Source organism: Pseudophryne corroboree, chromosome 6, assembly GCF_028390025.1.
Source record: "Pseudophryne corroboree isolate aPseCor3 chromosome 6, aPseCor3.hap2, whole genome shotgun sequence".
Taxonomy (NCBI): Eukaryota; Metazoa; Chordata; class Amphibia; order Anura; family Myobatrachidae; genus Pseudophryne; species Pseudophryne corroboree.
Window position 1 is genome coordinate 77,191,679 of NC_086449.1, and position 288,358 is coordinate 77,480,036.

The 288,358-nt window shown below is 48.1% G+C and overlaps 1 protein-coding gene across 1 annotated transcript; it reads left to right on the forward strand.

The window, feature by feature from the left end:
* Window positions 1-6,621: 6,621 nt before the first annotated feature.
* Window positions 6,622-178,291, forward strand: LOC134936242 (TLC domain-containing protein 4-A-like). The gene is given in 8 exon segments (XM_063931239.1): window positions 6,622-6,736; window positions 17,679-18,328; window positions 34,233-34,322; window positions 70,159-70,217; window positions 147,883-147,977; window positions 175,396-175,469; window positions 177,436-177,708; window positions 177,710-178,291. Coding segments are annotated over 7 exon segments (846 nt in total). The 5' UTR covers window positions 6,622-6,736; window positions 17,679-18,173; the 3' UTR covers window positions 177,810-178,291.
* Window positions 178,292-288,358: the final 110,067 nt, after the last annotated feature.

Sequence of the window (288,358 nt, forward strand, 5' to 3'; positions counted from 1 at the left end):
TGGGGTGTGGAGGGGAAAGGGGAGCACAGTGTGGGATCTGGAGTGGAAAGGTAGCGTAGTGTGTGTTGTGGAGGAGAAAGGGGAGCACAGTGTGGGATGTGGAGGGGAAAGGGGAGCACAGTGTGTGGTGTGGAGGAGAAAGGGGAGCACAGTGTGTTATGTGGATGAGGAAGGGGAGCACAGTGTGTGGTGTGGAGGGGAAAGGGGAGCACAGTGTGGGTTGTGGAGTGGAAAGGGGAGCACAGTGTGGGATCTGGAGTGGAAAGGGGAGCACAGTGTGTGGCGTGGAGGAGAAAAGGGAGCACAGTGTGGGATGTGGAGGGGAAAGGGGAGCGTAATGTGTGTTGTGGAAGAGAAAGGGAAGCACAGTGTGTGATGTGGAGGGGAAAGGGGAGCACAGTGTGTGGTGTGGAGGAGAAAGGGGAGCACAGTGTGTGGTGTGGAGGGGAAAGGGGAGCACAGTGTGGGATGTGGAGGGGAAAGGGGAGCGTAGTGTGTGGTGTGGAGGGGAAAAGGGAGCACAGTGTGGGATGTGGAGGGGAAAGGGGAGCACAGTGTGTGGTGAGGAGGGGAAAGGGGAGCATAGTGTGTGTTGTGGAGGAGAAAGGGAAGCACAGTGTGTTATGTGGATGGGGAAGGGGAGCACAGTGTGTGGTGTGGAGGGGAAAGGGGAGCACAGTGTGGGATGTGGAGTGGAAAGGGGAGCACAGTGTGTGGGGTGGAGGAGAAAGGGGAGCACAGTGTGTGGTGTGGAGGGGAAATGGGAGCACAGTGTGTGGTGTGGAGGAGAAAGGGAGCACAGTGTGGGGTGTGGAGTGGAAAGGGGAGCACAGTGTGTGGTGTGGAGGAGAAAGAGGAGCACAGTGTGGGATGTGGAGGGGAAAGGGGAGCACAGTGTGTGGTGTGGAGGAGAAAGGGGAGCACAGTGTGTGGTGTGGAGGAGAAAGGGGAGCACAGTGTGGGATGTGGATGGGGAAAGGGAGCACAGTGTGTGGTGTGGAGGGGAAAGGGGAGCACAGTGTGGGATGTGGATTGGAAAGGGGAGCACAGTCTATGATGTGGAGGGGAAAAGTGAGCACAGTGTGGGATGTGGAGTGGAAAGGGGAGCACAGTGTGTGGTGTGGAGGGGAAAGGAGAGCACAGTGTGGAATGTGGAGGGGAAAGGGGAGCACAGTGTGTGGTGTGGAGGAGAAAGGGGAGCACAGTGTGGGATGTGGATGGGGAAGGGAAGCACAGTGTGTGGTGTGGAGGGGAAAGGGGAGCACAGTGTGTGGTGTGGAGGGGAAAGGGTAGCACAGTGAGGGATGTGGAGAGGAAAGGGGAGCACAGTGTGTGGTGTGGAGGGGAAAGGGGAGCACAGTGTGGGATGTGGAGGGGAAAGGGGAGCACAGTGAGGGATGTGGAGGGGAAAGGGGAGCGTAGTGTGTGTTGTGGAGGAGAAAGGGAAGCAAAGTGTGGGATATGGAGGGGAAAGTGGAGCACAGTGTGTAGTGTGGAGGAGAAAGGGGGGCACAGTGTGTTATGTGGATGGGGAAGGGGAGCACAGTGTGTGCTGTGGAGGTGAAAGGGGAGTACAGTGTGGGTTGTGGAGTGGAAAGGGGAGCACAGTGTGGGATGTGGAGTGGAAAGGGGAGCACAGTGTGTGGTGTGGAGGAGAAAGGGGAGCACAGTGTATGGTGTGGAGGGGAAATGGGAGGACAGTGTGGGATGTGGAGGGGAAAGGGGAGCACAGTGTGTGGTGTGGAGGAGAAAGGGGAGCACAGTGTGTGGTGTGGAGGAGAAAGGGGAGCACAGTGTGGGATGTGGATGGGGAAGGGGAGCACAGTGTGGGGTGTGGAGGGGAAATGGGAGCACAGTGTGGGATGTGGAGTGGAAAGGGGAGCACAGTCTAGGATGTGGAGGGGAAAAGGGAGCACAGTGTGGGATGTGGAGTGGAAAGGGGAGCACAGTATGGGATGTGGATGGGGAAGGGAAGCACAGTGTGGGGTGTGGAGGGGAAAGGGGAGCACAGTGTGGTGTGTGGATGGGAAAGGAGAGCACAGTGTGGAATGTGGAGGAGAAAGGGGAGCACAGTGTGGGATGTGGATGGGGAAGGGAAGCACAGTGTGTGGTGTGGAGGGGAAAGGGGAGCACAGTGTGTGGTGTGGAGGGGAAAGGGGAGCACAGTGTGTGGTGTGGAGGGGAAAGGGGAGCACAGTGTGTGGTGTGGAGGGGAAAGGGGAGCACAGTATGGGATATGGATGGGGAAGGGAAGCACAGTGTGGGGTGTGGAGGGGAAAGGGGAGCATAGTGTGGTGTGTGGATGGGAAAGGGGAGCACAGTGTGGGATGTGGATGGAAGGGGAGCACAGTGTGTGGTGTGGAGGAGAAGGGGAGCACAGTGTGTGGTGTGGAGGGGAAAGGGGAGCACAGTGTGTGGTGTGGTGTGGAGGGGAAAGGGGAGCACAGTGTGGGGTGTGGAGGGGAAAGCGGAGCACAGTGTGGGATGTGAAGTGGAAAGGGGAGCACAGTGTGTGGTGTGGAGGGGAAAGGGGAGCACTGTGTGGGATGTGGATGGGGAAGGCGAGCACAGTGTGTGGTGTGGAGGGGAAAGGGTAGCACAGTGTGTTGTGTGGAGGGGAAAGGGAAGCACAGTGTGTGGTGTGGAGGGGAAAGGGGAGCACAGTGTGTGGTGTGGAGGAGAAAGGAGAGCACAGTGTGTGGTGTGGAGGGGAAAGGGGAGCACTGTGTGGGATGTGGATGGGGAAGGGGAGCACAGTGTGTGGTGTGGAGGGGAAAGGGGAACACAGTGTGTGGTGTGGAGGGGAAAGGGGAGCACAGTGTGGGATGTGGAGGGTGAAGGGAAGCACAGTGTGGGGTGTGGAGGGGAAAGGGGAGCACAGTGTGGGATGTGTATGGTGAAAGGGAGCACATTGTGTGGAGTGGAGGGAAAAGGGGAGCACAGTGTGTGGTGTGGAGGGGAAAGGGGAGCACAGTGTGGGATGTGGAGGGGGAAGGGAAGCACAGTGTGGGGTGTGGAGGGGAAAGGGGAGCACAGTGTGGGATGTGGATGGTGAAAGGGAGCACAGTGTGTGGAGTGGAGGGGAAAGGGGAGCACCAGAGCTGTAACTAGACTTTTTGGTGCCCTGTGCCAGAAAGAGACCATCTATTTCACCTCTGGGAGCCAATCAAAATGTGTTCTCTTTACAATTAGGCTGCAGTGCGATCGCATTTTACCCTTCGCACTTGTGCAATGCATTCCCAGCGAATGCGCAGTCTGACGATAATCGCTCACTGCGTGCAAACTCACATTTGAAAATGGTAGTGAATCAGGCCCTTAATCCACCCCTGGAATGAGGAGTGCAATCTCGGATCTCATTCATTTTAGATAAGCCTCAAAGAACTTTAATAAAGTGCACAGAACTATGTGATATACAGTGTATAATATATACGGTCAAGTCATATTATTATAACCACCAGCTAATAGCCAGAGTATCCACCGTGTGCAGCACGGACAGCGGCTGAACTGACGTTTTAGACACATGTTTGATAAGCTCCCAGGTTCCTTTTGATGGTGATCTGCTCCTCTGTAGCGTGTCAGTCGGCTCCCATGCACCTGACGTTCACCTTTCACATCAATGGCACGTGGTGCTCCACAGTTTCCACATTGGTTATTCAAATTGTGCCATTTGTCCAGTCACGATACACCTTCACCACAGCAGCACGCGGACAGTTCACAACCTGCGCTGTGTCAGAAACACCGCCACCCTTGGCCCAAAAGCCGATAATCATCTATTTTTTGCAACTCAGATAAATCGCCCCATTTACCCATGACAGCAACGAGTGATATGTGTGCAGACGGCCTATCGCGCACCTTATATACCCACCAAGCCAGCGCATGACACGTGACGTACTTCATGGGCTACTGCCGTAGTCAAATGTAGGGGGCGGTCATAATTATGTGGCTCGACTGTGTTCAGTATATATATAAATAACGATTTTTATTTATTTATTTTTTAATTAGTGGAACTGAAAGTCCAGTCTGGCTACCAAATGAATGATACCAGTTAGAATTTTACATTATTAAACAAAAAAAATAGTTTACATTTGCCACTTTCTGTTCTGCAATTCTCTATAAAAGCGTTTCTTCCCTAAAAAGCGTATTAATAGTTCAGATGAGGTTACAATGTCTACTGTATCTGCAAAGTCCTAAGTTCAGATCAATACTATCATGTCACAATGCTATGGGACAAGCCACATTATTTATTAAACAGCACAGCTGATAAATTATTGAACCTTGATAAAAGTTGACATTTATACAGGTGATTAGGGTGACAACCACTCTCTTTTACACATTGGGGCTGTTAATGACAAACTGCAGGTCCGGCCAATGGGGTCAGGACCTGGTTAATTCAGAGCCTGCCACACTCCCTACAAATCAGTGATGTATTCCATGGAGAGAAATCATTACTACTGAGACATTGGCATAAAATACCTAAGTATAAGGAAACCCGAGGTCAAGTCCATGATGAAGGGGGACTGCAGGGCTGCCAAGACAAATCCTGGGCCCTGGTACAACAAATTTATTCCGCCGCCCCCCCCCCCCTCCCTGGAGGGGGTGTGACCACATCATGTGGGAGGGGGGGGCATGGCCACACCTCTTTGGGGGCATGTCTAGCACAGAAGAAGCACCTCCCAGCCAGGGCAGTAGAGAACCTGTCTGGGCCCCTCTCTCTTGGCACCACTGGGGGAATGGGGTGGGGGTAACAGCATTGTAGGTCCTGGGTAAAGCAATGCACCGGGGCCAATACAAACCAGTTCACAGGACCAAATTAAAAAAGTCATTACATGACCTTCCTGCAGTCCTGGCCCGCCTCTCCAAATGCTTCCATACAGTGTGATTGAATGGCTGTCAGCACTCTGATTGGTGGATAGCTCCAGCCATCCACCAGTCAGCATGCTCACAGCCATTCCCTGTCTGGCTGCAGTCTGGGAGGCAGGAAGAGATGCAGCCATGTGACCACCACCTGCCCTTGCTCGAAGGCTCCTAGAATTGTGGGGCCCTGGGCAGCAGCACAGTGTACCTATACCGTAAGATAGCCCTGAAGGGGGTGGGAGATACCCCTGACCCTCACAGGAGGCCTGTTCAGTACAGAAAGAAAAAGATAGAAACTAATAAGAATAAAATCAAGCATAAAATAGTTACCTTATATACTTAAGCTTACTTGCAACTTAATTGGCATAATTGTCTGTGATTGTTGCTAGTGCTATTGAGTGTGTGTGTGTGTGTGTGTGTGTGTGTGTGTGTGTGTGTGTGTGTGTGTGTGTGCGTGTGTGTTTTGTTGTTGTCCCCTGTATCTTCATTGTGCCCATTATTTTGAAATAAATGACAAATACCCCTTCCAGACAGCACAAATAACCCGGTATCAACCCAGTATATTTGCTGGGTCAACACGGGTCGCGGTGCAGTGTGAAAGGGTCACTCCCGAATTCACGGGTCAGGTACAGTGTGAACGGGTTACCCGGGTCGATGCAACCCGGTACCCGTTCACAGCATAGGGAGAGGTGACGCGGAGATGTTTTCATCTTCCAGCACTGCCTCCGTACCTGCCTCGGTTGCTGCCGTGGTCCCCGCCCCCGATGGCATCCCAACCCGGCATATCGACGGGTCGAGAAGCCAGTTCTCAGGGTCCAATGCCGGGTCGCACTCGGGAAGGACCCGTTTCTAATTCCCGGGTGCGACCCGGCATTTGCGATCTGAAATCGGTATGAGGCACCCATATGACCAAACGTTTTTTCAAGTCCTAAATCTGCCATATAATTAATTTTAGGTGATCACTGATGCCCCACCACACGTGGCACAGTACCACGAATGATGCCGCCATCACTAGGAAGCGCGCAGGATGTGGACGGAGATCTATTTTCGGGACATGGGGAACTCCCCAACTTTCAAGAGTCTCCCAGGTGTTTGTGGAAAGCATGACTCTATCGTGCACGCATTCCGCAGCGTTCTGCAAGGACTATTCCAATCACTGGGGGGAATACAGTTAGTACCGCGGGGCTGTAGCTCCCACATTCAGTGCCGGGCGCGGTGCATAACTCCGGCCACTCAGCCCGGGAGATACATCCCCGCAATGCTAACTGAATTCCCTCCACTCTCTGTAATGAGCTCATGGAGCTTACTATCTATGGGGCAGATGTATTAACCTGGAGAAGGCATAAGGAAGTGATAAACCAGTAATAATTGCAAGGTGATAAACACACCAACCAATCAGCTTCAATATGTAAATTAACAGTTAGGAGTTGATTGGCTGGTGCATTTATCACCTTGCACATATCGCTGGTTTATCACTTCCTTATGCCTTCTCCAGGTTAATACATCTGCCCCATTATTCCCTACCACATGAGCACACATACTGTACAAAGAGAGCAATGAAGAAAAGTCTCCTCCTGGAGAGAGACACAGTAAGGGTAGTGAAGGGGTTAATTTATCATACAGCTTTTGAAAGATAATGAGAAGACCTGGGAACGCCCAGTGTGGGCGGGGCCTCGTCATTGGGCGTGGTTTGGTGAATGAAGTAGATAGAGTGTGGAGATACGGGCGTGGCCCGGCCCGGGGGAGGGGCGTGGCTTGTCAGAGATGTTGACGTGTTTGCTGCTGCTGCTGCAGCCGGGGTGCTGTGTTCTGGGACGAAGCAGCAGCAGTTACAGGAGGGCATGGGTCACTGTCCAGCTCTGGAGTCACAGTTCTGCCTAGGGTAAGATCACTGTCCTCCTACCCTCACTTCTGCGTCTGATTGAAACACTTCCAAAACTTCCTATTACCAGCTGAGTGCTCCTGGTTAGGTGGCAGCTTGTGTTCCCCATGCCCAGTGCTTGTGCATGCATGCCAGGGCTCTCCAGCTGTGATGGGACTACAAGTCTCAGCACTTCCTGCAAGTCTCTGGCGGACAATTGTAACTCCCCAGCTGCTATAGAACTACATGATGTTGTGGTACTACAAGTCTCAGGGCATCCTGCAAGTCTGGTGCAGAGACTTCTAGTTCCCCAGCTGTTGTGGAACTACAAGTCTCAGCAACTCTTTTAAGTCCCCTGTGACTTCTAGTTCCCCAGCTGTTGTGGAACTACAAGTCTCATCACCTCCTGCAAGTCTCTGGCAGACACTTCTAGTTCTCTGGCTGCTATGGAATTACAAGTCTCAGCAGCTCCTGGAAGTCTCTGGCGGTGACTTCTAATTACACAGCTGTTGTGGAACTACAAGTCTCAGCAGCTCCTGCAAGTCTCTGGCAGTGATTTCTAATTGCACAGCTGTTTGTGTGTGTGTGTGTAATCACAGACCACTATAGTAATATTATTCTCTATGGCCCTCATTCCGAGTTGTTCGCTCGGTATTTTTCATCGCATCGCAGTGAGAATTCTCTTAGTGCGCATGCGTAATGTTCGCACTGCGCATGCGTCAAGTAACTTTACTAAGAAGAAAGTAATTTTACTCACGGCTTTTTCGTCGCTCCGGAGAACGCATTGTGATTGACAGGAAATGGGTGTTACTGGGCGGATGTACGGCGTTTTAGGGGCGTGTGGCAGGAAACGCTACCGTTTCCGGAAAAAACGCAGGCGTGTCTGGAGAAACGGTGGGAGTGCTTGGGCGAACGCTGGGTGTGTTTATGACGTCAGCCGGGACCGAAAAGCACTGAATTGATCGCACAGGCAGAGTAAGTCTGGAGTTACTCAGAAACTGCTAACTCGGTTTTGATCGCAATATTGCGAATACATCGGTCGCACATTTAAGATGTTTAGATTCACTCCCAGTAGGCGGCGGCTTAGCGTGTGTAACTCTGCTATAATCGCCTTGCGAGCGAACAACTCGGAATGAGGGCCCATAATCTTATCTGTACGCAGAATGTGCATAGGCAATAGTGCTGATAGCATACAAAGTCAGTATACATATTGATACTTGAGGTGTATGTGTATATTATAGTTATGAATAGTGTAGGTCACAACTGTTCGCAACCTGCTGACATTATCACTGAGTGATACAATTATAGTAAATAGTGTATGGGATCTGCTGTGCATTTACTATTGGGCCCGACACACTGGGCGATAATACTGAAAGATATGAACGATCTAGTTCATTAATGAACGAGATACCGTTCATATCTTTCAGTGTGGAGGCACCAGCGATGAACGATGCGCGGCCCTGCGCTCATTCATCGCTGGTGCCCCGTCGCTTGTGCATGCAGGTCAAGATGGATGAGATCGTCCATATTTGCCTGCACTGCTATGGAGCCGGGTGACGGGGGAGTGAAGAAACTTCACTCCCCCCGTCACTGCCCCCCCGCCGCCGCTCGGCCGTATCCGCCGTCGGGCAGCTCGGTGGCGGATCGCAAAGTGTGTAGGGCCCATATGTGTTTGCTGTATAGCATATCACTATAATCATCAATAGTACAGTACTGATTTCCTGGCCTGCAGAGCTGACAATCTAGTTTTTGGTGTCTGTTACACAGGGGTACTATACAAATACAACAAAACAAACGGAACTTGTCTATGGACTCTGGGATTAAAACATTAATTAAGGAAAAAGGTTTTGTTTTTTTATCCATTAATGTAACTGCACTTAATTGCCGACCAATCACCTTGTAAGGTACCTGCCTGCTAATTGGTCTGTGTAATGCCCCTGTAAACGCATACCGCTTTCACATCTCCGATGCCGGATCCCACCTGGGGATTGGAAACAGGTCCTTTCCGACTGGGATCGGCATTGGAGGCTGCTTGCTGGCTTCCCGAGCCGGGTCGGTTGCCATAGCGGCGGGGGATGGGGTGGAGTCAGTTCTGGGAGATGAGCTCATCTCCGCTCCGCCTCTCCCTATGCTGTGAATGGGTACCAGGTCGCATCGACCCGGCAACCCATTCACACTGCACCTGCCCCGGTATTCAACTCGGGAATAACCCTTCTTATTACCCGGGTTGAATTACCGGGTTAGGCGACACGGGAATTCGGACATGGCCCTTTCACATCGCACACCTACCCGTGTCGACCCGCAATATGCCGGCTCGATACCGGGTTATTTGTGCGATGTGAAAGGGGTGTGAGGACTATGGGCCTAAAAGCAGAATCTGCAGTCCTTACCATCGTATGCTGGGGGCCGCCCATCGCAGGGCAAGGTCGCCCAGCATGCTACCTGCCGCCCACCCACTGCGATCACACTGTTATTGCGATCATGCCGCAATTACAGCGTGATCGCAGAAACTGTGGCTGCCTCCTGGCGGCGCAGTTGGCTGCGACGGCAGGAGTCCCGCGGCTATTTCTTTATCAGATCGGCTGCTTGTGATGCCCTGAAAACGCCGTCACGCCCCCGGTTTCCCGACGTTGTCCCGAAAATGCTCGGTCGCCGTTTCCGGCTGGCGAATGCCTCTGCCTATCAATCAGGCAGAGGTGTTCGCAGTTAATGCGATCCAATTGCATTAACTGCTCGCGCAGGACAGGACCTGCGTGTGCGCAGAGCACACCTTTCTCAAAAATTACGGAGGCATCGCGTTTGCGATGCAATTTGAATTAGGCCCTATGCCTGCAGGTTTGCGACCACCCCTGACAACGCGGCTGAGGGAAACATAATGTCACGTCATAGTCCCGCCCACTTCCTCATCACAACCTCACACTTTTGTGTTTTTCACAAACTAGAAGGTGCAACATACATCCCATTATAAGTATAGGGACATTGGTGAGTTTCCGTCACGTCTAAATAGCCAAATTCTCACACAAGGGCCCTCATTCCGAGTCGTTCGCTCGGTAATTTTCATCGCATCGCAGTGAAATTCCGCTTAGTACGCATGCGCAATATTCGCACTGCGACTGCGCCAAGTAATTTAACAATGAAGATAGTATTTTTACTCACGGCTTTTTCTTCGCTCCGGCGATCGTAGTGTGATTGACAGGAAATGGGTGTTACTGGGCGGAAACACGGCGTTTTATGGGCGTGTGGATAAAGACGCTACCGTTTCCGGAAAAAACGCAGGAGTGGCCGGAGAAACGGGGGAGTGTCTGAGCGAACGCTGGGTGTGTTTGTGACGTCAAACCAGGAACGACAAGCACTGAACTGATCGCAGATGCCGAGTAAGTCTGAAGCTACTCTGAAACTGCTAAGTAGTTTGTAATCGCAATATTGCGAATACATCGGTCGCAATTTTAAGAAGCTAAGATTCACTCCCAGTAGGCGGCGGCTTAGCGTGTGTAACTCTGCTAAAATCGCCTTGCGAGCGATCAACTCGGAATGAGGGCCAATGGACGGGATGTACTAAAGCCTAAAATGCGATTAAAAACCCTGAAAATCTAGATTTTAGGGGTTTTATAACATTTTCCATATGTACCAAGTTCCAGAATGCGATACATCCCAGAGATTGGACCCAGTAGGTAACGCAATCTTATGGTGGCGTTACCCAATGGAGTCCTGTGGCCTCCATCACAATTATTTACGCCAGTATGTACCCGATAAGTTGCAAGGTGTATCGAATTGAGGATGCGATGCTTAGTACATCCCACCCAAGATCTAATAATTCCAGTCTAAGGGGACCATTTATCAAGCCTTGGAGAGTGATAAATAGCACGGTGATAAAGTACCAGCTAATCCGCTACTAACTTCCATGTTACAGACTGTGGGGTTTATTCATGAAGCAGTGAAAAGTGTGGAGAAGTGAGCCAGTGGAGAAGTTGACCATGGCAACCAATCCGCATTGAAGGAAGATTTGTAATTTGCATACTAATACACCACTAGTAATGTCTGGCGCTGATCACTAAATACACAAATGTATATATAACTGTGGATAGGTGCATATATCTAGATACACACCCACCTCACATATATACACACCATTAATATAAAATAAGATAAATGTTTAAAAAAAACACCAATATAATCAACAAAGCAGCGAAGAATAATTGGCTTGTGGATATAGCCAACACAATCCCACCTGGTTTAAACCAGATGTAAGCTAACAAAAATTCTATATCACTCCTCGCGCTAATAGATTAATTAGAGGCAACAGGGCATGAATAACCTCAATCCGTTTATTCTTTTATGATATTATTTAATATCCATGAAATCAATCATAAAAAATACAAAAAAGACATCACACAAATTAACTTGATTAATATGCGCATATATAAAACCCCACTATAAAACCTAATATATCATAATATTAATAATAAGCATAAGAGGTGGATCATATAATTATATTGCTGTACTTGACCACAGTGGATTAATCCGATGTTTGTACAATTGATATTGTCCTTAATTTAATGGATTTCTAAATAGGACAGTCCCGTTAGATGTATTTGATAACACTTGAACTATATAACTTGTAGTATACTATAGATGCAGTATATTACCAGTCGCTGATATTGTCCGTATGCTTGCAAAGAGCAAGATTCTTTGTTTCGGGGAGATGTCTTAGATCCTGGAGGATGGAACAACCATGCTGAGCTCGGTGCACTGCACGCACCTGTTGTATCTTGCAGCTCCCGTTCACTGACCACTGCTCGTGGCGTCCTCCGTCTCCCGCTATCTTAGCTCCAATAGGCAGTGCCCACACCTTGCAGGCTATGGGGAAGAGACCGTCCGGCCACCGGAGCTCAGCGCACCGCCGGCATCTGTCAGCTGATTGCGCTCCCGTCCTCAAGCCGCCGCATATAGCGTCCTCCTTTCTCCCGACTCTCAGCCTTAGAGCAACAACTACACATCAACAGGAACCATCAGATAGTATCAACTGGGTCACAATTCGGGCACTTTCTCCGACGCGTTTCGCTTCTAATTGAAGCTTCCTCATAGAGGTCTCTATGAGGAAGCTTCAATTAGAAGCGAAACGCGTTATCGAAAGTGCCCGAATTGTGACCCAGTTGATACTATCTGATGGTTCCTGTTGATGTGTAGTTGTTGCTCTAAGGCTGAGAGTCGGGAGAAAGGAGGACGCTATATGCGGCGGCTTGAGGACGGGAGCGCAATCAGCTGACAGATGCCGGCGGTGCGCTGAGCTCCGGTGGCCGGACGGTCTCTTCCCCATAGCCTGCAAGGTGTGGGCACTGCCTATTGGAGCTAAGATAGCGGGAGACGGAGGACGCCACGAGTAGTGGTCAGTGAACGGGAGCTGCAAGATACAACAGGTGCGTGCAGTGCACCGAGCTCAGCATGGTTGTTCCATCCTCCAGGATCTAAGACATCTCCCCGAAACAAAGAATCTTGCTCTTTGCAAGCATACGGACAATATCAGCGACTGGTAATATACTGCATCTATAGTATACTACAAGTTATATAGTTCAAGTGTTATCAAATACATCTAACGGGACTGTCCTATTTAGAAATCCATTAAATTAAGGACAATATCAATTGTACAAACATCGGATTAATCCACTGTGGTCAAGTACAGCAATATAATTATATGATCCACCTCTTATGCTTATTATTAATATTATGATATATTAGGTTTTATAGTGGGGTTTTATATATGCGCATATTAATTAAGTTAATTTGTGTGATGTCTTTTTTGTATTTTTTATGATTGATTTCATGGATATTAAATAATATCATAAAAGAATAAACGGATTGAGGTTATTCATGCCCTGTTGCCTCTAATTAATCTATTAGCGCGAGGAGTGATATAGAATTTTAATTTGCATACTATACAATTGTACGACGTTACTGATTGGTTGCCATGGGCAACTTCTCCACAGGCTCACTTCTCCACTTTTTTCACTGCTTCATGAATAGACCCCTGTGTTTGAAAAAATGACAGTTAGGGGCTGATTGGTTGATACTTTATCACCGTGCTATTTATCACTCTCCAAGGCTTGATAAATCTGGGCATGAATGTCTTATGGTTAGCAGGCAAACCTCCTCAGTTACCCCAGTATACTATGTGTTCCTGACTCCTCAAAACGTTACGCACAAGTTACACTATAACTCAAAGTCACACTAAAATCACAATCACGCGCCATGTGATGAGAAGTATTACAAATTATTCATTAGTTCCTTTCATTAAAATTCACTGTAAACTTTAAAAGAAGCTGGGTTATTGTAATAAGATGTTACAAGGGTAATAAGACACTCAGGAGCTGGGTTATTGTAATAAGATGTTACAAGGGTAATAAGACACTCAGGAGCTGGGTTACTGTAATAAGATGTTACAAGGGTAATAAGACACTCAGGAGCTGGGTTACTGTAAACAGATGTTACAGGGGGTAATAAGACACTCAGGAGCTGGGTTACTGTAATAAGATGTCACAGGGGTAATAAGACACTCAGGAGCTGGGTTACTGTAATAAGATGTTACAGGGGTAATAAGACACTCAGGAGTTGGGTTACTGTAATAAGACGTTACAGGGGTAATAAGACACTCAGGTGCTGGGGTACTGTAATAAGATGTTGCAGGGGTAATAAGACACTCAGGATATGGGTTACTGTAATATGATGTTACAAGAGTAATAAGACACTCAGGAGCTGGGATACTGTAATAAGATGTTACAGGAGTAATAAGACACTCAGGAGCTGGGTTACTGTAATAAGATGTTACAAGAGTAATAAGACACTCAGGAGCTGGGATACTGTAATAAGATGTTACAGGGGTAATAAGACACTCAGGATATGGGTTACTGTAATATGATGTTACAGGGGTAATAAGACACTCAGTGGCTGGGTTGCTGTAATAAGATGTTACAGGGGTAATAAGACACTTAGGGTCTGGGTTACTGTAATAAGATGTTACAGGGGTAATAAGACACTCAGGAGCTGGGTTACTGTAATAAGATGTTACATGGGTATTAAGACACTCAGGAGCTAGGTTACTGTAATAAGATGTTACAGGGGTAATAAGACACTCAGGAGCTGTGTTACTGTAATAAGATGTTACAGGGGTTATAAGTCATTCAGGAGCTGGGTTACTGTAATAAGATGTTACAGGGGTAATAAGACACTCAGGAGTTGGGTTACTGTAATAAGACGTTACAGGGGTAATAAGACACTCAGGTGCTGGGGTACTGTAATAAGATGTTGCAGGGGTAATAAGACACTCAGGATATGGGTTACTGTAATATGATGTTACAAGAGTAATAAGACACTCAGGAGCTGGGATACTGTAATAAGATGTTACAGGAGTAATAAGACACTCAGGAGCTGGGTTACTGTAATAAGATGTTACAAGAGTAATAAGACACTCAGGAGCTGGGATACTGTAATAAGATGTTACAGGGGTAATAAGACACTCAGGATATGGGTTACTGTAATATGATGTTACAGGGGTAATAAGACACTCAGTGGCTGGGTTGCTGTAATAAGATGTTACAGGGGTAATAAGACACTTAGGGTCTGGGTTACTGTAATAAGATGTTACAGGGGTAATAAGACACTCAGGAGCTGGGTTACTGTAATAAGATGTTACATGGGTATTAAGACACTCAGGAGCTAGGTTACTGTAATAAGATGTTACAGGGGTAATAAGACACTCAGGAGCTGTGTTACTGTAATAAGATGTTACAGGGGTTATAAGTCATTCAGGAGCTGGGTTACTGTAATAAGATGTTACAGGGGTAATTAGACACTCAGGAGCTGGGTTACTGTAATAAGATGTTACAGGGGTAATAAGACACTCAGGAGCTGGGTTACTGTAATAAGATGTTACAGGGGTAATAAGACACTCAGGAGCTGGGTTACTGTAATAAGCTGTTACAGGGGTTATAAGTCATTCAGGAGCTGGGTTACTGTAATAAGATGTTACAGGGGTAATTAGACACTCAGGAGCTGGGTTACTGTAATAAGATGTTACAGGGGTAATAAGACACTCAGGAGCTGGGTTACTGTAATAAGATGTTACAGGGGTAATAAGACACTCAGGAGCTGGGTTACTGTAATAAGATGTTACATGGGTAATAAGACACTCAGGAGCTGGGTTACTGTAATAAGATGTTACAGGGGTAATAAGACACTCAGGAGCTGGGTTACTGTAATTAGATGTTACAGGGGTAATAAGACACTCAGGAGCTGGGTTACTGTAATATGATGTTACAGGGGTAATAAGACACTCAGGAGCTAGGTTACTGTAATAAGATGTTACAGGGGTTATAAATTATTCAGGAGCTGGGTTACTGTATTGTGATGTTACAAGGGTAATAAGACACTCAGGAGCTGGGTTACTGTAATAAGATGTTACAGGGGAAATAAGACACTCAGGAGCTGGGTTACTGTAATAAGATGTTCAGGGGTAATAGACACTCATGAGCTGGGTTACTGTAGTAATTTAGTATGTATTCCGTTACAGGGGTAATAAGAGTCTGTGTCTGAGTGCTGCTGTCATTCTATGTGTATTTAGTGTGTACATACTATTAGTATGAGGCGGATCATATCTCAGTGTGATCTCAGCAGCAGGACACGTGTGCATGTGTATCAGGAAAGACTACTTGAGCTGAGCACGCCCAGCAGGGACTGGACAGATCTGATCGTACAGGGTTACCAGGGCTCAGCACGGCAGCATTTGTAGGACTAGGAAGATGCCTGGAACAAAAGAAGACATTGAAAGATAGTTCCACGGAATGGCTGATATATCCTTGGGACAGTCTTATAGCAGTTGTGGTGGGAACTCGGCAAAACAATGGAAGACTATAATGGACTGGCATATGCATATGGTTACTAGAAACTATTAGGAAAACAAAACAACATCCCATACATCTTCTTTGTATATATTTCACAGTGCAGCAGCACGTGGCGTTGGCTAGAGGACCATGGGGGTCATTCCGAGTTGTTCGCTCGCTAGCAGTTTTTAGCAGCCGTGCAAACACTATGCCGCCGCCCACTGGGGAGTGTATTTTAGCTTAGCAGAAGCAGGGCCGAAACTAGGCATTTTGTCACCCGGGGCGAGACAGTAATATCCCCCCGCCAAAAAAAAAAAAAAAAAACACCACACGTTATGCCACAGTAGTACCCCTTATACACAGTGCGCCACAGTAGTACCCCTATTTAATTATCCCCATCCATGATAAGCCAGTGACTATTAACATGCATTATTAGTGCCTCAGGCTCAGTGTAACTTTTTTTTTAAACGTTACTGAACTAAGATAAAATGTTTTACTCAAGCAATAAAGTACACTGTTTAAAAGCAAAAAGGAGTAATTTAGTAGAGTGCGCAGTAGTATTGTGAAGGTACCTTCATGACACTTGCCAGCAAACACAATAGCAAGCGGTGACCCTTTGAGGTATGACCCCCTTGTTGAGCTCAATCAAGTGATGCCTGTGTCTGTAACGATACAGTATATTTAGGCTGGAAAACGGCTACTGAGGCAAAACTAAAATGTATTATTTATTCTCCCCATATCTGCATATGAAATTCTAAAAGAACTAAGAAAATAAACATGTGACAGATGAACACAGTTTAGGGACCTGACTGCCACCACACAGGAAGCAGTATGCATATGCATACATGTATGTTGCAGTAATGACAGACTGCCAGCTGCTGTCACTGTGCATACACTACTACCCGTACCTGCTACCTGTTGCACCCACCAATCACTCTGAACCCTCACCTCTTCTGCCTCTATCTCCTTGTAGTCGGTCTCCATTCATGGTCAGCACTGGAGGCACCTCTATCAGGAGAAGAGTCCGACATGCATGCTTTCTCTAAGGGACTGAGGACCTTAGTCAGAAACCGAGGAGTCAGCATGCTGCTGCAGTGGCAGATCCTGAAACTGGAGAGACAGAGAGGTCTCTGGGGGCCATCGTACACTTGGGCTTCACGGGCGCCTCCGGCACTGCTGTTTCCAGGTCATCTCTAGTGGGCCACCCACTCTTGGACGGATATGTGGGCAGGACTGGGGGCGGGGGAGGTGGATGGAGAGCTGTGGCTGGCGCTGCACTGGGAACCCCTGATGTGACCATACAGGTAACATCGGAGGCTGCAGCAGCGGCCGGAAGCGAGCAGCAGTGAAGGGGGCGTGGTCAGCGCAGGACATCACCATATAGCAGCAGCAACACAGTCCTCACAAGGCTTAAGCTACGCAAACCAACAAGCGGCCTCTGCTGCAGCGGCGGTGGAATTTAGGAGGGATTAATTTGACTGTCTCGGCGCCCTCTCCAGTCTCGCGCCCGGGTCACGTGCCCCCCTAGCCCCCCCCCCTAGTTTTGGCCCTGGCAGAAGTGCGAATGCCTGTGCAGCCGAGCTCTGCAAAAACAGTTTGTGCAGTTTCATAATAGCTCAGAACCTACTCAGCGCTTGCGATCACTTCAGCCTATTCATGTCCGGATTTGACGCCATACTCCCGCCCAGCCACGCCTGCGTTTTTTCAGACACGCCTGCGTTTTGCCAAACACTCCCTGAAAACGTTCAGTTGACACCCAGAAACGCCCCCTTCCTGTCAATCTTCTTGCGGCTGCCAGTGCGAATGAAAGGTTTGCTAGAACCTGTGCACAACCACAACGGCCTTTGTACCCGTACGTCGCGCGTGCGCATTGCAGTGCATGCGCAGAAATGCCGATTTTTAGCCTCATCGCTGCGCTGCGAAAATCCGTAGAGAGCGATCAACTCGGAATGACCCCCCATGTTTAGTTATTCAATGTCCTCAAATTTGATTGCAATCTCTTCTGCCTATACTAGAATGTTACCACAACGGTTTTATATACCGCAACATTGCTGCTATTAATTGTTATTATCTGTTACGTTCTATTATAGATTTTCACCCCTGTACTGCCTTGGATACAGCAAGTGTCAGCCAATGTATAAATACTAATCTTCCTAACTCCTGGAGACCTGCAGAGTATCACTCCCCCAGCAATCACAAGACCGCCGAGATTTATATGATTTTCTCCCAGCAAGCGCCAGCGGTCTGCAGAGCATCACTGCCTCCGTATTGACTAGCCCAGGATTGGAGAGCGACATCGACCATATTTACAGCAACTGCCTGAAAGTCTGCAGAGTATTCCTTTTCCACAATCCACGAACACAATAATAGGGAGGATCGCTCAGTAACCTGCAGAGCATCACTGTCCCAGCACTGGCAATCATAACATTGCAGAGACTTTTCTGCTCACATGCCAGTAACGGCCGGAGACTTGCAGAGCATCTCTCCTCTGGCATAAACTAGCACGAGATTGCAGGGATTCGTCTGCGTTACTTAGGTACATAAGAAGCTGACCCCTCCGTCCTGTTCTGGAGCCTGGATTAAACATGGTGGACAGCGTAACGCTCAGCTACTGTGTGGTTGGCTGTAGTTTTATTTTTTTCCAATTTCTTTTCTCTGTCATCAGTCCTAGAGTCTCACCAAAGCTTTCCGACACCTACACCCACCTCAGCTATGCAAAGCAGTGTGATTGGGACTCCAGGTAACCATTCTGCGGAGTGCACAGTGTCAGTAGTGTCATGTGGCGTCATTGCAAGGGTTTTCTCCCGTCACGTGATCCTAGCTTACTGGCTGATATATATCCTCCTGCAAATTTGATCAAATAGAATATATTTTGATGCTTCTGTGATTTTCATCCATGTCATTATAGCAGCAGTCACTATTTTGTTGTATTATCATACAACACAGTTCTGCTGCGTATTATTCATTGGACACACTTTTATTAAGAGTGCAGCTTATAGAAACCCTAACTCCCCCACAGCCTAAACCTAACCCTCACCGGTGGGGCCTAAACTTAACCCTCCCTTTTCCGCAGCCTAAATACCGGCGTCGCCATTCCAAATGATGTCAGAGTTCCAGCGCCGGAATCCTGACACACAGCCAGAATGCCAACGCCGGAACTCCGACATCATTTGGAATGCGGACGCTGGAATCCCGACTGCCAACATTCCCAACGTCAGTATATTTAGGCGGAGGGGGGTGGAGGGGGGTGTATGGGTTTAGTTTAGGCACAGCAATCTCGAGCGCTGGCATTCCGACCGCCGGCATCCTGACTGCATCCCTAGTAAACATATTCCAAATTGTGGTTCCTTCGTTTTATTATCACTGAAACATCTTTGTACAATAACCTAGCTCCTGAGTGTCTTATTACCCCAGTAACATCTTTTCTGCAGCGGGGTACACTGGGATTCCACAGGGAATACATCAGGGTGTAGAGTTGGATCTTGATCCGAGACACCAACAGGCTAAAGCTTTGACTGTTCCCAGGATGCATTGCACCGCCTCCTCTATAACCCCGCCTCCGGACACTGGAGCTCAGTTTGTAAGTTGGTGCCTGCAGTGCAGGTCACTAACAGGTGGGGCTGCGCTAGGCAGCCCTGAAAAGAGCTTTTAAGAAGACTTCAAGGGCCGCAGTACTGTGTATGTCATTCTGACATTCTGTGCTGCGGCTCCATCACCTCCCTAGTAGCGCTGCATACTCCGCGGCCGGGTTCCCGGGTACTTGCAGCGGAGGCGCACCGGTCTTCAGGCACACCACCGCTGACGCTCTCCTGGATCGCGAGGCCGCACTTCAGGGAGGAGGTAAGAGGGTCCCCCAGGTGGGACCCGCCAGTAAATTGCGGTCCGGTCGCAGTCCCAGGAGACGGACCGCGCCGCTGGCGTGGACACTGTACTGCACAGGGACCCCACTATATCCACCAATGCAGGGAGCACAGGTTGGATTTACTAAAATCCGTTTTACATAGTCTCCACAGTACCCGGTGGTGAGGACCAGCATAGGGGATAAGGCGCTGACCTGTAGCCCCTCCCCCAGCTCCGGGCGCCATCTACTGCTGGTGTTCCCGCCCTAGAGCTGCATTTCTCTCTCCCTCACTACCTGACAGAGATTTTGGCGCCATCTTTTCCAAAGTAGCTGGGCTGATCTCTGGGACTGCAGGGCTCTGTCTCCTCTGCAAAGCCTCCTGTCTCATCAGCGCTGTGCATTTACAGGCACTTAAGTATTCTACATGTCATTTTAGACAGTGTTAGTTAAGAACAAGTGTACTGATACCTGAATATTTAGTACAAGTATTCTGTGATATACATCAAGTATCTACTGTGCATTGTTATATCTATCTATCTATATATATATATATATATATATATATATATATGTAATTTTACTAGACCAGTGCAGTTTTATAGTTTATCTGAAATAACTTCTGCATTGTACCTGTGACTGGGTGTGCCTGTAGCTGCTGTGTGGATTTCCTTCCCATGTATCACACTTATTGCTATCACTATATTCTGTACCCTGGGAGGCTAGGTGCGTTGGGGCCTTATATATATATATATATATATATATATATATATAGTGCTCCACAGTATTTGCTGCTTAGTGTGTTTTATTTACTGTGTATTTCAGTCACCTCATACCGCTTTAATTCTCTGTTTGTGTCCTGTATTTATTGTCACATTAATTTAGGAGGTTATTTGCAGGTATTGTATTTGTCTGGCTATATTGTACTGTTACGCTCTACGGCTACATTCACTATAATGTCTGCCACACAGGGCGGGAAATCCGCGGGCGCTTCTACATCGTGCAGTGCTTGCAGCAAGGATTTACCTGAGGGGGTAGTTTTAACTGATGGTTCAGGTACTGGGTGTCATACATCTCCCAGTCAGCCCGCAGCTCCTGTGGTCAATCAAGAACCACCTTGGGCAACGTTTTCAAGTATGCTGAATACGCTTGTGACACGTCTTACGCCTTCCGTGCCATTGCAGCCTCATATATTCCCTGTAGTTAATCCGCCATGGGCGGACACTCTGTCTACCCATATACAAGAATTAAATCAATCCTTGGTTAGACAAAAGTCTACCCCACGCCCCTCTGGGGTCAAGGGCTCATCTAAGCGGGCCGTTTCCTCCTCACAATCCACTAATATTTCAGATGTTTCTTCTGATGAGGATGGGGAATATACTGATCCGTCAGACACTGATACAGTCACTTCTGACGAGGAATCTACAACCCAGTTTGATGTTCCTGACCTAGTGGAGGCTATTAAGATGAATCTACAAATTGATGATGAGGTAGATCCCACTACTACGTCCTTGAAACCTGATAAATTCAAACGTCAGAAGGTTACTAAAGTAGTTTTATCACATTCTGACCACTTAATTGACATTTGTCAGGAATTCTGGTCTTTCTCCGGGAAAGAAATTCTCCCTGTCTAAAAAGATGCTAGCTCATTACCCTGCGAGTTGAGTACCAAGTGGGAAACCCCACCGCCGGTGGACTCTCATTTCGCCCGTCTTGTGGTGTCATCTACTCTGCCTGTCACCACCGTCACCTCCCTGAAAGAACCGACGGATAAGTGTGTGGAGGGATGCCTGAAATCTATTTACTCACTCACCGGTGCTGTACATAGACCCACTATGGCGACCTCCTGGGCTGCAAAAGGAATTGAAGCATGGGTTCAGGCATTGGAGGTTGAACTGCCTCTGGATATTTCTGACACCGCCAGACAATATCGGTCTCATATTACCAGAGCCTCCCACTATATTCAGGAGGCGGCCTTTGAGGCAGGTGTAATGGCGGCCAAGGCGTCTACTACGTCTATTCTGGCTCGCCAAATTCTGTGGTTAAGGTCCTGGAAAGTGGACATAGACTCCAATAAGACGTTGAAGGTGCTCCCTTTTAAGGGAGACATCTTACTTGGAGAAGATCTTAATAAGATTGTGACTGACTTGGCGTCTGCTAAGACTGCTTTCCTCCCAAGTACTAATCCTTCTGCTCTGAAGGCAAAGAGTACTACTTTTCGTTCCTTTCGAACTCCAGGAAAAACAAAGGGTCAGGCGTACCCGAGACAGGCTCGTGCTTCCAAAACCTCTAAGCCCAAACAAAACAGTCTTGGGCCGCCCGTCAGCCTGCTTCCAAACAAGATAAGCCGACTGTATGACGGGGCGGGCCTACCTCTGGGGGATCCTAGGATGGAAGGCCGACTTCTGCAGTTCGCGGTCTGGTTAAAGACCACTTCAGACGCCTGGGTGTGGGAAGTCGTCTCTCACGGGTGCGCAGTTTCTTTCAAGAGACGCCCCCCTTGCCAGTTCTGCACGATGGTTATTCCTTCGGATCCGTTGAAAGCGCATGCTCTACACCTAGTTGTGCAATCCCTCCTGGACACAGAAGGGGTAGTGCCGGTACCTCTGTCCCAGAGAGGCAGGGGATACTATTCGACCCTGTTTCTAGTACCGAAACCAAATAGGTCGTTCTGGCCTATACTCAACCTCAACCTGAACAAATTTGTGAGAGTGGCCAAATTCCGTATGGAAACTCTGCGCTCTATTGTACTGGCCATGGAACCCGAAGACTACATGGTATCCCTGGACATACAGGATGCTTACCTGCATATTCCTATTGCCATGTCGCATCAGCAGTATCTGCGGTTTGCTATTGGCAACCTACATGATCAATTCTAGGCCCTGCCATTTGGATTGACCACAGCTCCTCGGATCTTCACCAAGGTCATGGCCGTGATGACGGCTCATCTCCGTCGTCAGGGAATCAAGATCCTGCCATATCTGGACATCTTGCTGATCCCGGCGAACGCCCAAGATGTTCTCCTCCGTTATCTGGAACTGACGGTCCAATTCCTACAAGCCCACGGGTGGCTCATCAACTGGAACAAGTCCTCCCTGGTCCCTGTTCGGAGCATGGTGCACCTGGGGGGCGCTGCTGGACACTCAGTCAAAGACTGTTCTTGTCTTCGGAGAAAATCCTGAAGCTTCAGGACAGGATCAGATACTTCCTCTCTTGCCCAAGAGTGTCTATACACTCGGCGATGCAAGTACTAGGCCTCATGGTGTCGGCTTTCGACATGGCGGAGTACGCTCAATTTCATTCCCGCCCTCTGCAGAGGTTAATCCTTTACAAGTGGGACGGCCTAACTCATCGGATCAGGTCTCAAATGATCTCCTTGACTCCGGAGGTTCGTCTGTCACTGAGCTGGTGGCTACAGGACCAACAGTTGAGCAGTGCTATAGCAACACTCTCTCCAGAGTGGGTGGACCAAGGAGGATTCTCTCCTCCCGATAAACATTCTAGAGTTGCGGGCAGTGTTCAACGCTTTGACTCTTGCCCTGCCTCTGATACAGAACAGGCCTGTTCAAGTACAATCAGACAAAGCAACCACGGTGGCTTACATAAATCATCAGGGCGGCACTCAAAGCCGCATGGCAAAGGTGGAAGTGTCAAAAATCCTTTGTTGGGCAGAACGCCATCTGCCAGCAATATCGGCAGTGTTCATTCCTGGAGTCCTCAACTGGGAAGCGGATTTCCTCAGTCGTCAGGACGTGCACGCTGTAGAGTGGAGTCTTCATCAGGAAGTCTTTCAACTCCTAGTGGACAAGTGGGGCCTACCAGATGTAGACCTGATGGTGTCTCAACACAATCACAAGGTTCCAGTCTTCGGATCAAGGATAAGGGATCCTAAAGCAGCATTTGTGGATGTACTGGCAATTCCATGGAACTTTCGGCTGCCCTACGTGTTCCCTCCAGTGTCACTCCTGTCCAGGGTTCTGCGGAAGTTCAAGCAAGAAGGAGGAATACTACTTCTAGTCACTCCAGCGTGGCCCAGACGGCATTAGTTCTCAGACCTGCAGGGTCTGTCGATAGAGCGTCCTCTTCTACTTCCTCAACGCCCAGACCTCGTCGTTCAGGGCCCTTGTGTCTACCCGGACCTGGTCAGACTGGCTTTGGCGGCGTGGCTCTTGAAGCTTCATTCCTGAGATCCAAAGGATTTTCCAAGGCGGTTATCCAAACTATATGCTAAAGACCCGCAAACCGGCTTCTGCAAGGATTTATTATAGGGTCTGGAATTCTTACTTCACCTGGTATGCTGCTAAGAATTACGATGCTTCCAAGTTTAGTCTTTCCAGGCTTCTGGCTATTTTGCTACAGGACCTGGATTTAGGACTTTGTCTGGGCTCCATCAAGGTTCATATATCTGCCTTGTCGGTGTGGTTTCAGCGGAAAATTGCATCTATTCCTGACGTTCATACATTCACTCAGGGCGTATTGCGAATTCATCCTCGCTATGTCCCTCCTATGGCTCTATGGGATTTGCCTGTTGTCCTGCATGCCCTGCAAGAGTCTCCATTTGAAACTCTTGAGACGGTGGACCTTAAATGGCTCACTGCCAAGGTCCTCTTTTTGCTAGCAATTGCCTCTGCTAGAAGGGTTTCGGACTTAGGCCGTCCTGCCGTCCACCCTTTCTGATTTTTCACCGTGACCGGGCGGTTCTTAGAACTCGCCCAGGTTATTTGCCTAAGGTGGTGTCCTCTTTTCACCATAACCAAAAGATTGTGGTTTCGGCCTTTATCTCTTCTGACTTGTCCTTTAAAGAGCGGACTTTGGATATTGGGGGTAATTCTGAGTTGATCGCAGCAGCAAGTTTGTTAGCAATTGGGCAAAACCATGGGGGTAATTCCATGTTGATCGCAGCAGGAAATTTTTTAGTAGTTGGGCAAAACCATATGCACTGCAGGGGAGGCAGATTTAACATGTGCAGAGAGAGTTAAATTTGGGTGTGGTGTGTTCAATCTGCAATCTAATTTGCAGTGTGAAAATAAAGCAGCCAGTATTTACCCTGCACAGAAACAAAATAACCCACCCAAATCTAACTCTTTCTGCACATGTTAAATCTGCCTCCCCTGCAGTGCACATGGTTTTGCCCAACTGCTAAAAAATTTCCTGCTGCGATCAACTTGGAATTACCCCCTATGTGCACTGCAGAGGGGGGCAGATTGCAGAGAGAGTTAGATGTGGGTTGGTTATTTTGTTTCTGTGCAGGGTAAATACTGGCTGCTTTATTTTTACACTGCAATTTAGATTTCAGTTTGAACACACCCCACCCAAATCTAACTCTCTCTGCAAATGTTATATCTGCCCCCCCTGCAGTGCAAATGGTTTTGCCCAACTGCTAAAAAATTTGCTGCTGCGATCAACTCTGAATTACCCCCATGGTACGGACTCTCCGTATGTACGTGGAAAGGACTTCCTCTATCAGGAGGTCTGATTCCCTTTTTGTACTTTTTGGTTTTCACAAACGTTGCTGGCCTGCGAACAAGCAAACCTTGGCCAGATGGATTAGAATGGTGATTGCGCAAGGTTATGCGAGGCCGGGCTCCCGGCTACTGCTGCTATTAAGCCCATTCTACTCAGGCTGTTGGACCTTCTTGGGCGGCCCGCGTGGCACGTCCGAAGAACAATTGTGCAAGGCGGCTACGTGGTCATCAGTGAACACGTTTATTAGGTTCTATGCCTTTGATACTTCCGCCTCCCAGGATGCTTCCTTTGGACGCCGGGTTCTCATACCCACTAAGGTGCGTCCCCTCCCTTGAGGAACTGCTTTATGACATCCCCGATGTATTCCCTGTGGAATCCCAGTGTACCCCGCTGCAGAAAAGGAGATTTATTGTAGACTTACCATAGTTAAATCTCTTTTTGCGAGGTACACTGGGTTCCACAGGGCGCCCACCCTGACGCACTTAGCTTCTTTGGGTTTGTATTGCATTAGCCGCTGGTCCCTTCTCCTGACGTCAGAATGTGGTTCTATGTGACTAACATCTTCCATATCTTTTACCTGCTACTGCATTGGACTGGTTAACGAAACTGGGCTCCAGTGTCCGGAGGCAGGGTTATAGAGGAGGCGGTGCAATGCATACTGGGAACAGTTAAAGCTTTAGCCTGTTGGTGCCTCGGATCAAGATCCAACTGTACACCCGATGTATTCCCTGTGGAACCCAGTGTATCTCGCAGAAAGAGATTTAATCATGGTAAGTCTACCATAAATCCCCTTATTACAGTAACCCAGCTCCTGAGTGTCTTATTACCCCTGTAACATCTTATTATAGTAACCCAGCTCCTGAGTGTCTTATTACCCCTGTAACATCTTATTACAGTAACCCAGCTCCTGAGTGTCTTATTACCCCTGTAACATCTTATTACAGTAACCCAGCTCCTGAGTGTCTTATTACCCCTGTAACATCTTATTACAGTACCCCAGTTCCTGAGTGTCTTATTACCCCTGTAACACCTTATTACAGTAACCCAGCTCCTGAGTGTCTTATTACCCCTGTAACATCTTATTACAGTAACCCAGCTCCTGAGTGTCTTATTACCCCTGTAACATCTTATTACAGTACCCCAGTTCCTGAGTGTCTTATTACCCCTGTAACACCTTATTACAGTACCCCAGTTCCTGAGTGTCTTATTACCCCTGTAACATCTTATTACAGTAACCCAGCTCCTGAGTGTCTAATTACCCCTGTAACATCTTATTACAGTAACCCAGCTCCTGAATGTCTTATTACCCCTGTAACATCTTATTACAGTAACCCAACTCCTGAGTGTCTTATTACCCTGTAACGTCTTATTACAGTAACCCAGCTCCTGAGTGTCTTATTCCCCCTGTAACATCTTATTACAGTACCCCAGCTCCTGTGTGTTTTATTATCCCTGTAACATCTTATTACAGTAACCCAGCTCCTGAGTGTCTTATTACCCCTGTAACATCTTATTACAGTAACCCAGCTCCTGAGTGTCTCATTACCCCGGTAACACCTTATTACAGTAACTCAGCTCCTGAGTGTCTTATTACTCCTGTAACATCTTATTACAGTAACCCAGCTCCTGAGTGTCTTATTACCCCTGTAACATCTTATTACAGTAACCCAGCTCCTGAGTGTCTTATTCCCCCTGTAACATCTTATTACAGTAACCCAGCTCCTGAGTGTCTTATTCCCCCTGTAACATCTTATTACAGTAACCCAGCTCCTGAGTGTCTTATTCCCCCTGTAACATCTTATTACAGTAACCCAGCTCCTGAGTGTCTTATTCCCCCTGTAACATCTTATTACAGTAACCCAGCTCCTGAGTGTCTAATTACCCCTGTAACATCTTATTACAGTAACCCAGCTCCTGAATGTCTTATTACCCCTGTAACATCTTATTACAGTAACCCAACTCCTGAGTGTCTTATTACCCTGTAACGTCTTATTACAGTAACCCAGCTCCTGAGTGTCTTATTCCCCCTGTAACATCTTATTACAGTAACCCAGCTCCTGAGTGTCTTATTCCCCCTGTAACATCTTATTACAGTAACCCAGCTCCTGTGTGTTTTATTATCCCTGTAACATCTTATTACAGTAACCCAGCTCCTGAGTGTCTTATTACCCTGTAACATCTTATTACAGTAACCCAGCTCCTGAGTGTCTTATTACCCCTGTAACATCTTATTACAGTAACCCAGCTCCTGAGTGTCTTATTCCCCCTGTAACATCTTATTACAGTAACCCAGCTCCTGAGTGTCTTATTCCCCCTGTAACATCTTATTACAGTAACCCAGCTCCTGAGTGTCTTATTCCCCCTGTAACATCTTATTACAGTAACCCAGCTCCTGTGTGTCTTATTATCCCTGTAACATCTTATTACAGTAACCCAGCTCCTGAGTGTCTTATTACCCCTGTAACATCTTATTACAGTAACCCAGCTCCTGAGTGTCTTATTACCCCTGTAACACCTTATTACAGTAACTCAGCTCCTGAGTGTCTTATTACTCCTGTAACATCTTATTACAGTAACCCAGCTCCTGTGTGTCTTATTACCCCTGTAACATCTTATTACAGTACCCCAGTTCCTGAGTGTCTTATTACCCTGTAACATCTTATTACAGTAACCCAGCTCATGAGTGTCTTATTACCCCTGTAACATCTTATTACAGTAACCCAGCTCCTGAGTGTCTTATTCCCCCTGTAACATCTTTTCTCTAACGTCCTAAGTGGATGCTGGGACTCCGTAAGGACCATGGGGAATAGCGGCTCCGCAGGAGACAGGGCACAAAATAAAAGCTTGAGATATCAGGTGGTGTGCACTGGCTCCTCCCCCTATGACCCTCCTCCAAGCCAGTTAGATTTTTGTGCCCGGCCGAGAAGGGTGCAAACTAGGTAGCTCTCCAGAGCTGCTTAGAATAAAAGTTTAGTTAGGTTTTTTTTATTTTCCGTGAGTCCTGCTGGCAACAGGCTCACTGCATCGTGGGACTAAGGGGAGAAGAAGCGAACTCACCTGAGTGCAGAGTGGATTGGGCTTCTTAGGCTACTGGACGTTAGCTCCAGAGGGACGATCACAGGTTCAGCCTGGATGGGTCACCGGAGCCGCGCCGCCGTCCCCCTTACAGAGCCAGAAGAGACGAAGGTCCGGTGAAAGCGGCGGCAGAAGACATCCTGTCTTCAAGACTAAGGTAGCGCACAGCACCGCAGCTGTGCGCCATTGCTCTCAGCACACTTCACACTCCGGTCACTGAGGGTGCAGGGCGCTGGGGGGGAGCGCCCTGAGACGCAATATAACACACATATACCTTAGCTGGCAAAAGGAATACATCACATATAGCTCCAGGGCTATATGGATGTATTTTTTCCCCTGCCATTTTACACAAAAAAGCGGGAGTTAAGGACGTCGTGAAGGGGCGGGGCCTATCTCCTCAGCACACTGGCGCCATTATTCCCTCACAGCTCCGCTGGAAGGACGGCTCCCTGATTCTCCCCTGCAGTACTGCATCTGATTCAGGGTAAAAAAGAGAAGGGGGGGCATTTTGGCAGCAAATAACTAGATTAACAGCAGCTATAAGGGATTAACACTTATATAAGGTTATCCCTGTATATATATAGCGCTGGGTGTGTGCTGGCAGACTCTCCCTCTGTCTCTCCAAAGGGCTAAGTAGGGTCCTGTCCTCTATCAGAGCATTCCCGGTGTGTGTGCTGTGTGTCGGTACGCGTGTGTCGACATGTATGAGGATGAAAATGAGGTGGAGGCGGAGCAGTTGCCTGTGTTAGTGATGTCACCCCCTAGGGAGTCGACACCTGACTGGATGATTGTGTTTAAGCAATTAAGTGATAATGTCAGCAATTTACAAAAAACTGTTGACGACATGAGAAAGCCGGCAAATCAATTAGTGCCTGTTCAGGCGTCTCAGACACCCTCAGGGGCCCTAAAACGGCCGCTACCTCAGTGGGTCGACACGGATCCAGATACAGATACTGAATCTAGTGTCGACGGTGACGAGACAAACGTAATGTCCAGTAGGGCCACACGTTACATGATCACGGCAATGAAAGAGGCATTGAACCTTTCTGACACTACAAATACCTCAAAGGCGGGTATTATGTGGGGTGTGAAAAAACTGCCAATAGTTTTTCCTGAGTCTGAGGAAATAAATGAGGTGTGTGATAAAGCGTGGGTTTCCCCCGATAAAAAACAGCTAATTTCTAATAAGTTATTAGCACTATACCCTTTCCCGCCAGAGGTTAGGGCACGGTGGGAAACACCCCCTAGGGTAGATAAGGCGCTCACATGTTTATCTAAACAAGTAGCGTTACCGTCCCCTGATACGGCCACCCTCAAAGAACCAGCTGATAGGAGGCTGGAAAATATCCTGAAAAGTATATACACACATACTGGTGTTATACTGCGACCAGCAATCGCATCAGCCTGGATGTGCAGTGCTGGAGTCGCATGGGCGGATTCCCTGACTGAGAATATTGATACCCTGGATAGGGACAATATTCTGTTAACTATAGAACATTTAAAGGATGCATTGCTATATATGCGTGATGCGCAGAGGGATATTTGTACCCTGGCATCAAGAGTAAGCGCAATGTCCATCTCTGCCAGAAGAGCATTATGGACCAGACAGTGGTCAGGGGACGCAGATTCCAAACGGCACATGGAAATATTGCCGTATAAGGGGGAGGAGTTATTTGGGGCTGGTCTAACAGACCTGGTGGCCACGGCAACGGCTGGAAAATCCACCTTTTTACCCCAGGTTACTTCACATCAACAGAAAAAGACACGGTCTTTTCAAACTCAGTCCTTTCGTTCCCATAAGTACAAGCGAGCAAAAGGTCACTCTTTTCTGCCCAAGGGCAGAGGAAGAGGAAAAAGGCAGCACCATGCAGCCGCTTCCCAGGAGCAGAAGCCCTCCCCTGCTTCTGCCAAGTCTTCAGCATGACGCTGGGGCTTTACAAGCAGACTCAGACACGGTGGGGGCCCGTCTCAAGAATTTCAACGCGCAGTGGGCTCACTCGCAAGTGGATCCCTGGATTCTACAGGTAGTATCACAGGGGTACAAACTGGAATTCGAGGCGTTTCCTCCTCATCGGTTCCTGAAGTCTGCTTTACCAAAGTCTCCCTCCGACAGGGAGGCAGTTCTGGAAGCCATTCACAAGCTGTACTCCCAGCAGGTGATAATCAAGGTACCCCTCTTACAACAGGGGAAGGGGTATTATTCCACACTATTTGTGGTACCGAAGCCGGACGGCTCGGTGAGACCAATATTAAATCTAAAATCTTTGAACACTTACATAAAAAGGTTCAAATTCAAGATGGAGTCACTCAGAGCGGTGATAGCGAACCTGGAAGAGGGGGACTATATGGTGTCGCTGGACATCAAGGATGCTTATCTCCACGTCCCAATATATCCTTCTCACCAAGGGTACCTCAGGTTTGTAGTACAAAACTGTCATTATCAGTTTCAGACGCTGCCGTTTGGATTGTCCACGGCGCCTCGGGTCTTTACCAAGGTAATGGCCGAAATGATGATTCTTCTACGAAGAAAAGGCATCTTAATTATCCCTTACTTGGACGATCTCCTGATAAGGGCAAGAACCAAGGAACAGTTAGAAGTCGGAGTGGCACTATCTCAGGTAGTGCTAAGTCAGCACGGATGGATTCTAAATATTCCAAAATCGCAGCTGATTCCAACGACACGTCTACTGTTCTTAGGAATGATTCTGGACACAGTCCAGAAGAAGGTGTTTCTCCCGGAGGAGAAGGCCAGGGAGTTATCCGAGCTAGTCAGGAACCTCCTAAAACCAGGACAGGTCTCAGTGCATCAGTGCACAAGGGTCCTGGGAAAAATGGTGGCTTCTTACGAAGCGATTCCATTCGGAAGATTCCATGCAAGAACTTTTCAGTGGGATCTACTGGGAAAATGGTCCGGATCGCATCTTCAGATGCATCAACGGATAACCCTGTCGCCAAGGACAAGGGTGTCTCTCCTGTGGTGGCTTCAGAGGGCTCATCTACTAGAGGGCCGCAGATTTGGCATTCAGGATTGGATCCTGGTAACCACGGATGCCAGCCTGAGAGGCTGGGGAGCAGTCACACAGGGAAGGAATTTCCAGGGCTTGTGGTCAAGCATGGAAACATCTCTTCATATAAACATTCTAGAACTAAGGGCCATTTACAATGCCTTAATTCAAGCAAAACCTCTGCTTCAGGCTCAGGCGGTGTTGATCCAGTCGGACAACATCACGTCAGTCGCCCACATAAACAGACAGGGCGGCACGAGAAGCAGGAGGGCAATGGCAGAAACTGCAAGGATTCTTCGCTGGGCGGAAAATCATGTGATAGCACTGTCAGCAGTGTTCATTCCGGGAGTGGACAACTGGGAAGCAGACTTCCTCAGCAGACACGACCTTCACCCGGGAGAGTGGGGACTTCACCCAGAAGTCTTCCACCAAATTGTACACCGTTGGGAAAGACCAAAGGTGGACATGATGGCGTCACGTCTAAACAAAAAACTGGACAGATATTGCGCCAGGTCAAGGGACCCTCAGGCAATAGCAGTGGACGCTCTGGTAACGCCGTGGGTGTACCAGTCAGTGTATGTATTCCCTCCTCTGCCCCTCATACCGAAAGTATTGAGAATCATAAGAAGGAGAGGAGTAAGAACTATACTCGTGGTTCCGGATTGGCCAAGAAGGTCTTGGTACCCGGAACTTCAAGAGATGCTCACGGACGAACCGTGGCCTCTACCTCTAAGACAGGACCTGCTACTGCAGGGGCCTTGTCTGTTCCAAGACTTACCGCGGCTGCGTTTGACGGCATGGCGGTTGAACGCCGGATCCTGAAGGACAAGGGCATTCCAGAAGAAGTCATCCCTACTCTGGTAAAAGCCAGAAAGGAAGTAACCGCAAAACATTATCACCGCATTTGGCGTAAATATGTTGCGTGGTGTGAGGCCAAGAAGGCCCCTACACAGGAATTTCAACTGGGTCGTTTCTTGCATTTCCTGCAAACAGGACTGTCTATGGGCCTAAAATTAGGGTCCATTAAGGTTCAAATTTCGGCCCTGTCGATATTCTTCCAGAAAGAACTGGCTTCAGTACCTGAAGTTCAGACATTTGTGAAAGGGGTGCTGCACATACAGCCTCCTTTTGTGCCTCCAGTGGCACCTTGGGATCTCAATGTTGTGTTGAGATTTCTAAAATCACACTGGTTTGAACCATTGTCTACGGTAGATTTAAAATATCTCACGTGGAAGGTGTCGATGCTGTTGGCCTTGGCTTCAGCTAGGCGTGTGTCAGAATTGGCGGCTTTATCATGTAAAAGCCCTTACCTAAATTTTCATTCTGACAGGGCGGAATTGAGGACTCGTCCTCAATTTCTACCTAAGGTGGTTTCTGCATTTCACATGAACCAACCTATTGTGGTACCTGCGGCTACTAGGGACTTAGAGGACTCTAAGTTGCTGGACGTTGTCAGGGCCTTGAAAATATATGTTTCCAGGACGGCTGGAGTCAGGAAAACTGACTCGCTGTTTATCCTGTATGCACCCAACAAGCTGGGTGCTCCTGCTTCAAAGCAGACGATTGCTCGTTGGATTTGTAGTACAATTCAGCTTGCACATTCCGTGGCAGGATTGCCACAGCCAAAATCAGTAAAAGCCCATTCCACAAGGAAAGTGGGCTCATCTTGGGCGGCTGCCCGAGGGGTCTCGGCTTTACAACTTTGCCGAGCAGCTACTTGGTCAGGGGCAAACACGTTTGCTAAATTCTACAAATTTGATACCCTGGCTGAGGAGGACCTGGAGTTCTCTCATTCGGTGCTGCAGAGTCATCCGCACTCTCCCGCCCGTTTGGGAGCTTTGGTATAATCCCCATGGTCCTTACGGAGTCCCAGCATCCACTTAGGACGTTAGAGAAAATAAGATTTTACTTACCGATAAATCTATTTCTCGTAGTCCGTAGTGGATGCTGGGCGCCCATCCCTAGTGCGGATTGTCTGCAATACTTGTATATAGTTATTGTTACAAAAAATTCGGGTTATTATTGTTGAGCCATCTTTTCAGAGGCTCCTTTAAATTTATCATACTGTTAACTGGGTTCAGATCACGGGTTGTACGGTGTGATTGGTGTGGCTGGTATGAGTCTTACCCGGGATTCAATTATCCTTCCTTATTATGTACGCTCGTCCGGGCACAGTATCCTAACTGGCTTGGAGGAGGGTCATAGGGGGAGGAGCCAGTGCACACCACCTGATATCTCAAGCTTTTATTTTGTGCCCTGTCTCCTGCGGAGCCGCTATTCCCCATGGTCCTTACGGAGTCCCAGCATCCACTACGGACTACGAGAAATAGATTTATCGGTAAGTAAAATCTTATTATTACAGTAACCCAGCTCCTGAGTGTCTTATTACCCCTGTAACATCTTATTACAGTAACCCAGCTCCCGGGTGTCTTATTACCCCTGTAACATCTTATCACAGTAACCCAGCTCCTGAGTGTCTTATTACCCCTGTAACATCTTATTACAGTAACCCAGCTCCTGAGTGCCTTATTACCCCTGTAACATCTGATTGCAGTAACCCAGCTCCTCAGTGTCTTATTACCCCTGTAACACCTTATTACAGTAACCCAGCTCCTGAGTGTCTTATTACCCCTGTAACATCTTATTACAGTAACCCAGCTCCTGAGTGCCTTATTACCCATGTAACCTCTTATTATAGTAACCCAGCTCCTGAGTGTCTTATTACCCCTGTAACATCTTATTACAGTAACCCAGCTCCTGAGTGCCTTATTACCCATGTAACCTCTTATTATAGTAACCCAGCTCCTGAGTGTCTTATTACCCCTGTAACACCTTATTACAGTAACCCAGCTCCTGAGTGTCTTATTACCCCTGTAATATCTCATTACAGTACCCCAGCTCCTGAGTGTCTTATTACCCCTGTAACATATTATTACAGTAACCCAGCTCCTGAGTGTCTTATTACCCCTGTAACATCTGAATGCAGTAAATAAGCTCCTGAGTGTATTATAACCCCTGTAACCTCTTATTATAGTAACCCAGCTCCTGAGCGTCTTATTACCCAAGTAACATTTTATTACAGTAACCCAGCTCCTGAGTGTCTTATTAACCCTGTAACATCGTATTACAGTAACCCAGCTCCTGTGCATCTTATTACCCCAATAACATCTTAGACCAGTAACCCAGCTCCTGAGTGTTATTACATTGTCTCGTTTTTTATTAACCAGTAATAATAAGGTAACATGTCTTATTTCTTACAGGTTTGTCTCTACGATCCATGCATTGGTCGTAGGGTCTTTCTGTCTCTACATTTTGGCATTTGATGATGCGGTATACAATGATCCCATATGGTGAATATCAGATTTATTTCAATATTATCAATAATAACTCTTCTTTACTATTTTAGTCTTAGACTGCACAATTCAAGCTGCATTTCCTATCAATAACACGCTCCTCTCTTTACTGCCTCTTTTCTGTCTTTATATGTACGTACATTTTAATATTTTAATATTTAGAGCACCATTCGGTAAAAGAAACACAGTAATAGTCAGGTCTGGTGAATAGCTGTATTTGCAAATAACAGGCAGAAAAAAGCACATGTTCATTCTGCATACTATTAAGAAGATTCTTGGGATTACTGTACAAACAAAAGGAGTAGGTACAGTAATACATTAGTATAAACAGGTAGCAAGTAAAACCACTGTTTGCCATTAACAATCTTATATATACTGTGTGTGTGTATATATATATATATATATATATATATATATTTATATATATTTATTTATCTTATCTATTGGTGGTTGCAGTTCACACAGATTCATCTTTTTAAACTGCGTTAGATCCTAAATGCTAAATGCTGTATCACTGCTCTAGTATCCCCGTACCCGCATAAAGTTATATCACTGCTCTAGTACCCCGCTACTCCTGTACCCACACACCGCTATATCACTGCTCTAACATCCCGCTACTCCTGTACCAGCACACAGCTATATCATTGCTCTAACATCCCGCTACTCCTGTACCCACACACAGCTATATCATTGCTCTAACATCCCGCTACTCCTGTACCCACACACGGCTATATCACTGCTCTAGTATCCCGCTACTCCTGTACCCACACACAGCTATATCACTGCTCTAGTATCCCGCTACTCCTGTACCACACACATCTATATCACTGCTCTAGTATCCCGCTACTCCTGTACCACAGACATCTATATCACTGCTCTAGTATCCCGCTACTCCTGTACCACACACATCTATATCACTGCTCTAGTATCCCGCTACTCCTGTACCACACACAGCTATATCACTGCTCTAGTATCCCGCTACTCCTGTACCCACACACGGCTATATCACTGCTCTAGTATCCCGCTACTCCTGTACCCACATACAGCTATATCACTGCTCTAGTATCCCGCTACTCCTGTACCACACACAGCTATATCACTGCTCTAGTATCCCGCTACTCCTGTACCCACACACAGCTATATCACTGCTCTAGTATCCTGCTACTCCTGTACCCACATACAGCTATATCACTGCTCTAGTACCCCGCTACTCCTGTACCCACACACAGTTATATCATTGCTCTAACATCCCGCTACTCCTGTACCCACACACGGCTATATCACTGCTCTAGTATCCCGCTACTCCTGTACCCACACACAGCTATATCACTGCTCTAGTATCCCGCTACTCCTGTACCCACATACAGCTATATCACTGCTCTAGTACCCCGCTACTCCTGTACCCACACACAGTTATATCATTGCTCTAACATCCCGCTACTCCTGTACCCACACACGGCTATATCACTGCTCTAGTATCCCGCTACTCCTGTACCCACACACAGCTATATCACTGGTCTAGTACCCCGCTACTCCTGTACCCACATACAGCTATATCACTGCTCTAGTATCCCGCTACTCCTGTACCCACACACAGCTATATCACTGCTCTAGTACCCCGCTACTCCTGTACCCACACACAGCTATATCACTGCTCTAGTATCCCGCTACTCCTGTACCCACACACAGCTATATCACTACTCTAGTACCCCGCTACTCCTGTACCCACACACAGCTATATCACTGCTCTAGTACCCCGCTACTCCTGTACCCACACACAGCTATATCACTGCTCTAGTATCCTGCTACTCCTGTACCCACACACAGCTATAGCACTACTCTAGTACCCCGCTACTCCTGTACCACACACAGCTATATCACGGCTCTAGTATCCCGCTACTCCTGTACCACACACAGCTATATCACTGATCTAGTACCCCACTACTCCTGTACCCACACACAGCTATATCACTGCTCTAGTATCCCGCTACTCCTGTACCCACAAACAGCTATATCACTGATCTAGTACCCCACTACTCCTGTACCCACACACAGCTATATCACTGCTCTAGTATCCTGCTACTCCTGTACCCACACACAGCTATATCACTGCTCTAGTATCCCGCTACTCCTGTACCACACACAGCTATATCACTGATCTAGTACCCCGCTACTCCTGTACCCACACACAGCTATATCACTGCTCTAGTACCCCGCTACTCCTGTACCACACACAGCTATATCACTGCTCTAGTATCCCGCTACTCCTGTACCCACATACAGCTATATCACTGCTCTAGTATCCCGCTACTCCTGTACCACACACAGCTATTTCACTGATCTAGTACCCCGCTACTCCTGTACCCACACACAGCTATATCACTGCTCTAGTATCCCGCTACTCCTGTACCCACATACAGCTATATCACTGCTCTAGTACCCCGCTACTCCTGTACCCACACACAGCTATATCACTGCTCTAGTACCTCGCTACTCCTGTGCCCACACACAGCTATATCACTGCTCTAGTATCCCGCTACTCCTGTACCACACACAGCTATATCACTGATCTAGTACCCCGCTACTCCTGTACCACACACAGCTATATCACTGCTCTAGTATACCGCTACTCCTGTACCCACACACAGCTATATCACTGCTCTAGTATCCCGCTACTCCTGTATCCACACACAGCTATATCACTGCTCTAGTATCCCGCTACTCCTGTACCCACACACAGCTATATCACTGCTCTAGTATCCCGCTACTCCGGTACCACACACATCTATATCACTGCTCTAGTATCCCGCTACTCCTGTACCACACACATCTATATCACTGCTCTAGTATCCCGCTACTCCTGTACCACACACAGCTATATCACTGCTCTAGTATCCCGCTACCCCTGTACCCACACACAGCTATATCACTGCTCTAGTACCCCGCTACTCCTGTACCCACATACAGCTATATCACTGCTCTAGTATCCCGCTACTCCTGTACCACACACAGCTATATCACTGCTCTAGTACCCCGCTACTTCTGTACCACACACAGCTATATCACTGCTCTAGTACCCCGCTACTCCTGTACCCACACACAGCTATATCACTGCTCTAGTATCCCGCTACTCCTGTACCCACACACAGCTATATCACTACTCTAGTACCCCGCTACTCCTGTACCCACACACAGCTATATCACTGCTCTAGTATCCCGCTACTCCTGTACCCACAAACAGCTATATCACTGATCTAGTACCCCACTACTCCTGTACCCACACACCGCTATATCACTGCTCTAGTATCCTGCTACTCCTGTACCCACACACAACTATATCACTGCTCTAGTATCCCGCTACTCCTGTACCACACACAGCTATATCACTGCTCTAGTATCCCGCTACTCCTGTACCCACACACAGCTATATCACTGCTCTAGTATCCCGCTACTCCTGCACCCACACACAGCTATATAACTGCTCTAGTATCCCGCTACTCCTGTACCACACACAGCTATATCACTGCTCTAGTACCCCGCTACTTCTGTACCACACACAGCTATATCACTGCTCTAGTACCCCGCTACTCCTGTACCCACACACAGCTATATCACTGCTCTAGTATCCTGCTACTCCTGTACCCACACACAGCTATATCACTACTCTAGTACCCCGCTACTCCTGTACCCACACACAGCTATATCACTGCTCTAGTACCCCGCTACTCCTGTACCCACACACAGCTATATCACTGCTCTAGTATCCTGCTACTCCTGTACCCACACACAGCTATATCACTACTCTAGTACCCCGCTACTCCTGTACCCACGCACAGCTATATCACTGCTCTACTATCCCGCTACTCCTGTACCCACAAACAGCTATATCACTGATCTAGTACCCCACTACTCCTGTACCCACACACCGCTATATCACTGCTCTAGTATCCCGCTACTCCTGTACCCACACACAGCTATATCACTGCTCTAGTATCCCGCTACTCCTGCACCCACACACAGCTATATCACTGCTCTAGTACACCGCTACTCCTGTACCCACATACAGCTATATCACTGCTCTAGTACCCCGCTACCCTTGTACCCACACACAGCTATATCACTGCTCTAGTATCCCGCTACTCCTGTACCACACACAGCTATATCACTGCTCTAGTACCCCGCTACTTCTGTACCACACACAGCTATATCACTGCTCTAGTACCCCGTTACTCCTGTACCCACACAAAGCTATATCACTGCTCTAGTATCCCGCTACTCCTGTACCACACACATCTATATCACTGCTCTAGTACCCCGCTACTCCTGTACCCACACACAGCTATATCACTGCTCTAGTATCCTGCTACTCCTGTACCCACACACAGCTATATCACTGCTCTAGTATCCTGCTACTCCTGTACCCACATACAGCTATATCACTGGTCTTGTACCCCGCTACTCCTGTACCCACACACAGCTATATCACTGCTCTAGTACCCCGCTACTCCTGTACCACACACAGCTATATCACTGCTCTAGTATCCCGCTACTCCTGTACCCACATACAGCTATATCACTGCTCTAGTATCCCGCTACTCCTGTACCACACACAGCTATATCACTGATCTAGTACACCGCTACTCCTGTACCCACACACAGCTATATCACTGCTCTAGTATCCCGCTACTCCTGTACCCACATACAGCTATATCACTGCTCTAGTACCCCGCTACTCCTGTACCCACACACAGCTATATCACTGCTCTAGTACCTCGCTACTCCTGTGCCCACACACAGCTATATCACTGCTCTAGTATCCCGCTACTCCTGTACCACACACAGCTATATCACTGATCTAGTACCCCGCTACTCCTGTACCACACACAGCTATATCACTGCTCTAGTATACCGCTACTCCTGTACCCACACACAGCTATATCACTGCTCTAGTATCCCGCTACTCCTGTATCCACACACAGCTATATCACTGCTCTAGTATCCCGCTACTCCTGTACCCACACACAGCTATATCACTGCTCTAGTATCCCGCTACTCCGGTACCACACACATCTATATCACTGCTCTAGTATCCCGCTACTCCTGTACCACACACATCTATATCACTGCTCTAGTATCCCGCTACTCCTGTACCACACACAGCTATATCACTGCTCTAGTATCCCGCTACCCCTGTACCCACACACAGCTATATCACTGCTCTAGTACCCCGCTACTCCTGTACCCACATACAGCTATATCACTGCTCTAGTATCCCGCTACTCCTGTACCACACACAGCTATATCACTGCTCTAGTACCCCGCTACTTCTGTACCACACACAGCTATATCACTGCTCTAGTACCCCGCTACTCCTGTACCCACACACAGCTATATCACTGCTCTAGTATCCTGCTACTCCTGTACCCACACACAGCTATATCACTACTCTAGTACCCCGCTACTCCTGTACCCACACACAGCTATATCACTGCTCTAGTATCCCGCTACTCCTGTACCCACAAACAGCTATATCACTGATCTAGTACCCCACTACTCCTGTACCCACACACCGCTATATCACTGCTCTAGTATCCTGCTACTCCTGTACCCACACACAACTATATCACTGCTCTAGTATCCCGCTACTCCTGTACCCACAAACAGCTATATCACTGATCTAGTACCCCACTACTCCTGTACCCACACACCGCTATATCACTGCTCTAGTATCCTGCTACTCCTGTACCCACACACAACTATATCACTGCTCTAGTATCCCGCTACTCCTGTACCACACACAGCTATATCACTGCTCTAGTATCCCGCTACTCCTGTACCCACACACAGCTATATCACTGCTCTAGTATCCCGCTACTCCTGCACCCACACACAGCTATATCACTGCTCTAGTACACCGCTACTCCTGTACCCACATACAGCTATATCACTGCTCTAGTACCCCGCTACCCTTGTACCCACACACAGCTATATCACTGCTCTAGTATCCTGCTACTCCTGTACCACACACAGCTATATCACTGCTCTATTACCCCGCTACTTCTGTACCACACACAGCTATATCACTGCTCTAGTACCCCGTTACTCCTGTACCCACACAAAGCTATATCACTGCTCTAGTATCCCGCTACTCCTGTACCACACACATCTATATCACTGCTCTAGTACCCCGCTACTCCTGTACCCACACACAGCTATATCACTGCTCTAGTATCCTGCTACTCCTGTACCCACACACAGCTATATCACTGCTCTAGTATCCTGCTACTCCTGTACCCACATACAGCTATATCACTGGTCTAGTACCCCGCTACTCCTGTACCCACACACAGCTATATCACTGCTCTAGTATCCCGCTACTCCTGTACCCACACATGGCTATATCACTGCTCTAGTATCCCGTTACTCCTGTACCCACATATAGCTATATCACTGCTCTAGTATCCCCACTACTCCTGTACCACACACAGCTATATCACGGCTCTAGTATCCCGTTACTCCTGTACCCACATATAGCTATATCACTGCTCTAGTATCCCCACTACTCCTGTACCACACACATCTATATCACTGCTCTAGTATCCTGCTACTCCTGTACCACACACATCTATATCACTGCTCTAGTATCCCGCTACTCCTGTACCCACACACAGCTATATCACTGCTCTAGTATCCCGCTACTCCTGTACCCACACACAGCTATATCACTGCTCTAGTATCCTGCTACTCCTGTACCCACACACAGCTATATCACTGCTCTAGTATCCTGCTACTCCTGTACCCACATACAGCTATATCACTGGTCTAGTACCCCGCTACTCCTGTACCCACACACAGCTATATCACTGCTCTAGTATCCCGCTACTCCTGTACCACACACATCTATATCACTGCTCTAGTATCCCGCTACTCCTGTACCCACACACAGCTATATCACTGCTCTAGTACCCCGCTACTCCTGTACCCACACACAGCTATATCACTGCTCTAGTATCCTGCTACTCCTGTACCCACATACAGCTATATCACTGGTCTAGTACCCCGCTACTCCTGTACCCACACACAGCTATATCACTGCTCTAGTACCCCGATACTCCTGTACCACACACAGCTATATCACTGCTCTAGTATCCCGCTACTCCTGTACCACACACATCTATATCACTGCTCTAGTATCCCGCTACTCCTGTACCACACACAGCTATATCACTGCTCTAGTATCCTGCTACTCCTGTACCCACACACAGCTATATCACTGCTCTAGTACCCCGCTACTCCTGTACCCACACACAGCTATATCACTGCTCTAGTATCCCGCTACTCCTGTACCCACACATGGCTATATCACTGCTCTAGTATCCCGTTACTCCTGTACCCACATATAGCTATATCACTGCTCTAGTATCCCCACTACTCCTGTACCAGACACAGCTATATCACGGCTCTAGTATCCCGCTACTCCTGTACCACACACATCTATATCACTGCTCTAGTATCCTGCTACTCCTGTACCCACATACAGCTATATCACTGGTCTAGTACCCCGCTACTCCTGTACCCACACACAGCTATATCACTGCTCTAGTATCCCGCTACTCCTGTACCCACACACGGCTATATCACTGCTCTAGTACCCCGCTACTTCTGTACCACACACAGCTATATCACTGCTCTAGTATCCCGTTACTCCTGTACCCACATACAGCTATATCACTGCTCTAGTATCCGCACTACTCCTGTACCACACACAGCTATATCACGGCTCTAGTATCCCGCTACTCCTGTACCACACACATCTATATCACTGCTCTAGTATCCCGCTACTCCTGTACCCACACACAGCTATATCACTGCTCTAGTATCCCGCTACTCCTGTACCCACACACAGCTATATCACTGCTCTAGTATCCTGCTACTCCTGTACCCACACACAGCTATATCACTGCTCTAGTATCCTGCTACTCCTGTACCCACATACAGCTATATCACTGGTCTAGTACCCCGCTACTCCTGTACCCACACACAGCTATATCACTGCTCTAGTATCCCGCTACTCTTGTACCACACACATCTATATCACTGCTCTAGTATCCCGCTACTCCTGTACCCACACACAGCTATATCACTGCTCTAGTACCCCGCTACTCCTGTACCCACACACAGCTATATCACTGCTCTAGTATCCTGCTACTCCTGTACCCACATAAAGCTATATCACTGGTCTGGTACCCCGCTACTCCTGTACCCACACACAGCTATATCACTGCTCTAGTACCCCGATACTCCTGTACCACACACAGCTATATCACTGCTCTAGTATCCCGCTACTCCTGTACCACACACATCTATATCACTGCTCTAGTATCCCGCTACTCCTGTACCACACACAGCTATATCACTGCTCTAGTATCCCGCTACTCCTGTACCACACACAGCTATATCACTGCTCTAGTATCCTGCTACTCCTGTACCCACACACAGCTATATCACTGCTCTAGTACCCCGCTACTCCTGTACCCACATACAACTATATCACTGCTCTAGTATCCCGCTACTCCTGTACCCACACACAGCTATATCACTGCTCTAGTACCCCGCTACTCCTGTACCCACACACAGCTATATCACTGCTCTAGTATCCTGCTACTCCTGTACCCACATACAGCTATATCACTGGTCTAGTACCCCGCTACTCCTGTACCCACACACAGCTATATCACTGCTCTAGTACCCCGCTACTCCTGTACCACACACAGCTATATCACTGCTCTTGTACCCCACTACTCCTGTACCACACACAGCTATATCACGGCTCTAGTATCCCGCTACTCCTGTACCACACACAGCTATATCACTACTCTAGTACCCCGCTACTCCTATACCCACACACAGCTATATCACTGCTCTAGTACCCCGCTACTCCTGTACCCACATACAACTATATCACTGCTCTAGTAACCCGCTACTCCTGTACCCACACACAGCTATATCACTGCTCTAGTACCCCGCTACTCCTGTACTCACATACAACTATATCACTGCTCTAGTACCCCGCTACTCCTGTACCACACACATCTATATCACTGCTCTAGTATCCCGCTACTCCTGTACCACACACAGCTATATCACTGCTCTAGTATCCTGCTACTCCTGTACCACACACAGCTATATCACTGCTCTAGTATCCCACTACTCCTGTACCACACACAGCTATATCACTGCTCTAGTATCCTGCTACTCCTGTACACACACACAGCTATATCACTGCTCTAGTATCCCGCTACTCCTGTACCACACACAGCTATATCACTGCTCTAGTACCCCGCTACTTCTGTACCACACACAGCTATATCACTGCTCTAGTACCCCGCTACTCCTGTACCACACACAGCTATATCACTGCTCTTGTACCCCACTACTCCTGTACCACACACAGCTATATCACGGCTCTAGTATCCCGCTACTCCTGTACCACACACAGCTATATCACTACTCTAGTACCCCGCTACTCCTATACCCACACACAGCTATATCACTGCTCTAGTACCCCGCTACTCCTGTACCCACATACAACTATATCACTGCTCTAGTAACCCGCTACTCCTGTACCCACACACAGCTATATCACTGCTCTAGTACCCCGCTACTCCTGTACTCACATACAACTATATCACTGCTCTAGTATCCCGCTACTCCTGTACCCACACACAGCTATATCACTGCTCTAGTACCCCGCTACTCCTGTACCCACACACAGCTATATCACTGCTCTAGTATCCTGCTACTCCTATACCCACACACAGCTATATCACTGCTCTAGTATCCCGCTACTCCTGTACCACACACAGCTATATCACTGCTCTAGTATCCTGCTACTCCTGTACCCACACACAGCTATTTCACTGCTCTAGTATCCCGCTACTCCTGTACCACACACAGCTATATCACTGCTCTAGTATCCCGCTACTCCTGTACCACATACAACTATATCACTGCTCTAGTACCCCGCTACTCCTGTACTCACATACAACTATATCACTGCTCTAGTACCCCGCTACTCCTGTACTCACATACAACTATATCACTGCTCTAGTACCCCGCTACTCCTGTACCACACACATCTATATCACTGCTCTAGTATCCCGCTACTCCTGTACCACACACAGCTATATCACTGCTCTAGTATCCTGCTACTCCTGTACCCACATACAGCTATATCACTGCTCTAGTACCCCGCTACTCCTGTACCACACACATCTATATCACTGCTCTAGTATCCCGCTACTCCTGTACCACACACAGCTATATCACTGCTCTAGTATCCTGCTACTCCTGTACCCACACACATCTATATCACTGCTCTAGTATCCTGCTACTCCTGTACCACACACATCTATATCACTGCTCCAGTATCCCGCTACTCCTGTACTACACACAGCTATATCACTGCTCTAGTACCCCGCTACTCCTGTACCACACACAGCTATATCACTGCTCTAGTATCCCGCTACTCCTGTACCACACACAGCTATATCACTGCTCTAGTATCCCGCTACTCCTGTACCACATACAACTATATCACTGCTCTAGTACCCCGTTACTCCTGTACTCACATACAACTATATCACTGCTCTAGTACCCCGTTACTCCTGTACCCAGATACAACTATATCACTGCTCTAGTACCCCGCTACTCCTGTACCACACACATCTATATCACTGCTCTAGTATCCTGCTACTCCTGTACCACACACATCTATATCACTGCTCCAGTATCCCGCTACTCCTGTACTACACACATCTATATCACTGCTCTAGTACCCCGCTACTCCTGTACCACACACAGCTATATCACTGCTCTAGTATCCCGCTACTCCTGTACCACATACAACTATATCACTGCTCTAGTACCCCGTTACTCCTGTACTCACATACAACTATATCACTGCTCTAGTACCCCGTTACTCCTGTACCCAGATACAACTTTCTTCTGCATCATCTTTCTTGTCCCTATACTATTACCAGCTCTGCCTCTGCACTCCAATCCTCTCCACTGCTAACCTCACACACAGTTCCCTATCTGATCCCACACAGCCACTCTCTTATGTTGGATATAATAAAAGCCTTTGTTATTGCATGTGGGTAAATCTGGCCCCTCCTTCTCTATTCTCGGCTTTTGAGTGCTGCCACTTAACCCATTGTCTGCCACATTGCAATAAAGGGCAGAAGGCTGGCAGCTGAACCAGTTGGTTAGCTTGTCGGTGTACATGTTATGGGCTCATACCTGGCTACTGTGTTGAGTAAAACCATCTTGAAGCCTGGAGTCTCACACTCCTTGGCAGCTGCACAGTCTACCCTTGATACATGGCCCTGTATGTGGTCAGTGACCCAGAATGCACATGTTGCATGGATGATCTGCTCAGCATGTCAGGGCCGTAGGCAGTAACAGCGCAATCTTTACAGTGATGGACAGTGTCTGCCCAGCAATGTGCTCTACACCTGACCCAAGGCATGCACACCTGGTCAGCCAATACCTTTCATATAGTCTGTATAAGTACGGTTGCAGAAAAGTGGGTGACACCCTCAGCTATGGGAGTTAATATTTATCCCATTATCTCCGCATATGTGCCTGGAAGCAAGACAGATTGTGAAGGCTGGACCGATGACTACAAGCAGCCATAACGGGGTTAATTTTCCCACGGCACTGGCCTCTGCATCGTTCACAAGTCATCCGACTGTGTGGCCACAGCGGACAGTGATTCTGTGATAATACCCTCCCACCATAGTCTCCCACTAAATAAGTATACAGTATAGGAGCCCATTTATCAAGCCCTGGAGAGTGATAACTAGCACAGTGATAAAGTGCCAGCCAATCAGCTCCTAATTGTCATGTTACAGTCTGTGTTTAGAAAATGACAGTTGAGAGCTGATTGGTTGGTACTTTATCACCGTGCTATTTATCACACAGAAAGGTTTGCACGCTCCTGCGGGGTCGGTATCGCAAGGAACGATAGACTGTGCAGGCAAGTCAATCTTGACGATGTAGTGTACTCAGGGCCGGTTCTTGCCTTTTGGTGCCCCGGGTGGGAAATAGGGGCGTGGCTTCATACAGGGGGCGTGATCAGTTACAGTAGAGTAGCGCCGCTGAAAAAAAATAAAAATGAATACTTACTATCCCCGCTCCCGACCTCCGCCGGCGCCGCTACTCTCCTCGGATCTGGCATAGACAGACACTAGAGGTCAATTATGACCCCTAGCGTCTGTCAGTCCCACAATGCTGTGCGGTGCACGATGACGTCATCGCGCACCGCACAGCAAAGGTCCTCTCCACGAAGGGAAACTAGACGCGTAGCGTCTAGTTCCCTTCACAGCGGGGAACCAGCGGGGGACACAGAGGGCAGTGGGGGGCATAGCAGTAGCGGATCTTGCCCTCCGGAAGGCGGCGCCCCGGGCAAAAGTCCTGCTTGCCCGTGGCAAGATCGGCTACTGTGTAGTACAAAGGGGTGTAGTATTATTTATTTATTAACAGTTTCTTATATAGCGAAGCAAATTCCGTTGCGCTTTACAATTGGAAATAATGGTATAACAAAACTGGGCAGTAACAAATAGTCATAGAGGTAGGAAGGCCCTGATCGCAAGCTTACAATCTATAGGGAAATAGTCATGGATACACAAGGATAGGTGCTATCTATTGCATAGTTGTCCACCAGATTGCAAAGGTTCTTGGTGGGCTGTATGATATGGTCACACAGCAATGATGAACCGGGGTCAAGAGGAAGGGAAAGTGAAGAAGGAGAAGACATGTGAGGATATGTGTGGACTGTGCAGAGTGGGTGCAATTGGATAGGAAGGTTTATGAAAGTTATGTGAGTGGTTCTGGAATTTGATAGGCTTGTCTGAAGAGATGAGTTTTCAGGGAACACTTGAAGGTTTGGAGACTAGCGGAGAGTCTAATTGTGCATGGTAGGGCATTCCACAGAGTGGGTGCAGCCCAATGAAAGTCCTGCAATCGTGAGTGGGAGCGAGTAATGAGTGTGGATGAGAGACGCAGATCTTGTGAAGAGCGAAGAGGTTGGGTTGGGAGATATTTTGAGATGAGCAAAGTGATGTACTTTGGTGTAGTTTGGTTAATGGCCTTGTGTGTAAGTAAAAGTATTTTATATTGAATACGGTAGAATACAGGTAACCAATGGAGGGACTGACAGAGTGGATCTGCAGACGATGACTGTCTAGCGAGGAAGATAAGCCTCGCAGCTGCATTCAAAATGGATTGTAGTGGTGAGAGTCTCGTTTTGGGAAGACCAGTTAGGAGACTATTGCAATAATCAATGCGAGAGATGATGAGAGCATGGATTAGAGTTTTAGCAGTGTCTTGTGTAAGATACGGTCATATTCTGGATATGTTTTTTAGATGCATGTAACATGATTTTGAGACCGATTGAATGTGGGGAACAAAGGACAGATCGGCGTCAAGGATGACACCTAGGCAGCGAGCTTGTGGGGTAGGGTAGATTGTCGAGTTTTCAACAGTGATAGAGATATAAGGTTGGTACCTACTCTTGGCCGGTGGAAATATAATTAACTCTGTTTTTGAAATATTAAGTTTGAGGTGGCGAGATGTCATCCATGATGAAATGGCAGAAAGGCATTCAGTGACACGGCCCAGTACAGATAGGGACAAATCAGGGCAGAATAGGTAGATTTGAGTATCATCTGCGTACAGATGATACTGAAATCCGAAAGAGCTGATTAGTTTACCAAGAGATGTGGTATAGATAGAGAAAAGCAGAGGACCTAAGACTGTGCCCTGCTGTACTCCAACTGAGAGAGGTAGCGAAGAGGAGGTGGAATCAGAGAAGCAGACACTGAAGGAGCGAATAGATAGGATAGGAACTAAGAAAGGGCTGTGTCTTGAAGACCTAGGGATTGTAGTGTCTGTATGAGAAGAGAGTGGTCCACAGTGTCAAAGGCAGCAGATAGATCTAGAAGAAGTAGTGAGTAATGGCCTTTAGACTTCGTAATGACCAAATCATTTAACACTTTAGTCAGTGCTGTCTCTGTGGAGTGTTGGGAACAGAAGCCTGACTGAAGTGGGTCCAATAAATTGTGCGAGTTAAGAAAGTGTGTGAGTCGAGTGTAGGCATGTATGTTAGGTAGATTAGACTTAGGTCGACAGTGTCTAGGTCAACCACTATTGGTCGACAGGGATTCTAGGTCAACAGGGTCTCTAGGTCGACATGGTCTAGGTCGACAGGTCAAAAGGTCAACATGAGGGTTTTTTGGTGTTTTCGTCGTACAGTGACCGGGAACCCCAATTAGTGCACCGTGTTTGCTCGCCATGCTTCGGGCAAGGTGCCTCACTCCGCTACCGCTGCGCTCGGCACAGGTTACCGTTCCCAATTGTAGTACACGTGGATCGTAATTCTGCTACCGCTGCGCTCGGCACAGGTTACCGTTCCCAATTGTACACGTGGATCGTAATTCTGCTACCGCTGCGCTCGGCACAGGTTACCGTTCCCAGTTGTAGTCCACGTGGATCGTAAAGTATGAAAAAGTTAAAAAAATGAAGATTTAAAAAAAAATAAAAAATCATGTCGACCTAGAAACCATGTTTCTAGTTTCTGTCGACCTACTTACTGTCGACCTAAAGACCGGATCCCGTACAGAGTATATTCAAAATTGGCACTTAGTCAAAATCGTACATAGACAAAATTGAAAGTACAGGTAGTCAAAATCTGTGCTATCTGGGCTCTGGGGGAGTTCAGAGGAAATCGCATAGCCAAAATCTCACCGTGTGTATGCACCTTTAGAATAGGGCGGAGAGACATAGGGCCAAATGTAATAGAGTGAGAGTTTCAAAAAGTGAGAGATTTGATAAGGTTTTATTTAAAGTGGCAATTATTTACACAGCAAGATCAACCTGGTTTTGCAGTGTAAATGATTGCCACTTTAAAAAAACTGAAAAACCTTACCAAATCTCTCACTTTCTGAAACTCTTACTCTATTACATTTGGCCCATAAATTCTGCACATGCACTGTATGCAGAAAATCACCCTATGCATCTCTGCGGTGTGATAGGTCTGACTCACAATCAGCCCCATAGAGTGAACGTTTATGCTGGCTGTATATAGGGATAAAGGGGGAGGAGCTTGTGCACCATAATCATTATAAAGGAGAGGAGCTTGAGGTACTTGTCATATATAGAATCAGAGGCGTAACTAGGGTTTTCGGAGCCTAGGGCAAGATGAAGAGTGGCACCCCCCCCCCCCCCCCCTGAAAAAAACCCTCACAAAATCAATTAAGTGTGCGAGCCGGGGGGGAAATGGGCATGGTCACAGGCCGGAAGGGGCGTGGTCGTATACCAGAAGGGGCATGGCCACTGAAAATGGGGAGTGCCAACATGACTATCACCTACCCCCTGTGTCGTCTCTCAGCACACTATCACCTACCCCCTGTGTCGTCTCTCAGCACACTATCACCTACCCCCTGTGTCGTCTCTCAGCACACTATCACCTACCCCCTGTGTCGTCTCTCAGCACACTATCACCTACCCCCTGTGTCGTCTCTCAGCACACTATCACCTACCCCCTGTGTCGTCTCTCAGCACACTATCACCCACCCCGTGTCGTCTCTCAGCACACTATCACCTACCCCCTGTGTCGTCTCTCAGCACACTATCACCTACCCCGTGTCGTCTCTCAGCACACTATCACCTACCCCCTGTGTCGTCTCTCAGCACACTATCACCTACCCCCTGTGTCGTCTCTCAGCACACTATCACCTACCCCCTGTGTCGTCTCTCAGCACACTATCACCTACCCCCTGTGTCGTCTCTCAGCACACTATCACCTACCCCCTGTGTCGTCTCTCAGCACACTATCACCTACCCCCTGTGTCGTCTCTCAGCACACTATCACCTACCCCCTGTGTCGTCTCTCAGCACACTATCACCTACCCCCTGTGTCGTCTCTCAGCACACTATCACCTACCCCCTGTGTCGTCTCTCAGCACACTATCACCTACCCCCTGTGTCGTCTCTCAGCACACTATCACCTACCCCCTGTGTCGTCTCTCAGCACACTATCACCCACCCCGTGTCGTCTCTCAGCACACTATCACCTACCCCCTGTGTCGTCTCTCAGCACACTATCACCTACCCCGTGTCGTCTCTCAGCACACTATCACCTACCCCCTGTGTCGTCTCTCAGCACACTATCACCTACCCCCTGTGTCGTCTCTCAGCACACTATCACCTACCCCCTGTGTCGTCTCTCAGCACACTATCACCTACCCCGTGTCGTCTCTCAGCACACTATCACCTACCCCCTGTGTCGTCTCTCAGCACACTATCACCTACCCCCTGTGTCGTCTCTCAGCACACTATCACCTACCCCCTGTGTCGTCTCTCAGCACACTATCACCTACCCCCTGTGTCGTCTCTCAGCACACTATCACCTACCCCCTGTGTCGTCTCTCGGCACACTATCACCTACCCCGTGTCGTCTCTCAGCACACTATCACCTACCCCCTGTGTCGTCTCTCAGCACACTATCACCTACCCCCTGTGTCGTCTCTCAGCACACTATCACCTACCCCTTGTCGTCTCTCAGCACACTATCACCTACCCCCTGTGTCGTCTCTCAGCACACTATCACCTACCCCCTGTGTTGTCTCTCAGCACACTATCACCTACCCCCTGTGTCGTCTCTCAGCACACTATCACCTACCCCCTGTCGTCTCTCAGCACACTATCACCTACCCCGTGTCGTCTCTCAGCACACTATCACCTACCCCCTGTGTCGTCTCTCAGCACACTATCACCTCCCCCCTGTGTCGTCTCTCAGCACACTATCACCTACCCCGTGTCGTCTCTCAGCACACTATCACCTACCCCCTGTGTCGTCTCTCAGCACACTATCACCTACCCCCTGTGTCGTCTCTCAGCACACTATCACCTACCCCCTGTGTCGTCTCTCAGCACACTATCACCTACCCCGTGTCGTCTCTCAGCACACTATCACCTACCCCCTGTGTCGTCTCTCAGCACACTATCACCTCCCCCCTGTGTCGTCTCTCAGCACACTATCACCTACCCCCTGTGTCGTCTCTCAGCACACTATCACCTACCCCCTGTGTCGTCTCTCAGCACACTATCACCTACCCCCTGTGTCGTCTCTCAGCACACTATCACCTACCCCCTGTGTCGTCTCTCAGCACACTATCACCTACCCCGTGTCGTCTCTCAGCACACTATCACCTACCCCCTGTGTCGTCTCTCAGCACACTATCACCTACCCCCTGTGTCGTCTCTCAGCACACTATCACCTACCCCTTGTCGTCTCTCAGCACACTATCACCTACCCCCTGTGTCGTCTCTCAGCACACTATCACCTACCCCCTGTGTTGTCTCTCAGCACACTATCACCTACCCCCTGTGTCGTCTCTCAGCACACTATCACCTACCCCCTGTCGTCTCTCAGCACACTATCACCTACCCCGTGTCGTCTCTCAGCACACTATCACCTACCCCCTGTGTCGTCTCTCAGCACACTATCACCTCCCCCCTGTGTCGTCTCTCAGCACACTATCACCTACCCCGTGTCGTCTCTCAGCACACTATCACCTACCCCCTGTGTCGTCTCTCAGCACACTATCACCTACCCCCTGTGTCGTCTCTCAGCACACTATCACCTACCCCCTGTGTCGTCTCTCAGCACACTATCACCTACCCCGTGTCGTCTCTCAGCACACTATCACCTACCCCCTGTGTCGTCTCTCAGCACACTATCACCTCCCCCCTGTGTCGTCTCTCAGCACACTATCACCTACCCCCTGTGTCGTCTCTCAGCACACTATCACCTCCCCCCTGTGTCGTCTCTCAGCACACTATCACCTCCCCCCTGTGTCGTCTCTCAGCACACTATCACCTCCCCCCTGTGTCGTCTCTCAGCACACTATCACCTACCCCGTGTCGTCTCTCAGCACACTATCACCTACCCCCTGTGTCGTCTCTCAGCACACTATCACCTACCCCCCCTCCTTTCCTGCAGATAAGTGACCTAGCTGTGTATCTATGAGAATAGAGCCCACAGACATGCAATATTGTGTCTGCCTGCATGATAAATGTCATTCCTTAATGGTTATTCTATAGAAAGATAAGTCTCCATCAGGGCAAGGTCATTACTGAGAGCGCTGGCAGCTGGATGAGCCCACACGTTGGTACACACACACTAGAGTGCCAGCAGCAGCATGGGGTACTCGCATGAAGACATGGTATATGAAGGTTCAGCCCCGGGGTCTCTCCAGCACGTTGTACAGATAGTTCTGGAGCTGCCGGTATCTCTTGTGCGATGTGGAGCTCCGCGGTGGCCCCAGGAGTGGGGTGCCCAGCAATCCCAGGCGCATGGGGCTGCAGCCCTCCGTCTGCACCGCTGCGAGGGTCAGAACTCCATGCCGCTCTCCTGGCCAGATATCGGGGCCAGGGAAGGCACCTGGTCATTGTCCTCCTGGGGCTGCGCTCCCCCTGCCATCACTCCCTGTGGGGATGCAAGACTGGAGGCTTCAGCTCATCTCCAGGGTACGGGCTGCAGTGATCTGTGCCCCTGCAGGCGGCAGCCAGGTGTGTGCGGAGAGGAGCGGCGCTACGCTGCCGGGCAGCGGGGAATGTTAGACAAGGAGAGAGCGGGGAGGCCGGGGGTGCAGCGGCCACAGGCTCCCGCCTCACTCGCTGCCAGGAAAGTTTCTCTAACGTCCTAGTGGATGCTGGGAACTCCGTAAGGACCATGGGGAATAGCGGGCTCCGAAGGAGGCTGGGCACTCTAGAAAGATCTTAGACTACCTGGTGTGCACTGGCTCCTCCCACTATGACCCTCCTCCAAGCCTCAGTTAGATTTCGTGCCCGGCCGAGGTTGGATGCACACTAGGGGCTCTCCTGAGCTCTTAGAAAGTTATAGTCTTAGAATTTGTTCTTTTCAGTGAGACCTGCTGGCAACAGGCTCACTGCAGCGAGGGACTAAGGGGAGAAGAAGCGAACTCGCCTGCTTGCAGCCGGATTGGGCTTCTTAGGCTACTGGACACCATTAGCTCCAGAGGGATCGACCGCAGGCCCAGCCTTGATGTTCGGTCCCGGAGCCGCGCCGCCGTCCCCCTTACAGAGCCAGAAGCAAGAAGATGGTCCGGAAAATCGGCGGCATGAAGACTCAGTCTTCACCAAGGTAGCGCACAGCACTGCAGCTGTGCGCCATTGCTCCTCTCACACACTTCATACTCCGGTCACTGAGGGTGCAGGGCGCTGGGGGGGGGGCGCCCTGAGGCAGCAATAAAAACACCTTGGCTGGCAAAAATATTTCAATATATAGCCCCAGGGGCTATATATGAGGTAAATACCCCTGCCAGAAGTCCATAAAAAACGGGAGAATAGGCCGCGAAAAAGGGGCGGAGCCTATCTCCTCAGCACACTGGCGCCATTTTCCCTCACAGCTCCGTTGGAGGGAAGCTCCCTGGCTCTCCCCTGCAGTCTACAAGGGTTAAAAAAAGAGAGAGGGGGCACTAAATTTAGGCGCAGTATACATTATATATATATAGATATAAAGCTATAGGGGACATAACTCAGTTAGTCCCTGCAGTATATAGCGCTCTGGTGTGTGCTGGCATACTCTCACTCTGTCCCCCCAAAGGGCTTTTGTGGGTCCTGTCCTCGTTTAGAGCATTCCCTGTGTGTCGGCGGTGTGTCGGTACGGCTGTGTCGACATGTTGAATGAGGAGGCTTATATGGTGACGGAACAGAGGCCGATATATGTGATGTCGCCCCCTGTGGGGCCGACACCAGAGTGGATAGAGAGGTAAAAGGTATTAACCGACAGTGTCAACTCCTTACATAAAAGGGTGGATGACGTAACAGCTGTGGGACAGCCGGCTTCGCAGCCCGCGCCTGCCCAGGCGTCTCAAAGGCCATCAGGGGCTCAAAAACGCCCGCTCTCTCAGATGGCAGACACAGATGTCGACACGGAGTCTGACTCCAGTGTCGACAAGGTGGAGACATATACACAATCCAATCCGGGACTTGATCCCGGCAATAAAAAATGTGTTATACATTTCTGACTTTAACCTCTATAAATGGGTTTTAGGTTTGGGGAGAAAAAACAGGCAGTGTTTTGTTCCCCCATCAGATGAATAAATGAAGTGTGTGAAAAGCGTGGGTTCCCCCGTTAAGAAACTGGTAATTTATAAAAAAGTTACTGATGGCGTACCCTTTCCCGCCAGGAGGATAAGTTACGCTGGGAGATATCCCCTAGGGTGGATAAGGCGCTCACACGTTTGTCAAAAAAGGTGGCACTGCCGTCTTAGGATACGGCCACTTTAATAGGTACCTGTTGATAAAAAACAGGAGGCTATCCTGAAGTCTGTATTTACACACTCAGGTACTAGACTGAGACCTGCAGATAGTGCTGCTGCAGCGTGGTTGGTGACCCTGTCAAACAGGGATAATAGTTGGCAAACATAAAAACATATTAAAGACGTTGTCTTATATATGGAGGATGCACAGAGGGATATTTTGCCGGCTGGCATCCAAAATAAATGTAATGTCCATTCTGTCAGGAGGGTATTAGAGACCTGTCACTGGACAGGTGATGCTGACTTAAAAAGCGCATAGAGAGCCTTATAAGGGTGAGGAATTATTTGGGGATGGTCTCTGGGACCTCGTATCCACAGCAACTGCTGGGAAGAAATAATTTTACCTCAGGTTTCCTCACAGAAAAAGGTACAGTCCTTTCGGCTTCAGAAAAGCAAACGGGTCAAATGGCGCTTCCTTTCTGTACAGAGACAAGGGTAGAGGGAAAAAGCTGCACCAGTCAGCCTGTTCCCAGAATCAAGATTCTTCCCCCGCCTCCTGTGAGTACACACCATGACGCGGGTGCTCCACAGGTGTAGCCAGGTACGGTGGGGGGCCGCCTTAAAAATTTCAGCAATTAGTGGGCTCGCTCACAGGTGGATCCCTGTTTCTTCCAAGTAGTATTTCAGGGGTACAAGCTGGAATTAGAGATGTCTCCCCCCAGCCGTTTCCTAAAATATGCCTTGCTGACAACTCCCTCAGGCAGGGAGGCTGTGCTAGAGGCAATTAATAAGCAGTATTCCCAGCAGGTAATACTCAAGGTGCCCCTACTTCAACAAGGACGGGGTTACTATTCCACTCGGGTTGGGGTACCGAAACCGCATGGTTCGGTGTGACCCATTTTATATTTAAAATCCTTGAACATAAAAAAATTCAAGTTCAAGATGGAATCGCTCAGGGCGGTTATTGCAAGCCTGGACGAGGGGGATTACATGGTATCCCGGGACATCAAGGATGCTTGCCTGCATGTCCCCATTTACCATCCTCGCCAGGAGTACCTCAGATTTGTGGTACAGGATTACCATTACCAAGTCCAGACACTGCCGTTTGGACTGTACATGGCACCGAGGGCGTTCTATCAAGGTAATGGCCGAAATGATGATACTCCTTCAAAAAAAGGGAGTTGTAATTATCCCGTACTTGGACAATCTCGTTATAAGGGCGAGGTCCAAGGAGCAGTTGGTAGTCGGGGTAGCACTATTTTGGAAAGTGCTACAACAGCATAGGTGGATTCTAAACAGTCCAAAGTCACAGCTGGTTCCTATGACACGTCTACTGTTCCTGGGGATGGTTCTGGACATAAACCAGAAATAGTGTTTCTCCCGGAGGAGAAAGCCAAGGAGTTGTCATCTCTAGTCAGAGACCTCCTGAAACCAAAATAGGTAGCGGTGCATCATTGCACGCGAGTCCTGGGAAAAATGGTAGCTTCTTACGAAGCAATCCCATTAGGCAGGTTCCATACAAGAACTTTTCAGAGGGACCTGTTGGACAAGTGGTCCGGATCGCATCTTCCGATGCATAGGCTGATAACCCTGTCTCCAAGGACCAGGGTATCTCTACTGTGGTGGCTGCAGAGTGCCCATCTTCAAGAGGGCCGCAGGTTCGGCATACAGGACTAGGTCCTAGTGACCATGGATTCCAGCCTTTGAGGCTGGGGGGCAGTCACATAGGGAAGAAACTTCCAGGGACTTTGGTCAAGTCAGTTTATTTCCCTACACATAAATATTCTGGATCTGAGGGCCATTTACAATGCCCTGAGGCCAGCAAGGCCTCTGCTTCAAAACCAGCCGGTACTGATCCAATCAGACAACATCACGGCAGTCGCCCATGTAAACAACAGGGCGGCACAAAAAGCAGGATGGCGATGGCAGAAGCCACAAGGATTCTCCGATAGGCGGAAAATCATGTGTTAGCACTGTCAGCAGTGTTCATTCCCGGAGTGGACAACTGGGAAGCAGATCTTCTCAACAGACACGACCTCCACCCGGGAGAATGGGGACTTCCTCCAGAAGTCTTCCAATAGGATTGTACACCATTGGGAAAGGCCACAGGTGGACATGATGGCGTCCCGCCTTAACAAAAAGCTATAAAAGATATTGCTCCAGGTCAAGGGACCCTCAGGCGATAGCTATGGACGCTCTGGTAACACCGTGGGTGTACCAGTCGGTTTAGGTGTTCTCCCCTCTGCCTCTCATACCAAAGGTACTGAGAATAATAAGAAGGCGAGGAGTAAGAACGATACTCGTGGATGGCCAAGAAGAGCTTGGTACCCAGAACTTCAAGAATTTATATCAGAGGACCCATGGCCTCTGCCACTCAGTCAGGACCTGCGGCAGCAGGGGCCCTGTCTGTTCCAAGACTTACCGCGGCTGCGTTTGACGGCATGGCGGTTGAACGCCGGATCCTGAAGGAAAAGGGCATTCCGGAGGAAGTAATTCCTACGCTTACTAAAGCCAGGAAAGAGGTTACAGCAACTCATTATCACCGCATATGGCGAAAATATGTTGCATGGTGTGAGGCCGAAAGGGCCCCAACAGAGGAATTTCAACTAGGTCGATTTCTGCATTTCCTGCAAGCAGGAGTGACTATGGGCCTTAAAATTGGGTTCCATTAAGGTACAGATCTCGGCTCTGTCGATTTTCTTTCAGAAAAAGAACTAGCTTCAGTACCTGAAGTTCAGACATTTATAAAAGGAGTGCTGCATAGTCAGCCCCCGTTTGTGCCTCCTGTGGCACCTTGGGATCTCAACGTGGTGTTGAGTTTTTCTTAAAATCACATTGGTTTGAACCACTAAAAACCGTGGATCTGAAATATCTCACATGAAAGGTGGTTATGTTATTGGCCTTGGCTTCTGCCAGGCGAGTATCAGAATTGGCGGCTTTGTCTTGTAAAAGCCCTTATTTGATTTTCCATATGGATAGGGCAGAATTGAGGACTCGTCCCCAGTTTCTCCCTAAGGTGGTGTCAGCGTTTCACCTGAACCAGCCTATTGTGGTGCCTGCGGCTACTAAGGATTTGGAGGACTCCAAGTTGCTAGACGTTGTCAGGGCCCTGAAAATATATGTTTCCAGGACGGCTGGAGTCAGAAAATCTGACTCGCTGTTTATCCTATATGCACCCAACAAGCTGGGTGCTCCTGCTTCTAAGCAGACTATTGCTCGTTGGATTTGTAGTACAATTCAGCTTGCACATACTGTGGCAGGCCTGCCACAGCCAAAATCTGTCAATGCCCATTCCACAAGGAAGGTGGGCTCATCTTGGGCGGCGGCCCGAGGGGTCTCGGCTTTACAACTTTGCCGAGCAGCTACTTGGTCAGGGGCAAACACGTTTGCAAAATTCTACAAATTTGATACCCTGGCTGAGGAGGACCTGGAGTTCTCTCATTCGGTGCTGCAGAGTCATCCGCACTCTCCCGCCCGTTTGGGAGCTTTGGTATAATCCCCATGGTCCTTACGGAGTTCCCAGCATCCACTAGGACGTTAGAGAAAATAAGAATTTACTCACCGGTAATTCTGTTTCTCGTAGTCCGTAGTGGATGCTGGGCGCCCATCCCAAGTGCGGTTTATCTGCATTACTTGTACATAGTTATTGTTAACTAAATCGGGTTATTGTTGAGCCATCTGTTGAGAGGCTCTATTGTTTCATACTGTTAACTGTGTTTCATATCACGAGTTGTACGGTGTGATTGGTGTGGCTGGTATGAGTCTTACCCGGGATTCAAAATCCTTCCTTATTGTGTACGCTCGTCCGGGCACAGTACCTAACTGAGGCTTGGAGGAGGGTCATAGTGGGAGGAGCCAGTGCACACCAGGTAGTCTAAGATCTTTCTAGAGTGCCCAGCCTCCTTCGGAGCCCGCTATTCCCCATGGTCCTTACGGAGTTCCCAGCATCCACTACGGACTACGAGAAACAGAATTACCGGTGAGTAAATTCTTATTTTTTCTGCCATCACAGTTACCAGCCTGCGCACCGCCACAGCGCCCGCAGCCGGTGTCCACACCAGCAGCACCCGCACCCACACATGCCCCGGCAGAAGCTGCTGTGGCAGGCTATCCTCTTCTGTTATATCCCGGCTCACGCTGTTCCGTCTGCCGCCGTCTCCTCCTCATTACACGGAGAGAGACCACCCCCCTTATCTCTCGGTGGGGTCCGATCCAGACCGGGCGCCCCCTGTGCTGCCAAGGCGCCTAAGGCACGTGCCCTGCTCGACCCCCCTTAGTTACGCCTCTGTATAGAACACCCCATTTGTCCAGTTTTTCTCAACATACGCGTTTATTGTCTCAGTGTACAATAATTTTTTTATTTTTTTGTTATATTATCTTTATTATTAAAATATCTATAAGAATACAACCAGTAGATGTAAGTTCTGCATGGAACTGGCAGATCGTATCGATGCCTAGTAATCAGCAGTAATACAACTTACACAATATATGATAGATGCCGAGAGCACAACAACAACATTACTATGGTAACGTATGCAAACATGGGAGGTCATTCCGAGTCGTTCGCTCGGAAAATTTCTTCGCATCGCAGCGTTTTTCCGCTTAGTGCGCATGCGCAATGTCCGCACTGCGACTGCGCCAAGTAAATTTGCTATGAAGTTTGGATTTTTACTCACGGCTTTTTCTTCGCTCAGGCGATCGTAGTGTGATTGACAGGAAATGGGTGTTACTGGGCGGAAACAGGCCGTTTTATGGGCGTGTGGGAAAAAACGCTACCGTTTCCGGAAAAAACGCGGGAGTGGCTGGAGAAACGGAGGAGTGTCTGGGCGAACGCTGGGTGTGTTTGTGACGTCAAACCAGGAACGATAAGCACTGAATTGATCGCAGATGCCGAGTAAGTCTGAAGCTACTCAGAAATTGCTAAGAGGTGTGTAATCGCAATATTGCAAATCTTTCGTTCGCAATTTTAAGAAGCTAAGATTCACTCCCAGTAGGCGGCGGCTTAGCGTGAGCAATACTGCTAAAATCGCCTTGCGAGCGAACAACTCGGAATGAGGGCCATGGGGTACTGGGAAGGGGTTGAATAGAGACGAGGCGGGGTGTGTGGAGCATGGGACAGAGCACAGGGCTATTGATGGGGCAGTGTACTGTGAAATTAAACACAGAACACATACACAATGGGGGATTAAAAAGAAATCACTGAATCATTTTGTTTAACAAAATTTAATCTAAATTTTGGACTCCTGAAAGTAATCGCCTTTGCAGATATAACCGCCCAGCACATTCCAGCCATTATTTATACAATGGTAATCAGATATTGGGCCTAATTCTGATCTGATCGTAGATGTGCTACATGCAGGGGGGCGTCCAGCACAGGGCTAGTCCGCCCTGCATGTCAGGTTCTAATCCCCCCCCCCCCCCGCAAGGGTGCAAAAGCATCGCACAGCGCAATGCTTTTGCGCCCGCTGAGTAGCTCCCTGCCAGTGACGTCACGCAGCCTGCCGCGACCCACCCCCGCAACAGTCCAGACCGCGCCCCCACCAAAGGCAATCAGGCAGAGGCGTTTGCAGCCCTGAGATGCTTTTAGCATCTCACCGGGCTGCGCACGCTGCGCGAGCGCACTCCAATTTAGACTGTGATCGCTGCCGCCATCCAGTCTGATTTTGACCCCATTGTTCGGGATGTTCTTCCCACTCTCCTGCAGATGCTTCCACAAATGTGCTGCACCTGTAAGTTGCTTTGCTGTCACCCTTCTGCCCAGTTCATCCCAAAGCAGCTGAATCAGGTGTAAGTGCTGGAGACTGGGGGCCTAATTCAGACCTGATCACAACAGCAATGTTTCTCTGACGTCCTAGTGGATGCTGGGTACTCCGTAAGGACCATGGGGAATAGACAGGCTCCGCAGGAGACTGGGCACTCTAAAGAAAGATTTAGGTCTACCTGGTGTGCACTGGCTCCTCCCCCTATGACCCTCCTCCAAGCCTCAGTTAGATTTCTGTGCCCGGCTGAGCTGGATGCACACTAGGGGCTCTCCTGAGCTCCTAGGAAGAAAGTATATGTTAGGTTTTTTATTTTCAGTGAGAGCTGCTGGCAACAGGCTCACTGCACCGAGGGACTAAGGGGAGAAGAAGCGAACCTACCTAAGTGGTGGTAGCTTGGGCTTCTTAGGCTACTGGACACCATTAGCTCCAGAGGGATCGAACACAGGACCCGACCTCGTCGTCCGTTCCCGGAGCCGCTCCGCCGTCCCCCTTACAGAGCCAGAAGCAAGAAGGTGGTCCGGAAAATCGGCGGCTGAAGACTTCTGTCTTCTCCAAGGTAGCGCACAGCACTGCAGCTGTGCGCCATTGCTCCTCATGCACACCACACACTGCGGTCACTGATGGGTGCAGGGCGCTGGGGGGGGGGGGCGCCCTGAGCAGCAATATTAACACCTTGGCTGGCGAACTGACAGCATATATAGCCCCAGGGGCTATATAGGTGTTTATTAACCCCTGCCAGAACTTTTACAATAGCGGGAGAAAGCCCGCCGAAAAAGGGGCGGAGCCATCTCCCTCAGCACACTGGCGCCATTTTCCCTCACAGCTCTGCTGGAGGGATCGCTCCCTGGCTCTCCCCTGCAGTCCTGCACTACAGAAAAGGGTTAAAAAGAGAGGGGGGGCACAAATTAGGCGCAATATATATATATTATGCAGCTATAAGGGAAAACACTCTCTATAGGTGATATCCCTGTGATATATAGCGCTCTGGTGTGTGCTGGCATACTCTCCCTCTGCCTCCCCAAAGGGCTTTGTGGGGTCCTGTCCTCTGTCAGAGCATTCCCTGTGTGTGTGCTGTGTGTCGGTACTGCTGTGTCGACATGTATGATGAGGATAATGATGTGGAGGCGGAGCAAATGCCTGTGAATGGGATGTCACCCCCTGCGGGGTCGACACCGGTGTGGATGGACTTATGGAAGGAATTACGTGACAGTGTCAACTCCTTACATAAAAGGTTTGACGACATAGGACAGCCGGCTGCTCAGCTTGTGCCTGTCCAAGCGTCTCACATGTCATCAGGGGCTCTAAAACGCCCGCTACCTCAGATGGCAGACACAGATGTTGACACGGATACCGACTCCAGTGTCGACGACGATGAGACTAGTGTACCTTCCAATAGGGCCACCCGTTACATGATTGAGGCAATGAAAAATGTATTACACATTTCTGATAATACCCTAGATACCACAAAAAAGGGTATTATGTTGGTGACAGAAAACTACCAGTAGTTTTCCTGCATCTGAGGAATTGATATGAGGTGTGTGAGGAAGCGTGGACTTCCCCCGATAAGAAATTGATCATTTCTAAGCAGCGTACCCTTTTCCGCCAGAGGATAGGTCACGTTGGGAAATAACCCCTAGGGTAGATAAAGCGGTTACACGCTTATTAAAAAAGGTGGCACTACCGTCACGGATACGGCCGCCCTGAAGGACCTGCTGATAGAAAGCAGAAAACTACCCTTAAAGCTATATACACACACACGGGCATTATATTGAGACCTGCTATTGCCTCGGCATGGATGTGCAGTGCGGCAGCTGCGTGGTCAGATCCCTGTCGGATATTATTTATACTATAGATAGGGACAATATTTTGCTGAAAATAGAGCATATAAAAGACGCTGTCTTATACATGCGTGATGCACAGAGGGATATTTGCCGACTGGCATCACTAATAAGCGCTATGTAAAACCATTGCCGCCAGACGGGGGTTATGGACTCGGCAATGGTCGGGCGATGCCGATTCAAAACGGCACATAGAAGTTTGCCCTAGAAGGGGGTGGAACTGTTTGGGGATGGTCTTTCAGACCTCGTTTCCACAGCTACGGCTGGGAAATCAAAACTTTTGCCACAAGCTACCCCACAGCAAAAGTAAGCACTGTATTATCAGGTACAGTCCCTTCGGCCCCAGAAAAGTAGAGGGCTAGAGGCTCATCTTTTCTGCCAAGAGGAAAAGGTAGAGGGAAAAAGCTGCAGCACACAGCTAGTTCCCGGGAGCAGAAGTCCTCCCCTGCGTCCGGTAAGTCCACAGCATGACGCTGGGGCTGCTCAGGCGGACCCGGGTACAGTGGGGGCCCGTCTCAGAAATGTCAGCGCACAGTGGGCTCTCTCACAGGTGGATCCCTGGGTTCTTCAAACAGTATCTCAGAGGTACAGGCTGGAATTCGAGACGTCTCCCCCCCGCCGTTTCCTAAAATCTGCCTTACCGGCAACTCCCTCTGCCAGGGAGGCAGTGTTGGTGGCTATCCAAAAAACTGTATTCACAGCAAGTGATTATCAAGGTACCCCTCCTTCAACAGTAAAAGGGTTACTTTTCCACAATGTTTGTGGTACCGAAACCGGACGGTTCGGTGAGACCCATCTTAAATTTAAAATCCTTGAACACATATAACAAAAGATTCAAGTTCAAGATGGAATCGCTCAGGGCGATTATTGCGATCCTGGACGAGGGGGATTACAGGGTCTCTCTGGACATCAAGGATACTTACCTGCATGTCCCCATTTACCCTCCTCACCAGGAGTACCTCAAGATTGTGGTACCGGACTGTCACTATCAGTTCCAGACGCTGCCGTTTGGATTATCCACGACACCGAGGGTCTTTACCATGGGTAATGACCGAAATGATGATACTCCTTCGCAAGAAGGGAGTTTTAATTATCCCGTACTTGGACGATCTCCTGATACAGGCGAGGTCCAAGGAACAGTTGGTAAGGGGGTAGCACTTTCTCGGGAAGTGCTGCAACAGCAGGACTGGATTCTCAATTCCAAAGTCACAGCTGGTCCCGACGACACGTCTTCTGTTCCTGGGAATGATTCTGGAAACAGACCAGAAAAAAGTGTTTCTTCCAATGGAAAAAGCCGAGGAGTTGTCATCTCTAGTCAGAGACATCCTAAAACCGGGACAGGTGTCGGTACATCAATGCACACGAGTCCTGGGAAAAATGGTAGCTTCGTACGAGGCGATTCCATTCGGAAGGTTCCACGCAAGGACTTTCCAGTGGGACCTGTTGGACAAATGGTCCGGGTCCCATCTCCAGATGCAACAGCGAATAACCCTGTCGGCAAGGACCAGGGTGTCGCTGCTGTGGTGGCTGCAGAGGGCTCATCTACTAGAGGGCCGCAGATTCGGAATACAGGACTGGGTCCTGGTGACCACGGATGCCAGCCTTCGGGGCTGGGGTGCAGTCACACAGGGAGGAAATTTCCAAGGACTGTGGTCAAATCAGGAGATTTCGCTTCACATAAATATTCTGGAGCTAAGGGCCATTTACAATGCCCTAAGCCAAGCAAGACCCCTGCTTCAGAACCGGCCGGTACTGATCCAATCAGACAACATCACGGCGGTCGCCCATGTAAACAGACAGGGCGGCACAAGAAGCAGGAGGGCAATGGCAGAAGTCACAAGGATTCTCCGATGGGCAGAGAATCATGTGTTAGCACTGACGGCAGTGTTCATTCCGGGAGTGGACAACTGGGAAGCAGACTTCCTCAGCAGGCATGACTTCCACCCGGGAGAATGGGGACTTCATCCAGAAGTCTTCCAGATGCTGGTAAACCGTTGGGAAAAACCACAGGTGGACATGATGGCGTCCCGCCTCAACAAAAAGCTAAAAAGATATTGCGCCAGGTCAAGGGACCCTCAGGTGATCGCTGTGGACGCTCTAGTGACACCGTGGGTGTACCAGTCGGTTTATGTGTTTCCTCCTCTACCTCTCATACCCAAAGTACTGAGAATAATAAGAAAGCGAGGAGTGAGAACTATTCTCGTGGCTCCGGATTGGCCAAGAAGGGCTTAGTACCCGGAGCTTCAAGAGATGCTTGCAGAGGACCCTTGGCCTCTGCCGCTCAGACAAGACCTGCTGCAGCAGGGACCCTGTCTGTTCCAAGACTTACCGCGGCTGCGTTTGAAAGCATGGCGGTTGAACACCGGATCCTAAAGGAAAAAGGCATTCCGGAGGAAGTCATCCCTACCCTGATCAAGGCCAGAAAGGATGTCACCGCAAAACATTATCACCGCATTTGGCGAAAATATGTTGCTTGGTGTGAGGCCAAGAAGGCCCCAACGGAGGAATTTCAACTGGGTCGATTCCTGCATTTCCTGCAAGCAGGTGTGACGTTGGGCCTCAAATTGGGGTCCATTAAGGTCCAGATCTTGGCCCTGTCGATTTTCTTCCAGAAAGAACTGGCTTCACTGCCTGAAGTTCAGACTTTTGTCAAGGGAGTTCTGCATATTCAGCCTCCTTTTGTGCCCCCAGTGGCACCTTGGGATCTCAATGTGGTTTTGGGAGTTTCTGAAATCACATTGGTTTGAGCCACTTAAGACTGTGGATTTAAAATATCTCACGTGGAAAGTGGTTATGTTGATGGCTCTGGCTTCGGCCAGACGTGTGTCAGAATTGGCGGCTTTGTCCTGTAAAAGCCCCTATCTGATTTTCCATATGGATAGGGCAGAGTTGAGGACTCGTCCTCAGTTTCTCCCGAAGGTGGTATCAGCTTTTCACTTGAACCAACCTATTGTGGTGCCTGCGGCTACTAGGGACTTGGAAGATTCCAAGTTTCTGGACGTAGTCAGGGCCCTGAAAATTTATATTTCCAGGACGGCTGGAGTCAGGAAAACTGACTCGTTGTTTATTTTATATGCACCCAACAAGCTGGGTGCACCTGCTTCTAAGCAGACTATCGCGCGCTGGATTTGTAGCACTATTCAGCTGGCTCATTCTGCGGTGGGACTACCGCAGCCTAAATCTGTAAAAGCCCTTTCCACAAGGAAGGTGGGCTCATCTTGGGCGGTTGCCCGAGGGGTTTCGGCTTTACAACTTTGCCGAGCTGCTACTTGGTCAGGGGCAAACACGTTTGCAAAATTTTATAAATTTGATACCCTGGCTGAGGAGGACCTGGAGTTCTCTCATTCGGTGCTGCAGAGTCATCCGCACTCTCCCGCCCGTTTGGGAGCTTTGGTATAATCCCCATGGTCCTTACGGAGTACCCAGCATCCACTAGGACGTCAGAGAAAATAAGATTTTACTCACCGGTAAATCTATTTCTCGTAGTCCGTAGTGGATGCTGGGCGCCCATCCCAAGTGCGGATTGTCTGCAATACTTGTAAATAGTTATTGTTACAAAAATCGGGTTGTTATTGCGAGCCATCTGTTCAGAGGCTCCATTGTTATCATACTGTTAACCGGGGTTCCTATCACGAGTTATATGGTGTGATTGGTGTGGCTGGTATGAGTCTTACCCGGGATTCAAAATCCTTCCTTATTGTGTCAGCTCTTCCGGGCACAGTGTCCTAACTGAGGCTTGGAGGAGGGTCATAGGGGGAGGAGCCAGTGCACACCAGGTAGACCTAAATCTTTCTTTAGAGTGCCCAGTCTCCTGCGGAGCCCGTCTATTCCCCATGGTCCTTACGGAGTACCCAGCATCCACTACGGACTACGAGAAATAGATTTACCGGTGAGTAAAATCTTATTTTTTTCTTTAATGGGCAAAACCATGTGCACTGCAGGGGGGGCAGATATAACATGTGCAGAGAGAGTTAGATTTGGATGGGGTGTGTTCAAACTGAAATCTAAATTGCAGTGTAAATATAAAGCAGCCAGTATTTACCCTGCACAGAAACAAAATAACCCACCCAAATCTAACTCTCTCTGCACATGTTACATCTGCCCCACCCCCACCCCTCAGTGCACATGGTTTTGCCCATTAGAGAAAGAGATTTTGCTGTTGTGATCAGGTCTTAATTAGGCCCTTATTCCATTACTTGTTTCCTGACAAAGGCCCAAAGGTCGGCAACTCTGGCCCAAAGCCTAATCCATTGTATCAACTAAATACAATGGTGAGAACAAACAGTACACGGGGAAATGTAAAAGAGATAATTACACAGTGTCAGGAATTAATTAACACTAATAAAGTTAACCATTTTACTGACCCAGTGGTAGGGAGGACAGAATGGATTAGAGTCACCGACTTGAGTGCAACTGCAATCAAACTGTGAGGTAAAATATGGCATGCTGGGGATCAGTGCATTCTCTATGCTGCTCCATGGGGTGTAATTCAGAGTTGATCGCAGCAGCAAATTTGTTAGCATTTGGGCAAAACCATGGGGGTCATTCCGAGTTGATAGCTAGCTGAGTTTGTTCGCTGCGCATCGATGTGGCTAAAAAATGGCACTTCTGCACATGCGTATGCGGCGCAATGCGCATGCGCGACGTACTTTCACAACGTCCGATGTAGTTTCACACAAGGTCTAGCGATGCTTTTCAGTCGCACTTTCTGCCGCATAGTGATTGACATGAAGAGGGCGTTTCTGTGTGGCAACTGACCGTTTTCAAGGAGTGTTCGGAAAAACGCAGGCATGCCAGGAAAAACGTAGGTGTGCCTGGGCAAACGCTGGGGGTGTTTGTGACGTCAAATCCGGAACTGAATGGTCTGAAGTGATCGCAAGCGCTGAGTAGGTTTTGAGCTACTCTGAAACTGCACAAATTATTTTTGTAGCCGCTCTACAATGAAAGCGTTCGCACTTCTGCAAAGCTAATATACACTCCCAGAGGGCGGCGGCTTAGCGTTTGCTAGCGAGCAATCAACTCGGAATGACCCCCTATGTGCACTGCAGGGGGGCAGATATAACATGTGTGCATAGAGAGTTAGATTTGGGTGGGGTGTGTTCAAACTGAAATCTAAGTTGCGGTGTAAAAATAAAGCAGCCAGTATTTACCCTGTACAGAAACAAAATAACCCACCCAAATCTAACTCTCTCTGCAAATGAAATATCTGCCCCCCCTGCAATGTACATGGTTTTGCCCCACTGCTAACAAATTTGCTGCTGCGATCAACTCTGAATTACCCCCCATGTGTGCTGCTCAGATACACAACAATTAAATATGTATGAGGAGATAAACAGAAGAGAACAATACAGGGTTATTAGCCCTCTAATACCCCTTTCACACTGCCAATGCCGGATCCCACCCGGGAATTGGAAGCGAGTCCTTCCCAGGTGGGATCCGGCATTGGCAGCTGCTGCAGGCTTCCCTGACCCGGCAATAAGCCGGGCGGGTTGCCATAGCAGTAGGGGGGGGGGCGGAGCCGGCAGCGGGGGCGGAGGTGGCATTTGGAGATGAGCTCATCTCCGCGCCGCCTCTCCCTATCTAGTAAACGGGTCCCAGGTCGCATCGACCCGGTACCCGTTTACGCAGCCACTGACCCGGTATTCAAACCGGGTATAACACTACTTTATACCCGGGTTGAATTGCCGGGTCAGGCGACCCGCAATTTCGGCAAGGCCCCTTTCACACCGCGCGCCGACCCGCGTCGACCCGGCAATATTCCGGGTTGATACCGGGTTATTTGTGCGGTGTGAAAGGGGTACTATTCTTTCTTCATGATCATTGCTTGCTGGTGCCACATTGTGTCTCTGTCCCCTTACATGGGCATGGGTCATTAGGTCGACAGTCATTTGGTGGACCACTATTGGTCGACATGGTCATTAGGTCGACATGTACTAGGTCGACATGGAAAAAGGTCGAAATGAGGTGTGTTTTTACCTTTTTTGGTGTCGTTTTCTTCGTAAAGTGATGGGGAACCCATGGTTCGGGCAAGGTGCCTCGCTCCGCTACCGCTGCCCTCGGCACAGATTACTATTCCCTGTTATATTGATCGTGACCATTATCATGTAATAGACTGTCAATGTCTAATGCTGGGCATACATTGTCAGATAAAATGTCTGTCAGACCAACAGACATTCTGATAGCCTGAAACCAGCAGATATCAAGGCCATACACTGGGAGAGATTTATCAAATTTTGGAGAGAGATAAAGTACCAACCAATCAGCATCTGGCACTCTTCTTGTACAGCCTGTAAAATGATTGGCTGATACTTTGAGGGAGATTTATCAAAGCTTGGAGAGATAAGGTACCGAACGGTTAGCTCACGTCATTTTTTTCAAACACGGGGCGGGATGTACTAAGCGAAAAATGCGGTAAACTTCCGTATACCGCATTTTCCTAATGTACTAACCCCCGGCCGCCAGGTCAGCGCTGCGGAGGGGTTCGCCAGCTTTTGGGCTTCTTTCCGCAGCGCTGTGTGAGGGATCCGATCGGATCCCTCCCAGCATGCCTTGCGCCTGCCCTCGCCACCGTGCGCATGTGCAGACTGACTTCCGGGACCGAATCCTGGAAGTCAGGCAGCCTCTGCGCATCGCGGATGACCGCTTTTATCGGAAGAGCTGTCCTCCGCAATGCTGATCGCATATGTAAGCACATATGCGATCAGCATCGTGGCGATGGGCGGCGATGTACATTAGTACATCTTGCCCAGGTTGTTTAGAAGCTGATTGGATAGTAATTTATCACTCTCAACTTTATCGTTCTCCAAGATTTGATAAAACTCCCCCACTGTGAGATATTTCACAGTGTATGACCATTACTTGCCTGGGCTGGAAACCTTTCCCTACTCCTCCCCTATGAAGGAACACTGGAAACGTCGGGCGGTTGGCTGCAGCAGTGCATACACTGACAGATGCATCCCCCAATGGTCGGATCAATCAGGCATGTTGAAAGATTTCCATTGCCTGACTGCCTGATTATCGCTGATCAGACACAGCCGCACACTATGCGATAATTTACCTGATCAGCCTATAATAATCAGTGGATTGAGCCGATAATTGCATAATGTATGCCCGGCATTTGATATGGCGGGAGCTATCCAATTTGTAAAGCGCTCCCCAGGTGTTAGCGGATGTAAAGTGCAGAAACAGCGTATGGATGTGAGTGAGCCCTAAATCTATCACTAAAATCCCATCTGCTTTAGAACATAGGGGGTCATTCCGAGTTGTTCGCTCTGTATTTTTTTCTCGCAACGGAGCGATTAGTCGCTAATGCGCATGCGCAATGTCCGCAGTGCGACTGCGCCAAGTAAATTTGCTATGCAGTTAGGTATTTTACTCACGGCATTACGAGGTTTTATCTTCGTTCTGGTGATCGTAATGTGATTGACAGGAAGTGGGTGTTTCTGGGCGGAAACTGGCCGTTTTATGGGAGTGTGTGAAAAAACGCTACCGTTTCTGGGAAAAACGCGGGAGTGGCTGGAGAAACGGAGGAGTGTCTGGGCGAACGCTGGGTGTGTTTGTGACGTCAAACCAGGAACGACAAGCACTGAACTGATCGCAGATGCCGAGTAAGTGTGGAGCAACTCAGAAACTGCTAAGTAGTGTCTATTCGCAATTCTGCTAATCTTTCATTCGCAATTTTGATAAGCTAAGATTCACTCCCAGTAGGCGGCGGCTTAGCGTGTGCAAACCTGCTAAAATCGCCTTGCGAGCGAACAACTCGGAATGAGGGCCATAGAACTGTGTAATTGTGTTTTCTCTCAGGTGTGACTATTCTTCTCCTCTCCCTCTTCAGGTCTCAGATATTCACACGTATCCTCTTATCTCCCTTTTCTCATTTTAGGGGTGATCCTTTCCAAGTGAGAATTAATATTGCAATCACCTCCGGCTACCTTGTCTATGGTAAAAGAAACCTCTAAATAATTATAAATATACATGTCAGCAATTAACAATGTAGTTGTTGCCTACGCACAGTGGAGGGAGCCATTTTGTGGGCTTAACTAAAAGTTATGAGGATTGCGACCTGTCAACTCACTTGGAACAGGTGTGGCAGCCATTTTATGGGGTGAGCCAATGTGATTGTTATTATTATGGTTTATTTAGCTCCATCCATTTTGTGCAGGGCTGTACAGAGAATGCACCATGGCCCTCATTCCGAGTTGTTCGCTCGGTATTTTTCATCGCATCGCAGTGAGAATTCTCTTAGTGCGCATGCGTAATGTTCGCACTGCGCATGCGTCAAGTAACTTTACTAAGAAGAAAGTAATTTTACTCACGGCTTTTTCGTCGCTCCGGAGAACGCATTGTGATTGACAGGAAATGGGTGTTACTGGGCGGATGTACGGCGTTTTAGGGGCGTGTGGCAGGAAACGCTACCGTTTCCGGAAAAAACGCAGGCGTGTCTGGAGAAACGGTGGGAGTGCTTGGGCGAACGCTGGGTGTGTTTATGACGTCAGCCGGGACCGAAAAGCACTGAATTGATCGCACAGGCAGAGTAAGTCTGGAGTTACTCAGAAACTGCTAACTCGGTTTTGATCGCAATATTGCGAATACATCGGTCGCACATTTAAGATGTTTAGATTCACTCCCAGTAGGCGGCGGCTTAGCGTGTGTAACTCTGCTATAATCGCCTTGCGAGCGAACAACTCGGAATGAGGGCCAATATTCTTTCACCAGGTACTGTTGGTGGGCAGCATTTTCGTGAATATTTGTCTAGGAACACACACAAAATGGCTGCCTCTACTATGTGTAGGCAACAGGAGCACTTAAAACACAAAAACAGATTGTTCAAAATGGCCTCTGTGCGTAACTGTGGAATGAAAATTGTAAATCGCTTCACTATTCATGAAGCAATGAAAAGAGTGGAGAAGTGAGCCAGTAGAGATGTTGCCCATGGCAACCAATCAGTGTTGAAGTAACATTTATAAATTGCATTCTATAAAATTATACATAGCAGCTGATTGGTTGCCATGGGCAACTTCTCCACTTATCTGGTGGGTGGAAATGGGACCCAGTTCTATGACAGGCTCTACCTAGTTACCCTTGGTCAGATTATTGGGGAGATATAGCAAAGCATGGAGAGACATAAAGTGGAGAGAGATGGAGTACCGGCCAATCATCTCATGTCATTTTTAAAACACTACCTGTAAACTGGCAGCTAGGAGCTGATTGGTTGGTGCTTTATCTATCTGCAATGTTTGATACATATCTCTAGCTCTCATTTATAACATTCAATTTTGTAGTATTATATTTATTACGCTATTATTAACATAACGGGATTGAAGAAAAATGACAAATTTTCAAACACTTTTTTAAGAGCGTTTTTTCATGTCATGTTCTGGTCACATTGGGGATAGTGTTATTTACTGATGTAGATAAGTAGAAAATGTGATGTTCATTAATAAATGTAGGGGTTTTTTACTACTTTTGGAGTCAAGAATCAGGGACAGAAACAAATGAGAAAGAACAGTGGAAGACTACAAGAAATAAATATGTGAATGAGTTAGTTGTGGTCAGGGCTAGACTGCCCATCTGGTACTCCTGGGAAATGCCAAAAAGGGAGGTGGGCTATTGGGCCGGCCCGGTCAACAGAGTGCCTGGAAGGTCGCACGTAGCTTCCGGCTCTCTGGTTTGTCCCCTGCCGCCGTCCGTAGTGACAGTTTGTCCGGTTGCTAAGCAATAAGGGGGCGTGCCACGAGTCCACGTCCCCTGACTCGCGGCACGCCCCTCTGAGCAGTGTCCGCATGTCCCTTTTTACGTATCTCGTTCCCCCTTTCACATGCGGCGCGCACACGGATGCCAGGGCCAAAAAGTGGTCCCAGTCCGTCCCTGGTTGTGGTGCTAGGTCGCAATGAAAGGAACCCCGTCACAGAAGTCCAGTCTGCCCACGGAGTGAGTCTAATACAGGTCGCTGCTATATTCTTTATAACCACTGCTTTCTTTATGACATGCATCCAATAACGGAAATATAGCCAATAAAATGTCTCCTCACTGCTCAACTATCTGTTCTCTGTGCTATGTGTCAGACACTGACCTTTATCTTACACCAGAGGTTCCCAAACGTGGCCCTCAAGGCACCCCAATGGTCCAGGTTTTAAATGTATCCATGCTTGGCCACAGGTGACTTAATTAGCACCTCAGTCAATTTGATTTAACCATCTGTGCTGAACCATGGACATACCTAAATCCTGGACTGTTGGGGTGCCTTGAGGACCGCGTTTGGGAACCTCTGTCTTACACAATACCACTGTACAAAGTAACACTATGTAAAGCATGAATCCTATTATTTATTAATTCGCTGCAGTCCCACCTCTGAAACTGCTACTGGCAAGGCAGTCCAGAAACAGTGCATTTTGTACCTAACGGAATTGGCCATGTTGGAGGGTATGCTGGTGCATGATGTAGTGAGCAGAGATGCTTTAGGAACTTCCCTCTGAGCTCTTTATTCACTGTGACATCCTCCTTTCTCCCCCCTCTGGTATTAGATGGCATGCTGAAAGTCTTAAAAGCCTTTTTCTGTATAGTAGACTGACTGCGGCTGTATCTGCCAGCCAGATAATGGGGCCTATATATAAAAAATTCGATAATTTTTCATATTTCTCTGACGTCCTAGTGGATGCTGGGAACTCCGTAAGGACCATGGGGAATAGCGGCTCCGCAGGAGACAGGGCACATCTAAAGAAAGCTTTAGGATCACCTGGTGTGCACTGGCTCCTCCCCCTATGACCCTCCTCCAAGCCTCAGTTAGGATACTGTGCCCGGACGAGCGTACACAATAAGGAAGGATTTTGAATCCCGGGTAAGACTCATACCAGCCACACCAATCACACTGTACAACTTGTGATCTGAACCCAGTTAACAGCATGATAATAGAGAAGCCTCTATAAAAGATGGCTCACTACAACAATAACCCGAATTTTTTGGTAACAATAATTATGTACCAGTATTGCAGACAATCCGCACTTGGGATGGGCGCCCAGCATCCACTACGGACTACGAGAAATAGAATTATCGGTAAGTAAATTCTTATTTTCTCTGACGTCCTAGTGGATGCTGGGAACTCCGTAAGGACCATGGGGATTATACCAAAGCTCCCAAACGGGCGGGAGAGTGCGGATGACTCTGCAGCACCGAATGAGAGAACTCCAGGTCCTCCTCAGCCAGGGTATCAAATTTGTAGAAGTTTACAAACGTATTTGCTCCTGACCAAGTAACTGCTCGGCAAAGTTGTAAAGCCGAGACCCCTCGGGCAGCTGCCCAAGATGAGCCCACCTTCCTTGTGGAGTGGGCATTTTAAGATTTTTGGCTGTGGCAGGCCTGCCACAGAATGTGCAAGCTGAATTGTACTACAAATCCAACGAGCAATCGTCTGCTTAGAAGCAGGAGCACCCAGTTTGTTGGGTGCATACAGGATAAACAGCGAGTCAGATTTTCTGACTCCAGCCGTCCTGGAAACATATATTTTCAGGGCCCTGACCACGTCAAGCAACTTGGAATCCTCCAAGTCCTTAGTAGCCGCAGGTACCACAATAGGTTGCTTCATGTGAAATGCAGAAACCACCTTAGGTAGAAATTGAGGACAAGTCCTCAATTCTGCCCTGTCAGAATGAAATATTAAATAAGGGCTTTTATATGATAAAGCCGCCAGTTCTGACACACGCCTGGCTGAAGCCAGGGCTAACAGCATCGTCACCTTCCATGTGAGATATTTTAAGTCCACAGTGGTGAGTGGTTCAATCCAATGTGACTTTAGGAAACTCAACACAACATTGAGATCCCAAGGTGCCACTGGAGGCACAAAAGGAGGCTGTATATGCAGTACCCCTTTTACAAATGTCTGAACTTCAGGCACTGAAGCCAGTTCCTTTTGGAAGAAAATCGACAGGGCCGAAATTTGAACCTTAATGGACCCTAATTTTAGGCCCATAGACAGTCCTGTTTGCAGGAAATGGAGGAAACGACCCAGTTGAAATTCCTCTGTAGGGGCCTTCTTGGCCTCCCACCACGCAACATATTTTCGCCAAATGCGGTGATAATGTTTTGCGGTTACGTCCTTCCTGGCCTTGACCAGGGTAGGGATGACTTCATCTGGAATGCCTTTTTCCTTCAGGATCCGGCGTTCAACCGCCAAGCCGTCAAACGCAGCCGCGGTAAGTCTTGGAACAGACAAGGCCCCTGCTGGAGCAGGTCCTTTCTTAGAGGTAGAGGCCACGGTTCGTCCGTGATCATCTCTTGAAGTTCCGGATACCAAGTCCTTCTTGGCCAATCCGGAACCACGAGTATAGTTCTTACTCCTCTCCTTCTTATGATTCTCAGTACTTTTGGTATGAGAGGCAGAGGAGGGAACACATACACTGACTGGTACACCCACGGTGTTACCAGAGCGTCCACCGCTATTGCCTGAGGGTCCCCTGACCTGGCGCAATATCTGTCTAGTTTTTTGTTTAGACGGGACGCCATTATGTCCACCTTTGGTTTTTCCCAACGGTTTACAATCAGGTGGAAGACTTCTGGGTGAAGTCCCCACTCTCCCGGGTGAAGGTCGTGTCTGCTGAGGAAGTCTGCTTCCCAGTTGTCCACTCCCGGAATGAACACTGCTGACAGTGCTATCACCTGATTCTCCGCCCAGCGAAGAATCCTTGCAGCTTCTGCCATTGCCCCCCTGCTTCCCGTGCCGCCCTGTCTGTTTACGTGGGCGACTGACGTGATGTTGTCCGATTGGATCAATACCGCCTGACCCTGAAGCAGGGGTTTCGCTTGACTTAGGGCATTGTAAATGGCCCTTAGTTCCAGAATGTTTATATGAAGAGATGTCTCCAGGCTTGACCATAAGCCCTGGAAATTCCTTCCCTGTGTGACTGCTCCCCAGCCTCGCAGGCTGGCATCCGTGGCCACCAGGACCCAGTCCCGAATGCCGAATCTGCGGCCCTCTAGAAGATGAGCACTCTGCAACCACCACAGGAGGGATACCCTTGTCCCCGGTGACAGGGTTATCCGCTGAAGCATCTGAAGATGCGACCCGGACCATTTGTCCAGTAGGTTCCACTGGAAAGTCTTGCGTGGAATCTGCCGAATGGGATTGCTTCGTAGGAAGCCACCATTTTTACCCAGAACCCTTGTGCATTGATGCACTGAGACTTGGTTCGGTTTTAGGAGGTTCCTGACTAGCTCGGATAACTCCCTGGCTTTCTCCTCCGGGAGAAACACCTTCTTTCTGGACTGTGTCCAGGATCATCCCTAGGAACAGAAGACAAGTCGTCGGAACCAGCTGCGATTTTGGAATATTGAGAATCCAATCGTGCTGCCGCAACACTACCTGATATAGTGCTACACCGATCTCCAACTGTTCCCTGGATCTTACCCTTATCAGGGAATCGTCCAAGTAACGGATAACTAAAATTCCCTTCCTTCGAAGGAATATCATCATTACGGTCATTACTTCAGTAAAGACCCGGGGTGCCGTGGACCATCCCTACGGCAGCGTCCGAACTGATAGTGACAGTTCTGTACCATAACCTGAAATACCCTTGGTGAGAAGGGTAAATTTTGACATGAAGGTAAGCATCCTTGATGTCCCGAGACATCATGTAGTCCCCTTCTTCCAGGTTTGCAATCACTGCTCTGAGTGACTCAATTTTGAATTTGAACCTCTGTATGCAAGTGTTCAAAGATTTTAGATTTTAAAATCGGTCTCACCGAGCCGTCTGGCTTCGGTACCACAATAGTGTGGAATAATACCCCGTTCCCTGTTGCAGGAGGGGTACCTTGATTATCACCTGCTGGGAATACAGCTTGTGAATGGTTTCCAAAACTGCCTCCCTGTCAGCGGGAGACGTCGGTAAAACAGACCTTTGGAAACGGCGAGGGGGATACGTCTCGAATTCCAATTTGTACCCCTGAAATATTACCAGAAGGATCCAGGGGTCTACTTGCGAGTGAGCCCACTGCGCACTGAAATTCATTGAGAACGGGACCCCACCGTGCCTGAACTTGTAAAGCCCTAGCGTCATACTGAGGGCTTGGCAGAGGCGGAAAAGAGTTTCTGTTCCTTGGAACTGGCTGATCTCTGCAGCCATTTTCCTCTCCCTCTGTCACGAGCAGAAAAGAGGAACCCTTTTGTCCGCTTGCCCACCAGGCCTGCGCCTGATAATACGGCGTCTTATTTTGAGAGGCGACCTGGGGTACATCCCCTCTTTTAAGGCAATACTTTCAAATGCCGTTTGGAATCCGCATCACCTGACCACTTTACTGGTATAATTGGACAACGCACTTATACTTGATGCCAGTCGGCAAATATTCCGCTGTGCATCATGCATATATAGAAATGCATCTTTTAATTGCTCTATAGGCAATAATATACTGTCCTTATCTAGGATATCATATTTCCAGTCAGGGAATCCGACCACGCCAACCCAGCACTGCACATCCAGGCTGAGGCGATTGCTGGTCGCAGTATAACACCAGTATGTGTGTAAATACATTTTAGGATACCCTCCTGCTTTCTATCAGCAGGATCCTTAAGGGCGGCCATCTCAAGAGAGGGTAGAGCCCTTGTTCTTACAAGCGTGTGAGCGCCTTATCCCCCCTAGGGGGTGTTTCCCAACGCACCCTAACCTCTGGCGGGAAAAGGTATACTGCCAATAACTTTTTAGAAATGATCAATTGTTATCGGGGGGAAACCCACGCATTTTATTTCTCAGATTCCGGAAAACGACAGGAAGTTTTTCCTCACTAACATAATACCCCTTTTTTTTGGTGGTATTCATATTATCAGAAAAGTGTAAACTTTTTTCATTGCCTCAATCATGCAATGTGTGGCCCTATTTGGAAATCACGGTTGTCTCTTCACCGTCGACACAGGAGTCAGTATCCGTGTCGGCGTCTGTATCTGAGGTAACGGGCGCTTTAGAGCCCCTATATGAGACGTCTGGACATGCACAAGCTGAGTAGCCGGCTGTCTCATGTCAACCACTGTCTTTTATACAAAGCTGACACTGTCACGCAATTTCCACAGTACATCCACTCAGGTGTCGACCCCCCAGGGGGTGACAACACTATTACAGACACTCTACTCCGTCTCCTCATCATTTTTCTCCTCATACATGTCGACACAAACGTACCGACACACAGCACACACACAGGGAATGCTCTGATAGAGGACAGGACCCCACTAGCCCTTTGGGGAGACAGAGGGAGAGTTTGCCAGCACACACCAGAGCGCTATATATATACAGGGATAACCTTATATAAGTGTTTTTCCCTTTATAGCTGCTGTATTGTTTATACTGCGCCTAATTTGTGCCCCCCTCTCTTTTTTAACCCCTTTCTGTAGTGTAGTGACTGCAGGGGAGAGCCAGGGAGCTTCCCTCCAACTGAGCTGTGAGGGAAAATGGCGCCAGTGTGCTGAGGAGATAGGCTCCGCCCCTTTCTCGGCGTCCTTATCATCCGTTTTCTTGTATGTTTTGGCAGGGGTTAAATGCATCCATATAGCCCAGGAGTTATATGTGATGCATTTATTTTAGCCATAAAAGGTTTTCTAATGATTTATTGCGTCTCAGGGCGCTGCCCCCCCAGTGCCCTGCACCCTCAGTGACCGGAGTGTGAAGTGTGCTGAGAGCAATGGCGCACAGCTGCGGTGCTGTGCGCCTACCTTTATCTGAAGACAGGAAAGTCTTCTGCCGCCGATTTTTCCGGACCTCTTCGCTCTTCTGGCTCTGTAAGGGGGCCGGCGGCGCGGCTCCGGTGACCCATCCAGGCTGAACCTGTGATCGTCCCTCTGGAGCTAATGTCCAGTAGCCTAAGAAGCCCAATCCACTCTGCACGCAGGTGAGTTCGCTTCTTCTCCCCTTAGTCCCTCGATGCAGTGAGCCTGTTGCCAGCAGGTCTCACTGAAAATAATAAACCTAAACTAAAACTTTCACAAAGAGCTCAGGAGAGCCCCTAGTGTGCACCCTTCTCGTCGGGCACAGAAAATCTAACTGAGGCTTGGAGGAGGGTCATAGGGGGAGGAGCCAGTGCACACCAGGTGATCCTAAAGCTTTCTTTAGATGTGCCCTGTCTCCTGCGGAGCCGCTATTCCCCATGGTCCTTACGGAGTTCCCAGCATCCACTACGGACTACGAGAAATAGAATTATCGGTAAGTAAATTCTTATTTTTTTATCGTCCATTGGGGTCATTCCAAGTTGTTCGCTCGTTGCCGATTTTCGCTATGCTGCGATTTGTTGCTAAGTGCGCATGCGCAAGGCACGCAGGGCGCATGCGCTTAGTTATTTAACTAAAAACTTAGATTTGCTGTGGATTCTGCGGCGCTATTCAGTCACTCTGCTGATCGGTGAATGATTGACAGGAAAGGGGCGTTTCTGGGAGGTAACTGAGCGTTTTCCGGGAATGTGCTAAAAAAACGCAGGCGTGTCAGGGAAAAACGCGGGAGTGTCTGGAGAAACGGGGGAGTGGCTGGCCGAACGCATGGCGTGTTTGTGACGTCAAACCAGGAACTAAACTGACTGAGCTGATCGCAATCTGTGAGTAAGTCTGGAGCTACTCAGAAACTGCAAAGAATTATTTAGTAGCAGTTCTGCTAATCTTTCATTCGCAATTCTGCTAAGCTAAGATACACTCCCAGAGGGCAGCGGCCTAGTGTGTGCAATGCTGCTAAAAGCAGCTAGCGAGCGAACAGCTCGGAATGAGGGCCGTTATCGGGTGTTTTTTGCGTTTTTTTTCCCACCTATGTATCTTTTTTTTTTTTATCGAAAATGTCATTGCGATAAAAGCCCAAAAATGTGATAATTATCGCTCTACTTTTCGGTCGTTTTATCGCATTTTTTATTGCATTTTTTTATTGCTTTTTAACAGGTACAGTAACTTTTTTTAATTGTCTGTGCCGATTTCTGGCTTTCCGAACTTCCATTGAAAGTATAGGAAAAGGGGCGTGGCTACGCCCCTTTACCCGTGGCCACGCCCCCTTTTCGGATTTGTACCGATTTTTATGTGTAAAATGTTGGAGGGTATGTATGTGTGTATATATATATATAGAGAGAAAGAGAGAGAGAGAAATATTTCTCTTACGTCCTAGAGGATGCTGGGGTCCATTTTAGTACCATGGGGTATAGACGGTTCCGCAGGAGTCTTCGGCACTTTTAGACTTTTTAACAGTGTGAACTGGCTCCTCCCTCTATGCCCCTCCTCAAGACCTCAGTTTATCAAATTTGCCCGGGAGACTGGATGCACACTAGTGGAGCTCTACAGAGCTCTGTTGGAAAAAGACTTTGTTAGGTTTTTTATTTTACAGGGAAGCTGTTGACAACAGCTTCTCTGCATCGTGGGACTTAGGGGGGAAGTACGAACCAACTTCTTAGTTAATGGTTCTGCTTCCGCTGACAGGACACCATTAGCTCCTGAAGGGTACTGAACACAGCTCAAGCCTGGCCAGCGTTCACTCCCACAGCACTGCCCCCACCCCCTAACAGAGCCAGAAGAAAGAAGGCTGGTGAGTATATCTACCGGAGTCCTGCAGGGAGGGGTCCTCCGGTCATCATTGGCGGCATACAGGTACCAGCGCAGTGGCGGGACGCTGCGCGCCATGTTTCTCAGCAGCGGGTGCAGAGCGAGCGGTGGGGGGGGCGTGCTCTGAGCGGCATGTGTAAACCTCACTCTCACTGGACAAAGGGCACATCCTCGGTCTCTGCGGTTGTGCTGCCCCCGGGGCCAGTATAAAGATACTCTATTTTCTGTGGCAGAACCGCGCCACTCACTGGGCGCCATTTTCTCCTGCAGAACGCCACTGTGAGGATCCAGAACGCTGATTTCTCCTCAGAACACGGCTGATACAAGTACCTGGGTGTTATAGAGGGGGAAGGGAGTGTTCATAGTTGTTAGGTCTGCAGACCTAATTTTGGTATATGCGCTGTAATTGTGTAACACATTTCATATAGGGCGCAGTGTGTGGACTGGCAAATCCCTCTGTGTTTCTCTGACAGACATTACTGTGAGTCTGTCCCCGATAGCTCTCCTGTGTGATAGAGGTTTGTGTGTGTGTGTGTGTGTGTGTGTGTGTGTGTGTGTACACATGTGTAACATGTCTGACATCGGGGAGGGTTCTTCCCGGGAGGAACCCATTTTAGAAGCACAAGTGGGTAATGTTGTGGCCCTTCCCTCTCAGAAGGAGCCGGAGTGGGTGCGAAAGTTGCAGAGTAATATATCCATGCTTGCACAGAAATTCTCTGATTCTGAACAACAGACTTTATATTGGAGACAGTCTGTGGAGGATGCACTGTTTGCTGATCCCTCCATATCATCTACTCGGGTCCCATCCAGTTCCCAGAAAAGGTCTCTGGCCCAGATAATGCAAGGGGACACAGACACAGATTCCGACACTGAAGTCGACACTAGGGATTTGAGAGGGGTAGACCCCAAATTAGCCAAAAGCATTCAATGTATGATTGTCGCTATAAAAGAGGTGTTAGAATTTACCGATACAACACCTGCACCTGAGGAAAAGGATTATTTTAAATTAAATAAGAAACAGTTGGTGACTTTTCCTCCGTCAAAGGATCTGAATGCATTCTTTGAAGAATCCTGGTCTAACCCAGAAAAGAATTTTTCCATTCCCAGAAGGATACGTGTAGCGTACCCTTTCCCTGAGGAAGACAGGCGCAAATGGGAGACACCCCCAATGGTAGACGCCTCAATTTCTAAGCTGTCTAAGAAAATCATTTTGCCTGCCCCAGGGTCAGCTTCGTTAAAAGATCCTGCTGACCGTAACTTAGAGACAACATTAAAGTCCATATATACCGCTAACGGTACGTTGTTCAGGCCCACCATTGCTTGTGCGGGGGTGGGTAACGCTGTTGAAAAATGGGCAGACAACTTGCTAGTTGATATAGACACAGTTGATAAGGATGAAATAGTCTGCAGGTTACTTTGTTGAAGCTATGAAGGATATTGGGTTGCTGAGGTCAAGATCCTCCGCTATGGCGATTTCAGGCCGCAGGGCACTATGGATTCGCCAATGGAATGCTGATGCGGAATCAAAAAGGAATAATGAGGCGCTCCCTTACAATGGGGAGGCCCTGTTTGGAGATAAGCTGGATGCCATGATTTCCACGACTACATAAGGCAAGTCAGCATTTTTGCCTTCCGCAGCTGCTCCACCTAGGAAAGGGTATCATTCTCATACGATGCAGTCCTTTCGACCCAACAGGTACAAAAAGGCAAAAGGTACCCCCTTCTTCGCAGGAAGAGGGCGGGGAAGAGGTAGAAAACCTACAACACCATCAGGCTCGCAGGAGCAGAAGTCAACAGCTACTTCTGCTAAAACCACAGCATGACGTTGGGGCTCCCCTGCAGGAGTACGATCGGGTGGGGGCACATCTACTGTTTTTCTGCCAGGTCTGGGTTCGCTCAGTTCTGGATCCTTGGGTATTACAGATAGTATCCCAAGGTTACAAGTTGGAATTTCAAGACCTTCTCCCATGCCGATTTTTTAAATCAGCCTTACCAGTTTCTGTTCAGGACAGAACAAAAGTGCTGAACGCAATACAGAAATTATGTCAAGACGAAGTAATTTCCTTAGCTCCTGTGCTACAACAGGAAAAAAGGTTTTATTCAAGCCTCTTTGTAGTACTGAAACCAGATGGCTCGGTCAGACCGATTTTAAACCTGAAGTCTCTGAATCTGTTTTTAAAAAGGTTCAATTTCAAGATGGAGTCCCTAAGAGCGGTGATCTCCAGCTTGGAAGAAAAGAAATTTCAGGTGTCAGTGGACATCAAAGATGCTTATTTGCATGTTCCCATCTACCCTCCGCATCAAGCATACCTGAGGTTTGTGGTGCAGGACTGCCACTACCAGTTCGAAACATTGCCTTTCGGGCTCTCCACGGCTCGAGGGTATTCACCAAGGTGATGGCGGAGATGATGGTTCTCCTTCGCAAGAAAGGAGTCAACATAATTCCATACCTGGACGATCTCCTCATAAAAGCGAGATCAAGGGAGAAGCTAGTGCAGAACATTGCACTTTCCTTGACGGTGCTTCAACAGCACGGTTGGATCATAAATCTTCCAAAATCACAATTGGAACCGACAATGAGGTTATCATTTCTGGGAATGATATTGGACACGGAAGTACAGAAGGTATTTCTACTGGTGGAAAAGGCTCTGGAGATCCAGAGGATGGTCAAACAAGTTTTGAAACCAGCACGCGTGTCGATTCATCAATGCATTCGCCTGCTGGGGAAGATGGTAGCAGCCTATGAGGCTCTTCAATATGGCCGATTCCATGCCAGGGTGTTCCAGTGGGACCTACCGGACAAGTAGTCTGGATCGCATCTACACATGCATCAGAGGATAATCCTGTTGACAAAAGCCAGAATTTCACTCCTGTGGTGGTTAAAAAGTTCTCACCTCCTGGAGGGACGCAGGTTCAGGATTTAGGCCTGGATCCTGGTGACCACAGATGCAAGCCTCCGAGGTTGGGGAGCAGTCACGCAAGGAGAAAGCTTCCAAGGAAGATGGTCAAGTCAAGAATTACTTCTTCACATAAACATTCTGGAGTTAAGAGCTGTGTACAACAGCCTTCATCAAGCGGCACATCTTCTTCAATGTCGTCCTATACAGATCCAGTTGGACAATGTAACGGCAGTAGCATACATATACCGTCAGGGAGGAACGAAAAGCAGAGCGGCAGTGGCAGAGGTGACAAAAATACTCCTCTGGGCAGAAAAAACATGCAAGAGCTCTGTCTGCAATTTTCATTCCGAGAGTGGACAACTGGGAAGCGGACTTCCTCAGCAGACACAATCTCCATCCAGGAGAATGGGGCCTCCACCCAGAAGTCTTTGCAGAGATAGCAGATCCTTGGGGCGTTCCTCAAGTAGGCATGATGGCATCTCGTCTCAACAAGAAGCTTCAGAGATATTGTTCCAGGTCGAGAGACCCACAAGCAATAGCGGTAGATGCTCTGGTGACCCAGTGGGTGTTCCAGTCAGTGTATCTGTTCCCTCCACTTCCACTAATACCAAAAGTTCTCAAGATCATCAGAAGAACTAGGATTCGGGCAATTCTCATTGCCACAGACTGGCCAAGGAGGGCTTGGTATCCAGATCTTCAGGAGTTACTACTAGAAGATCCTTGGCCTCTTCCTCTTCGCGAGGAACTGCTTCAGCAGGGGCCGTTAGTTTATCAAGACTTACCGCGGCTACGTTTGACGGCATGGCTGTTGAGCGCCAGATCTTAGCCCGTAAGGGTATTCCCAAAGAAGTCATTCCCACACTTATTCTAGCCAGAAAAGGGGTAACATCAAAACATTACCATCGTATTTGGAGAAAATATGTATCTTGGTGTGAATCCAAGAAGTCTTCTGCAGTGGAGTTTCAATTAGGACGTCTTCTCCTATTTCTACAGGCGGGTGTGGATGCTGGCTTGAGATTAGGGTCTATCAAGGTCCAAATTTTGGCTTTGTCCATTTTCTTTCAGAAACAGTTGGCTTCCCTTCCTGAGGTTCAGACGTTCATGAAGGGGGTTCTGCGCATCCAACCTCCCTTTGTGCCTCCTGCGGCGCCATGGGATCTTAATGTGGTTTTGCAGTTCCTTAAATCGGACTGGTTTGAGCCTCTGCAAGAGGTGGAGTTGAAGTTTCTCACTTGGAACGTTGTCATGCTGTTAGCCTTGGCATCAGGCAGACGAGTGTCTGAGTTAGGGGCTCTGTCTCACAAGAGTCCTTATTTGATTTTCATGAAGATAGAGCTGAACTGCGGACACGTCAGCACTTTCTTCCAAAGGTTGTGTCTTCTTTCCATATCAACCAACCTGTGGTGGTGCCAGTGGCTTCTGACACCTCAGCCGTTTCAGAGTCCTTGGATGTCGTCAGAGCGTTGAGAACTTATGTTGCAAGAACGGCTCGGATAAGGAAAACAGAAGCTTTGTTTGTCCTCTATGACCCCAACAAGATTGGGGGTCCTGCTTCTAAGCAGACTATTGCGCGCTGGATCAGAGGTACCATTCAGCACGCTCATTCCACGGCAGGATTGCCGTTACCGAGTTCGGTAAAGGCCCACTCTACAAGGAAAGTGGGTTCGTCCTGGGCGGCTGCCCAAGGTGTCTCGGCATTGCAGATTTGTCAAGCAGCTACTTGGTCAGGGGCAAACACGTTTGCTAAGATTTACAAGTTTGACACCTTGGCTACTGACGACCTTCAATTTGGTCAGTCAGTTCTGCAGGAACATTAGCACTTTCCCGCCCGTACTGGGAGCTTTGGTACATCCCCATGGTACTAAAATGGACCCCAGCATCCTCTAGGACGTAAAAAAAAATAGGATTTTAATAACCTACCGGTAAATCCTTTTCTCGTAGTCTGTAGAGGATGCTGGGTGCTCGCCCAGTGCTAATTTTTTCCTGCATTACGTTTTGTCTTTTTACACAGGTTCTCATGTGTTAAGATGTTTTACAGCAGTTGCTGTTACGTTATGCATGCACGTTAGCATGGGTTATGTTGAATGCCATGTTATGCGGCATGGTTTGTATGGTGTGAGCTGGTGTGAATCTCGCCACTAGTTTAATGTAAATTCTTCTCTCGACATTGTCCGTCTCCTCGGGCACAGTTCCTATACTGAGGTCTAGAGGAGGGGCATAGAAGGAGGAGCCAGTTCACACTGTCAAAAAGTCTTAAAGTGCCGAAGGCTCCTGCGGAACCGTCTATACCCCATGGTTCTAAAATAAACCCCAGCATCCTCTATGGACTACGAGAAAAGGATTTACCGGTAGGTTAATAAAATCCTATTATATATACACGCACGCACGCACGCGCGTATATATATATATATATATATATATATATGTGCGTGTGTGTATATATATATATATATATATATATATAATGTGTGTGTGTATATATGTATATGTGTGTGTATATATATATATATATATATATATATATATATGAGAATATTTATATGTATATAATATAAATCTCAAGCAAACAACATATAGAAAATATTAGTACATTTTTAGACTAGTTCAATATATATAAGTATAATTTAGATAAAGGGAGATATTTTTAGCATATTCTTTTGGTAAAAGAAGTAAATTTAGAGGTGGAACTACAAGAACAATCATGGCCTAGTGCTAAACTCGCCAGTAAAAGCTGGCGAAAAAAAAGATATGAAAAGTTTCAGACAATTTTCACGATAATACAATGATACATAAGGTTCCCATTAATTTTCAATAGAGATTGGAAAAGTTCGAAAAAAAATGTGAAAAGTAGATTTTGCGGAACCCCCCTTCCCCCCCGATAAATAAAATAAAAAAACTTACATACATACAGATGATACTTAAAAAATGCGAAAAGTATAAAAAAAAAAATATCGAAATTTATCGGATTTTTTAATGCAAAAAAACTGTTGATACATAGGCCCCAATGTGTTTTGTTTCTGCTCTGTGTGCGCTGTGACATCCTCCTCCCCTTTGCAGTCACATGACACACTGAGAGCTGTGACCCTCTGTCACCCTTTATTGGTTGCTTTCCAAAGAGATATTCTAAAGGAGATAATGATCTGTAGGAGTATAGCTAAAACAACTTGCTATTTAAAGACATAAAAACTTTTATGGAGAGTAGATTCTGTAACAGTTTCTTTATCCCCAGTGTTTGGGCCTTGGAGCCATCTACTGTATTCCCTGTTCCATAACTCTCTCCTTCGCTGCTTCTCCGGGTTAGAACATGCGAGCTCAGGTCTAGACTGGATGATTGCACTTCAGGACTACACGGGCGCCAAAAGCTGCTTTTGGTAAACATTGTGATCGCTGAGGGCTCCCCTGGTGTTAAGCCAGTGAATGGAATAACAGAAAATAAGATTTTACTTACCGATAAATCTATTTCTCGTAGTCCGTAGTGGATGCTGGGACTCCGTCAGGACCATGGGGAATAGCGGCTCCGCAGGAGACAGGGCACAAAATTTAAAAGTTTGACCACTAGGTGGTGTGTACTGGCTCCTCCCCCTATGACCCTCCTCCAAGCCTCAGTTAGGATACTGTGCCCGGACGAGCGTACACAATAAGGAAGGATTTTGAATCCCGGGTAAGACTCATACCAGCCACACCAATCACACCGTACAACTTGTGATCTGAACCCAGTTAACAGTATGACAAACGTAGGAGCCTCTGAACAGACGGCTCACAACAATAACAACCCGATTTTTTTGTAACAATAACTATGTACAAGTATTGCAGACAATCCGCACTTGGGATGGGCGCCCAGCATCCACTACGGACTACGAGAAATAGATTTATCGGTAAGTAAAATCTTATTTTCTCTATCGTCCTAGTGGATGCTGGGGTTCCTGAAAGGACCATGGGGAATAGCGGCTCCGCAGGAGACAGGGCACAAAAAGTAAAGCTTTAGGATCAGGTGGTGTGCACTGGCTCCTCCCCCTATGACCCTCCTCCAAGCCTCAGTTAGATTTTTGTGCCCGGCCGAGAAGGGTGCAATCTAGGTGGCTCTCCTAAAGAGCTGCTTAGAAAAGTTTAGCTTAGGTTTTTTATTTTACAGTGAGTCCTGCTGGCAACAGGATCACTGCAACGAGGGACTTAGGGGAGAAGAAGTGAACTCACCTGCGTGCAGGATGGATTGGCTTCTTTGGCTACTGGACATTAGCTCCAGAGGGACGATCACAGGTACAGCCTGGATGGTCACCGGAGCCTCGCCGCCGGCCCCCTTGCAGATGCTGAAACAAGAAGAAGGTCCAGAATCGGCGGCATGAAGACTCCTCAGTCTTCTTAAGGTAGCGCACAGCACTGCAGCTGTGCGCCATTTCCTCTCAGCACACTTCACACGGCAGTCACTGAGGGTGCAGGGCGCTGGAAGGGGGGCGCCCTGGGAGGCAATGAAAACCTATTTTTGGCTAAAAATACCTCACATATAGCCTCCGGGGGCTATATGGAGATATTTAACCCCTGCCAGAATCCGTTAAGAGCGGGAGACGAGGCCGCCGAAAAAGGGGCGGGGCCTATCTCCTCAGCACACAGCGCCATTTTCCCTCACAGAAAGGCTGGAGGGAAGGCTCCCAGGCTCTCCCCTGCACTGCACTACAGAAACAGGGTTAAAACAGAGAGGGGGGGCACTAATTTGGCGTTAGAAATATATAAAAAAGATGCTATAAGGGAAAACACTTATATAAGGTTGTCCCTATATAATTGGGTCTGGGACGCGGTATCGATGTAGTGTTGGCAGACAGCACTTTGATCGGCAGCGCTAGATAGACAGACTGTTTAGGTCGACATGTACAAGATAGACTTGGGTTTAAAGTCGATGTCATTTTAGTCGACAAACACATTAGTACGACGTGTAACTAATCGATTCATAAAGTTAGACATACCATTGTGTTCGGCATACGCATCCTAGACGGAACATATATCGACATTGAGAAGTCCGACAATATAAATAGTATGACAACTAAAAGATCGAACGATTATAGCATCGACTTAAATTAAGCTAGACAGTTAATAGGTCGACAGGTAAATGTTAGAAATTTAACATATCGAAATTAACAAAGCTAGACAGATATTAGATCGACAAATAAAAGGTCGACTCTTAGAACATCGGCTTAAATTAAGCTAGACAGTTAATAGGTCGACAGGTAAATGTTAGAAATTTAACATATCGAAATTAACAAAGCTAGACAGATATTAGATCGACAAATAAAAGGTCGACTCTTAGAACATCGGCTTAAATTAAGCTAGACAGTTAATAGGTCGACAGGTAAATGTTAGAAATTTAACGTATCGAAATTAACAAAGCTAGACAGATATTAGATCGACAAATAAAAGGTCGACTCTTAGAACATCGACTTAAATTAAGCTAGACAGTTAATAGGTCGACAGGTAAATGTTAGAAATTTAACATATCGACATTAACAAAGCTAGACGAAATTAACAAAGCTATTGAGTGAGTGAGTGTGTGTGTGTGTGTGTGTGTGTCCTGCACCCCGCGATGACAGGGCGCCCTCATCAAGGCACAGCGGCAAGCCTTCACTGATGAGACGCCCATGGCTAGCCGCTAAACGGGACGCTCCTAGTCCTCCCCCACAAGGCATGGCACTACATGTCCCAGGCTGCCCTCTCACATCCCTGACAGCCCCAAGGTCTTCAAGCTATCCCTGCCTGGCAGCATGGGTTGGACAAGTAGTGAGTGTGTGGGAGTGAGTGTGTGTGTCTGTGTGTGTGTGTGTGTGTGTGTGTGTGTGTGTGTGTCCTGCACCCCGCGATGACAGGGCGCCCTCATCAAGGCACAGCGGCAAGCCTTCACTGATGAGACGCCCATGGCTAGCCGCTAAACGGGACGCTCCTAGTCCTCCCCCACAAGGCATGGCACTACATGTCCCAGGCTGCCCTCTCACATCCCTGACAGCCCCAAGGTCTTCAAGCTATCCCTGCCTGGCAGCATGGGTTGGACAAGTAGTGAGTGTGTGGGAGTGAGTGAGTGTGTGTGTCTGTGTGTGTGTGTGTGTGTGTGTGTGTGTGTGTGTGTGTGTGTGTGTCCTGCACCCCGCGATGACAGGGCGCCCTCATCAAGGCACAGCGGCAAGCCTTCACTGATGAGACGCCCATGGCTAGCCGCTAAACGGGACGCTCCTAGTCCTCCCCCACAAGGCATGGCACTACATGTCCCAGGCTGCCCTCTCACATCCCTGACAGCCCCAAGGTCTTCAAGCTATCCCTGCCTGGCAGCATGGGTTGGACAAGTAGTGAGTGTGTGGGAGTGAGTGAGTGTGTGTGTCTGTGTGTGTGTGTGTGTGTGTGTGTGTGTGTGTGTGTCCTGCACCCCGCGATGACAGGGCGCCCTCATCAAGGCACAGCGGCAAGCCTTCACTGATGAGACGCCCATGGCTAGCCGCTAAACGGGACGCTCCTAGTCCTCCCCCACAAGGCATGGCACTACATGTCCCAGGCTGCCCTCTCACATCCCTGACAGCCCCAAGCTCTTCAAGCTATCCCTGCCTGGCAGCATGGGTTGGACAAGTAGTGAGTGTGTGGGAGTGAGTGAGTGTGTGTGTCTGTGTGTGTGTGTGTGTGTGTGTGTGTGTGTGTCCTGCACCCCGCGATGACAGGGCGCCCTCATCAAGGCACAGCGGCAAGCCTTCACTGATGAGACGCCCATGGCTAGCCGCTAAACGGGACGCTCCTAGTCCTCCCCCACAAGGCATGGCACTACATGTCCCAGGCTGCCCTCTCACATCCCAGGCATAAGAGGCTTGTGGGAGCTTGGCGGTCAGCCTTGGACTTGTAGTTCCAGGCATAAGAGGAGAGTCGGGCGGCTGAAGCTATCAACGGGGGTAGCGTCTAATGCAAGACGCCTGATGGGGTGCAGGGGGGTGGGGTGTGAAGAGAACACATAGGAGTGTACGTCCAGAAATAGAGGGGTGCGCAGGGATGGGGGGGGGGGGGGGGGTAGTGTACCATGCAGGGAATGATTGACGGCAGTGGGTAAAGGCTTGTGGGAGATTGTCGGGCAGCCTTGTACTTGTAGTTCCACGCATAAGAGGAAAGTCGGGCGGCTGAATCTATTAGCGGGGGTAGCGTCTAATGCAAGACGCCTGATGGGGTGCGCAGGGATGGGGGGGGCTAGTGTACCATGCAGGGAATAATTGACGGCAGTGGGTAAAGGCTTGTGGGAGCTTGGCGGTCAGCCTTGTACTTGTAGTTCCACGCATAAGAGGAAAGTGTAGAAATATTGGTAGGTCTATTATTGTTATGTCTATTAATGTTGTGTCGATCTGTTTGTTGTCTGTTTTAATGTTGTCGACCTTTATGTTTGTCTATCTTACGGTGTGTCTGATCCATGTGATGTCTATTAATGTTGTGTCGATCTGTTTGTTGTCTGTTTTAATGTTGTCGACCTTTATGTCTGTCTATCTTACGGTGTGTCTGATCCATGTGATGTCTATTAATGTTGTGTCGATCTGTTTGTTGTCTGTTTTAATGTTGTCGACCTTTATGTTTGTCTATCTTACGGTGTGTCTGTTCCATGTGATGTCTATTAATGTTGTGTCGATCTGTTTGTTGTCGATCTATTTGTTGTCTATGTTTCTTGTTGTCTAGGTTTGTGTTTGTCGATGAGTGTATTATCGAACTATTGGTTTGTATATATGTTTCGTGTCGATCAGTTTGAATGTCTATATGTTTGTTGTCGATGATTGTGATGTCTGTGATATTTCCGTTCTATGTTTTCTTTTGTCTGTGAACATGTTGTCGATGTTGTCATGTGTCTATGTTGTGTTTGTCGGTGTTGTTTTGTTGTCGGACATGCTGTTGTCAACCTATTGTTGTTGTCGATGTAATGTTTGTCGACCTTTTAGTGTTGTCGATCAAGTTAAGTTCGATTTTAGGTTGTCGATCTCTTGGTTGTCGGTCTTTGCAGGTTCGATAAGCCGTCCGGATACCATATAATTATAGCGTTTTTGGTGTGTGCTGGCAAACTCTCCCTCTGTCTCTCCAAAGGGCTAGTAGGTCCTGTCCTCTATCAGAGCATTCCCTGTGTGTGTGCTGTGTGTCGGTACGTGTGTGTCGACATGTATGAGGACGATGTTGGTGAGGAGGCGGAGCAATTGCCTGTAATGGTGATGTCACTCTCTAGGGAGTCGACACCGGAATGGATGGCTTATTTAGGGAATTACGTGATAATGTCAACACGCGGCAAGGTCGGTTGACGACATGAGACGGCCGACAAACAATTAGTACCGGTCCAGACGTCTCAAAAACACCGTCAGGGGTTTTAAAACGCCCGTTTACTTTAGTCGGTCGACACAGACACAGACAGGGACACTGAATCCAGTGTCGACGGTGAATAAACAAACGTATTCCTTATTAGGGCCACACGTTAAGGGCAATGAAGGAGGTGTTACATATTTCTGATACTACAAGTACCACAAAAGAGGGTATTATGTGGGATGTGAAAAAACTACCGTAGTTTTTCCTGAATCAGATAAATGAAATGAAGTGTGTGATGATGCGTGGGTTCCCCCCGATAGAAAATATGGGCGGTATACCCTTTCCCGCCAGAAGTTAGGGCGCGTTGGGAAACACCCCTTAGGGTGGATAAGGCGCTCACACGCTTATCAGAAAAAGTGGCGGTACCGTCTATAGATAGGGCCGTCCTCAAGGAGCCAGCTGACAGGAGGCTGGAAAATATCATAAAAAGTATATACACACATACTGGTGTTATACTGCGACCAGCGATCGCCTCAGCCTGGATGTGCAGAGCTGGGGTGGCTTGGTCGGATTCCCTGACTAAAAATATTGATACCCTTGACAGGGACAGTATTTTATTGACTATAGAGCATTTAAAGGATGCATTTCTATATATGCGAGATGCACAGAGGGATATTTGCACTCTGGCATCAAGAGTAAGTGCGATGTCCATATCTGCCAGAAGATGTTTATGGACACGACAGTGGTCAGGTGATGCAGATTCCAAACGGCACAAAGGTGTATTGCCGTATAAAGGAAGAGGAGTTATTTGGGGTCGGTCCATCGGACCTGGTGGCCACGGCAACTGCTGGAAAATCCACCGTTTTTTACCCTAAGTCACATCTCTGCAGAAAAAGACACCGTCTTTTCAGCTTCAGTCCTTTCGTCCCTATAAGAGTCATATCTGCCCAGGGATAGAGGAAAGGGAAGAAGACTGCAGCAGGCAGCCCATTCCCAGGAACAGAAGCGTTCCACCGCTTCTGACAAGCTCTCAGCATGACGCTGAGACCGTACAGGACCCCTGGATCCTACAAGTAGTATCCCAGGGGTACAGATTGGAATGTCGAGACGTTTCCCCTGCGCAGGCTCCTGAAGTCTGCTTTACCAAGGTCTCCCTCCGACAAGGAGGCAGTATGGGAAACAATTCACGAGCTGTATTCCCAGCAGGTGATAATTAAATTACCCCTCCTACAACAAGAAAAGGGGTATTATTCCACACTATATTGTGGTACTGAAGCCAGAAGGCTAGGTGAGACCTATTCTAAATCTAAAAAAATTTGAACACTTACAAAGGTTCAAATCAAGATGGAGTCACTCAGAGCAGTGATAACGAACCAGGAAGAAGGGGACTATATGGTGTCCCGAGACATCAGGGATGCTTACCTCCATGTCCCAAATTTGCCCTTATCACTAAGGGTACCTCAGGTTCGTGGTACAGAACTGTCACTATCAGTTTCAGACGCTGCCGTTTGGATTGTCCACGGCACCCCGGGTCTTTACCAAGGTAATGGCCGAAATGATGGTTCTTCTTCGAAGAAAAGGCATCTTAATTATCCCTTACTTGGACGATCTCCTGATAAGGGCAAAGTCCAGGGAACAGTTGGAGGTCGGAGTAGCACTATCTCGGATACTGTTACAACAGCAGGGGTGGATTCTAAATATTCCAAAATCGCAGCTGATCCCGACAACAAGTCTCCTGTGCTTAGGGATGATTCTGGACACAGTCCAGAAAAAGGTGTTTCTCCCGGAAGAGAAAGCCAGGGAGTTATCCGAGCTAGTCAGGAACCTCCTAAAATCAGTGCATCATTGCACAAGGGCCATGGTAAAAAAATGGTGACTTCCTTCGAAGCAATTCCAGTCGGCAGATTTCATGCAAGAACTTTTCAGTGGGATCTGCTGGACAAATGGTCCGGATCGCATCTTCAGATGCATCAGCGGATAACCCTATATCCAAGGACAAGGGTGTCTCTCCTGTGGTGGTTACAGAGTGCTCATCTTCTAGAGGGCCGCAGATTCGGCATTCAGTTTTGGATGTTGGTGACCACGGAGGCCAGCCCGAGAGGCTGGGGAGCAGTCACACAAGGAAAAAATTTCCAGGGAGTGTGATCAAGTCTGGAGACTTTTCTCCACATAAATATAGCTAAGGGTAAATTTATAATGCTCTAAGCTTAGCAAGACCTCTGCTTCAAGGTCAGCCGGTATTGATCCAGTGGGATAAAACATCACGGCAGTCGCCCACGTAAATAGACAGGGCGGCACAAGAAGCAGGAGGGCAGTGGCACGACCTCCACCCGGCAGAGTGGGAACTTCATGGGGAAGTTTTCCACATGATTGTAAACCGTTGGGAATTACCAAAGGTGGACATGATGGCGTCCCGTCTGAACAAAAAACGGGACAGGTATTGCGCCAGGTTAAGAGACCCTCAGGCAATAGCTGTGGACGTTCTGGTAACACCGTGGGTGTACCAGTCGGTGTATGTGTTCCATCCTCTGCTTTTCATACCTAAGGTACTGAGAATTATAAGACGTAGAGGAGTAAGAACTATACTCATGGCTCCGGATTGGCCAAGAAGGACTTGGTACCCGGAACTTCAAGAGATGCTCACAGAGGACTTATGGCCTCTGCAGCTAAGAAGGGACTTGTTTCAGCAAGTACCATGTCTGTTCCAAGACTTACCGCAGCTGCGTTTGACGACATGGCGGTGGAACGCCGGATCCTAAGGGAAAAGGCATTCAGGAAGAGGTCATTCCTACCCTGGTCAAAGCCAGAAAGGAGGTGACCGCACAACATTATCACCACATGTGGCGAAAATATGTTGCGTGGTGTGAGGCCAGGAAGGCCCCACGAAGAAATTTCAACTCGGTCGATTCCTGCATTTCCTGCAAACAGGAGTGTCTATGGGCCTCAAATTGGGGTCCATTAAGGTTCAAATTTCGGCCCTGTCAATTTTTCTTCCAGAAAGAATTGGCTTCAGTTCCTGAAGTCCAGAAGTTTGTCAAGGGAGTATTGCATATACAACCCCCTTTTGTGCCTCCAGTGGCACTGTGGGATCTCAACGTAGTTCTGGGATTCCTCAAAACACATTGGTTTAAAACCAGTCAAATCTGTGGATTTGAAGCATCTCACATGAAAAGTGAACATGCTCTTGGACCTGGCCTGGACCAGGCGAGTGTCAAATTGGTGGTTTTTTTTTTCTCAAAAAAGCCCATATCTGTTTGTCCATTCGGACAGGGCAGAGCTGCGGACTCGTCCCCAGTTCTCTCCCTAAGGTGGTGTCAGTGTTTCACCTGAACCAGCTTATTGTGGTGTCTTGCGCCTACTAGGGACTTGGAGGACTCCAAGTTGCTAGATGTGGTCAGGGCCCTGAAAATATAGGTTCCAGGACGGCTGGAGTCAGGAAAACTGACTTGCTGTTATCCTGTATGCACCCAACAAACTGGGTGCTCTTGCTTCTAAGCAGACTTTTGCTAGTTGGATGTGTAATACAATTCAGCTTGCACATTCTGTGGCAGGCCTGCCACAGCCAAAATATGTAAATGCCCATTCCACAAGGAAGGTGGGCTCATCTTGGGCGGCTGCCCGAGGGGTCTCGGCTTTACAACTTTGCCGAGCGGCTATTTAGTCAGGGGCAAACACGTTTGTAAAATCCTACAAATTTGATAACCTGGCTAAGGAGGACCTGGAGTTCTCTCATTCGGTGCTGCAGAGTCATCCGCACTCTCCCGCCCGTTTGGGAGCTTTGGTATAATCCCCATGGTCCTTTCAGGAACCCCAGCATCCACTAGGACGATAGAGAAAATAAGAATTTACTTACCGATAATTCTATTTCTCGGAGTCCGTAGTGGATGCTGGGCGCCCATCCCAAGTGCGGATTATCTGCAATACTTGTACATAGTTACAAAAATCGGGTTATTATTGTTGTGAGCCATCTTTCAGAGGCTCCGCTGTTATCATACTGTTAACTGGGTTCAGATCACAGGTTGTACAGTGTGATTGGTGTGGCTGGTATGAGTCTTACCCGGGATTCATAAATCCTTCCTTATTGTGTACGCTCGTCCGGGCACAGTATCCTAACTGAGGCTTGGAGGAGGGTCATAGGGGGAGGAGCCAGTGCACACCACCTGATCCTAAAGCTTTACTTTTTGTGCCCTGTCTCCTGCGGAGCCGCTATTCCCCATGGTCCTTTCAGGAACCCCAGCATCCACTACGGACTCAGAGAAATAGAATTATCGGTAAGTAAATTCTTATTTTCTCTGACGTCCTAGTGGATGCTGGGACTCCGTCAGGACCATGGGGATTATACCAAAGCTCCCAAACGGGCGGGAGAGTGCGGATGACTCTGCAGCACCGAATGAGAGAACTCCAGGTCCTCCTTAGCCAGGGTATCAAATTTGTAGAATTTTACAAACGTGTTCTCCCCTGACCACGTAGCTGCTCGGCAGAGTTGTAATGCCGAGACCCCTCGGGCAGCCGCCCAAGATGAGCCCACCTTCCTTGTGGAATGGGCCTTGACAGATTTAGGCTGTGGCAGGCCTGCCACAGAATGTGCAAGTTGAATTGTGCTACAAATCCAACGAGCAATCGTCTGCTTAGAAGCAGGAGCACCCAGCTTGTTGGGTGCATACAGTATAAACAGCGAGTCAGATTTTCTGACTCCAGCCGTCCTTGAAATATATATTTTCAATGCTCTGACAACGTCCAGCAACTTGGAATCCTCCAAATCGCTAGTAGCCGCAGGCACCACAATAGGCTGGTTCAGGTGAAACGCTGAAACCACCTTAGGCAGAAAGTGAGGACGCAGTTCTGCCCTGTCCGAATGGAAAATCATAATATGGGCTTTTATACGATAAAGCCGCCAATTCTGACACTCTCCTGGCTGAAGCCAGGGCCAGTAGCATGGTTACTTTCCATGTAAGATATTTCAAATCCACCGATTTGAGTGGCTCAAACCAATGGGATTTGAGAAAATCCAAAACTACATTAAGATCCCACGGTGCCACTGGGGGCACAACCGGGGGCTGTATATGTAGTACTCCTTTTACAAAAGTCTGGACTTCAGGAACTGAAGCCAATTCTTTCTGGAAGAAAATCGACAGGGCCGAAATTTGAACCTTAATGGACCCTAATTTGAGGCCCATAGACAATCCTGTTTGCAGGAAATGTAGGAATCGACCCAGTTGAAATTCCTCCGTCGGGGCCTTCCTGGCCTCACACCACGCAACATATTTTCTCCAAATGCGGTGATAATGTTGTGCAGTCACCTCCTTCCTGGCTTTTACCAGGGTAGGGATGACCTCTTCCGGAATGCCTTTTTCCCTTAGGATTCGGCGTTCAACCGCCATGCCGTCAAACGCAGCCGCGGTAAGTCTTGGAATAGACACGGTCCCTGCTGAAGCAGGTCCCGTCTTAGAGGTAGAGGCCACGGATCTTCCGTGAGCATCTCCTGAAGTTCCGGGTACCAAGTTCTTCTTGGCCAATCCGGAGCCACGAGTATCGTTCTTACTCCCCTTTGCTGTATAATTCTCAGTACTTTTGGTATGAGAGGCAGAGGAGGAAACACATACACTGACTGGTACACCCATGGTGTTACCAGAGCGTCTACAGCTATTGCCTGAGGGTCTCTTGACCTGGCGCAATACCTGTCCAGTTTTTTGTTGAGGCGGGACGCCATTTACGTGGGCGACTGCCGTGATGTTGTCCGACTGAATCAACACCGGCTGACCCTGAAGCAGAGGTTTTGCCAGGCTTAGAGCATTGTAGATTGCTCTTAGCTCCAGTATATTTATGTGAAGAGACGTCTCCAGGCTTGACCACACGCCCTGGAAGTTTCTTCCCTGTGTGACCGCTCCCCAGCCTCTCAGGCTGGCATCCGTGGTCACTAGGACCCAGTTCTGTATGCCGAATCTGCGGCCCTCTAACAGATGAGCACTCTGCAACCACCATAGCAGAGACACTCTTGTCCTTGTGGACAATTTTATCCGCTGATGCATCTGCAGATGCGATCCGGACCATTTGTCCAGCAGATCCCACTGAAAAGTTCGTGCATGGAATCTGCCGAATGGAATCGCTTCGTAAGAAGCCACCATTTTTCCCAGGACTCTTGTGCATTGATGCACAGATACTTTTCCTGGTTTTAGGAGGTTCCTGACTAGATCGGATAACTCCCTGGCTTTCTCCTCCGGAAGAAATACCTTTTTCTGAACAGTGTCCAGAATCATCCCTAGGAACAACAGACGTGTCGTCGGGATCAGTTGGGATTTTGGAAAATTCAGAATCCACCCGTGTTGTTGGAGCACTACTTGGGTTAGTGCTACTCCGACCTCCAGCTGTTCTCTGGATCTTGCCCTTATCAGGAGATCGTCCAAGTAAGGGATAATTAAGACGCCTTCTCTTCGAAGAAGGATCATCATTTCGGCCATTACCTTGGTAAAGACCCGGGGTGCCGTGGACAATCCAAACGGCAGCGTCTGAAACTGATAATGACAGTTTTGGACCACGAACCTGAGGTACCCTTGGTGTGAAGGACAAATTGGAACATGAAGGTAAGCATCCTTGATGTCCAAGGACACCATAAAATCCCCTTCTTCCAGATTCGCTATCACTGCTCTGAGTGACTCCATCTTGAACTTGAATTTTTGTATGTACAGGTTCAGAGATTTTAGATTTAGAATCGGTCTTACCGAGCCGTCCGGCTTCGGTACCACAAATAGCGTGGAGTAATACCCCTGTCCCTGTTGTAGGAGGGGTACCTTGACTATCACCTGCTGAGAATACAGCTTGTGAATGGCCTCCAATACCGTCGCCCTGTCGGAGGGAGACGTTGGCAAAGCAGACTTTAGGAAACGGCGAGGAGGGGACTTCTCGAATTCCAACCTGTAACCCTGAGATACTACCTGCAGGATCCAGGGGTCCACCTGCGAGTGAGCCCACTGTGCGCTGAAATGTTTGAGGCGACCCCCCACCGCCCCTGAGTCTGCTTGTAAGGTCCCAGCGTCATGCTGACGCCTTTGTAGAAGCCGGGGAGGGCTTCTGCTCCTGGGAAGGAGCTGCTTGTTGCAGTCTCTTACCCTTTCCTTTGCCTCGGGGCAAATAGGAATGTCCTTTTGCTCGTTTGTTCTTATAGGAACGAAAGGACTGCGGCTGAAAAGCCTGCGGCTTTTTCTGCTGGGAGGTGACCTGGGGTAAAAAGGTGGATTTTCCGGCCGTTGCCGTGGCCACCAGATCCGATAGACCGACCCCAAATAATTCCTCCCCCTTATACGGCAATACTTCCTTATGTCGTTTGGAATCCGCATCACCTGACCACTGGCGCGTCCATAAACTTCTTCTGGCAGATATGGACATCGCACTTACTCTTGATGCCAGAGTGCAAATATCTCTCTGTGCATCTCGCATATAAAGAAATGCATCCTTTAACTGCTCTATAGTCAGTAAAATACTGTCCCTATCCAGGGTATCAATATTTTCAGACAGTGACTCCGACCAAGCCACGCCAGCACTGCACATCCAGGCTGAGGCGATTGCTGGTCTCAGTATAACACCCGTATGTGTGTATATACTTTTTAATGTATTCTCCAGCCTCCTATCAGCTGGATCCTTGAGGGCGGCCGTATCAGGAGACGGTAACGCCACTTGCTTTGATAAGCGTGTGAGCGCCTTATCCACCCTAGGAGGTGTTTCCCAGCGCGCCCTAACCTCTGGCGGGAAAGGGTATAATGCCAATAACTTCTTTGAAATTAGCAGTTTTCTATCTGGGGTAACCCACGCTTCATCACACACTTCATTCAGTTCCTCTGATTCAGGAAAAACTATCGGTAGTTTTTTCACACCCCACATAATACCCCTTTTTGTGGTACTTGCAGTATCAGAGATATGCAAAGCCTCCTTCATTGCCGTGATCATATAACGTGTGGCCCTACTGGAAAATACGTTTGTTTCTTCACCGTCGACACTGGATTCAGTGTCAGTGTCTGGGTCTGTGTCGACCGACTGAGGTAAAGGGCGTTTTACAGCCCCTGACGGTGTCTGAGACGCCTGGACAGGTACTAACTTGTTTGCCGGCTGTCTCATGTCGTCAACCGACTTTTGTAGCGTGCTGACACTATCCCGTAATTCCATAAACAAAGCCATCCATTCTGGTGTCGACTCCCTAGGGGGTGACATCACCATTACAGGCAATTGCTCCGCCTCCACGCCAACATCGTCCTCATACATGTCGACACACACGTACCGACACACAGCAGACACACAGGGAATGCTCTGATAGAAGACAGGACCCCACTAGCCCTTTGGGGAGACAGAGGGAGAGTTTGCCAGCACACACCCAAGCGCTATAAATATATATAGGGACAACCTTAATAAGTGTGTTCCCTTTATAGCAGCTCAAATATTATAAATATCGCCAATAAGTGCCCCCCCTCTCTGTTTTTACCCTGTTTCTGTAGTGCAGTGCAGGGGAGAGTCCTGGGAGCCTTCCTCGCAGCGGAGCTGGGCAGGAAAATGGCGCTGTGTGCTGAGGAGAATAGGCCCCGCCCCCTTTTCGGCGGGCTTCTTCTCCCGGTTTTTTTCGGAACCTGGCAGGGGTTAAATACATCCATATAGCCCCAGGGGCTATATGTGATATATTTTAGCCAGAATAGGTATAATACATTGCTGCCCAGGGCGCCCCCCCCAGCGCCCTGCACCCTCAGTGACCGCTGGTGTGAAGTGTGCGGAGAGCAATGGCGCACAGCTGCAGTGCTGTGTGCTACCTCATGAAGACTGAGACGTCTTCTGCCGCCGGTTTCTGGACCTCTTCTCTATTCGGCATCTGCAAGGGGGTCGGCGGCGCGGCTCCGGTGACCCATCCAGGCTGTACCTGTGATCGTCCCTCTGGAGCTAGTGTCCAGTAGCCTAAGAAGCAAATCCATCCTGCACGCAGGTGAGTTCACTTCTTCTCCCCTAAGTCCCTCGTTGCAGTGAGCCTGTTGCCAGCAGGACTCACTGAAAATAAAAAACCTAACAAACTTTTTCTAAGCAGCTCTTTAGGAGAGCCACCTAGATTGCACCCTGCTCGGACGGGCACAAAAACCTAACTGAGGCTTGGAGGAGGGTCATAGGGGGAGGAGCCAGTACACACCACCTAGTGGTCAAACTTTTAAATTTTGTGCCCTGTCTCCTGCGGAGCCGCTATTCCCCATGGTCCTGACGGAGTCCCAGCATCCACTAGGACGTCAGAGAAAGTGCTATTTAATGCTCCACCACACATAACATTTTGTGACATTGTGCACCTATCTTTGTGCAAATTGTCCCATTATTAAAGAGTACATGGATCCGAGCGTCAAGAATGTGGTGTTGGCAGAGGGTGCAAAGGTTTGCAATTTCGGGTATGATCTTCGGAGGCTGGTGTTTATAAAACAACCCAAGTACAGGATTGAGCTAGATGGGGCACACTGATGTTCCACTAGAAGCAAGATTGTAGGTATATATACAGTTTAGATACAGGGCGAGGCAAAAAAACTCCCAGAGTTTAAAGGTTAACAAAAAGGCATGGTAAATTCTATTCATAATGTTAGTACATAATAAAGTGCTTGGAATACAGTTTATTTTCAGTTGGTTTTGAATATGATATTGTCATTTCTTGGCATATAGCAGCCTTCAGTTCATTAATGGTGCCTAATTCAGACCTGATTGCACCTCTGCGAATTTGCAGAGGTTTGCGATCGGATAGTCGCCGCCCAGACAGAGCGAAAAACCGCCCCCGTGCAAGTCTGTGTATACTGTGCAAAAAGGTTTGCAAGCGCCGGTCAACTGCAAATCCGTTGGCAACTCGCTCACCATCAAATTATTTTTCCAGTCTGTGCGTAGCCCAGGACTTACTCCTACAGTGTGAAAGAATCAGGCTGATCAGGGTCGGAGCTGACGTCACACACCCTCCCTGAAAATGCTTGGGCACGCCCGCGTTTTTCCAGACACTTTTAGAAAATGGCCAGTTACTACCCCCAAACGCCCACTTCCTGTCAATCAGCGTGCGCTCGCCTAGCGATAAACAAAGCAGGATTTTTTCGCAGTTTGGCCTCGCGCCTGCACTTGCATTACAATCCGTATGCGTGTGCAGTCGTACGATATTCGGACGCTGTGTAATTTCGCACAGCAGCGATCACGTCGGAATTAGGTAATTAACGGTTTGTCGACCTCAGCTGTCAGATGTCCCCGTTGGCTGTGTAGAGGCCTCTCATGAAGCTGATAAGGAATGTTTTCTACCCAGTAACGGGAATTCTTATTGTCAATGTAGCCAGACACATGAAAGTGAACTTCAGCAAGATATTGCACCAATAACGCTGAGTGATGCAAACTTCAGACAACGACTACAAATGTGTATCACGAATGAAAGCCACCGGCTGGACAATACACTATTCAAAACCAATTAAAATAAACTGTATTCCATGCACTTTTACATTATGTACAAACATTTTTGCTGCGGAGTACACTGGGCTCCACAAGGAAATAACATCAGGGTGTAGAGTAGGATCTTGATCCGAGGCACCAAAAGGTCAGGGACGTGCAGTCAGGGGAGGCAGTGCCTCCCCTGTCATTGATTATTAACACAATACAAAGAAGTATATGCTTTAAACTTTGTATTATTTTAATATTTTTTGACCGAGTAAAAGTGTCTTACAGTAAATGGGTGTCGGAGGCACCGCTCTCTGTGCCTCCCGATGTCAATATGAAAGGGCTGGAATCAGGGGGCGGGGCCGGGCATCGGGCAGTAAAAGCCCATTAAAAAAAGCCCTGCAAGCGGCACTAGTATACGTGCCTCTTTGACAGGGGCGTGCTTTCAGCCCATTTGAAAGTACGCCCCTGTCACTCAGTTAGATGTGATTGGGCAGTGGGCACAGGGTTTGCCCCGGTCATCTAATGCAGAGCAGCTGACAGGATGGGGAGGAGGGGCCGCGATTCCCTCTCCTCTCCCAATTGCCTCGGCCCCCCTTCCGTCACCGGCTCCCAGCGGCTGACCAGTCACACCAGGGGAGCCCTGTTGCAAGGCAACACAGCAGTAACTCTGCGGCTTGCACCACATCAGCCTGCTGTACACTCACCATCCAGGGCGGCCCTGTACAGGTGTAGAGATGGCTACTGACTCACTGTCTGACTCTCAACACAGTGACTCGAATCATCAGGAAGTATGAATGATTCGAGTTACTCACTGTTTAATGAGTCGAGACAGCTGCAGCAGCAGCCTCTCTCAGCCAGAGGGAGGAAACTCAGTGTGTCGTTCAGTCAGTGTGTTCTGCTTAGGGATGGACATCGATGGTCGATGTTTCCGAACCATCGATGTTTTCGTTTCGATGGTAGTGTTTTTAGCATTTAATGGTGGCCTCCCGATGTTTTTCACCATCGAATGATAGTCATTCGATGGTCTTCCGATGGTGGCTTGTTTTTTTCTAATTCCAAATAGCTATGCCTCCCCTTGCTGCTGTGTCTATCAGGGAAACTTCCTAAGTCCGTTGGAGGCTGTCTGTTTCAGACATGAGCCTGCTCAGCCAGTCCCCTCACCCCCTCCCCTCTCTAGGCTGCTGCTAGGCAACAGGGCCCACTGCAAGCTCTGATTGGCTCTCACTGACTCAGAGAGCCAATCAGATCCCAGACCTTACCCTGCTGCAGCAGAAGCCACAGACACACGGAGCTCAGGAGGATTTCAGAGGAGACAGAGTGACGTCACTGATCTTTATATCACTCCAGCTCAGTGGCGTAAGTTCGTCCTAGACGCCCGGAGGCAATATAAATACAGGTGCCCCCCTATATAGAGGCAAAAAAATAAAATTTTATATATATATATATATATATATATATATATATATACACATACACACACACCACACCAATATTGATCCTGCAGGCTATATATATATAGGCAGAATGAGGGGTCATTGTATATATGAGGCGGGATGAGGCAGAATGGGGGTCATTGTATATATGACAAAAATGCAGATTTATTAAACGGGCATTGAAACGTTGCACTACTTCAATTGGTGTCAGTGTGCAAATCATTGGAGTGCCGCAACACCTCTATTTTGCTAAACTACTTTGCTGTGAGGGCACCCAATGTATTAGTCTATTATGTGGCTGTGCCAGACCCCTACCTCTATCTATATATACAAACATACATACAGTATACTGGCAGTGCACTTATACAGGGAGAAAGGGAGCATAGATGGATACCTTGTGTAGTGAAAGAAGGCTCTTCTCTCCTCCCCAATTACCGGAGGCAGAGCGCAATTAGGAAGTGGAATCCAAGGCAAGCGTGGTACCAGCTCTTAAACACCGCCTCGCATGTGTGTCCATCCATCCCGTCCCCCCCTTCCCCACAGCAGCGGGGCAACGGTAGCAGCAGCTCCTCTCCTACCTCCCACAGCAGGCGCGCACCAGCGTACTCTCCTGGGGTTTGCGCTGTAGTGGCGGCTTACAGGAATGAGTCAGTTCAGTGACGTAACTAGAAATTTTTCTCCCCCAAGCCAAAAAATTATTTCCCCCCCCCCCCTCCATAATTGGCAGTATAGGGTGTGTGGCTTCGTTGGGATGGGCGTGGCTTACCATAAAGGGGCGTGACATTGCAGGAAAAGACTGCGTTATACCCCAGTTTTCCAACCTGCACGCCCAGACGGGAAAGAAAAATAATCCTGATTCATGCCCCTTACATTATTTGTAATTTTTCCTCCTTATAGTAATGCCCAGTATACATTATGCCACATACTGCAGTGGCCCTTAGATATTATGCCACACACAATAATGCACATGACACAATATGCACACACCATAATGCCCCAGACACATTATGCCACACACCGTAATGCCCCCGACACATTATGACAGGAATCGCAATGCCCGTTATACATTATGCTACACACTGCAATGCCCCTGATACATTATACCACACACCGTAATGCCTGTGACACATTATGACAGGAATCACAATGCCCATTATACATTATGCTACACACTGCAATGCCCTTGATACATTATAGCACATACAATGTCTTTGACACAGTATAACACACACCACAATGAGCCTGAGACATTATACCACATATCACAATGCCCGCGATATAGTATACCATACACCGTAATGCCCGACACATTATGACACACACCGCAATGTCCGTGATACATTATGCCACACACCGTAATGCCCATTACACATTAAGTTCTACAGTAAGGCTTCTAATTACTTTTAAATTACCTGCTCGTTGCCAGGGGTTTCATGCTCTTGGTTCCATGCACGGTGCCAGGGGTTTTCATGCTCAGGGTGTCATGCTTGTTGCCAGGGGTTTCATGCACTGGGTGTCATGCTCGTTGCCAGCGGTTCCATGCACGGTGCCAGGGGATTTCATGCTCAGGGTGTCATGCTCGTTGCCAGGGGGTTCATGCACTGGGTGTCATGCTCGTTGCTAGGGGGTAGTGCTTGTTGCTAGGGCCGTGCTCCCAGTGCCACATATGCCCCCAGTGCCAGATATTCCCCCACAGTGTCAGGTATATGCCTCCAGTGCCAGGTACATGCCCCCAGTGCCAAATATACCCCCCCTCCAGTGCCACATATGCCCCCTCAGTGCCTGCTCCCCCCAGTGCCAAATATTCCACCACAGTGCCACATATGCCCCCTCAGTGCCTACTCCCCCACAGTGCCAGCTATATGCCCCCAGTGCCTGATATTCCTCCACAGTGCCAGGCATATGCCCCCAGTGCCAGATATTCCCCCCACAGGGCCAGGTATAAGCCCCCAGTGCCAGATCTTCCCCCGCAGTGCCAGGTGTATGCCCCCAGTGCCAGATATTCCCCCACAGGGCCAGGTATATGCCCCCAGTGCCAGATCTTCCCCCCACAGTGCCAGGTATATGCCCCCAGTGCCAGATATTCCCCCACAGGGCCAGGTATATGCACCCAGTGCCAGGTATATGCCCCCAGTGCCAGATATTCCCCCACAGGGCAAGGTATATGCCCCCAGTGCCAGATCTTCCCCCACAGTGCCAGGTATATGCCCCCAGTGCCAAATATATCCCTCTCCCAAGTGCCACATATGCCCCCCGCCCCAGTGCCAGGTATATGCCCCCCAGTGCCAGGTCTTCCCCCACAGTGCCAGGTATATGCCCCCCAGTGCCAGGTGTATGCCCCCCAGTGCCAGGTCTTCACCCCCAGTGCCAGGTATATGACCCCCAGTGCCAGGTATATGCCCCCCAGTGCCAGGTCTTCCCCCACAGTGCCATGTATATGCCCCCCAGTGCCAGGTATATGCCCCCCAGTGCCAGGTCTTCCCCCCCAGTGCCAGGTATATGCCCCCCAGTGCCAGGTATATGCCCCCCAGTGCCAGGTCTCCCCCCCTCGTGCCAGGTATATGCCCCCCAGTGCCAGGTATATGCCCCCAGTGCCTGCCCCCCCCCCCCCCCTTGTGTTGGAGGGACACGGAGCGCATAGAGCGTCTCTCCTGTGTCCCTCCCTGGCTCTCTCCCCCGGCTGGTCTAATACAGGAAGTGCCGGTTCGTGAGCCAATCAGAGCTCACGAACGGCACTTCCTGTATTAGACCGCCGGGGGAGAGAGCCAGGGAGGGACACAGGAGAGACGCTCTATGCGCTCCGTGTCCCTCCAACACAGCAGGGAGGGAGACCGCAGATTGACATGCGGACGCTCGTCCGCATGTCAATCTGTGTAAAGTCAGTGGGCGCTGCGAGGCGCCCTCTTCAGGTTAGGAGCCCGGCGGCAGCCGACTCCGCTGCCTCCGGGACTTCCGCCCCTGCTCCAGCTATACACCACCACTGATCAGGGGGAATAATTTAGGAGGGCTATGGACAAAGTCCTTGCTTGAGTATGTTTTGGACTGTGGGAAAAACCCAAGAGAAAACACAAAAACCATGGAAAGAACATACAAACTCCACACCATAATCATCGGAATTGGTCCCATGTGAGACAGCAAAGCAAACCGTGCACTGAGCAAGTTGCCATCCACATTATTGTAAGAACCGCCGGGCCGTTCACAATACTGCATTCCGCTGGCTTCGTTCTGTGTGAGGGGAGGAGAGTGCAGCGCAGTGCCTCTCCTGCCCCTCAATTCTCTTGGATGCCCAGTCTCACTCTCCATCGGCGGCGGCGCGGTCAATCTTAATAAGGCACCTTTTTACTAGCCAATCAGAGCTCATGGACCAGCAGCCGCGGCTACTGATTGGCTGCCGGTCCGCGAGCTCTGATTGGCTAACGAACCGGCGCATCATTTCAGATTGACCCCGCCGCCGTTGGAGAGTGAGACCGGGCATCAAAGAGAATTGAGGGGCAAGAGAGACGCTATGCTGCGCTCTCCGCCCCTCACATAGAAGAAACAGAGCCAGCGGTAAGGGGTGGGGGCAATGAGCGCACAGTGGGACAATGTATATCTGCCACAGGGGGGCATTGTATATCTGACACAGTGGGGGAATTGTATATCTGGCACTGTGGGGGCATTGTATATCTGACACAGTGGGGGCATTGTATATCTGGCACTGTGGGGGCAATGTATATCTGGCACTGGGGGCATTGCATATCTGGCACTGTGGGGGCATTGTATATCTGGCACTGTGGGGGCATTGCATATCTGGCACAGTGGGGGCAATGTATCTCTGGCACTGTGGGGGCAATGTATATCTGGCACTGTGGGGGCAATGTGTATCTGACACTGTGGGGGCATTGCATATCTGGCACAGTGGGGGCAATGTATCTGGCGCTGTGGGGGCATTGTATATCTGGCACTGTGGGGGCAATGTATATCTGGCACTGTGGGGGCAATGCATATCTGGCACTGTGGGGGCATTGCATATCTGGCACAGTGGGGGCAATGTATCTGGCGCTGTGGGGGCATTGCATATCTGGCGCTGTGGGGGCATTGTATATCTGGCACTGTGGGGGCAATGTATATCTGGCACAGTGGGGGCATTGCATATCTGGCACTGTGGGGGCATTGCATATCTGGCACAGTGGGGGCAATGTATCTCTGGCACTGTGGGGGCATTGCATATCTGGCACAGTGGGGGCAATGTATCTCTGGCACTGTGGGGGCATTGCATATCTGGCACTGTGGGGGCATTGCATATCTGGCACTGTGGGGGCATTGCATATCTGGCACAGTGGGGGCAATGTATCTCTGGCACTGTGGGGGCATTGTATATCTGGCACTGTGGGGGCAATGTATATCTGGCACTGTGGGGGCAATGCATATCTGGCACTGTGGGGGCATTGCATATCTGGCACAGTGGGGGCAATGTATCTGGCGCTGTGGGGGCATTGCATATCTGGCGCTGTGGGGGCATTGTATATCTGGCACTGTGGGGGCAATGTATATCTGGCACTGTGGGGGCATTGCATATCTGGCACTGTGGGGGCATTGCATATCTGGCACAGTGGGGGCAATGTATCTCTGGCACTGTGGGGGCATTGTATATCTGGCACAGTGGGGGCATTGTATATCTGGCACAGTGGGGGCAATGTATCTCTGGCACTGTGGGGGCATTGCATATCTGGCACTGTGGGGGCATTGCATATCTGGCACTGTGGGGGCATTGCATATCTGGCACAGTGGGGGCAATGTATCTCTGGCACTGTGGGGGCATTGTATATCTGGCACTGTGGGGGCATTGTATATCAGGCACAGTGGGGGCAATGTATATCTAGCACTATGGGGGCATTGCATATCTGGCACAGTGGGGGCATTGTATATCTGGCACAGTGGGGGCATTGCATATCTGGCACAGTGGGGGCAATGTATCTCTGGCTCTGTGGGGGCATTGTATATCTGGCACAGTGGGGGCATTGTATATTTGGCACTGAGGGGGCAATGTTACTTCATCATTGGGCATTGTGTATGTATATTATAATAAGAATTTACTTACCGATAATTCTATTTCTCGGAGTCCGTAGTGGATGCTGGGGTTCCTGAAAGGACCATGGGGAATAGCGGCTCCGCAGGAGACAGGGCACAAAAAGTAAAGCTTTAGGATCAGGTGGTGTGCACTGGCTCCTCCCCCTATGACCCTCCTCCAAGCCTCAGTTAGGATACTGTGCCCGGACGAGCGTACACAATAAGGAAGGATTTATGAATCCCGGGTAAGACTCATACCAGCCACACCAATCACACTGTACAACCTGTGATCTGAACCCAGTTAACAGTATGATAACAGCGGAGCCTCTGAAAGATGGCTCACAACAATAATAACCCGATTTTTGTAACTATGTACAAGTATTGCAGATAATCCGCACTTGGGATGGGCGCCCAGCATCCACTACGGACTCCGAGAAATAGAATTATCGGTAAGTAAATTCTTATTTTCTCTATCGTCCTAGTGGATGCTGGGGTTCCTGAAAGGACCATGGGGATTATACCAAAGCTCCCAAACGGGCGGGAGAGTGCGGATGACTCTGCAGCACCGAATGAGAGAACTCCAGGTCCTCCTTAGCCAGGTTATCAAATTTGTAGGATTTTACAAACGTGTTTGCCCCTGACTAAATAGCCGCTCGGCAAAGTTGTAAAGCCGAGACCCCTCGGGCAGCCGCCGCCCACCTTCCTTGTGGAATGGGCATTTACATATTTTGGCTGTGGCAGGCCTGCCACAGAATGTGCAATCTGAATTGTATTACACATCCAACTAGCAAAAGTCTGCTTAGAAGCAAGAGCACCCAGTTTGTTGGGTGCATACAGGATAACAGCAAGTCAGTTTTCCTGACTCCAGCCGTCCTGGAACCTATATTTTCAGGGCCCTGACCACATCTAGCAACTTGGAGTCCTCCAAGTCCCTAGTAGGCGCAAGACACCACAATAAGCTGGTTCAGGTGAAACACTGACACCACCTTAGGGAGAGAACTGGGGACGAGTCCGCAGCTCTGCCCTGTCCGAATGGACAAACAGATATGGGCTTTTTTGAGAAAAAAACCACCAATTTGACACTCGCCTGGTCCAGGCCAGGTCCAAGAGCATGTTCACTTTTCATGTGAGATGCTTCAAATCCACAGATTTGACTGGTTTTAAACCAATGTGTTTTGAGGAATCCCAGAACTACGTTGAGATCCCACAGTGCCACTGGAGGCACAAAAGGGGGTTGTATATGCAATACTCCCTTGACAAACTTCTGGACTTCAGGAACTGAAGCCAATTCTTTCTGGAAGAAAAATCGACAGGGCCGAAATTTGAACCTTAATGGACCCCAATTTGAGGCCCATAGACACTCCTGTTTGCAGGAAATGCAGGAATCGACCGAGTTGAAATTTCTTCGTGGGGCCTTCCTGGCCTCACACCACGCAACATATTTTCGCTACATGTGGTGATAATGTTGTGCGGTCACCTCCTTTCTGGCTTTGACCAGGGTAGGAATGACCTCTTCCGGAATGCCTTTTCCCTTAGGATCCGGCGTTCCACCGCCATGCCGTCAAACGCAGCTGCGGTAAGTCTTGGAACAGACATGGTACTTGCTGAAACAAGTCCCTTCTTAGCGGCAGAGGCCATAAGTCCTCTGTGAGCATCTCTTGAAGCTCCGGGTACCAAGTCCTTCTTGGCCAATCCGGAGCCATGAGTATAGTTCTTACTCCTCTACGTCTTATAATTCTCAGTACCTTAGGTATGAAAAGCAGAGGATGGAACACATACACCGACTGGTACACCCACGGTGTTACCAGAACGTCCACAGCTATTGCCTGAGGGTCTCTTAACCTGGCGCAATACCTGTCCCGTTTTTTGTTCAGACGGGACGCCATCATGTCCACCTTTGGTAATTCCCAACGGTTTACAATCATGTGGAAAACTTCCCCATGAAGTTCCCACTCTGCCGGGTGGAGGTCGTGCCTACTGAGGAAGTCTGCTTCCCAGTTTCCATTCCCGGAATGAAACACTGCTGACAGTGCTATCACATGATTTTCCGCCCAGCGAAAAGTCCTTGCAGTTTTTGCCACTGCCCTCCTGCTTCTTGTGCCGCCCTGTCTATTTACGTGGGCGACTGCCGTGATGTTTTATCCCACTGGATCAATACCGGCTGACCTTGAAGCAGAGGTCTTGCTAAGCTTAGAGCATTATAAATTTACCCTTAGCTATATTTATGTGGAGAAAAGTCTCCAGACTTGATCACACTCCCTGGAAATTTTTTCCTTGTGTGACTGCTCCCCAGCCTCTCGGGCTGGCCTCCGTGGTCACCAACATCCAAAACTGAATGCCGAATCTGCGGCCCTCTAGAAGATGAGCACTCTGTAACCACCACAGGAGAGACACCCTTGTCCTTGGATATAGGGTTATCCGCTGATGCATCTGAAGATGCGATCCGGACCATTTGTCCAGCAGATCCCACTGAAAAGTTCTTGCATGAAATCTGCCGACTGGAATTGCTTCGAAGGAAGTCACCATTTTTTTTACCATGGCCCTTGTGCAATGATGCACTGATTTTAGGAGGTTCCTGACTAGCTCGGATAACTCCCTGGCTTTCTCTTCCGGGAGAAACACCTTTTTCTGGACTGTGTCCAGAATCATCCCTAAGCACAGGAGACTTGTTGTCGGGATCAGCTGCGATTTTGGAATATTTAGAATCCACCCCTGCTGTTGTAACAGTATCCGAGATAGTGCTACTCCGACCTCCAACTGTTCCCTGGACTTTGCCCTTATCAGGAGATCGTCCAAGTAAGGGATAATTAAGACGCCTTTTCTTCGAAGAAGAACCATCATTTCGGCCATTACCTTGGTAAAGACCCGGGGTGCCGTGGACAATCCAAACGGCAGCGTCTGAAACTGATAGTGACAGTTCAGGTACCACGAACCTGAGGTATCCTTAGTGATAAGGGCAAATTTGGGACATGGAGGTAAGCATCCCTGATGTCTCGGGACACCATATAGTCCCCTTCTTCCCGGTTCGTTATCACTGCTCTGAGTGACTCCATCTTGATTTGAACCTTTGTAAGTGTTCAAATTTTTTTAGATTTAGAATAGGTCTCACCTAGCCTTCTGGCTTCAGTACCACAATATAGTGTGGAATAATACCCCTTTTCTTGTTGTAGGAGGGGTAATTTAATTATCACCTGCTGGGAATACAGCTCGTGAATTGTTTCCCATACTGCCTCCTTGTCGGAGGGAGACCTTGGTAAAGCAGACTTCAGGAGCCTGCGCAGGGGAAACGTCTCGACATTCCAATCTGTACCCCTGGGATACTACTTGTAGGATCCAGGGGTCCTGTACGGTCTCAGCGTCGTGCTGAGAGCTTGTCAGAAGCGGTGGAACGCTTCTGTTCCTGGGAATGGGCTGCCTGCTGCAGTCTTCTTCCCTTTCCTCTATCCCTGGGCAGATATGACTCTTATAGGGACGAAAGGACTGAAGCTGAAAAGACGGTGTCTTTTTCTGCAGAGATGTGACTTAGGGTAAAAAACGGTGGATTTTCCAGCAGTTGCCCTGGCCACCAGGTCCGATGGACCGACCCCAAATAACTCCTCTTCCTTTATACGGCAATACACCTTTGTGCCGTTTGGAATCTGCATCACCTGACCACTGTCGTGTCCATAAACATCTTCTGGCAGATATGGACATCGCACTTACTCTTGATGCCAGAGTGCAAATATCCCTCTGTGCATCTCGCATATATAGAAATGCATCCTTTAAATGCTCTATAGTCAATAAAATACTGTCCCTGTCAAGGGTATCAATATTTTTAGTCAGGGAATCCGACCAAGCCACCCCAGCTCTGCACATCCAGGCTGAGGCGATCGCTGGTCGCAGTATAACACCAGTATGTGTGTATATACTTTTTATGATATTTTCCAGCCTCCTGTCAGCTGGCTCCTTGAGGACGGCCCTATCTATAGACGGTACCGCCACTTGTTCTGATAAGCGTGTGAGCGCCTTATCCACCCTAAGGGGTGTTTCCCAACGCGCCCTAACTTCTGGCGGGAAAGGGTATACCGCCCATATTTTCTATCGGGGGGAACCCACGCATCATCACACACTTCATTTAATTTATCTGATTCAGGAAAAACTACGGTAGTTTTTTCACATCCCACATAATACCCTCTTTTGTGGTACTTGTAGTATCAGAAATATGTAACACCTCCTTCATTGCCCTTAACGTGTGGCCCTAATAAGGAATACGTTTGTTTATTCACCGTCGACACTGGATTCAGTGTCCCTGTCTGTGTCTGTGTCGACCGACTAAAGTAAACGGGCGTTTTAAAACCCCTGACGGTGTTTTTGAGACGTCTGGACCGGTACTAATTGTTTGTCGGCCGTCTCATGTCGTCAACCGACCTTGCCGCGTGTTGACATTATCACGTAATTCCCTAAATAAGCCATCCATTCCGGTGTCGACTCCCTAGAGAGTGACATCACCATTACAGGCAATTGCTCCGCCTCCTCACCAACATCGTCCTCATACATGTCGACACACACGTACCGACACACAGCACACACACAGGGAATGCTCTGATAGAGGACAGGACCTACTAGCCCTTTGGAGAGACAGAGGGAGAGTTTGCCAGCACACACCAAAAACGCTATAATTATATAGGGACAACCTTATATAAGTGTTTTCCCTTATAGCATCTTTTTTATATATTTCTAACGCCAAATTAGTGCCCCCCCTCTCTGTTTTAACCCTGTTTCTGTAGTGCAGTGCAGGGGAGAGCCTGGGAGCCTTCCCTCCAGCCTTTCTGTGAGGGAAAATGGCGCTGTGTGCTGAGGAGATAGGCCCCGCCCCTTTTTCGGCGGCCTCGTCTCCCGCTCTTAACGGATTCTGGCAGGGGTTAAATATCTCCATATTGCCCCCGGAGGCTATATGTGAGGTATTTTTAGCCAAAAATAGGTTTTCATTGCCTCCCAGGGCGCCCCCCTTCCAGCGCCCTGCACCCTCAGTGACTGCCGTGTGAAGTGTGCTGAGAGGAAATGGCGCACAGCTGCAGTGCTGTGCGCTACCTTAAGAAGACTGAGGAGTCTTCATGCCGCCGATTCTGGACCTTCTTCTTGTTTCAGCATCTGCAAGGGGGCCGGCGGCGAGGCTCCGGTGACCATCCAGGCTGTACCTGTGATCGTCCCTCTGGAGCTAATGTCCAGTAGCCAAAGAAGCCAATCCATCCTGCACGCAGGTGAGTTCACTTCTTCTCCCCTAAGTCCCTCGTTGCAGTGATCCTGTTGCCAGCAGGACTCACTGTAAAATAAAAAACCTAAGCTAAACTTTTCTAAGCAGCTCTTTAGGAGAGCCACCTAGATTGCACCCTTCTCGGCCGGGCACAAAAATCTAACTGAGGCTTGGAGGAGGGTCATAGGGGGAGGAGCCAGTGCACACCACCTGATCCTAAAGCTTTACTTTTTGTGCCCTGTCTCCTGCGGAGCCGCTATTCCCCATGGTCCTTTCAGGAACCCCAGCATCCACTAGGACGATAGAGAAATATGTATATTATACACACAATGTCCAGTGATAAAGTAATATGTTGCTCAGAGTCTGGCCCTGCCCCCGATCCCAATTCCCACATTGGAAACGAAAATGCAGGCTTTTGCGCATGAACTAGTCATATAAATAGTTTTCACCATCGAATACTTTTGATGTGATGGTTAGTAACCATTGCATCGAAAGTTTCAATGGTGGAGCATTGCCATCATATGATGTTTTGCTTTCGATGTCCATCCCTAGTTCTGCTGAGTGTCTTTAGCTGTGATTGGCCAGTGGCTATACCAGGTGACACCCAGTGGGAGGGGGGAGGGAGCAGTCACGACTCACCAGTCAGTGAGTGCTGTGCCTGAGTCATGTCATGAATCATGATTCATCCTGAGTCTGCCAGTGAGTTGAGACATTTGTACACTGTGTAGACTCAGTGGATGGATCTGATTCATGCAGCATAAGCCTGCAGGAGGTGGAGCCCCTGTGGTACAGTGTTCTCAGCTCAGTGCTCACTGATCCTGCTCAGTGTGATTGTGGGTGGCAAACTCCCTGGATGCTAGATAGTGGATAATATAATAAATCCAAGTCCACCTAAAAAAAAAGCCCACCTAAAATCATCCAATTAGCAAAGTATGCAAAGTAAAAAAAAAATTTTTTATTTGGTTTAGTTACAGACTGAATGATGTGTTTCATGGCTGTTAAGCTTTCTCTCCTCAGCCAGAAGTAATGTGCATATTCTGTAACTAGTATGCAATAAGTGGTTAATAATATATCAACATAACACTGAATCTATGTTAATATATTATTAAAAATCAGTGCATAAGCAGCTGCATCCCCCAGATACACTGCACAATCACTGCAGCTGAATAACTCCATGAGTCCAGCACTGATCCTCCAGCACTGGCAACTCACTGATTCATGTGCAGTCTCTGCAACACATTCCACTACAGATGAGTCATGACTCATGTGCCGAGACACTGACTCCAGACACTTCACTGAACTGAGTCATGTGTCTCAACTCAGTTCAGTGAATCACTTTGCCCATGACTAGGGGAATGGCGGAGCTAGGGTGCGCTGGAGGGCGAGCACATCACAGGGAGCAGGTAAGTGGCGCATGCGCGGAGGGGGGGGGGGGGGGCATTCCATCACCGCTGCACATCAATTTTTTTTTCTCCCTCAGAGGTCGGGCTGTGATCTCAGCTGCTCTTCACAGCTACAGTGTTTGCCGAGCAGGGCTGGAGCAGAATAGGCAGCTCCCATGGTCCTTTGCACTAACTGCTCCTCGATTCCAGGCAGCACAGCTGAGCTGCTGAATTGCCACTAGTATCCCTGTCAGGTGCCAGCTTCCTTTTATGCTATTGGTGTGGGGCAAGCAGAAATTGTGTGTGGGAGGGGGGAGACAGTCTCCAGTCACAGTCTGTATCGTGTAATCTGCAGGACAGTGAGTGTGTGAGGGAAGGGCCAGTCTGCAGTCCCTGTGTGTAAGTGATCTGCAGTCCGATGTTTGTGCAGGGGAGCATAGGCGTGCGCAGCACATTTTATTAGGGGGTGCACTGTTGGAGGGGTGTGTCTAGCACCGCCTTTTGGGCGTGTCTAGCATCATCTATTGACGGTCAACGCAATATAAAATATCCATCCATGTACCAGTCCTAATAAAGCAGATGCATTGTCATATGTTGTGATGTGCACCAAACAAACACCCCTGATGGCACTCACTGCAATTACATTGCTCCTCCTCAGCCTGATCTGGCTCCCCCTCTCTTTCCCCTGCAAGCTGACACTGACAGTCGCACACTAGTACTGCTGCTACTGGAAAAACGTGTGACGTGTTAATGCTGCTGCCGACCGCCTGCCCGTATTGAACACTGGCTGCATGCTGCTCATCAGTGGCTGGTGTTGGCATAGATTAGAAGGAGAGAGGTAGGCGTGTGACGGGTGGGCTTGCGAGCAGCATGACGTCATCACGTCACATCACGCTGTTTTTGTACATCATACCCTCCAGCTGTACCTTTTTAGCAGGTACAGTACCTTTTTTTAAAGGTCTGTACCAACTTTTGGCTCTCCAAACTTCCATTGAAAATATAGGAAAAGGGATGTAGCCACGCCCCCTTTACCCGTGACCACGCCCCCTTTTCTAATTTGTACCAATTTTTATGTGTAAAATGTTGGAGGGTATGGTACATGGAGGTGGAGCCCGGGAGTTTGAAAGCCAGTGGCAGTGGCACCCTTGATTAACCCAGCCGTCCAGTCAGTAATGCAGTCCTGACAGGGTGCAGCGCAGGGGTGCAGCGCAGAGGGGACAGTAATCAGCCTGCTCAGTGATCACTGCATCAGGCATGTGAGATGGGGGTGCCAGACATTAGGGGGTGCCTGTGCGCACCAGGAACCCCCCCTGCGCACACCTATGCAGGGGAGGGAGCAATCTGTAGTCAGTGTGTGCATATGTTTGTAATATGCAGTCATTTTGTGTGTGTGGTGGTGGTGGTGGGGTGCAGTCTGCTCTCCATGTGTGTTTGTGTGAAGTGCAGTCCAAATGTGTATGTGGGGGGGGGGGGGGTGGTTTGCCTGCTCTCCCCAGCATCACCCTGTCCCTGCTGTCACCCTATTCCTGTCACCATTTCCCTGGCATCACCCTCTCTCCCTGTGATCCACTGCAGTTACCCTCTCCCTGTCACCCGCTGCTGTCACCATCTCCCTGGTGTTACCCTCTCTCTGTCACCCACTGCTGTCACTCTCTGTCCCCTATTGCTGTCACTCTCTCCCTGGCTTCACCCACTGCTGTCACCCTCTCCCTGGCATCACATATTGCTGTCACCCTCTCCCTGGCATCACATACTGCTGTCACCCTCTCCTACCACCCACCGCTGTCACCCTCCCCCCCCCCCCGGGGTAACCCTCTCCCCAACGTCACCCTGTCCCTGCTGTCACCCTCCCCCTGTCACCATCTCTCTGGCATCACCCTCTCCCTGTCATCGACTGCTGTTACCCTCTCCCTGGTGTCACCCTCTCCCTGTCACCCAATGCTGTCACTTTCTCCCTGGCATCACCCTCTCCCTGTCATCCGCTGCTGTTACCCTCTTCCTGGTGTCACCCTCTCCCCCTCTCCCTGGAGTCACCCTCTCTCTGTCACCCGTTGCTGTCACCCTCTCCCTGGTGTCACCCTCTCCCTGTCACCCGCTGCTATCACTCTCTCCCTCGTGTAATCCTCTGCCTGTCACCCTGAGATACAAATTAGTGGCAAGGGGGGCCAGGGTGTTGATGGTGGCGATTTTGAAGGCCATTGGCAGGGGCGGGGCCATCAGCAGTGGTGGTAGTGAGCATTGGCTTGAGGGTGGTAGCGGGCATCAGTGGACATTATGGTTGCAGTGCCTCACCAGCCACTGACCTCACCGCACGCCTCTGCAACAGGTTCAAAGCTTTTGACTGTTCCCAAGATGCTCAGCGCCGCCTTCTCTATAACCCCGCCTCCATGCACATGGAGCTCAGTTTGTAGTTGGTGCCTGCAGCAGCAAGTCACTTAACAGGGGGCTGCCTCAGGCAGTCTATTCTTAGCTTTAAATTTACAGAAAAGAAGAAGATTTTTACAGAATCTACAAGGGCTGTAGCAGGCTATGTCTCATAGACATTTCTGCTGCAGCTCCATCACCCCCAGTGGTGCTGTATACTCCCGTGCCCTGGTTGCCGGGTCACTGCAGCGGAGGCTCTGGTTTTCTTCAGAGGTCAGTCACACACACGCCGCCGTCCTGCTGGATCGTGGGGCCGCAGTTCAGGAGGAGGTAAGGGGCTTCTGTGCCCGCACTTCACCGCGATCCAGCACGGCCGTAGGAGGCGGGCCGCGCGCGCGCTGGCGTGGACACTGATTACTGGGCAGCTGCTCCACTAGTTACCAGGGACAGTTAGGGGGACAGGTCTGGGTTTTTTTCTCTAATATTAACCCCGCTTTTACTGCCCGCAGCGCCTGGTGGGGATGCCAGCAGGGGGAGCAGGCCGGACCTGAGGCCCCTCCCCCCAGACCCAGGGCGCCATTTCTGCAATGTTCCCGCCCTGGAGCTGCATTTCTTTCCTTCACTCCTGACCAGCGGCCATCACAGGTTGAGCTGAGCTGTTTCTAGGACTGCTGGGGCAAATCCTCCTATGTAGAACCGCCTGATTGCCAGTGCTGTGCTTCTTACAGGACACTTAAGTATTCTACCTGTCACTGGGACAGTGTTAGTTAAGAAAGAGTGCATACATTCAGGGTTGTGTGGTACAAACACCCTGTGACCTACATCCAGTAGTTACTGTGCATTGTCATATCTATTGTTAACACATATAGCCATACTGAGTATTACTTTGTATTGCTAGTACAGTGCAGTTTTATGGTACATAATTTCTGCATGGTACGCTTGTGACTATGGGGGTAATTCCAAGTTGATCGCAGCAGGAATTTTGTTAGCAGTTGGGCAAAACCATGTGCACTGCAGGGGAGGCAGATATAACATTTGCAGAAAGAGTTAGATTTGGGTGGGTTATTTTGTTTCTGTGCAGGGTAAATACTGGCTGCTTTATTTTTACACTGCAAATTAGATTGCAGATTGAACACACCACACCCAAATCTATCTCTCTCTGCACATGTTATATCTGCCTCCCCTGCAGTGCACATGGGCCCTCATTCCGAGTTGATCGGTCGCAAGGCGAATTTAGCAGAGTTACACACGCTAAGCCGCCGCCTACTGGGAGTGAATCTTAGCTTCTTAAAATTGCGACCGATGTATTCGCAATATTGCGATTACTAACTACTTAGCAGTTTCTGAGTAGCTCCAGACTTACTCTGCCTGTGCGATCATTTCAGTGCTTGTCGTTCCTGGTTGACGTCACAAACACACCCAGCGTTCGCCCAGGCACTCCCACCGTTTCTCCGGCCACTCCTGCGTTTTTTCCGGAAACGGTAGCGTTTTCAGCCACACGCCCCTGAAACGCCGTGTTTCCGCCCAGTAACACCCATTTCCTGTCAATCACATTACGATCGCCGGAGCGAAGAAAAAGCCGTGAGTAAAAATACTTTCTTCATAGTAAAGTTACTTGGCGCAGTCGCAGTGCGAACTTTGCGCATGCGTACTAAGCGGATTTTCACTGCGATGCGATGAAAAAGAACGAGCGAACAACTCGGAATGAGGGCCATGGTTTTGCCCAACTGCTAACAAAATTCCTGCTGCGATCAACTTCGAATTACCCCCTATATACGTGTGTGTGCATGTAGCTGCTGCGTGGTTGCCTTATTACAGGGTATTTCACTCAGTGGGCTATTCCTATATTGCTATACCTGAGGGGGCCAAGTGTTTCAGGTTTTCTTTCTGTTTGATATAGGATTGTATCACAAGATATAGTGGCAGTGTATTTTTCCTTGTGATTTATAGTCACCATATAGCATACTTGCCTACTCTCCCGGAATGGGCAGGAGGCTCCCGAAATCCGGTTCACCCTCCCGCCCCCCCGGAAGTGCAGGCAAGTCTCCCGATTTTTAAGGGGCCCCTTCTGCCCGGCCGCCCACTTAGTGAGTAAAGTGGGCGGTTCGGGCAGTAGATGACGCGATTCTTGCTGAATCGCGTCATCATAGCAACGCCCCCCTGCTGTATAATGCCGGTAATCGTGGCATTACATAGCAGGGGGAGTGGCTTAAATTAATTTCCGCGATAACCCCTCCCCTGTTCCGCCTCCGCCCACCCCTGTTTTGCCTCCGCCCGCCCCATCCGTGTCATAACCCCGCCCTGCCTCCCTGCTGAGCCGACCTGGCTGCTCTCTCCCCGAGAGTAGCCAGGGTGTCGGCATGTATGCCATATAGTTTACATCTCTTGAACTCCCGATTTGTGCGTTCATAATTGCACTCCACTGAGAGTTCTTGCTAGGTATATTGCTGCTACACTTTGTACCCAGGTTGCCCAATAATGTGCACATAGTTATTTCTGCTACACATGGTAACGACGTCGGAGCTTCTCCCACATTGCGTGGTAGTGAGGCCACGGACGTAACGGAGGATGATATGGCAGCTGAGAGTTCAGGTTCAGGGGGTTCCTTACCCCCCAGTGGGTCAGTAGCACCTGGGGTACTTTTTCCACGTTGTTAAACATGCTTGTGACTAAATTGACGCACCCTGTGGGACCGCCTGTGCCACTGTAACAGTTTATGGTCCCTGCTGTTAACCCGCCATGGGCGGATCACCTTTCCACTCCATTACAGCATTTGAACCGGTCTATGACTAAATCTAAGTCTCACTCTTGCCCGCCTAAGACTAAGTCATCTTCTAGACGGGCCATTACCTCCTCCCAATCCACTGCTATTCCAGACACGTCCTCTGAGGAGGACGGTCCCTATACTGACCCCACAGACACTGACACTGATTTCTGATGGGGAAGGGAAGTTATTGGTGGATGTCTCGGATTTGATTGAGGCGATCAGGCTCATTCTTCAGGTGTCTGATGATCCTGAGCCTGAGACTGTATCCAAGAAACCTGATAGGTTTAAACGTAAGAAGGTGGTTAAACAAGTTTTGCCTCATTCTGACCACCTGGTTGACATACACCAGGAATTCTGGGCTAATCTAGGGACAAACTTCACACCGAATAAGAGACTGTTGGCTCGCTATCCTCTCGCTGCGGAGGTATGTAAAAATTGGGAAACTCCCACGCCCGTTGATTCTCATGTGGCGTGTATGGTTGTTTCACCTCTTTGAAGGAACCGACGGATAGACGGGTGGAGGGCTGTTTAAAAGCGATTTATACCCTAACGGGGGCTGTGCATAGGCCAACCATTGCAACAACTTGGGCTGCTGAAGCTGTTGAGGTGTGGGCTCAGGAGCTGGAGGCGGAGCTGCCTTCCAACGCATCTGAGCATGCTCGACAATGTCTCTCGTACATTACCACGGCTTCTCTATACCTTAAGGAGGCGGCATCCGATGCCTGGGTGCTGGCGGCCAATGCTGCTACTACGTCCGTCTTGGCCAGACGTATCCTTTGGTTGAGATCCTGGTCGGTGGATATGGATTCCAAGAAAACCCTGGAGGTGCTTCCTTTCAAGGGCGATATTCTCTTTGGAGAAGACCTCAATAAGATTGTGGCTGATCTGGCTACTGCTAAAACAGCTTGTCTACCCAGTACGGCTCCTTCCACGCAGAAGGCTAAGAGTACTTTCTCTCGCCCTTTTGTACTCCAGGTAAAGCAAAAGGTCAGGGGTACCCTAAGTAAGCTCGTGTTTCCAGACCTGGCAAGTCCAGACCAAAACGTGCCTGGGCTGCCCGTCAGCCTGCTTCCAAAACTGACAAGCCTGCCGCATGACGGGGCGGGTCTCCCTCTGGGGGATCCCAGGGTGGGGGTCCGACTTCTAGGTTTTGCCTAGGAATGGTTGAAGACCACTTCGGATACTTGGGTAAGGGAAGTCGTCACTCGAGGTTACGCCATACCCTTCAAGAATCGTCCCCCTCATCGATTTTGCCTGACAGATGTACCTCTGGATCCGGCAAAAGCGAACACTTTGCACTCGGTAGTACACTCCCTCCTGGCCACAGGAGTGGTGGTACAGGTGCCTCTAGCTCAAAGAGGCAAGGGGTACTATTCAACGCTGTTTCTAGTCCCGAAACCGGATGGGTCCTCGCGGCCCATCCTCAATCTGAAGTCCTTGAACAAGCATGTGCGGGTTTCCAAGTTTCGTATGGAAACTCTGCGCTCTATTGTTCTGGCCTTGGAGCCTAGGGACTTTATGGTCTCCCTGGACATACGGGATGCCTACCTGCATATTCCTATTGCGGTATCTCATCAGCAGTACCTGAGGTTTGCGGTGGGCAACCTCTATTACCAATTTCGGGCGTTACCCTTTGGTTTGACAACGGCTCCCCGAGTTTTCACCAAAGTTATGGCGGTCATGACAGCTTCACTCCGCCGTCAGGGGGTCAGGATACTACCGTATTTGGACGACTTGTTCATTCTGGCGAATTCCCCAGACCTTCTCCTGTGTCATCTCGATTTGACGGTCCAGCACATGACAGCCCACGGGTGGCTGATCAACTGGAAGAAATCCTCCCTGGTTCCTGCTCAGACCATGGTACACCTGGGAGCAGTATTGGACACTCACAACCAGCGGTTGTTCCTATCTCAGGAGAAAGTCCTGAAGCTTCAGGACAGGATTCAATGCTTCCTATCTCGTCCACGAGTGTCGATTCATTCGGCAATGCAAGTGCTAGGTCTCATGGTGTCGGCTTTCGACATGGTGGAGTATGCTCAATTCCATTCTCGCCCTCTGCAGAAGTTAATTCTGAACAAGTGGGACGGCCTGCCTCACCGGATCAGATCTCACATGATCTCCTTGTCTCCGGAGGTCCGCCTGTCGCTGAACTGGTGGCTTCTGGACCAACGATTGAGCAGGAGCCGTCCCTTCTGGATATCCAACTGGGTCCTGCTGACGACGGATGCCATTCTGAGAGGTTGGGGCGCGTGTTGGAACAGCACTCTCTTCAGGGTCGGTGGACCACGGAGGAGTCTCTACTACCGATAAACATTCTGGAACTGCGGGCAGCAGTGTTCAGTGCGTTGACAATGGCCCAGCACCTCATACAGAACAGACCTGTTCAGGTACAATGGGACAACGCCACCACGGTGGCGTACATCAATCATCAGGGCGGCACTCGAAGCCGCATGGCGATGAGGGAAGTATCACGGATTCTTCAGTGGGCAGAACGCCATCTGCCGGCCATATCCGCAGTGTTCATTCCGGTTGTCCTGAACTGGGAAGCGGACTATCTCAGTCGTCAGGACGTGCACGCCGGAGAGTGGAGCCTTAATCCAGAAGTATTTCAACCCCTAGTGGACAAGTGGGGCCTACCAGATGTAGACCTGATGGCGTCTCGACACAATCATAAGGTTCCGGTCTTCGGAGCAAGAACAAGGGATTCTCAAGCTGCGTTCGTGGACGCTCTGGCAATTCCATGGAACTTTCAGCTACCGTATATGTGTTCCCTCTGGTGTTACTCTTGCCCAGAGTAATACGGAAGTTCAAGCAAGAAGGAGGAAACCTGCTTCTGGTTGCTCCAGCGTGGCCCAGACGGCACTGGTTCTCCGATCTACTGAGTCTCTCGTGGGATCGTCCCCTTCTACTTCCACAACGACTGGACCTCCTCGTTCAGGGCCCTTGTGTTTACCAGGATTTGGCCCGTCTGGCTTTGACGGCATGGCTCTTGAAGCTTCCGTCCTGAGGGCCAAGCATTTTTCTGAGGCGGTCGTTCAAACTATGTTGAAGGCCCGTAAGCCGGCTTCTGCTCGGATTTACCATAGGGTCTGGAATGCTTACTTCACTTGGTGTGCGTCTCACAATCACAACGTTTTCAAGTTTAGTACGGCCAACCTATTGGCCTTTCTACAACAGGGCCTGGACTTAGGCCTGCGTCTAGCCTCATACAAGGTAACATCTCTGCCTTGTCGGTTTGGTTTCAGAGAAAGATTGCTACCCTGCCTGATGTCCATACATTCACTCACGGAATTCAGCGAATTCAGCCTCCTTATGTGCCGACTGTGGCCCCTTGGGACTTGTTGGTGGTTTTGGAGGCCTTACAAGAGTCCCCGTTTGAGCCTCTGGCCTCTGCTGACCTTAAGTTGCTGTCCCTTAAGGTCCTCTTCCTGCTGGACATTGCCTCAGCTAGGAGGGTATCGGACTTGGGTGCCTCCCTATTTGATTTTTCATTGTGACCGGGCGGTTCTTCGAACGCGGCCGGGCTATTTGCCTAAGGTGGTGTCTTCATTCCACCTTAACCAGGAGATTGTCGTTCCGGCCTTCAATTCTCCTGAGTTGTTTTCCAAAGAGCGGTCTTTGGATGTGGTACGGGCTCTCCATACCTATGTGAAGAGAATTCCTCTATTCGGAAATCTGATTCTCTTTTTGTACTGTTTGGTTTTCACAAATGTGGCTGGCCTGCTTCCAAGCAGACGTTGGCCAGGTGGATTAGAATGGTGATTGCACATGCTTATGTACAGGCTGGTCGTCCGGTTCCTGCTACCATTAAAGCCCATTCTACTCGGTTGGTTGGACCTTCTTGGGCGGCCTACCGTGGTGCGACCCTTGAACAATTGTGCAAGGCGGCGACGTGGTCCTCAGGGAACACGTTTATAAGGTTCTATGCCTTTGATACTGCCGCTTCCCAGGATGCTTCCTTTGGACGCCGGGTTCTTGTGCCCTCTACAGTGCGTCCCCTTCCATAAGGAACTGCTTTAGGACATACCTGATGTTATTTCCTTGTGGAGCCCAGTGTACCCCGCAGCAGAAAACGAGATTTATGGTAAGAACGTACCGTTGTTAAATCTCTTTCTGCGAGGTACACTGGGCTCCACAAGGCGCCCACCCTGGCGCACTTTGCTTTTTTTGGGTTGGTATTGGCATGGCCACTGACACCCTCTCCTGTGGTGAGTGTGTGGTGTGTTTGGCTACGAGCGATTGTCGTCTCTGGTATCTGCTACTGCATTGGGCTGGTTAACGAAACTGAGCTCCCTGTGCATGGAGGCGGGGTTATAGAGGAGGCGGCGCTGAGCATCTTGGGAACAGTCAAAAGCTTTGAGCCTGTTGGTGCCTCGGATCAGGATCCTACTCTACACCCTGATGTTATTTCCTTGTGGAGCCCAGTGTACCGTGCAGAAAGAGATTTAACAACGGTAAGTTCTTAACATAAATCTCGTTTTTGAACAGCGTTTGCCATTCCTTTTTTGTTAACCATTAAACCCGCTAATTAAAATATCACATAAAGATGCACATTGAACACAAAAAAAGAATAAAAAAATTGCTGACCTTAAGTGGCTGTCCCTTAAGGTCCTCTTCCTGCTGGACATTGCCTCAGCTAGGAGGGTATCGGACTTGGGTGCCACCCTATTTGATTTTTCATTGTGACCGGGCGGTTCTTCGAACGCGGCCGGGTTATTTGCCTAACGTGGTGTCTTCATTCCACCTTAACCAGGAGATTGTGGTTCCGGCCTTCAATTCTCCTGAGTTGTTTTCCAAAGAGCAGTCTTTGGATGTGGTACGGGCTCTCCATACCTATGTGAAGAGAATTCCTCTATTCGGAAATCTGATTCTCTTTTTGTACTGTTTGGTTTTCACAAACGTGGCTGGCCTGCTTCCAAGCAGACGTTGGCCAGGTGGATTAGAATGGTGATTGCACATGCTTATGTACAGGCTGGTCGTCCGGTTCCTGCTACCATTAAAGCCCATTCTACTCGGTTGGTTGGACCTTCTTGGGCGGCCTACCGTGGTGCGACCCTTGAACAATTGTGCAAGGTGGCGACGTGGTCCTCAGGGAACACGTTTATAAGGTTCTATGCCTTTGATACCGCCGCTTCCCAGGATGCTTCCTTTGGACGCCGGGTTCTTGTGCCCTCTACAGTGCGTCCCCTCCCATAAGGAACTGCTTTAGGACATCCCTGATGTTATTTCCTTGTGGAGCCCAGTGTACCCCGCAGCAGAAAACGAGATTTATGGTAAGAACTTACCGTTGTTAAATCTCTTTCTGCGAGGTACACTGGGCTCCACCCTGGCGCACTTTGCTTTTTTTGGGTTGGTATTGGCATGGCCACTGACACCCTCTCCTGTGGTGAGTGTGTGGTGTGTTTGGCTACGAGCGATTGTCGTCTCTGGTATCTGCTACTGCATTGGGCTGGTTAACGAAACTGAGCTCCCTGTGCATGGAGGCGGGGTTATAGAGGAGGCGGCGCTGAGCATCTTGGGAACAGTCAAAAGCTTTGAGCCTGTTGGTGCCTCGGATCAGGATCCTACTCTACACCCTGATGTTATTTCCTTGTGGAGCCCAGTGTACCGTGCAGAAAGAGATTTAACAACGGTAAGTTCTTAACATAAATCTCGTTTTTGAACAGCGTTTGCCATTCCTTTTTTGTTAACCATTAAGGGGTATATGCAATTAGCGGCGAATCGCGGCAAATTATCGTCCGTTTTTCAATTCGACACAATTCGACAGTCTAATTTCGGCAAGTGGGTGCCGAAATTGACCATATGCAATAAAAAAACGGATTCGACAGTCTGCCGAAAAACAGCCGATTTGACGGATTTGTTCCGTTTTTTTTTAAAAACGGGTAAAAACGGGAAAAAACTCGGGGGAAAATGGCGTGGGGTCCCCCCTCCAAAGCATAACCAGCCTCGGGCTCTTCGAGCTGGTCCTGGTTCTAAAAATCCGGGGGGAAAATGGACAGAGGATCCCCCGTATTTTTAAAACCAGCACCGGGCTCTGCGCCTGGTGCTGGTGCAAAAAATACGGGGGACAAAAAGAGTAGGGGTCCCCCGTATTTTTACACCAGCATCGGGCTCCACTAGCTGGACAGATAATGCCACAGCCGGGGGTCACTTTTATACAGTGCCCTGCGGCCGTGGCATTAAATATTCAACTAGTCACCCCTGGCCGGGGTACCCTGGGGGAGTGGGGACCCCTTCAATCAAGGGGTCCCCCCCCAGCCACCCAAGGGCCAGGGGTGAAGCCCGAGGCTGTTTCCCCCATCCAAGGGCTGCGGATGGGAGGCTGATAGCCTTGAGAAAATGTAAAGAATATTGTTTTTTCCTGTAGTACTACAAGTCCCAGCAAGCCTCCCCCGCAAGCTGGTACTTGGAGAACCACAAGTACCAGCATGCGGGTGAAAAACGGGCCCGCTGGTACCTGTAGTACTACTGGAAAAAAAATACCCAAATAAAAACAGGAGACACACACCTTGAGAGTAAAACTTTATTACACACCTGCCGACACACACAAACTTACCTATGTTGACCCGCCGACTGCCACGTCTCCTGATCCGACGATCCGGGGTACCTGTGAATCAAATTATACTCACCTCAATCCAGTGTCCAGATATAAATCCTCGTACTTGGCAAAAAAAGAAAACGAACAACCGATCCACACGGACTGAAAGGGGTCCCATGTTTACACATGAGACCCCTTTCCCCGAATGCCGGGACCCCACGTGACTGCTGTCACCGAGGTCCCTTCAGCCAATCAGGAAGCGCTACTTCGTTGCACTCACCTGATTGGCTGTATGCGCGTGTGACCTCAGACAGCGCATCGCAAAGCCTCTCCATTACTTTCAATGGTGGGAACTTTGCGGGTAGCGGTGGGGTTACCCGCGGTCAGCCGCTGACCGCGGGTGACCTCACCGCTGACGCAAAGTTCCCACCATTGAGTGGCTCTCCATACCTATGTGAAGAGAATTCCTCTATTCGGAAATCTGATTCTCTTTTTGTACTGTTTGGTTTTCACAAACGTGGCTGGCCTGCTTCCAAGCAGACGTTGGCCAGGTGGATTAGAATGGTGATTGCACATGCTTATGTACAGGCTGGTCGTCCGGTTCCTGCTACCATTAAAGCCCATTCTACTCGGTTGGTTGGACCTTCTTGGGCGGCCTACCATGGTGCGACCCTTGAACAATTGTGCAAGGCGGCGACGTGGTCCTCAGGGAACACGTTTATAAGGTTCTATGCCTTTGATACGGCCGCTTCCCAGGATGCTTCCTTTGGACGCCGAGTTCTTGTGCCCTCTACAGTGCGTCCCCTCCCATAAGGAACTGCTTTAGGACATCCCTGATGTTATTTCCTTGTGGAGCCCAGTGTACCCTGCAGCAGAAAACGAGATTTATGGTAAGAACTTACCGTTGTTAAATCTCTTTCTGCGAGGTACACTGGGCTCCACAAGGCGCCCACCCTGGCGCACTTTGCTTTTTTGGGGTTGGTATTGGCATGGCCACTGACACCCTCTCCTGTGGTGAGTGTGTGGTGTGTTTGGCTACGAGCGATTGTCGTCTCTGGTATCTGCTACTGCATTGGGCTGGTTAACGAAACTGAGCTCCCTGTGCATGGAGGCGGGGTTATAGAGGAGGCGGCGCTGAGCATCTTGGGAACAGTCAAAAGCTTTGAGCCTGTTGGTGCCTCGGATCAGGATCCTACTCTACACCCTGATGTTATTTCCTTGTGGAGCCCAGTGTACCGTGCAGAAAGAGATTTAACAACGGTAAGTTCTTAACATAAATCTCGTTTTTGAACAGCGTTTGCCATTCCTTTTTTGTTAACCATTAAACCCGCTAATTAAAATATCACATAAAGATGCACATTGAACACAAAAAAAGAATAAAAAAATAGCTGACCTTAAGTGGCTGTCCCTTAAGGTCCTCTTCCTGCTGGACATTGCCTCAGCTAGGAGGGTATCGGACTTGGGTGCCACCCTATTTGATTTTTCATTGTGACCGGGCGGTTCTTCGAACGCGGCCGGGTTATTTGCCTAACGTGGTGTCTTCATTCCACCTTAACCAGGAGATTGTGGTTCCGGCCTTCAATTCTCCTGAGTTGTTTTCCAAAGAGCAGTCTTTGGATGTGGTACGGGCTCTCCATACCTATGTGAAGAGAATTCCTCTATTCGGAAATCTGATTCTCTTTTTGTACTGTTTGGTTTTCACAAACGTGGCTGGCCTGCTTCCAAGCAGACGTTGGCCAGGTGGATTAGAATGGTGATTGCACATGCTTATGTACAGGCTGGTCGTCCGGTTCCTGCTACCATTAAAGCCCATTCTACTCGGTTGGTTGGACCTTCTTGGGCGGCCTACCGTGGTGCGACCCTTGAACAATTGTGCAAGGTGGCGACGTGGTCCTCAGGGAACACGTTTATAAGGTTCTATGCCTTTGATACCGCCGCTTCCCAGGATGCTTCCTTTGGACGCCGGGTTCTTGTGCCCTCTACAGTGCGTCCCCTCCCATAAGGAACTGCTTTAGGACATCCCTGATGTTATTTCCTTGTGGAGCCCAGTGTACCCCGCAGCAGAAAACGAGATTTATGGTAAGAACTTACCGTTGTTAAATCTCTTTCTGCGAGGTACACTGGGCTCCACAAGGCGCCCACCCTGGCGCACTTTGCTTTTTTTGGGTTGGTATTGGCATGGCCACTGACACCCTCTCCTGTGGTGAGTGTGTGGTGTGTTTGGCTACGAGCGATTGTCGTCTCTGGTATCTGCTACTGCATTGGGCTGGTTAACGAAACTGAGCTCCCTGTGCATGGAGGCGGGGTTATAGAGGAGGCGGCGCTGAGCATCTTGGGAACAGTCAAAAGCTTTGAGCCTGTTGGTGCCTCGGATCAGGATCCTACTCTACACCCTGATGTTATTTCCTTGTGGAGCCCAGTGTACCGTGCAGAAAGAGATTTAACAACGGTAAGTTCTTAACATAAATCTCGTTTTTGAACAGCGTTTGCCATTCCTTTTTTGTTAACCATTAAGGGGTATATGCAATTAGCGGCGAATCGCGGCAAATTATCGGTCGTTTTTCAATTCGACACAATTCGACAGTCTAATTTCGGCAAGTGGGTGCCGAAATTGACCATATGCAATAAAAAAACGGATTCGACAGTCCCGCTGCCGAAAAACAGCCGATTTGACGGATTTGTTCCGTTTTTTTTTAAAAACGGGTAAAAACGGGAAAAAACTCGGGGAAAAATGGCGTGGGGTCCCCCCTCCAAAGCATAACCAGCCTCGGGCTCTTCGAGCTGGTCCTGGTTCTAAAAATCCGGGGGGAAAATGGACAGGGGATCCCCCGTATTTTTAAAACCAGCACCGGGCACTGCGCCTGGTGCTGGTGCAAAAAATACGGGGGACAAAAAGAGTAGGGGTCCCCCGTATTTTTTACACCAGCATCGGGCTCCACTAGCTGGACAGATAATGCCACAGCCGGGGGTCACTTTTATACAGTGCCCTGCGGCCGTGGCATTAAATATTCAACTAGTCACCCCTGGCCGGGGTACCCTGGGGGAGTGGGGACCCCTTCAATCAAGGGGTCCCCCCCCCAGCCACCCAAGGGCCAGGGGTGAAGCCCGAGGCTGTTTCCCCCATCCAAGGGCTGCGGATGGGAGGCTGATAGCCTTGAGAAAATGTAAAGAATATTGTTTTTTCCTGTAGTACTACAAGTCCCAGCAAGCCTCCCCCGCAAGCTGGTACTTGGAGAACCACAAGTACCAGCATGCGGGTGAAAAACGGGCCCGCTGGTACCTGTAGTACTACTGGAAAAAAAATACCCAAATAAAAACAGGAGACACACACCTTGAGAGTAAAACTTTATTACACACCTGCCGACACACACAAACTTACCTATGTTGACCCGCCGACTGCCACGTCTCCTGATCCGACGATCCGGGGTACCTGTGAATCAAATTATACTCACCTCAATCCAGTGTCCAGATATAAATCCTCGTACTTGGCAAAAAAAGAAAACGAACAACCGATCCACACGGACTGAAAGGGGTCCCATGTTTACACATGAGACCCCTTTCCCCGAATGCCGGGACCCCACGTGACTGCTGTCACCGAGGTCCCTTCAGCCAATCAGGAAGCGCTACTTCGTTGCACTCACCTGATTGGCTGTATGCGCGTGTGACCTCAGACAGCGCATCGCAAAGCCTCTCCATTACTTTCAATGGTGGGAACTTTGCGGGTAGCGGTGGGGTTACCCGCGGTCAGCGGCTGACCGCGGGTGACCTCACCGCTGACGCAAAGTTCCCACCATTGAGTGGCTCTCCATACCTATGTGAAGAGAATTCCTCTATTCGGAAATCTGATTCTCTTTTTGTACTGTTTGGTTTTCACAAACGTGGCTGGCCTGCTTCCAAGCAGACGTTGGCCAGGTGGATTAGAATGGTGATTGCACATGCTTATGTACAGGCTGGTCGTCCGGTTCCTGCTACCATTAAAGCCCATTCTACTCGGTTGGTTGGACCTTCTTGGGCGGCCTACCATGGTGCGACCCTTGAACAATTGTGCAAGGCGGCGACGTGGTCCTCAGGGAACACGTTTATAAGGTTCTATGCCTTTGATACGGCCGCTTCCCAGGATGCTTCCTTTGGACGCCGAGTTCTTGTGCCCTCTACAGTGCGTCCCCTCCCATAAGGAACTGCTTTAGGACATCCCTGATGTTATTTCCTTGTGGAGCCCAGTGTACCCTGCAGCAGAAAACGAGATTTATGGTAAGAACTTACCGTTGTTAAATCTCTTTCTGCGAGGTACACTGGGCTCCACAAGGCGCCCACCCTGGCGCACTTTGCTTTTTTTGGGTTGGTATTGGCATGGCCACTGACACCCTCTCCTGTGGTGAGTGTGTGGTGTGTTTGGCTATGAGCGATTGTCGTCTCTGGTATCTGCTACTGCATTGGGCTGGTTAACGAAACTGAGCTCCCTGTGCATGGAGGCGGGGTTATAGAGGAGGCGGCGCTGAGCATCTTGGGAACAGTCAAAAGCTTTGAGCCTGTTGGTGCCTCGGATCAGGATCCTACTCTACACCCTGATGTTATTTCCTTGTGGAGCCCAGTGTACCGTGCAGAAAGAGATTTAACAACGGTAAGTTCTTAACATAAATCTCGTTTTTGAACAGCGTTTGCCATTCCTTTTTTGTTAACCATTAAGGGGTATATGCAATTAGCGGCGAATCGCGGCAAATTATCGGTCGTTTTTCAATTCGACACAATTCGACAGTCTAATTTCGGCAAGTGGGTGCCGAAATTGACCATATGCAATAAAAAAAACGGATTCGACAGTCCCGCTGCCGAAAAACAGCCGATTTGACGGATTTGTTCCGTTTTTTTTTAAAAACGGGTAAAAACGGGAAAAAACTCGGGGAAAAATGGCGTGGGGTCCCCCCTCCAAAGCATAACCAGCCTCGGGCTCTTCGAGCTGGTCCTGGTTCTAAAAATCCGGGGGGAAAATGGACAGGGGATCCCCCGTATTTTTAAAACCAGCACCGGGCACTGCGCCTGGTGCTGGTGCAAAAAATACGGGGGACAAAAAGAGTAGGGGTCCCCCGTATTTTTTACACCAGCATCGGGCTCCACTAGCTGGACAGATAATGCCACAGCCGGGGGTCACTTTTATACAGTGCCCTGCGGCCGTGGCATTAAATATTCAACTAGTCACCCCTGGCCGGGGTACCCTGGGGGAGTGGGGACCCCTTCAATCAAGGGGTCCCCCCCCCAGCCACCCAAGGGCCAGGGGTGAAGCCCGAGGCTGTTTCCCCCATCCAAGGGCTGCGGATGGGAGGCTGATAGCCTTGAGAAAATGTAAAGAATATTGTTTTTTCCTGTAGTACTACAAGTCCCAGCAAGCCTCCCCCGCAAGCTGGTACTTGGAGAACCACAAGTACCAGCATGCGGGTGAAAAACGGGCCCGCTGGTACCTGTAGTACTACTGGAAAAAAAATACCCAAATAAAAACAGGAGACACACACCTTGAGAGTAAAACTTTATTACACACCTGCCGACACACACAAACTTACCTATGTTGACCCGCCGACTGCCACGTCTCCTGATCCGACGATCCGGGGTACCTGTGAATCAAATTATACTCACCTCAATCCAGTGTCCAGATATAAATCCTCGTACTTGGCAAAAAAAGAAAACGAACAACCGATCCACACGGACTGAAAGGGGTCCCATGTTTACACATGAGACCCCTTTCCCCGAATGCCGGGACCCCACGTGACTGCTGTCACCGAGGTCCCTTCAGCCAATCAGGAAGCGCTACTTCGTTGCACTCACCTGATTGGCTGTATGCGCGTGTGACCTCAGACAGCGCATCGCAAAGCCTCTCCATTACTTTCAATGGTGGGAACTTTGCGGGTAGCGGTGGGGTTACCCGCGGTCAGCCGCTGACCGCGGGTGACCTCACCGCTGACGCAAAGTTCCCGCCATTGAGTGGCTCTCCATACCTATGTGAAGAGAATTCCTCTATTCGGAAATCTGATTCTCTTTTTGTACTGTTTGGTTTTCACAAACGTGGCTGGCCTGCTTCCAAGCAGACGTTGGCCAGGTGGATTAGAATGGTGATTGCACATGCTTATGTACAGGCTGGTCGTCCGGTTCCTGCTACCATTAAAGCCCATTCTACTCGGTTGGTTGGACCTTCTTGGGCGGCCTACCGTGGTGCGACCCTTGAACAATTGTGCAAGGCGGCGACGTGGTCCTCAGGGAACACGTTTATAAGGTTCTATGCCTTTGATACCGCCGCTTCCCAGGATGCTTCCTTTGGACGCCGGGTTCTTGTGCCCTCTACAGTGCGTCCCCTCCCATAAGGAACTGCTTTAGGACATCCCTGATGTTATTTCCTTGTGGAGCCCAGTGTACCCCGCAGCAGAAAACGAGATTTATGGTAAGAACTTACCGTTGTTAAATCTCTTTCTGCGAGGTACACTGGGCTCCACAAGGCGCCCACCCTGGCGCACTTTGCTTTTTTTGGGTTGGTATTGGCATGGCCACTGACACCCTCTCCTGTGGTGAGTGTGTGGTGTGTTTGGCTACGAGCGATTGTCGTCTCTGGTATCTGCTACTGCATTGGGCTGGTTAACGAAACTGAGCTCCCTGTGCATGGAGGCGGGGTTATAGAGGAGGCGGCGCTGAGCATCTTGGGAACAGTCAAAAGCTTTGAGCCTGTTGGTGCCTCAGGATCCTACTCTACACCCTGATGTTATTTCCTTGTGGAGCCCAGTGTACCGTGCAGAAAGAGATTTAACAACGGTAAGTTCTTAACATAAATCTCGTTTTTGAACAGCGTTTGCCATTCCTTTTTTGTTAACCATTAAACCCGCTAATTAAAATATCACATAAAGATGCACATTGAACACAAAAAAAGAATAAAAAAATAGCATATAGAAATAAAGACATGTCAACACCAAATATGCTACTGGTAGTAAAATGTTCATTAAAGGGGGAGAGCGAAAACATATATGTATATGGGCAGGATATATCATGCATATTGCATGCAATAGATCCAGTCACTTATCGCATGCATAGCGGCGTTTATTAACGAATGAATAGAAAAGCAAAGCACGGCTCTTCTGATAAGGGCTGTCCTTGGCTTTGTGAGGACTTCCGGAGTTTATAACCCGGGAGTCTTACTGCCCGTGCACGTCCGCCTGTCAGTGCAAGCCGCTGGGGAATCCTGCATAAACAAGCCTATAGGCTTCTATAGGCAATATGGGAAATACGGACAACCTCTGAAACCTTCAGAGTTTTGGCCGCATTTTACCCCCTTAGTACATCCCGCCCAAAGTGAGATAATAGAAATAAAGGTGAAGACCACACAGATTAAGGAGTTCAGAATCGGATTGGCTTTCTGGGGTATTGCCTGGATCTGTGCCCACTTTTCTGTACGCATATTTATGAGTGTTCATGAAAAACACATGAATGATATATGTAATAAAGACAGTCCCTATGTCTGCTCACTTTTATGACTGATATACGACATAATTGAGCTGTAGTACCTCGGGATAAAACTAATTGTTTATCTAATGAGTGGGTAGTCCCACAGTGGTCGTAGGAATTTTAATTTGCCAACATGCACTGGCCAGTCCAGCAAACCCTCAAAAGTTGTCGGACATATTTTATGTAGGTCATTTCAAAAACTCTTGCGTTTACCCTAATGCACATTTCCATGATGATAAATAGGGGGATTTGCACAAACAGAAATGTGTTGCAGGGGCTCATTTTTTCATGTTTGTGGATGACCCCTTATAGTGATTTCAGGCCAAGATCTGCCACTTTGGGCCTAATTCAGACATGATCGTAGATGTGCGGAAAAATGCACATCTACGATCAAAATTTCTGACATGTGGGGAGACAAATCCACCCTGCACGCCAGGTCCGATGCTTTTGCACCTGCCGAGTAGCTCTCTGCCTATGCAGTCTAGCTGCGTAGGCAGGCAGCTACCCGCCATGTGTAGGGTCGCAGCGGCTGTGTGTGACGTCACGCAGCCGCCGTGGCCCGCCCTGCAAACGGTCCAGACCCGCCTGCGTTGTCCAGACTGCACCTCCCGAAAACGCTGCCACTATGCCGCCGATACGTCCTGCGACCGTCTCTGCCTGTCAATCAGGCAGAGGCGATCGCACAAGTGAGATGCGTGCGCACACAGCACAGGGCTTCGGCCTGCGTACGCTGCCACTGCCGCGACCAGGTCTGAATTTAGCCCCTTATCTTCTTTTTTACAATGCATTTATGTGAGTCCGTGGCTAGGAGATGTCCATACTGGCTTATGTAAGCCGCTGTCTCTAAACAATAACTCCACCCAAAAGTAAACCTTCAGTTTTGATCAGAGTTTAATAAGTAAACTATAACATGTTACTTACCCAGGATGCAGCATTCCCCTTGAATCAGCAGATCTACTGTAATGATGGACTTCGTGCTTCTAATGAGGCAACACTTTTCAATGCAATGCCCATTGTCATTTTACTAATAACAGCTATTTCCAGTATGTAGCGAAAGCATATTACACAGCGCTTTACAGAGAATAAGCGCTTTACAGAGTAGAGTGAATGTTCAGAAGGGTCAAACCTTGGAAAGCCACAGGCCCGGACGGAGTTTCGCCATCTGCCCTAAAGAACTGTGCTGTTCCGCTCGCCCCCGTCTTCTCCAAGATCTTCAACACCTCGACGTGCAAGGGCCCTCATTCCGAGTTGATCGGTCGCAAGGCGAATTTAGCAGAGTTACACACGCTAAGCCGCCGCCTACTGGGAGTGAATCTTAGCTTCTTAAAATTGCGACCGATGTATGCGCAATATTGCGATTACTAACTACTTAGCAGTTTCAGAGTAGCTCCAGACTTACTCTGCCTGTGCGATCAGTTCAGTGCTTGTCGTTCCTGGTTGACGTCACAAACACACCCAGCGTTCGCCCAGGCACTCCCACCGTTTCTCCAGCCACTCCTGCGTTTTTTCCGGAAACGGTAGCGTTTTCAGCCACACGCCCCTAAAACGCCGTGTTTCCGCCCAGTAACACCCATTTCCTGTCAATCACATTACGATCGCCGGAGCGAAGAAAAAGCCGTGAGTAAAAATACTTTCTTCATAGTAAAGTTACTTGGCGCAGTCGCAGTGCGAACTTTGCGCATGCGTACTAAGCGGATTTTCACTGCGATGCGATGAAAAAGAACGAGCGAACAACTCGGAATGAGGGCCAAGGTTCCCTCCTGCTTTAGATTCTCAACAATCGTCTCGGTTCTAAAGAGCGCATCTGCAAAAGACCTAAACGACTACAGGCCGACCGCACTAACATCTGTGGCAGTGAAAGTGTTTGAACAGCTGGTGCTGAACCCCCTGAGAGAAGTGACTAACACCCACCTAGACCCCTTGTAGTTTGCATACCGAGCGAACAGGAGTGTCGAGGACTCTGTTATCTTGGGCTACACTACATCCTACAGCACCTAGACCGACTGGGCTCTTATGCGGGGATCCTATTTGTGGACTTCAGTTCAACACAATCGTCCCTGGTATCCTGCAAGCCAAACTCCCCTCCTTAGGGGTCCCAGAATCAACATGTTTCTGGATCGTCTACTTCCTGACAGCAAGGAAACAGGTGGTGAAAGCCGGGTCATTCACGTCTAGTGGGCGCACGATCAGCACGGGGGCTCCTCAAGGATGTGTCCTCTCTCCCCTGCTCTTCTCTCTATATACCAACGACTGCACCTCGGCCGTGCAGTCAGTGAAAATCATAAAATTTGCAGATGACACCACCGTCATCGGCTTAATCAAGGACAAAGACGAATCTGCATACAGACGCGAAGTGGAACGACTAACGCAGTGGTGCAGCAGAAACAACCTTGACCTAAATCCCCTCAAAACAGTTGAGATGGTGGTGGACTTCAGAAGGAAACCCAATGCCATGCAACCACTCGTAATAGCCGACAGCGTGGTTTCGTGGATGACTCCTTCAAATTCCTAGGGTCAAAAATTTCCCGAGACCTCAAATGGAGACCCAACATAAGCACTGTCGTAAAGAAGGCCCAGCAGCGGATGTACTTTCTGAGGCAACTCAGGAAATTCAACATCCCGCAGAAGCTGCTGCTCATCTTCTACACAGCGATCGTAGAATCGGTCTTATGTTCCTCGATCACAGTCTGGTATGGAGCTGCCAATGAAAGTGACAGACGGAGGCTGCAAAGGGTGGTGAGGACAGCTGAAAAGATTGTTGGGGCTGACCTCCCTCCCGTCCAGGAATTATACCAGTCAACGGTCAGGAAGCGAGCGGAGAAAATCGTGGCGGATATGCAGCACCCAGGTCACAAACTGGGGCAGATGTATCAAGCCTGGAGACGGCATAAGGAAGTGATAAACCAGTGATAAGTGCAAGGTGATAAACGCACTGGCCAATCAGCTCCTAACTATTAATTTACATATTGGAGCTGATTGGCTGGTGCGTTTATCACCTTGTAGTTATGACTGGTTTATCACTTCCTTATGCCTTCATTCAGGTTAATACATCTGCCCCACTGTTTGAACGGCTTCCACCAGGCAGACGCTACAGGTCCATTCCCGCAAAGTAGACCAGATCCACTAAAAGCTTCTCCCCACTAGCTGTCCACCAGCTGAACAATATATAAAAAGTCTAACATGTATAATATGTCTAATATGTCGAGTCTATCGTACAGTTGTAATGTGCAGTATGAACTCATACGTGTAATGTGTGCTACGTTTTCCCCTTTCTTATGCTATGTATTCCCCCTTCATGCCGCTGCTTGGCGATGCATTGTACCGCAAAACATTCCTAGTGTACGTGAGTACTCCTGGCCAATAAAGCTGATTCTGAATATTCACATCAGTCCCTGCCCCAGTGGAGCGTACAAGCTATATTCCCTATCACAGATTGGGGTTCATTTTTGGTCAAACGCCAAATAACCTATCAGTATGTATTTTGGAGTGTGGGAGTAACAGAGGAAACTAGAGCACCTGGAGGCAACTCACCTAAACACTGGGAGCACATGCAAACTCCAAACATATAGTGCATGGTCTTCAACTCAACTCAATGCTGTGAGGCTGCAAGGCTAGACACTAAGCCAGTGGTTTCCAAACTTTTTTGAATGACGGCGCCCAAGAATATCAGAATTCTTTTCACGGCACCCCTAGGCCAAAAATGTATTATTGCGAAATTTAGAAAGAAATATTACATTAAGTAGATCGCGTTTATATGTCATCCTTAGGGTCAGTTGTGTGGTGAGGGACAAGATTTGCTTCTGTTTGGCCACAAATTTTATGACTGGCAGCCACCAGCACTGGTTTTGCCTATTATATTGACCATGAATAATTTGAATTGGTTCTGGACCACCAACCCAGGGCACCCCTGCAAGTGTTCCGAGGCACCGCAGGGAGCCACGGGACACAGTTTGGGAACCTCTGCACTAAGCCATCAGTGCTGCTGTTCCCCTCTTAACTGTCAATGTGCATGAATGAAAATTAGAAGTGCAATATAGGATTGCTGCAGGGAACAGTGTATCTGCTGAGTGTTTATAACATTCAGTATTATATATATATTTATAGAAATATTTTCATTTGGATGAAATTCTTCTTTAAGGATGACATGATATTGATCTCTGCTAGGGGTCTCCTCTACCCCCTCAGTACTCCTTTTGTGGAGCAGGAAGTGCCTTAAACAGGGGCATAGCCAGAACTGTGTGGGCGCCATAGCAGCATGTTGAAGGGGCCCCTGTTCTATGCTTCTAGAGGGAAACCTTCTGCAGTAGTTGTTAACGTTATGCCCCATAGTAGTGCCCTAGTTGATTTTTTGAACCATAGTAGTGCCTTAGTTGATTTTTTGAACCATAGTAGTGCCTTAGTTAATGTTATGTCACATTGTAGGGCTGGCATTACACATTATGCAACACAGTACCCCCAATTCACATTGTGCCACACCTTAGTGCCTCCACTTCATATTGTGCCACACCATAGTGCCTCCACTTCATATTGTGCCACACCATAGTGTCTCCACTTCATATTGTGTCACACCATAGTGCCTCCACTTCATATTGGGTCACACCATAGTGTCTCCACTTCATATTGTGTCACACCATAGTGCCTCCACTTCATATTGGGTCACACCATAGTGTCTCCACTTTATATTGTGTCACACCATAGTACCTCCACTTTATATTGTGCCACACCATAGTGCCTCCTCTTCATATTGTGTCACACCATAGTGCCTCCTCTTCATATTGTGTCACACCATAGTGTCTCCACTTCATATTGTGCCACACAATAGTGCCTCCACTTCATATTGTGTCACACCATAGTGCCTCCTCTTCATATTGTGTCACACTATAATGCCTCCACTTCATATTGTGTCACACTATAGTGCCTCCACTTCATATTGTGTCACACCATAGTGCCTCCTCTTCATATTGTGTCACACTATAGTGCCTCCACTTCATATTGTGCCACACTATAGTGCCTCCACTTCATATTGTGTCACACTATAATGCCTCCACTTCATATTGTGCCACACTACAGTGCCTCCACTTCATCTATCTATAAATCTTATAAATGAGAACGTCTGTTTGTTTACTTGTCTGATTGCGATAACTCTGAAACCACTGAACCAACTGCGGTGCGGTTTTCGCCATTGTACAGGCAATTTTCCTACGCAGGTTTTAGGCTAAGTATCATCACGATTGGTCGTCAGGGGGCTGTGAACAGGGCTCCGCAGGGAGGCGTCTCATGCACTGCTCTCTGCTAGTTGTCATCGGCAGATGCCTGATAGCGACAATATAACGTAGGTAAAAGGGATAGAGAAAGTTAAAGAAAAGAGCAAGAAAGAAGAGCAAAACAGAACGAAACAACCTGACTGCTCACACGCACTGTGAGTGGTCACCGAGCAAAGGATAAAAAAACGTGTCAGTCAATTATATAAATGCAGAGGGAATATTAAAGTAAGAGTCCACGGTTCCCAAACTTTGATAAATTTTTTGAAGGAACCTCTCAGAATACTCGTGATATATTCCATAGAGTGGATATGCCAAATTCTTGCTATAATTTCATTGAGGTTAGGAATCACAGCGGATTTCCAGTGGGCTGCTATGATACACCTGGTTGCTAACACAATGGTGAAGATTCAAATGTTTGGAAAGTCGGTCGGGTGTCTGTTTTTTCCTAACGAATAGACAGGAAAAAACAAACTCCCAACTGACTTTTCAAACATGTGATTCTCCCCCAGTATGATTAAATAATTTGTTCTGGTGATGAGACATTTCAGGGACACTCATTGAAAGCAGAAAGCACTTGGGGTTAAGGAGCACTTGGAAAACTAGAATTGAATTAATTAGAGTTCCTATTTCTTTCCATAGGGTACCATGATAGGCTTATTCGTAGGTAATTGTTGTTAATTAGTACTTCTTTGGACTAACATCTATAAATGTAGTTCAAAGAGCTATACATTATTTTTTGGAACAGACTTCCGTTATCACTGACTTCCACCTGAGCGGAGCCAGGTACTGCAGCTAGTATTCTATACTATTATAATGCCCTCCAGTTCGTTTTATACCACATTTTATACAACATTACAATGAGCAGGTCCGGGGCATAACGATATAATGTAGGCCCCAAGGCAAATGTTTGTATGAGCCCCTATGTATCACCCAATGGTGAAAAATGTGTATAACACATGTAACTGTGACAGGGAAGGTGGCCCCTCTCAGCTCTGGGCCCCATAGCAGCTGCACTCCCTGCACCTATGGTAGCTACGCCCATGTATATAACACATGTAACTGTGACAGGGAAGGTGGCACCTCTCAGCTCTGGGCCCCATAGCAGCTGCACTCCTTGCACCTATTGTAGTTACACCCTTGTATATAACACATGTAGCTGTGACAGGAAAGGTGGCCCCTCTCATCTCTGGGCCCCATAGCAGCTGCACTCCCTGCACCTATCGTAGCTATACCCTTGTATATAACACATATAAGTGTGACGGAAGGTGGGCCCCTCTCAGCTCTGGGCCCCATAGCAGCTGCACTCCCTGCACCTATGGTAGCTACGCCCTAGTATATAACACATATAAGTGTGACAGGGAAGGTGGGCCCCTCTCAGCTCTGGGCCCCATAGCAGCTGCACTCCCTGCACCTATGGCAGTTACACCCTTGTATATAACACATGTAACTGTGACTGGGAAGGTGGCCCCTCTCAGCTCTGGGCCCCATAGCAGCTGCACTCCCTGCACCTATGGTAGTTACACCCTTGTATATAACACATGTAACTGTGACTGGGAAGGTGGCCTCTCTCAGCTCTGGGCTCCATAGCAGCTGCACTCCCTGAGCCTATGGTAGTTACACCCTTGTATATAACACATGTAACTGTGACAGGGAAGGTGGCCCCTCTCAGCTCTGGGCTCCATAGCAGCTGCACTCCCTGCACCTATGGTAGCTACACCCTTGTATGGTTGGGGGAGGTTTTAACTAGGTGCCTGGGGGGAGGGTTTAGCTAGAAACTACGGGTCAAGCAGTGAGAATAGTAAGGATGGAGGTAGTGAGCTGAATGGGGGTGGAGAAGGGGGAGGGAAAAAGCAGCCGGCAAGGGTACTGCCAAAACACAAATTAACGATGAACATGGATTGCTAATAATGCACATACAAAATACAGTTCCTAGCATTAGAGGGAATACTTATCTTAATTGTATGTATGTAAACGCTAGAAGCCTTACAGGGAAGAAGGGGGAACTAGAAGTCCTTGCAGCAAACAAACAGTATGATATTATAGGTCAGTGGTTTCGAAACTTTTTGGAATCACGGCGCCCTAGAATATCAGAATTTTTTTCACGGCACCCCTAGGCCAAAAATTTCTTATTGAGAAATTTTGAAAGAATTATTACATTAATTAGATCGCGTTTATATGTCCTCCTTAGGGTCAGTTGCGTGGTGAGGGACAAGATTTGCTTTTGTCTGGCCACATATTTCATGACTGGCAGCCACCAGCACTGGTTTTGCCTATTATATTGACCGTGAATAATTTTAATTGGTCCTGGACCACCAACCCAGGGCACTCCTGCAAGTGTCCCGAGGCACCCCAGGAAGCCACGGCACACAGTTTGGGAACCTCTGTTATAGGTATTATGGAAACTTGGTAGGACGAATCTCGTGATTGGACAACTAATCTGGAGGGTTACACGCTGTTCAGGAGAGACAGACTAAATAAAAGGGGTGGAGGGGTATGTCTCTATGTAAAACTTTTTTTAAAACCTGATATAAAGGAAGACATTTGCGATGGGACCTTAAATACAGGTGAAACTCAGAACATTAGAATATCGTGCAAAAGTTCATTATTTCAGTAATTCAACTTAAAAGGTGAAACTAATATATAGACTCATTACATGCAAAGTGAGATATTTCAATCCTTTATTTGTTATAATTTTGATGATTATGATTTACAGTTTAAGAAAACTCCAAATCCAAAATCTCAGAAAATTAGAATATTACATAAAATCAATAAAAAAAGGATTTTAAATACACAAATGTCGGCCCTCTGAAAAGTATAATCATGCATATGTACTCAGCACTTGGTTTGGGCCCCTTTTGCATGAATTACTGCCCCAATGCGGCGTGGCATGGATTCTATCAGCCTGTGGCACTGCTTAGGTGTTATGGAAGACCAGGATGCTTCAATATCGGCCTTCAGCTCTTCTGTATTGTTCCGTCTCATGTCTCTCATCTTTCTCTTGGCAATGCCCCATATATTCTCTATGGGGTTCAGGTCAGGCGAGTTTGCTGGCCAATCCTGCACAGTAATCCCACGGTCATTGAACCAGGTTTTGGTACTTTTGGCAGCGTGGGCAGGTGCCAAGTCCTGCTGGAAAATTAAGTCAGCATATCTATAAAGCTTGTCTGCTGAAGGAAACATGAAGTGCTGTAAAATGTCCTGGTAGACGGCTGCGTTGACTGTGGACTTAATAAAGCACAGTGGACCAACACCAGCAGATGACATAGCTCCTCAAAGCAATACAGACTGTCGAAACTTCACACTGGACTTCAAGCATCTTGGATTGTGTGCCTCTCCATTCTTCCTACATAATCTGGAACCTTGGTTTCCAAATGAAATGCAAATTTGCTCTCATCAGAAAAGAGGACTTTGGACCACTGAGCAACAGACTAGTTCTTTTTTTCGGGTGGTATTCATGTGACCGCCGGTCAGCTGACCGACAGTCACATGACCTCCTCCGTGAGCCCGACGGCTCACTATCCCGATGGTCGGCATGCCGACCAACAGGGACTATTTCCACTCGTGGGTGTCCACGACACCCATAGAGTGGGAATAGAACCCGTGGCGACCGCGGGTCGCCACCGAGCCCGCAGCGTGGCGATCGCCGGTCACCAGTACTACACCCCTTTTTTTCTTGTCAGGAAAAGGCCATTCAAAAGTGTGGGGAAGCTTCACAAGGAGTGGACTGAGGCTGGAGGTAGTGCAGCAAGAGCCACCACACACAGATGGATCCAGGACATGGGCTTCAAATGTTGTATTCCTCTTGTCAAGCCGCTCCTGAACAACAAACGTCAGCGTCTTACCTGGGCTAAAGAAAAAAGAGAATCTATGGAGCATTGCCAAGAGAAAGATGAGAGACATGAGACCGAACAATGCAGAAGAGCTGAAGGCCGATATTGAAGCATCCTGGTCTTCCATAACACCTCAGCAGTGCCACAGGCTGATAGAATATCATGCCACATCGCATTGGGGCAGTAATTCATGCAAAAGGGGCCCAAACCAAGTACTGAGTACATATGCATGATTATACTTTTCAGAGGGCCGACATTTCTGTATTTAAAATCCTTTTTTTATTGATTTTATGTAATATTCTAATTTTCTGAGATTTTGGATTTGGGGTTTTCTTAAACTGTAAGCCACAATCATCAAAAAACAAAAACAAATAAAAGCTTGAAATATCTCACTTTGCATGTAATGAGTCTATATAATATATTAGTTTTACCTTTTAAGTTGAATTACTGAAATAAATGAACTTTTGCACGATATTCTAATTTGCTGAGTTTCACCTGTACTGTTGAGACTTTATGGGTAGAAATTGCATGCGGGAGAAAGGGACTGAAGGAGATACTTTAAAGGGATATGCTACAAACTGCCTGATATTAATGTGTCTGATGAGGAATTGTTACTGAAACAAATAAAAAAAGCGGCAGGATTAGTAGACGTAATAGTGATGGGAGATTTTAACTATCTAGAGATTAATTGGACAAATGATTCATGTGATACTGCTAGGGGTAGTAGGTTTTTAAACACACTAAATGATCACTACTTACTTCAACTAATTGAGGAACCAACTAGGTACAATGCAATCTTAGACCTGGTACTAACAAACAATGGGGATTTGATATCAAATATTATAGTAGGGCAGCCCATCGGAAACAGCGACCACAATATGGTTACATTCAACATCAGTTTTCAAAAGCAGCTCTATACAAGCCAAACTAAGACCCTAAACTTTAGCAAAGCCAACTTTGACATGATGAGAGAAGCTTTAAGTGACCTTGAATGGGAAATTATATTTCAAGGCAAGAATACGACAGAGAAATGGGATGTATTAAAAACGTTGCTCGCTAGTTATACTTGTAAATTCATTCCCATGGGCAACAAACGAATGAGTAATAATTTCAAACCAATGTGGCTTAACAAAAAGATTAAGGAACTAATGGCCAAAAAGAGGCGAGCATTCAAAACGTTTAAATCAGATGGGAAGGCGGAGTCATTCCAGTACTATAAGGATTGTAACAAAGTATGCAAAAAAGAAATCAGAGCGTCTAAAATAGAAACGGAAAAGCTAATAGCAAAGGAAAGTATATCAAACTCCAAAAAGTTTTTTTAAAAGGCAATTTGGGCGTCCTAATCAAAGACGACAATGACATAGTGTAAAAATTAAACAAGTTTTTCTCATCAGTATTCACAAGAGAGGACCCGATGGCCGGATTAACACATAACCTCAGCAAAGTTAATGACCCACAGCTTAATGCTTATTTAAGTGAGGAAAAGACCGATTAAAAAAAATTAAGATTAATAAGTCACCTGGTCCCAACGGAATTCACCCAAGGGTTCTCATGGTGCTACACTCCGCATTAGCAAGACCCTATACTTGATTTTTCTTGACTTGCTTACATCAGGCATGGTCCCCAAAGACTGGCGTATAGCGAAAGTAGTGCCGATATTTAAAAAGGGAAGTAAATCTGAACCAGGTAATTATAGACCAGTAAGTCTTGCATCTATAATGGGGAAAGTACTGGAAAGTATTTTAAGGGATAGGATACAGGAGTTAATTGAAACCAATAAAGTTATTAATAAGAACCAACACAGATTTGTGAAGGATAGATCATGTCAGACTAACTTAATAGGCTTTTATGAAATGGTTAGTGCGAACCTAGATCAGGGTAAAGAGGTGGATTTTATCTTTTTAGACTTTGCCAAAGCTTTCGATACAGTACCTCACATGAGACTCATATACAAATTAAGAGAACTTGGGCTAGGGAGCACTTGGGTTAGAAATTGGTTGTATAAAAGGGAGCAGCGAGTGGTGGTAAATGGACCGTTTTCGAATTGGACTGAAGTTCTAAGTGGTGTGCCACAAGGGTCTGTACTTGGACCACTATTGTTGAACATTTTCATAAATGATCTAGATGTGGGTCTAGAGAGTACAGTGTAAATTTTTGCATACCAAACTGTGTACGGTTATAGATTTGGAGGAGGACGCTAAGTCTCTACAGAACGACTTATTTAGATAAGAAACATGGGGGGTAATTCAGACCTAATCGCTGGGCAGCAATTTTTGCAGCCCTGCAATCAGATAGTCGCCGCCCACTGGGGGAGTGTATTTTAGCTGTGCAAGTGTGTGAACGCATGTGTCGCAGAGCTGCACAAACTGATTTGTGCAGCCTGCGCAGCCCAGGACTTACTTAGCTGTTGCGATCTCTTCAGCCTGTCCAGGACCGGATTTTACGTCAGACACCCTCCCTTTCAACGATTGGACACGCCTGCGTTTTTCCCGACACTCCCTGAAAATGGTCAGTTGGCACCCACAAACGCCCTCTTCCTGTCAGTCACCTTGCGATCGCTATTTTCCGCACCATTTTGTCGCTATGCATTGATCCCCGTTTCTGCGGTCCATCGCGCCTGCACGTTGCGGTGCATATGCATGCGCAGTTCGGACCTGATCGTAGGCTGTGAGAAAACACAGCCTAGTGATCAGGTCTGAATTACCCCCATGGGCAGCAAAATTGAGAATGCGGTTCAACATAGACAAATGTAAGGTAATGCACTTTGGTAGCAAGAACAGAAACACTACCTACATACTAAATGGGGTGAAACTAGGGGGATCTGTACTGGAAAAAGATATAGGTGTTCACATTGATAACAAACTTAGCAATAATACCCAAAGTAGGATTGTAGCAAATCAGGAAAAGAAGGTATTAGCATGCATAAAGCGTGGAATTGATGCAAGGGATGAGAGTGTTATACGCCCATTGTATAAATCACTGGTGCACCCACATCTCGAGTACTGTGCACAACTATGAGCACCATGCTATTAAAAGGACATCCTGGAACCAGAAAAGGTTCAAAGACGGGCAACCAAACTGATTAAGGGGATGGAGACGCTAGAATACGAGGAAAGGTTTGATAGGCTAGGCATGTTTACACTGGAAAAGAGGAGATTAGGAGGGGACATGATTAATATTTACAAATATATAAGGGGTCTATACACAGAACTAGCGGGTAATTTCTTTTTGATAAAATCACCACAAAGGACACAGGGACACCCGATTAGGTTAGAGGAGAAGAAATTTAGCACTCTGAGATGGAAGGGTTTCTTCACAGTAAGGACAATGGGGGTCAATCCGAGTTGATCGTAGCCCTGCAAAATTTTGCAGGGCTACGATCAGGAATAGAGACATGCAGGGGGACGCCCAGCAAAGGGCTAATCCACCGCGCATGTCAGTGCCGCCCCCCCCCCCCCCCACAGAAGTGCAAAGGCATCGCACAGCGGCGATGCCTTTGCACTTCAAGAGTAGCTCCCAACCAGCGCAGCTTTAGCATGCTGGCCGGGAGCTACTCATCGCTTCCCGGCCTGCAGTGGCTGCGTGAGACATCACGGAGCCGATGCGGGCCACTCCCCGCGCGGTTCCGGCCACGCCTGTGTTGGCCGGACCGCGCCCACAAAACGCCATTTCGCCCCCTTCCGCCCATCGACCGCCTCTTCCTGTCAATCAGGCAGAGGCGATCGTTGCGCAGCGACGGGCGGCCATGCGCAGTTCTGACCCGATCGCTACGCTGCGATAAACTGCAGCGTGCGATCTTGTCAGAATGACCCCCAATATGTACTTGGAATTCCCTGCCTGAGTAAGTAGTAATGGCGGATTCAGTCAATACTTTTAAGAATGGGCTAGATAAATTCCTAATGGATAAGGACATTCAGGGTTAAGGTGGGTAAATCATGCACTTTAATAATAAAATAAAATAACTATAAAAAAAAAAAAGAGGATTGGACATGACAGTTAAACATTCACCAAAGTTAAAATTAGTGATCTCCTATACTGCAATATTTTAAGACTAATAGGTTGAACTCAATAGACAAATTGTCTTTTTTCAACCTCAAAAACTATGTTACTATATAACACATGTAACTGTGACAGGGAAGGTGGCCCCTTTCAGCTTTGGGCCCCATAGCAGCTGCACTCCCTGCACCTATGGTAGCTACGCTCCTTGTATATAACATATGTAACTGTGACAGGGAACGTGGGCTCCTCTCCACTTTGTGTCCCAAATGCTAATTGTGCCATAATGTCTATAGATATTTGTAGTGCAGCACAGTGCAGCAGAAATACAACAAGGGTCGGTTCTAGACCTTGTGGCACCCAGGGCGAAAGTTTACATTGGCGCCCGCCCCCCCGACGGGTAAAACAGGGTTAGTGTGCGCTGTAAAAAAAATAGGGGCGTAGTCAGTTATGCCCCCTGTAGCTGTGCCTTCAGTAGTTGTGCCCCCCTGTAGCTGTGCCCTCAGTTGTTGTGCTCCCAGTACTGTGTCCCCTGTAGCTGTGCCCCCAGTACTGTGCCCCCTGTGTAGCTGTGTCCCCAGTACTGTGCCCCCTGTAGCTGTGCCGCTCTTACAAAAATAAATAAATACTTACCATCCCTGCTTCTGCTACCCGACCGCTGCTGCCCTCCATCTCCGGCCACCAGCACCGCTCCTCGGATCTGTGGGAGAGACATCATGACGTTTCTCCCATAGCACCACATAGACACTTGAGGTCAATTATGACCTCTAGCATCTATAGTCGCTCCCACAATGCCATGTGGTGCGCAATTACGTCATCGCGCACGGCACCAGTAGCGGCTCTTGCCACGACGACGGCGGCGCCCCGGGCAAAAGTCCTGCTTGCCCGTGGCAAGATCCGCTACTGATTACAACTGTCAGGGTACTAGTTCCCACCATGGTTGGACAATGTGGTCCTGGATCAGGTACAGACTGTAGTGTTATCCATTCTAGACCAGAAGGTTTTTCCTAAGTTCTAGTCACACATCTACTGACCGATTTCAGCACCATTTGCTAATGTATAAGCCTTTCACTGTATGTAAATACGTTCTGTCATCAATATTCAGTGTTTATTTAATGTGCTTGTTTCAGACCTGCTGTTCTTTGCACGTTTCTGGAAGGAGAATAAAGACCCTTATATGGTGTGTCACCACTTTGCGGTGGTCTATGCATACAGATTTGTGTTGGTATGTACCGAGTGTGATCTCTGGGTTTGCATGGCATTATGGGCTATCCCAGTACACAGGTTGTTGGACACAAAGGGCCACAGTGAGCTACGTTAGAGTGCCGCTGTATGGCAGTGACACAGCCCAGCAGTAAGAGGAGGCCAGTGTAGTCACCCCCAATCTCTGAGTAAATGGAATGTTTCACCAAGAAACCTTCATATACACAGTCGAGTCACATTATTATGACCACCAGCTACAGTAATAACCAGAGTAACCGCCATGTGCAGCATGGACAGCACCTAGACGGACTGGGAGTGACTCAATAAGGTGCCGGTAGGTTGGCACAGGTACATTTTGACAATAACTATTCTGAGGAAAAGGGGAGTGGGAAAGCTACTGCACTAGTATAGTATTATATGTTATTTTTGTATTTTTACTACTACAAACCCCATATTATTTTCTGTTTCATAAATTTGAATTAGTTATGGGGGTGCTGCCACACACCGTAGTGTTACCAACTTTGCAGAACTTGTATACCAAAAAGAAGAAAGAATTGGTCTCAAGTGGCGCACAAAAACAATTAAACAATTGCCTAAAATATAACTTTTATTCCAGTTTATCTAAAAAGACCTGTAACTGTGAAATATTAAAACCAACATGTAATGACAAGACAAAATGTGATAATTAAAAACACACGCTGCACTCTGAGTGTCATGCACTGCTATTTTATTTACTTATTGGGTACAATGACCTCTATGTATTTTGTGTGTATTTTCTGATATTGTGTGAATAAAATTTTTATCAATATCCGTATTGCAATCTGTCTCTGTTTTGTATCAATTACCAAACTCTCCAGTATATTGTGAGATATAATGTCACGTCTGAAATTTTCAATGTGTCTGTGTCAATACACTTGCTCTAGAATTTTACTGGCTGCTGGCTAGTGAACCCCTATCTCATTTATCCACAGATTTTACTCTGCAAGGTGCATATGTATAATTCAAGTTTCCAGCAGTTTATTGTTTATTTCTTACTCCTTAATATCACCTTATGTGATCAGTTAAGATTCCATATTATCAACTGGTGCTCTCAAACTATGTAGTCAGCACTGTCAGTATAGAGAAGAGATGCTGTGTCTCACTGTTGGTACATTCCACCTTTTGTTACAGTAATCATAGCTTATAATCTCAACTCAGATGGTATCCACTTAGTGGGAGTATATTATTCTCTGAAATACTGATTGTATCACTATATACTGCACCCTTTTATTGCAGAGGAATAATACTTTATTATGAGAAATTCATTCAAGGGGATCCACTGCTCTATGTATGCAGCTTTAACAAGGAGTGAGTGAGTTGACACATAAATTTGTTTCCAAAATAATCCACTCATTTATTTCTCTCTGGAGATTTGGTTATTTTAGTAACAGATTTGTTGCAATTTTTCTATATAGAATCTGCGGGTTAATGGATACACTTGATGGTTAATGTGTATCAACCTCCTGCCCTTCCACCTCTGATTAATACATAATTGTTTACAATGTATTCAGAGCAGCTGCCTGACACTGAGTTTTGTGTGAGGGCAGTAATGGTTTCCTATTCAGCAACAAACAGTTCCAGATTTCTACTCCTATATAATAGTGTCTTATGGTATTATATTTAGTCCACTATAAACTGCTGCTAGTGGCTGGATGCTTGATATACTTGTAAGAGGGCAGTTGTTTGATTACCATATATTCATTATATTGCCGCTTACAATGTATTCCACACACATGCATAGAAATAATTACTAGATACAATCTGCATCTTTCAGCCAATTAACTGGAGACAGCCGTGGTTTCATACCCTATCATATTGTATTGGCTTTAGGATTGTATAATACACCACGGGCACCTCTATATATACTGTCTATAAAGGAGTATGTTAGACACTATGTCTCTCTTCTAGTGATAGATTTTCTAAATAGCTGTTTACTTTTGCTGCTGATTATTTAACTCGCCACCCCTCTGTATTAGGAGTGCATTAATAGTCACAATCACACTCAGACATATACACATATAATTAGCATGCAAGCATTATTTCCACTCTAGTGCAGCGTGAACCGCCGACGCGCGTTTCACAGAGTGTTTTTTCAGGGCTAACCCGAATGTCTCCGGTAACCGGATTATCACAGTTCCGCCGCTCCAATCCCGGCCCGATTTCAGGGTCACGTGATTCCTTAATCCAATCGCGGCGCGGCTCCTGTGTATAGAGACTCAGACAAAATGTCTCTAGTCACGTGTTGTCCCTGGACTTATCATAGGACCTGAAATACTATTTGCTAGAAGGAAGGACACTGTTAGAATTGTGTCTCCTACTATGGGTTCCCGATCACGTGACTCGCTTTTACACTTGCAGTGGAATTCCTATGTATGGGGATTATAAATGGAGTCTGTCTTATCACGTGGTGTCTCCAGACCAATCTCGTAGCATACATTTTATTCACTAGAAGTGAATACAATGTTGTAAGTGTGTCTCCTAACGTGCGTTCCGTTTTTTGATCACCTACTCTGTTTAGATCCATATATTAAATAGGATAAGTTCCCTTGCCTTTGATCATATTACATAATGCCTCTTCTACTTATATCTTTACTATAATGGTATGATTATACCTACTATCTTATGCGTGAAAAATCTATTATATATCCCATTAATTTATGTTGAATTTGTTAAATTAATAATAGTGTTAAAATAAACATAGCTTTAAGTGGGATTGAGTGACGTGCAAATAAGAAAAACAAAAAAAACAAAACAAAACCACAAAACTAATATTAGTGACCAAACATGTGTAAACAGTGACCGATTAAGACCCATTTAAGCTTATATGGGTACCTGTGCAATTAAGATTAGTGAAACAGTAAGATTTCAGTGCTTATTGAATAAGAATAATAAAAAATATTAAATATTAAAAAATATATAAATAATAAAGATATTTAGTGAAAAATAACGATAATGATCATATCTTCATGATCATGTTGTGCTGAAAGTCAGTACAGTGCTGCCTGTACTTCATTCTAGTGGTATGTCAGTGATCTATTGTGCAGAATTTCAGTGCGGTACTAAATGTACTGCATTTAAGTGATGTGACTGTGATCCATTATAAGGATTGTGTATGTGTTATAATATGATCCTGTATCATTATGCTTATCCATTGATCTTAATCATACGGATTTCTCCATCTATCCCATATGTCCATTCTTATGTCTATTTTTCCTTTTTCTCCAGGTTCTCAAGGTCCAGGTCACAAGGTAAGTATTGACTTTCTGAGTCTCCTAGCAATATTGTTTCCGTGTTGGAACTGTTTATAATTAAGTACATCTTCCTTATAGGAAAAAGTTGTTGTCACCCTTCTCATTATTCATTATTCCAGATCTATATGTTACTCACGCTTGTAGATATATGTCTGTATACATGTTATAACTCCCTATGTCCATAGGCACACATTTCCACTTTTTCGTTCTGTGTGCCCTGTGGTTCACTGTTTCATGGCAGTGTTACATGATTATTTTCAATTTGTGAGTACTTCACTCAATCCTGAGGATCTGTATATCTTTTTTCTCCTCTTTTTTTTCTCTTTTTTTTCCCTTCCCCCTTTCTCTCTATTCTTCCCATTCTTAATAGGTAAGAGTAAGTCATGAGGATAGATCTTACTAGTGTTGAGAGCTTTTTAAGATTAGTAATTGTCCCAGTTTAGATACTGTTTCTAAAGAGGTTATTGGGGACTGGATGTATTTATTGAGTCTTCCTAAAAGAGCTGGCCAGTAAATGAATTATAGGAATGGTAAGTAACTATTGTATTCATTCAATCCCAATGGGTACTGACTATCCATTAAGAATATCAGTTTTGTTTCCAATTTCAGAAGTTCATTATCTAAATCGCCACCTCTAATGCCCAATTGGATACTTTGCATGCCATAAGCCTTCAGACCTGCATTTTCACCTCCATGATATTGTAGGAAGTGTCTGGCTACTGATGTCAAGGTCTTAAATCTACTTACATCTTGTTTTGCATTTTTGATGTTATTGGCATGCTCCAGTATCCGTACCTTAAGAGGTCGAATAGTTTTGCCAATATACCGCTTCCCACAAGGGCATTCTAGATGGTATACCACGCCCATTGTGGTGCAACTGATGAAATTCTGAATGAGCCATTTTCTACCATACTTATATGTGTAAGACTGCTTTGGTGTCATATATTTGCAGGCTTTACATCTGCCGCATTGATAGGAGCCCTTTTTATTGTACAATTGTTTGGTAGGGGTCGAGAGATAACTTCGAACCACCAAATCTCGTAAATTTTTGGATCTCCTCCAGCTGCTTTGTACTCTAGTAGGCAGAATTTGGCTTAATGTGTCATCAGTTTGTAAAATTGGCCAGTGTTTCTGTAGGATTCCATTTATTTTCTTCCATTGTGGATTGTATGTCCCAATAAATCTGACTGGTTCGTCTCTCTGTGGTCTAATTTTGGGGGTCAAAAGGGAGTCTCTTGTGTAGGTTTCCACACTTTTCACAGCAGATTTAATACTCCTGTTGCTGTAACCTCTCTTTTTCAAGCGGTCACAGACCTGTTTCTCACGTTCTGAGTAGATTTGTTCGTTAGAGCAATTCCTTTTTGTGCGGAGTAATTCTCCTTTAGGAATAGCTTTAAGGGTTGCTGGTAGGTGTGAACTGTCAAAATGGAGGATACTGTTCGTTGCTGTTTTCTTCCGGAAAATATCAGTGCTTATCTTGCCATCTATCTCAATTTTGATACACAAATCCAAGAAATTGATTTCCTTTTGGCTTTTCTCGCCAGCTAATCGCAGATTCAGGTCGTTATGGTTCAGAGTAGTAATGAATTCTTCCAAAAGTTCTCCAGTTGCCTCCCAGATGATCAGGACGTCGTCTATATAGCGGAGGTATAGCAGGATATGTTGCGTGTATTTCTCCAGGGTTTCATTGAACACGTGTTCTTTCTCCCACCACCCCAGGTAGAGGTTAGCGTACGATGGGGCACAAGCTGTCCCCATCGCTGTCCCTCTAACCTGGAGGTAGAATTTTTCTTCACTAATAAAGTAGTTCTTGGTTAATATGAACTCTAACAGGGAGATCAAAAAGTTGTTGAAATCATGATGTATCCCCATGTTCAAGAAATATTTAATGGCAGCCACTCCCCTCTTATGATCGATGCTGGTATATAAGCTTTCAATATCATAAGTGGCTAACCATGTTCCCTGGTTTACTATCATATCCTGTAATTTGTTCAACACGTCCATGGTGTCCCTGGTGTAGGAAGGCAGAGCCAGCACATACTGTCTAAGATGTTGATCGACATAAATGCTGGCCTTTTCTGTCAAACTTCCCACACCTGAGACAATTGGTCTACCGGGAGGCGTTTTTTCATTTTTGTGCACCTTTGGCAACAGGTACAGTGTGGCAACTTTTGGGTTATCTGTTTTAAGGAAATCTAAATCTCTTTTCCTTATAATCCCATTCTCATATGCTCTTGAGATGATGGTGTTGTACTGACAGAGGAAGTTACTTGTAGGATTGAAAATTAATGCTTTATAGCATTTTTGATCACTCAGTTGTTTCCTCAACTCTGTCGTGTACATTGTTCTGGGCCATAGCACTATATTTCCCCCTTTATCCGAGGGTTTTATAATAGTATCCTGCCATTGTTTAATTTCATATAGTGCCTCCCTTTCCCCTTCCGTTAGGTTGTCCGTATGGGATTGTATACAACGTTCCTGTGCAAACATACGATCTAAATCACGAGATACAAGATCATAATACACTTTCACTGGAGGAGATACCTTAAATTCTGGGAAGAAAGAGGATTTAACGGAAGGGGAAAGGGAGGCACTATATGAAATTAAACAATGGCAGGATACTATTATAAAACCCTCGGATAAAGGGGGAAATATAGTGCTATGGCCCAGAACAATGTACACGACAGAGTTGAGGAAACAACTGAGTGATCAAAAATGCTATAAAGCATTAATTTTCAATCCTACAAGTAACTTCCTCTGTCAGTACAACACCATCATCTCAAGAGCATATGAGAATGGGATTATAAGGAAAAGAGATTTAGATTTCCTTAAAACAGATAACCCAAAAGTTGCCACACTGTACCTGTTGCCAAAGGTGCACAAAAATGAAAAAACGCCTCCCGGAAGACCAATTGTCTCAGGTGTGGGAAGTTTGACAGAAAAGGCCAGCATTTATGTCGATCAACATCTTAGACAGTATGTGCTGGCTCTGCCTTCCTACACCAGGGACACCATGGACGTGTTGAACAAATTACAGGATATGATAGTAAACCAGGGAACATGGTTAGCCACTTATGATATTGAAAGCTTATATACCAGCATCGATCATAAGAGGGGAGTGGCTGCCATTAAATATTTCTTGAACATGGGGATACATCATGATTTCAACAACTTTTTGATCTCCCTGTTAGAGTTCATATTAACCAAGAACTACTTTATTAGTGAAGAAAAATTCTACCTCCAGGTTAGAGGGACAGCGATGGGGACAGCTTGTGCCCCATCGTACGCTAACCTCTACCTGGGGTGGTGGGAGAAAGAACACGTGTTCAATGAAACCATGGAGAAATACACGCAACATATCCTGCTATACCTCCGCTATATAGACGACGTCCTGATCATCTGGGAGGCAACTGGAGAACTTTTGGAAGAATTCATTACTACTCTGAACCATAACGACCTGAATCTGCGATTAGCTGGCGAGAAAAGCCAAAAGGAAATCAATTTCTTGGATTTGTGTATCAAAATTGAGATAGATGGCAAGATAAGCACTGATATTTTCCGGAAGAAAACAGCAACGAACAGTATCCTCCATTTTGACAGTTCACACCTACCAGCAACCCTTAAAGCTATTCCTAAAGGAGAATTACTCCGCACAAAAAGGAATTGCTCTAACGAACAAATCTACTCAGAACGTGAGAAACAGGTCTGTGACCGCTTGAAAAAGAGAGGTTACAGCAACAGGAGTATTAAATCTGCTGTGAAAAGTGTGGAAACCTACACAAGAGACTCCCTTTTGACCCCCAAAATTAGACCACAGAGAGACGAACCAGTCAGATTTATTGGGACATACAATCCACAATGGAAGAAAATAAATGGAATCCTACAGAAACACTGGCCAATTTTACAAACTGATGACACATTAAGCCAAATTCTGCCTACTAGAGTACAAAGCAGCTGGAGGAGATCCAAAAATTTACGAGATTTGGTGGTTCGAAGTTATCTCTCGACCCCTACCAAACAATTGTACAATAAAAAGGGCTCCTATCAATGCGGCAGATGTAAAGCCTGCAAATATATGACACCAAAGCAGTCTTACACAGATAAGTATGGTAGAAAATGGCTCATTCAGAATTTCATCAGTTGCACCACAATGGGCGTGGTATACCATCTAGAATGCCCTTGTGGGAAGCGGTATATTGGCAAAACTATTCGACCTCTTAAGGTACGGATACTGGAGCATGCCAATAACATCAAAAATGCAAAACAAGATGTAAGTAGATTTAAGACCTTGACATCAGTAGCCAGACACTTCCTACAATATCATGGAGGTGAAAATGCAGGTCTGAAGGCTTATGGCATGCAAAGTATCCAATTGGGCATTAGAGGTGGCGATTTAGATAATGAACTTCTGAAATTGGAAACAAAACTGATATTCTTAATGGATAGTCAGTACCCATTGGGATTGAATGAATACAATAGTTACTTACCATTCCTATAATTCATTTACTGGCCAGCTCTTTTAGGAAGACTCAATAAATACATCCAGTCCCCAATAACCTCTTTAGAAACAGTATCTAAACTGGGACAATTACTAATCTTAAAAAGCTCTCAACACTAGTAAGATCTATCCTCATGACTTACTCTTACCTATTAAGAATGGGAAGAATAGAGAGAAAGGGGGAAGGGAAAAAAAAAGAGAAAAAAAAGAGGAGAAAAAAGATATACAGATCCTCAGGATTGAGTGAAGTACTCACAAATTGAAAATAATCATGTAACACTGCCATGAAACAGTGAACCACAGGGCACACAGAACGAAAAAGTGGAAATGTGTGCCTATGGACATAGGGAGTTATAACATGTATACAGACATATATCTACAAGCGTGAGTAACATATAGATCTGGAATAATGAATAATGAGAAGGGTGACAACAACTTTTTCCTATAAGGAAGATGTACTTAATTATAAACAGTTCCAACACGGAAACAATATTGCTAGGAGACTCAGAAAGTCAATACTTACCTTGTGACCTGGACCTTGAGAACCTGGAGAAAAAGGAAAAATAGACATAAGAATGGACATATGGGATAGATGGAGAAATCCGTATGATTAAGATCAATGGATAAGCATAATGATACAGGATCATATTATAACACATACACAATCCTTATAATGGATCACAGTCACATCACTTAAATGCAGTACATTTAGTACCGCACTGAAATTCTGCACAATAGATCACTGACATACCACTAGAATGAAGTACAGGCAGCACTGTACTGACTTTCAGCACAACATGATCATGAAGATATGATCATTATCGTTATTTTTCACTAAATATCTTTATTATTTATATATTTTTTAATATTTAATATTTTTTATTATTCTTATTCAATAAGCACTGAAATCTTACTGTTTCACTAATCTTAATTGCACAGGTACCCATATAAGCTTAAATGGGTCTTAATCGGTCACTGTTTACACATGTTTGGTCACTAATATTAGTTTTGTGGTTTTGTTTTGTTTTTTTTGTTTTTCTTATTTGCACGTCACTCAATCCCACTTAAAGCTATGTTTATTTTAACACTATTATTAATTTAACAAATTCAACATAAATTAATGGGATATATAATAGCTTTTTCACGCATAAGATACTAGGTATAATCATACCATTATAGTAAAGATATAAGTAGAAGAGGCATTATGTAATATGATCAAAGGCAAGGGAACTTATCCTATTTAATATATGGATCTAAACAGAGTAGGTGATCAAAAAACGGAACGCACGTTAGGAGACACACTTACAACATTGTATTCACTTCTAGTGAATAAAATGTATGCTACGAGATTGGTCTGGAGACACCACGTGATAAGACAGACTCCATTTATAATCCCCATACATAGGAATTCCACTGCAAGTGTAAAAGCGAGTCACGTGATCGGGAACCCATAGTAGGAGACACAATTCTAACAGTGTCCTTCCTTCTAGCAAATAGTATTTCAGGTCCTATGATAAGTCCAGGGACAACACGTGACTAGAGACATTTTGTCTGAGTCTCTATACACAGGAGCCGCGCCGCGATTGGATTAAGGAATCACGTGACCCTGAAATCGGGCCGGGATTGGAGCGGCGGAACTGTGATAATCCGGTTACCGGAGACATTCGGGTTAGCCCTGAAAAAACACTCTGTGAAACGCGCGTCGGCGGTTCACGCTGCACTAGAGTGGAAATAATGCTTGCATGCTAATTATATGTGTATATGTCTGAGTGTGATTGTGACTATTAATGCACTCCTAATACAGAGGGGTGGCGAGTTAAATAATCAGCAGCAAAAGTAAACAGCTATTTAGAAAATCTATCACTAGAAGAGAGACATAGTGTCTAACATACTCCTTTATAGACAGTATATATAGAGGTGCCCGTGGTGTATTATACAATCCTAAAGCCAATACAATATGATAGGGTATGAAACCACGGCTGTCTCCAGTTAATTGGCTGAAAGATGCAGATTGTATCTAGTAATTATTTCTATGCATGTGTGTGGAATACATTGTAAGCGGCAATATAATGAATATATGGTAATCAAACAACTGCCCTCTTACAAGTATATCAAGCATCCAGCCACTAGCAGCAGTTTATAGTGGACTAAATATAATACCATAAGACACTATTATATAGGAGTAGAAATCTGGAACTGTTTGTTGCTGAATAGGAAACCATTACTGCCCTCACACAAAACTCAGTGTCAGGCAGCTGCTCTGAATACATTGTAAACAATTATGTATTAATCAGAGGTGGAAGGGCAGGAGGTTGATACACATTAACCATCAAGTGTATCCATTAACCCGCAGATTCTATATAGAAAAATTGCAACAAATCTGTTACTAAAATAACCAAATCTCCAGAGAGAAATAAATGAGTGGATTATTTTGGAAACAAATTTATGTGTCAACTCACTCACTCCTTGTTAAAGCTGCATACATAGAGCAGTGGATCCCCTTGAATGAATTTCTCATAATAAAGTATTATTCCTCTGCAATAAAAGGGTGCAGTATATAGTGATACAATCAGTATTTCAGAGAATAATATACTCCCACTAAGTGGATACCATCTGAGTTGAGATTATAAGCTATGATTACTGTAACAAAAGGTGGAATGTACCAACAGTGAGACACAGCATCTCTTCTCTATACTGACAGTGCTGACTACATAGTTTGAGAGCACCAGTTGATAATATGGAATCTTAACTGATCACATAAGGTGATATTAAGGAGTAAGAAATAAACAATAAACTGCTGGAAACTTGAATTATACATATGCACCTTGCAGAGTAAAATCTGTGGATAAATGAGATAGGGGTTCACTAGCCAGCAGCCAGTAAAATTCTAGAGCAAGTGTATTGACACAGACACATTGAAAATTTCAGACGTGACATTATATCTCACAATATACTGGAGAGTTTGGTAATTGATACAAAACAGAGACAGATTGCAATACGGATATTGATAAAATTTTTATTCACACAATATCAGAAAATACACACAAAATACATAGAGGTCATTGTACCCAATAAGTAAATAAAATAGCAGTGCATGACACTCAGAGTGCAGCGTGTGTTTTTAATTATCACATTTTGTCTTGTCATTACATGTTGGTTTTAATATCTCACAGTTACAGGTCTTTTTAGATAAACTGGAATAAAAGTTATATTTTAGGCAATTGTTTAATTGTTTTTGTGCGCCACTTGAGACCAATTCTTTCTTCTTTTTGGTATACACATTTTGACAATAAGCTGCTCAATTGTAACGTGTCGGTCGGCCCTCCTGCACCTTCGTAGCCGTCAATTACCGCTCACGTCAACAGCAGTATTGCCGTTTGTCCAATAACGGTGCACCTTCACCGCAGCAGCACGCGAACAGGGGGAGGCGTCGTGGCATCCCGAATGGGGGCGGGCCCGTGACCGTTTTCGGTGTGGCTGCGTGACATTTCGATTAAAAAAATTACGGCGGGCCGCCTGACGGCTGCGCTGCCAGGGGTCAACCTTAGTCCCGAAGCATCCGCAGCCTAATTGCGGATGCATCGGGAGGCGGCCTCACACATGCTGAGCGGCCTTGCCCTGTGCTGGGTGGCCCCCATCATGTGAGGAGATGAACACAGATCTGGCCGCATATGCGGTGATCTGTGTTCATCTCTGAATAACCCCCACAGTGCAAATGTACAAATACAATATAACTACACCACAACATATACAAGTACCAGGGGCGTCGGAATGGGGGGGGGATAGGGGAGCGGGCAGTTTGCTCCCCCCAAAACAGGAGAGAGGCGCCATCCATCGCCCCGGACCTCCACGCCAGCGCAGCCGCCACCAGCATCTTCAGCGCTGCCCGCGCTGTATTAGCAGCAGTGCTTCCAGCACTGCTACTATTACTTTGCACAACGGGCAGCACTGAATCTGCCTTCCCCGTGTATCCGCGGGCTATGTAACCGCGTAGGGCGCCGGTCAGTGGAGGGCACCACTGCTGTCATGTTCACACACTGACTGTACAGCGGGTGTCCGCCCTCCACATCACAGCGAGCGGCTCCATGGTGATGGTCCTCCTCCACCCAGCCCTCCAGGACACCCGCCTGCCCGGCGGATCCCAGCAACTCCATGTGGCTCCATGACCGTCACGGTCCTCCTCTGCCCAGCCCTCCACACCTGTGGCTTGCACAATATGAAGGTTAGAGGGGTCAGGTGGAAAGGAACAGGGAGATGACCTCTTGTGGGACACAAATGCAAGGAGCTGCAGGAGGGACAGGGAGCTGGTACCATGTCAGAGAAGTTCTCTCTCCCCCCCCTCACACACTCTCTCTCTCCTTTCTCTCTCCCCCTCCCTCTCTCTACTATTTCTCCTTTCTCTCTCTCTCTCCTTTTTCTCTCGCACCCTCCTTTCTCTCTTTCTCCCTCCTTTCTTTCTTGCTCTCGCTCCCTCCGTTCTCTCTGTCCCTTCTCTCTCTCTCCCTCTCCTTTCTCTCTCTCTCCTATTTCTCTGACGTCCTAGTGGATGCTGGGAACTCCGTAAGGACCATGGGGAATAGCGGCTCCGCAGGAGACTGGGCACAAAAGTAAAGCTTTAGGACTACCTGGTGTGCACTGGCTCCTCCCTCTATGACCCTCCTCCAAGCCTCAGTTAGATTTTTGTGCCCAAACGAGAAGGGTGCACACTAGGGGCTCTCCTTAGCTGCTTAGTGAAAAGTTTAGTTTTAGGTTTTTTATTTTCAGTGAGACCTGCTGGCAACAGGCTCACTGCATCGAGGGACTAAGGGGAGAAGAAGCGAACTCACCTGCGTGCAGAGTGGATTGGGCTTCTTAGGCTACTGGACACCATTAGCTCCAGAGGGATCGAACACAGGCCCAGCCATGGAGTCCGGTCCCAGAGCCGCGCCGCCGGCCCCCTTACAGAGCCAGAAGCAAGAAGAGGTCCGGAAAATCGGCGGCAGAAGACATCCTGTCTTCACCAAGGTAGCGCACAGCACTGCAGCTGTGCGCCATTGCTCCTCAGCACACTTCACACTTCGGTCACTGAGGGTGCAGGGCGCTACGGGGGGGCGCCCTGAGCAGCAATAAAAACACCTTGGCTGGCGAAAATACATCACATATAGCCCCCAGGGCTATATGGATGAATTTTAACCCCTGCCAGATTACACTGAAAAACGGGAGAAAAGGCCGCCGAGAAAGGGGCGGAGCCTATCTCCTCAGCACACTGGCGCCATTTTCCCTCACAGCTCCGTTGGAGGGAAGCTCCCTGGCTCTCCCCTGCAGTCACTACACTACAGAAAGGGTTAAAAAAGAGAGGGGGGCACTAATTAGGCGCAGTATAAACAATACAGCAGCTATAAGGGGAAAAACACTTATATAAGGTTATCCCTGTATATATATAGCGCTCTGGTGTGTGCTGGCAAACTCTCCCTCTGTCTCCCCAAAGGGCTAGTGGGGTCCTGTCCTCTATCAGAGCATTCCCTGTGTGTGTGCTGTGTGTCGGTACGTTTATGTCGACATGTATGAGGAGGAAAATGATGTGGAGGCGGAGCAAATTGCCTGTAATAGGGATGTCACCCCCTAGGGGGTCGACACCTGAGTGGATGAACTGTTGGAAGGAATTACATGACAGTGTCAGCTCTTTACAAAAGACAGTGATTGACATGAGACAGCCGGCTACTCAGCTTGTGCCTGTCCAGACGTCTCATAGGCCGTCAGGGGCTCTAAAGCGCCCGTTACCTCAGATGGCAAATACAGACGCCGACACGGATACTGACTCCAGTGTCGACGGTGAAGAGACAAATATGACTTCCAGTAGGGCCACACGTTACATGATTGAGGCAATGAAAAATGTTTTACACATTTCTGATAATACGAGTACCACCAATAGGGGTATTATGTTCGGTGAGGAAAAACTACCTGTAGTTTTCCTGAATCTGAGAAATTAAATGAGGTGTGTGGTGAAGCGTGGGTTTCCCCCGATAAAAAAACTGATAATTTCTAAACAGTTATTGGCATTATATCCTTTCCCGCCAGAGGTTAGGGTGCGTTGGGAAACACCCCCTAGGGTGGATAAAGCGCTCACACGCTTGTCAAAACAGGGGCTCTACCCTCTCCTGAGATGGCCGCCCTTAAGGATCCTGCTGATAGAAAGCAGGAGGGTATCCTAAAATGTATTTACACAACATACTGGTGTTATACTGCGACCAGCAATCGCCTCAGCCTGGATGTGCAGTGCTGGGTTGGCGTGGTCGGATTCCCTGACTGAAAATATTGATACCCTAGATAGGGACAGTATATTATTGCCTATAGAGCATTTAAAAGATGCATTTCTATATATGTGTGATGCACAGCGGGATATTTGTCGACTGGCATCAAGAGTAAGTGCGCTGTCCATTTCTGCCAGAAGAGGGTTATGGACACGACAGTGGTCAGGTGATGCGGATTCCAAATGGCATATGGAAGTATTGCCTTATAAAGGGGAGGAGTTATTTGGGGTCGGTCTTTCAGACCTGGTGGCCACGACAACAGCTGGGAAATCCACGTTTTTACCCCAGGTCGCCTCTCAACATAAGAAGACGCCGTATTATCAGGCGCAGTCCTTTCGTTCCCATAAGGGCAAGTGGGCAAAAGGTTCCTCATTTCCGCCCCGTGACAGAGGGAGAGGAAAAAGGCTGCAGAAATCAGCCAGTTCCCAGGAACAGAAGCCCTCTCCCGCCTCTGCCAAGCCCTCAGCATGACGCTGGGGCTTTACAAGCAGACAGGGAGGCAGTTTTGGAAGCCATTCACAAGCTGTATTCCCAGCAGGTGATAATCAAGGTACCCCTCCTGCAACAGGGAAAGGGGTATTATTCCACACTGTTGTGGTACCGAAGCCGGACGGCTCGGTGAGACCGATTTTAAATCTAAAATCTTTGAACACTTACATACAGAGGTTCAAATTCAAGAGAAGGGGACTACATGGTGTCTCTGGACATCAAGGATGCTTACCTTCATGTCCCAATTTACCCTTCTCACCAAGGGTACCTCAGGTTTGTGGTACAGAACTGTCACTATCAGTTTCAGACGCTGCCGTTGGATGGTCCACGGCACCCCGGGTCTTTACCAAGGTAATGGCCGAAATGATGATACTCCTTCGAAGGAAGGGAGTTTTAGTTATCCCTTACTTGGACGATCTCCTGATAAGGGTAAGATCCAGGGAACAGTTGGAGGTCGGTGTAGCACTATCTCAGGTAGTGTTGCGACAGCACGGTTGGATTCTCAATATTCCAAAATCGCAGCTGGTTCCGATGACTCGTTTTCTGTTCCTAGGGATGATTCTGGACACAGTCCAGAAAAAGGTGTTTCTCCCGGAGGACAAAGCCAGGGAGTTATCCGAGCTAGTCAGGAACCTCCTAAAACCGAGCCAAGTCTCAGTGCATCAATGCACAAGGGTTCTGGGAAAAATGGTGGCTTCCTACGAAGCAAGCCCATTCGGCAGATTCCACGCAAGAACTTTCCAGTGGGACCTGCTGGACAAATGGTCGGGGTTGCATCTTCAGATGCATCAGCGGATAACCCGGTCACCAAGGACAAGGGTGTCCCTCCTGTGGTGGTTGCAGAGTGCTCATCTTCTAGAGGGCCGCAGATTCGGCATTCAGGACTGGGTCCTGGTGACCACGGATGCCAGCCTGCGAGGCTGGGGAGCAGTCACACAGGGAAGAAATTTCCAGGGCTTATGGTCAAGCCTGGAGACATCACTTCACATAAATATCCTGGTGCTAAGAGCCATTTACAATGCTCTAAGCTTAGCAAGACCTCTGCTTCAAGGTCAGCCGGGTTGATCCAGTCGGACAACATCACGGCAGTCACCCACGTAAACAGACAGGGTGGCACAAGAAGCAGTCAATGGCAGAAGCTGCAAGGATTCTTCGCTGGGCGGAAAATCATGTGATAGCACTGTCAGCAGTATTCATTCCGGGAGTGGACAACTGGAAAGCAGACTTCCTCAGCAGACACGACCTCCACCCGGGAGAATGGGGACTTCACCCAGAAGTCTTCCACATGATTATAAACCGTTGGGTAAAACCAAAGGTGGACATGATGGCGTCCCGCCTCAACAAGAAACTCGACAGGTATTGCGCCAGGTCAAGGGACCCTCAGGCAATAGCTGTAGACGCTCTGGTAACACCGTGGGTGTACCAGTCAGTGTATGTTTTCCCTCCTCTGCCTCTCATACCCAAGGTACTGAGAATTATAAGATGGAGAGGAGTAAGCACTATATTCGTGGCTCCGGATTGGCCAAGAAGGACTTGATACCCGGAACTTCAAGAGAGGCTCACGGAGGATCCGTGGCCTCTACCTCTAAGAAGGGACCTGCTCCAGCAAGGACCCTGTCTGTTCCAAGACTTACCGCGGCTGCGTTTGACGGCATGGCGGTTGAACGCCGGATCCTGAAGAAAAAAGGCATTCCGGATGAAGTCATCCCTATCCTGATCAAAGCCAGGAAGGATGTAACCGCAAAACATTATCACCGCATTTGGCGAAAATATGTTGCGTGGTGCGAGGCCAGTAAGGCCCGGCGGATCCCAGCAACTCCATGTGGCTCCATGACCGTCACGGTCCTCCTCTGCCCAGCCCTCCACACCTGTGGCTTGCACAATATGAAGGTTAGAGGGGTCAGGTGGAAAGGAACAGGGAGATGACCTCTTGTGGGACACAAATGCAAGGAGCTGCAGGAGGGACAGGGAGCTGGTACCATGTCAGAGAAGTTCTCTCTCCCCCCCCTCACACACTCTCTCTCTCCTTTCTCTCTCCCCCTCCCTCTCTCTACTATTTCTCCTTTCTCTCTCTCTCTCCTTTTTCTCTCGCACCCTCCTTTCTCTCTTTCTCCCTCCTTTCTTTCTTGCTCTCGCTCCCTCCGTTCTCTCTGTCCCTTCTCTCTCTCTCCCTCTCCTTTCTCTCTCTCTCCTATTTCTCTGACGTCCTAGTGGATGCTGGGAACTCCGTAAGGACCATGGGGAATAGCGGCTCCGCAGGAGACTGGGCACAAAAGTAAAGCTTTAGGACTACCTGGTGTGCACTGGCTCCTCCCTCTATGACCCTCCTCCAAGCCTCAGTTAGATTTTTGTGCCCAAACGAGAAGGGTGCACACTAGGGGCTCTCCTGAGCTGCTTAGTGAAAAGTTTAGTTTTAGGTTTTTTATTTTCAGTGAGACCTGCTGGCAACAGGCTCACTGCATCGAGGGACTAAGGGGAGAAGAAGCGAACTCACCTGCGTGCAGAGTGGATTGGGCTTCTTAGGCTACTGGACACCATTAGCTCCAGAGGGATCGAACACAGGCCCAGCCATGGAGTCCGGTCCCAGAGCCGCGCCGCCGGCCCCCTTACAGAGCCAGAAGCAAGAAGAGGTCCGGAAAATCGGCGGCAGAAGACATCCTGTCTTCACCAAGGTAGCGCACAGCACTGCAGCTGTGCGCCATTGCTCCTCAGCACACTTCACACTTCGGTCACTGAGGGTGCAGGGCGCTAGGGGGGGGCGCCCTGAGCAGCAATAAAAACACCTTGGCTGGCGAAAATACATCACATATAGCCCCCAGGGCTATATGGATGAATTTTAACCCCTGCCAGATTACACTGAAAAACGGGAGAAAAGGCCGCCGAGAAAGGGGCGGAGCCTATCTCCTCAGCACACTGGCGCCATTTTCCCTCACAGCTCCGTTGGAGGGAAGCTCCCTGGCTCTCCCCTGCAGTCACTACACTACAGAAAGGGTTAAAAAAGAGAGGGGGGCACTAATTAGGCGCAGTATAAACAATACAGCAGCTATAAGGGGAAAAACACTTATATAAGGTTATCCCTGTATATATATAGCGCTCTGGTGTGTGCTGGCAAACTCTCCCTCTGTCTCCCCAAAGGGCTAGTGGGGTCCTGTCCTCTATCAGAGCATTCCCTGTGTGTGTGCTGTGTGTCGGTACGTTTATGTCGACATGTATGAGGAGGAAAATGATGTGGAGGCGGAGCAAATTGCCTGTAATAGGGATGTCACCCCCTAGGGGGTCGACACCTGAGTGGATGAACTGTTGGAAGGAATTACATGACAGTGTCAGCTCTTTACAAAAGACAGTGATTGACATGAGACAGCCGGCTACTCAGCTTGTGCCTGTCCAGACGTCTCATAGGCCGTCAGGGGCTCTAAAGCGCCCGTTACCTCAGATGGCAAATACAGACGCCGACACGGATACTGACTCCAGTGTCGACGGTGAAGAGACAAATATGACTTCCAGTAGGGCCACACGTTACATGATTGAGGCAATGAAAAATGTTTTACACATTTCTGATAATACGAGTACCACCAATAGGGGTATTATGTTCGGTGAGGAAAAACTACCTGTAGTTTTCCTGAATCTGAGAAATTAAATGAGGTGTGTGGTGAAGCGTGGGTTTCCCCCGATAAAAAAACTGATAATTTCTAAACAGTTATTGGCATTATATCCTTTCCCGCCAGAGGTTAGGGTGCGTTGGGAAACACCCCCTAGGGTGGATAAAGCGCTCACACGCTTGTCAAAACAGGGGCTCTACCCTCTCCTGAGATGGCCGCCCTTAAGGATCCTGCTGATAGAAAGCAGGAGGGTATCCTAAAATGTATTTACACAACATACTGGTGTTATACTGCGACCAGCAATCGCCTCAGCCTGGATGTGCAGTGCTGGGTTGGCGTGGTCGGATTCCCTGACTGAAAATATTGATACCCTAGATAGGGACAGTATATTATTGCCTATAGAGCATTTAAAAGATGCATTTCTATATATGTGTGATGCACAGCGGGATATTTGTCGACTGGCATCAAGAGTAAGTGCGCTGTCCATTTCTGCCAGAAGAGGGTTATGGACACGACAGTGGTCAGGTGATGCGGATTCCAAATGGCATATGGAAGTATTGCCTTATAAAGGGGAGGAGTTATTTGGGGTCGGTCTTTCAGACCTGGTGGCCACGGCAACAGCTGGGAAATCCACGTTTTTACCCCAGGTCGCCTCTCAACATAAGAAGACGCCGTATTATCAGGCGCAGTCCTTTCGTTCCCATAAGGGCAAGTGGGCAAAAGGTTCCTCATTTCCGCCCCGTGACAGAGGGAGAGGAAAAAGGCTGCAGAAATCAGCCAGTTCCCAGGAACAGAAGCCCTCTCCCGCCTCTGCCAAGCCCTCAGCATGACGCTGGGGCTTTACAAGCAGACAGGGAGGCAGTTTTGGAAGCCATTCACAAGCTGTATTCCCAGCAGGTGATAATCAAGGTACCCCTCCTGCAACAGGGAAAGGGGTATTATTCCACACTGTTGTGGTACCGAAGCCGGACGGCTCGGTGAGACCGATTTTAAATCTAAAATCTTTGAACACTTACATACAGAGGTTCAAATTCAAGAGAAGGGGACTACATGGTGTCTCTGGACATCAAGGATGCTTACCTTCATGTCCCAATTTACCCTTCTCACCAAGGGTACCTCAGGTTTGTGGTACAGAACTGTCACTATCAGTTTCAGACGCTGCCGTTGGATGGTCCACGGCACCCCGGGTCTTTACCAAGGTAATGGCCGAAATGATGATACTCCTTCGAAGGAAGGGAGTTTTAGTTATCCCTTACTTGGACGATCTCCTGATAAGGGTAAGATCCAGGGAACAGTTGGAGGTCAGTGTAGCACTATCTCAGGTAGTGTTGCGACAGCACGGTTGGATTCTCAATATTCCAAAATCGCAGCTGGTTCCGATGACTCGTTTTCTGTTCCTAGGGATGATTCTGGACACAGTCCAGAAAAAGGTGTTTCTCCCGGAGGACAAAGCCAGGGAGTTATCCGAGCTAGTCAGGAACCTCCTAAAACCGAGCCAAGTCTCAGTGCATCAATGCACAAGGGTTCTGGGAAAAATGGTGGCTTCCTACGAAGCAAGCCCATTCGGCAGATTCCACGCAAGAACTTTCCAGTGGGACCTGCTGGACAAATGGTCGGGGTTGCATCTTCAGATGCATCAGCGGATAACCCGGTCACCAAGGACAAGGGTGTCCCTCCTGTGGTGGTTGCAGAGTGCTCATCTTCTAGAGGGCCGCAGATTCGGCATTCAGGACTGGGTCCTGGTGACCACGGATGCCAGCCTGCGAGGCTGGGGAGCAGTCACACAGGGAAGAAATTTCCAGGGCTTATGGTCAAGCCTGGAGACATCACTTCACATAAATATCCTGGTGCTAAGAGCCATTTACAATGCTCTAAGCTTAGCAAGACCTCTGCTTCAAGGTCAGCCGGGTTGATCCAGTCGGACAACATCACGGCAGTCACCCACGTAAACAGACAGGGTGGCACAAGAAGCAGTCAATGGCAGAAGCTGCAAGGATTCTTCGCTGGGCGGAAAATCATGTGATAGCACTGTCAGCAGTATTCATTCCGGGAGTGGACAACTGGGAAGCAGACTTCCTCAGCAGACACGACCTCCACCCGGGAGAATGGGGACTTCACCCAGAAGTCTTCCACATGATTATAAACCGTTGGGTAAAACCAAAGGTGGACATGATGGCGTCCCGCCTCAACAAGAAACTCGACAGGTATTGCGCCAGGTCAAGGGACCCTCAGGCAATAGCTGTAGACGCTCTGGTAACACCGTGGGTGTACCAGTCAGTGTATGTTTTCCCTCCTCTGCCTCTCATACCCAAGGTACTGAGAATTATAAGATGGAGAGGAGTAAGCACTATATTCGTGGCTCCGGATTGGCCAAGAAGGACTTGATACCCGGAACTTCAAGAGAGGCTCACGGAGGATCCGTGGCCTCTACCTCTAAGAAGGGACCTGCTCCAGCAAGGACCCTGTCTGTTCCAAGACTTACCGCGGCTGCGTTTGACGGCATGGCGGTTGAACGCCGGATCCTGAAGAAAAAAGGCATTCCGGATGAAGTCATCCCTATCCTGATCAAAGCCAGGAAGGATGTAACCGCAAAACATTATCACCGCATTTGGCGAAAATATGTTGCGTGGTGCGAGGCCAGTAAGGCCCGGCGGATCCCAGCAACTCCATGTGGCTCCATGACCGTCACGGTCCTCCTCTGCCCAGCCCTCCACACCTGTGGCTTGCACAATATGAAGGTTAGAGGGGTCAGGTGGAAAGGAACAGGGAGATGACCTCTTGTGGGACACAAATGCAAGGAGCTGCAGGAGGGACAGGGAGCTGGTACCATGTCAGAGAAGTTCTCTCTCCCCCCCCTCACACACTCTCTCTCTCCTTTCTCTCTCTCCCTCCCTCTCCCCCTCCCTCTCTCTACTATTTCTCCTTTCTCTCTCTCTCTCCTTTTTCTCTCGCACCCTCCTTTCTCTCTTTCTCCCTCCTTTCTTTTTTGCTCTCGCTCCCTCCGTTCTCTCTGTCCCTTCTCTCTCTCTCCCTCTCCTTTCTCTCTCTCTCCTATTTCTCTGACGTCCTAGTGGATGCTGGGAACTCCGTAAGGACCATGGGGAATAGCGGCTCCGCAGGAGACTGGGCACAAAAGTAAAGCTTTAGGACTACCTGGTGTGCACTGGCTCCTCCCTCTATGACCCTCCTCCAAGCCTCAGTTAGATTTTTGTGCCCAAACGAGAAGGGTGCACACTAGGGGCTCTCCTGAGCTGCTTAGTGAAAAGTTTAGTTTTAGGTTTTTTATTTTCAGTGAGACCTGCTGGCAACAGGCTCACTGCATCGAGGGACTAAGGGGAGAAGAAGCGAACTCACCTGCGTGCAGAGTGGATTGGGCTTCTTAGGCTACTGGACACCATTAGCTCCAGAGGGATCGAACACAGGCCCAGCCATGGAGTCCGGTCCCAGAGCCGCGCCGCCGGCCCCCTTACAGAGCCAGAAGCAAGAAGAGGTCCGGAAAATTGGCGGCAGAAGACATCCTGTCTTCACCAAGGTAGCGCACAGCACTGCAGCTGTGCGCCATTGCTCCTCAGCACACTTCACACTTCAGTCACTGAGGGTGCAGGGCGCTAGGGGGGGGCGCCCTGAGCAGCAATAAAAACACCTTGGCTGGCGAAAATACATCACATATAGCCCCCAGGGCTATATGGATGAATTTTAACCCCTGCCAGATTACACTGAAAAACGGGAGAAAAGGCCGCCGAGAAAGGGGCGGAGCCTATCTCCTCAGCACACTGGCGCCATTTTCCCTCACAGCTCCGTTGGAGGGAAGCTCCCTGGCTCTCCCCTGCAGTCACTACACTACAGAAAGGGTTAAAAAAGAGAGGGGGGCACTAATTAGGCGCAGTATAAACAATACAGCAGCTATAAGGGGAAAAACACTTATATAAGGTTATCCCTGTATATATATAGCGCTCTGGTGTGTGCTGGCAAACTCTCCCTCTGTCTCCCCAAAGGGCTAGTGGGGTCCTGTCCTCTATCAGAGCATTCCCTGTGTGTGTGCTGTGTGTCGGTACGTTTATGTCGACATGTATGAGGAGGAAAATGATGTGGAGGCGGAGCAAATTGCCTGTAATAGGGATGTCACCCCCTAGGGGGTCGACACCTGAGTGGATGAACTGTTGGAAGGAATTACATGACAGTGTCAGCTCTTTACAAAAGACAGTGATTGACATGAGACAGCCGGCTACTCAGCTTGTGCCTGTCCAGACGTCTCATAGGCCGTCAGGGGCTCTAAAGCGCCCGTTACCTCAGATGGCAAATACAGACGCCGACACGGATACTGACTCCAGTGTCGACGGTGAAGAGACAAATATGACTTCCAGTAGGGCCACACGTTACATGATTGAGGCAATGAAAAATGTTTTACACATTTCTGATAATACGAGTACCACCAATAGGGGTATTATGTTCGGTGAGGAAAAACTACCTGTAGTTTTCCTGAATCTGAGAAATTAAATGAGGTGTGTGGTGAAGCGTGGGTTTCCCCCGATAAAAAAACTGATAATTTCTAAACAGTTATTGGCATTATATCCTTTCCCGACAGAGGTTAGGGTGCGTTGGGAAACACCCCCTAGGGTGGATAAAGCGCTCACACGCTTGTCAAAACAGGGGCTCTACCTTCTCCTGAGATGGCCGCCCTTAAGGATCCTGCTGATAGAAAGCAGGAGGGTATCCTAAAATGTATTTACACAACATACTGGTGTTATACTGCGACCAGCAATCGCCTCAGCCTGGATGTGCAGTGCTGGGTTGGCGTGGCCGGATTCCCTGACTGAAAATATTGATACCCTAGATAGGGACAGTATATTATTGCCTATAGAGCATTTAAAAGATGCATTTCTATATATGTGTGATGCACAGCGGGATATTTGTCGACTGGCATCAAGAGTAAGTGCGCTGTCCATTTCTGCCAGAAGAGGGTTATGGACACGACAGTGGTCAGGTGATGCGGATTCCAAATGGCATATGGAAGTATTGCCTTATAAAGGGGAGGAGTTATTTGGGGTCGGTCTTTCAGACCTGGTGGCCACGGCAACAGCTGGGAAATCCACGTTTTTACCCCAGGTCGCCTCAACATAAGAAGACGCCGTATTATCAGGCGCAGTCCTTTCGTTCCCATAAGGGCAAGTGGGCAAAAGGTTCCTCATTTCTGCCCCGTGACAGAGGGAGAGGAAAAAGGCTGCAGAAATCAGCCAGTTCCCAGGAACAGAAGCCCTCTCCCGCCTCTGCCAAGCCCTCAGCATGACGCTGGGGCTTTACAAGCAGACAGGGAGGCAGTTTTGGAAGCCATTCACAAGCTGTATTCCCAGCAGGTGATAATCAAGGTACCCCTCCTGCAACAGGGAAAGGGGTATTATTCCACACTGTTGTGGTACCGAAGCCGGACGTCTCGGTGAGACCGATTTTAAATCTAAAATCTTTGAACACTTACATACAGAGGTTCAAATTCAAGAGAAGGGGACTACATGGTGTCTCTGGACATCAAGGATGCTTACCTTCATGTCCCAATTTACCCTTCTCACCAAGGGTACCTCAGGTTTGTGGTACAGAACTGTCACTATCAGTTTCAGACGCTGCCGTTGGATGGTCCACGGCACCCCGGGTCTTTACCAAGGTAATGGCCGAAATGATGATACTCCTTCGAAGGAAGGGAGTTTTAGTTATCCCTTACTTGGACGATCTCCTGATAAGGGTAAGATCCAGGGAACAGTTGGAGGTCGGTGTAGCACTATCTCAGGTAGTGTTGCGACAGCACGGTTGGATTCTCAATATTCCAAAATCGCAGCTGGTTCCGACGACTCGTTTTCTGTTCCTAGGGATGATTCTGGACACAGTCCAGAAAAAGGTGTTTCTCCCGGAGGAGAAAGCCAGGTAGTTATCCGAGCTAGTCAGGAACCTCCTAAAACCGAGCCAAGTCTCAGTGCATCAATGCACAAGGGTTCTGGGAAAAATGGTGGCTTCCTACGAAGCAAGCCCATTCGGCAGATTCCACGCAAGAACTTTCCAGTGGGACCTGCTGGACAAATGGTCGGGGTTGCATCTTCAGATGCATCAGCGGATAACCCGGTCACCAAGGACAAGGGTGTCCCTCCTGTGGTGGTTGCAGAGTGCTCATCTTCTAGAGGGCCGCAGATTCGGCATTCAGGACTGGGTCCTGGTGACCACGGATGCCAGCCTGCGAGGCTGGGGAGCAGTCACACAGGGAAGAAATTTCCAGGGCTTATGGTCAAGCCTGGAGACATCACTTCACATAAATATCCTGGTGCTAAGAGCCATTTACAATGCTCTAAGCTTAGCAAGACCTCTGCTTCAAGGTCAGCCGGGTTGATCCAGTCGGACAACATCACGGCAGTCACCCACGTAAACAGACAGGGTGGCACAAGAAGCAGTCAATGGCAGAAGCTGCAAGGATTCTTCGCTGGGCGGAAAATCATGTGATAGCACTGTCAGCAGTATTCATTCCGGGAGTGGACAACTGGGAAGCAGACTTCCTCAGCAGACACGACCTCCACCCGGGAGAATGGGGACTTCACCCAGAAGTCTTCCACATGATTATAAACCGTTGGGTAAAACCAAAGGTGGACATGATGGCGTCCCGCCTCAACAAGAAACTCGACAGGTATTGCGCCAGGTCAAGGGACCCTCAGGCAATAGCTGTAGACGCTCTGGTAACACCGTGGGTGTACCAGTCAGTGTATGTTTTCCCTCCTCTGCCTCTCATACCCAAGGTACTGAGAATTATAAGATGGAGAGGAGTAAGCACTATATTCGTGGCTCCGGATTGGCCAAGAAGGACTTGATACCCGGAACTTCAAGAGAGGCTCACGGAGGATCCGTGGCCTCTACCTCTAAGAAGGGACCTGCTCCAGCAAGGACCCTGTCTGTTCCAAGACTTACCGCGGCTGCGTTTGACGGCATGGCGGTTGAACGCCGGATCCTGAAGAAAAAAGGCATTCCGGATGAAGTCATCCCTATCCTGATCAAAGCCAGGAAGGATGTAACCGCAAAACATTATCACCGCATTTGGCGAAAATATGTTGCGTGGTGCGAGGCCAGTAAGGCCCGACGGAGGAATTTCAACTGGGTCGATTCCTACATTTCCTGCAAACAGGAGTGTCTATGGGCCTGAAATTGGGGTCCATTAAGGTTAAAATTTCGGCCCTGTCAATTTTCTTCCAGAAAGAACTAGCTTCAGTCCCTGAAGTGCAGACGTTTGTAAAAGGGGTACTGCATATACAGCCTCCTTTTGTGCCTCCAGTGGCACCTTGGGATCTCAATGTAGTTTTTGGGTTCCAAAAGTCACATTGGTTTGAACCACTTAAAGATGTTGGCCCTGGCCTGGGCCAGGCGCGTGTCAGAATTGGCGGCTTTATTCTGTAAAAGCCCTTATCTGATTTTCCATACGGACAGGGCGGAATTGAGGACTCGTCCTCGGTTTCTCCCTAAGGTGGTTTCAGCGTTTCACCTGAACCAACCTATTGTGGTGCCTGCAGCTACTAGGGACTTGGAGGACTCCAAGTTGCTAGACGTTGTCAGGACCCTGAAAATATATGTTTCCAGGACGGCTGGAGTCAGAAAATCTGACTCGCTGTTTATCCTGTATGCACCCAACAAGCTGGGTGCTCCTGCTTCTAAGCAGACTATTGCTCGTTGGATTTGTAGTACAATTCAGCTTGCACATTCTGTGGCAGGCCTGCCACAGCCAAAATCTGTAAAAGCCCATTCCACACGGAAAGTGGGCTCATCTTGGGCGGCTGCCCGAGGGGTCTCGGCTTTACAACTTTGCCGAGCAGCTACTTGGTCAGGGGCAAACACGTTTTGCTAAATTCTACAAATTTGATACCCTGGCTGAGGAGGACCTGGAGTTCTCTCATTCGGTGCTGCAGAGTCATCCGCACTCTCCCGCCCGTTTGGGAACTTTGGTATAATCCCCATGGTCCTTACGGAGTTCCCAGCATCCACTAGGACGTCAGAGAAAATAAGAATTTACTTACCGATAATTCTATTTCTCATAGTCCGTAGTGGATGCTGGGCGCCCATCCCAAGTGCGGATTGTCTGCAATACTTGTACATAGTTATTGTTAACTAAATCGGGTTATTGTTGTAGTGAGCCATCTTTTCTAGAGGCTCCTCTGTTATCATACTGTTAACTGGGTTTAGATCACAAGTTATACGGTGTGATTGGTGTGGCTGGTATGAGTCTTACCCGGGATTCAAAATCCTTCCTTATTGTGTACGCTCGTCCGGGCACAGTATCCTAACTGAGGCTTGGAGGAGGGTCATAGGGGGAGGAGCCAGTGCACACCAGGTAGTCCTAAAGCTTTACTTTTGTGCCCAGTCTCCTGCGGAGCCGCTATTCCCCATGGTCCTTACGGAGTTCCCAGCATCCACTACGGACTACGAGAAATAGAATTATCGGTAAGTAAATTCTTATTTTTTCCTTTCTCTCTCTCTCCCTCTATCTCTCCTTTCTCTCCCTCTCCTATTTCTCCTTTCTCTCTATCCCTTCTCTTTCTCCTTTCTCTCTCTCTTCATTCTCTCTCTCTCCTTTCTCTCTCTCCTTTCTTTCTCTTTCCTTTCTCTCTCTCTCTCTCTCTCTCTCTCTCCTTTCTCTCTCTCCCTCCTTTCTCTCTCTACTATTTCTCCTTTCTCTCTCTCTCTCTCTCTCTCTCTCTCTCTCCTATTTCTCCTTTCTCTCCATCCCTTCTCTCTTCTTTCTCTCCCTCCCTCCTTTCTCTCTCTCCTTTCTCTCTCTCCTTTCTCTCTCCCTCCCTCCTTTCTCTCTCTCTCTCTCTCTCCTTTCGCTCTCCTTTCTCTCTCCTTTCTCACTCTGTCTCCCTCCTTTCTCTCTTTCCTGTCTCTCTCTTCTCTCTCTCCCCTTTCTCTCTCTCTCTCTCTCTCTCTCTCTCTCTCTCTCTCTCTTCTGTCTCCACCCCCCGTGTTCTTATCAATAGTAATGCCATTTATAAATAACTAATGGGCTGCTCCATAGTGTTCCGTAGAGGAGCAAGTGACCCATCTATGGTGGCCAGAAGCTAGGGGCGCCAAATAGAGATTTTATCTTGCCCCGCCCCCCAACCAAAAAAAACGTTCTGACGCCCTTGACAAGTACAATACAGTATTATTTCCACTAAGAATTCCAATTGTGCCGCCAGCGGTCTGTACGCTTTTCTCTTCCAATACTCAGAATTCAGATGAGTCTCTGGATTAATTAATACCATTTATTTCACAGGAGCGAGGGGTGCTGCCATATTTTGCCAACTTCCGGTTGATTTGTGAACTATCAACGCCATTTGTGAATCTCAGGTGAGTAGAACCTCTGTGACATGAGACTGCTTTGCCTAGAATGACAACAACTGACTTATAGCCCGGCCACGACGCTGCAGACAGGACCAGTAAAACTGGTTGCACACAGCGATGTCATTGGCAATTTATTCAGGCCCATGTGAAATGATTGTTACTCGCAAGAATTATTCAGATAAAATAATCTGATTATACTAGTTACCATTCCGGCAAAATGACAGAACAATGTAACAGTAATGTAGGCGCCTATGTGTGCCCAAACGGAACAACACTTATCATCTAGTGGCCGTCAGTGCGCCAAACACTTGAATTTCCCACATAGAGGTGAGGAGAAGCATTAGCATTTTATTAGAATGTAAACTCTCACGAGTAGGGACCTCTTCCCTCATGTGCTTATCCTTTTCTTACTTTAATAATCCTCAACTGCCAAATCCCGCAGTTGTTTGGCCACCCTGAAACTTATCTCTATGTCGTTTACTGGTGTAGCTATGCTTAGTTACCCTGTACTTGTCCTATATTGTCTTCAACTGTAAGTCACTGTTTTCCTGTTTTGATTATGTGCATATTTACTCTGTAATTGGGCGCTGCGGAACCCTTGTGGCGCCATATAAATATAGGATAATAATAATAATAATAGTAATTATATAGAATACGGGTGCCTGCTGGTGACCAGCGCCATCTTGTGGCTGCATGCCGGTCTGCACATAGGCCCTCATTCCGAGTTGATCGGTCGCAAGGCGAATTTAGCAGAGTTACACACGCTAAGCCGCCGCCTACTGGGAGTGAATCTTAGCTTCTTAAAATTGCGACCGATGTATTCGCAATATTGCGATTACTAACTACTTAGCAGTTTCAGAGTAGCTCCAGACTTACTCTGCCTGTGCGATCAGTTCAGTGCTTGTCGTTCCTGGTTGACGTCACAAACACACCCAGCGTTCGCCCAGGCACTCCCACCGTTTCCCCGGCCACTCCTGCGTTTTTTCCGGAAACGGTAGCGTTTTCAGCCACACGCCCCTGAAACGCTGTGTTTCCGCCCAGTAACACCCATTTCCTGTCAATCACATTACGATCGCCGGAGCGAAGAAAAAGCCGTGAGTAAAAATACTATCTTCATAGTAAAGTTACTTGGCGCAGTCGCAGTGCGAACATTGCGCATGCGTACTAAGCGGATTTTCACTGCGATGCGATGAAAAATACCGAGCGAACAACTCGGAATGAGGGCCATAGTCATTTGGCATCTGATCTTGTCATGCGACATTCTGATTAAGCAACAGATACGTAATAATTTAAAATTAGCTCAACAACCCTTCTAGCGTGCTTTTCAGGAAGATTTACTTCTTGCTTTTAACCTACCATCTATCATGTTATTATGTTTGCCACTGGCTTTTTATTCATATCAGAGTGAGGTGACCGATACTGTGACCTTGCAGACATTGTGAAAACACAGTTCCCAGGCCACTGTCCTCTGCTGAAAAGCAGCAGGCAGTAAACCCAATGTTAGAGTCATGTACAGGGCTGCCATCAGAAATTGTGGGGTCCAGGATCCCAGAATAGGCAGGGCCCCGTCCCTCACCTTGCGCGCCCCCTGCAGCTCCCACAGCTTATCATTCTGGCACAAGTTGCTTATCCCAGGGTAGGGTGCAGGACATCAGGTGGCCCCTAGGCATGATTGTGGCGGGCAAGGACCACCGCAGCAGCACAGGGAAGGAGTCTGGAGCAGGCAGACATAGAGGGACAGCGCCGGTGGAATTTCAAATTTGGAACCAGATGCAAACCAATCGGTATTTGCTGATTGGCTGCTGGTCTGGCGAACTCTGATTGCTATGTGGGCCCCCTCGCAGTCCGGGCCCGGGACTAAAGTGCGGACAGTCCCCCCCTGATGGCAGCCCTGGTCATGTATTGCATCATAAAGTTCCACAGGAACCTATATACAAGGTCTCTTTTAACACATCTCCTTGTTTCACCACAGGTGGTTTCTGGATGTGGTCGGCTTTCCACGCTCCTCCAAGCCGGTCCTCCTGAATGGTATATCTTTGACCATTGTGTTCTTCATTGTCCGCATCGCTGTGATTCCCAGCTACTACTCCATGATGTTTTCCACGTTTGGCGCAGAGGGTTACATCAGGGTGGGCATCGGGCCGCAGGGGGCATGGATTGTAACCAGTGCGATATTGGACATCCTCAATGTTTTCTGGATGTATAAAATTGCTCGTGGATTTTACCGTGCTGTTAAAGTAAAACCTAGGAAAGCCTGAACGCAGCTGCAGTGACTCGGATCGTGGTCTCCCGTTGTGCACGCGTCTCGTCACTCTGCGGCTGGACCACACCCAAGCAGAGAAATGATGTATCTCTGCCTTCCTGTGGAAAAGACAATATTATACCTCATCAAGTCACATCCTCAGCTGTCCCATATTATGTCAATGGAAATCTGGCCATGCCTTTGCCATCGAATATCTTCATTCTGCATAAAGGATCCTCGCGGGTCACTTTCGGAGCCAGTTCCAGTAAACCGCCTTTGGGAACTTCTTATTAATTTAGCAAACCCTGGCACATCAGGAGATGGGATTCATTAGTATACATTCTGTGCTTGATTTAGAGTTGGACGCCAGGTAGGATGTGCTTCTTTCTGCATGTAAATGCATCCGGACTTAGAGAAGGATGTAATTTGCACATGATATACCCTGAAGAAGCAGACGGGGGCGTGCCAGTTCAGTACAGTAGGAGCAGGCGTGTGGCGCGTCTCTACTGGAGATGCAAACCATTTTTCAGAAGCATACAGTATAATGGGGGTAATTCCAAGTTGATCGCAGCAGGAATTTAGTTAGCAATTGGGCAAAACCATGTGCACTGCAGGGGAGGCAGATTTAACATGTGCAGAGAGAGTTAGATTTGGGTGGGGTGTGTTCAATCTGCAATCTAATTTGCAGTGTAAAAATAAAGCAGCCAGTATTTACCCTGCACAGAAATAAAATAACCCACCAAAATCTAACTCTCTCTGCACATGTTAAATCTGCCTCCCCTGCAGTGCACATGGTTTTGCCCAATTGCTAACTAAATTCCTGCTGCGATCAACTTGGAATTACCCCCAATGTGCGGCTGGTAATGATGATCATTTTACGAGTTGAAAAATAAACCTATATAATAAAGTCAAGTGCTGCTAAAAAATTACATCATCACGTTGGCACGCATTAGACCCGAGGAACATTGTGCACACGCATGCCGCCAAGATTTGGAAAGAAAAATATAAACCTTTGCACACTTTGCCCATCTGACCCCACAATGCCCTATAAACTACTGAGTCACATTTGCACTTACCACGACATGTATTGTTACTTGACGCATACAATTTGCCAGCTGCCGTCTGCACTGAAAAAACATGCAGGTATACGCGTGTACATGATAGTTCAGATGTGCATGCCTTGCACCAGCTTGGTGATACACTCTGGTGATGGCACTGCAACTGGATAAAGAAGACCCATGGCAGCCGAGGATATCTCACTGTTATAATGTGACCAGTCCAGCCTGGCATAGCCTGGTGCAGGTTACCGTTAAAGTCGGGGAACAACTAGCATGGAATCCCCCTCTTCAGGGAACCAGCCCAGACTATAGCAATATTTTTTTCAATTGTCCGTCAGTCATCATCGTCTGGCGGATTTGTTAACCTGGGTGAATATTAACATTATTTTGAGTCGCATGCATCGGAATGTTTTTTGCACCCGTGAATTTATGCTGACGTTAAGCCCACAAGATAGCGGCTCACTCTAAATCAGGTTTTTTATGGACAGGACATGACTTTTCAAATCATGGGGCAGACTCGACGGATTCTCTATGATGACTGCAAGTCGAAGTCTATTACATTCCCCCCTTGGACTTCATTTGCAGCAGAGAACATGTCCTATATAGGCTATGATTATGATCTTATCAGAGAAGAATGAGCCCAACACTTACATACATTGCAAGTGTCCAATCTTTACCTGTCTCACCTGAAACATTGTTTTGTGCTTCTGGTTATCTAATTACACTTTATGGTCCTGAACGAAGTAATCATTAGTAAAGGTACTCAGTTGGCTTGGAAATAACTGGGTACAGACGGATTTGCTCTGGGTCAAAAGGGTGAGGTGGGACTGTATAACAGCGTTTTCTGCAAAAATATTCCTAAAGGGGAAATGGGCAGATTGGGTAAATTATGTGATGATCAAAGTCCCTCCCATGACTACAAGCCCCTCCCACCTGAATGTAAGCCCCTCCCACCGACACCAGCATAGCATTGTGCATTATCCTCCTTTTCACTGAATGTGCCTTAATCTCATTCACATTATAACATACAGAGACAGTCAGAGTCATTTATGCAGCTGGCCGGCTGCAAATCAGACCTGCATATGTCATTATGACGTCATGAGAAGGCACTTCGGCCCCTGTGCATAGTTACACTGGACTGCAGATTATGAATGTAATTGTTTTTGATATCTTGGAAGCCATAGTGTTCCGCAGCGTGGGGCATTAGGGAATACCCCTAGTATAGAACTATCACAAGTGGAGATGCAAACTGGTCATTAGCTGCCCGTAGACATGGTAATCAAATCCTGTGTGGGCCACTTAAACCCTCTCATTCCACAGAAGGCAAATGGCCGTATCAGGTGATGGATGCACGGGTACGGATGTTGGCTTAACACAGTACTGACCAAACATCAGGCCACAAACAGTCATGTAGAAAGTATAGCTATTGCTTCTTTGCCACTAAACAAAATCCATATTATGAGTACTTGCATAGGGAAAAATATCAGCTTATTGCCCTTAATCATGGCTGTAACCAAAAGAGAAATACCTCCATTTACTAAACATCCATGAGTTCTGGCTCCAGTGGCAGATCTTATAACCACCTCATTCGGTGCAGCTACAGGGCACAGAGGTGAGGAGAGCCCGACAAATCTGCTCCACCTTCCCGAGGCCCATTCTCTGCTTGTTTGAGCATGACAGGTGCCTCTTGAGGACGGCTCTTCCTCAATGGACCCACCTTCCCCTCCAATTCAGCACCTGACGCCCCTCCCCATCACCCATTTAACAGTCACCATGACACACCTGGCACTGGAGAGGTTCAGATACCTGCAACTGGAGAGGTTGAGGTACCTGTCACTGGAGAGGTTGAGGTGCCTGCAACCAGAGAGGTTGAGGTGCCTGCAACTGGAGAGGTTGAGGTGCCTGCAACCAGAAAGGTTGAGGTGCCTGCAACCGGAAAGGTTGAGGTACCTGTCACTGGAGAGGTCGGGGTACCTGTCACTGGAGAGGTCAGGGTTCCTGTCACTGGAGAGGTTGAGGTATTTAAAACCAAATAACACAATTCTAAATACAAGTGTAGAAACTAAATACAAATCACACAAGACTCTGCTACTAAATATTAATAATTTTTCCAAATTACATAAGTAAATATTCAGATTTATGTGTTATGAATTTTTTTAATGTACAGTACATGGATTCAACCCTGATTGCAACGGCATGGATTTCCCATTGTAAATTTATACCAGTAGGCATTCTCGTGCCATGGGTAATCCATTTATATGGGGCGGAGGGAGCAGCGCTGATTTGGCAGAGCGAGATAATCGTCAGCAAATTGAATTTCCCCCATATGGTGAAGGAGCTACGAGGAAAGATATAAAATACCCCAGAAAGTATTGTATAATATAAAGCTGTTTTTATTCTATTCTATTCTGTTTGTGGCCTGGAGCGCAATATTTCCTTTCCTTTCACATATATTTATTTTATTATTGTGACATATACTTTTATATAAATATAAAGTCATCTTAATTAATCTTATTAATATTGTATATCCCAGTGATATGTGAAATGTAATTTTAATATAAACCCATTCCATGTAACCAAACTACCGGGATTAATCTACTATGGAGAAAATCAGCATTTAGTTAGATTTGTTATCCCTTTATCTGTGGAGGTAATTCAGATCTGCTGGAAGCAGCAAATTTGTTAGCTAATGGGCAAAACCAAGGCCCTAATTCAGAGCACCGACGATCAGTTTCACAGACATGCGGGGGGACGCCCAGCACAGGGCTAGAACGCCCCACATGTCTGGCTCAGCCGCCCCCACCCGCACAGGTACAAAAGCGCTTTTGTACCCGAGGAGTAGCTCCCTACTTGTTGCTTCCTGGGTCACAGCGGCTGCATGCGACGTCACGCAGCTGCCGCGTCCCGCCCCCCCCCCCCCCCCCCCGCGCACGCTCCGGGCACGCCCGGACCGAGCCCCCTCCCGTCCAGCGACCGCCTCTGTCTGTCAATTAGGCAGAGGCGAGAGATGGCCATCGGCTCTGGCATGCGCCGGTGCACTACGGCGCATGCGCAGTTCAGACCTGAAAGCTCGCTGTGCGAAAATGCACAGTAGCAATCAGGTCTGAATTAGCCCCCATGTGCACTGCATTTTGTTTCTGTGCAGGGTAAATACTGGCTGCATTATTTTTACACTGCAATTTAGATTTTAGATTGAACACACCCCACCCAAATCTAACTCTCTCTGCACATGTTATATCCCCCCCCCCCCCCCCCCCCGCAGTGCACATGGGGGGTCTTTACGACCCGTTTGCGCGCAGCGGTTTATCGCTGCGGTGCGAACGGGTGCGGAATGCGAGTGCACGGCGGCCGCAGTGCACATGCGCGACGTTGCCCCGGTGACAGGGGTCGCCGGGTTACGTCGTGTCTAGAGAAGGAAGCAGTCGCAGAGCGGACCGCAAAGAAGATTGACAGGAAGAAGGCGTACCTGGGCGGATCCGGAGCGTTGGAGACCGTTTTCGGGGAGTGGTGGGTAAAACGCAGGCGTGTCCAGCAGAACGGAGGGCGGATGTCTGACGTCAGAGCCGGCTCCAGCATCGCAGAGATCGTCGCACAGGGTAAGTATGTCCAGGGCTAGTCTACTTCTGCTATAATTTTTTGTAGCTTAGCAGGGCTGCACAAGCGATCGCAGCCCTGCTAAGCTAAAATACACTCCCCCATAGGGGGTCATTCCGAGTTGATCGTAGCTGTGCTAAATTTAGCACAGCTACGATCGTAAACTTAGACATGCGGTGGGACGCCCAGCACAGGGCTAGTCCGCCCCGCATGTCAGAGCCGTCCCCCCTGTCCGCCCCGCATGTCAGAGCCGCCCCCCCTCTGTCTCAGGTAACGACAAACTGCAGCGAGCGATCAGGTCGGAATGACCCCCATAGGCGTGGACTAGTTGATCGCCCCAGCAGCAAAAAGTTGCTGGCTGCGATCAACTCGGAATGACCACCATGGTGTTGTCCATTAGCTAACAAATTTGCTGCTGCGATCGGGTCTGAATTAGGCCCTGTATTAGGAAGAGAGTTGGGTTCTGTGCAGCAAAGGACATGGCTGGCCTGGTCCGTTACAAAAGGATAATAAGTTATTTATATCACAGCATGAAACAACATTTTGCTGAAAGCAGTGATAAAGTACAACTGAGCCTGTGTCCATTTCACACTTAATGTCGTTTTTATAGTAGGTAATAAATTATTCTGACCTTTTCCTGTTTTAGTTCCGAAGTGTTTGACTCATACTAATACAGATAAGGCACGGCTTACTATTCCGAGCTAGTAATAGAGAAAACACTAATATTTCCCAGAATACACCAAGCAGATTATGTCATGATGATGAATTTAGTAGCACATGTGACATTTACATGAACACAATGACGAGGTGTCTTTTGCTTTATTACTTATGTTACAGACCTTTTTTCGGGTTGCACCCAGTCTGCGGAATGCGCTCCCACGCACAACAAGCCCCCCCCCCCCCCCCCCCTTCCATCCTCCAAACCTTCCAGTGTTCCCTGCAAACTCACCTGTACAGGAAAGTTTATTCATTACTAAAGAGAACTTTTACTACAGTAAAATATACTACCCCCCCACTCCCCAAATCGTCCATGGGCTCTCTTTCTATACTGACTCCCAGACCAACATTGCTGTGTGACAGGATCATGCAGCCACAATAAGCACTTTGTTCCATTGCATTCTGTCTGACTAACGCCTTTAACCTCATGTATCCAACTCCTATTGTCTAGTAGGTTGTAAGATCGCGAGCAGCGCCCTCTGACCGCTTTGTCTGTCTGCTAATGTCCAGTCTTATTTTAGGACTGTAAATGCTGCCAGTTGTAAAGTGCTACGGAGAATGCTAGCAAGCTAATGTTATTAATAATAATAAATAATGAATCAGCGTGGAGAAATAAAGACGTAATTCATATTGAACTCTGAATGACATATGTGGCTTCTTCATTTTGGTTACTTTGTAAGCTTTTACAGGAGGAAGTTTATATGCATGCCAAACACTAGAGGGCGCTTGTCCCTTATCAAAGGTGAAGGAGAGGCAATCATTTCAGCCCTGTATGAATCTGGAGCATTTCAGCTACACAGTAACTGGATAAAATACAATGGCCATTCGATATCTGTGACAGATACTTGTCTGATGCCCCCGTTAAGGGGCTTCACACTCCCCGATATTGCCAAATCGCTCAGATATTGGTGTGTGTGGTGCTGAGAGACTTTCTGCAAGGCCAAGAATCAGTCATCTGATTTTTCAGACATGTCTTATAACCTGTCCATCTGGTGGCATCTGCCTGTCCGAGGATTAAATTTACTATACCTTCTAAACAGAATTGGTGATGTTGCCCATAGCAACCAATCAAATGCTTTCTATAATTTTCTAAAAGGCAATAGAGAAATGAAAGACAGCATGTGATTGGTTGCTAAGGGCAACATTACCACATCTTTATTTTAGAAGCTTTAATAAATGTACCCCTGAGTGTGCGATTGCCAACTTGGCTGACAAGTCCCAATGTGTTCCTGCTTCTTAACCCTGTCAAAGTCGAAAAATATCATGATGCATATGCCTTGTACTAACCCCTCATGCACATGCCCGCTGCGCGTGCACACGCTCTGCCGTGCGTGCACATATCCGCAATTTGCGTAAAGATCGCTCCTGCGATCACGCGCGTGGTATGCGCATTTACGGTAGAGTTTGTAAGCGTCTAGCGTGCGACTCGATTGTAGCATATTTAACCCATATAGTGTGTTTTGTAGTGAATATTCCCCTAGACAATGTCAGCGAGTATGTTTAGTTTAAACTGTTCCTGGACAGAGAGATTCCTCTTTACGTGATAGGAAGGGTCAGACAAAGGTTGAAAGGTGGTGTCTAGTATCCAGCTGTAGGGTATTTTAAGGGTAACATTCCGATGCTAGTTAGGAAAGGATCGCTCGCTCCTGCGTATAGTTATGTACAAATGTAGTTTATGAACATTAACTGTATTTGCTGTAAATTACACATGCGGCGGGAATCCTGAGGATACCTCCCACCAGAGCAGTTGGGGAAAGACACAGCCCACCTGTTCAAACCCACCTATGACCTTTGCTATATGGTAGACACACATCCCTGTGTCCAATGGGGGTCATTCCGAGTTGTTCGCTTGGTAAATTTCTTCGCATCGCAGCGATGTTCCACTTAGTGCGCATGCGCAATGTTCGCACTGCGACTGCGCCAAGTAAATTTGCTATGCAGTTAGGAATTTTACTCACGGTTTTTTCTTCGTTCTGGTGATCGTACTGTGATTGACAGGAAGTGGGTGTTTCTGGGCGGAAACTGGCCGTTTTATGGGAGTGTGTGAAAAAACGCTACCGTTTCTGGGAAAAACGCGGGAGTGGCTGGAGAAACGGAGGAGTGTCTGGGCGAACGCTGGGTGTGTTTGTGACGTCAAACCAGGAACGACAAGCACTGAACTGATCGCAGATGCCGAGTAAGTTTCGAGTTACTCAGAAACTGCACAGAGATGTCTTATCGCAACATTGCGAATCTTTCGTTCGCAATTTTAAGAAGCTAAGATTCACTCCCAGTAGGCGGCAGCTTAGCGTGTGTAAAGCTGCTAAAAGCAGCTTGCGAGCGAACAACTCGGAATGAGGGCCCATGAACAATGAGATACAAGGTACCATTGTATTGTGAATGTATGTTGTGCTATATAAAGACCACCATTGCCTGGCCAGCCTCACTCTCTCTGAAGGCTTTCTCCCTGAATGCTGAGGACTGGATCCAGGTCGCGCATGCGAATCATCCCCACGTATGTATTATTCTCTGTAGCCATTTTGTTTGCCATTTTGTTCGCCATTTATATTCTCATTCTGTTCGCTCTTGTTTGCGATTGTTCGCTATTGTATGTATTATTTTCTGTTATTCTGTTTAGATTTCCATGTTAGTTTGTAGTGTATAACTTGTATTGTGTTTCCCTTTTTCTCTAAACCATCCACGGCGGTGTTAGAGCTGCTGTGGTTTTTAAATCCAAACCAGGTCTTGTGTTTTCACTGTTTACTGCAAAGGGCTTTTCTTAGCGTCTCAATTGCTCAAACAGCATACACATTGTTAAGGGTTTTAAGCGTTACATCATTACAGTATTTGTCTAAAAGTTTAGAGTATAAGCATATTCTTACTGTGTTTATTTAAAAGGTTTTAAAGGTTATCAACTGTGTGTGCGCTCGCTGTGTGTATTCCGTACACTCAGCGCAGCGTGTGTACGCAGAGTGCGTACCACGTACGGTACTCTGTACGCAAATAGCGTGCAAAGTGCGTAGCACGTGCACGTGGTCTAGCGGCCATAGCGGCTCCACGGTAATAGTGTATAGCGTTATGTTTAAAGATAATAATTGACATTATCAACCCAGTCACCGAACATGCGTGGACAAACTGTAAAATGACCCTGTCGCTCGGGCCAGTGACGGGATTGGCTCATGTTTAGCCAATATAACTCTAAAGGGTCGATTCAGTCATGCGTGATCCTCTCGCGCCCGCAGTAAGGGGGTCATTCCGAGTTGTTTGCTCGCAAGCTGCTTTTAGCAGCTTTGCACACGCTAAGCCGCCGCCTACTGGGAGTGAATCTTAGCTTATCAAAATTGCGAACGAAAGATTAGCAGAATTGCGAATAGACACTTCTTAGCAGTTTCTGAGTAGCTCCACACTTACTCGGCATCTGCGATCAGTTCAGTCAGTTTCGTTCCTGGTTTGACGTCACAAACACACCCAGCGTTCGCCCAGACACTCCCCCGTTTCTCCAGCCACTCCCGCGTTTTTCCCAGAAACGGTAGCATTTTTTCACACACTCCCATAAAACGGCCAGTTTCCGCCCAGAAACACCCACTTCCTGTCAATCACATTACGATCACCAGAACGAAGAAAAAACCTCGTAATGCCGTGAGTAAAAAACCTAACTGCATAGCAAATTTACTTGGCGCAGGCGCACTGCGGACATTGCGCATGCGCATTAGCGACTAATCGCTCCGTTGCGAGCAAAATACCGAGCAAACAACTCGGAATGACCCCCTAAGTGCGGGTATATGCCACACTACAGTGCAGCACCCAGCTCTTGTCACTGAAGAGCTGGCATTTTGGTGTCATCCCTGGGTGGGCGAAAACCAGGGGCGGACCACACCCCATAGTAACGCCACTGTGCGCAGAAGTCCGGATTGACTACAAACACATGGCAGGGACGGGCTTCTTTTGGTCTCGAGCTCCTGTCCCCGTGGGTGTAGAGTGATACGCCCGGGCAGAATAATCGCATATTGCACTGAGATTCTGGACACTAATATTGTGCCCAGATCGCACTGGGTATGCGATTATGATAAATAGACCCCTATGGGATTTTTACACTTAAGCTCCTTGTCCGTGTTTGTGCCCTCTGATGGGCACATCACCGCGTAAGGTTCAGTTAATCAGTAGGATTTGATTTGAGTGACGTGCTGTCGCTTTGTTCTCGATTGTGTGACCTATAACACCTACAATCCTGATAATCTGAGGAACATCTGATTCAGGCTGCTGACACTACAGGTGGAACACAGTGTCCGGGCACCGCTAATCCCTGGGATCATGTGTTATGTGTCATTGTGTCAACGCTGTTGAGTGACACGATCGCCGAGCTCCTGTCTCTCTCATTCTGTTCTCCCTTCTCTCATTGTTCTCCCTCCATCCCCTCTCCTCCACCCTCCCCGCCACAACAGACATCACTGTTTAAATTGCACTGTGATGAAGAGCAGAGACTCTCATTATACTCACTGCTATGCACTCAACTGTTATGACTATTTTAGGAAAAGCTGCCACCTTATGTAAGACACCCCCCCTCCTTACACACCCGAGCCTCGCTCAGAGGGAATTTCTATACTCTGACAGGCAGGAGGAGGAATGTGTCACTGTGATTGTGCTGCGGGATCCCCACAAAGTGACAGCAGATTCCTAGCACAAGTGTAGGGCCGCCGCAAGGACCGGCGGGTGAGGTGTAAGCACCATGTGTTAAACAGTGAGGCGATCGCTGAGTGTCAGCCCATACGTTCCCCATAATGGCAAATATATGGGCGATGGTGGCAGGTATTCCATAGAGGTAGAGGAATTTTATTGCTATATGTTTATCAGAATCAGCTTTATTGGCCAGGTGTACTCTTGTACACTAGGGGGTAAATTTACTAAGATGGGAGTTCTATTTAAGATGGGAAGTTGCCCATAGCAACCAATCAGATTCTACTTCTCCTTTATCTAGCACCTTCTAGAAGATAATACCTGGAATCTGATTGGTTGCTATGGGCAACATCCCATCTTAAACAGAACTCCCATCTTAGTAAATTTACCCCTAGGAATTTTTTGCGGTACAATGCATTGCCAAGCAGCAACATGAAGGGGGAATACATAGCATAAGAAGGGGAAGAACGTAGCACACATTACACGTATGAGTTCAAACTGCACATTGAAACTGTACGATAGACAATTTTTTAATTAATTTACAGTATACTATTAAAAATTCTTATATACTATGGGAGGGGAGGTTAAGGTAAGGATGCTGAAGGGGACGGTTAAGGTAAGGATGCTGAAGGGGACAGTTAGGGTTAGGCTGCAGGAGGGGCTGGTTAGGGTTAGGCTGCAGGAGGGGACGGTTAGGGTTAGGCTGCAGGAGGGGATGGTTAGGGTTAGGCTGCAGAAGGGGATGGTTAGGGTTAGGCTGCGGTGGTTAGGGTTAGGCTGCAGGAGGGGATGGTTAGGGTTAGGCTGCAGGAGGGGATGGTTAGGGTTAGGCTGCAGGAGGGGATGGTTAGGGTTAGGCTGCAGGAGGGGACGGTTAAGGTTAGGCTGCAGAAGGGGATGGTTAGGGTTAGGCTGCGGTGGTTAGGGTTAAGCTGCTGAAGGGGACAGTTCGGGTTAGGCTGCGGAGGGGGAGGTTAGGGATAGGATGCTGAAGGGGACAATTAGGGTTAGGCTGCAGGAGGGGGAGGTTAGAGTTAGGCTGCTGGACGAGATGGTTATTAGGCTGCTGAATGGGCCGATTAGGGTTAGGTGATGGTTTTTGTTAGGTTGCTGAAGGGAGTGGTTAGGGTTAGGCTGTGGGGGTTAGGGTTAGGCTGTGGGGGGGATGGTTAGGGTTAGGCTGCAGGATCGAATTGTTATTGTTAGGCTACTAAAGGGGACGGTTAGGGGATAGTTATTTTTAGGTTGATGAAGAAAGAGGTTAGGGTTAGGCTGCGGTTGGTTAGGGTTAGGCTGCAGAAGGGGCTGGTTAGGGTTAGGCTGCAGGAGGGGACAGTTAGGGTTAGGGGATTGTTATTTTTAGGTTGATGAAGGAAGAGGTTAGAGTTAGGCTGCAGAAGGGGCTGGTTAGGGTTAGGCTGCAGGAGGGGACAGTTAGGGTTAGGGGATTGTTATTTTTAGGTTGATGAAGGAAGAGGTTAGGGTTAGGCTGCGGTTGGTTAGGGTTAGGCTGCAGAAGGGGATGGTTAGGGTTAGGCTGCGGGAGAGGACGGTTAGGGTTAGGGGATGGATATCTTTAGGTTGATGAAGGAAGAGGTTAGGGTTAGGCTGCGATTGGTTAGGGTTAGGCTGCAGGAGGGGATGGTTAGGGATAGGCTGCGGGAGGGGCGGTTATGGTTAGTCTGCAGGAGGGGATGGTTAGGGTTAGGCTGCAGGAGGGGATGGTTAGGGTTAGGCTGCGTGAGGGGACGGTTAGGGTTAGGCTGCAGGAGGGGATGGTTAGGGTTAGGCTGCAGAAGGGGATGGTTAGGCTGCGGGGGTGAGTGTTAGGCTGTGGCAGGGTTGGACTGCCCCTGTGGGCCCCACTACCTGAGGGCCCACTTCCTCCTCTAGGATCAGGTTGCAGACTGTGCACTTGAATGATACATCATACATATGTTACTGTACCTTATAGTACACAGGACTCTGGTGTATTCTCTACAGTGCATTACTGGTATTAATCTGGTACATAATCATGCATACACAAGCACTATTTACTATATATTTATCAAGAGGCCCAGACCATGCACTCTCTAACCTTTTACAACTGGTGGCACCCTGAACAGGATTTAAAAATTGCCAAGGCACACTCAAATATACTGGTGATGCATGGTGCAGTTGTGTGTCCTAGGATGTCATGTTGCAGCTTATCCATAGGTAACGCCTGAGCCACATCTGAGAAAGGGTGGTTAGGGATAGGCTGCGGGAGGGGCGGTTATGGTTAGTCTGCAGGAGGGGATGGTTAGGGTTAGGCTGCAGGAGGGGATGGTTAGGGTTAGGCTGCGTGAGGGGACGGTTAGGGTTAGGCTGCAGGAGGGGATGGTTAGGGTTAGGCTGCAGAAGGGGATGGTTAGGCTGCGGGGGTGAGTGTTAGGCTGTGGCAGGGTTGGACTGCCCCTGTGGGCCCCACTACCTGAGGGCCCACTTCCTCCTCTAGGATCAGGTTGCAGACTGTGCACTTGAATGATACATCATACATATGTTACTGTACCTTATAGTACACAGGACTCTGGTGTATTCTCTACAGTGCATTACTGGTATTAATCTGGTACATAATCATGCATACACAAGCACTATTTACTATATATTTATCAAGAGGCCCAGACCATGCACTCTCTAACCTTTTACAACTGGTGGCACCCTGAACAGGATTTAAAAATTGCCAAGGCACACTCAAATATACTGGTGATGCATGGTGCAGTTGTGTGTCCTAGGATGTCATGTTGCAGCTTATCCATAGGTAACGCCTGAGCCACATCTGAGAAAGCCAGAAGAGCCCAACACTGCCCGGGTCCAAAATAAGAACTGGCTTTGCAACCACTAAACCCACCAGTATTGATCGTTCCAGGGCCTCAGTAGCGGCAAAACACTGACCGGCCTGGCTCTGCTTCTATGGCTGCACACCTGGAGAATGCTCAGGGCACACTAGTGTGCTACGCCACAGTGCTTGAAAAACACTGCTCTAATGGTTATCCAAGACCCTGTGGCAGCTGGACACACCCATTCTGGAGTCTGAGGTTAGGCTGCTGTAGGAGAGAGTTAGGGTTAGGCTGCGGAATGGGTAGGTTAAGGTTATAATACTCGCCAAAATTTGTCAGGACTTTGACTGTCGGGATGTCGCTGCCGGGATTGTGACTGTCCGTATGGTCACCACCAGGATATTGTATCCAACCCATTATTATTATTATTATTATTATTATTTCTGTGAGGTTTTCGACTTGCTGCAATACTAAGGGCTAGATGCATCATTGCTTGGAAAGTGATAAAATGGAGAGTGAGAAAGTGCCAGCCAATCAGATCCTAACTGCCATGTCACAGGCTGTGTTTGAAAAATGGTAGTTAGGAGCTGATTGGCTGGTACTTTCTCACTCTCCATTTTATCACTTTCCAAGCAATGATGCATCTGGCCCTAAATGTTTTGTACTATGGGGGTCATTCAGACCCGATCGCTGCTGTGCGTTTTCGCACAGCAGCGATCAGGTCTGAACTGCATATCCACCGCAAAGCACAGGCTCGAGGTCCCCCCAGCGACGAGGAACGCCGGAGAGCGGACTTACCGAAGAAAGCGATCGCACCGGTGATTGGAACAAGATTGCAGGAAGAGGCCGTTTGTGGGTGTCAACTGACCGTTTCCAGGGAGTGTCCGGAGAAACGCAGGCGTGTCCAGCCTTTTGAAGGGAGGGTTCCTGACATCAGCTCCAGGCCGGATCATCGCAGCGGCTGAGTAAGTCCTGAGCTGTGCAGAGACTGCACATGCATTCGCACCCCTGCACAGCGATTACACCCTACCCCTGCCTGGTTGCAGCAGTGCAAAAAAAAAACGCCTGCTTGCGACCAAGTCTGAATTAGGCCCTATGTACTAACATATGTTTTTGATGCTTATGAGTCCAGCTGGAGAAAAGTGCAATAGACATTAAAGTATTATTACATGTTATCAAAATGAGTATTTATTTTCCTGTATATCTATGTAAGCGTACCAGTACAAGCAGAAAGTAACAATACAGTACCACTCTGACAGCAGCAGCTGTATCACCACATGGCCCTGTGAGACAGAGGCACCTTCTACAGGAGACGGATACCTCATTCTCCGAGGCTAATAGGGTAGTGGCTTACCTGGTGTGGTACCCCACACCACTAAAGCAGGGTGTGACATGGTTCTGGACGTGGTCCTGTCTTGTCCCAGGTTTTCCTCCTAAGAATTCTCCTGGGAATTAAACATGTTTACCAGGTGCACAGTGTGTGAGGGAACGTAGGTGTCTTATTCCAAGCATTAAAAGTTTCTTAGCATAAAACTTTGTGGAATGCCCTCCCACGCACAATAAGACTCGCCTCTAGTCTCCAAACCTTACAGGACTTTATCCAGGCTTCACCCACTCTGTGGAATGCCCTCCCACGCACAATAAGACTTGCCTCTAGTCTCCAAACCTTTAAATGTTCCCTGAAAACTCACCTCTTCAGACAAGCCTATCAAATTCCAGACCCACCCACATAACCTTCAGTGCTTCCCTATCTAATTACATCCTCTGTAGAGTATTCATAACATCACATATCTTGTCTTTCTTTAGTCTCACACCCTCCTGACACTTGGATAACTTTGTGGGGTATCATCATACAACCCATTAAGAACCTAGCAATCTGGTGGACCATTATGTAACAGGTAGCATCTATCCTTGTGTATCTATGCCTATTTCCCTATAGATTGTAAGCTTGCGAGCAGGGCCTTCCTACCTCTGTCTGTCTGTTTTTACCCAGTTTTGTTCTCTTACTGTTGTTCTAATTGTAAAGCGCAACGGAATATGCTGCGCTATATAAGAAACTAAATAAATAAATAAATAAAATGTGTGATCTGTGATTATTTATTACGAAAAACAGTCCTGTGATGGAGACCACACAGAGCTTCTGACGGTGACACAGTAGTTCATATTGTGATGCTATATTGTGATCACATGCAGTGTCTCCCATGCCACATATTTCATTTTCCTCTACGGGCTGGTAGCTGGCCATGAGGACTATTGTGGACTGCTATCAGGGGGCATGTGAAATAAAACTTATTCTCTATTCCATAGCTGTACATTCCTCTGCTGGCTGCTCACATATCTCTGTTTATATCTCAGTGTACTCTCCCTGTCACTGTATCATGCAGGCAGATCTGTTATACTCATACAGGGCCTGATTATGTGTCGCAGTGGCTCCGTATGTGGGGGCATCTAGCGTGGCTCCGTATGTGGGGGCATCTAGCGTGGCTCCGTATGTGGGGGCATTCGTTATGGAAAACATATGCATCTTACTCCGATTGAACGCATCTCTGCCGCTTATATTTTCAGATGGATCCCCTGCCGACACTAATGATGACTATGTTAGCAGGCAGAATCACAGTGGGCGGTGCAAGGTGTTGATATGGGCGCACTATTCTTTGGTGTACACAGGTGATGAGTAGTAGGCACTGGCGGAAAAATCACACCAGCCGGATAGACTTAACCAGGAGCTGTGCTTTATTATAGTTAGGTTTTGTTATCAGTGCCGTGTCACGATCCGGGTATCTGGACGCCATTATTTACCATTCAGGTGTCTTCTGAGGCTGGCTCAGCGTCCTAGGCCCGGTTCCCAGCTATGTTGCTAGCATTCATATGTCATGTCTCATCTCTGCTGGTCCGTGGATATTGTCCTTCCAGTGCCCGGGCGGCTGGCATGGCGTCGCCAGCCGGCGGGGCCTTGGGCGTCGTCTGTGTATTCTCAGTGCATTACAGGTTGTGTGGCGCTCTTCATCTACTGCGGCCGCGGCCGTCCGCGCTGGAGGTCTGAGACGCAAGTCGGCGTTCTCTGTGTTCACCGCCGCCAATGCAGAGGAGTCTCCATGTGGTGTTACAAACAAGGTTTCCCTCCACTGGCCGGTATGGGGCAGCCATCTTAGTTCTAGTCACATGATCCTGTCCTCCAATCCATAGCTCCGCTGAAGTCTGCCTAATTGTTCATCCAATCCCTGCATACCTAAGGGTATAAAGGGATTGAGCCTGAACCAGGAAATCGTCAGTGCTTTGGTTGTCAAACCTTGTTTCCAGTCTCTCTCTCCTGTGGTTGTTTCCATTTCAGGTTTCCAGCTCCTGTTTCCAGATTCCACTAAGAGACCCGCACCAGCCTACCATCTTGCGGTGCAGCCTGACTCTATAGTCTCCTGTGTTTGCTCCAGTCTCCGGCTACAGTCTCATCTGCTTCCAGCGGTCAGCTTCCAGCAGTGATCAGCTTTCTTAAAGAGCCGGTGCTTTTCCAGCGGTTACCTGCATACCATCGGTTACCTGCATACCATCGGTACCCGCAAACCATCAGTTTCTACATCTTCGCTCTCTAGCTTCATTCTACTATCTGGCTGGTTCCATCCAGCATCTACTCCATGTTTTAACACCTGGCTGGTTCCATCCAGCGTCCTCAGCAGTTACCTCAACTACAGTGCTACCGGCTTCCAGTGAAACATCTGCTGGTGTGTTCCTTGGCTTTACCTTATACTACGGACGGGTCTGGTAAGGACATTCCATCTTTGGGACATTAAGAACTGTACCTACTGCTACCAGTACCCTGTGGCCGTTGCCAACCCGTAGTTCTCCAGGAACTGTTTTTATCAAATCTGCTGTATATCTTCATTGACTTATTACTGCTGTGATTACATGGAGTTCTGTTAATAAATACTTATTGACTTTTAATCCTGGTTGTCATGGTCACGCCTTCGGGCAACCTTTCTACATCCTACTCGTATGTCCAGGAGTCTGATAAAACCTCCGAAGTTTAGCTTCACCCCAGCCCCTACAACTGAGGCTTCCTCCCGTCAGCTCAGGCCCTCAGTTCTGACAGTAAGCACTGACCAGATGAATCCAGCCGGAGACCAGGATCAAGCGGCCAGGCCAATGCAAGAACTGGCAGCCAGACTCGAACATCAGGAGGCTGCACAAGGCCACATCATCCGCTGTCTCCAGGATCTCTCTACTCGGCTGGATGGGATCCAAACGACCCTCCGTGGTTCAGGGGCGTCCGGTGCGTCCACCACAGTGACACCAGTTGTAACCCCACCCACCTTACCAATTTCTGCTCCACGTCTTCATCTTCTAACGACAGCAAAATTTGATGGATCTCCAAGATCTTGCAGGGGATTTCTCAACCAATGTGAAATTCATTTTGAGCTACAACCTGGCAGTTTTCCTAGTGATCGCACTAAAATTGCTTACATTATTTCCCTCCTCAGTGGCTCCACCCTTGATTGGGCATCACCTTTATGGGAGAAATCCGACACCCTGTTGTCCTTATATACTGACTTTGTAACGACATTCAGGCGCATCTTCGACGAGCCAGGCCGTGTAACTTCTGCTTCCTCTGAGATTCTTCGTTTACGCCAAGGAACGCGTAGTGTGGGACAGTACTTAATACAATTCAAGATCCTGGCATCTGAATTGGCATGGAACGACGAAGCCCTGTATGCTGCATTCTGGCATGGCTTATCTGAACGCATCAAGGACGAATTAGCTACCAGAGACTTGCCCTCTAAGTTGGATGAGCTAATATCCCTGTGTACAAAAGTTGATCTACGGTTCAGAGAAAGGGCAACCGAGCGGGGAAGGTCATCTATCCCGAAATCTTCTGCTCCTCCTCTTCGTCAACCGTCTCCACCCAAAGATGAGCCCATGCAAATTGGTCGTTCCCGTCTATCTCCAGCTGAGCGTCGAAGACGTCTTTCTGAGTACCTTTGTCTTTACTGTGCAGCTCCGTCTCATGTAATCAATGCCTGTCCCAAACGTCCGGGAAACTTCAAGTCCTAGCCCGCCAAGGAGAGGGCCGGCTAGGAGTAATGCTCTCCTCTCCATCTCCTCATGATTGTAATCTCCCAGTCTCGCTTCAAATTGCTCAACGTTATAGGAACGTCATTGCCCTCCTAGATTCCGGAGCAGCTGGGAATTTTATAACTGAAGCATATGTTAAACGGTAGTCCCTACCCACTGAGAGACTTTCCTCGTCCATATCTTTGACTGCTGTGGATGGCAGTAAGATTTTTGATGCAGTTATTTCCTCAAGAACTCTACTAGTTCGTCTGAAAGTAGGAGTTCTTCATTCAGAATTAATTTCCTTCTTAGTAATTCCAAGAGCCACACATCCAGTGGTTTTGGGACTTCCATGGCTTCGTCTCCATAACCCTTCGATTGACTGGATGACTACCCAAATCCTGGCATGGGGTCCTTCCTGTACTGAGACCTGTTTGTCCAAAGTGCTTCCCGTATGTTCTTCCTCCTCCAAGTCGTCTGATGTTCCACCTCCTCCGTATCAAGATTACACGGACGTGTTCAGTAAAGCTTCTGCCGATATCCTTCCTCCTCATAGGGAATGGGACTGTCCAATCGATCTCATCCCGGGGAAGGTTCCACCTCGAGGCCGAACCTATCCGCTGTCTTTACCAGAAACGCATTCTATGGAAGAATATATTAAGTAGAATTTGGCGAAGGGCTTCATTCGACCTTCTTCCTCCCCAGCTGGCGCAGGTTTCTTCTTCGTCAAGAAGAAAGATGGTGGCCTGCGGCCATGCATCGACTACAGAGGCTTGAACGACATCACTGTCAAGAACCGATATCCTTTACCCCTGATTACAGAACTCTTTGATCAAGTTAGCGGAGCAACCATCTTCACGAAATTAGATTTGAGGGGTGCCTACAACCTCATCCGGATCCGGGAGGGTGACGAGTGGAAGACCGCATTTAACACCCGTGATGGACATTATGAGTACCTCGTCATGCCTTTCGGATTAAGTTATGCTCCAGCTGTCTTCCAGCATTTCGTGAACGAGATCTTCAGAGACATCTTATATCGTCATGTCGTGGTTTATCTCGATGATATCCTCATCTTTGCCAACAATTTGGAGGAACATCGTTTCTGGGTAAAGGAAGTTCTGACCCATCTCCGTGTCAATCATCTCTATTGCAAATTGGAGAAGTGCGTTTTTGAAGTCAAATCCATTCCGTTTCTAGGCTACATTGTGTCCGGTTCTGGACTAGAGATGGATCCTGAGAAACTACAAGCTATTCAGAATTGGCCGATACCTTTAACCCTCAAAGGGGTCCAGAGATTTTTAGGATTCGCCAATTATTACAGAAAGTTTATACGAGACTTTTCCACCATTGTGGCGCGCCTATCACTGCGTTAACTAAGAAGGGTGCTAATCCGTCCAAGTGGTCTGAAGAAGCTATGCAAGCCTTTCATTTATTAAAGCAACGATTCATCTCTGCTCCGGTATTGAAACAGCCCGTCATCAACTCGCCTTTCATCCTTGAGGTGGATGCCTCTTCCGTTGGAGTAGGCGCGGTGCTATCCCAGAGAGCAAAAGATGGTCATCTGCATCCTTGCAGTTTCTTTTCCCAGAAGTTTTCCCCAGCTGAGCGCAACTATGCCATTGGCGATCAGGAGTTGTTGGCAATCAAACTCGCTCTGGAGGAGTGGAGATACCTGCTGGAGGGAGCTTCTCATTCTGTTACCATACTTACCGATCACAAGAATCTTTTGTATTTGAAAGGCGCACAATGTCTCAATCCTCGTCAGGCCAGATGGGCACTTTTCTTTTCTAGGTTCGACTTTAAACTCCAGTTACCCCCATTCTTGAAAATTCCTAGGACATTCCACGTTTCCCTTCTGAAACCGCTGATCCTGAATCGATTCCATTCTGCACTACCTTCGGCTCCTAAAGTCCAGACTCAAAGGGGAGTTGAGTATGAAGTTGCCAAGATTCTGGATTCACGTTTCCTTTATGGTCAGTTACAATGTCTTATTGATTGGAAGGGCTATGGCCCTGAGGAACGCTCTTGGACCAATGCTTCAGATGTCCATGCTCCTACCTTGGTCCGGAATTCCACTCCAGATTTCCTCAGAAGCCTAAGAAGTGTCCCGGGGCCACTCCTAAAGGGGGGGGGGGGGGGGGTGCTGTCACGATCCGGGTATCTGGACGCCACTATTTACCTTTCAGGTGTATTCTGAGGCTGGCTCAGCGTCCTAGGCCCGGTTCCCAGCTGTGTTGCTAGCATTCATATGTCATGTCTCATCTCTGCTGGTCCGTGGATATTGTCCTTCCAGTGCCCGGGTGGCTGGCATGGCGTCGCTAGCCGGCGGGGCCTCGGGCGTCGTCTGTGTATTATCAGTGCATTACAAGTTGTGTGGCGCTCTTCATCTACTGCGGCCGCGGCCTTCCGTGCTGAAGGTCTGAGACGCAAGTCGGCGTTCTCTGTGTTCACCGCCGCCATTGCAGAGGAGTCTCCATGTGGTGTTACAAACAAGGTTTCCCTCCACTGGCCGGTATGGGCGCGGCCATCTTAGTTCTAGTCACATGATCCTATCCTCCAATCCATAGCTCCGCTGAAGTCTGCCTAATTGCTCATCCAATCCCTGCATACCTAAGGGTATAAAGGGATTGAGCCTGAACCAGGAAATCGTCAGTGCTTTGGTTGTCAAACCTTGTTTCCAGTCTCTCTCTCCTGTGGTTGTTTCCATTTCAGGTTTCCAGCTCCTGTTTCCAGATTCCACTAAGAGACCCGCACCAGCCTACCATCTTGCGGTGCAGCCTGACTCTATAGTCTCCTGTGTTTGCTCCAGTCTCATCTGCTTCCAGCGGTCAGCTTCCAGCAGTGATCAGCTTTCTTAAAGAGCCGGTGCTTTTCCAGCGGTTACCTGCATACCATCGGTTACCTGCATACCATCGGTACCTGCAAACCATCGGTTTCTAGATCTTCGCTCCCTAGCTTCATTCTACTATCTGGCTGGTTCCATTCAGCATCTACTCCATGTTTTAACACCTGGCTGGTTCCATCCAGCGTCCTCAGCAGTTACCTCAACTACAGTGCTACCGGCTTCCAGTGAAACATCTGCTGGTGTTTTCCTTGGCTTTACCTCATACTACGGACGGGTCTGGTAAGGACATTCCATCTTTGGGACATTAAGAACTGTACCTACTGCTACCAGTACCCTTGCCAACCCGTAGTTCTCCAGGAACTGTTTTTATCAAATCTGCTGTATATCTTCATTGACTTATTACTGCTGTGATTACATGGAGTTCTGTTAATAAATACTTATTGACTTTTAACCCTGGTTGTCATGGTCACGCCTTCGGGCAACCTTTCTACATCCTACTCGTATGTCCAGGGGTCTGATAAAACCTCTGAAGTTTAGCTTCACCCCAGCCCCTACAACTGAGGCTTCCTCCTGTCAGCTCAGGCCCTCAGTTGTGACATGCCGTTTCTAACGGCAGGCAAGCCATGCGATCGCACGGAGCGCACGCCGTGGAACTTTGTGGCTCCCTGCTCTCCATCCTCCCTCTTCCATGATAGTACTCAGCTCGGGGGGTGGAGTTTTGCGCAATGATGCGGTTGCATTGTGACATCACGAAACTTCCATGAAGCTCCACCCCCTAAGCGGAGTACTATTGGAGAGGGAGGAGGGAAAGCAGCACAGCAGTGCTGGCGGGCTGGCGCCCGACAGCAAGAATACACCCCTAGTAATGAGCATTACCCTTGGCAACGATTACCCTTGGCAACAAGCATGGATCCAAGAGCATGAAACCCCTGGCAATGAGCATTACCATTGGCAACGATTACCCTTGGCAACAAGCATGGATCCAAGAGCATGAAACCCCTGGCAATAAGCATTACCATTGGCAACGATTACCCTTGGCAACAAGCATGGATCCAACAGCATGAAACCCCTGGCAATGAGCATTACCATTGGCAACGATTACCCTTGGCAAGAAGCATGGATCCAAGAGCATGAAACCCCTGGCAATGAGCTTTACAATTGGCAACGACTACCCTTGGCAACAAGCATGGATTCAAGAGCATGAAAATCCTGGCAATGAGCATTACCCTTGACAATGAGCATGCATCCCAGAGCATGAAACCCCTGGCAACAAGCATAACACCCAGCGCATGAAACACCTAACAATGAGCATGACACCCAGCGCATGAAACACCTAACAACGAGCATGACACCCAGTGCATGAAACCCCTGGCAACAATCAGGTAATTGAAAAGTAATTAGAAGCGTTACTGCAGGGCATAATGTATCACGGGCATTGCGGTGAATGGCACAACGGGTGAATGGCACAACGGGTCGACCACTATTGGTCGACATGCATTAGGTCGCCATGGTCAATAGGTCGACATGGAAAAAGGTCGACATGAGTTTTGACTGTTTTTGGTGTTGTTTTCTTTGTAAAGCATCGGGGAACCCCAATTAGTGCACCACTCGCCATGCTTCGGGCACGGTGCCTCGCTCCGCTACCGCTGCGCTTGGCACAGGTTACCATTCCAAATTGTAGTCCACGTGGAAAACTTATGTCAACCTTTTTCCATGTCGACCTAGTACACGTCAACCTATTGACCATGTCGACCAAGTGCATGTCGACCAATACTGGTCGACCTAATGACTGTCGACCTAATGACCGTAGCACGGCATAACATTGGGGGTCATTCCGAGTTGATCGCTCGCTAGCTGCTTTTAGCAGCATTGCACACGCTAGGCCGCCGCCCTCTGGGAGTGTATCTTAGCTTAGCAGAATTGCGAACGAAAGATTAGCAGAATTGCGAATAGAAATTTCTTAGCAGTTTCTGAGTAGCTCCAGACCTACTCACAGATTGCGATCAGCTCAGCCCGTTTCGTTCCTAGTTTGACGTCACAAACACGCCCTGCGTTCGGCCAGCCACTCCCCCGTTTCTCCAGACACTCCCGCGTTTTTCCCTGACACGCCTGCGTTTTTCTGCACACTCCCAGAAAACGGCCAGTTTCCGCCCAGAAACACCCACTTCCTATCAATCACACTCCGATCACTTCAACGATGAAAAATCTTCGTTCGGCGTGAGTAAATCTACTAAGTTTTGTGTTAAAATACTAACCGCATGCGCACTGCGAACCATGCGCATGCACATTTTTGCCTTAATCGCTCCGTTGCGAAAATCAGCAATGAGCGAACAACTCGGAATGACCCCCATGGTGCAAGGCGCATTACTGTGGGGGCTTGATATGGTGGAATGTTTTTTTTCCTGTGTTGGCCGATGTCTCCTGTTGCAGTGTAAAAAACTGTGGTGTAAGATAGTCTTTTCATGCGAGGCCACGCCCCCTTGTCGGGAGTGCGTGCACCTGTGGCACGCACAAAATACTTTTTAAAAAAAAAAGTATTTTCTTAATGCTCGCACTGGGAGACGAATTGTCTAGAAACAGCCCTGCTTGTTATAATATGCCTTTAATCCGGGACACCGGATTAAAGGCATTTCACCTGGATTTATTCAGTCACAGAAACTGTGAAAATCACAGGTGTCCCAGATTGAAGGAATATTATGGAAAGCCTAGTTACAGTGCACAGATATTGTACAGCCATACTCACAGATACACATAAGGGTAGGAAGGGCTGTTTCTAGCCAATTTGGCTCCCAGTGCGAGATTTAAAAATGCGCCCCCACCCCCATGACATAAAAAAAATGTGCTCCCCCCACCTAGATAAAAAAAAAAAACTTGCGCGCGCACCCGGCAAGGGGGCATGGCCTCATCTAAATGGGTGTGGCCTCGTCTGAAAAGACTGCCTCACAATCCAGTTTTTGACCCTGCTCCAACAGATCACGACCACCACAGGAAAAAAAAATTCTACCATATTAAGCCCCACACAGTAATGCCCCCTGCACCATATTATGCCCTTGATACATTAAATCCCACACTACGGCAGGCAAGAGTCCCCATTTCACACATTACGGCAGGTGTCCCCATTTTAAACATTGAGAGAGAGAATACTTACAGAGGCGATTACCGCTCTTCGGCCCGCCTCACCAGTCGCTCCTCGCGCCGGCCTTTCCCTCTTCCTAACTTGGATCCCCCTCTGTACTCCGCTCGGGGTGGGGGGGGGGGGGGGGGAGTTTCGCAGAGTGATGGGGTTGCGACGTTACGTAACAACGCAACCGCGTCATTCCGTGAAACTCCGCCCCCCGAGCAGGTTACTCAGGTAGAAATAGGAAGGGGAAGCAGGGAGCCACAGTTAGTGCCGCGGCGGGCGCCCAGTGCGGTTGCACTGCTCGCCTGCCCCAAGAAACGGCCCTGAGGGTAGGGGAGATGGCTGACAGCCATTCACTGTCTGGCTGCAGGTAGAAAATGGTGCACTCTGATTGGTTGATAGCTCCAATCATCCACTAGTCAGCATGCTGCCTCTTAAGACGCTTCGGTGGCACCAACCAAGGGAGCAGATGCCCCCTGGCCCATCCCACTCTCCTGCTTGATGGTCCATGATTTGTAAGGCCCTCGTGGCAAGCTATAAGAATAACGTAGGTTTTTACCATTTTGCTTTTTGTCTTCAGGCTGTAAGTATTTATAATTCTGCAATGTTGTTTAGGGACTGATTTAGAGGTAGACGCAAATGGCGTCTCAAATACGATTGCGCATGCAGCAAAACAGCAAATATATGCTAATGCTGCAGCCGCTGCCCTCTGCACAGAGACTCTCACTAATGTTGTCTCTGATTCACTGCTTGCGTAATAGACGCACAAACCCTATGGTTGCTCAGAACAGAAATGCACCAACCCTATGGATGTTCAGAATGGCCTTCGCAAGTAACCCGCTTGAGCTTATACAACTGCCTACGAATTCTCAGTCTCAGCCTCAGATACGCCAAGAAATGATTGTGACATCCCCTCCCCCGTCATTACTTCCCACAAATGGTCACTACCTGTCACTCACTTTACACACAAATCATCACTGCATCCACCATCACGAATCAACTGTAACACATGCACAGTATAAGAAAAAACTCGGCACTGCGACCACCTCTGAATCGGTCCTTTAGTATCATAGCAACCACAGTTACACAGTTACATGGCAGTAAAACTATAGGTTTAGCTGCACTCTGCACTGTCCAAATCCACTGCCCCCTTCTCCCCCCTCTGCCTTCACATGACATGCTGACAATGGTGGTCATTCCGAGTTGTTCGCTCGTTGCCGATTTTCGCTATGCTGCGATTTGTTGCTAATTGCGCAAGGCACGCAGGGCGCATGCGCTTAGTTATTTACCTTAAAAACTTAGTAGATTTGCTGTGGATCCTGCTGCGCTTTTCAGTCGCATTGCTGATCGGTGAGTGATTGACAGGAAAGGGGCGTTTCTGGGTGGTAACTGAGCGTTTTCCGGGAGTGTGCTAAAAAACGCAGACGTGTCAGGGAAAAACGCGGGAGTGTCTGGAGAAACGGGGGAGCGGCTGGCCGAACGCAGGGCGTGTTTGTGACGTCAAACCGGGTACTAAACGGACTGAGCTGATCGCAATCTGTGAGTAGGTCTGGAGCTACTCAGAAACTACAAAGAATTTATTAGCAGTTCTGCTAATCTTTAGTTCGCTATTCTGCTAAGCTAAGGTACACTCCCAGAGGGCGGCGGCCTAGCGTTTGTAATGCTGCTAAAAGCAGCTAGCGAGCGAACAACTCGGAATGAGGGCCAGTGTGAGCCAACCTAAATCATACTTGTTTACCTTCCAGAATGATTTTGAAAAGAAAAGATAATGATTTATGGAAGAACAGCTAAGAAAAATGATGCGTGCTTAAAGGGTACTTAACTTGCTATTTAAGGAAAATAAATACATTTTTTATGTGGGATTGCTGCTTCAAGTCCCTACTTAGAAATGTCTGGCCAGCTCTTAGCACTGCCTTAATCTGGATTTATGAAATCTTTTAATAGTTTATAAACTTTCAGACGATATGATTGGCTTGTGTACTCCCTCCTGCAGCTTTTATTAAGTTATTATTAATTCACGCCCATCTCTTCTATATCTCCCCTCCCCAACTCCTGACTTCCGGAAAACTGGGCAACTTTCCGGCACCTCTCCAACACCCCACAGCTGCTCTGTGTAGTGGGTGAGACCACAGGCAAATGTGAAATGATTAGCTATGATTCGTGTCATTGTGACCCTTCCCCCAGCAACGCAAATCTAGGAAACCATCAAACAGGGGGCTGGGCCGTGTTGACACAATATGCATTTCCCACACACCTGGACCATTGCTCACTTGCCTACATTATTTATCTCCTCTCCAGGAGAAGCCCCAAAAGGAGATGCAGTTGTCAGCTTTGGAGGTGGGGCCAGGATTTCCATTTCATTAAGTCCCCAAACGTGGTTTTCCGGTCCATGGAGATGGGGAGAGGCTAAAATGTCACAATTTACATGATTGTAGCCCTGCCCTCTCCCTACAGACCCGAGATTCCCAGTATTTTCTCCCGATCCTGCCCACTAGGAAGCGGGCAGGATGTGGGAGATCCAACTACTCTTCAAGGCGTGTGGGAGACTAACCAAACAATCGGGAGTCTCCCGCTACTTCTGGGAGAGAAGGCAAGTATGGACCATCCACTCCTAGGAACTTCCAGAGTCAGCAAGTATGGTATTTGTATACTATACAACTAAATATCAACTGCATCACGCTATCAGCAGGGCTGTAAGTAGGTGTTTGACCGGTGCCACCGCACAGAGCACAGGGCCATCGCCGACCCACTGGCTAACACAGTGCCTGCAACAGCATATAGGTGGCACCAAATGAACAGTAGGTATGGGCAACACAAGATGTTCTTGTGAGTAACCCATGGCAGGCAAAGAGCATTGAATACCAAAATCCAGGTAAAGAGCAGCCGACTGGAATTTCCCATAGACAAACAGATTTGTTATACCTCTTTCAGATCTCCAATGCCGGATCACATCCGGGAATTACACCCGGGAATTGGAAATGGGTCCTTCCCGGGTGCGATCCGGCATTGGCGCCTCTGCGCTGGCTTTCCGACCCGGCAATATGCCGGGCCGGTTGCCATAGCGGCGGGGGCCGGTGCCGGGGGTGGGGTGGAGGCGGCGCTGGGAGATGAACACATCTCCGTGCCGCCTCTCCCTATGTAGTAAACAGGTCCCGGGTCACATCAACCCGGAAATTAGTTTACGCTGCTACTGACCTGGTATTCAACCCGGGAATAACCCTTCTTTTCTCTTACGTCCTACAGGATGCTGGGGATTCCGTAAGGACCATGGGGTATAGACGGGCTCCGCATGAGACATGGGCACTCTAAAGACTTTAGATGGGTCTGCACTGGCTCCTCCCTCTATGCCCCTCCTCCAGACATCAGTTGGATCCTGTGCCCAGAGGAGACTGGGTGCACTGCAGGGGAGCTCTCCTGAGTTTCTCTGAAAAATACTTTTGTTAGGTTTTTTATTTTCAGGGAGCATTGCTGGCAACAGGCTCCCTGCATCGTGGGAGAGAAGCAGACCTACTTAAATGATAGGCTCTGCTTCTTAGGCTACTGGACACCATTAGCTCCAGAGGGTCGGAACGCAGGTCTCACCCTCGCCGTTCGTCCCGGAGCCGCGCCGCCGTCCTCCTCACAGAGCCGGAAGATAGAAGCCGGGTGAGTATGAGAAGAGAGAAGACTTCAAAGGCGGCAGAAGACTTCAGATCTTCAATGAGGTACCGCGCAGCGGTAACGCTGCGCGCCATTGCTCCCACATTCACACACACACTGGCGGCACTGTATGGGTGCTGGGCGCAGGGGGGGGGGGGCGCCCTGGGCAGCATTTATAAACCTCTAGGGACACTGGCATAGATATATATAGTATAAAGATTTGAGCGGGACCGAAGCCCGCCATTGAGGGGTCGGAGCTTGATCCCACAGCACTAACCAGCGCCATTTTCTCCACAGCACGCTGCAGAGAAGCTGGCTCCCTGGACTCTCCCCTGCTGAACACAAGTACAGAGGGCAAAAAAGAGGGGGGGGCACATTTATTTGGCGCAGTGGGTATATATATATATATATATATATAAAAGCGCTGTACTGACTGGGATTTTATTCCAGTGTCCGGTGGCGCTGGGTGTGTGCTGGCATACTCTCTCTCTGTCTCTCCAAAGGGCCTTATTGGGGGACTGCCTCCATATAGATATATTTCCCTGAGTGTGTGGGGGTGTTGGTACGTGTGTGTCGGCATGTCTGAAGCGGAAGGCTCATCTAAGGAGGAGGTAGAGCAGATGATTGTGGTGTCTCCGTCGGCGACGCCGACACCTGATTGGTTGGATATGTGGAATGTTTTAAATGCAAATGTGTCTTTATTACATAAGAGAATGGACAAAGCAGAGTCCAGGTAAAAAACAGGGAGAAAATCCATGGCTTTGGCTGTATCACAGGGCCCTTCAGGGTCTCAGAAACGTCCCCTGTCCCAAGTAGCAGAAACTGATACCGACACGGATTCTGACTCCAGTGTCGACTACGATGATGCGAGGTTACACCCAAGGGTGGCCAAAAGTATTCATTATATGATTATTGCAATAAAAGATGTTTTTCATATCACAGATACGAGGGTATGCATTTTTAAGGAAAAGAAACCTGAGGTAACCTTTCCCCCATCTCATGAGCTGAACGCTTTATTTGAAAAGGCTTGGGAAACTCCAGACAAGAAACTGCAGATTCCCGAGAGAATTCTTATGGCGTATCCTTTCCCCGCACAGGACAGGGTACGGTGGGAATCCTCGCCCAGGGTGGACAAGGCTTTGACGCGCTTGTCCAAAAAGGTGGCGCTACCGTCTCCAGACACGGCATCCCTCAAGGATCCTGCTGATCGCAGACAGGAAACTACCTTAAAATCAATTTATGCAAATACGGGTGCCTTGCTCAGACCGGCAGTAGCGTCGGCTTGGGTATGTAGCGCAGTAGCAGCATGGGCAGATAACTTGTCATCTGACATTGATACCCTAGATAGGGATAGCATTTTATTGACCTTGGGTCACATTAAAGACGCAGCCTTATATATGAGAGACGCTGCGAGAGACGTTGGGCTGTTAGGTTCAAGAGCCAACGCCATGGCAATTTCTGCTAGGCGAGCCCTGTGGACCCGCCAATGGACAGGTGATGCCGACTCAAAGAGACATATGGAAATTTTGCCTTACAAGGGTGAGGTTTTATATGGGGAGGGTCTCGCGGACCTGGTTTCCACAGCTACCGCGGGTAAATCTTCTTTTTTACCTTATGTTCCCCCACAGCAAAAGAAAACACCACAATATCAGATGCAGTCCTTTCGGTCGCATAAGTCCAAAAGAGGTCGGGGCTCTTCCTTCCTCGCCAGAGGTAAGGGTAGAGGGAAAAGAATGCCTGCTACGGCTAGTTCCCAGGAGCAGAAGTCCTCCCCGGCTTCTACTAAATCCACCGCATGACGCTGGGGCTCCACTGAGGGAGTCCGCGCCGGTGGGGGCACGTCTTCGACTCTTCAGCCAGGTCTGGGTTCTGTCAGACGTGGATCCTTGGGCGATGGAAATTGTATCCCAAGGCTACAAACTGGAATTCGAAGAGGTGCCTCCTCGTCGATTTTTCAAGTCGGCTTTACCAGCTTCTCCCCCAGAGAGGGAAATAGTTTTAGCTGCAATTCAAAAACTGTGTCAACAGCAAGTGATTATCAAGGTTCCCCTAGTCCAACAGGGGAAGGGGTACTATTCAACCCTTTTTGTGGTCCCGAAACCGGATGGCTCGGTCAGACCCATTCTAAATCTAAAATCCCTAAACCTGTACTTGAAAAAGTTCAAATTCAAGATGGAATCACTCCGGCCAGTTAACTCCAGCCTGGAAGGGGGGGATTGTATGGTGTCACTAGACATAAAGGATGCATACCTTCATGTCCCCATATATCCCCCTCATCAGGCGTACCTGAGATTCGCTGTACAGGACTGTCATTACCAGTTTCAGACGTTGCCGTTTGGGCTTTCCACGGCCCCGAGGATTTTCACCAAGGTAATGGCGGAAATGATGGTGCTCCTGCGCAGGCAGGGAGTCACAATTATCCCGTACTTGGACGATCTCCTGATAAAAGCGAGATCGAGAGATCAATTGCTGAAAAGCGTGTCGCTCTCCCTGAGAGTGCTGCAGGAGCATGGCTGGATTCTAAATCTACCAAAGTCACAGTTGACTCCAACGACTCGGCTATCTTTCTTAGGCATGATTCTGGACACGGAACAGAAGAGGGTTTTTCTCCCAATGGAAAAAGCCCAGGAACTCCAGAACATGGTCAGAGACCTGCTAAAACCAAAAAGAGTGTCAGTCCATCAATGCACTCGAGTTCTGGGAAAAATGGTGGCGACCTACGAGGCCATCCCCTTCGGCAGGTTCCATGCGAGGACGTTTCAGTGGGACCTTCTGGACAAGTGGTCGAGGTCCCATCTACAAATACATCAGAAAATAAGCCTGTCCCCCAGGGCAAGGGTGTCTCTCCTGTGGTGGCTGCAAAGTGCTCACCTTCTCGAGGGTCTCAGGTTCGGCATTCAAGACTGGGTTCTGGTGACCACGGACGTGAGCCTCCGAGGATGGGGAGCAGTCACACAAGGAAGAAATTTTCAGGGACTATGGTAAAACCAGGAGGCTTGTCTACACATCAACGTAATGGAATTGAGGGCCATATACAACGGCCTACGACAAGCGGAGAATCTTCTTCGCGACCTACCAGTTCTGATTCAATCAGGCAACGTCACAGCCGTGGCTCATGTAAACCGCCAAGGCGGAACAAGGAGCAGAGTGGCAATGGCGGAAGCCACCAGGATTCTTCGCTGTGCGGAAAATCACATAAGCGCTCTGTCAGCAGTCTTCATTCCGGGAGTGGAAAACTGGGAAGCAGACTTCCTCAGCAGACACGATCTCCATCCAGGAGAGTGGGGACTTCATCAGGAAGTTTTTGCAGAGATAACAAGTCATTGGGGACTTCCGCAAATAGACATGATGGCGTCACGCCTCAACAAGAAGCTTCGGAGGTATTGTGCCAGGTCAAGGGACCCTCAGGCAGTAGCGGTGGACGCCCTGGTGACTCCATGGGTGTTTCAGTAGGCCTATGTGTTTCCTCCTCTTCCGCTCATCTCAAAAATACTGAGAATCATAAGACGAAAAAGAGTGCAGACAATACTCATTGTTCCAGATTGGCCTCGAAGGGCCTGGTATTCAGATCTTCAGGAAATGCTCACAGAAGATCCGTGGCCTCTTCCTCTCAGGGAAGACCTGTTGCAGTAGGGGCCCTGCGTGTTCCAAGACTTACCGCGGTTACGTTTGACGGCATGGCGGTTGAACACAAAATCCTAGCGGGGAAAGGTATTCCGGAGGAAGTCATCCCTACTCTGATAAAGGCTAGGAAGGAGGTGACAGCGAAACATTATCACCGTATCTGGAGGAAATATGTATCTTGGTGTGAAGCCAAGAATGCTCCTACGGAAGATTTCCATCTGGGCCGTTTTCTTCACTTTCTACAGACAGGAGTGGATATGGGCATAAAGTTAGGCTCCATTAAGGTACAGATTTCGGCCCTATCAATTTTCTTTCAGAAAGAATTGGCTTCTCCCAGAAGTCCAGACTTTTGTAAAGGGAGTGCTGCATATCCAGCCTCCTTTTGTGCCCCCCGTGGCACCGTGGGACCTTAACGTGGTGCTACAGTTCCTAAAATCTCACTGGTTTGAGCCTTTTCAGACAGTTGAATTAAAATTTCTCACTTGGAAGGTGGTCATGTTGTTGGCCTTGGCATCTGCAAGGCGGGTGTCCGAATTGGCGGCTTTGTCTTACAAGAGCCCCTATCTGATTTTCCATGTGGATAGAACAGAATTGAGTAGAAATGTGATAACCTGCGCACTGGGATCTATTTGTGTGGACGAGCTGCTACACCTTCAGGTGACTAACCTGATGAAACTTTTAGAAATGGTGGGAGTGGTGTTGCGCTCAATCTGGATGATTGGTCTGTTTACTTAATCAATTGGTTAATCGAATTAAGAACCCTTAATTTAAGTAGATATGGATGAGGATGTGATGAATTAATAGATGATGAAAAGATAAATGAATGAATAAATAATAAATATATGTAACAATTGGGTAATCACTGGTCCTATGTTCAAATGTTGCAATGTAATCAAAACAAAGTGATAATTATATTGAGATTGGTACTAATGTACCATTTTATTAAGATCAGGCTAACTAGTGTAGTGATGAGTGCCGAAGTGATCCACTTCTCCCAGAGGAAGGCCTTGAAAAGGCTGAAACGTGTTGGAGTCAACGACATACAGACTTTGGAGTTCTGCAGAACCGCTTTTGCATACCAGTAACATCGAGTATTACATTCACAAGACCCGGTCACGTGATCGGGAGAAACCCGGAAGTGGACCAAGTTGCCGAGCAACAGAAGACAAAGAAGCCGGTGACAGGACCTGGCGAACACAGGAGAAGGTAGGAAGGGAGTCTCCGTGGGTGAACCAACCTATTGTGGTGCCTGTGGCTACGGGTGACTTGGAGGATTCCAAGTCCCTTGATGTAGTCAGGGCCTTAAAAATTTATGTAGCCAGGACGGCTCGGGTTAGAAAAACAGAGGCACTGTTTGTCCTGTATGCAGCCAACAAGGACTTGTATATAATTATTGCTTACATAAGGGTTATATTACAGTTTTGATCAGTCTCTGGCTGATGCTGTTTTGTTTCATACTGTTAACTGGTTCGTATGTTCCAAGTTGTACGGTGTGGATGGTGTGGGCTGGTATGTATCTTGCCCTTAGATTAACAAAAATCCTTTCCTCGTACTGTCCGTCTCCTCTGGGCACAGTTCTCTAACTGAGGTCTGGAGGAGGGGCATAGAGGGAGGAGCCAGTGCACACCCATCTAAAGTCTTTAGAGTGCCCATGTCTCCTGCGGAGCCCGTCTATACCCCATGGTCCCCAGCATCCTCTACGGACTAGGAGAAAAAGATTTACCGGTAGGTTTAAAATCTTATTATTACCCGTGTTGAATTACCGGGTCAGGCGACCCGGTAATTCTCATGGGGACCTTTCACATCGCACACCGATCCGTGTCGATACCGGGTTAGGCACCAAGTGGGGAGGGTTAGGGTTACGCACTACCGGGGAGGGTTAGGGTTAAGCACCACCGGGGAGGGTAGGTAGAGTAAAGGTGAGGGTCAGGGGGCTTACTGGGAGGCTGTCGGTATTCTGATGGACGGGATACCACTGTCGGTATACTGACAGCCGGCATCCCGTCCATCGGCAAAACATACTGATCCCCTCCCCGCACCTCTGGCTCCTCCTCAGTGAACGTCACAGTGAGGTAACGGGCTCCCGGTCACTGAGAAGGAGCCGTCATTTTGGTGTCATCCCCTCGGATAGGTGCAGTCCGTACCCCCCTAGTAATGCCACTGCATTCCAGCTACTTAGTATTCTAATTAGACACTAGCCTGGTCACACGACCTTCATCAGTGTAAGCGAGTAACCGGCTCGGCAGGTCTGTCTCAAGTCCGCGGCTGCTCTGCAATGTGTGGCAGACTGCATGTCTGTCACACATGTGCCCCTGGTAAGTCCAGATAGCCAAGGTGCCCAGCTTCACACCACATGCCCCCGCCGTACCACCAGTAAAAAATAAAAGTGAAAAAAGTGAACACATAACCATTTATCAGAGGGTTGGGTAGGCGTTACCGGCGCTAGGGATCCCAGCGGTCAGCATACCGACCGTGGGATCCCGACAGCAGAATGCCAGTGGGGGGAGGCAAGCGCAACAAACCCCTTGCGGACTCGCTGCTCTCGCCACGCTGCGGGCTCGGTGGTGAGGTTCTATTCCCATTTATGGGTGTCGTGGACACCCACGAGTGGGTATAGTTCCTGCTAGATGGCGTGGCGACTGATGGGATGTCGTACGGGCGGGATGCAGGGGTTGGTATTGTGACAGATGGTCTCCTGACCGCCAGTCACATAACTACATCCCCCATCAGGACATTATCCCACCAGGAAAACTCCCAGTGAGCCCATTGTCCAGTCAAACCATTCACTAGTGCTAAGGCTGATCATTACTTTGCCCTAATGGCTGCCTCCGCTGTGCATAGGCAATAGGTAACTGTAAAAAACTTTAAAGGAATTAGTGAGGAATCAGAGAACTATTGTGAAGCTATGGAAAACTTATGGTAAGTTAGAAAGCAGGATAGAGCCCCTGTCTTTTGCAAACTTGCCCGGCCGGTTGAGGCACATCCTGAGCCATTAGGATTGTGTGCCCTGAGGAATATCACACAGTGTTCAGCAGACAAAACTACATTGTTCTAAAGAATTGTTTTATGCAAAATGTGTGATTCGTTCCAGTTTGGATTAGAGAACATTGCTTTCCTAAATACTCCGGAATTACATACTTCATTCCACCTAAACCACAGAGTACTACGGAGCACTGTTACTGAGGCAGACAGGGCCATTTTACTAAAGGGCATTTACCGTACGATCCACTTCCTCGAAGTCCATCTTAAGCAGATCATCTATCCCAGCATCCTAGTGCCCTGGGAAGGACAGTATGGGAAATTGTGATGTCTTTTCACAGTTACTAATTTTACCTATGCCTAACATTATCCAGAGTCTCACTCACTCAAAACTGCTCAATCGTATGCACTGCAATTCGCACGCGCAGCGTACGGGTACAAAGAGCATCGTGGTTTTGCACAGGTTCTAGCGACGCTTTTAGTCGCACTGGCGAACGCAGGGAGATTGACAGGAAGTGGGAGTTTCTGGGTGTCAACTGACCGTTTTCTGTGTGTGTTTGGAAAAATGCAGGCAGGGCCGGGTGTTTGCTGGGCGGGTATCTGATGTCATTGCCGCGTCATTCGTCGCAGCAATCATCGCACAGAATAAATAACTATAGGGCTGGTCTTGTTTTACACAAAATGTGTTTGCAGGCGCTCGGCTGCACAGGCGTTCACACTCCTGCAAAGCGAAAATACTCTCCCCCATGGGCGGCAACTATGCGTTTGCACGGCTGCTAAAAGTAGCTAGCGAGCGATCAACTCGGAATGAGGGCCTAAGTTACCACAACCTATGTGGGTGTGGTATGCAAGGTCGACCACACTTAGGTCGATAGTGTCTAGGTCGACCACTATTGGTCGACACTAAGTAGGTCAACATGGTCTCTAGGTCGACATGTACTAGGTCGACATGACAGAAGGTCGACATGAGTTTTTGCACTTTTTTATGGTGTCGTTTTCTCCATCCCCAATTACTGTACCGTGTCCCCTCGCATGGCTTGCTTTGCTCGCATGTTACCGTTCCCAATTGTAGTCCATGTGGATTGTAAAGAATGAAAAAGTTAACAAAAAATTAAAAATGTGAAAAATCATGTCGATCTTTTGTCATGTCGACCTAGAACATGTCGAGCTAGAGTCCCTGTCGACCTACTTACTGTCAACCAATAGTGGTCCAACTAGACAGTGTCGACCTAAGTGTGGTCGACCTAGAGACCGGATACCAACCTATGTACCATGTATATATATATAATGCATTCAAATCTGATTTGTTATGGCGCTATCAGCTATAAATTAGGGAACATATGTAATAGATGATGATGGAATAACTGACACTCTGCCGGTCATTATAGCCCCTCACATTCTCCAGCTCTGGATTTGTCTCAGCCATAAACTATGACATAAACGCCTGAGAACTTCCCACGCCTGTATTGCTTTAAGCACACATAATGTACCTACCTAACCATGCAGTAGCGGATCTTGCCACGGGCAAGCAGGACTTTTGCCCGGGGCGCCGCCTTCCGGAGGGCGCCGGCGCCATCCGGAGGGCGCCGGCGCCATCCGGAGGGCGCCGCACCATGGCAAGATCCGCTGCTGCTGTGGTGCCCCCCGCTGCCGCTGCCCGCTGTCCGCTGTGAAGGGAAACTAGACGCTACGCGTCTAGTTTCCCTTCCTGGAGAGGACCTTAACGGTAATGATGTGCGGTGCGCGTTGACGTCATCGCGCACCGCACAGCAAAGGTCATCTCCACGAAGGGAACTAGACGCTTAGCGTCTAGTTTTCCTTTGTGGAGAGGACCTTTGCTGTGCGGTGCGCGATGACGTCATTGCGCACCGCTCATCCTACTACAGTACAGGGGGCGTAACTGACCACGCCCCCTGTATGAAGCCACGACCTCTAATGCCGCCCGGGGCGCAAGAAGCCCCGGAACCGGCCTTGTAACCATGTATGTAGCACACTGCATCGGGATTAATAATTTGTTTTCTCTGTTGAAAAAAGGGAATCCTCATACTTCAGGAATATACTTCAAATTACTGTTAGTGTATTTTCTTTAATAAGGGTACCAAGGCCTAAATTTATGGTCCTTGATCTGGTCCGTTCATTTATTACAGTGTAAACCACTATAATAAGACACTCAGGAGCTGGGTTACTGTACTAAAATGTTACTGGGGTAATATGACATTCAGGAGCTGGGTTACTGTGATAAGATGTTACAGGGGTAATATGACATTCAGGAGCTGGGTTACTGTGATAAGATGTTACAGGGGTAATAAGACACTCAGGAGCTGGGTTACTGTAATAAGATGTTACAGGGGTAATAAGACACTCAGGAGCTTCGTTACTGTAATAAGATGTTACAGGGGTAATAAGACACTCAGGAGCTGGGTTACTGTAATAAGATATTACAGGAGTAATAAGACACTCAGGAGCTGGGTTACTGTAATACGATGTTACAGGGGTAATAAGACACTCAGGAGCTGGGTTACTGTAATAAGATGTTACAGGGGTAATAAGACACACAGGAGCTGGGTTACTGTAATAAGATGTTACAGGGGTAATAAGACACTCAGGAGCTTCGTTACTGTAATAAGATGTTACAGGGGTAATAAGACACTCAGGAGCTGGGTTACTGTAATAAGATATTACAGGAGTAATAAGACACTCAGGAGCTGGGTTACTGTAATACGATGTTACAGGGGTAATAAGACACTCAGGAGCTGGGTTACTGTAATAAGATGTTACAGGGGTAATAAGACACACAGGAGCTGGGTTACTGTAATAAGATGTTACAGGGGTAATAAGACACTCAGGAGCTGGGTTACTGTAATAAGATGTTACAGGGGTAATAAGACACTCAGGAGCTTCGTTACTGTAATAAGATGTTACAGGGGTAATAAGACACTCAGGAGCTGGGTTACTGTAATAAGATATTACAGGAGTAATAAGACACTCAGGAGCTGGGTTACTGTAATAAGATGTTACAGGGGTAATAAGACACTCAGGAGCTGGGTTACTGTAATAAGATGTTACAGGGGTAATAAGACACACAGGAGCTGGGTAACTGTAATAAGATGTTACAGGGGTAATAAGACACTCAGGAGCTGGGTTACTGTAATAAGATGTTATAGTAGTAATAAGACACTCAGGAGCTGGGTTACTGTAATAAGATGTTACAGGGATAATAAGACACTCAGGAGCTGGGTTACTGTAATAAGATGTTACAGGTGTAATAAGACACTCAGGAGCTGGGCTATTGTAATGAGATGTTACAGGGGTAATAATATACTCAGGAGCTGGGTCACTGTAATAAGATGTTACAGGTGTAATAAGACACATGGGAGCTGTGTTCCTGTAATACGATGTTACAGGGGTAATAAAGACTCAGGAGCTGGGTTACTGTACTGAGATGTTACAGGGGTAATAAGACACTGAGGAGCTGGGTTACTATAATAAGATGTTACAGAGGTAATAAGACGCTCAGGAGCTGGGTTACTGTAATAAGATGTTACAGGGGCAATAAGACACTCAGGAGCTGTGTTCCTGTAATAAGATGTTACAGCGGTAATAAAGACTCAGGAGCTGGGTTACTGTACTGAGATATTACAGGGGTAATAAGACACTCATGAGCTGGGTTACTGTAATAAGATGTTACAGGGCTAATAAGACACTTAGGAGCTGGGTTACTGTAATAAGATGTTACAGGGGTAATAAGACACTTAGGAGCTGGGTTACTGTAATAAGATGTTACAGGGGTAATACGACACTCAGGAGCTGGGTTACTGTAATAAGATGTTACAGGGCTAATAAGACACTTAGGAGCTGGGTTACTGTAATAAGATGTTACAGGGGTAATAAGACATTCAGGAGCTGGGTTACTGTAATAAGAGGTTACAGGGGTAATAACATAATTAAAAGCTGGGACTCACAAAAGTAAGTAGACAATCAGGAGCTGGGTTAATGTAATATGAATTTACAACAATACTAAATCATTATATCAGTGCAGTAGGGCGCTATTCTGTACACACTCTAGAATGTCTACTTCCCAGGTTCAGAAGTGTGAAACCTAAGTTTTATAGAAGAGGATTGTGTGTTAGATTCTGGCTTTGAGACCCTCCGCTCCATATAAAGACTGAAGCAGTGGCACATTCATCTGTTTACAAAAGCTGGTTTAAAGACAGGAATTTATCTTCCTCTCTGATTCTCTCCCTCCCTCCGGCTCCGTGCCAGACTCACTCGCTCTAGCTCCTGCTCTCTGCATTGCTACTAGATTTATTTAAGAGTGAAAACCCAGAGATTCCCGGAGACGGACTTATAAGGAGTGCAGTGAGTGGAAGACAGGCAAGAGCCAGCAAAGCGTAATACACTGACTGCTACTGCACTGTACTCACCTGCATTGTTCCTAGCAACCAGATTAATGTAACAAAAATGTTACAGGGGTAATAATAAGACACACAGGAGCTGGGTTACTGTAATAAGATGTTACAGGGGTAATAAGACACTCAGGAGCTGGGTTACTGTAATAAGATGTTACAGGGGTAATAAGACACTCAGGAGCTGGGTTACTGTAATAAGATGTTACAGGGGTAATAAGACACTCAGGAGCTGGGTTACTGTAATATAATGTTACAGGGGTAATAAGACACTCAGGAGCTGGGTTACTGTAATAAGATGTTACAGGGGGAATAAGACACTCAGGAGCTGGGTTACTGTAATAAGATGTTACAGGGGGAATAAGACACTCAGGAGCTGGGTTACTGTAATATGATGTTACAGGGGTAATAAGACACTCAGGAGCTGGGTTACTGTAATAAGATGTTACAGGGGTAATAAGACACTCAGGAGCTGGGTTACTGTAATAAGATGTTACAGGGGGAATAAGACACTCAGGAGCTGGGTTACTGTAATATGATGTTACAGGGGTAATAAGACACTCAGGAGCTGGGTTACTGTAATAAGATGTTACAGGGGTAATAAGACACTCAGGAGCTGGGTTACTGTAATATGATGTTACAGGGGGAATAAGACACTCAGGAGCTGGGTTACTGTAATAAGATGTTACAGGGGTAATAAGACACTCAGGAGCTGGGTTACTGTAATATGATGTTACAGGGGTAATAAGACACTCAGGAGCTGGGTTACTGTAATAAGATGTTACAGGGGGAATAAGACACTCAGGAGCTGGGTTACTGTAATATGATGTTACAGGGGTAATAAGACACTCAGGAGCTGGGTTACTGTAATAAGATGTTACAGGGGTAATAAGACACTCAGGAGCTGGGTTACTGTAATATGATGTTACAGGGGTAATAAGACACACAGGAGCTGGGGTACTGTAATAAGATGTTACAGGGGTAATAAGACACTCAGGAGCTGGGTTACTGTAATAAGATGTTACAGGGGTAATAAGACACTCAGGAGCTGGGTGACTGTAATAAGAAGTTACAGGGGTAATAAGACACTCAGGAGCTGGGTTACTGTAATAAGATGTTACAGGGGTAATAAGACACTCAGGAGCTGGGTTACTGTAATAAGATGTTACAGGGGTAATAAGGCACTCAGGAGCTGGGTTATTGTAATAAGATGTTACATGGGGTAATAAGACACTCAGGAGCTGGGTTACTGTAATATAATGTTACAGGGGTAACAAGACACTCAGGAGCTGGGTTACTGTAATAAGATGTTACAGGGGTAATAAGACACTCAGGAGCTGGGTTACTGTAATAAGGTGTTACAGGGGTAATAAGACACTCAGGAGCTGGGTTACTGTAATAAGATGTTACAGGGGTAATAAGACACTCAGGAGCTGGGTTGCTGTAATAAGATGTTACAGGGGTAATAAGACACTCAGGAGCTGGGTTACTGTAATAAGGTGTTACAGGGGTAATAAGACACTCAGGAGCTGGGTTACTGTAATAAGATGTTACAGGGGTAATACGACACTCAGGAGCTGGTTACTGTAATAAGATGATACAGGGATAATAAGATACTCAGGAGCTGGGTTACTGTAATAAGATGTTACTGGGGTAATAAGACACTCAGGAGCTGGGTTACTGTAATAAGATGTTACAGGGGTAATAAGACACTCAGGAGCTGGGTTACTGTAATAAGATGTTACAGGGGTAATAAGACACTCAGGAGCTGGGTTACTGTAATAAGTTGTTACAGGGGTAATAAGACACTCAGGAGCTGGGTTACTGTAATGAGATGTTACAGGGGTAATAAGACACTCAGGAGCTGGGTTACTGTAATAAGATGTTACAGGGGTAATAAGACACTCAGGAGCTGGGTTACTGTAATAAGAAGTTACAGGGGTAATAAGACACTCAAGAGCTGGGTTACTGTAATGAGATGTTACAGGGGTAATAAGACACTCAGGAGCTGGGTTACTGTAATAAGATGTTACAGGGGTAATAAGACACTCAGGAGCTGGGTTACTGTAATAAGATGTTACAGGGGTAATAAGACACTCAGGAGCTGGGTTACTGTAATAAGATGTTACAGGGGTAATAAGACACTCAGGAGCTGGGTTACTGTAATAAGTTGTTACAGGGGTAATAAGACACTCAGGAGCTGGGTTACTGTAATGAGATGTTACAGGGGTAATAAGACACTCAGGAGCTGGGTTACTGTAATAAGATGTTACAGGGGTAATAAGACACTCAGGAGCTGGGTTACTGTAATAAGAAGTTACAGGGGTAATAAGACACTCAGGAGCTGGGTTACTGTAATGAGATGTTACAGGGGTAATAAGACACTCAGGAGCTGGGTTACTGTAATAAGATGTTACAGGGGTAATAAGACACTCAGGAGCTGGGTTACTGTAATAAGATGTTACAGGGGTAATAAGGCACTCAGGAGCTGGGTTATTGTAATAAGATGTTACAGGGGTAATAAGACACTCAGGAGCTGGGTTACTGTAATGTGATGTTATAGGGGTAATAAGACACTCAGGAGCTGGGTTACTGTAATAAGATGTTACAGGAGTAATAAGACACTCAGGAGCTGGGTTACTGTAATGTGATGTTACAGGGGTAATAAGACACTCAGGAGCTGGGATACTGTAATAATATGTTACAGGGGTAATAAGACACTCGGGAGCTGGGTTACTGTAATAAGAACGTACAGGGGTAATAAGACACTCAGGAGCTGTATTACTGTAATAAGATGTTACAGGGGTAATAAGACACTCAGGAGCTGGGTTACTGTAATGTGATGTTACAGGGGTAATAAGACACTCAGGAGCTGGGTTGCTGTAATAAGATGTTACAGGGGTAATAAGACACTCAGGAGCTGGGTTACTGTAATGTGATGTTACAGGGGTAATAAGACACTCAGGAGCTGGGTTGCTGTAATAAGATGTTACAGGGGTAATAAGACACTCAGGAGCTGGGTTACTGTAATAAGATGTTACAGGGGTAATAAGACACTCAGGAGCTGGGTTACTGTAATAAGAACGTACAGGGGTAATAAGACACTCAGGAGCTGGGTTGCTGTAATAAGATGTTACAGGGGTAATAAGACACTCAGGAGCTGTATTGCTGTAATAAGATGTTACAGGGGTAATAAGACACTCAGAAGCTGGGTTACTGTAATAAGATGTTACAGGTGTAATAAGACACTCAGGAGCTGGGTTACTGTAATGTGATGTTACAGGGGTAATAAGACACTCAGGAGCTGGTTTGCTGTAATAAGATGTTACAGGGGTAATAAGACACTCAGGAGCTGGGTAACTGCAATAAGACGTTACAGGGGTAATAAGACACTCAGGAGCTGGGTTACTGTAATACGATGCTACAGGGGTAATAAGGCACTCAGGAGCTGGGTTACTGTAATAAGCTGTTACAGGGGTAATAAGACACTCAGGAGCTGGGTTACTGTAATAAGATGTTACAGGGGTAATAAGACACTCAGGAGTTGGGTTGCTGTAATAAGATGTTACAGGGGTAATTAGACACTCTGGAGCTGGGGTACTGTAATAAGATGTTACAGGGGTAATTAGACACTCTGGAGCTGGGGTACTGTAATAAGATGTTACAGGGGTAATAAGGCACCCAGGAGCTGGGTTACTGTAATAAGGTGTTACAGGGGTAATTAGACACTCAGGAGCTGGGTTACTGTAATAAGATGTTACAGGGGTAATTAGACACTCAGGAGCTGGGTTACTGTAATAAGATGTTACAGGGGTAATTAGACACTCAGGAGCTGGGTTACTGTAATAAGATGGTACAGGGGTAATTAGACACGCAGGAGCTAGGTTGCTGTAATAAGATCTTAAAGAGTAATAAGACACACAGGAGCTGGGTTACTGTAATGTGATGCTACAGGGGTAGTAAGACATTCAGGAGTTGGGTTACTATAACATGATGTTACATGCAGGTGCATATCTAGAACTCTAAGAACCCCGCTCCACACTCAACCTCTCTGCCATCACAGATGCCCACGCCCCACTCAGGAACCAGAAAGAGCCTAGCTGAAAACATAGTAGGTGCTGCATGCTACCCAAGAGGACAATGTTTAGTGGGACACACAGGTGGTATCTGGAACTATCCTGTGTGCAAACCAACATGGAACATTAGTTTCTCTCTGTTTCAGGGCCTATTATCCATCTAATCTGTTGCTCTGTATGAGCTAAAGTATTAGTTAGAATTCCTACAATTTCTTGATTTCTCCCCCCCCGAAGCCTATTTACTGGTTCTTTTTGCTCCATTGAAAATCTTTGTATTTATTACCTGTTGCTATATATGCATAGCCAGATAAAGGGGGGGGGATGCAGGACATACTGTACCCGCCCCCCCCCCCCTTCCCTTTGTCAAGGGGCTCCCGGCCAGAGCACAGTTAGATCACTAGCTTTCCCTCTTAAGCAGCAGCAGAACCAGCAGCCAGAATGCGAGCAGGACAGTATGCACTGCAGGCAGAGACACAGGAGTATCATGTTTCATGAGCTACCTACAGAGCTTTCTGACCAGAGGAGAGATAGGAGGGTGGAGAGAGCTGTAAGTAACATAGAGATGCCAGCTTCTCCTCCTCCCCACCTGGTTGTCTGAGTCCTGTGTAAACTGTTATGCAACTAAACCATTTGGGTCTAGAGACAGACACACACAGAGAGTCCTCCTGAGTCCTGTCCCAGTGTGTAAGTAGCACAGAGGCTGCTGCTATTCTTGCATGTGACAAGATAAATTACTTTATTTTTCTATGTGTATGTTAAGGCTGTCTTTGTACCACTACAAGAAAAGTTTATAAAATAGTTGTCTTTCATTTAGGTAGAGCTATAAATAGGCATTATTAAACTATTAGTTAAAACTAATATACACAATTGGTTTTAATTTAATATACACAATCCTTAAATCCCAACATGACCCATTCCAGGAAGGACAAAATGCTCTCTACCTGGACTTTCTTCTTAATTTATGATTGCAATCACCTGTGTTGAAATACCTTTCTTATCAATTAAATAGTTCAAAATAGGTGATGTAAATCATATATTAAGCGGGAAGTCCAGGTAGAGAGCATTTTGTCCCTCCTGGAATGGGACATGTTGGGAGGTATGCACAATTTATTATACATCCCCCACCTTCCATCGGGGCCCCCCTGTTTTAACTGCCCCGGGCACCCCCAAGGCTTGAACCGGCGCTGTTTTAACTGCCCCGGCCCTGTCTTAACTGCCCCGGGCACCCCCAAGGCTTGAACCGGCTAAATTGCATCACATTCATTGGAGCTAATTTGCATATTTCCTATTTCTTCCTCTAGTGTGTGCTTGTGTTTATAAATGATGTCCTTTTTTCTATCACTGTGTGGAAATAAAGGGACCAGTAGAGAAATCGGTGATATCTCTCTAGAGAGGCCAATCCCGGGCCATTTTTGCAATCCCAGGTATCGGGATTGAAAAATGGTCAATCCCGGGAATCCTGGGATACCCGGGATTGGCTTTTCCCTATGTGTGCACCCCTCTCGCCCTGCCCCTCTCGCCCCGCCCCGCACACGTAACTCACCATATGACGGGGGGGAGGGAAACATCCGTCACTTGCGGCGGCAGCGGGCGGCTAACTGTGCAGCATGACCTGTGACTGCATGTCACGCTGCGCAGGGTAAGCCGGGAGGAGGGAGGCGGGCAGCGTCTGAGCATCCTGAGGACGCTCAAAGCTGATCCCTCAATCCCCAGGATAGAGCTTCCAATCCCGGGATTGAATCCCGGCTGTTTTAAGCTAGCAATCGCCTCTGCCTGATTGCCAGGCAGAGGCGGTCATTGGGCGGAAGGGGGCGGGCCGCTGTTTAGGGGGGCACGGTCCGGGCAACGCAGGCGTGCAATGCTTTTGTACTTCTGTGGAGGGGGGGGGGGGGGTGTAGGGCCTGACATGCGGGGCGGACTAGCCCTGTGCTGGGCGTCCACCCGCATGTCAGGTAAGCTGATTGTAGATGTGCTAAATTTAGCACATCTACGATCAGGTCTGAATTACCCCCTGTATCTCTCCAATATAACTGTGCTAAATAGCAGGAGGCGGCGGCGATAACCTCTTTCCCAGGCAGCAATGCCTGTGGTTACCACTGCTCCATAAATAGAGTAGACCCCTAGGTATGTTGAATCCCCTAGCTCTCTATCCCCTCTCTATCAGCTCTCTATCCCCTCTCTATCAGCTCTCTATCCCCTCTCTATCAGCTCTCTATCCGCTCTCTATCAGCTCTCTATCCCCTCTCTATCAGCTCTCTATCCCCTCTCTATCAGCTCTCTATCAGCTCTCTATCCCCTCTCTATCAGCTCTCTATCCCCTCTCTATAAGCTCTCTATCCCCTCTCTATAAGCTCTCTATCCCCTCTCTATAAGCTCTCTATCCCCTCTCTATCAGCTCTCTATCCCCTCTCTATAAGCTCTCTATCCCCTCTCTATCAGCTCTCTATCAGCTCTCTATCCCCTCTCTATCAGCTCTCTATCCCCTCTCTATCCCCTCTCTATCAGCTCTCTATCAGCTCTCTATCCCCTCTCTATCAGCTCTCTATCCCCTCTCTATAAGCTCTCTATCCCCTCTCTATAAGCTCTCTATCCCCTCTCTATCAGCTCTCTATCCCCTCTCTATAAGCTCTCTATCCCCTCTCTATCAGCTCTCTATCAGCTCTCTATCCCCTCTCTATCAGCTCTCTATCCCCTCTCTATAAGCTCTCTATCCCCTCTCTATCAGCTCTCTATCAGCTCTCTATCCCCTCTCTATCAGCTCTCTATCCCCTCTCTATCCCCTCTCTATCAGCTCTCGATCAGCTCTCTATCCCCTCTCTATCAGCTCTCTATCCCCTCTCTATCAGCTCTCTATCCCCTCTCTATCAGCTCTCTATCCCCTCTCTATCAGCTCTCTATCCCCTCTCTATCAGCTCTCTATCAGCTCTCTATCCCCTCTCTATCAGCTCTCTATCCCCTCTCTATCAGCTCTCTATCCCCTCTCTATCCCCTCTCTATCAGCTCTCTATCAGCTCTCTATCCCCTCTCTATCAGCTCTCTATCCCCTCTCTATCAGCTCTCTATCCCTTCTCTATCAGCTCTCTATCCCCTCTCTATCAGCTCTCTATCCCCTCTCTATCAGCTCTCTATCCCCTCTCTATCAGCTCTCTATCCCTTCTCTATCAGCTCTCTATCCCCTCTCTATCAGCTCTCTATCCCCTCTCTATAAGCTCTCTATCCCCTCTCTATCAGCTCTCTATCCCCTCTCTATCAGCTCTCTATCCCTTCTCTATCAGCTCTCTATCGCCTCTCTATCAGCTCTCTATCCCTTCTCTATCAGCTCTCTATCGCCTCTCTATCAGCTCTCTATCCCTTCTCTATCAGCTCTCTATCCCTTCTCTATCAGCTCTCTATCCCCTCTCTATCAGCTCTCTATCCCCTCTCTATAAGCTCTCTATCCCCTCTCTATCAGCTCTCTATCAGCTCTCTATCCCCTCTCTATCAGCTCTCTATCCCCTCTCTATCAGCTCTCTATCCCTTCTCTATCAGCTCTCTATCCCCTCTCTATCAGCTCTCTATCCCCTCTCTATCAGCTCTCTATCCCCTCTCTATCAGCTCTCTATCCCTTCTCTATCAGCTCTCTATCCCCTCTCTATCAGCTCTCTATCCCCTCTCTATAAGCTCTCTATCCCCTCTCTATCAGCTCTCTATCCCCTCTCTATCAGCTCTCTATCCCTTCTCTATCAGCTCTCTATCGCCTCTCTATCAGCTCTCTATCCCTTCTCTATCAGCTCTCTATCGCCTCTCTATCAGCTCTCTATCCCTTCTCTATCAGCTCTCTATCCCTTCTCTATCAGCTCTCTATCCCCTCTCTATCCGCTCTCTATCCCCTCTCTATAAGCTCTCTATCCCCTCTCTATCAGCTCTCTATCAGCTCTCTATCCCCTCTCTATCAGCTCTCTATCCCCTCTCTATCAGCTCTCTATCCCTTCTCTATCAGCTCTCTATCCCCTCTCTATCAGCTCTCTATCCCCTCTCTATCAGCTCTCTATCCCTTCTCTATCAGCTCTCTATCCCCTCTCTATCAGCTCTCTATCCCCTCTCTATAAGCTCTCTATCCCCTCTCTATCAGCTCTCTATCCCCTCTCTATCAGCTCTCTATCCCTTCTCTATCAGCTCTCTATCGCCTCTCTATCAGCTCTCTATCCCTTCTCTATCAGCTCTCTATCGCCTCTCTATCAGCTCTCTATCCCTTCTCTATCAGCTCTCTATCCCTTCTCTATCAGCTCTCTGTCCCCTCTCTATCAGCTCTCTATCCCCTCTCTATAAGCTCTCTATCCCCTCTCTATCAGCTCTCTATCAGCTCTCTATCCCCTCTCTATCAGCTCTCTATCCCCTCTCTATCAGCTCTCTATCCCTTCTCTATCAGCTCTCTATCCCCTCTCTATCAGCTCTCTATCCCCTCTCTATCAGCTCTCTATCCCCTCTCTATAAGCTCTCTATCCCCTCTCTATCAGCTCTCTATCAGCTCTCTATCCCCTCTCTATCAGCTCTCTATCCCCTCTCTATCAGCTCTCTATCCCTTCTCTATCAGCTCTCTATCCCCTCTCTATCAGCTCTCTATCCCCTCTCTATCAGCTCTCTATCCCCTCTCTATCAGCTCTCTATCCCTTCTCTATCAGCTCTCTATCCCCTCTCTATCAGCTCTCTATCCCCTCTCTATAAGCTCTCTATCCCCTCTCTATCAGCTCTCTATCCCCTCTCTATCAGCTCTCTATCCCTTCTCTATCAGCTCTCTATCGCCTCTCTATCAGCTCTCTATCCCTTCTCTATCAGCTCTCTATCGCCTCTCTATCAGCTCTCTATCCCTTCTCTATCAGCTCTCTATCCCTTCTCTATCAGCTCTCTATCGCCTCTCTATCAGCTCTCTATCCCTTCTCTATCAGCTCTCTATCCCCTCTCTATCAGCTCTCTATCCCTTCTCTATCAGCTCTCTATCGCCTCTCTATCAGCTCTCTATCCCTTCTCTATCAGCTCTCTATCCCTTCTCTATCAGCTCTCTATCGCCTCTCTATCAGCTCTCTATCCCTTCTCTATCAGCTCTCTATCCCCTCTCTATCAGCTCTCTATCCCTTCTCTATCAGCTCTCTATCGCCTCTCTATCAGCTCTCTATCCCTTCTCTATCAGCTCTCTATCCCTTCTCTATCAGCTCTCTATCGCCTCTCTATCAGCTCTCTATCCCCTTCTCTATCAGCTCTCTATCTCCTCTCTATCAGCTCTCTATCCCTTCTCTATCAGCTCTCTATCCCTTCTCTATCAGCTCTCTATCGCCTCTCTATCAGCTCTCTATCCCTTCTCTATCAGCTCTCTATCCCCTCTCTATCAGCTCTCTATCCCTTCTCTATCAGCTCTCTATCGCCTCTCTATCAGCTCTCTATCCCTTCTCTATCAGCTCTCTATCCCTTCTCTATCAGCTCTCTATCGCCTCTCTATCAGCTCTCTATCCCCTTCTCTATCAGCTCTCTATCTCCTCTCTATCAGCTCTCTATCCCTTCTCTATCAGCTCTCTATCGCCTCTCTATCAGCTCTCTATCAGCTCTCTATCCCTTCTCTATCAGCTCTCTATCCCCTCTCTATCAGCTCTCTATCCCCTTCTCTATCAGCTCTCTATCTCCTCTCTATCAGCTCTCTATCCCCTCTCTATCAGCTCTCTATCCCCTCTCTATCAGCTCTCTATCCCCTCTCTATCAGCTCTCTATCCCTTCTCTATCAGCTCTCTATCCCCTATCAGCTCTCTATCCCCTCTCTATCAGCTCTCTATCCCCTATCAGCTCTCTATCCCCTCTCTATCAGCTCTCTATCCCTTCTCTATCAGCTCTCTATCCCTTCTCTATCAGCTCTCTATCCCCTCTCTATCAGCTCTCTATCCCCTCTCTATCAGCTCTCTATCCCTTCTCTATCAGCTCTCTATCGCCTCTCTATCCCCTCTCTATCAGCTCTCTATCCCCTCTCTATCAGCTCTCTATCCCCTCTCTATCAGCCTCTACACCCCCCGCTAGAAGAGACTATTCCACCTATTTTTCCTAAATGTCCCCTAAAATTCTTGTCCTAACGCTTCCCTCTTGTTGAGGAATCCTGCCTGCCTCTAGTTTATTAGAGCTATTGATGTATTTCAAAGCTTCATAACCCCGTCTCCATCCTCTGTTCCAAGCTGCAGAGTAATAACAACCTCTAAATTAAGAAGACTATAAACCTTTGCATGATTTAGAGCGCGGCCAACACACTGTTTACACCAACTGTTGGCGTGCATAATTAACAGTGTCATAAAGCTGCAAGGTCTTCTTTATGGCATAGTGTATTTATTATACTACAGTATCACTGACAGCCCTCCATCTAAAGGAACCATAGGCAGCGTATGAACCAGTACACAGTATTGAACTCATACTGCATGTCAAATCCAGGAGGGCTCTCAGGCCCTTTTGTCTATACTAGAAGTGGGCACACCAGGCATTCACTACTTCGGTCCTGGTGAACACGGTTATATTGCTATAAAAAGTCCAGGAAGACAGCTGCCACTAAGTTCAGCAGTCTCCTCTGCCTGCAAGAAGGGTTAGTGATCACACTAATCGTCTTCCTCCCCCCCCCCCTCCCCACTCAACGTCGGGGTCTGTGCCTGGCTGAGGGGTGCACGGTGCCCCCTTTGCCAGACCGGCGCCACTCTGCGGCGCTTTAACAACAGTAAGTTTTTTATATATTTTTTTTATTAAGGGGACGTTGCCACACCTCTGTTATTAGGCCGAGCCCCCTGCTTTACAGGGGCCCAGCCAATCTCTCTATGGCCCTGCTCAACCAGTTTACTTTTTCTTCAGTTCAGTAATAGAGCTGTCCATTTTTTTTAAGATGTCCTCTTGTCCTTCCGATTAGTCTTTTCTCCTTGTCCTTTATCTGACCCATTACCCCTTATCTAATCCCTGTCTGCCCCTGGATTCTCTTGTCTGCCCTCCCATGCTCCCTTTCACACTCACTCTCAGCAGTGAAACCTGTGTGCACATTCAAACTCATGCTATGGGGCCCACAAGCTTCACTTCTTAGCGTCGTCATATCCAATGAGAGTCCTTGTAAGGACAGGATGGGGAATACAGAGATAGAGCTGCCGCCGCCGCCAAAATTGATAATCTTTATAGCTAATAAACCTTGTCTGTCATATTCAGTTGAAGCTTTTGGCAGCCTCTTTGGACCTTCCTCACTGTGACAGCATTTCAGCCCCAGCTGCTGTTACACTAAAGGCCCGTACACACTGGTCGATATATCGGCCGTTCTCTTGAACGGCCGATATATCGCGGGTCCTTCGGCCAGTGTGTACGGCCGATACGTCTGTGAACTCCGTCGTCCACAGACGTATCGCGTCGGCTTCGCAGCACAGCCGACGGCCAATATATCTACCGATATATTGGCGCGTCGCTGTGTGTGTACGGGGCGGTCGGCCGACCGCCCGTACACATGCTGTGGCGGCGATTGACAGCTGAACTGGGCGGTTCATGACATCAGTCCCCGACGGATCGGGCAGTGTGTATGCACAGCACACTGCCCGATCCGTCCTTAAGACAGTGCTGTAGAATAATATAGGCCCAATGTCCTTTAATACTAACCTTCATTATCACAATCGCAGTGCCATAACTTGTTATGCACACCAGTGCCTGCAGGAAAGTACTGGTGTCAGAACTATTATGCACTCCAGTGCCTGCAGGAATGTACTGGTGTTTGAACTGTTATGCAAAACAAATGGACTCACAGACAGACTGGGGAATATGACATAACGTACACAGAAGGTGATAGGGTAACAAAATACACACAAAGTGAACAGAGAAGCCCAGAGGCTAAGGAACTGGGTATCTCCCTTGTATTAGAAATGCTCAGATGGGAAAAGCAAGATGTTGTGTTTTAATACGTAGAGAACCCGAAATGCTGTTGCTAAGGGCAACAGCAAAACCCTAAAGGGTTACCAACGGGTGTGGCAGTAAACTCCTTGGTCAGAGATGGAATGATAGACACAAGGAGAGTCTCCACAATCCTAATTCTCACTTGCAGTGCACAGGTTCAGCTTACTGCCACTAAACTGACCCCTGACACCTAGCACAGTGAGACAGGATTAGACAGGCAAGTCTTAGAATACAGCCGCAAACTTGCTAAGTTCACAGAGTAATAACAGAACCCCAGCAAGCTAAACGACTGACTCCAGTCTTACTGCTAGGTCTGGATTGGCAGAGTGTAATACCAAATCCCCAGGCCTATTTGCAGTAAGCAACAAACAAATACAAAGCTACACAGTACTGGTTAACTTTCAGGAACTGACTAACCAACAAAGATTCAGCAGCATCTGCTTACCCTGAGAAGAGGCCTTATAAAGCAGGTGCTGTCCACGCCCCACTCAGACCTCACAGACTGTGAGCACAAAAACCAGCACCGGATCCCCTGCCGTGCACAGAGCCTATAACCACTGCACAGCAAAAGACCCGAACCGGAGTATCAGCTGCGCTCAGGTTACTCCGCTAGCACTTGTCTCCCGGTTGCCATGACGACGTGGCAGCACAGGGCAGGAGACCCTAACAGTACCCCCCCTCTGACGAGGGGTCAAAGAACCCCTACCACCGGGTTTATCGGGGAACTGCGAGAAGAAAGAGCGTATCAGTCTGGGGGCATGAAGATCACAACTGCGCACCCACGACCGCTCCTCCGGGCCATACCCCTTCCAGTGCACCAAAAATGACAGCCGACCCCGAACCACCTTGGAGTCAAGAATCCTTTCAACAACAAACTCCCTCTGGCCACGTATCAGAAGAGGGGAAGGTCTTCCACTGGAAGAAGGATTACTAATCGCCCGTTTTAAAAGGGAACAATGAAATGTTTTATTGATACCCAAAGAACGGGGCAGATCTAACTGAAATGCCACCGGATTGATAACCCTGGTGATCTTATAGGGGCCGATGAACCGGGGGCCTAACTTATGAGATGGCTGTCTCAACTTCAAATTCTTGGTAGACAACCAGACGAAGTCTCCTAATTTGAAGCTGCAGGGTCTTTTCCGCTTATCAAAAACCCTTTTGGTCACTAATAACACAGACACAAGGGCTTTCTTCACTTTCCGCCAAATACCTCTAAGGACCGAAACCACAGAGGAACCACCAGGCGTGGAGTCCAGGGGGTCAAAAGAATTGGCCTTAGGATGATGCCCATACACACAAAGGAAGGGAGAGATCCCTGTAGCAGAGTGAGCCGCGTTGTTATAGGCAAACTCCGCCATGGACAGATGAGCAACCCAGTCAGTCTGACACTTGGAGACATAACACCTGAGGAACTGCTCCAAGGACTGGTTCACCCTTTCAGTCTGCCCATTAGACTGCGGATGGTAGCCTGACGACAAGCTGACAGAAATCTGGAGATCGGAACAAAATGCCCTCCAGAATTTGGCCACAAACTGGGATCCGCGGTCAGAGACCACATCAAGTGGCAACCCGTGGAGACGCACAACATGCAGCATAAATAATTCAGACAGGCGTCTGGCCGATGGCAGCTCAACCAGTGGAACGAAGTGCGCCATCTTCGAAAACCTGTCAACGACAACCCAGATGGCTGTCATCCCCGAGGATTTGGGCAAGTCCACCACAAAATCCATTGAAATGTGGGTCCATGGCTTAGATGGGATGGAGAGTGGATGTAATGGGCCAACAGGAACCCCTCTAGAAGTCTTATTTCGGGCACAGATGTCACATGCCCGAACCCACTGATCCACATCCTTAGCCACCGAGGGCCACCACACCGCCCTAGATAGCAACTCCCGAGTTCTGGCAATACCCGGGTGACCTGCCGACTTCTTGGCATGGAATTCCAGGAACACTCGCTGTCTTAACCTAGGAGGCACAAACAAAAGACCTACCGGAAGGTCTGGAGGAGCCTGCTCCTGTGCTCTAAGGACTAATGATAAGAGGTCCTGGGTAATGCCCACTTTAATACATGATGGGGAAACAATGGGCAACGGCTCCTCGGTGGTCTCCTGGATTGGAGCAAAACTCCGCGAGAGCGCATCAGCCTTGATGTTTTTTGACCCAGGGCGATATGTTATCAAAAAATTAAAGCGAGCAAAAAACAAAGCCCATCGTGCCTGCCTGGCATTGAGACGCTTCGCTGACTCTAAATATGCCAGATTCTTATGGTCAGTGAGAATTGAGACCACAAACTTAGCCCCCTCAAGCCAGTGTCTCCACTCCTCGAGTGCATCCTTAATAGCCAACAATTCCCGGTTACCCACGTCATAATTCATCTCGGCAGGCGAAAATTTACGGGAAAAGTAAGCACAGGGATGAAGGCGATTATCAGACACTCCCATCTGAGAAAGCACTGCCCCAATACCCATCTCAGAGGCATCCACCTCCACCACAAAAGGACGCTCTGGATCTGGGTGTCGCAGCACCTTGGCCGAAACAAATGCCCTTTTGAGACGGGCAAAAGCCGCTTTAGCCTCACAAGACCAGTGAGCAACATCCGCCCCTTTCTTAGTGAGTGCCACCAAGGGCGCCACTATAGACGAAAATCCAGCGATAAATCGTCTATAAAAATTCGCAAAGCCCAGGAAACGCTGAAGCGCCTTCAAACTAGTGGGCTGCACCCAATCCAGGACTGCCTGTACCTTGGAACCCTCCATTTGGAAACCTTCTGGGGAGATAATATATCCTAGAAATGCGATTTGCTGAACTTCAAATTCGCACTTCTCCAGCTTCGCCCCAAGCCGATGGTCTCTGAGTTTCTGGAGGACTAAGCGTACATGCTTCTGATGTTCCTCCAGGGAATGGGAGAAGATTAGGATGTCATCTAAGTATACAACTAAGAATCTATCCAAATATTCCCTGAGCACATCATTCATGAAATCCTGGAAGACTGCCGGGGCATTACAGAGCCCAAAAGGCATCACCAAATATTCATAATGCCCTGAGTGGGTATTAAAGGCAGTCTTCCATTCATCCCCCTCTCTTATTCGGATTAGATTGTACGCACCGCGTAGGTCAATCTTAAAAAAAAATGGTGGCAGTACGAAGCTGGTCAAACAAGACCGAAATGAGAGGCAGTGGGTATGAGTTTTTAATCGTGATACGGTTTAATTCCCTGAAGTCGATGCAGGGTCGCAACGAACCGTCCTTTTTACCCACGAAGAAGAACCCCGACCCAACTGGAGACTGTGAAGGTCTGATAAATCCCTTAGCCAAGTTCTCCTGAATGTACTCTGCCATAGCCTGAGTCTCAGGACGTGACAGGGAGTACAACCTGCTCTTGGGAAGCTTAGCATTTGGCAACAAATCAATGGCACAGTCATAGGGGCGATGGGGAGGTAGTACCTCTGCAACTTTTTTGGAGAACACGTCCGCAAAATCTGCATAACACCCTGGCAATCCTGGCAAACTTAGCTGCGAGAGCCTGACTGGAAGGCTCAAGCAACTCCTGAAACAATCAGTACCCCAACTAAGAATCTCCCCAGAGACCCAGTCAAATTGAGGATTGTGGGCCCTTAACCAGGGTAACCCCAACACCAATGGGGCAAAAGTACAGACAGTCACATAAAAGGACAATTTTTCAGAGTGTGTGGCTCCAATAAACAAAGAAATCTGGCTAGTGCAAGAGGTAATTTTACCTTGGGATAATGGTTCCCCGTTTAACCCACAAATCTCAATTTCCGATGCCAAGGGTACTAAGGGAACAGAGTGTTTCAGGGCGAATTGGCGGTCCATAAAAACCCCGTCGGCCCCACTGTCCACAAAGGCCTCAGTCTTGACAGTTTGACCGAGGATCTTCAAGGTCACCGGAATGATAAAAGTCTTCTTGGGAAATTCTGACTTCTGGCCTGACAGGATATTTCCCATCACCCTCAGGCCCTGAAGTTTTCCGGCTTTTCTGGGCATGATACTACCACATGACCTTTATTCCCACAGTACAAACACAACCCCTGCTGTCTCCTCCGCGTCTTCTCACGCGAGGAGAGGCGGGTAGCCCCAATCTGCATAGGCTCCTCGGAAAATTCCTCAGAGTCTGAGGTTCCCTTGGGAAGGAAGGAAATCTCAGTCTCCCTTTCAAGCCTACGCTCTCTCAGCCGTCTATCCACCCGGATGGATAACTGCATGAGCTGATCCAAGCTATCAGGCAAGGGATATTGTACCAGTTGGTCCTTTATCTGGTTAGAAAGACCTCTTCGGTACTGGTGTCTCAGGGCTGGGTCATTCCACTGGGTATCATGGGCCAACCTCCGAAACTCCGTACAGTAAACCTCAACTGGCCTTCGCCCTTGCTTAAGGATCGAAATCTGAGCCTCGGCTGAGGCCGTCTTGTCAGGGTCATCATACAACATGCCCAGTGCCGTAAAAAAAGCATCAACACTTTTAAGCGACGGACAGTCAGGCTGCAACCCATATGCCCAGACCTGTGGGTCTCCTTGTAGCAAGGAAATCACTATGCCCACCCGCTGAATCTCCGACCCAGAAGACTGAGGCCTAAGCCGGAAGTATAGCTTGCAGCTCTCCTTGAAACAAAAGAACTGCGAGCGATCTCCAGAAAAACGATCCGGGAGATTTACTTTCGGCTCCTTAACCCCTGCAGGTGCTGCTGCGGGAGCTCCGCCAGCAGCCTGGGAGGTGTGCATTTTAATGGACAAATCATTAAATTGTCGAGTCAGGACCTGCACCTGATCGACCACCTGTTGCAACGTATTTTGAGGGGTATGCTCCATATTCCCACAAAATTTCAACAGGAGTATTGGGGCTGCTGAATATGTTATGCACACCAGTGCCTGCAGGAAAGTACTGGTGTCAGAACTATTATGCACTCCAGTGCCTGCAGGAATGTACTGGTGTTTGAACTGTTATGCAAAACAAATGGACTCACAGACAGACTGGGGAATATGACATAACGTACACAGAAGGTGATAGGGTAACAAAATACACACAAAGTGAACAGAGAAGCCCAGAGGCTAAGGAACTGGGTATCTCCCTTGTATTAGAAATGCTCAGATGGGAAAAGCAAGATGTTGTGTTTTAATACGTAGAGAACCCGAAATGCTGTTGCTAAGGGCAACAGCAAAACCCTAAAGGGTTACCAACGGGTGTGGCAGTAAACTCCTTGGTCAGAGATGGAATGATAGACACAAGGAGAGTCTCCACAATCCTAATTCTCACTTGCAGTGCACAGGTTCAGCTTACTGCCACTAAACTGACCCCTGACACCTAGCACAGTGAGACAGGATTAGACAGGCAAGTCTTAGAATACAGCCGCAAACTTGCTAAGTTCACAGAGTAATAACAGAACCCCAGCAAGCTAAACGACTGACTCCAGTCTTACTGCTAGGTCTGGATTGGCAGAGTGTAATACCAAATCCCCAGGCCTATTTGCAGTAAGCAACAAACAAATACAAAGCTACACAGTACTGGTTAACTTTCAGGAACTGACTAACCAACAAAGATTCAGCAGCATCTGCTTACCCTGAGAAGAGGCCTTATAAAGCAGGTGCTGTCCACGCCCCACTCAGACCTCACAGACTGTGAGCACAAAAACCAGCACCGGATCCCCTGCCGTGCACAGAGCCTATAACCACTGCACAGCAAAAGACCCGAACCGGAGTATCAGCTGCGCTCAGGTTACTCCGCTAGCACTTGTCTCCCGGTTGCCATGACGACGTGGCAGCACAGGGCAGGAGACCCTAACATAACTAGACATTTTAGCGCTGTGTGCAAGAAACAACATTGGCGCGCCCCCCCCCTCCCACATCATATTTAAAATAGGGCCAGTGTGCGCCGTAGGCTAGGTCCCCCTTTTACACATTGTGGCAGGCAGAGTCCTCCTTTTATACATTACGGCAGGCAGATTCCCCCTTTTACACATTACGGCAGGATAGGTCCCCCTTTTACACATTATGGCAGGCAGAGTCCCCCTTATATGCAGTGCAGCAGGCAGAGCCCCATTTTAACATTACGGCAGGCAGATTCCCCCTTACATCCCCCCACCTCTGCCCTTAGAGTGTAGTAGAATGTAGTGTAGTATAGTGTAGTGTAGTGTAGTGTAGTCTACTGTAGTGAAGTGTACTGAAGTGACAGTGTAATATAGTGTAGAGTGTAGTGTCTGTGTAGGCACTTACGTGAGGTTTACGTCCTTCCTGCACTGTTGCCGGCTCCTGTACAGAGCTGACTCCTCTGCAGAGTTTGTACACTTCACAGACAAAGAGGGGGCGGGCCGCGGGAACGCAGCAGCACAGGGGGGATATCCTGTCCAGCGCTGCTGCTGACTTTACACAGCGATCATCTGCTCCAGCTGGTCGGAGCTTGGGGCTGCTGCGGGTGCCAGGCACAGGGGAGCGGGAGGGCAGCTGTCAGCGGGAGGGATATGCGGCCACTCAGTGTGTATGTAGAAGGTGCGCCTACAGAGCAAGTGCGCTGTGGGCAATGCACCTTCTGCACACACCTAGTTACGGCCCTGTCAATATTCAGTTACAATATACTGCCATACCCGGGATTCAGACCTATAACCTGTTGAACTGTAACCAAACACCTTACTTATTGAGCTATTTGATCCTGCATAAATACTATGAACATTATATGAAGTTACTGGTACTTTGTAAAATTGCAGTATTGCAATTGAGCAGATCTATGTAGAGTGCAGCCACACATCCAATCTCTTGCAGCCACACAATAAATAGATCTGCTCAGCCACAATGGTAAGCTTCAGTTAGAATTCTCTAGCTTTCTATGTAAGGGCAGATAGCTCAATGAATAGAGTGTCTGACTGCAATGCCACAGGCAATGGGCTCAAATCCCGGGTATATCAGCATCTTCAAATGTAATAAAGGACAATGTGACTGAATAACAAAGAAATCTCAAGTTGAGTTCATGAATGTTGTATAGGTGTATTAGTGACAGAAGGGGTCAGGGTAGGAGACAGTGGTGGTCAGGAGATGCTGGGCTTCAAAGAGGGGGAAAGCTGCAAGTGAAAGTAATTAATACAAATAATTGACAAGTGCCACCTACTGCGCCCCCTACCCTGCAGCGCTATGTGCGGTGCCCCCTCCGCACACACCTAGTTACGGCCCTGCACAATCGTGTCGGTAGATCCAGAAGAAGGCATAACCCAGTAAAGTAAAATCACAGAGCAAAGTAATTCCTTCATGTCTCTATGCTCCAGTATGGGCACGGAGACTAGAGATGAGCGGGTTCGGTTCCTCGGAATCCGAACCCGCCCGAACTTCATGTTTTTTTACACGGGTCCGAGCGACTCGGATCTTCCCGCCTTGCTCGGTTAACCCGAGCGCGCCCGAACGTCATCATCCCGCTGTCGGATTCTCGCGAGGCTCGGATTCTATCGCGAGACTCGGATTCTATATAAGGAGCCGCGCGTCGCCGCCATTTTCACACGTGCATTGAGATTCATAGGGAGAGGACATGGCTGGCGTCCTCTCCGTTTATAGAGAAGAGAGTGAGACTAGAGTAGAGAGAGACACAGTAGTAATTTTGGGGAGCATTAGGAGGAGTACTACTACTTGCTGAAGTGATAGATAGATAGTGTGACTGTATAATGTATATCTGACTTGTGGGGGAGACACTGACAGTGGGGAGCAGTTAGAGTCTGAGAGCAGGACTCAGGAGTACATATAACGTACAGTGCACACTTTTGCTGCCAGAGTGCCACACTGTCATTGTGACCACACTGACCACCAGTATACTATATATTGTGATTGTCTGCTTAGGAGTACTACTTGCAAGTTGCTGATAGTGTGACCTGACCACCAGTTTAATAATCACCACCAGTTTAATATATATATATATATATATAATTGTATATAATATATATATATAATATTGTATACCACCTACCCGTTTTTTTTCTTTCTTTCTTCTTCATTATACATACTACTATAGTAGCTTACTGTAGCAGTCTGCGGTGCTGCTGAGCTGACAGTGTCCAGCAGGTCCGTCATCAGTCATTACATAATAAATATATATACCTGTCCGGCTGCAGTACTAGTGATATTATATATATATATATTGATTTCATCTCATTATCATCCAGTCTATATTAGCAGCAGACACAGTACGGTAGTCCACGGCTGTAGCTACCTCTGTGTCGGCAGTCGCTCGTCCATCCATAATTGTATACCACCTACCCGTGGTTTTTTTTTTCTTTCTTCTTTATACATACTACTATAGTAGCTTACTGTAGCAGTCTGCGGTGCTGCTGAGCTGACAGTGTCCAGCAGGTCCGTCATCAGTCATTACATAATAAATATATCTACCTGTCCGGCTGCAGTACTAGTGTGATATTATATATATATATATTGATTTCATCTCATTATCATCCAGTCTGTATTAGCAGCAGACACAGTACGGTAGTCCACGGCTGTAGCTACCTCTGTGTCGGCAGTCGCTCGTCCATCCATAATTGTATACCACCTACCCGTGGTTTTTTTTTTCTTTCTTCTTTATACATACTACTATAGTAGCTTACTGTAGCAGTCTGCGGTGCTGCTGAGCTGACAGTGTCCAGCAGGTCCGTCATCAGTCATTACATAATAAATATATCTACCTGTCCGGCTGCAGTACTAGTGTGATATTATATATATATATATTGATTTCATCTCATTATCATCCAGTCTATATTAGCAGCAGACACAGTACGGTAGTCCACGGCTGTAGCTACCTCTGTGTCGGCAGTCGCTCGTCCATCCATAATTGTATACCACCTACCCGTGTTTTTTTTTTTTTCCTTTCTTCTTTATACATACTACTATAGTAGCTTACTGTAGCAGTCTGCGGTGCTGCTGAGCTGACAGTGTCCAGCAGGTCCGTCATCAGTCATTACATAATAAATATATCTACCTGTCCGGCTGCAGTACTAGTGTGATATTATATATATATATATTGATTTCATCTCATTATCATCCAGTCTATATTAGCAGCAGACACAGTACGGTAGTCCACGGCTGTAGCTACCTCTGTGTCGGCAGTCGCTCGTCCATCCATAATTGTATACCACCTACCGTGGTTTTTTTTTTCTTTCTTCTTTATACATACTACTATAGTAGCTTACTGTAGCAGTCTGCGGTGCTGCTGAGCTGACAGTGTCCAGCAGGTCCGTCATCAGTCATTACATAATAAATATATCTACCTGTCCGGCTGCAGTACTAGTGTGATATTATATATATATATATTGATTTCATCTCATTATCATCCAGTCTATATTAGCAGCAGACACAGTACGGTAGTCCACGGCTGTAGCTACCTCTGTGTCGGCAGTCGCTCGTCCATCCATAATTGTATACCACCTACCCGTGTTTTTTTTTTTCTTTCTTCTTTATACATACTACTATAGTAGCTTACTGTAGCAGTCTGCGGTGCTGCTGAGCTGACAGTGTCCAGCAGGTCCGTCATCAGTCATTACATAATAAATATATCTACCTGTCCGGCTGCAGTACTAGTGTGATATTATATATATATATATTGATTTCATCTCATTATCATCCAGTCTATATTAGCAGCAGACACAGTACGGTAGTCCACGGCTGTAGCTACCTCTGTGTCGGCAGTCGCTCGTCCATCCATAATTGTATACCACCTACCCGTGGTTTTTTTTTTCCTTTCTTCTTTATACATACTACTATAGTAGCTTACTGTAGCAGTCTGCGGTGCTGCTGAGCTGACAGTGTCCAGCAGGTCCGTCATCAGTCATTACATAATAAATATATCTACCTGTCCGGCTGCAGTACTAGTGTGATATTATATATATATATATATTGATTTCATCTCATTATCATCCAGTCTATATTAGCAGCAGACACAGTACGGTAGTCCACGGCTGTAGCTACCTCTGTGTCGGCAGTCGCTCGTCCATCCATAATTGTATACCACCTACCCGTGGTTTTTTTTTTTCTTTCTTCTTTATACATACTACTATAGTAGCTTACTGTAGCAGTCTGCGGTGCTGCTGAGCTGACAGTGTCCAGCAGGTCCGTCATCAGTCATTACATAATAAATATATCTACCTGTCCGGCTGCAGTACTAGTGTGATATTATATATATATATATATTGATTTCATCTCATTATCATCCAGTCTATATTAGCAGCAGACACAGTACGGTAGTCCACGGCTGTAGCTACCTCTGTGTCGGCAGTCGCTCGTCCATCCATAATTGTATACCACCTACCCGTGGTTTTTTTTTTCTTTCTTCTTTATACATACTACTATAGTAGCTTACTGTAGCAGTCTGCGGTGCTGCTGAGCTGACAGTGTCCAGCAGGTCCGTCATCAGTCATTACATAATAAATATATCTACCTGTCCGGCTGCAGTACTAGTGTGATATTATATATATATATATATTGATTTCATCTCATTATCATCCAGTCTATATTAGCAGCAGACACAGTACGGTAGTCCACGGCTGTAGCTACCTCTGTGTCGGCAGTCGCTCGTCCATCCATAATTGTATACCACCTACCCGTGGTTTTTTTTTTCTTTCTTCTTTATACATACTACTATAGTAGCTTACTGTAGCAGTCTGCGGTGCTGCTGAGCTGACAGTGTCCAGCAGGTCCGTCATCAGTCATTACATAATAACTATATATACCTGTCCGGCTGCAGTACTAGTGATATTATATATATATATATATTGATTTCATCTCATTATCATCCAGTCTATATTAGCAGCAGACACAGTACGGTAGTCCACGGCTGTAGCTACCTCTGTGTCGGCAGTCGCTCGTCCATCCATAAGTATACTAGTATCCATCCATCTCCATTGTTTACCTGAGGTGCCTTTTAGTTGTGCCTATTAAAATATGGAGAACAAAAATGTTGAGGTTCCAAAATTAGGGAAAGATCAAGATCCACTTCCACCTCGTGCTGAAGCTGCTGCCACTAGTCATGGCCGAGACGATGAAATGCCAGCAACGTCGTTTGCCAAGGCCGATGCCCAATGTCATAGTACAGAGCATGCAAAATCCAAAACACCAAATATCAGTAAAAAAAGGACTCCAAAATCTAAAATAAAATTGTCGGAGGAGAAGCGTAAACTTGCCAATATGCCATTTACCACACGGAGTGGCAAGGAACGGCTGAGGCCCTGGCCTATGTTCATGGCTAGTGGTTCAGCTTCACATGAGGATGGAAGCACTCAGCCTCTCGCTAGAAAAATGAAAAGACTCAAGCTGGCAAAAGCACCGCAAAGAACTGTGCGTTCTTCGAAATCCCAAATCCACAAGGAGAGTCCAATTGTGTCGGTTGCGATGCCTGACCTTCCCAACACTGGACGTGAAGAGCATGCGCCTTCCACCATTTGCACGCCCCCTGCAAGTGCTGGAAGGAGCACCCGCAGTCCAGTTCCTGATAATCAGATTGAAGATGTCAGTGTTGAAGTACACCAGGATGAGGAGGATATGGGTGTTGCTGGCGCTGGGGAGGAAATTGACAAGGAGGATTCTGATGGTGAGGTGGTTTGTTTAAGTCAGGCACCCGGGGAGACACCTGTTGTCCGTGGGAGGAATATGGCCGTTGACATGCCTGGTGAAAATACCAAAAAAATCAGCTCTTCGGTGTGGAAGTATTTCAACAGAAATGCGGACAACATTTGTCAAGCCGTGTGTTGCCTTTGTCAAGCTGTAATAAGTAGGGGTAAGGACGTTAACCACCTCGGAACATCCTCCCTTATACGTCACCTGCAGCGCATTCATAATAAGTCAGTGACAAGTTCAAAAACTTTGGGCGACAGCGGAAGCAGTCCACTGACCAGTAAATCCCTTCCTCTTGTAACCAAGCTCACGCAAACCACCCCACCAACTCCCTCAGTGTCAATTTCCTCCTTCCCCAGGAATGCCAATAGTCCTGCAGGCCATGTCACTGGCAATTCTGACGATTCCTCTCCTGCCTGGGATTTCTCCGATGCATCCTTGCGTGTAACGCCTACTGCTGCTGGCGCTGCTGTTGTTGCTGCTGGGAGTCGATGGTCATCCCAGAGGGGAAATCGTAAGACCACTTTTACTACTTCCACCAAGCAATTGACTGTCCAACAGTCCTTTGCGAGGAAGATGAAATATCACAGCAGTCATCCTGCTGCAAAGCGGATAACTGAGGCCTTGGCATCCTGGGTGGTGAGAAACGTGGTTCCGGTATCCATCATTACTGCAGAGCCAACTAGAGACTTGTTGGAGGTACTGTGTCCCCGGTACCAAATACCATCTAGGTTCCATTTCTCTAGGCAGGCGATACCGAAAATGTACACAGACCTCAGAAAAAGAGTCACCAGTGTCCTAAAAAATGCAGCTGTACCCAATGTCCACTTAACCACGGACATGTGGACAAGTGGAGCAGGGCAGGGTCAGGACTATATGACTGTGACAGCCCACTGGGTAGATGTATGGACTCCCGCCGCAAGAACAGCAGCGGCGGCACCAGTAGCAGCATCTCGCAAACGCCAACTCTTTCCTAGGCAGGCTACGCTTTGTATCACCGGTTTCCAGAATACGCACACAGCTGAAAACCTCTTACGGCAACTGAGGAAGATCATCGCGGAATGGCTTACCCCAATTGGACTCTCCTGTGGATTTGTGGCATCGGACAACGCCAGCAATATTGTGTGTGCATTAAATCTGGGCAAATTCCAGCACGTCCCATGTTTTGCACATACCTTGAATTTGGTGGTGCAGAATTTTTTAAAAAACGACAGGGGCGTGCAAGAGATGCTGTCGGTGGCCAGAAGAATTGCGGGACACTTTCGGCGTACAGGCACCACGTACAGAAGACTGGAGCAACACCAAAAACGCCTGAACCTGCCCTGCCATCATCTGAAGCAAGAAGTGGTAACGAGGTGGAATTCAACCCTATATATGCTTCAGAGGTTGGAGGAGCAGCAAAAGGCCATTCAAGCCTATACAATTCAGCACGATATAGGAGGTGGAATGCACCTGTCTCAAGCGCAGTGGAGAATGATTTCAACGTTGTGCAAGGTTCTGCTGCCCTTTGAACTTGCCACACGTGAAGTCAGTTCAGACACTGCCAGCCTGAGTCAGGTCATTCCCCTCATCAGGCTTTTGCAGAAGAAGCTGGAGACATTGAAGGAGGAGCTAACACGGAGCGATTCCGCTAGGCATGTGGGACTTGTGGATGGAGCCCTTAATTCGCTTAACAAGGATTCACGGGTGGTCAATCTGTTGAAATCAGAGCACTACATTTTGGCCACCGTGCTCGATCCTAGATTTAAAACCTACCTTGGATCTCTCTTTCCGGCAGACACAAGTCTGCTGGGGTTCAAAGACCTGCTGGTGAGAAAATTGTCAAGTCAAGCGGAACGCGACCTGTCAACATCTCCTCCTTCACATTCTCCCGCAACTGGGGGTGCGAGGAAAAGGCTCAGAATTCCGAGCCCACCCGCTGGCGGTGATGCAGGGCAGTCTGGAGCGACTGCTGATGCTGACATCTGGTCCGGACTGAAGGACCTGTCAACGATTACGGACATGTCGTCTACTGTCACTGCATATGATTCTCTCCCCATTGAAAGAATGGTGGAGGATTATATGAGTGACCGCATCCAAGTAGGCACGTCACACAGTCCGTACTTATACTGGCAGGAAAAAGAGGCAATTTGGAGGCCCTTGCACAAACTGGCTTTATTCTACCTAAGTTGCCCTCCCACAAGTGTGTACTCCGAAAGAGTGTTTAGTGCCGCCGCTCACCTTGTCAGCAATCGGCGTACGAGGTTACTTCCAGAAAATGTGGAGAAGATGATGTTCATTAAAATGAATTATAATCAATTCCTCCGTGGAGACATTGACCAGCAGCAATTGCCTCCACAAAGTACACAGGGAGCTGAGATGGTGGATTCCAGTGGGGACGAATTGATAATCTGTGAGGAGGGGGATGTACACGGTGATATATCGGAGGATGATGATGAGGTGGACATCTTGCCTCTGTAGAGCCAGTTTGTGCAAGGAGAGATTAATTGCTTCTTTTTTGGTGGGGGTCCAAACCAACCCGTCATTTCAGTCACAGTCGTGTGGCAGACCCTGTCACTGAAATGATGGGTTGGTTAAAGTGTGCATGTCCTGTTTATACAACATAAGGGTGGGTGGGAGGGCCCAAGGACAATTCCATCTTGCACCTCTTTTTTCTTTAATTTTTCTTTGCGTCATGTGCTGTTTGGGGAGTGTTTTTTGGAAGGGCCATCCTGCGTGACACTGCAGTGCCACTCCTAGATGGGCCCGGTGTTTGTGTCGGCCACTAGGGTCGCTTATCTTACTCACACAGCTACCTCATTGCGCCTCTTTTTTTCTTTGCGTCATGTGCTGTTTGGGGAGTGTTTTTTGGAAGGGCCATCCTGCGTGACACTGCAGTGCCACTCCTAGATGGGCCAGGTGTTTGTGTCGGCCACTAGGGTCGCTTATCTTACTCACACAGCTACCTCATTGCGCCTCTTTTTTTCTTTGCGTCATGTGCTGTTTGGGGAGTGTTTTTTGGAAGGGCCATCCTGCGTGACACTGCAGTGCCACTCCTAGATGGGCCCGGTGTTTGTGTCGGCCACTAGGGTCGCTTATCTTACTCACACAGCTACCTCATTGCGCCTCTTTTTTTCTTTGCGTCATGTGCTGTTTGGGGAGTGTTTTTTGGAAGGGCCATCCTGCGTGACACTGCAGTGCCACTCCTAGATGGGCCCGGTGTTTGTGTCGGCCACTAGGGTCGCTTATCTTACTCACACAGCTACCTCATTGCGCCTCTTTTTTTCTTTGCGTCATGTGCTGTTTGGGGAGTGTTTTTTGGAAGGGCCATCCTGCGTGACACTGCAGTGCCACTCCTAGATGGGCCCGGTGTTTGTGTCGGCCACTAGGGTCGCTTAGCTTAGTCATCCAGCGACCTCGGTGCAAATTTTAGGACTAAAAATAATATTGTGAGGTGTGAGGTGTTCAGAATAGACTGAAAATTAGTGGAAATTATGGTTTTTGAGGTTAATAATACTTTGGGATCAAAATGACCCCCAAATTCTATGATTTAAGCTGTTTTTTAGTGTTTTTTGAAAAAAACACCCGAATCCAAAACACACCCGAATCCGACAAAAAAAATTCGGTGAGGTTTTGCCAAAACGCGGTTGAACCCAAAACACGGCCGCGGAACCGAACCCAAAACCAAAACACAAAACCCGAAAAATTTCAAGTGCACATCTCTAACGGAGACGCAGGTCATCTCTTCCAGATGCATCCAGTTGTGACTCACAATTGTATGTTAGATCCATTTGTATTGGTCCATGTCACTGAATGCCTCTGTGCCGTTTCATCTTGGATGACATCTCGTCACCTCAAACTTAATATTTCCAAAACACAATTAATTATATTTCCACCGGTCACTAATAGCTACCAACCTGATACCTCTATCACTGTTGAGAACTCAACAATCAACCCTACCCCACAAGCTTGCTGCCTAGTATGGTGGCCAATCCCGGGATCGCGATTGGTGGGATCCCGGGATTTAGGGCCAAAAATGGCTGGGATTCAATCCCGGGTATTGAGGGATCAGCGTCCTATGGGCGCTCAGACGCTGCCCGGCTTCCTTCTTCCAGCTCCCCAGTGCAGCGTGAGAGGTCACACGGCACCGTCACACGCCGCTGGAAGCCGCCTGAAGAGAGCGGAGGATGTTCCCCACCCGCTTGCCCCCGGTATTTGGTGAGTTATGTGTGTGGGGCGGGGTGAGGGGGTGGCCACATAGTCAAAAGCCAATCCCAGGTGTCCCGGGAATCCCGGGATTCCCGATACCCGGGATTGGCTTCCCTACTGCCTAGGTGTCATTCGTGACTCTGAACTGTCCTTTGTTCCCCATATTCAATATGTCTCAAGATCATGTTACATACATCTAAGAAGCATATCCAAAATACGACCATATCTTATACAATACACAGCAAAAACTCTAATCCATGCTCTCATTATCTCCCGCATTGATTATTGGAATAGTTTTCTAACTGGTTTTCCCAAAAATAGGCTCTCACCACTACAATCCATTCTGAATGCAGCTGCGAGGCTAATCTTCCTCGCTAGACATTCATCGTCTGCAGATCTGCTCTGTCAGTCCCTCCATTGGTTACCGGTATTCTACCGTATTATTCAATATAAAATACTTTCTTACATACAAGGCTATTAACCAAACTGTACCATCATACATCTCTTCACTCATCTCAAAATATCTCCCTACTCGGCCTCTCCGCTCTGCAAAAGATCTGCGTCTCTCATCCACACGCATTACTTGCTTCCACTCAAAATAACAGGACTTTATCCGGGCTGCGCCCACTCTGTGGAATGCCCTCCCACGCACAATAAGACTCTCCTCTAGTCTCCAAACCTTCAAACGTTCCCTGAAAACTCACTTCTTCAGGCAAGCTTATGAAATTCCGGAATCACCCACATAACCTTCAATGCCTCCCTATCTAATTACATCCCCTCTGTACAGTCCACACATAACCTCACATATTTTGTTTTTCTTCACTTTCACACCCTCCTGACCCTTGGCCAACATTTGTGATCGACCATATCATAAAGCCCATTAAGAACCTTTTGCAATCTGGTGGCTCATTATCCAATATGTAGCATCTAATCCTTGTGTATCAATGCCTATTTCCTTATAGATTTTAAGCTTGCGAGCAGGGCCTTCCTACCGCTATGTTTGGCTGTTTTTACCAAGTTTTGTTCTGTTACCTGTTGTTCCAATTGTAAAACGCAATATATAAAAAACTGTTAATAAATAAATAATAAATAAATAGATCCCCGCTGTAGGACTCGCTGCTCAACATATACATAGCTAATACCTGAAGGGCTTAGATTTATGGTTTGCCATTTGGGGTTGTGTTTCCTACAGACCCCAATAGTGTTCAACCATAGCTGTAAGCTTCAGAAGAGATGACCAAGGTTCTGGTGCTGGATAGAGTTACACGTGGGCTCGATCTGGTACTTGGGTGTTGGGTAGGACTATTGTGATCCTCACAGTTATAATGTGGTGATGATTTGGCAGCCTAAACATTTGGTGTTACGCAGAGAATACTGAAACTGGTACCTCGGCTAATCTGCATCCAAAGTAAAACTTAATAAATTGGCCCAGCATTATATCAGAGGCACCATGGAGAACAGTGGTATAACTGGGGCAAAGGGTTTGCTTTGAATGTGTAGTTGAGGGAGATGTATAAACCTTGAAAAGAGCTAAAGTACCAGCCAATCAGCTCCTGTCATTTTTCAAATACAACCTGTAACATGGCAATCAGAAGCCTATAATTATTAACTATTTAAGTTAAAATGTCCCCACAGTACTGAATATGGCATACTCCCATGTGTGTGGAAGCCATTTTGGGTAGGACATTCGCCAACCATTCTTTTGAATTTAATGTTTTAGCCTACACCACTTATTTCCCAGAGGCTTTGCCTTTGTTTAGCATGGCTTAATGTACATGTGGGATAGAGTTACACATCTAGAGATCCTTAAATAATCAGGAAACACTATGTATGTCCAAACTGTGTGAATGATTTTTGTTTATTGCTGAGAATGCCTATTCATTTCAGTATGATGAGCAGTTTAACCAGACCGTGAAACATATGCTCTGAAAAGCCATTAACTCAACTGCCCCAGCTATCTTGGTCAGCCTCCAGGGGTCAAAACTCAAACCCCGGCGCTCTAGGTTGAGCAGGTTCCTCCTAAAATGCTCCTGCTCTGCCAAATGTCTGTGGAGGGAGTTCCATTCTCTTGCTGACTTGATTCTCTCTTCCATTAGCTCAGCACTCACAATGGCCACTAGCCAAACAATCCTTCTCCATCCCTTCCTCTCCCTCCTGCTCCCTCTCTTTGTGCTGCTTGCTTCCTACCCACCACCAGAGAGGAAATCCAAGCTCTTCACTCTGCTTCTCTCAACTCAACCTTCTTTTTTAATCCAATACATTGTCTCCTCCTCCAGTCCCTCTTTTCTGACGTCTGCCTTCACCTTACCACCATTTCAATCTTATCCTCTATACTGATACTATACCCTGCTTCTTCAAACATGTTTGTGTTCACCATCCTCAAAAAATCCTCCTGATCTCACCTCTCTGGCAAACTACTATCCAATCTTTCCTTTTGCCTTAAAAAAAAACTTTAGAGACTTGTGTACCCTTGCCTCTCCACCTTTCTCTCTGCAAACTCCCTCCCTATCTCCAATCCAACTTTCCACTCCATAGAAACTGCCCTCTCCCTAGTCGCCAATGATCTCTTCTAAATCTCTATCCTCGTCCTTTTTGACCTCGACAGCATTTGACACCATTGACCACCCACTTTTTCTCCCCTCCCTTCACTCACTCAGTCTTAGTGACACGTTTGTCTTTTGGTTTACCTCCTATAACTCCAACCATGGTTTTCCTCCTATCACTCCAACCAATACTTCTCTGTCACAACCTCAACATTCTTCTCCCCTACTACCTTTAAAGGTCCCTCAAGGCTCTGTATTCTGCACCCCACTCTTCTTATGTGGTAATGGTGGTAAACTGCTGATGTGTACATCCTCAAGTCTGTGCAAACATATGTAGGGGTCTACGGGGGTGATTCAGAGCTGATCGATGGTCTGCTAACTTTGCTGTCCTGCATTCAGATAGTCGCCACGTCCAGGAGGAGTGTAAATTCGCTGTGCAAGTGTGCGATCCCATGTGTACACTGAGCTGCAAAAATCCACTGTGTGCAGTCTCTGCGAAACCCAGGACTTACTCCTACAGTGCGATCAGAAGAGGCTGATCGGGGCCGGAGCTGACATCACACACCCTCCCTGAAAATGCTTGGGAACGCCTGCGTTTTCCCTGACACTCCCAGTAAATGCTCAGTTACCACCCACAAACGGCCTCTTCCCCTCAATCACCATGCGAACGCCCTTGTGATCGGAATTTTCGCACCATCCAGTTGCTGACCAGCGGTGCCCGTTGTTGTTGTCCGACGCGTGTGCGCATTGCTGAGCATACGCATGCACAGTTATGACCTGATCACCCGCTCTGCGAAAACACACAGAAGCGATCATGTCTGAATCCCCCCCTATGTACTAATCCTTGGAGAGAGATAAAGTAGCAGCCAATCAGTTCCTAACTGTCATGTTACAGGCTGTGTTTGAAAAATTGCAGTTAGGAGCTGATTGTTTGGTGTTTTATCTCTCTCCACTTTATCACTCATCAAGGCTAGTACATCTGCCCCTTAGTGTAGTACATACGTAGTGTACTGTATACACATAACAGTATTCTCACAAGAGCAGAATCCGTTTTTATATTTCAGCCATAAGCTACTTTCCAAGGGACACCTCCATGCAGCAGTTGAGGAAGAATACTTGGCAATTAAGTCTTGCGCTGTTACCTTCTCGGTAGAGAATGTATTTTGGTTACCAACCATTCTCCCCTGTGGAGGATGCCAAACAAACCAGGACTAAGGGGAACATTTACTAAGCAGTGATAAGAGCGGAGAAGTGAGCCAGTGGAGAAATTTCCCCATCAACCAATCAGCAGCTCTGTATCATTTTATAATATGCAAATTATAGATGTTACTGCAGTGCTGATTGGTTGCCATGGGCAACGTCTCCCCTGGCTCACTTCTCCGCTTTTATCACTGCTTAGTAAATGTACCCCTGAACTATTAAAGTTACCCATTGGTTCCTGCTGAACTTTCATTCCAGCTCCATAACTGAGCATAGTCTGGGTATGCTACATGCCATGGCAGGTGCCATGTCATGAAAATGTAATCTCTGAATTCTGCATCAACAATTTTGGTTCCTCTTGAGAAAGGGGGTGGGGGGGGGGGGGGGGGGGGAGCAGACAATGGGGTTTATTCATTGTAAATTAGATAAAAGAAAATTAAAATGGATAAATAAAATGGTGGGCACATAAGCAGCCTCAGCTGTAACTGCTCTCTTCCCTATAGGAGCCTGGTAAATTGTGGGGCAGCAAAATAGCAGAGGGCAGATAACAGGAAAGGTCCAAAAAGACTTAGGTGCAGGAAAAGAGACTTGTGCTGGGCATACACTGGGGGAGATATATCAAACCTTGGAGAGAGATAAAGTGCCAACCAATCAGCTTCTAATACCGCTTTCACACAGAGCAGAGAACCTGGGATATTACCGGGGCAAGCCAGCACGACCCAGGACCTGGCTCAGTGCGAAGGGGTTGACCCGGGTCTTGCATCCCAGGTCCGCTACCCGTGCCACAACCGGGGTTATTCCCTAGTCTGGACCAGGTAGGCTGCAGTGTGAAAGACAGACCTGGATCATTGATGTCCTGTGTCACAACTAAAAAGCTGCCAATTGGCTGGTTAAGGAGCGCATGGAGATGACCTGGGGCTAGATGCATCATCGCTTGGAAAGTGATAAAATGGAGAGTGAAAAAGTGCCAGCCAATCAGGTCCTAACTGCCATGTCACAGGCTGTGTTTGAAAAATGTCAGTTAGGAGCTGATTGGACGGTGCTTTTTCACTCTCCATTTTATCACTTTCCAAGCGATGATGCATCTAGCCCCTAATCTCCAAGCATTCTGTGTGAGCTGTAACGACCCGGATCCCGGCAGAGGTGTGAAAGGGGTAAGTATAGCTCATCAGTTGTGGCAAAACACTATTCGATTATTGACCCAATAGGATGATGATGGGCTGATTGGGCAGATTATTGGAAAGTGTATGCCCAGTATTACATGCAGGAAGTGTAGCCAGGAAGAAAGTGGGAGCTGAGATCTGGACAGAGGATGTGGCTACGTCATGCTATGCTATGGGCGCAACTGCGTTACAGCGGGCCGCAGGAGACTGCTTCCATTATTAATTTCGTTTTTTTGCAAAAAGGAACTGGAATCCAATCCCGAGCTGCAAGTTCTGCTGCCAATGTGCCGCAGACCCGTGTCCTCTTACTGCTGCCAGCCAGCGCTGCCAGGGAATTAAGAGGGACATGTACTAAGCAGTGATAAGAGTGGAGAAGTAAGCTAGTAGAGAAGATGCCCTTGGCAACCAAACAGCTGCTCTGTATACTTTTATAGTATGCAAATTATAAATGTTACATCAGTGCTGATTGGTTGCAATGGGCAACTTCTCCATTGGCTCACTTCTCCACTTTTATCACTGCTTAATACATCTCTCCAAACTTTAAACTTCACACGTCAGATGCATACGCACGCACTCAAGCACACTTATCTTAGTAAATAAAGACACAACAACCGTAATTGGCGTGAAAGTGTTCAGCTTTTATTTTGACTTAGAGGGAGGCCTATTAATACTAAAACTAAAAATGCAGACTTCCCTCTCTAACTAAGGTGGCGGGGAGAAGAACGGTTAAGCATGATAAAGAACTTAATAAGGGTAATCCAACATGATATGACGAAATAGAGCAATAAACATGTGTGTGTGAGGGGGCCTTCTGCCCCAGATGTTCCGGGATTGGCCTCCTGCCTCCATCCTGAGCAATAAAAACATATGTGTGAGGGGGCCTTCTGCCCCAGATGTTCCGGGATCGGCCTCCTGCCTCCATCCCAGACATCGAAAATCCAAAAATCCAAGGCCAGGGGTCGACCTTCTATAACTTCCCCTGCCCACCAACAGTTGTAGGGACGGAGGTACGCTCCGCCCCTACGGGGTAAAAAATAGGGCCACCGGCCCCGATATCCACACATGTTTATGATCTATCATATGGGCCCACCAGGTACGGTGGTGCCCATCAATTAATAATAAGACTATAAAACTACCTAAAAGTTCACCCGAACTTACTAACGATAAACTCCTTAAGTTAAACTAAAATAACCGTTCAGAAACCGGCCAACTGCCAGGTTACCAAACCTGCCACCGCCACCTGAACCGAAAACTCAACTCAACTAAACAAAGCAGAATACGAAGAAAACTCACTCAACTCAAACTAAAGAAAACAATATGAAACTAAAAAGACCGCAAGACCCGGCGCACCAGAGAATTGCCACCCACGGCCGACAAGCCACAGAAAGCGCGGATCTAGCCGCCTGCCTGCAAAAGAAGGGTGTTACTGAGGTTAAGAAATATATGGAGAAAATGGGTAACCTAAGCTGCATCCCTAACAGGGAATTTGACTTGAGGCAAAAACACAAAACTTCGTTAGCCGGCAAAAGCCGTAATTAAAACCAACGATAAAGCAAAAATTCCTCAAGGCCCCCGCAATCACAAAGTGCAACTGCGACGAGCGGCTAGTCCTCAAAGGGGCGCACTGGGAGGAAAAAGGCCTGATATAGCGTCTGACTGCTCCAGACCTCCACCTACCCAGCACCCGGACTTCGACCTCGGACCAACCCGCCGCAGCGGCACCGATGCGGAAAGAGTGAGTCCCATAGTCGGCCGGAGAAAGACCCAGGTACAAAATACAACGCCCCAAAACCGACCGGAATTTGATATCTGGTCAACGGGGAACTGTCAGTATGGACGAGCCACCCGGGAGGCGTTGGAGGGCGTACGGACGAATAAGACCGGGCCGCGACAACTGGACAAATGCCCCGCACATGAGCCCGACCCACTCGAACCCACAGCCCCCTGCCGACTACGTCAGTCTTGGAGCGCCGAATCCTACACCACAAACCGTCGGGGGGTACGACGACGTGGGCTGCCAGCATGGGCGAGGCAGAAGTCCGAGAGATGGACACCAGCTCACCCACCCTGAATGCACCGTGGAAGGCCATCGTAAAGGCCGACATGAAGAGGCGAACCTCGTATCCCCGTATCCTCGGATCGTGAGCGCTGAATCCTACACCGTAAACCGTCGGGGCATACGTCGACGGCTTTTATTGACTGAAAGGAAGGCCTATTAAATCTAAACTTGGATGAAAAACTCCCTCTCTAACTAAGGGACGGTTGAAATATTTATCACACATAGCAGAAAACATACAGCAGATGAAAAGAAAACATCTCAAAATTATAATTGAAATAATATCCTAAACGTTGGAGGGCCTTCTGCCCCGATGTTCTGGGATCGGCATTCTGCCACCATCCCTGAGGGCCGGCTGCCCCGATGTTCAGGGATTGGCCTTCTGCCACCATCCCTGATATCCCGAATCCAATGCAACTATGGGCCATCTGCCTTGTGATGGGTCTAACCACTATGGCCCCTCTCCAGAAGGTAACGACTCCACCGCACCCAAGCGGCCAGACAAGCCGCGAAAGTTGCAGGAGCCAAAGACCTGTGGGCTAAATACTCCAATCCACACAAAGAAGCAGGACAGAAGTCCCTTTGGATTAGAGCTGCAGGAGCCAACTGCCTAAACCGCTGCCAGTCGCTGCGAGAAAGGGTATCAGTAATTTCGTTGCGCTCGGCCGGGACACCCAGCATAGCAAGACTATCTGCGCGAAGACCCGCAGTACCGGCAAGGATGTAGACTCATGCCTAATGATGGCAAAACCACGCCCAAATTGTTGCACCAGAAGACCACCTGCTCGTTACGCAGGGCATAGCGCCAGAGCTCCAATGCGCCCAGTATGGGAAAAATTTGCAGCAACAACAAGTGTGTCGTGAAGCGCTCGCCAATCGCAAGCACCAGAGGCGTCCGTGAAAAGCTCCAGCGAGGTGGTAGACACGACCGCCTCCTACCCAACACAGACGCCGCTGAGACGAACCAGAAATTCATCCCTTGTACATAAATACCGCCGAATTTCGAGGGACAATCTGAGAAAATGATGCGGGCGTCGTAGTCCAACCGTCGCCTGCTCCCATTTTGCAAGCACAATTAAACAGGCCCAAAGGGGATTGAGCCTGCATGAAAGTAAGCTTGCCCGCAGCAAGCGCATAAAGGATAGCAACGTGAAGACTGAACACCTTATCCACTGGGAGCCTACAGAGGCCGGCGACCGAATCAATCTGAAGTCCGAGAGAAACTACAGATGCAGAGGGCCGCTAAAGCCGCTCCGGAACCCCGAAGTGTGCGAAGAGGGCGAGTGCCCTCCGCAACAAGCTAGCGCAGCGATCTGAGTCCTGTGGCCCGATCAAAAGGAAATCATTCAAGCCGTGCAAAATTCGCTGATCGCCTGTCGCATGCTCCAGGCACCAATGGAGGAAAAGACTGAATCCCTCGAAGTATGCGCAAGAGAGAGAACAACCCATAGGGAGGCACCGATCTATGTAATAGCCATCGCCCAATATAAATAACCCATAAACCGAAAGGCCGAAGGGTGCAGAGGGAGAAGACAAAATGCTGACTGGATGTCCAAGTTACACATCACGGCCCCCGTTCCAAAGGACCTAATGGTGGCTATGGCCGAAACAAAGGACAGTTAAATGACTCTACCCTGATAATCGGGGATAGTATCATTTACGGAGGAGCCTAAATTCGCCCGCGGTCTTCTTGGGCACTATCCCGACGGGGGACAATACCAAATCCGGTAAGGGGGGGGGGGGGGTTCCGAAAAGGGGCCTCCTCCTGCCCAACGAAACCTCAGCCCGAACATTCTGCCGGGGCACGACCGGAAACTCCCGAGCCGAACGCAGGTTCGTACCAGCCCCGGGACCCACTAGCCCAGATATCGGCAAGGAGATGCCGAACGCGAAACCCGAGAGCAAAAATTTGGGCGTCCACCCGCCGCGGGTACCCTCGCAGCCAGGGTATGAGCGCCAGTAATCTAATTGGGGTGGGGGCCAAGGACAGCGCCTGGGGCCGCGGGAACCCGACTCTGCCGGGTCTGCGAGCTGGAATTACCCCGTGTCCCAGGACTGGTGCAGTCCTTGATCCCATGGCCTCCGCCACATCCGATGCAGGAGCAACGAAAACGACACCTACCACCCAACTCACATTGGGCATTATTGAAAGCGAAGCATTTACCATGCCCTGTACGGGATGGACCCGCTCGAAAAGCAGCAGAACGAGAGCCAGGCCGCTTAGGCCACCGTCTCGCCGTGCTGCCCTCTTCGGTGCCCACGGAGGCCTTCGGCAGCTCCGAGCACAATTCGACATCCATTATACCGAAAATTGAGATCTCCCGGCCGAGCAGAGTGCGCAGGAAGACCTAATAGTAGCGTCGCCCAGCCGACCCTTTATACTCCTGGTACGGCACGTGTATAAGGAATTGATAGAGCACTAGGTTCATGTGCTCGTCCGGGAGCGTCTCTAAATAACACGCTGCGTAGATTAACATACACCTAACCCAATTAGGGTAGGATCGCAAAGCGGCTTCGCTGCCCTGTCCATGTCTACGTAGCCGAAAGCAAAGCTTAACGATCAACACTAGTGAGGGAGAAGATATTGACGTATTGGCCCTTACGGATCCCGTCCTGGACCCGGGGCATCAGACCACGTTGCACCGCCGTGTTAGCGCAGTGAACGGTGTCAGACTCAAACGACACTTGCGAGGTGGAAGAGGTTGAATACCGACGCTCGCGCCGTTTTAACCCTGTGCAAACCGCCGTCGGAGGACACCCCCTCCGAGAACGTTGGGCCAAGGGATGAGTCCATGCCCCGACGCCTACGCCTGTGTCTACTGCGCTTGCTGGAAACCCTACGCGTACGTCTACCCTCGCTAGAGGACGGGACTGAGTACTAGAGCCCGACCCGCTACGGGGGGTAACCGTACTACCCCGGGACAAGTCAGGGTCCGAAGAAAACTCACCTGCACGAGAAGCAACTCCGTCCGTCCCTGCACCCTTCGGATGACTTGCTGAGGCACCGGCCGACTCCATTCCAGTCCCGACGTCCACCGCTGGGGAGACAAAAGAGACATAGTTCCAGTGGACCCCCACCGGTCCCACAGTCATCGCGAGCAGAGCTGGTGCAGGCCGGCCGTTCCGCCAGAGGACAGGAGCGGCGAAAGAGTCTGCGCGAAGCTATCAGCCAAAGAAGAGGTGTCCTGCTCCTGTCCCCCGTGTACGGAGGATGACAAGGGGGGGGGGAGCACCGCCGACATGACTGTGGCACGAATGGCGCACAAGACGGTGGCGTCTACCAAAGGAGCAGACGCCGTAGCTCTAAGCTCAGACACGGAACGCGAGTCCCGCACCCGCACCCGCACGGGAGGTTCGCAAACCACCCGTAGGGAGCAAGGACCCAGAAGAGCCCTCACTGTCGGGTATAACGGCACATCTGTCCTGCAGCGATAAACCCTGGCTGAAACCGCCTGCGCTGCGCCTCCTCCTATCCTGAGCATAGGCCTCAGAATGAGAAACCGGAGTGTCGTCACTGCTAGATGGGGGCAGCGCAACGTCAGACTGAGGGCTGACCGCAGCCGTGTCGGAAGTAGGAATCTGGACACGGGGAGGGCCAGATCGCTCGACACCCGCATGCGCATGCCACCCATCATGCGGCAAGTGACCGGCAGCTGGGACCCCAGCCTATGACCGGCAGGGGCTGCACGGCCACGTCTGGCGGCAGAAGGAATCGGTACGCGAGCCAACCCGGAAGGGGCTGGCGCCAAAGGGGCCAACCTCGGCAGGAGAGGCCAGGTGGCCTGTCCCTCCGCGGGCGGACGCGGAAAGACCCCGACCGACGGGCCCTGCCAGGTACAATGGCGGCAACAGGACATCTGCGGCCGCAGAGCGGTAACGCCGCACCGCCACGGGAGGGCGCTACCTGGACCTGAGAGCACCAGCGGGAGTAAGCCTCATATGGGCCCCCCTGGTGACTGCAGGAAATGCCGGCATGCGCGCGCCGGCGGACCCCTCGGGTCCGCCAGCCACACGACCCCCCACTGGAGCGTGTCACCCGATGCAAATTACAAAATGTGTGTGTGCCCTGGCTGGCCTTGAACCGGTTATTTATTTATTTATACTTTTGTTTTATTGCGGCACGTTGCACCTCTTGTTAGGATATATAATTATGGGGGCTGCCCCCCTGGTGGGTGAGAGCCGCCGAGCAGCTGTCCCGGCCCCACATGACTCGCGCGGCCGACAGCCGGCCCGAGCGCTGGATCAGGGACGGCGCGACACCGTCCCTGTGAGGCCGCCTCAGCAGCAGCCGGACCTCCCGCGCTCCATCCACGGCCGCATCCAGCGGCGGGGAAGGAGAGGAGAGCGCGGACGCAGGGGAGCATGGGCGGGCGGCCGAACCCGGCCGTGCACGCCCTGAGTCTCCCGACCAGAAGCCGCAGCAGGTCTACCCCGGGCCGGCCGGACCTCAGTGGAGTCCATGAGCCGGACGGGGATGCCCGCGCTGCGTCTGGCTCAGGCTGAGGCAGCAATAAGACATATAAAAATTTAGCTAGAGGGATAGAACAGAGTAAGGGAGCAGGGATTGGAGACAGCAGAGGTAACTAGAAGGAAGACTAGGGAAGGAACAAGTGAGTGGGAAAAATAAGAGAGAAGAGAGTTAGGAAATGAAAAGAAGAATTGAAAATGAACAGATAAGATTAATTCAGTAGTACTTGCAGTTCACGGAAAAAACAGGAAAGAGGCAGGCTGTCCTAGGTCTGAAGACTATATATATGTCAGACCAGCCCCTATACAGAATCCAGCCAATCACAATCCAGGCAGTTTCCCTTACGTTCCTCCCACAAAAACTGTAACCCCTTCCGTGCCAGAGTGATGCATTAAGAGGCGTGCCGCATGCCCAGCCGGTGAGTTTATGCTGTCTCGGCCCCATTCATGACCTACGCAGTCTTTCTTGTTCAATTATAGGGGCCGATTCAGACCTGATCGCTGTTGTGCGTTTTCGCACAGTGGGCGATCAGAAACAAACTGCGCATGCATATGCACCGCAATGCGCAGGCGCATCACACAGCTACAAAGCGGATCACCGCTCAGCGATGTGTTTGTGCGAATGATCCATTCGCACGGGCGATCGCAAGGAGATTGACAGGAAGAGGGCGTTTGTGGGTGGCAAATGACCGTTTTTAGGGAGTGTTTGGAAAAACGCAGGCGTGTCCAAGCGTTTGCAGGGCGGGTTCATGACGTCAATTCCGGTCCCGGACAGACTGATGTGATCGCAGTGGCTGAGTAAGTCTGTTTGTACAGCTCTGCTACACAGGTGTTCGCACACTTGCACAGCTAAAGTACACTCCCCCCCGTAGGCGGCGACTATCTGATCGCAGGCCTGCAAAAATCGCTGCCCAGCGATCAAGTCTGATTTACCCCCATAGTGCATTAGGAGAGGGATTTCTCCCCAGCAGACTCAGCCTTCTTCCCATATAACCATCACATTTCCTGTATGTGCAGTGTCCTAACTAGCAGTAACCCCGACAGGGGCGGATTGGGATGGAAAACCAGCCAAGGAAATTTATTTATGGAAGCAGCCATTATAAAGATGCGGTCTGATGAGGGTGTGTGGTCTGTTGAGGTGGGCGGGATCCCTCTTCATTGGGCCTTATTGTATGCAGTTGCGGCCTTCCTTGCATTGGGGGTAATTCCAAGTTGATCGCAGCAGGAAATTTTTTAGCAGTTGGGCAAAACCATGTGCACTGCAGGGGGCAGATATAACATTTGCAGAGAGAGTTAGATTTGGGTGGGTTATTTTGTTTCTGTGCAGGGTAAATACCGGCTGCTTTACTTTTACACTGCAATTTAGATTGCAGATTGAACACACCCCACCCAAATCTAACTCTCTCTGCACATGTTACATCTGCCTCCCCTGCAGTGCACATGGGCCCTCATTCCGAGTCGTTCGCTCTGTATTTTTCTTCGCATCGCAGCGTTTTTCTGCTTAGTACGCATGCGCAATGTTCGCACTGCGACTGCGCCAAGTAATTTTGCTATGAAGATAGTATTTTTACTCACGGCTTTTTCTTCGCTCCGGCGATCGTAGTGTGATTGACAGGAAATGGGTGTTACTGGGTGGAAACACGGCGTTTTATGGGCGTGTGGATAAAAACGCTACCGTTTCCGGAAAAAACGCGGGAGTGGCTGGAGAAACGGAGGAGTGTCTGGGCGAACGCTGGGTGTGTTTATGACGTCAAACCAGGAACGACAAGCAGTGAACTGATCGCAGATGCCGAGTAAGTCTGAAGCTACTCTGAAACTGCTAAGTAGTTTGTAATCGCAATATTGCGAATACATCGTTCGCAATTTTAAGAAGCTAAGATTCACTCCCAGTAGGCGGCGGCTTAGCGTGTGTAACTCTGCTAAAATCGCCTTGCAAGCGAACAACTCGGAATGAGGGCCCTGGTTTTGCCCAACTGCTAACAAAGTTCCTGCTGCGATCAACTCAGAATTACCCCCATTATTTGCTGCAGTTGTGTCTGGTGTCTGAGACCAGGGGTGGATTGCGAACTAAAAGTGACCCATTCAAATTTTGTAGAAGTGGCCAGACATGGGCAGCACAAGAGGTATAACACACCGTGTAGCCATGCCAACATCACTGGATGGCAGAGCTGCTGTACTGCAGAGATGGAATAACAGAATGAATGTGGACAATGCAGTGTACTGACTGTCTTGGGGGAGGGGGGGTGGGGGGAATGGCCAAGGACAACACACAAAACAGGCCCCACAGACAGAGCCGGCCCTAACCAATATGATGCCCTAGGCAAGATTTTGGCTGGTGCCCCCTAGCACCACCGCTGGTTCTGCCTCTGACCTTGCACCTCTTTCCCAGCACCATCACCCCTCACCCATAGCAGTCCTTGTACCCCCTATATTTTAAATAGGAACAGTTCACACATTTGACACACAGCCCAAAAAGGGGCATCTTCTTGCTGGGAAGGGTCATGGCCACACAATAGTAACCCCAATTCCAATTACGCCACACAGTACTGCAACTTTATTCACATTTTATCTTGCGATAGTGTCCATAATTCATATTACATCCCACAGTAGTATCACTTTACCTTATAAATGTTACTCCTCACAGTAGAGCCCCTTATTCACATTACACCACACTAAATTGCTCCTTATTCACATTACACCACACCTTATTGCTCTTTATTCACATTAGACGACACAGTAGTGCCCTTTCTATATGCAACGCCACATAGTAGAGCACCTTATACACATAATGCCACACATTAGTAATGCATTTATACACAATTCCAAACAGTAATGCCCCTTACACATATGAGACACATTAATGTCCTTATAAACATAATGCACCTTACACATTATGACAACCTTTATTAATGCCCTTTTACACATAATGTCCCTTACACATATGCCACATTATTAATGCCCTTATACACATAATGACACACATAGTGCCCCCTTCACATTTGCTGCACATTATTAGTGCCCCTATACACATAATGACACACATACAGTAGTACCCTGTTACACAAATGCCGCACATTATTAATGCCCTTATACACATAATGACACACATAGTGGCCCTTTACACATATGTTGCACATTATTAATGCATTTTTACATGACACACATAATGGTCCTTACACATATTCTGAACACTACTGCACAACCAACCCACTCACATGCACACAGCACTTCCACTTCCACTAACACTGTGACCTCTGCCTCTGCTTGGATACAGATGTGTCCTCACAAATCTTGCATCAATGCTAACGTCGGGCACCTTTTTTTTATGAAAATGCATCTTATTTGCATTGCTATGTGGCTAGGATGCACAAGCAGCTTCTGCTGATTAAACTGATATGCAGCATGCGTATATACTGTGTGAGACTGTGGCTGTATCTGCATATGAAATGCTACACACAGAATATAGGCATGCCACATATCATTTTAATCAGCAGAAGCTGATGATGTCCCTAGGCATATCAAATGCCCTAGGCAATTGCCTAGTTTGCCTATACCTATGGCCGGCTCTGCCCACAGACACATTCAGCCTACTGGGAGTCTTCCTTGTGAGCCCTATGGGCGATCCGCCCCTAAACCCCGGCAAGATCTTCAGTGGGACAGGCACCTGTCAGAGCTGATTTCCCGGCAAGATTTTCTTTTTATATATTTTGAGGCAAAAAATGTGTCCGTATTACCACCAGAGCCGGATTTAGGGGACAGGCAAGCCCCTAGGAACAATGATATTGGCCGCTGAACATCCAAACCCCGCCCCCTTTTCAGGGCTTAATAACTCACCAGCTGTACCGGGCACTCGTTGGCTCTACAGCTATTCCTCCCGACCAGCCTGTCCGTCCGCCTTCCATCCGCTGCTGCTCTAATGCGGCAGCCAGGTCAAGCCTGTTATACACACTGCACCAGGTAGCCCCTTATACACATTGCACCAGGTAGCCCCTTATACACACTGCACCAGGTAGCTACTTATACACATTGCACCAGGTAGCCCATTATATACATTGCAACAGGTAGCCCATTATACACATTGCAACAGGTAGCCCCTTATACACATTGCAACAGGTAACCCATTATGCACATTGCAGCAGGTAACCCATTATACACATTGCAGCAGGTAGCCCCTTATACACATTGCACCAGGTAACCCCTTATACACATTGCACCAGGTAGCTACATATACACATTGCACCAGGTAGCCCATTATACACATTGTAGCAGGTAGCCCCTTATACACATTGTAACAGGTAGCCCCTTATACATATTGCACCAGGTAGCCCCTTATACACATTGCAACAGGTAGCCCATTATACACATTGCAGCAGGTAGCCCATTATACACATTGCAGCAGGTAGCCCCTTATACACATTGCACCAGGTAGCTACTTATACACATTGCAGCATGTAGCCCATTATACACATTGCACCAGGTAGCCTCTTATACATATTGCAACAGGTAGCCCCTTATACACATTGCAACAGGTAGCCCCTTATAGCATTGCACCAGTTGGGAAAGAAAAAGAGTAAGAGGGAGACGTGTGTGTGTGTGTGTGTGTGTGTGTGTGTGTGTGTGTGTGTGTGTGTGTGTGTGTGTGTGTCACTCACCACCATCTGTGCTGGCACCTGTCAGCAGGTGGGCACTGAAGGCACTGGCGAGGTGACTGACTGCCCTGCTAGCTCCGCCACACTTAAAACCACTGCGAGGAGGGGGGAAGACTGCTGTGCTGCTCCTCAGGTTTGGGAAGGGGGACTGCTGTGCCGCCACCAGCAGGTGCCGCCCTTAGGACCCTAGTGGGAAATCCAGCACTGATTGCCACGATGCTATGATAATATAGTTTAATAGGCCTGTTTATGGAAAATTAGAAAAAGGCCTGTATGTGTGAAATGATTGCTAATTGTCTTATTCTACCCATTAATATTACACATGTACCCAGAAGTAATTCTTATCAGTATAATCGCTGCAAAGCATCTCATTTCTACATGGGATCCAAACAAAACTCACGCAGTATGGTAAATGGGTCTCATCGTACCAGGGCCTATTAGGGAATTACTGGAACACTTAGAGTATGATTCTGAGTCACGTACAATGCAGATATATGTGCACAGTCTATGCTTTTCAACTGCGCATGCAACTTAGTCACACATTAGTGGCGTGGTTTCACAGAACGGAGCATGGCCTAATTGGAAGTTCTAATTTATGTCACTATAGGGGCATGGCCTCAGAAGAAGCCCCCCTGTTACATCACTCTGTGGGGATACCCAGGATAATGTCACTCTGCAGCATACAGCTCCTAATCATGGCATTTTGGTGTCACCCCTTGTGAGGCCTTTGGCAGAATTTTGGACATCTCTGTACAAACCAAGCCCAGGGAATTTTTGTGTTATATACTTTATATTTTTGGACGTATTTGTAGGCCCCTATAAACTCTCAGGAGCATATAACAATGCTGCCTGAACCAGGTAAGGAGCCTCATACCACCGGATGGCTTTACAGAAACGTAGACATTAAACATCTGATTAAGATGAATGCAGACCGAATGGCAAACACTACGCCAAAAATTGTTCACACAGCTCAGCGAGGGTTTGTACCAATCAGTCTGACAGCTGGTAATAGCAGAAGTTTTATAACACATCATACACTGATTGCAGTCACTGCGGAGAACGTATCCCATTACCTGCAGGAGAGGATGATGAGATTTGGGTATGAGGGGAAAATGTGATTAACTCATTACCCAAATCCCTAAGCTAGTAACTGGGAAGCCGGCTGCTCATCACAGAGAGGCACCCGCTAAGGCTGCCTGCTCTCCTCCTATAACTTCTCGCTGGTGCGCTTGCGCATAGCGCTATGGCAACAGCAGAGGTGGCCGGCATCGCTATAGCGAAGGTGAAATTAGTCATGCTTGCAGCTGCTGGGTGTGCGGAAAGCATGTTCAATCTAGGATCCGGACTATAGATCTACAATGTCTAGGTCAATAGTCAATAGGTCGACCCCATATGGTCAACACTGAAAAAGGTCGCCACGGACACAAAAGGTCAACAGGTTCAAATGGTCGACATTGCAATAGTCGACAATTTTTTTTTTGTGTTTTTGAACTTGTTCCATTTTTGACTATCCATGTCACAAATTATAACCTTTTTTAACCTTGTGTCAAGCGAAGCGAGCCTGAGAGGTGACGCGTCTCTACAAATAGTGGTCCCAGATGGAAAAACTATCCACACTAAACCCAAAAATGCAAAAAAGAAAAAGAAAAAAGGCGTGTCGGCCATTTTTGTGTGTCGACAATTGTCATGTTGACCTTTTGACCCTGTCGACCTTCTGTCCATGCCAACATTTTCCAGTGTCGACCTTTCATAGGTCAACCTTTTGCCCATGTCCACAGTTTATCCATGTTGACCTTTTGTGAATGTCAGCTTAATGCATGTCGACCATATGGGATCAACCTAATGACTGTCGACCTAGGCATTGTAGATACTCCATACCGCACCCGTTCAATCTTAAAGTCTGTATAACAAACAAGGGAAAGGTTTGAGGCTGAGAAAACTGAGGTGGTTCTATGGACAAGAAGCCCCCTACACTTGTTGCTGTGTGGCATGCCTGAGGGGCATTTCTGCAGGACGGAACCTATTTGGATCTTCGCCACCTCTGGAATGGATTCTTCTTCCTTCTGTTTATTGTTATCTTAATTCGCAAAAAAAGAAATCAACCAACAAGGATTTGGCACCATAAAGCTCTGATTATTATGTCTTAAAATGGGTGTAGTATGGTATGCCGGCGGCCGAGATCCCGACGCCCAGCACATTGGCGCTGGGATCCCGACCGCAGGCATGCCAACAGCTCGGCAAGCGCAAATGAGCCCCTTGCGGGCACAGTGGCGCATCGCTATTTATTCTCCCTCCAAGAGGGAGAATAGTTGTCGGCATGCCAGGTCTCGGGATTCCGACGCCGGTATACTGAGCACCGGGATGCCAACAGCAGGCATACTGAATACCACCCCTTAAAACATCCCTACACCAGAGAGGGTCTACTACGTTATGCCGGCTGTCAGGATCCCGCCGCCCAGCATACTGACGCCGGGATCCCGACCGCCAGCATGCCGGCAGCGGGGTAAGTGCAAAAGAGCCCCTTGCAGGCATGGTGGCGGGCGCCACGCTATTTATTCTCCCTCCAGGGGTGTCGTGTATAGTTGTCGGTATGCCGGCTGTCGTGATCCCGACAGGCGGCATATCGAACGCCTCCCCACCAGAGATTACACATACTGCTGTCCCAGTATACAACTTACATATGGCAGTGCCATCTTGGCTTCCAAGTGCTTAAGAAATCCATTGCTTGTCTACGGTTACAGAGGATGATGCAAAGTATATTGGGCCCGATTCAGTAACAATTGCAGTTTCTGCTAAAAAGCAGTTTTTGTGATCAAATAGTTGCCGCCCAGATACAGAGGGAAAAAAAAGCCCATCGTAAAAATTGCGAATGCATCGCAGTATGCGGGCTGATTGCAAAACCATACGCAATCACCGGAACATCAAAGATTTTTCCCATCTGCGCCAGGCAAGGTCGTCCACAATTTTTGCTAAACAGGAGGCTGGAAGTGGTCATCGCTGACGTCAGGGACCCTCCTTAAAAATGCCTCGGCACACCTGCATTTTTTTCAGACACACCCAGAAAATGGCGGGTTTCCACCCAGAAAATGCTGACTTCCTGTCACTCAAACAGCGGCTGCATTGCGATCACAATGTGTACGCATTTTCTGTCACTGTTTTTGCTAGCATGCGCAGTCATTCGATAATCGGCCAGATTGCGAATTGCAAATTTTGAAATCCTTACTGAATTGGGCTCATTGGGGTAAATTTACTAAGATTCGTATTTTCACGTTTGAGGTCAAAGTTCAATCACGAATGACATCGCAAGTGTAAATTTGCAACTTTTTGAATTTATTACGGCTAATTTACTAAGCTGTCGTATTCTGCATTTTCCGTTTTTCCGATGTCGATGTCATTCGGTTTTTTTGGCAGTGTTTTACGTGAGTGACTTGTAAAACACTGCCGACTTTAATACAAGGAATCTCGGCCGGATCTGAGAGATCCATGCTGGGCTTCATTGTGCACTTTAAAAAAAAAAAAAAATCAGTGTTAAATTAAAAAAAAAAATGCGTGGGGTCCCCCCTCCTAAGCAAAACCAGCCTCGGGCTCTTTGAGCCGGCCCTGGTTGCAAAAATATGGGGGGAAAAATGATAGAGGTTCCCCCATATTTCAACAACCAGCACCGGGCTCTGCGCCTGGTCCTGGTTCCAAAAATACGGGGGACAAAAAGCATAGGGGTCCCCCGTATTTCTGAAACCAGCACCGGGCTCCACTAGCCAGATACATAATGCCACAGCCGGGGGACACTTTTATATAGCTCCCGGCGGCCCTGGCATTACATAACCAACTAGTCACCCCTGGCCGGGGTACCCTGGAGGAGTGGGGACCCCTTCAATCAAGGGGTCCCCCCCCTCCAGCCACCCAAGGACCAGGGGTGAAGCCCGAGGCTGTCCCCCCCATCCATGGGCTGCGGATGGGAGGCTGATAGCCATTGTGTAAAAAAATGAATATTGTTTTTAGTAGCAGTACTACAAGTCCCAGCAAGCCTCCCCCGCAAGCTGGGACTTGGAGAACCACAAGTACCAGCATGCGGAGGAAAACCGGGCCCGCTGGTACCTGTAGTACTACTACTAAAAAAATACCCCAATAAAAACATAGGCCCTCATTCCGAGTTGTTCGCTCGGTATTTTTCATCGCATCGCAGTGAAAATCCGCTTAGTACGCATGCGCAATGTTCGCACTGCGACTGCGCCAAGTAACTTTACTATGAAGAAAGTATTTTTACTCACGGCTTTTTCTTCGCTCCGGCGATCGTAATGTGATTGACAGGAAATGGGTGTTACTGGGCGGATACACGGCGTTTCAGGGGCGTGTGGCTGAAAACGCTACCGTTTCCGGAAAAAACGCAGGAGTGGCCGGGGAAACGGTGGGAGTGCCTGGGCGAACGCTGGGTGTGTTTGTGACGTCAACCAGGAACGACAAGCACTGAAATGATCGCACAGGCAGAGTAAGTCTGGAGCTACTCTGAAACTGCTAACTCGTTTGTAATCGCAATATTGCGCGTACGTCGGTCGCAATTTTAAGAAGCTAAGATTCACTCCCAGTAGGCGGCGGCTTAGCGTGTGTAACTCTGCTACATTCGCCTTGCGAGCGAACAACTCGGAATGAGGGCCATAAGACACACACCTTGAAAGTATAACTTTAATGCATACATACACACCTCCATATACACATACTTACCTTATGTTCACACGAGGGTCGGTCCTCTTCTCCATGTAGAATCCATGGTGTACCTGTGGAAAAAATTATACTCACAAAATCCAGTGTAGAAGCCTCTTCTTCTTTTAATCCATTTGTAATCCAGGTACTTGTCAAAATAAAAAAACGGACACCCGACCTCGCACTGAAAGGGGCCCCATGTTTTCACATGGGACCCCTTTCCCCGAATGCCAGGAACCCGCTCTGACTTATGTCTAAGTGGGTTCCATCAGCCAATCAGGGAACGCCACGTTGTGGCACCCTCCTGATCGGCTGTGTGCTCCTGTACTGTCTGACAGTGTATGACAGGCGGCACACGGCAGTGTTACAATGTAGCGCCTATGCGCTCCATTATAACCAATGGTGGGAACTTTGTGGTCAGCGGGTGACCGAAAGTAACCTCACCGCTGACCACAAAGTTCCCACCATTGGTTACAATGGAGCGCATAGGCGCTACATTGTAACACTGCCGTGTGCCGCCTGTCATACACTACAGGAGCACACAGCCAATCAGGAGGGTGCCACAACGTGGCGCTCCCTGATTGGCTGAAGAAACCCTCCTAGACATAAGTCAGAGGGGGTTTCTGGCATTCAGGGAAAGGGGTCCCATGTGAAAACATGGGGCCCCTTTCAGTGCGAGGTTGGGTGTCCGTTTTTTTATTTTGACAAGTACCTGGATTACAAATGGATTAAAAGAAGAAGAGGCTTCTACACTGGAGTATGTGAGTATAATTTTTTCCACAGGTACACCATGGATTCTACATGGAGAAGTGGACCGACCCTCGTGTGAACATAAGGTAAGTATGTGTATATGGAGGTGTGTATGTATGCATTAAAGTTATACTTTCAAGGTGTGTGTCTTATGTTTTTATTGGGGTATTTTTTTAGTAGTAGTACTACAGGTACCAGCGGGCCCGGTTTTCCTCCGCATGCTGGTACTTGTGGTTCTCCAAGTACCAGCTTGCGGGGGAGGCTTGCTGGGACTTGTAGTACTGCTACTAAAAACAATATTCATTTTTTTACACAATGGCTATCAGCCTCCCATCCGCAGCCCATGGATGGGGGGGACAGCCTCGGGCTTCACCCCTGGTCCTTGGGTGGCTGGAGGGGGGGGGACCCCTTGATTGAAGGGGTCCCCACTCCTCCAGGGTACCCCGGCCAGGGGTGACTAGTTGGTTATGTAATGCCAGGGCCGCCGGGAGCTATATAAAAGTGTCCCCCGGCTGTGGCATTATGTATCTGGCTAGTGGAGCCCGGTGCTGGTTTCAGAAATACGGGGGACCCCTATGCTTTTTGTCCCCCGTATTTTTGGAACCTGGACCAGGCGCAGAGCCCGGTGCTGGTTGTTTAAATATGGGGGAACCTCTTTCATTTTTCCCCCCATATTTTTGCAACCAGGACCGGCTCAAAGAGCCAGAGGCTGGTTTTGCTTAGGAGGGGGACCCCACGCATTTTTTTTCAAAAAATGAACACTTTCCCATCCCCTTCCCACTGATAAACATGCACGGATCTCATGGATCCCTGCATGCCTATCCAAACACGGGATAAAAAAGCAGGTCTGTTTTTTTTTAGCACTTTTTTACGAATTGTATTTCTGCACGGCAGTGTTTGGCTATTGTCGGCAGTGTTTGTGATTTGCACTTTTTAGTAAATTCCCGATTTCTACCAAATTGCAGGCGTATTTGACCGATGGTGTATTGATTCGTGATTTTTTCCTAGGACTTCCAAAATATTACGAATGCCCTCATCACTGCCGAGATTTTTGCTTAGTAAATTACCGAAATGACACTTTGAAGAAAAAACGGCATCTCGGTCAAAATCGGGACCTTAGTAAATATACCCCATTGTGTGAATTTTCACTGCACAGACTCAGGAAATAAGCTCTGAAGACGCAGCAGCGATGAAAATAGCGTCCACCTCTGAATCACCAATATGGCTTTTACTATCGGGTTCATTTAAGCCATTATCTTCTAACAAAAAGCAGCAAATCCCCAATGAGAAACTAGTTGGATCTTAAACCCGTGAGGCAAAGGAAGTCCCTTTTGGAAGAACCACAAGACTGCTGTGATCAACACACAGAGACGTCTTGGAATGCACCTGGCAGAGGTGGGCAAGGACAGCGCAAACACCTCGGCTTCGGGCAAGCTACACGACTGGACCATATACTGTATGGCTATATGGGGCTACTGGAGGAATCCAGGGCATAGCACAGTACATCACTCTGTACCCAGAACAACAGCAGGGAACCAATCTTACACATCAGCCAACCACACTATGGGGGTCATTCCGACCCGTTCGCAGTCAGCGGTTCTTCGCTGCGGTGTAAACGGGTCGGAACTGCGCAAGCGCAGCAGCCGCAATGCGCGCGTGTGTCGTTGCCCAGCGACAGCCATCGCTGGGCAACAACCAGAAGAGAGAAGAAAGTGATCGCTAGCATGATCGCAAAAAGATTGACAGTGGGGAGGCGTTTTCGGGGCGGGGAGGCGTTTTCGGGGCGGGTACTCGCTGTCTTCCAGACGTGGAGATCCCAACGCAGGCGTGTCCAGGCGTTTGGAGGGCGGATGTCTGATGTCAATCCCGGGACCTTCGTCGCTGGATCCTTCGCACAGGGTAAGTAAGTCTGACCCTGGTCTTGTTTTGCAGGAAACTTTTTTAGCATAGCAGGGCTGCACAAGCGATCGCAGCCCTGCTATGCTAAAATACACTCCCCCATAGGCGGCGTCTAGTTGATCGCACGAGCAGCAAAAAGTTGCTATGTGCGATCAACTCGGAATGAGGTCCCATGTTACGGCCCTACGGGGAAGATAACCATTATTCTAACACTGTGCCCAGGACGCAGCACCGGGCAAACACAAACTGGATCACAATATAAACTTGGAGAGAGACTTTCAGCATTCCTGCACAACCAAGACAATAAGCATCGGGATTTTAAACATTGGGATGCCACCGTCTGTATTGTGACCACCGGCATTCCGTCCGCCGGTCAGACATACTGAACCCATACATACAAACAAGATCATCAGTGCCATTTCCCTGCTTTGGTTATAAACCAATGATCTCTGTACTAAATACATTTTTAAATAGAGTTTATTGCGGCCACTTATATGGAACCACATGTAAAACACAAAAAATGAGCAAGCCCTGAAATAACTGTTTTGGGGCTCATTTACATTTGGATGTCAGTTATTTTTATGACACGTCTCTCAGATGTAGCAATACGCGTCCACGCTTATAGGTCACATAGGCTAAAGCAAGTTTACTGTACTTTACATTGAGAAGAAGAACGGAATGACTGAAATAGGAATGGAGAGGGTTAAACATCCATGGGCTGGGGATGACTCTCTGGGGACATGTGATTGGACATCCAGTAGGGATGCAGGCTGACAGGATCTAGCTGGTTCATATTGCTGGGGAAGAGGAGGAGTTTCCTCATTTCTGGTGTTTCCCACCCTCCCTCCCCTTTTTTGTGGTAGTTGGGGATGGATAGTTGCGTTGGCTGATTGGCTGGAAAGAACGTCAGGTTAATTGTTTTTAGGATTATCTAGATGTTTCTAATGATTATTGCAGGTTTGGTTGGTGCACTCACCTTTGTTGACTATAGGCATCTGCTGGATTACCCGGTCGGGAACAGCGACACCACCCGGACGGGTGGGTAGTCAAGGTTTAAGGTGGAGTGGATACCGTTTGTTGTTTTAGGCTGAGTTTTTGAGTTAGGTACAGTTGTATGGGTTTGGGGTAGAAGTTAGCCGTTCTTTCTTGGCCACCACTAGTTAATCTTCATTCAGACATTTTTAGTTATAAGTTATTGAATAAATCAGCTAACAATTTCTGCCAAATCTAATTCTCCGAGTCTTTATTTTAGAGTTAAGTTAAGAGTTAAGGGTTTATCGTTATGCATCAGCCTTATGATGTATAGTCAAATCTGCAAATACAGCTGACAACTGACAGTTTTTGACCAAACAGTGGCATCACAAAGGGGTGTATGTACTAAGCCTTTGAGAGACATGAAGTACCAGTCAATCAGCTCCTAACTGCCATATTACAGGCTGTGTTTAAAAAATGTCAGGAGTAAATTTACTAAAATTCGTATTTGTACCGATTTGGAGTGAGATTCATCACGAATGACATCGAATGTGTAATTTTGCAACTTTTTGAATTTATTACGCCTCATTTACTAAGCTGCCGTATTTTACATTTTCGTGTTTTCCGATGTCGTATTTTTTGGCAGTGTTTTACGGGAGTGAATAGTAAAACACTGCCGACATTACAACAATGAAACTCGGTCGGATCTGTGAGATCCGTGCAGGGTTTCATTGTGCATCTGTAAAAAAAATAAAAATAGTGTAAAAGTATGAAAAAAAAATGCGTGGGGTCCACCCTCCTAAGCAAAACCAGCCTCAGGCTCTTTGAGCCGGTCCTGGTTGAAAAAATATGTGGAAAAAAATGACAGGGGTTCCCCCATATTTCAACAACCAGCACCGGGCTCTGCGCCTGGTCCTGGTGCAAAAAATACGGGGGACAAAAAGCGTAGGGGTCCCCCGTATTTTTTAAACCAGCACCGGGCTCCACTAGCCAGGTACATAATGCCACAGCCGGGGGACACTTTTATTGTGGTCTCGGCGGCCCTGGCATTACATACCCAACTAGTCACCCCTGGCCGGGGTACCCTGGAGGAGTGGGAACCACATAAATCAAGGGGTCCCCCCCTCCAGCCACCCAAGGACCAGGGGTGAAGCCCGAGGCTGTCCCCCCCATCCAAGGGCGGCGGATGGGGGGCTTATAGCCTTGTGAAAAAAAAGAGAATATTGTTTTTAGTAGCAGTACTACAAATCCCAGCAAGCCTCCCCCGCAAGCTGGTACTTGGAGAACCACAAGTACCAGCATGCGGTGGAAAACCGGGCCCGCTGGTACCTGTAGTACTACTACTAAAAAAATACCCAACAAAAAACAGGACACACACACCGTGACAGTATAAGTTTATTACATACATGCACACCTCCAAACATACATACTTACCTATGTTCACACGAGGCTCGGTCCTCTTCTCCATGTAGAATCCTCGGGGTACCTGTGAAAAAAATTATACTCACATAATCCAGTGTATCTTCTGTTCTTTGTATAATCCACGTACTTGGCAAAATAAAAAAATGGAAACCCGACCACGCACTGAAAGGAGTCCCATGTTTACACATGGGACCCCTTTGATCGACTGCCAGGACCCCCCATGACTCCTGTCAAAGAGGGTCCCTTCAGCCAATCAGGGAGCGCCATGTCGTGTATCCATTGTATCCAATGGTGGGAACTTTGCGGTCAGCGGTGAGGTTACTTTCGGACAACCGTTGACCGCAAAGTTCCCACCATTGGATACAATGGAGCGCATAGGCGCTACATTGTATCTCTGCCGTGTGCTGCCTCACAGACACTACAGGAGCACACAGCCAATCAGGAGAGTGCCACGACGTGGCGCTCCCTGATTGGCTGAAGGGACCCTCTTTGACAGGAGTCATGGGGGGGTCCTGGCAGTCTGTATGTATGTTTGGAGGTGTGCATGTATGTAATAAACTTATACTGTCACGGTGTGTGTGTCCTGTTTTTTGTTGGGTATTTTTCTAGTAGTAGTACTACAGGTACCAGCGGGCCCAGTTTACCACCGCATGCTGGTACTTGTGGTTCTCCAAGTACCAGCTTGCGGGGGAGGCTTGCTGGGATTTGTAGCACTGCTACTAAAAACAATATTCTCTTTTTTTTCACAAGGCTATAAGCCCCCCATCCGCCGCCCTTGGATGGGGGGGACAGGCGCGGGCTTCACCCCTGGCCCTTGGGTGGCTGGAGGGGGGGACCCCTTGATTTAAGGGGTTCCCACTCCAGGGTACCCCGGCCAGGGGTGACTAGTTGGGTATGTAATGCCAGGGCCGCCGAGACCACAATAAAAGTGTCCCCCGGCTGTGGCATTATGTACCTGGCTAGTGGAGCCCAGTGCTGGTTTAAAAAAATACGGGGGACCCCTACGCTTTTTGTCCCCCGTATTTTTTGCACCAGGACCAGGCGCAGAGTCCGGTGCTGGTTGTTGAAATATGGGGGAACCCCTGCCATTTTTCCCCCATATTTTGTCAACCAGGACCGGCTCAAAGAGCCCGAGGCTGGTTTTGCTTAGGAGGGGGGACCCCACGCATTTTGTCCTCTAAATTTAACACTTTCCCACCCCTTCCCACTGATAAACATGCACGGATCTCACGGATCCGTGCATGCCTATCAGAACACGGTAAAAAAAAGCAGGTCTATTTTAAAACTGTTTTTTTTTTACGAATTGTATTTATTCACGCCAGTGTTTGCCTATTGCCGGCAGTGTTTGTGAAATACAAATTTTAGTAAATGACCGAGTTCTATCAAATAACAGTCGTATTTGACCGATGGTGTATTCATTCGTATTTTTTCTCTTTGACTTAAAGAAAAATACGAATGCCCTCATCACTGCCGAGATTTGTGTTTAGTAAATTCCCGAGATGACACTTTGAAGAAAAAACACCAAATCGGTCAAAATCGGGAGCTTAGTAAATATACCCCCAAGGCTTAGTAAATAGACCACAAAGGCTGTTTACAATCACATAATCAGCTTTCTGAGGTGATAAGTCATAACCTACCACGATTTCAGTAGTATTCTCTATCTAGTTATCAGATACAGTATATAGGTTAAAACATCCTTACCTTACACCGTGCAAAGCCATATCAGCAGTTACAGCTGCTTACTGAAAGTTGTATACCAAACAGTGACATCACAAAGGCTCATTATGATGCTAGCAAGTCACATGATCAGCCTACCGAGGTGATAACTCTCAATCTGACTGCGATTTACCAATTTACCACCACTATCTATCTATGTCTCTATCAATATTTTCATAGAAAATTGGATTAAAAAAGCTTACTTTAAACACTAAGGGGGGACTCAATTAGACGCTGTAATTTACAGCGGGCTATTTGAAGCAGCAGGGCTATTCAATTAGCCCTGAAGGCAGCCCACAGGCTGCAGTTAACAGGGATTTTTTTTTTTTGAGCCTGAGTAGGCTTGAAAAGAAATCCCCACTAAATAGCCAAGTTTCAGGTGCCGCAGCCGTTTAAACACATAGGTGCAAGAATATTATTGAATAGCCCTGGGCATTAAAGCCTGAGGCTACCATCCTTTTTCACACCCGAAAAATTATCGGGCCCACTAAATTCCCCCCTCCGGAATCTATGTATCTATCTATCTATCTATCTATCTATCTATCTATCTATCTATCTATCTATCTATCTATCTATCTATCTATCTATCTATCTATCTATCTATCTATCTATTCTATTCTATCTATCTACCAATCATTTAGGTTAAAACAAGCTAACTTTACCCTGTGAGAAGTGAAATAAGCAATTACAGCTGATAACTAACAGTTATATACCAAGCAGTGACAAAATTATTGCCATTTAAATCTAGCTGGGATACCCAGCATTGCCCGGGTTCACTGGCGCACTCAGGCGGGGGGTTGGGTCCGAGTACCTGGAACCCCCTCCTGGTGTGCCAGTTTTTTTTTATTTTTGAGATGGAGACAGCAGTGTCTCTGTCTCAGTAAAAGCTGTGATCATGATCGATATCAGAGCTGCTGCAGTAGGAGAGAGTTCTGTAGCTCTGCATAGAGAATGTCCGGCGCATGCTCAGTCGCAGCAGCTTCCTCTGTCCTCACAGTGCCGCCAATTTGCTCCCACTTCCCAGTACCTGGTGGTCCCCCTTTGACAGGAGGCCTCCAGGCCAGAGCACACTGACATCACTAGCTTTCCCTCTTAAGCAGCAGCAACCAGAATCTGAGCAGGACAGTATGCAGTGCAGACAGAGACAGAGGAATATTGTGTTTCATGAGCTACCAACAGAGCTTTCTGACCAGAGGAGAGATAGGAGGGTGGAGAGAGCTGTAAGTAACATGGGGATGCCAGCTTGTCCTCCTCCCGGCCTGGGTGTCTGAGTCCTGTGTAAACTGTTATGCAACTTAACCATTTGGGTCTACAGATAGATACACACAGAGACTCCTCCTGAGTCCTGTCCCAGTGTGTAAGTAGTACAGAGGCTGCTGCTATTCTTGCATGTGACAAGCTAAATTATTTTATTTTTCTATGTGTATTTTAAGGTTAAGTTGTCTTTGTTCCACTACAAGAAAAGTTTATAAAATAGTTGTCTTTCAATTAGGTGGAGCTATAAACAGTACCCAGGCATTATTAAACTATTAGTTAAAACTAGAGATGTGCGGGTTCAGTTTTACTCGGATTTACTCGGGGCTCGAAACGGCATCTTATTGGATCATGGATGTCACGCGTTTTGGATAGCCAATAAGCAAAACCCGAAATACCCGAGTAAATCCGAGTAAAACTGAACCCGCTCATCTCTAGTTAAAACTAATATACACTATTGGTTTAAATTTAATATACACAATCTATACCTCTCACCATGACCCATTCCAGGAGGGATAACATGCTCTCTACCTGGACTTAATTGAATTTTTTTTTATTGCAATCACCTATGTTGAAATACCTTTCTTATCAATTAAATAGTTCAACACAGGTGACGCCAATCATACATTAAGTGGGAAGTCCAGATAGAGAGCATTTTGTCCCTCCTGGAATAGGACATGTTGGGAGGTATTCACAATCTAATATACATCCCCCACCTTCCAGCGGGGCCCCCCTGTCTTAAGTGCATACTTGCCGTCTTCTAGGCTGCTCTCTCCGGGAGAGAGCAGCCAGGTCGGCTCAGCAGGGGGGCGGGCAGTGAGGTTACGTCCAGAGGGGGGCGGGCCAGAGGCGAGACGGAGCGTGGCGGAGGTGGGATGAGGGCGTGGCTGTGGAATCGCGTCATGTAAGCCACGCCCCCCGCTGTGTAATGCCGCTATTACCGGCATTATACAGCAGGGGGCGTGGCTATGATGACGCGATTCAACAAGAATCGCGTCATCTCCTGCCCGGACCGCCCACTTTACTCGCTAAGTGGGCGGCCGGGCAGAGAGGACCCCTGAAATCGGGAGACCTGCCTGCTCTTCCGGGGGGCCGGGAGGGTCACCCGATTTTCGGGAGCCTCCCGGCCATTCCGGGAGAGTAGGCAAGTATGCTTAAGTGCCCCGGGCACCCCCAAGGCTTAATCTGGCTCTGCCTCGTGGTATGTATGTATGTATGTATGTATGTATGTATGTATGTATGTATGTATTTGTGTATGTATGGAATACATACGATATACCAGCTGTCAGTATCCTGACAGCGGCATCCCGGCAGAGTGCGCAGCGAGTCCCTTCGTGGTCTCACTGCACTCGCCATGCATCGTGCCCGATGGTGAGCTTTGCTCACCACAGGTTATTTTCCCACTCCACACCACCACCCGAGTGGGAAAACGGGGTTGCGGTTGTGATTCTGACTCTGGCATTAAGCTGTCTGCTGGGATTCTGGCATTGTGATCTTCAATGCCGGATTCCTGAATTCCTGACAGGCGGTATATAAATCGCACACTGTAAGTATGTATGAATGTGTGTGCTATGTATGTGTGTGTGTGTATATATATATATATATATATATATAATAAGAATTTACTTACCGATAATTCTATTTCTCGGAGTCCGTAGTGGATGCTGGGGTTCCTGAAAGGACCATGGGGAATAGCGGCTCCGCAGGAGACAGGGCACAAAAGTAAAGCTTTCCGATCAGGTGGTGTGCACTGGCTCCTCCCCCTATGACCCTCCTCCAAGCCAGTTAGGTACTGTGCCCGGACGAGCGTACACAATAAGGGAGGAATTTTGAATCCCGGGTAAGACTCATACCAGCCACACCAATCACACCGTACAACTTGTGATCTAAACCCAGTTAACAGTATGATAACAGCGGAGCCTCTGAAAAGATGGCTCACAACAATAATAACCCGATTTTTGTAACTATGTACAAGTATTGCAGATAATCCGCACTTGGGATGGGCGCCCAGCATCCACTACGGACTCCGAGAAATAGAATTATCGGTAAGTAAATTCTTATTTTCTCTATCGTCCTAGTGGATGCTGGGGTTCCTGAAAGGACCATGGGGATTATACCAAAGCTCCCAAACGGGCGGGAGAGTGCGGATGACTCTGCAGCACCGAATGAGAGAACTCCAGGTCCTCCTTAGCCAGGGTATCAAATTTGTAGAATTTAGCAAACGTGTTTGCCCCTGACCAAGTAGCTGCTCGGCAAAGTTGTAAAGCCGAGACCCCTCGGGCAGCCGCCCAAGATGAGCCCACCTTCCTTGTGGAATGGGCATTTACATATTTTGGCTGTGGCAGGCCTGCCACAGAATGTGCAAGCTGAATTGTATTACACATCCAACTAACAATAGTCTGCTTAGAAGCAAGAGCACCCAGTTTGTTGGGTGCATACAGGATAACAGCAAGTCAGTTTTCCTGACTCCAGCCGTCCTGGAACATATTTTCAGGGCCCTGACAACATCTAGCAACTTGGAGTCCTCCAAGTCCCTAGTAGGTGCAAGGCACCACAATAAGCTGGTTCAGGTGAAACACTGACACCACCTTAGGGAGAGAACTGGGGACGAGTCCGCAGCTCTGCCCTGTCCGAATGGACAAACAGATATGGGCTTTTTTGAGAAAAAACCACCAATTTGACACTCGCCTGGTCCAGGCCAGGGCCAAGAGCATGGTCACTTTTCATGTGAGATGCTTCAAATCCACAGATTTGACTGGTTTTAAACCAATGTGATTTGAGGAATCCCAGAACTACGTTGAGATCCCACAGTGCCACTGGAGGCACAAAAGGGGGTTGTATATGCAATACTCCCTTGACAAACTTCTGGACTTCAGGAACTGAAGCCAATTCTTTCTGGAAGAAAATCGACAGGGCCGAAATTTGAACCTTAATGGACCCCAATTTGAGGCCCATAGACACTCCTGTTTGCAGGAAATGCAGGAAACGACCGAGTTGAAATTACTTTGTGGGGCCTTCCTGGCCTCACACCACGCAACATATTTTCGCCACATGTGGTGATAATGTTGTGCGGTCACCTCCTTTCTGGCTTTGACCAGGGTAGGAATGACCTCTTCCGGAATGCCTTTTCCCTTAGGATCCGGCTTTCCACCGCCATGCCGACAAACGCAGCTGCGGTAAGTCTTGGAACAGACCTGGTACTTGCTGAAGCAAGTCCCTTCTTAGCGGCAGAGGCCATAAGACCTCTGTAAGCATCTCTTGAAGTTCCGGGTACCAAGTCCTTCTTGGCCAATCCGGAGCCATGAGTATAGTTCTTACTCCTCTACGTCTTATAATTCTCAGCACCTTAGGTATGAGAAGCAGAGGAGGGAACACATACACCGACTGGTACACCCACGGTGTTACCAGAACGTCCACAGCTATTGCCTGAGGGTCTCTTGACCTGGCGCAATACCTGTCCCGTTTTTTGTTCAGACGGGACGCCATCATGTCCACCTTTGGTATTTCCCAACGGTTTACAATCATGTGGAAAAAACTTCCCGATGAAGTTTCCACTCTCCCGGGTGGAGGTCGTGCCTGCTGAGGAAGTCTGCTTCCCAGTTTCCATTCCCGGGATGAAACACTGCTGACAGTGCTATCACATGATTTTCCGCCCAGCGAAAAGTCCTTGCAGTTTTTGCCATTGCCCTCCTGCTTCTTGTGTCGCCCTGTCTGTTTACGTGGGCGACTGCCGTGATGTTTTTCCCACTGGATCAATACCGGCTGACCTTGAAGCAGAGGTCTTGCTAAGCTTAGAGCATTATAAATTTACCCTTAGCTCCAGTATATTTATGTGGAGAAAAGTCTCCAGACTTGATCACACTCCCTGGAAATTTTTTCCTTGTGTGACTGCTCCCCAGCCTCTCGGGCTGGGCTCCGTGGTCACCAGCATCCAATCCTGAATGCCGAATCTGCGGCCCTCTAGAAGATGAGCACTCTATAACCACCACAGGAGAGACACCCTTGTCCTTGGATATAGGGTTATCCGCTGATGCATCTGAAGATGCGATCCGGACCATTTGTCCAGCAGATCCCACTGAAAAGTTCTTGCGTGAAATCTGCCGAATGGAATTGCTTCGTAGGAAGCCACCATTTTTACCAGGACCCTTGTGCAATGATGCACTGTTTTTAGGAGGTTCCTGACTAGCTCGGATAACTCCCTGGCTTTCTCTTCCGGGAGAAACACCTTTTTCTGGACTGTGTCCAGAATCATCCCTAGGCACAGCAGACGTGTCGTCGGGATCAGCTGCGATTTTGGAATATTTAGAATCCACCCGTGCTGTTGTAGCAGTATCCGAGATAGTGCTACTCCGACCTCCAACTGTTCCCTGGACTATGCCCTTATCAGGAGATCGTCCAAGTAAGGGATAATTAAGACGCCTTTTCTTCGAAGAAGAATCATCATTTCGGCCATTACCTTGGTAAAGACCCGGGGTGCCGTGGACAATCCAAACGGCAGCGTCTGAAACTGATAGTGACAGTTCTGCCCCACGAACCTGAGGTACCCTTAGTGAGAAGGGCAAATTTGGGACATAGAAGGTAAGCATCCCTGATGTCCCGGGACACTATATAGTCCCCTTCTTCCTGGTTCGTTATCACTGCTCTGAGTGACTCCATCTTGATTTGAACCTTTGTAAGTGTTCAAAAAATTTTTTTAGAATAAGTCTCACCTAGCCTTCTGGCTTCAGTACCACAATATAGTGTGGAATAATACCCCTTTTCTTGTAGTAGGAGGGGTAATTTAATTATCACCTGCTGGGAATACAGCTTGTGAATTTTTTCCCATACTGCCTCCTTGTCGGAGGGAGACCTTGGTAAAGCAGACTTCAGGAGCCTGCGAAGGGGAAACGTCTCGACATTCCAATCTGTACCCCTGGGATACTACTTGTAGGATCCAGGGGTCCTGTACGGTCTCAGCGCCATGCTGAGAACTTGTCAGAAGCGGTGGAACGCTTCTGTTCCTGGGAATGGGCTGCCTGCTGCAGTCTTCTTCCCTTTCCTCTATCCCTGGGCAGATATGATCTTATAGGGACGAAAGGACTGAGGCTGAAAAGACGGTGTCTTTTTCTGCAGAGATGTGACTTAGGGTAAAAACGGCGGATTTTCCAGCAGTTGCCGTGGCCACCAGGTCCAATGGACCGACCCCAAATAACTCCTCTTCCTTTATACGGCAATACACCTTTGTGCCGTTTGGAATCTGCATCACCTGACCACTGTCGTGTCCATAACATCTTCTGGCAGATATGGACATCGCATTTACTCTTGATGCCAGAGTGCAAATATCCCTCTGTGCATCTCGCATATGTAGAAATGCATCCTTTAAATGCTCTATAGTCAATAAAATACTGTCCCTGTCAAGGGTATCAATATTTTTAGTCAGGGAATCCGACCAAGCCACCCCAGCTCTGCACATCCAGGCTGAGGCGATCGCTGGTCGCAGTATAACACCAGTATGTGTGTATATACTTTTTATGATATTTTTCCAGCCTCCTGTCAGCTGGTCCTTGAGGACGGCCCTATCTATAGACGGTACCGCCACTTGTTTTGATAAGCGTGTGAGCGCCTTATCCACCCTAAGGGGTGTTTCCCAACGCGCCCTAACTTCTGGCGGGAAAGGGTATACCGCCCCTAATTTTCTATCGGGGGGGAACCCACGCATCATCACACACTTTATTTAATTTATCTGATTCAGGAAAAACTACGGTAGTTTTTTCACATCCCACATAATACCCTCTTTTGTGGTACTTGTAGTATCAGAAATATGTAACACCTCCTTCATTGCCTTTAACGTGTGGCCCTAATAAGGAATACGTTTGTTTATTCACCGTCGACACTGGATTCAGTGTCCCTGTCTGTGTCTGTGTCGACCGACTAAAGTAAACGGGCGTTTTAAAACCCCTGACGGTGTTTTTGAGACGTCTGGACCGGTACTAATTGTTTGTCGGCCGTCTCATGTCGTCAACCGACCTTGCAGCGTGTTGACATTGTCACGTAATTTCCTAAATAAGCCATCCATTCCGGTGTCGACTCCCTAGAGAGTGACATCACCATTACAGGCAATTGCTCCGCCTCCTCACCAACATCGTCCTCATACATGTCGACACACACGTACCGACACACAGCACACACACAGGGAATGCTCTGATAGAGGACAGGACCCACTAGCCCTTTGGAGAGACAGAGGGAGAGTTTACCAGCACACACCAAAAACGCTATAATTATATAGGGACAACCTTATATAAGTGTTTTCCCTTATAGCATCTTTTTTATATATATTTCTAACGCCAATTTAGTGCCCCCCCTCTCTGTTTTAACCCTGTTTCTGTAGTGCAGTGCAGGGGAGAGCCTGGGAGCCTTCCCTCCAGCCTTTCTGTGAGGGAAAATGGCGCTGTGTGCTGAGGAGATAGGCCCCGCCCCTTTTTCGGCGGCCTCGTCTCCCGCTCTTAACGGATTCTGGCAGGGGTTAAATATCTCCATATAGCCTCCGGAGGCTATATGTGAGGTATTTTTTGCCAAAATAGGTATTCATTTGCCTCCCAGGGCGCCCCCCTCCCAGCGCCCTGCACCCTCAGTGACTGCCGTGTGAAGTGTGCTGAGAGGAAAATGGCGCACAGCTGCAGTGCTGTGCGCTACCTTTAGAAGACTGAGGAGTCTTCTGCCGCCGATTCTGGACCTCTTCTTACTTCAGCATCTGCAAGGGGGCCGGCGGCAAGGCTCCGGTGACCATCCAGGCTGTACCTGTGATCGTCCCTCTGGAGCTGATGTCCAGTAGCCAAGAAGCCAATCCATCCTGCACGCAGGTGAGTTCACTTCTTCTCCCCTAAGTCCCTCGTTGCAGTGATCCTGTTGCCAGCAGGACTCACTGTAAAATAAAAAACCTAAGCTAAACTTTTCTAAGCAGCTCTTTAGGAGAGCCACCTAGATTGCACCCTTCTCGGCCGGGCACAAAAATCTAACTGGCTTGGAGGAGGGTCATAGGGGGAGGAGCCAGTGCACACCACCTGATCGGAAAGCTTTACTTTTGTGCCCTGTCTCCTGCGGAGCCGCTATTCCCCATGGTCCTTTCAGGAACCCCAGCATCCACTAGGACGATAGAGAAATATATATATATATATACAGGGCCGTCTTTTCATATGGGCTCAATGGGCACTTGCCCAAGGGCCCCAGGAGTATAAGGGTGATAGCTGAGGATCCCCTCTCTCCAGGGGCACCAGCTTTCTGAAAATCGGCCCTGGGGAACCGGAGGTATCTGACTTCAAAGCAGTGGTCCCCATCCAAGCCTGTTAATTGTTCTTCTTCCCAGCCAGATATCTCGGGTTCTGTCTGACTTAAGGTCCATACACAAGGAGCGATATAGCTGAGCGATTTTGGCTGTATAGTCAAAATCGCTCAGAAAGTTAGTGCATATCGCTCTGTGTGTACACAGCCAGCGATAGTGATGCGCGTCCCCGCCAGGTCGCTATCGCTGCTAAAAATAGACTCTGCAGGCAAGTCAATTTTGGCTAGGTCGCTGGAAAAGAAAAAGCATCCCCTTGCTTAAATGAGTTAGCCAAAATCGCCCATAGCCAAAATTGCTGGTAAAGTTAGTCAAAATCTTCTACTGCCAGTTCAAGGGAAAACGCTCAGTCAAATCTCTCATAGTCAAAATCTCTCATAGTTAAAATCTCTCCATATGTATGTATGCACCTTTAGAGTTTTCCTGAGGTTATACTACAAAAGCTGTGACTCTCCCCTTTCGGTGGACACTGGCAGCTTGTCTCTACTATGCCCAGAACCAGAGATACTAGCTTTCCAGCAGGCGGTCCCTGCTCCAGCTCCACACACCTGGTATGCAGTTTTATATTTCTGTTGGTGGATTGCTCTGGCTCCTCAACTCTGACCCCCAATCCCCGATACCTCCTGAAAGGGGACTGTTTAGTTTTTTTTATCCAATTGAAAGCTAAGAAATCTATTTCCAGGAACTGGATATATCTGCAGTCAAGCATGCTGAGGAAAAGGAAAAGCACTTTCTAGATAGTGTCAAAGGTTGATATGCCTGTGGCAGATGTAAAATATGTAAACTAGTTGATAAAGACAAAATTAAATTTAAAGATAGCAGTGATACGAAGTCCTTCACTGTGAATAGCTTTATTAACTGTAATTCCACGTTTGTAGTATACATGCTCACCTGTCCCTGCGGACTTAGGTATATTGGGAAAACAAAAAGGATGCTGAAGATTCGCATCCTTGAACATACCAGAAATGTTAAGAATAAAATTACTAATCACAGCGTTCCACGCCATTTTCAGAAACATCACTCCAGTGTTCCTGCCAAACTAATGTTTAAAGGGATAGAACAGTAGGTATTAATAATAAGATTTTACTTACCGATAAATCTATTTCTCGTAGTCCGTAGTGGATGCTGGGGACTCCGTCAGGACCATGGGGATTAGCGGCTCCGCAGGAGACAGGGCACAAAACTAAAGCTTTAGGATCAGGTGGTGTGTACTGGCTCCTCCCCCTATGACCCTCCTCCAAGCCTCAGTTAGGATACTGTGCCCGGACGAGCGTACACAATAAGGAAGGATATTGAATCCCGGGTAAGACTCATACCAGCCACACCAATCACACCGTATAACTTGTGATCTAAACCCAGTTAACAGTATGACAAACGTAGGAGCCTCTGAACAGACGGCTCACAACAAATAACAACCCGATTTTTTTTTTTTTTGTAACAATAACTATGTACAAGTATTGCAGACAATCCGCACTTGGGATGGGCGCCCAGCATCCACTACGGACTACGAGAAATAGATTTATCGGTAAGTAAAATCTTATTTTCTCTGACGTCCTAAGTGGATGCTGGGGACTCCGTCAGGACCATGGGGATTATACCAAAGCTCCCAAACGGGCGGGAGAGTGCGGATGACTCTGCAGCACCGAATGAGAGAACTCCAGGTCCTCTTTAGCCAGGGTATCAAATTTGTAGAATTTTACAAACGTGTTCTCCCCCGACCACGTAGCTGCTCGGCAGAGTTGTAATGCCGAGACCCCTCGGGCAGCCGCCCAGGATGAGCCCACCTTCCTTGTGGAATGGGCCTTGACAGATTTAGGCTGTGGCAGGCCTGCCACAGAATGTGCAAGTTGAATTGTGCTACAAATCCAACGAGCAATCGTCTGCTTAGAAGCAGGAGCACCCAGCTTGTTGGGTGCATACAGTATAAACAGCGAGTCAGATTTTCTGACTCCAGCCGTCCTTGAAATGTATATTTTCAATGCCCTGACAACGTCCAGCAACTTGGAATCTTCCAAATCGCTAGTAGCCGCAGGCACCACAATAGGCTGGTTCAGGTGAAACGCTGACACCACCTTAGGCAGAAAATGAGGACGCGTCCGCAGTTCTGCCCTGTCCGAATGGAAAATCAGATATGGGCTCTTATACGATAAAGCCGCCAATTCTGATACTCTCCTGGCTGAAGCCAGGGCCAGTAGCATGGTTACTTTCCATGTAAGATATTTCAAATCCACCGATTTGAGTGGCTCAAACCAATGGGATTTGAGAAAATCCAAAACTACATTCAGGTCCCACGGAGCCACTGGGGGCACAACCGGGGGCTGTATATGTAGTACTCCTTTTACAAAAGTCTGGACTTCAGGAACTGAAGCCAATTCTTTCTGGAAGAAAATCGACAGGGCCGAAATTTGAACCTTAATGGACCCCAATTTGAGGCCCATAGACAATCCTGTTTGCAGGAAATGTAGGAATCGACCCAGTTGAAATTCCTCCGTGGGGGCCTTCCTGGCCTCACACCACGCAACATATTTTCTCCAAATGCGGTGATAATGTTGTGCAGTCACCTCCTTCCTGGCTTTAACCAGTGTAGGAATGACCTCTTCTGGAATGCCTTTTTCCTTTAGAATTCGGCGTTCAACCGCCATGCTGTCAAACGCAGCCGCGGTAAGTCTTGGAATAGACACGGTCCCTGCTGAATCAGGTCCCGTCTTAGAGGTAGAGGCCACGGATTTTCCGTGAGCATCTCCTGAAGTTCCGGGTACCAAGTTCTTCTTGGCCAATCCGGAGCCACGAGTATCGTTCTTACTCCCCTTTGCCGTATAATTCTCAGTACTTTGGGTATGAGAGGCAGAGGAGGAAATACATACACTGACTGGTACACCCACGGTGTTACCAGAGCGTCCACAGCTATTGCCTGAGGGTCTCTTGACCTGGCGCAATACCTGTCCAGTTTTTTGTTGAGGCGAGACGCCATCATATCCACCTTTGGTTTTTCCCAACGGTTCACAATCATGTGGAAGACTTCTGGATGAAGTCCCCACTCTCCCGGGTGTAGATCGTGTCTGCTGAGGAAGTCTGCTTCCCAGTTGTCTACTCCCGGAATGAACACTGCTGACAGTGCTATCACATGATCTTCCGCCCAGCGAAGAATCCTTGCAGCTTCTGCCATTGCTCTCCTGCTTCTTGTGCCGCCCTGTCTGTTTACGTGGGCGACTGCCGTGATGTTGTCCGACTGGATCAACACCGGCTGACCCTGAAGCAGGGGTTTTGCCAGGCTTAGAGCATTGTAAATTTCTCTTAGCTCCAGTATATTTATATGAAGAGACATCTCCAGGCTTGACCATACTCCCTGGAAGTTTCTTCCCTGTGTGACCGCTCCCCAGCCTCTCAGACTGGCATCCGTGGTCACCAGGACCCAGTCCTGTATGCCGAATCTGCGGCCCTCTAACAGATGAGCACTCTGCAACCACCACAGAAGAGACACCCTTGTCCGTGGCGATAAGGTTATCCGCTGATGCATCTGCAGATGCGATCCGGACCATTTGTCCAGCAGATCCCACTGAAAAGTTCGTGCGTGGAATCTGCCGAATGGAATTGCTTCGTAAGAAGCCACCATCTTTCCCAGGACTCTTGTGCATTGATGCACAGACACTTTTCCTGGTTTTAGGAGGTTCCTGACAAGTTCGGATAACTCCTTGGCTTTCTCCTCCGGAAGAAACACCTTTTTCTGAACCGTGTCCAGAATCATTCCCAGGAACAGCAGACGTGTTGTCGGGGTCAACTGAGATTTTGGAAAATTCAGAATCCACCCGTGTTGTTGCAGCACTACTTGGGTTAGTGCTACTCCGTCCTCCAGCTGTTCTCTGGACCTTGCCCTTATCAGGAGATCGTCCAAGTAAGGGATAATTAATATGCCTCTTCTTCGCAGAAGAATCATCATTTCGGCCATTACCTTGGTAAAGACCCGAGGTGCCGTGGACAATCCAAACGGCAGCGTCTGAAACTGATAATGACAGTTTTGCACCACGAACCTGAGGTACCCTTGATGTGAAGGGCAAATTGGGACATGCAGGTAAGCATCCTTTATGTCCAGGGACACCATAAAGTCCCCTTCTTCCAGATTCGCTATCACTGCTCTGAGTGATTCCATCTTGAACTTGAATTTTTGTATGTACAGGTTCAAAGATTTCAGATTTAGAATAGGTCTTACCGAGCCGTCCGGCTTCGGTACCACAAATAGCGTGGAGTAATACCCCTTTCCCTGTTGTAGGAGGGGTACCTTCACTATCACCTGCTGAGAAAACAGCTTGTGAATGGCTTCCAATACCGTCGCCCTGTCTGAGGGAGACGTTGGCAAAGCAGACTTTAGGAACCGGCGAGGGGGAGACTTCTCGAATTCCAACCTGTAACCCTGAGATACTACCTGCAGGATCCAAGGGTCCACCTGTGAGCAAGCCCACTGTGTGCTGAAATTCCTGAGTCGACCCCCCACCGCTCCTGAGTCCGCTTGTACAGCCCCAGCGTCATGCTGAGGGCTTTGCAGAACCCTGGGAGGGCTTCTGTTCCTGGGCAGGGGCTGCTTGCTGCCCTCTCTTACCCCTTCCTCTGCCCCGGGGCAGATATGACTGTCCTTTTGCCCTCTTGTTCTTATAGGACCGAAAGGACTGCGGCTGAAAAGACGGTGTCTTTTTCTGTTGGGAGGGGGTCTGAGGTAAAAAGGTGGATTTTCCGGCAGTTGCCGTGGCCACCAGATCCGATAGACCTACGCCAAATAATTCCTCCCCTTTATACGGCAATACTTCCATATGTCGTTTGGAATCCGCATCACCTGACCACTGTCGCGTCCATAAACTTCTTCTGGCAGATATGGACATCGCACTTACTCTCGATGCCAGAGTGCAAATATCCCTCTGAGCATCTCGCATATAAAGAAAAGCATCCTTTAATTGCTCTATAGTCAATAAAATACTGTCCCTATCAGGGAATCCGACCAGACCACCCCAGCACTGCACATCCAGGCTGAGGCGATGGCTGGTCGCAGTATAACACCAGTATGTGTGTATATACTCTTTAGGGTAGTTTCCAGCCTCCTATCAGCTGGATCCTTGAGGGCGGCCGTATCAGGAGACGGTAACGCCACTTGTTTTGATAAGCGTGTGAGCGCCTTATCCACCCTAGGGGGTGTTTCCCAGCACGCCCTAACCTCTGGCGGGAAAGGGTATAATGCCAATAACTTTTTTGAAATTAGCACTTTTCTATCTGGGTTAACCCACGCTTCATCACATACATCATTCAATTCCTCTGATTCAGGAAAAACTACAGGTAGTTTTTTCACCCCCCACATAATACCCCTTTTTGTGGTACTTGCAGTATCAGAGATATGCAAAGCCTCCTTCATTGCCGTGATCATATAACGTGTGGCTCTACTTGAAAATACGTTTGTTTCTTCACCGTCGACACTAGATTCAGTGTCCGTGTCTGGGTCTGTGTCGACCGACTGAGGTAAAGGGCGTTTTACAGCCCCTGACGGTGTCTGAGACGCCTGGGCAGGTACCAACTGGTTTTCCGGCCGTCTCATGTCGTCAACTGATTTTTGTAATGTGCTGACATTATCACGTAATTCCATAAACAAAGCCATCCATTCCGGTGTCGACTCCCTGGGGGGTGACATCACCATTACCGGCAATTGCTCTGCCTCCACACCAACATCGTCCTCATACATGTCGACACACACGTACCGACACACAGAAGACACACAGGGAATGCTCTTATCGAAGACAGGACCCCACTAGCCCTTTGGGGAGACAGAGGGAGAGTTTGCCAGCACACACCCAAGCGCTATAATATATATGGGAACAACCTTATATAAGTGTTGTATCCTTATAGCAGCTTAAATATATAAAATATCGCCAAAAAAAATGCCCCCCCTCTCTGTTTTACCCTGTTTCTGTAGTGCAGTGCAGGGGAGAGTCCTGGGAGCCTTCCTCACAGCGGAGCTGAGCAGGAAAATGGCGCTGTGTGCTGAGGAGAATAAGCTCCGCCCCCTATTCCGGCGGGCTTTTCTCCCGTAGTTTGTAATATCTGGCAGGGGTTAAATACATCCATATAGCCTCAAGGGCTATATGTGATGTATTTTTTAGCCATAAAAGGTATTTACATTGCTGCCCAGGGCGCCCCCAGCAGCGCCCTGCTCCCTCCGTGACCGTTGGTGAGAAGTGTGTGACAAACAATGGCGCACAGCTGCAGTGCTGTGCGCTACCTTCAAGAAGACTGAAGAGCCTTCTGCCGCCGGTTTCTGGACCTTCAATCTTCAGCATCTGCAAGGGGGGTCGGCGGCGCGGCTCCGGGACGAACCCCAGGGTGAGACCTGTGTTCCGACTCCCTCTGGAGCTAATGGTGTCCAGTAGCCTAAGAAGCCAATCCATCCTGCACGCAGGTGAGTTGAACTTCTCTCCCCTAAGTCCCTCGATGCAGTGAGCCTGTTGCCAGCAGGACTCACTGAAAATAATAAACCTAAAAACTTTTTCTAAGCAGCTCCTTAAGAGAGCCACCTAGATTGCACCCTGCTCGGACGGGCACAAAAACCTAACTGAGGCTTGGAGGAGGGTCATAGGGGGAGGAGCCAGTACACACCACCTGATCCTAAAGCTTTAGTTTTGTGCCCTGTCTCCTGCGGAGCCGCTAATCCCCATGGTCCTGACGGAGTCCCCAGCATCCACTTAGGACGTCAGAGAAAAAATGGGTGGTAACAGAGAAAAAGAACTGGAGAGAAGTGAATCCTTTTGGATATTAACGCTCAATACTCTTAAACCGAAAGGGTTAAATGAGGGGTTCGAGATCACACCACACCTTAATTAACTATGATCATTTTTTGCTTCTATAAACTTTATTATAACAGTTGTACTCTAGATCAGAGGTTCTCAAACTCGGTCCTCTGGGGCACACACAGTGCATGTTTTGCAGGTAACCCAGCAGGTGCACAGGTGTATTAATTACTCACTGACACATTTTAAAAGGTCCACAGGTGGAGCTAATTATTTCACTTGTGATTCTGTAAGGAGACCTGCAAAACATGCACCGTGTGGGGTTCTGAGGACCGAGTTTGAGAACCTCTGCTCTAGATGTTATCTGCTAACCTGAATTTGAATAATCTGTTCACTTTTCAGTGGAGTGTATTAGCTGAATCTGTGACACTCTAGTATTTCTTTAAGGTTACACTCTTCACACACAGTGGCTACTTGTATGGTATCACTCTTCCGTCCTATTGGAAAGGTTAGTATGAAATACACTTTTAAGTAATATTTTATCCAATATGAATTGCAGGTTACACTTTAACAATTAGCACTATTAATCCCCCTTTTCAGTACTGAAATTACCTGGCATAATTTTTAATAAACATAAAGTTCAGCTGAATATTCATACGTTGGTGCACATGGATGATCTGATAAATCTGTATGTAATCCACCACTAGGTTCTAACTCACTAAAAGCTGGTGAGCTGACATTAAGAATGGGTACTCCCAGATCTGGCCCGTACTCTAGGATACTTTATAAGGGCCACTAAATGTCAACTGGTGGCTTGATTCTGCATAGGTATAGACGATATCCTTTGTATCAGGCAACCACTACTACCATAGAGGTCGTTATTCCTCTTGTCTATGTGTATTAGCGTTAAATACTGCGGCACTTAGATAAGCCTGTCGATTCTCTGATCGGCTGGTGGATCCTGTCCTCTCCGCTGACTGTGTTCTAATAGTCCTTGAGTATGCGCTTATACCGAGGGCTAAGGAGGTTATGTCCCCAACACTCTGCAGGCTGCGTCTATAAATATCTGGAGTATCCTTAAGTAATACGTGGCTGTCAAGAATGTGGTAACTATCAGACGTATTCTGACTTTCTCCTACACTGGTGATTACTCTCTCTCTCTCTCTTGTCTTTGATAGCGGTAATTAGGCGTTTTTCCGAAAGTGTTTTCCTCACTACCTGTTGCTATTCTTGTAGCGATATGTAATGAGACTAGGCATCGGAATGTGAAGGGAGGAAGAAGTCTGATTTGTCCCTGACTCTAATGTCGGCTGCTAACCTAGATGCTGTCTAGGGCCCTCCATGGGTTCGGCCTCCGTTCCAGCTCCGCCCGCTCAATGGGGCAGATGTATTAACCTGGAGAAGGCATAAGGAAGTGATAAACCAGTAATATGTGCAAGGTGATAAAGGCACCAGCCAATCAGCTCCAATATGTAAATTAACAGTTAGGATCTGATTGGATGGTGCCTTTATCATCTTGCACATATCACTGGCTTATCA